Source organism: Malaclemys terrapin, chromosome 1, assembly GCF_027887155.1.
Source record: "Malaclemys terrapin pileata isolate rMalTer1 chromosome 1, rMalTer1.hap1, whole genome shotgun sequence".
Lineage (NCBI taxonomy): Eukaryota > Metazoa > Chordata > Testudines > Emydidae > Malaclemys > Malaclemys terrapin.
The window spans coordinates 102,161,824-102,410,438 of NC_071505.1; the positions used below are offsets into that span (position 1 = coordinate 102,161,824).

Here is a 248,615-nt window from a genome sequence, read left to right on the forward strand (position 1 = left end):
AGATTCAAGAATTAACAACCTGTATGAATGGTGCACTTGTGTTTGCACCATGACCATACAGATGAAGAGTGGAGGCTTTCAGTCATTAAATATAAAACTGATGGGAAAAATACATGGTTGAGGTCAATCTTGGTAAACTAGCTTGGCTCAGTAATGTAGAGGTGGCAGGAGGGAGGGATTCTCATAGCTCTTGGAGGATCTTGCCCCACCCAGAGTGAGAAGTCATATGCTACAAAGAATCCTGCATGGATGCCTGTAAGCATATATGGGCTAGAAGACCAAAACAGCATTCAAATGGCACACATGTGAAGTCAAATAATAGATATGTAGGCTATATGTAGGCTATGACAAACAGTTGTAACTAAAGGATTGTGCATATTGTGGCTGGACTGTCCCTTTAAAGCCCCGCCATGCACTGGGGAAGGGGTGCAGACACAGATGTACTGCAGCGGGAGTCAGCCAGGAATCCTCCTGGGGCATCAGGAAAGTGCATATTGGAGTGAAAGTTCCCCTACCCTTTCAAAAGGCAGCACATGTGCCAGGTTGGGACTGCTTCCCAACTTTATCTGGGGGGAAACTAGCACAGTGCTGCCATCACTCATGAGTTTTATGATATTTGCTGTTTTTCTGAAAGTCCCAGATCCTAGCATCATTTGACGCTGAGAGAAGCTGAGCTTTCATTTAAGAAAAATTAAGTTTCTAGCCCTCATGGCTTTGGAGAAAAGCTGGAAAACATGAACCTTAAAGGCTCAAAAGCCAGACGGTAAATAAAAAAGAGCCCACATTTATTATTTTTAAGCACTTCTCAACATTTTTTAATGTTTAATGTTTGGGATTGGAAATACTGCTGGCATCACCACAGTGCTAGCCTTGTGCATCGCCTGCACTCCAAAGCCACACTGGATATGTCTACACTGTAAGGTACACTGGGAGGTGTGATTCCCAGCACGGTAAACAGACTTGCGCTAGCTCAGCTTCATCTAGCATGCTAAAAATCGCAGGGTGGATGCTGCAGCATGGGTGAGGGCTAAGGCTAGCCATCCGAGTACAAGCCTGCCTGACATCCTGGGTCCAAGTTCGGGCAGTTAGCCTGAGACTGTGGCAAAACAGGAGCATAAAAGTGAGGAAATGCTCCCTCTGCCTTTTCTCCTCCCTCCACTTGTACCCATGCAGGGCCAACCACACTCTGGTCTTACAGATGCAGCACAAGAGACATTTATAGCTGCAATTATGGAGCAAGTGGATTTGGGTCATTACCACAATAATACAACAGAAAACCTATCTAAAATATATGCACTGCAGGCCTATGATGCTAAATTGGATTGCTTCAGTGTGCCTCCGGCTGCAGACAATAAAAACAGTTTGTATGGTGAAAGATGGCAGAAAAATAACTGGGAAAAGGGTTTCATGTTACAATAACAGCGTTTTCTCTGATGTGCAGACTTTAGATTATAATCTGAAAGTGAGGCAGCCCAGAGAATTAGGATGTAGGTAATGGGGATTCAATTTAACAATGTTTTGCATTAGTATAATTGCATAAAATTGGGCTATTAGTGTAATTTTTTCAAATTGTAACACCACAAAATGAAGTAAAATATTTCCAGTGAATAAAATACAATGAATGTATTTAAAAGGATGCAGAGTTGGTCTAAGTTTTGAGACCTCTAAACACTAGTTGCACGGAGAACATTTATTAAAAATATGGAACTGTGTCCATATACTATTTTGAGAAATTCTGAACTCATCAGTGACTCAAATGGAATTTAAAAGTGAAGCTTTTCCAGAAACAATAACCATGTAGAATTTAGTGCCTAAAATGTAGTTTTCACTGAGAGGGACATTCATTAACATATCCTTTACCTGACCTTAATTGTATGTTGTGTAAAATATCACTGAAAAGAATCAGAGGGGGGAAGCCTTTTTGTTCAGAGAATGCAGCTGCTCATTTCAGTAAACCTTCTAGCTGTGACTTTGAATGTCAGCAGAAGTTGCACCTGGTGCCTTCTTAACTATTCACATGGGACAGGCTTAGTCTCTTTTGTGACTCCCCCATGGCCCAGCTGAAAAATTTTAATAAGGGACTGTACCAGCCCCTCCCTTGCTACCTAGCAGTTGCAAATGTGGTTCAGCCAGACTACTCTAGGCAACTCAGAAACAGCAGTTGAAAATATAGATCCCTACTGGATGAGAATTTTAGAGCTGGCCTGTGTGCACACCATTCTAACTTTTAAAACAGATAAGTCTCAAGCTCTTAGATCCTCTTACATTCACTATTAACATGCTTAGGCCCTGATCCTGCAAATGCCTACTTGAGTTGTCCCAGACAAGCAGGACTGAGAATAGATGCACTTTGTCATGCTTCATCTTTATTTTAACATTTTGAATACAATCAAATGCTCAGAAGGATATGCCAGACAAATGCTTAGGAGAATATGTATGACAGTAGTGTCTCTGAAGGGTTAAATCAATTTTTGCTTTGCTTTTCTCTACTCTCCCATTTTAAGAAAGAAATTTATTTCCATTATTTCTGTTCCTTTCAGTTTATATACACACGAAGAGAATACTACAATACCTGAATACATATTTCATTTATCTGCAGTCAGTAGTTCCATTCATATACTAATATCCGTCAACATAAAATCTATAGGAGATTAATGACAAAACCAACTGTGTCGGTAGAATATTTTAAATGCATATACAGTTCACAATCCGGTTGTAGATAAGAGGTGATTTAATAACACTATAGGTTTTGGTTAATTTTTATAACTGAGTCATTCAAGTTAGAGAGGAAAACCATCTTTCAGGTCATCTAGCCTTGCTCCCTATAACACATTTTCTAGTGTTCTATCCAGTCTAGTATTAAATGTCCCAAGAGATGACGTTCCCATCACCTTCCTTGAGGAAGCTATTCCACTGCTGAATATATCTCACCGAGAGTCCCGATATTCAGACTGTATTTTCCATTTCATAGTTTCATTCCATTGTTACTTGTTATACCCCCACGTACTGCTCTAAATAACCCTTCTCCTTCTTCACAATTAAAATTTTTCAAATATTTTGTTTATACTGTTACCATGTCTGCTTGTAATGGTGTGTGTGCTGGTCCTTTAAAGATTACTTAGCTTGTAAATTCTTTGGGCTAGGGCTGTCTTTTTGGTCTGTGTTTGTACAGAACTTAGCACAATGGGGTTCTGCTCCATGACTGGGGCTCATAGGTGCTACCACAATACAAATAAACAAAAGAAAGAAAGAAAGAAACAAGGCTACAACACAAGGATAGCTCCAGTCCCAGGTTCAGCCCTGAACAAGGGTATTCTGGGGGATGTTGTTTGGAGGGACTAATGGGAAGGATAATGCAGGAACCATGTGACTGGGCTGGGAAAGACTAGGCAATATAATGCAAGTTTCTTGCTTAGTCTAGAGAGACTGGGGATAATGTAAGACCTGGAGTAGGGCTATCTATCAAGAATGCTGGGGAAACAACCCAGGGAGAACCTGTGAGGGAGAGCTTGTAAGGAGACCTAGAGATAAGCAGGATGGAAGGACTCTGGGGAGGGGGAAGTGAGTGACGATGGGCAATGGGAGCATAGGTGGTTTGGGATGGGAACTGAGTGCTAATATCCTGTTTTGGGGTGCATGGATGGAGCTTCATGAGTGCAAGGGAGGAAGTCCCTCTTCATCCCCCGCATCACCAGGGGAGACCAGGACAAACTCTGGACAAGGGTGAAAAAGGCTATTAAACTGTTTAGCTCAGAAAGGCCAAACTACTAGTAGTATCGCGCAACCCTGTGTCAACAGGGCTAAAGTACTAAAGGTGAAAATTATAGGCCAGATTTTCAAAAGTGCTCTGCTACCAGTGTCTCTTATTGAAAGTCTGGCCACAAATATAGTGATTAGATGTGGGCTTTTTTAATTCTTACTTTGAATGCTGGTAGGGAGAAGCCACTGATCCAAGGATCTCCCAGATCTATTGCTTTATCCAGTGAATTATGTGAATTAACATGGTGTTTGATTAATCTTTGATGTATGTTTTATTTAGGGGAAATCTTGTCTTTTTGTATGAAGTCAAAGTGGCTTCAGGAATGGAGGATGTGCATTGGATTCTGTCATTAAGATTGGAAACAGATGTGAGGAAGGATTCTGCAAAGTTTGGATATTTGCTGCCAATATTTATTGACTTCAAAAAGGCATATAATATAATGTGGTGGGAGGGTTTGTTTACTAAATGTTGTGGGAAGGAGATTAAAGGCAGCATGTATGAATGGCTACAGCACTTTCTCGGTGAGCAATCTATCTAGGTGAGGATTGAAGGAAAAATTTCATAGTAAATATGTACCTAAAGCTGATTCCTCTTAAGGGTCACATTCATTATAAACTAGGTCTGGCGGCTTTGCATAAGCTTCCATAGTGCAGGAATTGACTCTAATCCTTATTGAAATCAACTCTCTGGTAGTTTGATCGCTACTCTTTTCCATATAATAGTTGTGACTTCGCTAAATATGTATAGAATTATTTTCAGTTTCTCAGTATACATGGCTGATAGGGCAACTTGGTGTCCTGTAATAATGTATTGAATATTATATGTTCTTTCTGTCTACTTGACCGTTGTAAAGGATGTACTCTATGGATACAAGGCATTAATTCAAGCAAGGGTTGGTTGTATATTGGAAAAAGGACAGTAGCTTCAGATAGCCACCCATTTACCTACAGCTGAGGGATAATGCTAGCATTTATTTTGATGCCCTGCTTCTGACCCCCCCATTGAGCTCAATGGAGCAGTTTGTAAACAAAGAAGAACCAAAGAGCTGGAAACATAAGACAAAGGGCTGGGGGTTAGGGGGAGGGATAAAAGTGACATTCTTGAAGGAGAGGGATTGTGCGGAGTTGCTGGTGAGAAGCGGTTCTCACAGACACACCTCCCAGAGGTCTGGGGTCTGGAGTAATGAGGGACCTGCCTAGGGTCTCTGCCAAGAGATGGCATGGCAAGCCTATAGGTAAGATAGACATGCATACAGGCTTTTGGTGTTTTAAAATTCTCTCTCTTATGCTAAGCTTTGTTCCTAGTGCAGAAAAACATTATTTTATTTGGAGAAAGCTACCTGGGTCAGTGTACTTGCCATTGGTCGCAGCTCCTGAAGGGAAGATCCATTCAGATGAGCGCAAGGTACAGTAGCCCAGGACCTAGTCTAAGAGTAGAAACCTATGAACATTATTTATGACATCATAGAAGAGATTCAAACTCAAAGAGCATAGTTCTGATTTGATTTGTAGTAAACAAGCATAACATTCATTTCAGCACAGTTACTCCAGATTTACAATAACGTGAGATCAAAATTAGGACCACTAGGTTGAAAGCTTGAGAGTTTAGTAATAGAAGCTGAGGATGAGGGTGGCTTATTGGGAAACTAGTTTGGGGAATATATGAACTTATTTTGTAAAGAGGAAAGTTTTTTGGGGGGCTAATTCTGCTGGGTCACTTCTATAACATGTCTATTTTTGTCCCCAGTTTAGTAACTTGGAATGAAAATACTACTTAAGTGGCCTAGAAATGACACTTTCTAACCAACTTCGTTCCCCTTTGCCCAGAGAAAAGCTGAGTTGTTATATTAATCTGCTATTTTGAACAGTGTTTTTCTTTTGTAGCAACAGCAGCTGTTACCACAACATCTGACTTCCAGGTTGGAAGGAGCAGGAGAGGCAAGTAGCCTAGAACCCACCTAAGTGTTGCTTCTGGAGTTAGCAAACAAAGGTGCAGCAGAAACAAAAAGTAATTACTCAGTACTGGTTGATATAGGTCTTGATTTTGCATATACCTTTCAGCACACAACAAATTCTGTAATGAATAGCTTCATAGGGAGTATCTGGGAGCTTAGGGCTCATAAAAGGATGGTTTCCCCACATACACTTCCCCCTCCCACCAAAATAAATGTTAATGAGGGAACTGGATGGGTGAAAGGATGAAACCAATAAAACTAGATGAAAACTTTCCATCAAAATGTCTTTTCAACAGAAAATGGTTTTTCAACAAAATGGAAACTGTCAGGAAGAACTTTCAGTTTTCAGCCAAAAAAAAATCAGGTTTTCACTGAAAATGTCAAAAAATTAAATTCAATTTTTAATGAATTTTTTTTCACTGGGTGGAGGGAATTATCATTTCCCAAACAGCAAGTTGCCCATCTTGAGTCCCAGGCCAATGGTAATTGAATGTTGCTAGAATCAAACAGCAGCTTAAATTAATTTGGTGGTCACTCTGATGCACCCACATATCATCTCTGAACTGGATCCCTGACATGAAAGTTTGAGAAACAGAAAAGTTCTATATATTATTTATAATTACCTAATTATATTATATTAGGTACCATAAGCAAGACAATTAGAGGACCAAAATTCTTACTTTTTACTTTTCTAGCAGGATTTCCCTACCCCTTCCACCAAACCATGTTCAACTGTAATAATTGAGAGTATGGCAGGTTTCCTGGGGGCAATATTGTTTCTCTATCACTGAATTCTGAGCTTTTACCCAAAATTCTGAGCTTCCAGGCTTCAAGTGTCCTTGCGGCACTACCACTTGGGAAATTTCTACCCAAACAGTGTCAACTATTGGAAAATAACATTAGGAAATCCTCTGATATGTTGTTAACCTGTTTAATTGTGGCTGTGCAGCTGGAAACAAGGCCAGGCAGCTCAGTGTTCCAATGTGATCCCTTTCAGCCAGCTGCATTTGCTCCGTGACTATACTGAGATTATTGTTGGACTCCTCTTATCAGAAGCTGTGGTGAAATGGCCTTTTTAATTTTGTTAGTGAGGGTAAGGTACTGTGTTCTTTGGAGTTCCTCATGGTTTTCCTTACAAGGGCAGAGTTAAGGTTGTGTGGGTGTCCTGTCAGATAAATGTAACCTTAAAGATGCACAGTCAACCTGTGGAACTCCTTGCCAGAGGATGTTGTGAAGGCCAAGACTATAACAGGGTTAAAAAAAGAGCTAGATAAATTCATGGAGGATAGGTCCATCAATGGCTATTAGCCAGGATGGGCAGGGATGGTGTCCCTAGCCTCTGTTTGCCAGAAGCTGGGAATGAGCAACAGGAAATGGATCACTTGATGATAACCTGTTCTGTTCATTCCCTCTGGGGCACCTGGCATTGGCCACTTTCTGAAGACAGGATACTGGGCTAGATGGACTTTTGGTCTGACCCAGTTTGGCCATTCTTATGATGTTTTTTTCTCATGTTTGATGTTTATAATTTCAATTCTAAAACTCTGTACGGGATGTAGATGTACATGGCAATAGAGTGACTTTCACTCAACATTCCCTGCTTTTTGACATTTGGATTGAGGGATTTAAGCTCTCACTTTTGGGAAGAGTATGATGCCCACAAGGCATGGTTATGGGACTGCAACTACTAACTCCACCACCATAAAGTATTTTGTGTTTTCTGAATATGAATCCTTCTGGTGCTGTCAGTCATGATTTAAGGGATGAACAAGGCTTTGCCATCTCTGTCTATCCCACTGTTTATTGGAATGACTACGGCCACATCTACGCTACAGCCGCAACAGTGGCACAACTTTGGTGTTGCAGCTGTGTGCTGCTCTAGGGCAGATGCTTTCTACATAGACTCATAGACTTTAAGACCAGAAGGAACTACCATGATCACCTAATCTGCAGGCCCCAGAAACTCACCCACCCATGCCCTAACCTCTGGCTGAATTACTGAAATCCTCAAATCATGATTCAAAGACATCAATGGAAGGCACTCTTCCATCAAGGTAGCTGAACCACCTCTCTGACCTAGCCGTACCTATATCAGTGGTTTAGATCACCTAACCACCTGTGAGTAATACAGTAGCCAGAAGCAGTTGCATCTGAAGAAATGGGGTTTTTACCCACAAAAGCTTATGCCCAAATAAATCGGTTAGTCTTTGAGGTGCTACCGGACTCCTCGTTGTTTTTGTAGTAGCCAGAGCAACCTACGTTTCTGGCATAGACCAGCCCCTCCTTGTCATGTTTCTGGAAGTTAACTTTTTCCTACGAGGAGGACAGGTTGGCAACCCAACACCCCACCCCAGCCTGGCGGGCAGGACGGCTGCTTCTCACCTCCCACCCTTCGGAGCCTGGTGCGATCTCCACTGGGCACAGCCACGGGGCCACCAGCGTCCCCGCCCTGTGAAGGGGCAGCAGCGCTCACGCGCTCCCTGCGCAGCGCCCGAACAATTCCAAAGGCTGCAGCAGCAGCAGACGGAGCCTGGCGACGTCACCAGCTCCTCCCCTGCATCTCCCAGTGTGGGCCTTGCCCCGCCCCCTGCGCGCGCCAGGCTGCCCGGGCCGGTGGTGCGCGGCGTCCCCGGCTGCCTCTGTGCTGCGGCCGCGCGCGGGGAGCAGGGGCGCGAGCCGGGCCCGGTGCAGAAAGCGGGCACGCACGCGCGCGCTCCTCCTCCTGCCTTTCACACGCTCACGCAGGTGCCGGGCCGCCCCGCTCCGCGCCGCCGGGCCGGCCCCCGGCGGGATCTCAGCGCGTCTCCGGGAGGAGCTGGGGCCCGCCGCGGCGACGGGGATAGAGCAGCCGCAGCCGCGCCGAGCCACGTGAGGAGCCGAGACGGGCCATAAGCAGCAGAAGCCAGGAGCCGCCTGCAGCTGCTGACACCGGGAGCCACGGCCGGCAGGAGGCGCCCCTCTGCCCCCGGGGCTATTGCTGCGCCGCTGCTCCGAGCGCTCGCTGCCTGCGCCCGGGGCTGCCGTACTAACCTAACCCCCTTCTCCCTCCCCGTGTGAGACTCCCCCTCCCCCCCCCCCCGCCTGTGCCCCCCTCGCCCTACACCGGCCCTGCGGTGGGCAGCTGCCCTGGTTATCTTGGGGGGACAGGGGGCGCTGCAGCCCACGCACGTGAGCCCTGCGGGGTGGATGTGCCGAGGAGGAGGCGCCGAGCCAGCCCAGCCTTGGCTTTCGGGGGATGCCCAGCAGGGCAGCGATGACTTGAGGCTGCGCTTTGCCATGGATGGGATGACATGCTCCATGGTTGCTTTGGTGACGCTGGTGTTCTGGTGCCCGGGTCAGCCTGGGTGCATCGCCCGCCGCCCGGCCCTGCGAACGGGTCTCCCGGTGCTGCTGCCTCTGCTGCTGTCCGTGCCGGCCTTCCTGGGCTCCCCGATGGCAGGTAAGGAAACAAAAGGGAGCCGAGGCCCCATCCGTGGGCTCCTCTGCCTTGCACAGAGCAATTCTGTGCCAGGTTGCCTTGCCCATGGTTGCAGGTGTGGTCCCTATGGGGAGTGCTGTACTGAGGCTTCTTTGTACTGAGGACTCATGGCAAAATATGCCAGGGCTCTAATTTGTTCTGTGCCATGTACCAAAGGCCTCTGTGAGGTTGTGTTCTAGGCTATTTTGTGACTGATACTTTACTTTAAAAAAAATCTTAGAGCAATACTGCAAGCGCTTTTGGGATACAGGTTTGTCCCCCCCTCTCCCAGAGAGGACCGTGTTTATGTTAAAGGTGAAAGAGGGGAGAGAAACAGTATCTAACTACACTTGAATATGGTCATTCCTGTTCTACTGTGCCAAAACCCTCCTGCTTTGTGTACTGGGAAGACTGAAAGCAAGTCATTGTAACAAATCTCTGTACAGGGAATTAAAAAATATTTTTTGGAGATTAAAAAGAGAATGTGCTCCCCAAAAGGTTTTTTTGGAAAACATTTTTTTTTTTTTAATTTTAAGGCATAATTTCTTAAAATGAGCAGATAGCTACCTCGCTTTAAATAAGGCTGAGTGACTGCCTATTAGCATAGAATTAAGGATGTAATTCATATGGAGTGGTGTCGATTTCCCCCCATCCTTCTAAATCTGTCTGGTAATCGGGTGTTTCGGTCTTCTATGATGTCATCTGAAAGCTGATGTGCTCTTGGAGTCCATGAAGCGAATACATTTCCCACAACTTGCATGCTTCTGGAGGGATTGTTGGGCAGTCTGTGCATGCGTGGTGGTGTTGTTGTTTTTTTTTTTTTTAAATGTGCTTGGATATCCTGAATAGTATTGACATTTGGAAATGTCACAGCGTCAATCTGTAATAGCATTTTCAGGATTCCAGGTATATTGTTTTGTTTTCTGAGTGGAACCACAAAGTGCTGAAATTAGAAAACCTTGCCTAGTATGCAACTATTTTTAAAACAAACAAAAAATGTAAATATAGCAGTGAGACGACAACCGTCTGAAGCTGATTACTGTTAATGCTTTATATGGAAAGTTCATATTTTGTCAGTGCTTGAATTGCCAAGGACCTGGGTTTTTAATCCATTTTTGGCTCTAGCAGTTTAAATGAAACTGTAATGTAGTTGTTAAATTATATTACAAAGATGTGTCATACACACCATCTTCTTATTGTATCACTTATCAGTAGATACTTGTGCCTACTTGAATCAACAGATGACATTTCATAGAACAGACACCTTGTGTTGATGTATATTTTTGTTGAAATCCAAGTTAAGATTTTTATTTAAACACCTTCTTAGGTGATAATGATAACCTAATAAACAGTAAGACTTGCCTTAACCAACCGCCCAATGGACCAACCAAAGTTTGACATCTAGGAAAGGCTGATTTTCTTTTAATTAAGGGGTAGCAAAATTGAAGTGGCAATGACTGATGTATTTGTAAGTGTTGGATATATTTAAAAAAACCTTTTACAGATGGGAGGGTTACCCATTTTTGGTGATTCTCTGTGCATTTGTATATGTTCATTTATTGATACTTTATCTTCATCTTTGATATTAGTTCATATTGTGGTATTGCATGTTTAAGGTCTGATCCAACTCCTTTTGCAGCTGGGGGGGGATTTTCCACTTATTTTACACAGTTGGATTGGACTCCTATGAAGGTTGAAAACCTCCAGTAAATTTCAGAGATGCTATATGTAGAATAGAGTTTAGGTATGATGTCTTTAGGGAGGTGTCAAAGCGGTCTTTTTCTAGAGGATAGTAAAAATATTTTTAGCTCCTTATGACTTTAGACAGTAAGTGGAGTGTTACTTTTGTTTTAATTAGCAGCCTTTAATTGCAATGTCTTTGGGCCTCTGGACATAATATTTGTGGTGCTATTTTTATAATTAAACCAGTGTCTAGCCAGTGGAAGCTAATACTCAGAGCACATATGGCTCATTCACTGTGACGATTTTAATGTTAAAAGGTTTGGGGGTATTCAAAGAACACTGCAATAACAAAAATAAAGTTAGTCTGAAGTGCTTTATAAAAGATCAATACAGGAATCTGTCAACGACGTCTTATCCTTGTTCCCTATCCTAATCTTTGCTTTTGGTTTCACTAAAGAGTGTATGAAAACAAGAGGTGGTCATATGCCCCTATTAATATGCAGTAAACTTTGAGTATTCTCTTAGGATTGCCTGACAGGTAACACTGCTTCAGCATCTCTTCTTGGGTACAAATTCTTCTGATTGTCCGTGGCATTCATTCTTTAAATGTACCACATAAACTGTACAAGAAAATGAAATAACTGTTCTTTAGAGCAACTTGCTTACAATTGAAGTATCAGTAAAAGATTACTTTTTCTTAATTTACTTTCCGCAAAACTCTGACTTCTGAAAACCAGGAAATAGAGTGTTATGGTAAATGCCCACCCAACCTTAACTCTGCCCTCTTTGAGCAATACCCTATAACACACATACTCACTCTGCCTTTTCACTACAATATACAGATGCTATCTGCACCTGGCTTACACTCAAAGACTGAATCTATTTCCCCCTGACAGAATACCACACTTGTAAAATTTAACAGCCACTTCACACTCTTTTACAACCCCGTCACAACTGCACATAGGATACCACTTAAACCTATATCATTCTCTAGCTATCATTAAACCACAGACCGCTTTCCTATCCCACCTAACTAATGACAATATCCATGTCAAGAAGATCCGAGGGCCCTTCTGTTGACCCAAACTGCACAATTCTGTGTTGACATGATGCAGACTGGAACCTCAAAATACAGATGCACCTCTTTTCTTTGATTCCCACACATTGGGGTCCGCAGGCCCAGATCTCTTCATATCACAGTCTCAATTTGGCAATCCTCCTCAAATTAATCGCCAGATTTCCTCATATCACAAATGCACTTCCACCAACCTGCCCCAACTATTGCTTCGGCCATTCAGTTCAGCTTCATTTAACACCCTGAATGCAGCTGGAGTGCATGCAGATAATTCCCGGTGGCAATTGCCAGCTCCAGGGGGCAGAGTTAATGTGGTTATGTGTACCGTAACTCTGCGTTTTCAGAAGTTGGAGTTTTGCTGAACTCAATACTCTGGAAGGGCATGAGCTATCAGTAAGAACCCTTAATTCTGTGTTTAGTGAGGTTTTTTTTGGCCATTTAATTATTACAAAAGTTAGGGATTAACTTTCCTCCATGAAGTGGGGAGAAGTCCTAACGGATCCTGTGCATTCAGGTAGCAGATTGGGTCTAAGTTTGCTTCGTTGCTAAACTTTAGTCATTTGTATTTCAGACTTCCCTTTCTCTGGAGTTCTCCAGCTGGGGGTGCGGGCTCTGGGGTAGGGTGGATATGAGGGGATTGGGGGTATTGGGTGTAGGAGGGTGCTCCAGGCTGGAGCTGTGGGATTTCTCTGGAGGCTTCAGTATATTTGAGGTGCTAAACAGCAGAAATTGGGACAGTTGAGTGAAACATGTTTGAATGCTCACTTTAAAATAAGCGAGAAATGAGGGGTCAAGAGGGCCCAAGTTAAGTTTAAAGCTGTTTGGTGCCTATTTATGTACATCTGAAAATAATATAAACGTGCAGATCATCTCATAGAAGGGCATAATTTAGAAATAATGACACTTTCTATTGGTCTTGCTCAGTATGCTGCAATTTTCAAATGCTTCCAGCCTTTTTAGAAATCAGACTTTCATGGATGGTGCTCTTGATTGAGGACTACTTGCTTGCTAAATTAAAAAGGTAAGCTTGTGTGTGTGTGTGTGTGTGTGTGTGTGTGTGTGTGTGTGTCTTTTTTGTAGCAGAAAGAGGAATGGTCCCCCCCACAAAAAAGCCTGAAGATAGTTTTTGTATTTTGTAGAACAGCAGACTTAACTGACAGTATAGTAAGTTCTGATCTTACAATATAGCAAGATGACATTTTTGGTCTCTATTTACTGGGATATAAATGTTTCCAAGGAGAATGGGGTGGCCGAGTGGTTGAAACACTCTCCTTTTCTGTTTCTGACTATGTCTTAAACTTTGATTGTAAATGAAATGAGTGTTGTGTGTGCAGCTTCCCATGGGCAGCACTCTAAATCACATAACCATCGCACGTGGTTTGGCACAACTTGGCAGTGTCTGGAGACCAAAATCGAGCATTTATTGAGGAGGTCCCTGTAGGCTTGAGATAAGAACATTAGTGGGGCAAAAAGAGAAGCTTGCATGTCAGCTGCCCTTGCTTCCAGTTACTTAACTTTCCCAAGTGCACATACTCATTTTAAATCTGGAATTAATGTTGCATCAGGGAAGCTCGTGTGTTATAGCTGAGATAGAAGTCATGCGGCACAAGAAGACATAAAAATCCTGATCCATGTCAGAAGTCTGGTTTGAAGATGTTTTCAATTAAAAGCTGACAGTGACCTTATATCCTGTCCTTATGCTCAAAGATGAAACAGATTTGGGCTGCCAGCCATGGACTTCCAATTCTGCAAAGACGTAATATCTTCCATTCTTAAAGAACAAAAAAAAAGTTTCCTTTGTCTTTCCAGCATGCATGTGCTTTTTATAGTAACACAGTAAAAACTTATTTAAAGGCATATAAACTTAATTGCACTTCTATCAGAAAATGTTTTACCTAAAATTATTATAAATGAAAGAGGCTAGAGAATATTGTGTTTAAAGCTATCACTGGTCATAAAGAGGTAATATTCAGACCTGGGTCACGGGCAATGTGGCTTTTGGGGTGAGGGAGGTGGAGAGTGGAGAAACTCATATGGAGTGAAGAAAGAAGGAAAACATACCAGGATTTCTTTTAAAAATGGCAGTTGTTTGAAGTCTTCTGTGGGTTTGGACTAAATCCTGGTGAAACTGGATTAGTGGACAGAGGGCAGGTGAATGAAAATCAGAGGTGCCTGTTAAATACAGTTTATCACACACAGTCACCAACCACCACAAAAGTGATGTACATATATTTTAAAATGTTTTTAGCAACCCTATTCAGGTCTGTCACATCTTACATGAATTTAACATGCACGATTTCAGCTTTACACGGTCGGCAAAAACAAAAGAGAAAAATAACAATTTTAATACTGTACCTGTAGTGCGGGTGATTCCGCCCGCCATTACACTCAATGTAATTTTGACTATACGCGATTTTTCGCTTTACGGGCTGACTACAGAACATAACCCCAGCGTAAGATGCGACAGACCTGTAGTTATGAACTACTACATTTGTCTGATGGGAAGAAATAAAATTAAAGTAAGGAGCTTCACCTGCTAGCTTTCAAGAGATTATAAATGGCTTAAAAACCCAAGAGTTTTGAAGGAACTCAAATGTGAAATTGCTGAACTACTAACTGTGGTATGTAACCTATCTTTTAAATCAGCTACTGTACATGATGACTGGATGATACCTAATGTGACGACAATTTTAAAAAAAGGCTCCAGAGGTGATCCCGGTAACTACGGGCTGGTAAGCCTAACTTCAGTATAAGGTTGCCAAGTGTCCGGTTTTTGACTGGAATGCCCGGTCGAAAAGGGACCCTGGTGGCTCCGGTCAGCACTGGTGATCGGGCCGTTAAAAGTCTGGTTGGTGGCGCAGCGGGGCTAAGGCAGGCTCCTTGCCTGCCGTGGCTCCGCACGGCTCCCAGAAGCAGCGGCATGTTCCCCCTCTGGCTCCTAGGCATAGGAGCAGCCAGGGGGCTCCATGCCCTGCCCCAAACGTCAGCTCCGCTGCTCCCATTGGCTGGGAACCACAGCCAGTGGGAGCTGCAGGGGCGGCGCCTGCGGATGAGACAACACGCAGAGCTGCCTGGCTGTGCCTCCCTGTAGGAGCCAGAGGGGAGGCATACCTCAGGCAGCTCTCGGAAGCAGCGGCAAGTGCCACCCGGAGCCTGCACCCCTGATCCCCCTCCCACACTCCAACCCCCTTCCCCAACTCTGATCCCCCTCCCGCTCTCCGAATCCCACAACTCCAGCCCGGAGCACCCTCCTACACCCTATACTCCCAATCCCCTCATACCCACCCTACCCCAGAGCCCGCACCCCCAGCTGGAGAACTCACACACCCCCTGCGCCCAAACCCCCTGCCACAGCCCAGAGCCCCCTTCCACACTCCAAACCCCTCAGCCCCAGCCTGATGCCTCCGTCTGCACCCCAAATCCCTTATCCAGAGCCCTCACCTCCTCCAGTGCCCCAAACCCTGGCCCCAGCCCTGATCCCCCTTCTGCCCTCCTACACCACAAATCTCTCATTGCCAGCCCCACCCCAGAGCTTGCACCCCCAGACGGAGCCCTCCCACACACCAACCCCCTGCCTCAGCCCAGAGCCCCCTCCCATACTCTGAACCCCTTGGCTTCAGTCCCCAGCATGGAGCCCCTTCCTGCAGCCCAAATCCCTCATCCCTGGCCCCATCCCAGAGCTCGCAGCCCCAACCAGAGCCCCCACCACCTCCTGCACCCCAACCCCCTGAGCCAGCCTGGTGAAAATGAGTGAGTGAAAGTGGGGAGAGCGAGCGTCGGGGTGGGATGGAGTGAGAAGGGGCGGGGCCTCAGAGAAGGGGCGGGGTAGAGGGCAGAGCAAGGTTGTTTGGTTTTATGCGAGTAGAAAGTTGGCAACCCTACTTCAGTACCAGGGCAAATTGGTTGAAACTATAGTAAAGAACAGAATTATCAGACACGTAAATGATCATGAATTGTTGGGGAAGAGTCAACATGGTTTTTGTAAAGGGAAATCACGCCTCACAGTTCTACTAGAATTCTTTGAGGGGAGTCAACAAGCATGTGGACATATAGTGTACTTAGATTTTCAAAAAGCCTTTGACAGGGTCCCTCACCAAAGGCTCTTAAGCAAAATAAGCTGTCATGGGATAAGAGGGAAGGTCCTTTCTTGGATCGGTAATGTTAAAAGATAGGAAACAAAGGGTAGGAATTGGTCCTCTGCAAGGCCTAAAATTCTTGTGTGTGGTGCCTAGATCAGGATTTAGATCCTGCCCTCCCATATGGTGGTGTAATTCCAGGTTGCCTCAGGTGGAGGCCTTTCTTGGACTTTAAAGGAGCACAAAATGTTATGTGGTGAGGGAGAAGATGACGTACAGGGGAGATATGGGGATAGTGGATGGGATACTTCTGATAAGTTCTGCTATGTGGGGAGTGTGTTAAAGATATTCTTATGAGATTAGGAAGAGCAAACGCCACTTTTGGAAGGCTGAACAATATTTGGTCAAACAGGTCTCCACACCAAACAAAAGGTCAGGTTATTCCATGTGATTGTACTGAGCACGCTACTGTATGGAAAAGAGACCTGGCCGATGACAATGGCTAACAAAGAGGTTGGAGGCTTCCCATCACAGATGCCTGAGGATGACATCATACATTTCATGGAAAGACAAAATAGCAAATCGGAGAGTCAGGAACTGACAGAGTAGGACAGGTTAGAAAATATGATCCAAGTAAGAAGGCTCAGGTCACTGGGATGTGTACACCAAATGGAAGATGGGAGCCACGTTAAGCAAGCATTGTGGGAGGAAAGTGAAAATGAGACAGGCCAAGGTAGAACTTCCAGAAGACTGTGACAGATGATATTGAATGTGCTGCCATCAGCTGGGAAGAAGAACTACAACTAGTGAGCGACCATAATCAATGGATGAACTGGACTGATCAGTGCATCGGCGGCACAGGCAGAACTAAGGTCTAAGGTAAGGTGTGGGGTGGTAAACCTTCCAATCAGAGCCATGATTAAAGGAAGAGATCTTAATTATTCAGAAAAATGTAGGTATTACCTCAGATTTTTCAGTCCTAGTAAACATTAAGGTAGCTTTGGTGGAGCCTCTGTGACCTGGCATCGCCTACAACTGTAGGTTTGGCAACATCTGAATTGGCCCAGAAAACTTAAAAGAATAACCTGTTTTTAAAACTGTGTTTTTTAAAGCTGTAAGGGTGGAATCCTGGCCTTATTGAAGTCAATGGCAAAACCCTCATGACTTTGATGGGGCTATGCAAGAGAGTTTATAGTCAATGTTCACCATCCTCTATCTTCTACTGAAAACATTGGAAAGTTTATTAAAACTAGAATAGAAATATCAGTTCAGGTTTTAGCACTTATTGATGCTAGTTGTTTCTGGCAAAGGAATATCCAATACCAGTAAATCCAACCAGGCTGGGTGTGTCTCAGAGTAATAAGTTCATGTATTTTATTTTGTGTGCATTGTGTGATTCAGAGTTCCTGTTCACAAGTTTTATTTTGGGAAAGAAACATTTTTGTGATAAGCATGCAGGGATTTTTTAAGCATTATTTATGTGCAAGTAGGGCAAATGAAACAGTAGTTACCAGATTTTTCATAAAGTGTTTTCAGTAATTGTTTTAGGTTCAGTGGTAATTTTAGTTGGCCTAGCGTAACCCCCCTTGTAATGATGTAAGCTCAAATAGTGTTACTTGATAGAAAACAGACTATTCATATAACTTGCATCATTTTTTTTAAAATGAACTCTTCGCACAGTATTCCTTATTGATTTATATTCTGGATAACATATTTTAAGTAAAACTCAGGTCTCTGTATAATGGGCTCTTAAAAGCAAACCAGGTGGTTACTTCAAACCGGTAAATACTAGAGTTTTGTGTGTGTACATATTACAGAATGTATTGTTTTCTGACTTCAAAAATGCATGGTATTGAATTTAAAGTTGATATTTTAAGCTCAGTCTCCCTTCCTCAAATCAGTGGTTCACACTTTTATTTCTCTGGAGAGTATTTCTCTGGAATATTAAAAAATCTCTACATGTGCATATTCAAACATGGGGAAGATCTAACAAACAACCTCCACAAGCGTTTCTCAGCTGTCAGTCTGTGACCTAAAGTGTAGTAGTAAATTTCTGCTTTGTTTTTCTGCTCCATCTCTTTTCTTCCCTTCTGTCTTGTGGGATTTTTTTTTTAATGTTTTCATCTCTCCCCCTTCTTTTGTGTGTGTCCTCTGCTCCCCTTTCCTTTCCTATGTGCCATCCTCCCCTCTGTCATGCTTCAGCTGCTACACTGGAGTGAAACTGACAGGAGCCTGGTCAATTTCATGCTTCCTCTTCTTGGATCACAGAAATGCTATGTAAACAGGAGGATAGGATTCCAGTCTTGTCAGTTTTACACTATTCACAGCTTTTCCAGGCCCTACATAATAAGAATGAAACTGTCTAGGCTTGGGTCAGTTTCTTTGGGAATACTGTGGTCCCATGGGGGAATTTTTAGAAAGGAGAGGAAGAGCAAATGCAGGATATCTGCAGTCCCTTGCCAAACTTAAACTTTTCCCCTTCTCATCATTCACTGCAAGTCAGTTTGTTAAGGAAAACTACATATAAATTTGTCTAAATAACCTTTGCTATTGATAAATGTTATACAAGCAAAACTTATACTGACACTGTATGAAATGACAGTTCTGTGACATCTGATTAACTAAATTGGGTTGTAAAGTAGCCTATATCAGGTAGTATGAAATGATATTTTGAGTAGTTTTCTGTGACCTCTAAAAGATGATGCCATCCAAGCTAAGTTTTTTTGGCACTAAATGGAAATTGAAAGCACTCAGTACCATGTATGACCTACAATATATGACTGTTGAAAAAACCATCTGTCAGTACTGGGGAAGAAATTTTCTCTAGTGAGTAGAGCACCTAATCCATCAACTTCTGCAAAATGTAAGGTTTCATTTAAAAAGAACAACCACCACCAAACTTTTGGTAACCTTTTATGACACTGAAATAAACCTTAACGTGAAGTTGGTCTTTACAGCTTCTGGCACTTTTCCCATCAGCCAAAGAGTGAAACTGACAATGCTGTGGTCTGTTTTGTTGTTGTGATTCCAAACCCAGTGGGCAGCAGTGAAACTGACAAATTGGAAACAGCTGAGGTGAACTCACCTGTGATTAGGAAAGCTGAACTGAATTAGGCAAAGGGCTTACTCACCATGGAGAAAATGTAGGTTTTTCTCGGAGTTGCTTCTTGTCTGTACGGCTGCTTGCAGTAAAGAGTACTATTTTAAGTATGGGGGGGGGGGGGGGGAAGTGAACAGGTATGTCTCTGTACATAGAAGGCACAGATCTGTGAAATAAGCAAGTACTATTCTTATGTAGTAACTTCTCGGAGTAGAATGGCACTTACCTCACAGGCGTGCTGGGAATTAGGTAAATCTTCTTACCCCATTAATTTAGCTTTGGAAGAATCAGATAGGGAGAAGAAGTCCTCCCCCTCCCCCCCCCCCCGGGGTTAAAAAAAAAAAGAGAATGCAGAAAGCATGCCAGAAATCCTGAGCTGTGGTAGGTTATGCATTCTGCCTCTCAAGTTTGAGACACTGCACCGTGAACAGTTCCAATTATTATAAATTGATACTATACTAACATGCACAAATAATTCAACAGGTAAGACTTCCCATTTAGTTTGTTTACCCTAATATGACTCTAATTAGACCTCAAATTTGACAAGTAAAACCACCCACTCTGAGAAATAATTCAGTCTCTGGGCTCAGGCCATAATTTTCTTTTACGCAAAGATTGTCAAACAGTAATGAATTATGATATGAATATGATGTTGTGTTTATATCGGGCATTGTTCTACCAAAATCATACTACAGTTGAGTCTTGTTTAAAACTACATAGTAAACTGGGGGAAAATATTCCACTACAGTTCGTAGCATCTATCGAGGTGGAACAGTCTCCTTTGTGACTGCTCTAATTATGATTGGACTATCACATGAGTTTAAGACCTGCGCAAGTAACCTATACCAATTCTAAATCAACTCTGGGAGTCAGGACAAAAAAAGTGAAGACAATGTCAGTATTGCCAGATTGAGCAGTAGAATACTTACAAGGAAAGAAGGGACTTTGCCAAAATAGGCTTTCACTGAAATGCGTGGTCCTTCTGTCACGTTTCTTTACTCTGGTTTAAAAGACTCAGGCCACTGCTTTGTGTTTTGGATCATTAACTGATTACTGAGGATTTGTACTGTCATTAACAATATAAACAGGGAAAATCTCCAGCAAGTGTGCACTTCAGTGTATATAATCTTAGTCATATGTTCCATTCAGTTCTGGGTTTTTATCCACACTGATATGAGATGAATGAATATCTGTTCTATCTGATATTGAGTTGAAGGTTAATATTTGTTACTTTTCTCTCTAGGCTGCTGTTTAATCATGCAGAGGTGCTAACATAGTGGTCTCTGTGAGGTACTGTGATAAGTGATCATGCCAAGATCTTGCCTGACACTGACTTTAGCTCTAATTATGCATGGTTTATGTAAAGCACTTTTGGAGCTGACTGGTCAGGCTTTTAATGCTCTTGTTTCTGTCACTTTAAATGCAGAATCTTCTGTTCAAAAAAAGATTGGCTCAAGACTTTTATTAATACAGCACCATGTAAATCTAAACTTGCTGGTGTACAGAAAATCTGTAAGTATGGGAAAGCAGCAGTTTTTTTTTGATAGATTTTTATCATCTGTATATTTTGGTGATCTTATCAGTGTCACTACTGGCAATAATAAATTGGTCTCTGTGGTTCATATCTTACTATTTGGGTTTTCTCTGAAATCCCTTAAATTTCAAATAATTATCTAGACATATGTGATATGGTGAGTGTTACTTAATTTTTATCAGGTATGAATCATGTAAAGGGTTTGAAACCCAACTCCATTAGCCTGAAAATTATGGAAGTCAGCCATGGGTGGGGGGCAAATATATAGATCATGGTAGCAAGGTTCTTGTCTGAGAGGAAAGGGCATAATCAGCTGGCATGCTTGAGGTGGTTTTGATGAGTCGTTCCCCCCCCCCCCCCCCTCCGGGTGCAGCCTGGAACTGGGGTAACACTGAGCCCTCTGACTCACCAGCCTGGTTTGCCCCTCTCACTGTGCTGCTGTGACAAACTGCAGACCGCTCCTGGTCCTACACTTCCACCAGCATTCACACAGGCAGGGATACTCCAGCTGCAGTTACTGAATGAACCACCAGTAGAGAGGCTACAGCCAAAATACCCCCAGCTCCCCATCACAGGACCCCAGAGCTGTACCGCCCTACTCAGGTCAAAAACCCGACCAGTATGAATCATTACCCAGTTCGCCCCTCCCTTGATGTGGAGAGGAATATGCACAACAAACCTGTGTTAACCAAGCTGAGATTTTCCCAAACACGTCACTCAAAAACGCACTGGTTAAGATAAAACATAAAACAAGTTTATTAACTACAGTAAGATGGATTTTAAGTGATTATAAGTGATAGTAAACAGATCAAAGCAGATTACCTAGCAAATAAACAAAAACGTGAACTAAGCCTAATATACTGGATAGATAGGATCTGAATTAGCAATTTCTCACCCTGACTGATGATACAAGCAGGCTTACAGATTCTTGAGGTACAAGCTTCATTTGCTTCGCAGCCTGGGTCCACCTCCCCTGTTCCAAGTCCTTTGTTTTCCAGAGTTTTTTTCAGGTATTGAGTTGTGGGGGAATGAAGACAAAGCATGATGTCACTCCCCAGTTTATATAATTTCTCCATATGGCGGGAACCCTTTCTTCCAAGCTAAGTTCCCAGCCTAGTTTGTAGAAAAATACAGGTACCAAAGTGAAGTTCAGTGTCACGTGGTCTGGTCACATGCCTTTGCATGACTTGCTGAGTCATAGCAGCCATTATTCGTAGGCTGGCTGAAGCGTTCCCAGATGAGGACAAACCTATTCCATGGAGGTCCATTGTCTTTGCTGATGGGCCATTAGCACTGTCTAGCTCAGAGGTGGGCAAACTTTTTGACTTGAGGGCCGCATCGGGTTTCGGAAATTGTATGGAGGGCTGGTTAGGGGAGGGGGTCGTGGCCTGGCTCCCACCCCCTATCCACACCCCCCGCCCCGGGACCCCTGCCCCCTCCAACCACCCCTCCTCCCTGTCCCCTGACTGCCCCCACTGGCCCATCCAAACCCCTTCTCATTGCTGACTGCCCCCCTGGACTCCTGCCCCATTCACACCTCCACCCCCCCCCCAACTCCCCTGCCCCCTTACCGCGCTGCCTCGAGCACTGGTGGCTGGCGCGCTACAGACGCATCGCTCGGTTGGAGCCAGCCACGCCGTCGCCACTGCGCAGCACAGAGCACCGGGTCAGGCTGGGCTTTGCATCTGCGCTGCCCCAGAAGCTTGAAGCCCACCACCCAGAGCATTGGGCCGGCGGCGGGGCGAGCTGAGGCTGCGGGGGAGGGGCAACAGCAGGGGAGGGGCTGGGGCTAGCCTTCTGGGCCAGGAGCTCAGAGGCCGGGCAGGAGGGTCCTGTGGGCTGTAGTTTGCCCACCTCTGGTCTAGCTTCTTCATTATTGTACCTGAAAGGCTAGTTGTGGGTGTTTCCAACTTCAACATCTTTCAGTAACACATACATAGCAAAACTTCACATACAATTATAGCACCTACAATCCAATGAGCTATTAATGATTAGCAGATCAAGACTTTTAGAATGATACCTCACAAGGCATACTTTGTACAAAACATATAATTATATGACAGTGTTGAATATGGGGGTGCCAGGGTGTTGCTTTGCGGCACAGTGTGTCACAGTGGTAAAGGACTTTTCTTGCTACTGGTGCTTCCTGAGATGCAGGGAACAGGAATGAATTACAAACATCTGTTATGGCTGGTCTAGATATACTTGGTCCTGCCTCAGTGCAGGGGGCTAGATTAGATGATCTTTTGAGGTCCCTTGCAGCCCTACGCTTCTGTGAGTCTGTGAACCTGAAGTAGTACCAGACCAGGGGTTCTCAACCTTTTTCTCTCTGAGGCCTTCTTCAACAGGCTATAAAAACTCCAGGGGCCAGTGCTGGGGGTAGGGGCGGCTCCAGGCACAAGTGCAGCAAGCACGTGCCTGGGGAGGCAAGCCGCCGTGAGGGCAGCAGTCAGGTAGCCTTCAGCAACATGCCTGCGGGAGGTCCGCCAGTCCCACGGCTTCGGCAGCAATTCGGTGTCGGGTACGCCGAAGGCGCGGGACTGCCAGATCACCCACAGAAACGCCGCCGAATCCGCGTGACCAGCAGACTGCCCGCAGGCATGCCACTGAAGGCTGCCTGACTGCCGTGCTTGGGGCGGCAAAAAACATAGAGCCGCCCCTGCTATGGGGGGGCCCCTCAGGGCAGGGGCCTTGGGCATAGGCATAGTTTGACTTCTATTTGGTGGAGGGGGCAGGGGCCAGTGGGGCTCAAGGCACCTCTGCATTGCGGGGTCCAGGGAAGGAGTGCCACCTTCACCCCTTGACTCACCTCAGCAGGCCACCAAGCCTGTCTGGATTGGGGGCGGGGTGCAACCAAAAATTATAACTGAAACGTGGGGGGGCGTAGCTCAAAAAGTTTGAAAACAGCTTAGGGTGCAGGGAAGGGGGTAGCTAGGGTGTGTGTGTGGGCATGGGGGTAGCTCAGGGTATAGGGAGAGGGGTATTAGGGGCTGTGTGCTGGGAGGACTCCTCTGCGGTCCCTGTTCCCGGAGGGATCTGCCAGCCATGGAGCTGGGTCTCCCCACCCAGGTGGCTCTTACCGGCTGCCTCTGTGGGTAGGCTCACTGCTTAGTGAAGAGGGAGAAACAGTAACAGGAAACTTGGAAATGGCAGAGATGCTTAATGACTTCTTTGTTTCGGTCTTCACCGAGAAGTCTGAAGGAATGCCTAACATAGTGAATACTAATGGGAAGGGGGTAGGTTTAGCGGATAAAATAAAAAAAGAACAAGTTAAAAATCACTTAGAAAAGTTAGATGCCTGCAAGTCACCCGGGCCTGATGAAATGCATCCTAGAATACTCAAGGAGCTAATAGAGGAGGTATCTGAGCCTCTAGCTATTATCTTTGGAAAGTCATGGGAGACGGGAGAGATTCCAGAAGACTGGAAAAGGGCAAATATAGTGCCCATCTATAAAAAGGGAAATAAAAACAACCCAGGAAACTACAGACCAGTTAGTTTACCTTCTGTGCCAGGGAAGATAATGGAGCAAGTAATTAAGGAAATCATCTGCAAACACTTGGAAGGTGGTAAGGTGATAGGGAACAGCCAGCATGGATTTGTGAAGAACAAATCATGTCAAACCAATCTGATAGCTTTCTTTGATAGGATAACAAGCCTTGTGGATAAGGGTGAAGCGGTGGATATGGTATACCTAGACTTTAGTAAGGCATTTGATATGGTCTCGCATGATATTCTTATCGATAAACTAGGCAAATACAATTTAGATGGGGCTACTATAAGGTGGGTGCATAACTGGCTGGATAACCGTACTCAGAGAGTTGTTATTAATGGTTCCCAATCCTGCTGGAAAGGCGTAACGAGTGGGGTACCGCAGGGGTCTGTTTTGGGACTGGCTCTGTTCAATATCTTCATCAACGACTTAGATATTGGCATAGAAAGTACGCTTATTAAGTTTGCGGATGATACCAAACTGGGAGGGATTGCAACTACTTTGGAGGACAGGGTCATAATTCAAAATGATCTGGACAAATTGGAGAAATGGTCTGAGTTAAACAGGATGAAGTTTAACAAAGACAAATGCAAAGTGCTCCACTTAGGAAGGAAAAATCAATTTCACACATACAGAATGGGAAAAGACTGTCTAGGAAGGAGTACGGCAGAAAGGGATCTAGGGGTTATAGTGGACCACAAGCTAAATATGAGTCAACAGTGTGATGCTGTTGCAAAAAAAGCAAACATGATTCTGGAATGTATTAACAGGTGTGTTGTGAGCAAGACACGAGAAGTCATTCTTCCGCTCTACTCTGCTCTGGTTAGGCCTCAGCTGGAGTATTGTGTCCAGTTCTGGGCGCCACATTTTAAAAAAGATGTGGAGAAATTGGAAAGGGTCCAAAGAAGAGCAACAAGAATTATTAAAGGTCTTGAGAACATGACCTATGAAGGAAGGCTGAAAGAATTGGGTTTGTTTAGTTTGGAAAAGAGAAGACTGAGAGGGGACATGATAGCAGTTTTCAGGTATCTAAAAGGGTGTCATAAGGAGGAGGGAGGAGGGAGAGAACTTGTTCACCTTAGCCTCTAAGGATAGAACCAGAAACAATGGGTTTAAACTGCAGCAAGGGAGGTCTCGGTTGGACATTAGGAAAAAGTTCCTAACTGTCAGGGTGGTTAAACACTGGAACAAATTGCCTAGGGAGGTTGTGGAATCTCCGTCTCTGGAGATATTTAAGAGTAGGTTAGATAAATGTCTATCAGGGATGGTCTAGACAGTATTTGGTCCTGCCATGCGGGCAGGGGACTGGACTCGATGACCTCTCGAGGTCCCTTCCAGTCCTATAATCTATGAAAGGGGGCTGGGAGCTGAGGACCAGCTTCCACCTGGAGCACCAGCAGGAGAGGAAGGAATGCTGCCTGCTCCATAGCACCAGCCCTGCACTGCCCGGCTCCGGCTTTCTACCTCCGACCTGGTCAGGGGGTGGGGAGAAGAGATGGGGAGGGGACTGGGGGAGGTGTGGAGATGTCACCGGGACTGCCGTGATCTTGTGTTGCAGTTTGGGGGGGGGGGCAATGCCCTCCATGTCCCCAACTCTGGCCATGGGCTCAGGGCTTCTGCCCTACAGGGAGCATCAGGGCTCTGAGATTCAGCCCCACACCTCCAGGCTTCAGCCCCGTGGGGGGCGCTGAGGCTCGGGGTTTCAGTCCTGCGGCCCCCTTGAAAGGGCTTGCAGGCCCACAGGGGGCGGAGGACCCCTGATTGAGATGACAGCATTGTCTTGATAACTGGCAGGCAGATGCCCTTGATGAAGATTGGGGTTAGTGCTAGGGCTGGCTACTTGAAGTGTTTGCTTCTTCCTAATATCATCACTTCCCTCCTGAATTAAGCCTGAGCCATGTATGTTTTTTTTAATCTAGGTGCCGGTCATTCAGGTAGAGTGATATCTATGATTACTGCATTTGCTTATGACATTTAAGGCTAAATGTTGTCATATTGATGGGATTTGAACTTGAGGTATCTCATGACTGCTTGTAGAAGCTTAATGTACAAGGGATATGAATGATACCTGGTTAAATGCATGGATCTAATTCCTATTTAAAATAAATTTCAGTTCATTATATTAATACTCCAACAGAACAATGTACTACTTGGGTGTTTAAAATCATGCAGACTTGAATGTTTTGCTTTAGTGTGCCTTGCAAGGCATGCAAGAATTTTGTCATGTTCTCCCTAAGGTGTAAAGACAGAGTGAATTTAGAAAAAAATCTGTTGGTTGTTGGTGGTTTGTTTTACTGTTTTATATATCTATATCTTCTGTCATTTCTTAGAATTGCAAATGTAATTTGACTAATAAGGAACAAAACAAGAGATTTTTTTTTTATCAACTTGGATTAGAACTGGTTAAATCAGGAGGAAAAAACCGTCAGCCTTATTAACATACTAGACTGGTTTAACATACTAGAAAGTTAGTGGACCATGGTTTGAATCTTGGCATTGCAGCTGGATAAAGAATTGCAAGCATATTTAGTGGTGGATATTGAGATTTTAGGTCTATAATAGCTAGACAAAGGAATTGTTTTGTAAAAATGCTTCTTGTGGAAGGATAGAAACGGTGATTAAGTTACATGAGTTGATAGAGCAAAACTACTTAGATGATCAGCACTAAAAATCAGTAATGTTTGAGGCTTCAGTATTGGGGAATTTAAATATTAATCTGTTAGTAATTTTTGATAAAACCAAAATTTAAGCAAGTAAGCCATTAAATGATTTGCTTGATAAACTTTTTTCAAACACAATTTTTTGTTGAAAAATGATTTTTTTTTAAAATAGTTTTTCTTGACAAATTGTTAACATTACATTTATCACAATTGTTATAAAAGCTGTCAAGACCTTTTTTGTTTTCATTTACTGAAATCCAAGCTTTTGGTAGAGAAAAAGCTTGAATTTAAATAATAATAATAATAATAAAAAAAAAAAAGGGGGGGGGGGGGAACCAAACCATGGTTCTGCTTTGAACTCTTAAAAGTGCAAACAACTTCAAATTATTTAATAAAACTGTATTCTTGACCAGTTCTAGAAATCAGCTATTTAATACTTGATGTAAACTATTTTTAATCCTAAAATGATATTAATAGTAGCATTGAGATATGTAAATGTCCTAGAATGTTTTCTTTTGTAAATAAAAATCAGTGGAATGAAGCAAACTACCTTTTTTTGATAATTTAGCAATACTATATATGTTCTTGTACTAGTTTAGTGTTTCATAGGTATTTAGTATTTCATATTTTGCAACATACTCTCTGCAGCTGTTTGCCATGCTAGATGATGCAATAACTTTTTTGTCATAGAATATTTCAGATTATCACATAGTATATTGCAGGGTACAATTCAGGGAATTGAAGTGTGCTTCTGAAATTTAAGATGTACTAAATGTGTCACAGATGTTGTTTTGCCTGGCCTTGCAAGTGGGACTTGAATTGACTTTCTCAGCTGCAGGGACATCACTGGGAGTTGGTTACAGTGTGTTTTTATGGGAGCCAAGTCATTGGAAGAATACGCTAACAAGGCGCATGCTGTGATTAAGCATTCACTTTAGATTTAAAAAACAACAATTCCCAAACCCTAATTAGACTCAATTAAAAAATTGTATCTCAGTGTAGCCACTAGTACAGCATGCCTGCTCTTTATTTATTCACTAATATGCATAAACAAAGAAGCCAAACATCAGGTTACGTAACTTCTGGATGGTTATCAATAACAGTTGCTTGTTAGGAAGCACCAATTAAAAAAATCAATCATTTGATCCACAGTTGTATCTGAAGTTACCCAAACTGAAATACATGAACTGGGTAAGATACAGCTATCTCCCTGACTCTTACAGAAAAATCATTTAAAAAATGTTAATATATAGCAGCCTATCAAACTCCTGCTTGGAGGCTGTAGGAAAAATGATGACCCAGAATCTAATAATAATGCTCTTTTTGGAACAGCTGTTATGCTTCTCTTGAAATAAATGGCAAAACCTCCACTGACTCAAATGGAAGCAGGATTGAGCCCTCTGTCTCTCCTTTGGCTTGGGAGATTACATATAAATAAAGAGTTTTAGTGATGGAGAATGTTGGTCTGTGTGATAACTGGCTTGGAGATAACTTGTGAAAAAATAAATCAAGATAGTTGTTTCTCTGTCTCTGCAAAAACAAAAAACAAAACAAAAAAACACCATGTGGAGTATGACAACTGGAAGAGTAACATCCAGTCTAAGAAATCAAAAAGCTTTTGGTTGACATCTCACACTCTTGTAAGGTAGTTTTGGGACCTCTGACTGTGTAGGTTTCTGTGGGTGGGAGGGGAAGGCATTATCACTTGCATACAGGCAGCCTATCTGAAAAGGCAGCTAGGTGTAGGTTTAAACATGGATTTCTGCAGTGGTGAAAACTTTCTAATCAATTCATGTAGTCTGGTATGAATGTTAATATATTAGGATTAAATCTCTAACATGTTTCATAAATTTCCGTGCCATGTTTGCCATTTATGTTCTAAATCTGAGTTGAGCTGGGAGGGAACAAATCTCTCAGTAGTTCTGTTAACTCTATTCTGAAATATAATATTTTGGTTCTCTGTATTCTGTCAAGTGAAATGATGTTGGCACCATCACAAGAAGAGAATTATACTGACATTGTCCTTTCTGTGGTTATATCAACTAAACTACACCTCATTTTCTTCACTGCTGAAGAACAAAGCAAAACCAGTTTATGCCTCGGTTTTCTTTTTTTCATGTTTTATTTCAGTAGTGTCTAGAGTCCCTGCAAAGTGCCATATAAAGACATCGGAGAGAGTCCCCAGTCCAAAGAATTTACCACTTTATTTATTTGAGATTTTACACAACGATTATGACAAAAGCAGGGAATGAGGAAGGGAGGATGAGGTTAATGGAAATAAGATCAAGGATTTAAATAGATAGCTATTGAACAGCCACTACCAATATTTAATACCAAATTAAAAAATAGCTGTAGCTGACTTTTTTTTTTTTTTTAAGGCATCATTATTGAAGTGGGTTTTGAGGAGAGGGTAGTGAATTTATGGATTTATTCAAAGGGTGTCCTCTGCAGGATGGGCAGTTTGCCAGGAGGGGCAGGGATGATTGTGAAAGAACCTGATGAATAGGTAGAGAAGGCCAGCATTAATGGCAGAGCAAAGTGGATTGTGACATAAGAAGTGAGAGGTCACATAGCAATGGGAAGACGTGAGAAAGACTTGAAGGTGAAGACAAACTTGAATCTTAGCCCGTGGAACAATTCAAAGAGGGGAGGGATGGCCTATTTCTGGGGCCTTGAATGACCAAGGTTCCACCCCTGACACCAGGTGCAAGTTTTGTCCTGGCATCCTCATAAGTTGACAGTATCTCAGACAGTTTTACTCTCCATTTTCAATGCTCCAGCTGACAATTCAGCAAAGACAGATGGTAGGGAATACCTGTACAGGTGGTTAAATGTAGATGAGATCCTGAATGAAACTGACTGATTTACTGAAAGGTGCTCACAACATATAGGATGCCTTTATGGTTTAGTCATTTGAATCTTCCTCGCTGCTGACATATGACCAGCGAGCTGTATTGGTAACTTTGACTCTCATGGAAAGTGAGGATTTCTCACCAAACCTCATTTATAAAAATGATGGATTGGGCAAAATCCTAGGTTTTGGAAACCTAATCACGTAAAACCATAGTGAATTAGGAATGGAATCAAACATCTACAACAGCTTGAATGAAGGCAATGCTGTGTTCCGGTTAATGCTCTTGACTTGTCCAACTAAATTATGTTTTGAATAATTAAGTTTTTGACAATTACTTTTGGGCACAAATAAGTTTTGCTGGTACCCAGACAAAGATTTTTAGTACAGTGACCCAAGAGCCTATTTTTCTACCAACCTGGAAGCAGATGGGAAGCACTCATTTCTTCGTGATTCTATTCCTTAGATATGCAAGATAAGGAGATGGCTTACAGTGGGTGATATTGCTAAAGGCACCAGTCAATTTAAAAAGTATATCTTTAGTCGCCTATCTACTGATTTTACCTTGCTATAATAGTGAATGTTGTCACTTGGCTTGAAGTCTCTCAGGGAAAGCTTCTAAGTAAATAGCTACAAAAAGTACTGGGTTGTTTGTGCCAAAGTCTGCATGACTACCATGAAGAATGGTCATTTTTATTAACCGGCTGTAGTGTTCTTAAAGCAGTGCAGGATTTCAATCCTTCAGAGATTTGCTATCCTGGTGTTATAGGATCAGATCAGTTCAACATACTAGTCTTGGAGGAAAATATCTCTGTGAAAGCACAACTTTAATTCTATCTCGATGGAAATTAAAGAAATTGGCTTATGGGGACTGAATGAAAATAATAGTATCTAGTTTAGCTGAGATCTTCCAGATTTGGCAATTACTGTTTTTTGAGTGCCAGACCATAGTTCAAGTGCTAAACGATCTTTCACATGGTGCTGCACTGCTAAGTCGGAACCTGAGAGCGTACACCTGGAGATCTTGTATCTCAACTAACTACTGCAACTGAGAATTTGCTCAACTGAACACAATTTTTTGCACAGTAGAAATTTTATAACAAGTTATTTTATCAGTTATGTGCAAACTATCATTTGATTCATCGAGATTTTAAAGGTAAAGACAAATATTTACAAAGGGATTTTTAAAAAATGTTTGTTTTGTTTAGGTGTGTATTGAAAATGTATAACACTTTTTAAAAAACATCATTTGGGAGATCCTCTCCGTAGCTAGGTGGCAGGGTCCTTCTGCTAGCAGCTGTTGAAACACTTCATGAAGATGTAACAGTAATCAGTAAACAAGTGTAGATTACTAACTCCATTCTGGGCTTAAGGGACATGTGAGTAGCTTTTCGGGCAGAGGGAAATGTGTCTGGGACAGAAGCCTCTGCAGGGAAACCCTAGGATCAGGAGAGAGAGCTCAGGCTGAAGTTCACATTTTTGTTTTGAGTTATCAGTAAAGCCAACCCCCAGGAAGGGTGTATGTTTGCACTAAACCTAGTGCGTGCAGATGTTTATGAAGTGTTGCCCCATGAGATTTGCCATTTTGCTCCTAGGACTAGCAGCTTTGTACAGGATCCAAGTGTGGCTTGGTGGATTCTGAACAAGTTCATGGAACAAAGTGTTGGTTTTGTCAGCAATCTGGAATAAATTGCACCACTATATTATGTCTGGCTGAAAGGCATTGTTTTTATTCCCTGCACTACATGGAAAAAGTAAGGAAGCCATCACATTTAAGATTCTTGTTCCCAGTGGGGTGAACGGCATATTAAGGGATTTAGAAAGCAGCTGAAAACTTAAAAGAAAAAAATGAATTGAATCTTATTAAGGTAACGCTAAGGCCATGTCTACACTCCTGCCTATGTCAGCAAAATTTATGTTGCTCAGGGGTGTGAATATTCCACCCCCCTGAGTGACATAAGTTACACCAACATAAGAGCTAGTGTGCACAGTGCTATGTTGGTGGGAGAACTTCTCCCACCGACACCACTTATGCCGCTAGTGGAGATGGTTTTTTGTGGGCCAACGGGAGAAATATCTCCTGTTAGCATAGACCATCTTCACTACACACAGTGCAGTGGCAGAGCTGTAGCACTGTAAGTGTACACATGGCCTAATTTCAGATGCATTTTCTCTCCATTCCTGAATACAATATGTTCTTTAATTGTTTTTTGTGTTGCTCAATTTTAATATAAATATATGTATTACAAGATTTGTGAATTGCTTCTATTTATTTCTTTGCACAGTGCATTTTTCTCATACTGTTCTTAAGCTGAATCTCTCTTGGAAATCGTTGGTGTCCTAGTGTGTGACATTGAAGACATGGGGGAGGGTAAGGAATCCATCAATTAGAACCATGTTTTGAGATATGTGAATGCAAAATCCCACAGAATGAAAAGCTGTCTACTGAAAACTCCTTAATTTTAGACACATCCTGACTTCGCAGCTTTAAATGAAACTCATAGCATTATCTGCTTAATATTCCCCATCTCCCTGTGTGCCCTGCTAACCCAGTGCTGTTGATCACCTTTTTCTAAAATTGTTGGATATTGGACTGGGATAATTTCTCTGAAGATAATTTTTGAACATTTTCTGCAGTTGCCAAGTGGAAACCTGGATGTAGGAAAATGTTGTTTAACTATGGCATGTACAATGCATACATAACCTATAAAAACTCACCAAGTGAAGGTGTGGATGGACAGTTTAAACTTTTTTTTATGGAAAGTGTCTTGAAGGAGTTAAATCATGATTCTAGGCATATTACAGGATTTTGTTTAATTTTTGTAACAATATTGCAACATACTGTAGCATAAATTTTGTGCTATACAGGAATGTCTTATGACATTGCTGGCTTATTAATGCATAGGGTAAAGTAAGGTGTAGCAAAAGCTGTGAGGGGATGGAAGGACAGAGTATCAAAGATTAAATAATTTGTTTACCATTTTAAAAAGTGCTAATGTCATTTTATTTGCCTGAAATTGCTTAATTCTCTGAGGAAACCAGAAGGCCTGTTGATTAAGGGGTGAACAGACTTGTTGACTTTAACACGTTTCTTATTTAGTGGTCACTTTCATCTGTTCTTATTCACTAGCAGAAAGGCGGTAAGAGTAGTAGCAATCCCATCCCTTCTGCCTCCACCACCCTGTCCACATTACATGCTCCTTCTCTGGGGAATTTCCTTTTGAGACACACAAAACATCCCTACCAAAGTCACCAAGACTTACAGATAGCAGTCCAGCAGTAGGCTGATAAGCCATGCAGCTGGCTCACAGAAGGCTTGTATTTTAGTCAGAGCTATTAAATTATGTCTGACCACGTGGTTTGTGGGTTGATACTGCATAGTGAACTAAAAATGGGGATCTGTTGTCTTCTTTAGAGAGACTTTTCAAACTGGAAAGCTATCTCTTGCTGTGTTTAATTGACTGACTTCAGTGTTGTCAAACAGTGGTTCTCCCTAAATAGGCCATATTCCCTTCCTCTTGATTTCCTGAACTTCACTCATAGTGTTAAGATGTGACACTATTACCTGAGAGTTCAAGACAGTAATTGCCTGTCAGAGTCAAGGAGCAACTGTATCAAGATGAAAAGTTACTTTTGAAATAAATGTCTGAATAGCAAAGGGGACATGTATTTTTTGGAAGTATAGTAAATGTTTCACATTATTTTTCCTGCAACGTGCTAGTTTTCTAAACATCTGCCCTCTGAAAATCAGGCCCATTTAAGTTGTCCCAAGTTGTGATTTTGGGTGCCTTCGTCACTTTTGAAAAGTTCACGCCTTGGCCTTGTGTTGTGATAGAATTCACAAGAACTATCATTTTGGCTGCTGGTGTACAGACTTCTGAAAATTTTGGGCAACCTTCTTTTGTATCATTGCAATATTCATTCGAAGCATGTAACAAATGGAAAGTTTCTGCTTGAAATCAATGGCTCTTTTGAGTAAGGAACCCATTCATGGCCACAGCTGACTATGTGGGACATACAAATCATGAAATGAAGTATGCTGCACATAGAATCTTATGAGATTTGTAGAGAGCAGCACCAAATGGGAAATGTCCTTTTAAAAAACAAACAAACCATAGTATCTATCAAGGATTTAGGTAAGTCCTCCATTGAAATGTATTGTGCCTAAATTAAACTGTATATAAGAACTTATTGTCTCAGATGTATTCTAGTTTTGAAAGTGCACACAGACACGAACTGAAGCAATGACTCTCAGTATCTGTTACACTGTGCATATAGTGTATCCATAGAGTGAGGTTTCCTTGTTTAAGTGGGTAGAAGATTATTTACTCCTGGGGGAATTCTGTGCCACTGCACAGTGCAGAATTTGCGCAGAAATTAACGTTCTGCACAGGATTTCCTCTTTCTCCCACATATATGGGCTGCAGAGCTGCTGGCTGGCAGAGCCCAGCTTGCAAATAGAGGGGGAAGGGAGTTGGAGGTTTTCAGGCAGCAGCAGTTCTCAGCTCAACCCGCAGGAAACTCCATGCGTGCCGGAAACACCACGTAAGCTGTGGACCTACCATCAGGCTGTTTTTACCCTCTGGATCCCTGGGTTCTAGGGGGGGGAAGAGGTGCAGGTGTATAGGCTGGGGCCATCCCGTGGCTGGGCTCTGGAGGTGAGTAGCGGGGTGCGAGTTTCTGGGTTGATGGGGGGCCGCAGTTGGACTCTGGGTGGGTAGAAGGTGCAAGAGTCTGGGCTGGGGGGATGCCCCACAACCAGGGCTGGATTAACCTTTTGTGGGCCCCCATGTGGGCAATGGAGCATAGTGTGGGAAGGTCGGTATCCGGAATGAGGGGCCGGCCAGGGGCAATGGGGCTCCGCCCAGCCCAGTGCAGGGCACTTTCGTGAGATGCCTACCCAGCCCTGCACTACCAGCGTACCCCTTCCCTTCTGGGGTGGGCCCATGCCGTGCCACACAGCCCCTCTGCCCAACACCCCCTAACTCCCTATGCCCAGCCCCCTGGACTCGCTATGCCCAGTGCCCCCCCCACAAATGCACAGCACCCTGCACACCACCATCGCTGCCCAACACCCTCGCACCCACAGCCCCACCACAACTGCCCAGCACCTCACACAGACCCCCCTCCAGTGCCCCAACACACACAGATCTCCCCCTACCCTGCACTACCCAGTGCCCTTCCTCACAGCCCCACCACCACAACTACACCACTCCACAGTGACGACCCCCGCCACTGCCCAGCATCCTAACACACACAGGCCTTCCCTCATCACCCAGCACCCCTCAACAACCCCCTCCCCACTGCCTAGCACTCAAAAACACACACACTTCCCCCACTGCCCTGCCCCTGGCCATACTCACCAGCCCTTCTGAACCAGCGCAGAGGAGGAATTCCCCCCCCTTACCCCCACCCCCAGCACAGTGCTACAAGGCAGAATAGCTGAAGCTCGGGAGCACAGAGCGGCCCCTTCCCTCAGGATCCCATCCAGCCCTACGTACCTGGCACTGGTGCCCATAGTGGAAAGGAGGCATTTCCTTGCAGGGGTGGGGCAGCCCCACTGACTTACCCAGCCTGCCGCTTCTGTCTACCCTCAGCTGGCTGGCTGCTGGCCGACTGGGACAGAGAGGAGTGAGCAATGGGGGGGGGTGGGGGGGGTGGGGGGGGGTCCAGGGATGGGAAGGAGCCGCAGGCAGGCCTCAGGTGCGGAGGGAAGCCCTGGGCTGCCGGCCGGCAGAGAGGAGCAAGCGTAGGGAGGAGGGGCCAGGGGGTGGAGAGGGGCCAGCCGCTCTGGACACAGCGCAAGTGGAGTGAGCTGGGCTGGGCCCCCTTTTGAGCATGGGCATAGCACCACTGGTGCCATTGTAAACCCGGTACTGCCCATGGCTAGGCTCTGGGGGCAGAGGGTGTGGGTTTCTGGCCCTCTGGCTGGTGGGGGTGAGGGAGGGGAGGGGAGGAGCAGAGAAACAGGAACTGGATTGTCTGTAGGGCAGTGGTTTTCAAACCCTTTTTTCTGCCGACTCAGTTGAAGAAAATTGTTGATGCCCATGACCCAACGGAGCTGGGGATGAGGGGTGTGGGAGCGACTCAGGGTTGGGGGGCATGGGGGTAAGGGCTCTGGGATGGGGCCGGGGAGGAGGGGTTTGGGGTGCAGGAAGGGACTCTAGATTTGGGGGAGGGCTCAGGGCTGGGGCAGGGAATTGGGGTATGGGGTAGGGACGCGGGCTTACCTCGGGCAGCTCCCGGTCAGTGGTGCAGCGGGGGCCTAAAGCAGGCTTCCTGCCTGTCCTGGGACCGCGGACCGTGCTGCGCCCCAGAAGCAAGTCCGGCTTCTAGGCGGAAGCACGCAAGCGACTCCGTGTGGCGACTCTATGTGGCTCTTGCCCTCAGGCACCACCCCTCGCCAATGGGTGTGGGGAGCCGGTGCTCAGGGTGGGGGCAGCATGCAGAGACCTTTGGCCCCCCTGCGGTCTAGGAGCCAGACCTGCTGCCGGCCGCTTCCGGGGTGCAGCGCCGTGTCAGAACAGGTAGGGACTAGCCTGCCTTAGCCAGGCAGTACTGCCAATGGGACTTCTAATGGCCCGGTCGGTGGTGCTCACCAGAGCCGCCATGACCCAGTTCCTTACATTCCGCGACCCAGTACTGGGTTGCAACCCACAGTTTGAAAACCACTGTTGTAGGGGTTTCTTTAACTCTTTACTCCTGGGGGAATTTTTTTGTATCTGTATTATTACAAACGTACTTGCTGGCAGGTATTTTGAAATCAATTACCAAAATAATTGATACTGGTGTGGTTATATAGAGTTGTTTTGACAAAGTATGCAGAATTTTGCAGAATTTTTTAGTGTGTGTGCAAATTTTTTTATTTTTTGGCGCAGAATTCCCCTAGGAGTAATTATTGTATGTCATTTTGCATGCTTTTGTTCCTTTCATGACTTAAGGTATACACAGTTACCTAAAAGAACAGAAGTTATTCATTTGTGTTTGGGCAGTGGACCAGTCTGCAAAGTTCTGATTGATAATTGGGGTAGCCGGGTTGTGCGTGGTAAGAGGATAGTGTTCATATTCAAAATATTTCAACTGTTTTAGCTATGCATCTCTTGACTTCAGACTAACAGCTTTAGAAGCCCTAAGAAAGGGGTTCTTTTAATTAGAGTTGTTTTTAAAAAAACAACAAAAACCTCTCCCTTATCCCTCCTTCAGCAGAAAATCAAATTATGCAGGAAACATTTTAAAATTGCATATGAAATTTTCTGTTGGTCTTATAAAGAAGAATTTGTGAATTTCACATGATTTTTCCTATTTCTAAGCTTCCCTGAATAGATGATTGAAGAGGAGGTTGTGTCTAAAACTTCTGATTATTCACAAGATTGGCCTAGGAGAATTTTCACCATAGATCTCTCAAAGTATATTATATGTACCAAATATCCCTGATTCATACTGAATTGCCAACCTTTCAAAAAAATTAATTTGCATCTTGAATACTTTTTAAAACAAGCTCAATAGAAATTGGCCATATTTAAGGTACCCTGGCATTCATGTCTTTCAATTTTTAGGTGGCTGGCTAGTAAAACTCAGATCTTCGCTTCTGGCAACTCATCTCATGCACAGAGCAAGCTGAATGTTGCAGTCGAGGAGTCATCGAACTTTCAGAAGAATTCTGTTATTCTGTCTTCAAGACCTCATTAGTTCAGGAATGAATTGTGACAAAAAGAATTATACATCTAGCAGAGGAAAAATTAATTCAGCCATACAACCTGTCATCAGTTTTTTCATCTCCCACACAACAGTCAAATGTTACCTTCCACTTCTGGGAGGATTATTGGTGTGTGAAGACATAGTGCCTTGAGCTATTTTCCCATCTGTGATCTTACTGGCTTCCCGGAATTAAAGATATACATCAGAATATAGCACCTAGCCTAATCACTCCCTTTTATCTGTTTAGGTGGTGGGTGGAATCTGGGAGAGTGTTAATAGCTCCGCAAGCCATTCATGTCACAATGGATGCTGAAAGGATGGTATGCTCATCTGAAGGACTAATTCTGTTGCAGCCTGTGGAATAGCCAGGAAACACACAGGAATATAGAAGAACAGGAGTACTTGTGGCACCTTAGAGACTAACAAATTTATTAGAGCATAAGCTTTCGTGGACTACAGCCCACTTCTTCGGATGCATATAGAATGGAACATATAATGAGGAGATATATATACACACATACAGAGAGCATAAACAGGTGGGAGTTGTCTTACCAACTCTGAGAGGCCAATTAATTAAGAGAAAAAAAACTTTTGAAGTGATAATCAAGCTAGCCGAGTACAGACAGTGTGATAAGAAGTGTGAGAGTACTTACAAGGGGAGATAGAGTCAACGTTTGTAATGGCTCAGCCATTCCCAGTCCTTATTCAAACCGGAGTTGATTGTGTCTAGTTTGCATATCAATTCTAGCTCTGCAGTCTCTCTTGGGATCTTGGGAGACAGACCTGTCCTCGCTTACAGACAACCCCCCAACCTAAAGCAAATACTCACCAGCAACCACACATCACTGAACAAAACCACTAACCCAGGAACCTATCCTTGTAACAAACCCCGATGCCAACTCTGTCCACATATCTATTCAAGTGACATCATCATAGGACCTAATCACATCAGCCATACCATCAGGGGCTCGTTCACCTGCACATCTACCAATGTGATATATGCCATCATGTGCCAGCAATGCCCCTCTGCCATGTACATTGGCCAAACCGGACAGTCTCTACGCAAAAGAATTAATGGACACAAATCTGACATCAGGAATCAAAATACTCAAAAACCAGTGGGAGAACACTTTAACCTGTCTGGTCATTCAGTGACAGACCTGCGGGTGGCTATATTACAACAGAAAAACTTCAAAAACAGACTCCAAAGAGAGACTGCAGAGCTAGAATTGAAGGGACACCATCATAGGACCTAATCACATCAGCCACACCATCACTTGCACATCTACCAATGTGATATATGCCATCATGTGCCAGCAATGCCCCTCTTCCATGTACATTGGCCAAACCGGACAGTCTCTACACAAAAGAATAAATGGACACAAATCAGACGTCAAGAATTATAACATTAAAAAACCTGTCGGAGAACACTTCAGCCTCCCTGGTCACTCAATTACAGACCTAAATCACAATATTCCAACAAAAAAACCTTCAAAAACAAACTCCGATGAGAAACTGCTGAATTGGAATTAATTTGCAAACTGGACACCATTAAAGTAGGCTTGAATAAAGACTGGGAGTGGATGCGTCATTACACAAACTAAAACTATTTCCCCATGCTAATTTTCCCCCCTACTGTTACTCACACCTTCTTGTCAATGGTTGGAAATGGGCCATCCTGATTATCACTACAAAAGTTTTTTTTTTTTTTTCTCCTGCTGATAATAGCCCACCTTAATTGATTAGTCTCGTTATAGCTGGTATGGCAATACCCATTTTGTGTGTGTGTGTGTATATATATATATGTATATATGTATATATGTATATATATAATATGTATGTATATAATCTTCCTACTGTATTTTCTATAGCATGCATCTGATGAAATGGGTTTTAGCCCATGAAAGCTTATAAATTTGTTAGTCTCTAAGGTGCCACAAGTACTCCTTGTTCTTTTTGAAAATCTGTGTAACTGTTAACACTGTTCCCTTCAGTACTTCCGGAATATTTTTCCTTATTTTGGATTTATTTACACTAAAAGTGTGAAGACTGTTAGAGACACAAGGTGGGTGAGGTAATATCTTTTATTGGACCAGCTTCTGTTGGTGAGAGAGACAAGCTTTTGAGCTACATAGAGCTCTTCTTCAGGGCTGTGTAGCTCGAAAGTTTGTCTTTCACCAACAGAAGTTGGTCCAATAAAAGATATTACTTCTCCCACCTTATGTCTCTGGTATCCTGGGACAAACAGCTACAGCAAAGCTGAAGAAAGTTAGTCAGGATTTTGGATGACAAATGTTTTTGTTTTTAAATAAAAATTTCCTCTCCGTTCTCTTGTGTCCAAGATAGAAAAGAAATTTCCCCTTTGGATCGAGCCATATTAATTCTATTGGTATCATATGGACCTTACAGCTTCTCTTGGAGTAGGGACATTTCCATCAACCTACTTTGGAAACTTCTTATCAAAAGAAACAGTGAGCCAGGCCCCTATGCATCATCCTGACAAGAGCAGAGTTCACTTCACTGCATGCAAATTGAAATAACGAAAAGTGACCTACCCATGGATATTCATAAACTTTTGTTGATCTCATCTCTAGGTGAGTTCTCTAACTTTATATCCCTATGTTATCAGAGTTCTTATTGCTGACACTTTTTTCATCAGGCAACATTGGAATTTTAATTCATTTCTTAAAACAGTAGCCTTCAGTAGCTCTCCTTTTAAACCTTTGGCTGATATAGCCTTTGGCCTTGGCTACACTGGCAATTCACAGCGCTGCACTTGCTGCGCTCAGGGGTGTGAAAAAACACCCCCCTGAGCGCAGTGAGTACAGCGCTGTAAAGCGCCAGTGTAATCAGTGCCTGCAGCGCTGCACGCTCGCTCGCAGCACTGCAAGCTATTCCCCTCGGAGAGGTGGAGTACTTGCAGCGCTGCGAGAGAGCTCTCGCAGTGCTGGCGGCGCGACTACACTCGCGCTTCACAGCGCTGCTGTGGCAGTGCTGTGAATCCGCGAGTGTAGCCAAGGCCTTTGACTTTCTCTCAAAATGGCATTATCGCAGTGACATCAGGGAGAAGAATTAGCACTTCATGTAAAATAATATGTATGTATGTATTGACAATGTTTGTACTGTGGATAACAGAATTAGTTCCAAAAAAATCTATTTTGTTTCATTATCCATCTTTTGCTACAGACCGTGTCATCCGAGGGAAATGAAGCTTCGCTTCCTTAGTGTTACAACAGCAACTAAATATCTGAGCAGAGTCTCAGCACTTACACCGCAAATAGAGCTTTTTATGGCAAAATAAACAGGGACAACAATGTCTTTAAACAGGGCAAAATGCCAGTTGCATTAAAAAAGCAAGTAAAAAGTGAAGAAAAAAAAATTCCAAGATTGTGCCACAAGATCTGTATCTTTCTGGGTGGAGAGCATACCATGTCTTCCACAGTTCAAGAACCTTTTGTAAACAGCGCAGTTCTCTTTTGGAGAGGCTCCCATTGGTCTAAACTGCCAATGGGAGCACTGCATGAGTGAAGACTGCAGAATTAGGGATTTAAGTGAATATACATTCATGACAGAAATCTGTTTGACCATAGACTTTTAATTTGTTCATGTTAATCAAATCCCACCACCAGGCCCTCATTCACTTCAGGTCTTACTCTACTGCATTCTTGGGTATAAGACTCTGGACTGATGGCAAGTCCATGAGAGTGGCTATTTTCTCTTTTTATAGGGATTTCTCGTACCCCCATAGCCTCTACTGTTACACATTCATTTATAAATGATTCCTCCAACATGCATCTGTCCATCAGTTTGGTTGCACACCTTCTCCATGGAAATGGCAATTGCATGTATGTATTCAGTTTGTATGAATATTGTGATCTTCTACTTGGAGAAGACAAGTGGTTGGTGCTAGAGTGTGCTACTAGTCTTATCAGTCTGAGATACGTGCTGTTTTGTAGATGGAGGAAAATCCTCCATATTGATGAAAGTGGAAGGCATGAGTAAGCCAGTTGTGTAGGTAAGCATTAATATCAAAACCAGAACATCTAGAGTTACAATAGTAGATCCAAATCCCCAAAAGTCATGGAGGAGATGCAAGTCTTCATGGAATAAGACAAATTCTACCTAATAGAGGCTCAAACTTACCATGTGGGCCAGAACTGCCTGCTGCAGAGTTTCTTGCAGCTTCCTCCAAAGCTCTCAGCTGTCAGAGACAGGGCACCGGACTGGATGGATCATGAGTCTGTCTGAGCCAGGAAGACAATTTCTTTGTTCTAAAAAATTACTCACTTTTAAGTTCAGTCTTGAAAAATGAGAAAAAAGGGAGCTGGAAGATATTGTTTGCTCCCTTTATTTTGCTGAGTTTGCTTGCCTGCTTGTTGACAACACACTTGATCTTGCAGCATTAACGGGCTACAGTTTTGTGATGTACGTTTGATCTTTAGGCATTTATGTGTGTTCTGTTTAATGAGAACTTTGCCTTTTGGGAGCACCTTTGCTATAAAATTCTGAAATATTTCATGGTTCCTCTTCCTGATCTTTATATTTTAACAAAAGTAAGTTAGATGAACTTTGCACCTGTCTTTAGAGGTAATTTGAGTATTAGTTTTACACCTGGAGAACCTAGGACAGAAGGGAGTTGTGAACCAGGAATAGCACACTAGAATTCTTGCTTTCATTTCCCTGGCCTGGTAAAAGTACCACATCTCTTGCTCATGAAGAGAATCAGATTTTAATTCTGCTCTGCAGGTTTCCCTACTGAGGAGGAAGTGGACTGAAGATAAAAAATATATTGCACATAAACAAGCATGCATGTACGGGGAGAAACCTTTTCTTTGTTTTGTACTATTATAAAAAATAACTTCCTGGGGTCTTGGAGATACTTGATCAGTAAAATAAGTGGTTGCCTAGGGAAAGAGTAGGACTATGGCTACACTGACTAGAGCAGAAGTTCTCAAACTCTGGTCTGTGGACCACAAGTGGTCCGCGAGTTCCATTCAGGTGGTCCGTGGATATCATTCTCTCTAAGGTGTGCGCCTGGGCGGCTGCACACGAGAGAATGAAGGGCCACCCACCTAATTGGCTCCACTAATTAGGTGCCTGGACCCTGAAGAAGACATACATGTAAGGTGAGGTGGTGGATTTGAGGGAAATAGGGGGTAGGTGGGAGGGGGCAGTGGGGTGAGAAGAGGGGGTGGGGGTAATTTGGGATGTGTAGGGCTGCGGCGGTCAGAGAAAGAGGTGACTTGCCCCAGCTCCAGGGCTGTGGCTGCCGGGGAGAGACGGCCCTTTTTCCCAGCCTCAGCTCTGTGGCTGCTGTGGTGGTGGTGGAGCGAGAGGGGGAGACCCCACTCCTTGCCGGCCCCAGCTCGGGGACTGCTGCGGTGGGGGAGAGAGGGCACATCCATCGCATTAGAAAGGTAAGACTACTGATATTAAAATATGAGTTGTGTGCTTTTATTTATAGAACAAAAAATGTTTATTATTAAGGTGTTTTTCTATAGTGCTTTTATCCAAAACGCTTTACAATAGTTTGCTAATGGTACAAACAACATTTGGAAAGATCATTAAGTGGGCCGCCGAGACCCTCAGCAATTTTCAAGTGGTCTGCAAAAAAGAACCACTGGACTAGTGAGCTTATAGCAGTGCACTGCATTGGTGCACCTATGCTGCTGTAAGCTCTCTAATGTCAGCTTAGAGCAGCTACAGGAGAGAGCTCGCCTATTGGCTTAACTATTCCAGCCCCCGCGAGCAGCAGTAGCTATGTTGGTGGGAGAAGCTCTCACGCCGACATAGCGCTGTCCACACCAATGCTTATGTTGATGTAATTTATGTCGCTCAGGGGATTAGTTTATTCACACCCCTGAGCGACATAAATTATGCTGACATAAGCTGTAGTGTAGACATAGCCTAGGACTGTTGTAGAGGTTCTAAAGACTTCAGCACCTGCTCTCCAGCCAAGTTAAATCTGTAAAGAGTAATTTTGCATTGCAAAAATTCAACTTGGATTTGATACTATGTCATTTTAAATGAGTCATCTGCCTAAATCTAACTTGTTGTTTCTAGTCTGCAGAGTGTTGATACTGCAGGGGCTTTCATTTTAGCATTTCATGGAGTTTTTACAAAGGAGCAATTCAAAACTGAGTGCTGGCTGTCTGTGTTAATGGAATGCGTCAGTTAAGTCAATTTCCTGTTGCGTGGGGAGAAAACTGAAGCAGACTTACTGAATGAGACAGGAGAGGTACAAAAAAAAAAAGCAATTATTTGGTGGTTTGCAACAAGATAATTATGTTTCTTTGGAAGGTTTGACTGAACGACATGTTACATAACACGTAATTCTGTAAGGTATTAAATATGTCAGTTATAGACCAATTTTATACACAACAGTTCCAGTGGTTTAAAAATACAAGGTTTAACTGTTACACAAATCAGAGGCAATTCTGACACTTCATTTTCTTTGTTTCTTTCCCTTCACGCTCCTACTCCTAAAATAAAATTATTGTGGATATGGAGGAGCACAATAATGCTATGTGGAGACTAACACCTCTCTAAAGTAGCCAATGAAATCAGTTCTTCCCCTTTTTAGTACCTTGACTACAATAGTAATCTTCTTGTGAAAGGAGGTACTTGCCCATTGCAGTTTGATTGCCTACTGCTGCAAAGGTGCATTAACTCTTGAGGTTGCTTCTGAGTCTGGTTTTGCTTTTGAAAGTGATTTTCCCCCCCCTCCCCCCGTGAAGCCACCTTGAATATATGATGTTTTCTTTCTAGAATCAAAAGATATTGTATGGCATTATTAATTCTATCTCAAGGGATTGTAGGGATTAGTTTATGAAGAAACATGGAGATAAATATGCATAGCTCGTCTAAGCATCAGCTAAGGAAGGGATGTTAATTGTCTGTAAGAATTGGAAGGATTTAAACACCAAGGATGGTGAAAAATGCCTTAGCATATTACTGTGTGTGTGTGTAATTGTTTGAGACAAAGGGTTTGTCTACACTTGCAGCACTGCAGTAGCGCACTGGTAGAGTTGTGCTTCTGTAGCACTTAGTGAAGATGCTACCTATGCTGATAGGAGAGCTTCTCCCGTTGATGTGGGTATGCCACTTCCCCAAGAACTGGTACTTATGTTGATGGGAGAAGCCCTCCCGTTGATATAGTGCTGTCTAGGCTTGGCCTACACTACCAATTTATGTTGATATAACTACATTGCTCAAGGGTATGGAAAATCCACACCCTTGGGTGACCTAGTTATTCTGACCTAACCCCTGATGTAGACAGTGCTATGTTGTCAGGAAGGCTTCTCCCATTGACGTAGATACCTCCTCTCTGGAAGGTGGATTAACTACACTGATGGGAGAAGCTCTCCTGTTGGCACAGGCAGTGTTTTTACTAAGTGCAACCAGTGGTGCAGCTGCACCAGTGCAGCGCTGTAAGTGTAGATAAGCCCCTACAGCAGGGGTTAGTTTGGAATAATGACATCCCTCTGGGATGTGGATTTTACTCCTGGGGGAAATTCTGCTCCACTGCGCAATACAAAACTTTGCCAAAATTAATGTTGGGCATGCAAAATTTCTTTCCCCCCCCACAGAAATGGGCTGCAGAGATGTTGGGCACCACTAAAGGCCACTGGACCTGGCATAGCCCAGCTCACAAATAGAAAACACTGCCAGACGGAGGTGGAGGGAGCTGGAGGGTTCTCAGCAGCTGCAGTTCCCAGCACCCCCTGAAGGAAAGAGGCGGGTGGCGGGCAAGAAACTCCGTGCAAGCCTGGGACCCATTATCAGCCTGTTTCTCCCTCTGGATTCCTGGGCTCTAGGAGGGTCTGTGAGGGTCTGGGCCCGGGGGGCCTTGCAGCTGGACTCTGGGGGGGGGGTAGGGATATGGGGTGTGTCTGTCTGAGCTGGGGGGGGACACGGCTGGGCTCTAGCCGGGAGGGAGTGTGAGTGTCTGAGCTGGGGGGGCACAGCTGGGGAGGGGTGGAAGGAGTAGAGAAACAGGATCTGGGCTGTCGTACGGGTTTCTTTAACACTCTACTCTTGGGGGAATTTGTGTCTGTATTGTTACAGAAATACTTGCTGACAGATATTTTGAAATAAATTACCAAAATAATTGAAACTGGTATGATTTATATAGTGTTATTTTGACAAATAACATTTTCAGAATTTAACAGAATTTTAAAATATTGTACGCAGAATTTAATTTTTTGGTGCAGAATTCCCCTAGGAGTAGGATTTTCCACACCCCTGACTAAAATAATTACATCGACCTCAATTGGTTGTGTAGGCTGAGCCAAAGTGACGAGTGGAGGGGGCGGAACAACCTTGGATGAATAGCAGGAAATACATTCCAACAATGAGATGTATTAAGCTGTAGAGTAGCCTCCCAAGTGAATTAGTCTCAACGCCATTGTCTGACTTACTTTAAAATCAGAATGAACAAACAAATAGAAGACTTTCTATAGGGATCAGAGCAATACACTGACCCTGGAGTAGTGGAATAGATGTCACTACTGAAATACATTGGGCTTTAAGACCTCGTTTACAGCTTCATTTAATCAAAATCTTAGTGAAAGAAGGGAAAATTTTACTATGGTATAGATGGAAGTTCTTGAATGTGAGTGTCATTTTGAGGACAGATGAAATAACTTGATTTTTATGAAAGATTGTTAAATGGTGCTCTCTTTTTGTTCATTTAAAAAAAAAATAGACAGTATGACCTGAGGGGTAAACACAGTGCTATTTGTTATGTACATTTTTATAAAAGATCTACAGTAATGTGACAGCTCAGAGGTAACTTTCGGGGCATCCATTTTACATTAGTTCTGTCTGGGTGCTTCTGGCATAGTTTTGGTAGATCAGCTTTTAAAAAAAAATCTAATTCCTTGTATAACTTTAAACACTGCCATAATATTATAGCTAGGCATTTATAAGGTGCCAGTCATTATGGTACCTTGGTATTATGTAATTTAATACAGTTTCCTTCTTTTTTAAGGACACCCTGTATCTTGGCACTCTGTCAGCAAACATTATTTATTCTGCCTTCATAATTACTACTGTTTGTATATGTAGCATCCAGGAGCCCTAGTTATCATAGAATTGTAGGACTGGAAGGGACCTCAAGAGGTCATCTAGTCCAGTCCCTGTACTCATGGCAGGACTAAGTATTATCTAGACCAGTGGTTCTCAAACTAGGGCCGCTGTTTGTTCAGGGAAAGCCCCTGGCGGGCTGGGCCAGTTTGTTTACCTGCCGCGTCCGCAGGTTCGGCTGATCGTGGCTCCAGGCCAATGGGGGCTGCAGGAAGTGGCATGGGCCGAGGGACGTGCTGGCTGCCTGCCCACAGCCCCACCATAACTGTCCAGCACCCCGCACACAGAATCCCCCACTCCGTAGTGCCCCAACACACACATCTTCCACGCCCCTTCACAGCCCAGCACCCCCACCCCCTCGACTCCCCACAGACCTGCTCCCCCAAGCCCTTCTTCCCAGCCACACTCACTGGCCCTGCTGGGAGGTGACTGTGGCCTGGTCTACACTACGACTTTAATTCGGATTTATCAGCTTTAATTCGAATTAACCCTGTAACCGTCCACACAACGACGCCATTTAATTCGATGTAAAGGGCCCTTTAAATCGATTTCTGTACTCCACCCCAACGAGCGGAGTAGCGCCAAAATCGATTTTAGCAATTCGAATTAGGGTTAGTGTGGCCGCAATTCGATGGTATTGGCCTCCGGGAGCTATCCCACAGTGCATCATTGTGACCGCTCTGGACAGCAATCCGAACTCGGATGCACTGGCCAGGTAGACAGGAAAAGCCCCGCGAACATTTGAACTTCATTTCCTGTTTGCCCAGCGTGGAGAGCACAGGTGACCACAGATACCTCATCAGCACAGGTAACCATGCAGGCTGATAATCGAAAAAGAGCACCAGCATGGACCGTGAGGGAGGTACTGGATCTGATCGCTGTATGGGGAGAGGATTCAGTGCTTGCAGAACTTCGTTCTAAAAGACGAAATGCAAAAACTTTTGAAAAAATTTCCAAGGGCATGATGGAGAGAGGCCACAATAGGGACTCTGAGCAGTGCCGCGTGAAGGTCAAGGAGCTCAGACAAGCCTATCAAAAAACAAAGGAGGCAAACGGTCGCTCCGGGTCAGAGCCGCGGACATGCCGCTACTACGCCGAGCTGCATGCAATTCTAGGGGGGGCTGCCACCACTACCCCACCTTTGTTCGTGGATTCTGGGTCGGGGATAGTCTCGACGCCTGAGGATTCTGCCGATGGGGTAGAGGAGGAGGAGGATGAGCTTGCAGAGAGCACACAGCACTCCATTCTCCCCAACAGCCAGGATCTTTTTCTCACCCTGACTGAAGTACCCTCCCAAGCCTCCCAAGCCAGTACCCAAGACTCTGACCCCATGGAAGGGACCTCAGGTGAGTTTACCTTTTAAAATATAAAACTTGTTTTAAAAGCAAACGGTTTTTAATGATTACTTTGCCTGACTTTGCATTCGCGGTCAGTTCAGCTACTGGAAAAGTCTGTAGCTACTGGAAAAGTCTGTTAACGTGTCTGGGGATGGAGCGGAAATCCTCCAGGGACATCTCCATGAAGCTCTCCTGGAGGTACTCCGAAAGCCTTGCCAGAAGGTTTCTGGGCAGTGCATCCTTATTCCCTCCTCCATGGTAGGACACTTGACCACGCCATGCTTGCAGCAAGTAATCTGGTATCATTGCCTGACAAAGCCTAGCAGCGTATGGTCCCGGTGTTTGCTGGCATTCAAGCAACATCCGTTCTTTATCTTGTTGTGTAATCCTCAGGAGAGTGATATCACTCCTGGTAACCTGGTTGAAATACGGGAACTTAATTAAGGGGACAGAGGTGGCCGTTCCTACTGGGCTGTTTGCCTGTGGCGGAAAATAAATCCTTCCCTGCAGTTAGCCAAGCGCAGATGGGAAATTGGCCCTGAAGTTTTCCGCGTTTGGCTAGCAGGGTTCTTCCCTGTTACCAGCCACGCGGTGGGGGGAGGGTACCGTGATCATCCCAGAGAATTCATGGCGAGGGGGGGGGGGTCGGCGGCGGGGGGGGGGGGTAGTTTGGTGCCTGCAGGGATCTTCCCTGATACCAGCCATGCGGTGGGGGGAGGGGTACCGTGATCATCCCAGAGAATTCATGGCGGGGGGGGGGTTAGTTTGTTTTCTGGTGCTGCTGAATGTTAACAGAAAAACCGCAGCACTCTACTTGCCTGAAGGGGCCCAGACAAGCCCCCCCACACTGCCCCCCCCCCCCAACTGGCTGAGATTGGCCAGGCTTCTGCAGCACTCTACAGGCTATGCTTGGTATGTGGGAAAGGAGGGTGCAGAAGCTGTAAAACAATGGCTTACCATGGCCGCATGCAAGCCGAATTCTGTTGCCCAGACCTGTGATCTCTAGCAGCAAAGCCACAAGCACTCAGCATTAAGAGGCAAAATGCGACCTTGCACAGAAATCACATGTGCTATGTAATGTGAACAGTGTTGGTCACCGTGAAAGAGTATAAGCATTGTTCTGCAAAATGTAGCTTTTAAAACAATTCTCTCTTTTTTCCCCTCCCTACAGCAGCTGCAAATTCCTCAAGCCTCCCTCCTCCATCCCGAAGGTTATCACAGATAAGGCGTCGTAAGAAGAAGACGCGGGAGGACATGTTTTCTGAAATTATGCAATCCAGCAGGAGTGACAGAGCTCATCTGAATGAGTGGAAGGAAACAGTTTCAAAGTATAGGAAAGAAGTCAGTGAACGTGAGGAGAGGAGGGACCAACGTGAGGAGAGGAGGGACCAACGTGAGGAGAGGAGGGACCAACGTGAGGAGAGGAGGGACGATCGAGATGAGAGATGGCGGCAGGAAGACCAGAGGATGAAGGATGCAACGCTGGGGCTGCTCCGGCGTCTGGTGGAGGTTCAGGAACGGCTGCTGGAAAACAGACTGCCGCTTCAGCCCCTGTTCCACCCTCCCCCCTCCCCATGTTCCGTATCCTCCTCACCCAGACGTGTAAGAACGCGGGGGGGGAGGCTCCGTACACCTTCCCATTCCACCCCAGTAGACAGCCCAAGCAAAAGGCTGTCATTTTTTTAACCTTTTCTTTGTGGCTTTTTCCTTCCCAGCAATCCTCCTCCCAAATACCACCCGGGTTCCCTCCCTCTTTTTCTAATCTATTAATAAAGAATAAATGATTTTTAAATGATAGTGACTTTATTTGGTTTGAAAGAAAGCTGGGGGAAGGGGCAGGGTGGGTTCCTTACAGAAAATCAGTCAGTAAAGGGGGAGGGTTTTCATGAAGGAGAAACAAACAGATATTTCACACGGTAGCCTGGCCAGCCATGAAACTGGTTTTCAAAGCTTCTCTGATGCACAGCGCTTCATGGTGTGATCTTCTAATCGCCCTGGTGTCTGGCTGCGCGTAATCAGCAGCCAGGCGATTTGCCTCAGCCTCCCACCCCGCCATAAAGGTCTCCCCCTTACTTTCACAGAGATTGTGGAGCACACAGCAAGCAGAAATAACAATGGGGAGATTTCTTTGGCTGAGGTCAGAGCGAGTCAATAATGAACGCCAGCGACCTTTTAAACGGCCAAATGCACATTCTACCACCATTCTGCACTTGCTTAGCCTGTAGTTAAACAGCTCCTGACTCCTGTCCAGGCTGCCTGTGTATGGCTTCATAAGCCATGGCATTAAGGGGTAGGCTGGGTCCCCAAGAATAACTATGGGCATTTCAACATCCCCAACGGTTATTTTCTGGTCCGGAAAGTAAGTCCCTTGCTGCAGCCCTTTAAACAGAGTAGTGTTCCTGAAGACGCGAGCGTCATGAACCCTTCCCGCCCAGCCCGCGTTGATGTTGGTGAAACGTCCCTTGTGATCCACAAGTGCTTGCAGCACCATTGAAAAGTACCCCTTGCGGTTTATGTACTCGGTGGCTTGGTGCTCCGGTGCCAAGATAGGGATATGGGTTCCGTCTATTGCCCCACCACAGTTAGGGAATCCCATTGCAGCAAAACCATCCACTATAGCCTGCACATTTCCCAGAGTCACTAACTTTCGTAGCAGCACCTGAGTGATTGCTTTGGCTACTTGCATCACAGCAGCCCCCACCGTAGATTTGCCCACTCCAAATTGATTCCCGACTGACCGGTAGCTGTCTGGCGTTGCAAGCTTCCACAGGGCTATCGCCACGCGCTTCTCAACTGTGAGGGCTGCTCTCATCTTGGTATTCTGGCGTTTCAGGGCAGGAGACAGCAAGTCACAAAGTTCCATGAAAGTGCCCTTACGCATGCGAAAGTTCCGCAGCCACTGGGAATCGTCCCAGACCTGCAACACTATGCGGTCCCACCAGTCTGTGCTTGTTTCCCTTGCCCAGAATCGGCGTTCCATGGATAGAATCTGCCCCATTAACAACATGATCTCCAAAGCACCGGGGCCTGTGGTTTCACTGAATTCTGTGTCCGTGTCCGTGTCCATGTCCTCATCATGCTTGTCGCTGCGCTTCCGCCGCCGCTGCCTCCTCGCCTCGTTTTTCTGGTCCTGGCTGAGCATAAACTCCACAAGAACGCGCGAGGTGTTTGCAATATTCATGAGTGCTGTCTTGACCTCAGCGGGCTCCATGCTTGCCGTGGTATGGAGTCTGCAGTGTTCACCCACCCAGGAAAAAAGGCGCGAAAATGGTTGTCTGCCGTCCGTTGCTTTCATGCAGGGAGGGAGGGAGGGAGGGAGTGAGGCTGTACCCAGAACCACCTGCGACGATGTTTTTTGTCCCATCAGGCACTGGGATCTTAACCCACAATCCCAATGGGCGCAGGAGACTGCGGGAACTATGGGATAGCTATGGAATTGCTACCCACAGTGCAACGGTGCAGAAATCGACGCTAGCCCCGGTACTTGGACGCACACCACCGAATTACTGTGCTAGTGTGGCCGCACTCATTTCGACTTTATACAACCTGTTTCTCAAATCCGAATTATCTAAATTCGGATTAATCCCGTAGTGTAGACATACCCTGTGTCTGCTGGGCTGAGCCAGCAGCACAGCCAGGGCTGGTCTCAGGGCCGGAAATTGCTCCGGCCCCTCGGGAGTGGCATGATGAGCCAGGCCAGGACCTGCCCCGGCTGGAGTCCCTCAAGACGCACTTGCCTGGAGGGGCCCAGCCAAGCCCTCCACACTGTTCCCCCTTCCCCCCCCCACCCACACACCTGGCTGAGACTGGCAACTCTGGTCACCCAGCTCTGAAGGCAGCTCAGAAGTAAGGATGGCAATACCGCAACACCCCTAAAATAATCTTGTGACCCCTTTGCAACTCCCTTTTGGGTCAAGATCCCCAATTTGAGAAATGCTTGTCTCCCCTGTTAAATCTGTATAGTATAGGGTAAAACCCATACAAAAGACCAGATTTCACGGTATGAAACCAGATTTCACAGTCCGTGACGTGTTTTTCATGGCCATGAATTTGGTAGGGCCCTACTCATAGGTCATGTTTTCTAGAGCTTTAATCACTTTTATTGCTCTTCTCTAGACTTCCTCCAATTTGTCCACATCTTTCCTGAAATGTGGTGCCCAGAACTGGACACAATGCGCAAGTTGAGGCCTAATCAGCCTGGAGTAGATCAGAAGAATTACTTCTCATATCTTGCTTGAAACACTCTTGCTAATGCATCCCAGAATGATACGGTGTTTTTTTTTTTTTTTTTTTTCTTTGCAAAATCGTTACACTGTTCACTCATTTTTAGCTTGAGGTCCACAATGACCCCCAGATCCCTTTCTGCAATACTCCTTCTTAGGTAGTCATTTCCCATTTTGTATGTGTGCAACTGATTTTTCCTTCATGAGAGGAGTACTTTGCATTTGTCCTTGTTGAATTTTATCCTATTTACTTCAGACCATTTCTTCAGTTTGTCCACATCATTTTGAATTTTAATCCTGTCCTCCAAAGCACTTGCAACCCCTTCCAGCTTGGTATTGTCTGCAAACTTCATAAGTATCCTCTCTATGCCATTATCTAAACCATTGATGAAGATATTGAACAGACCCAGACCCAAAACTGATCCTTTTGGGACCCCACTCGATATGCCCTTCCAGCTTGACTGTAGAACACTGATAACTACTCTCTGGGATTGGTTTTCCAACCAGTTATGCACCCACCTTATAGTCGCTCCATGTAGGTTGTATTTCACTAGTTTGTTTTATGAGAGGGTCATATGAGACCATATCAAAAGCCTTACTAAAGTCAAAACTACCACATCTATCACTCCACGCCCTCCCCCCCCCCCCCAAAGGCTTGTTACCCTGTCAAAGAAAGCTACTAGGTTGGTTTAACAGGATTTGTTCTTGACAAATCCATGCTGACTGTTACTTATCACCTTATCTTCTAGGTGTTTCCAAATTGATTGCTTAATTATTTGTTCCATTATCTTTCTGGGTACTGAAGTTAAGCTGACTGGTCTGTAATTCCCCGGGTTGTCCTTATTTTCCTTTTTATAGATTGGCATTATATTTACCCTTTTCCAGTCCCCTGGAATCTCTCCTGTCTTCAATTTATTTTGAAGATAAATTGCCAATGGCTCAGATATCTCCTCAATCAGATCATTGAGTATTCTAGGATGTATTTCATCAGGCCCTGGTAACTTGAAGACATCTAACTTGTGTAAGTAATTTTTAATTTGTTCTTTCCCTATTTTAGCCTCTGATCTTACCTCAATTTTGCTGGCATCCACTATGTTAGATATCCAATTGCTTCTAACCTTTTTGGTGAAAACTGAAACAAAGAAGAGCCAGATTATGAGCTAGGACCCCATTGTGTTAGGTGCTGTGCAAATACAGCATTAAAATGGCCCCTTGTGCCAAAGAGCTTACACTATAAGTAATGGGTTTTTCACTCTTAAGCATAGATAGAACTGAGGTAGGAGCAGAGAGAAATGACTTGTGAGGTGAGTAATGCAGTCCCATTTGTTACAATAAACCAATTAGTGTAATGCAAACTTTGTGGAAAGTAAAAAGAACGAGGAGTACTTGTGGCACCTTAGAGACTAACATATTTATTTGGGCATAAGTTTTCGTGGGCTAAAACCCACTTCATCGGATGCATGCAGTGGAAAATACAGTAGGAAGATGTGTGTGTGTGTGTGTGTATGTATGTATATATATATATAATATACATACACACAGAGAACATGAAAAAATGGGTGTTACCATACCAACTCTAACGAGACTAATCAATTAAGGTGGTTAACTTGTTAAAGTTGGTATGGCAACACCCATTTTTTCTTGTTCTCTGTGTGTGTGTGTGTGTGTGTGTGTGTGTGTGTATCTATCTATCTTCCTACTGTATTTTTGTTAGTCTCTAAGGTGCCACAAGTACTCCTGTTCTTTTTGCTGATACAGACTAACACGGCTGCCAATCTGAAATTTGTGGGAAGTAGTATTGCCCTGAGCCAGGGAGAGCAGAGTGAACAGTCCTTTCCCCCTCAGCCTCATTCCCCTCTTACTTTAACCCCTGAAAGCTTTACAGGCACATGGTCAAACCTGGCCTATGCCAACATGAAATATGACCAAAGGGGGTCCCAAATGGTTTTGTTTTTAATGGTAGTTTTTCCTTCACGGTGTGACTTCACTATGGAGAAGTAGATCAGCCTGTGAAGTGAGGGCCACAACGGACTGAAAACTGAATTATTGAAGATAAGAACAAAATAAAACGAAGAGTCTAAACTTCGAACATATACAATGCACACTCTGTACCCTGTCAGTGGGAGAGGGTCTCGCGTACTGAGACTTTTGGGAGAGTGATTTTGTTTAGGTAATATTTTTTTCTAAAATTGTAAGATTTTTGCAACCCTTCTTTTTGTGACTATTGGCCTTTGTGAGGGACAGATTTAAAGGAAAGCTGTCCTTTCAGGTGCTAATGGATAAGGGATTATTACTGTTGGGGGCTGACAGCCCAGGGTCTCATTTGAACAGCCCTCTCTGGGAGCGGAATGGGAAAGTGAGTTTGTATTTCATTTGTTGCAGAGTTGTTGTAGATGTATTGGTCCCAGGATATATGAGAGACTAGATGGGTGAGGTAATACAGTTTATTGGACTGACTTCTGTTGGTGACAGAGACAAGCTTTTGAGCTACGCAAAGTACTACTACATCTTGTTTTCCCAGACCCAAAGAGGAGCTCTGTGTAGCTCAAAAGCTTGTCTCTTTCACCGACAGAAGTTAGTCCAATGAAAGGTATTACTTACTCACCATGTCTCTTTTTAATTTGTTGCTCAGTTTTGTGGTTCTTTGTGAGGAATAGAAAGACTTATTGTGTTAGTAACTTTGTCTTACCGCTTTACATAATATGAGGGCTAAAGGAAGAGAGACTTTCACAGATTGTGGGATGAATAAAGTAGGAGTGTACTTACAGAAAATTACTTTTCCATGGCAGTCTAGAACAATATCTTGATTTGTGGTGAGGGCTGATCCCTGTCTAGTGTTTGTGGTTTGAGTAAAGAAATACAAACTGTGTTGAGATTTAAAGGAGCCCAGTGAGCTGTACCACCAGGAGGTGATCTCAGGGTAACATCTGACAGGGTCATATCTCCTCTGTATGAGGCAATGGAGCTTGCATTTCCTCTGACAAACGTTAGACATTTTGACATAGTGATTCCCCCTTTAGGAGGGGACCTAGAGCTGTGTATAATTTGCCTGAAGACCAGTGATTCTCTCTCTTAGCAGTATGGGAAGGGCAGGGTACTTGTGACACTGTGACACCAGTTCAATACCTCTCTGGAGATCACAAATGCCCAGACTGAGAATCCCATGCTATAGACTGAAACAGATGTCCCTTAAAATGTACGGAAGAGTGTATGAAGCCTAGTAACCTGTAGCTATTCCAAGATTCACTCATGACCGTACTTTAGCGTTAACCCTGCTGTGTCTATCTGGTCTCTTAACCTGTGGGGAGAAGGGATGTAAATGATCTTGCTACTTCATGTGGAAGCCAAAAATTTAGACCTGTAATTCACTATGGTTCTGATACTGCTTGAAATACTTTATACCTAAACACAGGAATTTATTGGCCTCTCTGATGTCCAATTATAATTCTGTTACTTCATATTTTTGTGGCTATCCCAGTTTAAATTAAGATCAAACTTCATCTACACAGAACATGCAGTTTCTTTTCTTTATAAGTGTACATAATAGTAATGGTAACTCTGGTACAATAATTTTACCAGGTTGTTTTGAGACATGTGCCCTCTGGATTTGTTTTTTAATGGAATGATACAGTTTTTCCCTCTTTTCATAATAATTCCATTACATGGTCATAGTTTACAGCTAACTTAAATAGCAGGGAAGAAGAATGCTGTTGTTGAATGAGTAAGGCTTAGATGACGCATGTGTCCCAGCAGTTCATTTTGTAAACACTGAAGAGCATTGCAAAATATTTTTTTACGATGCTTGTAAAGTTGATTCACTGAAACCAATCTGCTCTGTATCTTTTTGAACGTTCAAAATAAAGGATTTGCCATTGTGAATTTATCAAAATAACTTACTAGTGTCAGTCTGCTTTTTGTGCAGGTGTAGATATTCTCGTTGCTTGTATTGCCTTGGTTATGTGACTCAGGTATCAAATATCTACATCATAGAGTCATTGCTGGCCCTTCCCACAATCCCCAGTCTGGGTTTAGAATTCTCCTGTGAATCATGGTGGTGCATAAAGATTTCAGAAATGCAGTCACCCCTACCTCTGAACTTTTACTCCTTTCAGCCCTGAATTCATGTTCTAGTGGTAGTGGTTCTTAAATTTCTTTTGTTCCCTTTTCTTTCTATTTCATTCATTTCTGTCTCATTCAGTATGCTGCTTTCTCATGATACATATTTCATATGTGATTTTGTTCTTGCAGATAACATGTTTTTTTTTTTTTTTTTTTTTTTAAGAATTCATTGGTGGATTCTTAGTTTGTAAGCTCCTTGAGTCAGGGATTATATTGCCTAGCACAGTGGAGCTCTGATTGTGATTGCATTTTAGTAGCATCCTGAAGCCTCTAATTAATAAAAATTCCATATCTTAATCATTGGTCTTAACTCTAGAGACTAAAGTCCGCTGTCCAAACAACAATTACGGCACAGTAGTGACAAAACACACTCCTCAGTGCACTGTTAACCTGGGTTTGACCTCCCCTGAAGGTGAGAGAGGTAAGGTCAAATGTACGCCCATGTTTTCTTCTGCTTTTCTGCTCAGGCTGCCAACTGAGTGTGCTAATTGGGGTGATGCAGCAAAAATATCTTGGCTTGTGGGCACCAGTTTGCTAGGAATTGGATTGAACCTCCCAAAGTATTCTGGATTGATAGCTACTTAGTGGCCTATCTAGTCACTACCATCTTGTTCATGAATCACAGCAGTGACCCAAATGGGTGAGGCTCCTAAGCCCATATAGCAGAATGCTACTGAGTAAGACTCCAGTTCGTATAGTATAGGAAGATGGAATGAACTAATAATGCATATGATATTGTACCACCACAAATACAGTCTTGGGTCTATTCCAAATTGCAGCAAGCTCTTAAAAATACTTTATTCTCAGCAGCTTCCATGCTTAAAATTGCTACATTATAAAATGGTGATTGAAATTAAGATGAAAATTTATAACAATCTCTTGTAAGCTCAGCCCACCAGGTAGCTCTTCTTAGATCCTGGGTCATTATTTTATGTTCGAGGTAGTGAGAGTCTGATCTATTTCAAGGTCAAGGTGCAGAAGTCAGAGCATTTCTGTTCAAAGATGAAAACATTTATTCCTTTATTCATTGCTGCATCAGAAATGTTCTCTAATGTTAAACAAAGTTCTTACATGCATGTAGAATTGCCTGGTGCCTGAAGTACCAACAATGCAACTCAGAAACAATCTATCATCAAAGTTAAAATGGAGGTAGGCTGAAGACATGCTTTACTTTTTCCCGTGTCCTTTTGAAAGGCGGCTTTGGCCTCTCAGAAGCACATCTACAGTGCTTTTAGGCATGTTGACCATCTGTTCTTGTAGCCTCTCTGCTTCTCTCAGAAGATTTTATTTTATTTTATTTGGGTTTTTTGTAGAGTGGGCTTTGGATGGCCTAGTTCTGCAAAACAGATCTAGTTTCCTGGCTCAGAGATTCATCAGATGGTTGCAAGCTCCCTGAGAGCTAGAATTCCTCTAGTAGAAGACAGAATTATAATTTAAGGGAAGAAGGATGGAAATTGGGGGTCGGCGAATCCCATTTGAGACTGTGCAAGACTATGCTCTTTCAGCCTGCAATGTGAGGACATCTTGGAGGATGGAAATGGGGTCAGATTGACTTGTTTGATTCTCTCAAGCCAGGCAGAGGCAATAAGACAATAGTCTCCAGATGTGAACTGATAATTCTGAGGAAGATCTGCTTTTCCTGAGTTGCCAGAAAACATATCTTCCTTACCCTCCTCTTCCTCCCTAATCAGTGAGTGTAAGGCACATGAAGTGATGTCCATTGTCCTGGCAGATGGTCTAAGTGAGAAAACATTGTCTGACCATCCTGTGGTTAGTTGATGGAAAATTTTCTGCTTCTGACAAGTGTTACAATCTCTATAACATCCCCAGAAATAGCCGCTGTCCTTGAAGGGCTTTTCCTAAAGTGGATTGTTAGATTGTGTCTTGATCTAGTAAAGGTAAAATCCCCTTTGGGAAGGCAACAGCTCTCTAGGAATGGACGCAACAAGCAGAATCTCTCAAACCATACTAAGAAGGAGGTGGAGCTAGTACTGCTAGAACTATTCTGCACAGTCCTGCTGACAAGTCCCAAAGAGTGGGTTTGTCATCACAAGATAGGCACCTAAACAAGGTGGTGCACCCAATCATGAATGGGGGTGGGGAAGGAACAGTGTGGTGAAACTGGACTACTGAATCAGTACTTCTCCAGGAAAGACAGGTCGCAGGGTGTCCACATCATAGCTCGTTGGTGAAGGGACATTGACGCATATAAAGTCGTCATGGGAATGACTCACAGTTGGCCTTCCCTGCCTTTCATATTAATCAAGAGGTTTCACTTCTGACCTTTGAGCCCATACTGAACAAAGATTTGGGCCTTCCTTGGCAGAACTCTAATATCGTATCCAACTAGGAAGATTGAATATTTTCAGAAAACAAGTAGGCTGAGTCTTAAGATCCTTAAGAAGGTTGCATAGTTCTTAAGGTACTTTAGCTGGATGTATGAGGCAGTGCATTATAGAAGCTTACGCACACTGTGTTTAGTGGGTCCAGTGCAGATTCTGAGCTAAAGGCAGCAACTTGGTCATCCCTTCATGAATATCCCAAACAGACTTGTTTATGCTCAGATTGTGCTTATAGATAGAAACGCTAGAGTAGTCCTCCATTAAGCTTCCAACCTTGTCCTTTCCTTTCTGTGGGAATAAGGGGATCCCAGGCATCTCAAACTAGTGTCCCTGGGGAGAGAAATAAGAACGTTTACCTATTAATTTCTTTCTAGCATTAGGGGACACCAATTTATGACTAGGGCTGGCTGGAGAACATGAAATTCCATTTCATATAAAATTTTAAGACTTTGAGATTTGTTTACTTTTACATTAGAAGGAAAACGAGACCTAGACAATAATCTGGCGGTTAGGGCACTGCCTTTTCTGCCTTCAGGGCTAGGACCTGATTCCGGGTCTTCCATATCCAAGGTGAGTGGCATAAGCACCTGACTATTGATTATTATGTGGTTGTGTTTCCCCCTCTCCCCCGGACCAAAAATTGCATCCTAGACGTTCCTGATGAGTGGTGGTGTTCCCTCAAAAGTTTCAGTTTTGACAAAATGGCATTTTCTGATGAACAAATGAAGGCCCCCCCCCCCATCTACTGGGGTTACTCAAAAAAACAATCAAAACTTTAAAAGCAAAATAGTCTTCATAGAGTCCTGAAAAGGAGGATTCTTATATCTAACTTTCTAACACTTGTTTCCCCTCCTTTGCTCCTTTAGCACTTTTAGATTTTGAGAGAACACTAATGAACAAGTTAAGAGGGGAGGAATTATGGACTGCTTCAGTAATCAGTCAGAAAACTGGAATTTTGGGAAAGCCTTAAAAAGCAACAAGGTGGGTGAGGTTTTATATATATATAATATTTTTTTTTAATTGAACCTACTTCTATTGAACTTTACAAGCCTTTGAACTGCACAGAGCTCTTCATCAGGTCTAGGAAAAGTCACAGCAAAATGCAAGATGGAACAGATGGTTTAGCATAAGTAGTTAGCACATAAATCTGCCTTAAAACCTCCTTCACCAAACAAGGACACTCCACCCGAGAAGTAGATCGCATCATGGAACGGGTCACTCAAATACCCAGAGAAAACCTGCTTCAATACAGAAATTAAAATCCCCTCTGACAGCACAGCCCTAGTTGTGACCTATTACCCCACCCTGGAACCCATATGGGGTGTCCTCAAAGAACTACAACCCATAGGCCATGGGGACCGCATCCTGAAAGAAATCTTTCCTGAACCCTCTCTTCTGGCCATCAAACTCTCCAAGCTCATCATCAGAAGCAAGCTCCCCACAGACCAGGACACACCAACTCAAGTTTGGCACCAGACCCTGCCAGAACAACAGATGCAAAACTGATAGACATTATCTCCACTGCTACATTGATCAACATTCCGCACAGCACACCTTTCAAGATCCATGGATCCTACACATGCCTCTCACAACATATGGTGTACCTCATCCAGTGCACTAAATGCCCCAATAAGAATTATGTGGTTGAAACTAATCACTCTACACTTGAATGAACTCGCATAGCAAAATGATAAAAGATAGAATGCTTTTATCACCTGTGAGTGAAAACTTTTCACAAGTGAACACTCTCCATTTGACCTCAGAGTCCTCATCCTCAAAAGAAATCTGTACAACACTTACAAAATACGAGCCTAAGAGCTTAAAGTCATAACTCTGCTATACACCAAAAACTATGGACTGAACAGAGACACTGGATTTACGGCTTATTAGAACAATCCATAACTCACTAACCTCTTCTTTGTCCTATAACTGCAGAATGAAGGATCCCTTAGAATATGCACTAACTACTTATGCTAAACAATTTGTTATGCTTTGCATTTTGCTGTGAAACTGGGAATTCCTTTCCCAGACCTGAAGACGAGCTCTGTGTGGCTCGAAAGTTTCTCTCTCTCACCAACAGAAGTTGGTCCAATAAAAGATATTACCACACCCACCTTCTGGGACTGTTAAGGTTACAACTACACTGCATATGACAATTAAGGAGCCCCAATTTTGAAATGGAATAGAAAAAAAAATAGGGGATAAAATTTTTATTTTTGCAAATAAAAAGCCTGTCACTTCATTGAATACTCAAGGTCGAAAAAAAAAAAATCCTTAAAACTATTGATAGGCAGCCCAAGTAAAGAAGACTGCTGCTTTCATTATGCTGCAGTAGTCTTGGGTTATATCTACACTACTGCGGTAGTGTACACTACGCAACTCCAGCTACATGAATAATGTAGCTGGAGTCGACGTACTTTAGGTCAAGTTACCGCGGGGACTACAGCACGGGGGGGTCGACGGGAGAAACTCTCCCATCGACTTACCTTACTCTATTTTTTGGGGGTAGAGTACGGGGGTTGACTGGAGAGTGATCTGCTGTCGATCTGGCAGGTCTTCACTAGACTTGCTAAATTGACCTCCGGTGGATCGATCTTAGAGCGTCGATCCCGGCTGTAGTGTAGATATAGCCTTGTTGACACAAAACACTCAATGATTTGAGTTCATTCATATGGAAGAGTAAATTAGGTGGTTGTATTGAAAGTTATTACTTGTATTCCACTAGCAATCTCATTCATTTCCTTGTTTTTGATTTATATAACTAGCATTCACCCTTTTAGGAAATGCTGATGCCCTGTTCCACGTCACCTGAGGATTTTTTCCATTCTCTTAAAGTCTCTCACTTTTTTTCAGCTGGCAGGACTGGAAACATTCACTTGGAGCGACAGCCTTTCAGAGCTGTTAAACATTTTAAACGGGTGAAGTTTTAACTAGGCTCAGCTTGGTCTGTGGCCAAGTCAACTATAATGCAAAGTAGTGATTTATATAGAAATGTTTACTGTACTATTATAATTATATTTATGGCTGTTTTTATGTAAAGTAGTCTTTGTGACACTTGAAATGCCCAACGAGCTTAGAACTTGAGCTTGTTTTCAATGTAGCAAGAATACAAACACTGCTGAATTTTTTTTTTTAAATATTTCTTCCTAGCAGAAAAAGAGGACACAGAAGAGAGGTTATGGAGAATTTAATTGTTAACAATGACACTGCCCCAATGCAGCTATAGAAAGAGAGTATATAAAAAAACTCAAACCCTTAGTTCTCAGTGAATGCATTCTGCTTTCCTACAGCTCTTAAACCATTTCAGCTGTCTAATGTACCAGCAGTGTTGACTTGTAGCTGGTGTGTGCTTATGGTGGAATGCCACCTAGTGTAATCCTGTAGCTACTGGAATAAGAAACTTTCTGGCTCTTATCCCTTCCAGAACCACTTATTTTTATTCCAGGGCTGGAGCACCCACGGAATAAAAATAAGTGGGTGTTTAGCCCTCACCAGCAGTCAATTCCGCCATCCTCCCCAGTGTCTCCTGCCCTCTGGCAGCCCCACTGATCAACTCCTCCCACTCCCTCCCAGCTGTTCTGTGGTGTGCAGGAGGCGCTGTGGGGGAGGGGAAGGAGTGGGAACAGGGCATGCTTGGAGGAGTGGGTGGGAAGGGGTGGGTGTGGGAAGAGGGTGTGGTCTTGGAGGAAGGGATTGAGTAGGGGCAGGGCTGGCGGTGGGGTGGGAAGGGGGGGGGGGCGACTACACCCTGGATAGAGAGGAAGTCGGCGCCATGTCCAGAACCACCTGCTGCTGCAAGGCAGGGGCAAGATCTCTGCTACTTTAACACATTGCTGTGTTCCTGGCTGCTGTGAGGATAGGGCGTTGAAGAGGTCTCCGCTATTCTACACTTCTCCTTACATGTGTTGTCTTATTCTCTTGTAAATAACTCTCTCATGTCTATTTTGGGCTACGGAGTATTTACACTCTGCCACTTGGGAAGCTGATACATTTCTTGTCCATTTCGCACTGTGGAAAGTCTTTGAATTGCATCCCAAAAATGGAGGCTCTTTTTAACTTCACTTTGGCTGCTGCTTTGCAAATACATAGGCATCAGCAAAGGCCCTGGAGCATCAGGCAGACTCAGGAAGATGTCACGTCACCAGCTTATATTGAGATAGTTATCTTTACAGCCATAAGGGATATAAAAACTGAAACTGATTTTTTTGAAAGGCTCTTAAATTCTCCAAAGCTTATGGCTTAGACCTGAATGCTCTTGAGGGAAATCTTTCCACTCATCACAAGTGAGTGAACAAGTAACTTCAGTCCTGGTGACTTAAAGCGATTTTTGAAATAATTTCGTTTGTGAGTAATGCAAGAATTTGAATGCAGATTTCTGGAGTCTGAAAATCAGAATGACTTTGTTACGTTTTCATTGTTTTTATTCATAAAAACTAAAAATTCACAGATGCCTAGTTAATCTGTCTTGTTTGTTCTGTGTTCTCTCAGTGGCAGACACACACAGCGGGAAGTGAATCAGGGCAACAATAGGTCAGCAGCATGTCCCAGATATTAATGAGAAATTAGCATGAGTAACACAAACTATTGCAAACAGATGTAGTCCATTGACTTAGTAGCTACAAAACCTCCTTCCATTAGAGACATTTACATTTGGAGGGGACCACCATAGTACAGTGGCAGTTCCTGTATAAAGATGATCCAAAGATTGACTTGGATATAGAAGAAAGCATTGTTCTTATAGTGTCAATGGTGACTTAATATGAATCTAGGGATCTAACACGGCTAGAAAAATTGGGGAGCGATGCAACTGTTTAAACAGTAGATTGTGCAGAACTTTGAAGGATTTGATCTCAGAAATCCTGATTTCTGTATTATTCTCTACTAAATGTCCTTGAGTAGAGATTATGGAAGTGTAACCTTTTCCTCCCTGTTGCTTCTGTTGCTTATTCTCCTCCTGATGTGGGATATCAGAATCTTTTCCAGCTGAAGCAGTTTTGGTGTTGAAAGTAGAGGGTTTTGATGGTGAAATTGTTTCTACTGCTTCTGACAGACTAATGGCCTCTTAAAATAGAAGTCCTCAATTTTCTGCAGTTGCCTTTGGGATTAAAGAAATACAGAAAATACTGACTAGAAGTTTTTTTTATGCTGAAGTGTGAAGTATGAATAGTTTAGTAAAAATAGTAGAAACTGGTTATTTAGGGTATGTCTACACTGCAATATAAGCCATGGGTTAGTGGGACTTGAGTCAGCTGACCCGTAGTAGGGAACCCTGGGCGTGACCATCTACATTTTATTTCAATCCCAGGTTAAAACTTCTCTAGCCTGTTCTCATACCTAGGACTTTCGTGTCCATGTTGCAGTACACAGACCTGAGTCAAAGTAAGCGTATCCCAGTGTCCCTAGCATGTGCACTCCCCTCCTCCGAAATAAGACTGCTTTAACCCGTGGTGCACTGTGGGAAAACTTTACTGCCTGCCCTGCACCCAGGAAGCAGCTTGCTTTGCAAAAGGCTTGATTGGTTTCCTCTCCATTGCAAACCCAGGAGGCTCTCTGATAGTGTTGCTTGCAGAACAGTGATGAGAAGAGAATGGGTTAACACTGACCTGAGTTGGTGCTGTTTACAAAGGGAGGATGGCTTCCATTTTCAATAGAGTGGATTGCAGATTGATAGGATAGAGAGGACTAAGGAAGTTCTCCCATGGAATTGTGGGATATTTCCAGTTTACTCCTGAGACCCAAGTCAAGCGGGGCTGTGTTTACGCTGCAAAGCAATAGGGCTCGGACCCTGGGTCCCAGCTTAATTCAAGCTCAGACCCTCCAGCCCTGCAGAGTCCTGGAACCCTGGGTCAGCACAATTGCAGTGTAAACACAAGTATGGGTTAGGCTTAACCCCAGTCTCAATTACAGACTTATACTGCAGTGCAGACATACCCTCTGACCACCTGTTTCTGTATGATGTGTTGTCTGAATCTTCAAGGAAAAAAATATAGGATCTTAGCTTTTTAAAATCCTTTGCAGTTCTACAGACTGCTTCTCTCTCCCCCACCCCCAAAAAGCTAAAGAGCTGCCTTGTGATCACTTATGAAATCAGTGTGGGATTTCCCCCTCTCTCTCTCACGTTTTAGTAATTTCGTATTTCAGCTAGGCAGCCCTAGTAAGTAACTGGGTGGTTTAAACCTCCAAGAAGGGACCTCAGGAGGTCATCTAGTCCAACCCCCTGCTCAAAGCAGGACCAATTCCCAACTAAATCATCCCAGCCAGGGCTTTGTCAAGTCTGACCTTAAAAACCTCTAAGGAAGGAGTCTGGTGGCACCTTAAAGACTAACAGATTTATTTGGGCATAAGCTTTCGTGGGTAAAAACCTCACTTCTTCAGCTGCATCTGAAGAAGTGAGGTTTTTACCCACGAAAGCTTATGCCCAAATAAATCTGTTAGTCTTTAAGGTGCCACCAGACTCCTTGTTGTTTTTGTAGATACAGACTAATACGGCTACCCCCTGATACTAAGGAAGGAGATTCCACCACCTTCCTAGGTAACCCATTCCAGTGCTTTACCACCCTCCTAGTGAAAAAGTTTTTCCTAATATCCAACCTAAGTCTCCCCCACTGCAACTTGAGACCATTACTCCTTGTTCTGTCATCTAGTACCACTGAACAATCTAGATCCATCCTCTTTGGAACCCTCTTTCAGGTAGTTGAAAGCAGCTATCAAATCCCCCCTCATTCTTCTCTTCTGCAGACTAAACAATCCCAGTTCCCTCAGCCTCTCCTCATAAATCATGTGCTTGAGCCCCCTAATCATTTTTGTTGCCCTCTGCTGGACTCTTTCCAATTTTTCCACATTCTTCTTGTAGTGTGGGGCCCAAAACTGGACACAGTACTCCAGATGAGGCCTCACCAATGTCAAATAGAGGGGAATGATCACGTCCCTCGATCTGCTGGCAATGCCCCTACTTATACAGCCCAAAATGCCGTTAGCCTTCTTGGCAACAAAGGCACACCGTTGACTCATATCCAGCTTCTTGTCCACTGTAACCCCAAGATCCTTTTCTGCAGAACTGCTGCCTAGCCATTCGGTCCCTAGTTTGAAACAGTGAATGGGATTCTTCTGTCCTAAGTGCAGGACTCTGCACTTGTCTTTGTTGAACCTCATTAGGTTTCTTTTGGCCCAATCCTCTAATTTGTCTAGGTCCCTCTGTATCCTATCCCTACCCTCCAGCCTATCTACCACTCCTTCCAGTTTAGTGTCATCTGCAAACTTGCTGAGAGTGCAGTCCACACCATCCTCCAGATCATTAATGAAGATACTGAATAAAACCGGCCCCAGGACCGACCCTTGGAGCACTCCGCTTGAAACTGGCTGCCAACTAGACCTGGAGCCATTGATCACTACCTGTTGAGCCCGACGATCTAGCCAGCTTTCTATCCACCTTATAGTCCATTCATCCAGCCCATACTTCTTTAACTTGCCGGCAAGAATACTGTGGGAGACCGTATCAAAAGCGTTGCTAAAGTCAAGGAATAACACATCCTTTGCTTTTCCCTCATCCACAGACTCCGTTATCTCTTCATAGAATGCAATTAGGTTAGTAAGGTATGACTTGCCCTTGATGAATCCATGCTGACTGTTCCTGATCACTTTCTTCTCCTCTCAGTGCTTCAGAATTGAATCCTTGAGGACCTGCTCCATGATTTTTCCAGGGACTGAGGTGAGGCTGACTGGCCTGTAGTTCCCCGGATCCTCCTCCTTCCCTTTTTTTTAAAGATGAGCACTACATTAGCCTTTTTCCAGTCATCTGGGACCTCCCCCGATCGCCATGAGTTTTCAAAGATAATGGCCAATGGCTTTGCAATCACATCTGCCAACTCCTTTAGCACCCTCTGATGCAGTGCATCCGGCCCCATGGACTTGTGCTTGTCCAGTTTTTCTGAATAGTCCCAAACCACTTCTTTCTCCACAGAGGGCTAGTCATCTCTTCCCCATACTGTACTGCCCAGTGCAGCAGTTTGCGAGCTGACCTTGTTTGTGAAGACAGAGGCAAAAAAAGCATTGAGTACATTAGCTTTTTTCACAGCCTCTTGTTACTCTTAACATCTCTTGCTAGCTGCAACTCCAAGTGTGATTTTGGCCTTCCTAATTTCACTCCTGCATGCCTGAGCAATATTTTTATACTCCTCCCTGGTCATATGTCCAATCGTCCATTTCTTGTAAGCTTCTTTTTTGCATTTAAGATCAGCAAGGATTTCACTGTTAAGCCAAGCTGGTCGCCTGCCATATTTAGTATTCTTTCTACACATCGGGATGGTTTGTTCCTGCAACCTCAATAAGGATTCTTTAAAATACAGCCAGCTCTTCTGGACTCCTTTCCCCCTCATGTTATTCTCCCAGGGGATCCTACCCATCCATTCCCTGAGGGAGTCAGTCTGCTTTTCTGAAGTCCAGGTCCGTATTCTGCTGTTCTCCTTTCTTCCTTGTATCAGGATCCTGAACTCGACCATCTCATGGTCACTGCCTCGCAGGTTCCCATCCACTTTTGCTTCCCCTACTAATTCTTCCCTGTTTGTGAGCAGCAGGTCAAGAAGAGCTCTGCCTCTAGTTGGTTCCTCCAGCACTTGCACCAGGAAATTGTCCTCTATACTTTCCAAAATCTTCCTGGATTGTCTGTGCGCTGCTGTATTTGCTCTCCCAGCAGATATCAGGGTGATTAAAGTCTCCCATGAGAATCAGGGTCTGTGATCTAGTAACTTCTGCTAGTTGCCGGAAGACAGCCTCGTCCACCTCATCCCCCTGGTCTGATGGTCTATAGCAGACTCCCACCACCACATCACCCTTGTTGCTCACACTTCTAAACTTAATCCAGAGACTCAGGTTTTTCTGCAGTTTCATACTGGAGCTCTGAGCAGTCATACTCCTCTTACATACAATGCAACTCCCCCACCTTTTCTGCTCTGCCTGTCCTTCCTGAACCGTTTATATCCATCCATGACCGTACTCCAGTCATTTTGAGTTATCCCACCAAGTCTCTTGCGTCTGAAGTGGGCATTCACCCACGAAAGCTTATGCTCCAATACTTCTGTTAGTCTTAAAGATGCCACAGGACCCTCTGTTGCTTTTTACAGATTCAGACTAACACGGCTACCCCTCTGATACTTGACACCAAGTCTCTGTTATTCCAATCACATCATAGTTCCTTGACTGTGCCAGGACTTCCAGTTCTCCCTGCTTGTTTCCCAGGCTTCTTGGATTTGTGTATAGGCACTTTAGATAACTCGCTGATTGTCCCACTTTCTCAGTCTGAGACAGGAGTCCTCCCCTCTTGCACTCTCCTGCTCGTGCTTCCTCCCGGTATCCCATTTCTCCACTTACCTCAGGTCTTTGGTCTCCTTCCCCCGGTGAACCTAGTTTAAAGCCCTCCTCACTAGGTTAGCCAGCCTGCTTGTGAAGATGCTTCCCTCTCTTCGTTAGGTGGAGCCTCCTCCTTGGAACACCATCCCATGGTTGAAGAATCCAAAGCCTTCTCTCCAACACCACCTGCGTAGCCCTTCATTGACTTCCACAATTCCACATCTAGTACTTGTATGTACATTGGTTTTTAAAATACTTTTTTTGAGTTTATTTTAAGGGAATGCTTAAAACATGCGTCTTTAAAGGTCTAGAATTCCAGTTAATATCAACAACAAAAAAGGGAGAACTTTTAAAAATCCTTCAGCTCTGGATGCTACTGGAAACTGATTTGAATTTGTGCAACAAATGATGTTTGCAGTCCATACATATTTGATTTGGTTTACCCTCCTCCTCACTCATATATTAGTGCTTTAAGAATGTGTCACTCCATGATAAGACGTCATAAATCATCAATTCTTTCACTAATGGATGTTGATGCAGATTTCTGTTGGAATGTTGATATGGGGTATATTTATACTGCAACTGGGAGCATGCCTCACAGCCCTGGTAGAAAGATATGTGCTAGATCTGTTTGAGTTAGTGTGCTAAAAATAGCAGAGAGGATGTTGTGGCACAGGCTAGCAGCCTGTGTGTGGACCCAGGGAGTGGGGTTGAGTGGGCTTATAGTCATGGGCACTAGTCTGTGTCACAGCATCTACACTGCTAGTTCTAGCATACTAACTCAAGCAGAACTAGCATGTGTCTGTTTACCCTGGCTGGGAATCACACCTCCCAAATGTAGACATATCCGTCAGATCTGAGAACCTGACATGTGGCACACTAGAGGGCTTCATTCTACTCTTTGGAAAGGAGGAGTATTGGTAAGCAAACACTCTTTAAAGTGAGCATATATTTGCTCCACATACAGCCAATGAAGTGATCTCATCCCGATCTCTAGGTAGCAGAGGTAAATCAAAAGAAGCACATTCTATGTCAAGACCCCCTGGTACTCCACAGCAAATCAGCCTTCAGTTCTGTGGTCAGACCTCTGAAGTGCTGCAGCACTCCAATACAGAGACTGGAAATCTTTTGGGCACCTCAAATAAATTTTAGCTTTCATGACATTAAATATGAAAATAAAAAAGAATTATTGTACTAATCTGTCTTTAATTTGATATATTCAATTGGTTATGCATTTTTAATTTTCAGAGTGCTGTAAATATGCTGTAAACGTTGTGAAGGTGGAATCTGCAGCCTGACAATTGGTTAGGCACCACTTGGATCTTTTGGCACTTGGCAGTGTGTGGGACGCAGTTAAAGGTTGTGGGGTTACGTTGTTAGCTGGTTGTTAGCCTAAGTGTTCAGCAGAGAAATAGTTGACTCTGAAACCTAATTCTGACCATTTTAAACGGCCATTGATATCAATGGGAGCAGTTCACATTGTTCTTGCAGCTATTTTAGGATGCTTGCAGATTCAGAAGACAGCAGTTCATTGGCTTACACTTGGTTTATGTTTGAATGTTCTCTTTTTCAACCAAACTGGCGACAAATCTTTTTTTTTTTTTTAAAGCCAGAAAGCTTAGATTTTTGGAACACAGTTATAGAGCATGGGGGGACTCTATAGCAAATCTTTGTGGCTGCAGAATTGTCTGATATCTTAAGAGAATATACCTAGCACTGTTTGTAACTTTTCCCCCTTAGGTTGACGGTATCCTTGGAATACTGCTTTGGGTACCTGTGGACTTATTTCATTTTTCTTGCCCACCTCATTGTAGACTATCACTAGTGGAGGAAGGCAAAAATGCAACTGTCAGTCATTATTACCAAGGAGTTTTTCACAAAACATAAGATGCTGGCTGCCTCTTGCTGTCCCAGAATACAGCAGCACACTGTTCTCCCACCCCCCAGTTTTAAATGTATATCTCAGAATTTTTATACCATTACATTGATATCAAAATGCACTGTTTATAAGCTGTATTTTATGTTTAGTAAATACAGTAGTAGGAAAATTCAGATGCAAACTTCCCAACAGTACACTTTTTCAATCAAAATGGGTTGGATCTCAGTCTAAACTGGCTGAGTTGCAGAGACTTGTCAATAAAACATTAATGACTTACAACCCAACCCCATCTTAATGAAATATTTAAATTAAACTTCTCTATGCTGCCGTTCATATAAATGTTGTAGAAACAAACCCCGGATGTTTTAAGTTGTTCTTAATTCAGATTGGCTAGGGTCTCATTAATCTTATTTTACAGCCTGGCTTTAAGAAGCTTTTTTTGTTCATGTAATTCTTTAATGATGTAAACTGATTTGACTGAAGAGAACAAAATGAAACCCCTTTAAGCACAAGAACTTCTTGTTTTCTTGTGAAAAGCCGCTTACCCACATTGAGAAAACCATGTGAAATAGCCTCAGTAAAAATCTGTTCAGTATCGTCTAGTGCAGACTTGAGTCGGGTTAAGTTAAGTTTTACTGAAATAAATAATTACATCAGATGTCCTAAGGAAAGACCTGTTGGTTTCAGCTAGTTCTTACTTAAGTTTAGAAGCTTTTTCTTTTGAGAAACCTTATGTACCGGATTTGGTGGGAAAATCATTTAACAAAGTAAATGTTCCCTTTTCATTTGTGGAGATAAGATGGAGGTGCAAGGACCGTCATTTTGTTCTGCGTTTGCACACAATGGAGTCCTGGTCCATGAGTAGTGATCTTAGGTGCTATAGTAATACAAATAATTGGTAACTGAATCTCAGGAGATGTGGTCTGATATGAATTTAGTTATTTTCTGTTAATGGGGGAGTGAATCTAGAAGGAAATGTCTTCTGTGAGTAAGGTCCACTGTTGGTATAAGTCAAATTACCAGTTTGTAGGCATAGTAAATCCAATAGCTGACTGGGTATCCTTGAGATAAGAGGTGGGCATATTTTGCTTTATCTTCCCATAGTAAAATAATCTGGTGACATATGAAAATATTTCCTTATTTAATATCTGCCATGGCTTTCCACAGGAGGCTTGATTTTATAGTGTTGCTCCTGATTTGGTAATACAGTTGCCTGTCATTTATTCCCTAAACAAGGGGGAAATGGTGTGGAAAAAGCAAACGCAGATGACATTCAATCCCCCCAAACGCCAAATGGGTAGAAGATACAAAGAAGCTTAGTATGATCTGGGATTAATTTCTTCAGTCTGTAAAATGTTGTTACAACCTAAGTTTTGAGGTTCATCATTTGATACCCCATTGATGTGAGTGAGAGAAGAGTGTATTTTGCATTTGGCTAAACTATTTGAATACCTGTCATTTCTCTAAATCAAAAGTGAGCAAACTGCAGGTCCTGGTGGGATAGAGATTAATGTTTGGATTCAGAGTAAGTTTGACGTGCCTCTTAATCAGGTTCATTTGAGAAAGATGTTAAGTGTATTATTGGCTGGAAATAATACACTGGAAAACTTCAATGGTATAAAGTTACTCCATTTCCAATTTGGTTTTCTTCCTGACCTTTGCTTAGGTCTCTGTAGTTATTGCTGCAAATCCACATGGAGCTGCTCTAAAGTGCAGTACATAAAAACATCTGGTTGCTTAAAATCCTGATGAAAAAGTGGAAAATAATGGAAGTAAACTTAGTGTAGTGCAAGACTTAAAAAAAAGCTTATGTCTGCAGTGTTTAAAAGTAGCATGAATTACTGCAATTTAATTTTTTTAACCATTTAAAAATTTATTTTCTCAAACATATATTCCACTAACAACTACTGTTTTCTTTGTGCGGGTCTTGAGTATTTTGCTCTTCAGAGAGAGAAAGGTTACTTGTAAAATGGTTCTCCCCTTGTGTTCCCCACACCTCCCGGCCCTTACCCCACAGCTTTGAAGTCTTCAGTTCTTCCTGTGCGTGCAGAAGCATGCAGTGTACACTGGGTTGGTGAGTATGTGAACATGCAATGGCAGAAACTATAAATTGAACCATCTGTGGAAGCAAAGCCCTTTAGATTATATTAATATCAAATTATTATTGTGGAACCATTAAACTGGTTGTGTGGGTGGAGAAAGGCAGAAAGTTTTCTCTTGGTTAACTCATCAGGAAATGAGATCATTCTCTGGACAGTAATTTGTACGTCTCCCAAGAGGCAAAGCCACAGTGGTACTTGCTCAGTCTCTGACCTATTAGTAACTGGATCCTGGTAACCAAAGCTTATCACAACTTTTTGAGTGTAGTAACAAGGCTTGATGTGTGTGTATGCACCTCTCTGAAGAAAAGACCATAGAAAAAAGTTTTATTCAAGATCATATTTGCATGACTACTCAACAATATCCAGTTAATAGCAGAAGTGTACAGGTTATGAAAATTGTACTAAATATTTTTTAGCTAAATATGACTAATGGTAATTCATTTAATTAACTGTGTTTCAGGAAATTATTAATGTACTTTACATGGAATATGCTAGAATCTTTTTGTTTGGATGGACTCTGTCAGTGAAAGGGAAGCATATTGTAATATCTTAAATGAAATAAACTGTAGCACAGAATTTCTGTGAATAGAAATTCCATGCTTGAATAATAAGAATATAGCAGTAGGAATAGATTGTCGACCAGCTGATGAGGATGGTGATTGTGAAATACACTGTTGGAAATGGGCCATCCTGATTATCACCACAAAAGTTTTTTTTCTCCTGCTGATAAATAGCCCACCTTAACTGATTACTCTCATTACAGTTAGTATGGCAACACCCATTTTTTCCATGTCCTCTGTGTAGATATATCTTCCTACTGTATTTTCCACTGCATGCATCCGACGAAGTGGGTTTTAGCCCATGAAAGCTTATGCTCAAATAAATTTGTTGGTCTCTAAGGTGCCACAGGTACTCCTTGTTCTTTTTGCCGATACAGACTAACACAACTACCACTCAAACCTGTCAGGGAATTTAGAGAGGCTACAAAAAAAAAAAAAAAAAAATCCAGTAATAATGGGGGATTTGAACTTTCCCTTGATTGATTGATTGATGTCACCCCCCATGACAGGATGCAGAGATAAAATTTCTCCACACCATTAATGACAGCTACTTGGAGCAGCTGGTCCTGGAACCCACAAAGGGAGAGGCGGTTCTTGATTTTAGTCCTAAGTGGTGCGCAGGATATCATCCAAGAGGTGAATATAGCTGAACAGCTGGTTAATGGTGACCATAATGGTAATTAAATTTTACATCTTTGGGGGGAGAGGGAAGGGAAATACCAAAGCATCCCACCACGGTAGCATTTAACTTTGGAAAAGAGGAACTACACAAAAATGAGGAAGCTAGTTACATGGAAATTAAAAGGACCAGTCACAAGAGTGAAATGCCTGCAAGCTGCATAGGAACTATTTAAAAACACTGTAACAGAGGATCTAACTAAATGTATGTTCCCAAATAAAAATAAAGGACAAAAAAATGAAGAGGCAAAAAAGCATTCTTTAAAAACTGAAAGTCAGATCCTACTGAGGAAAATAGAAAGGAGCATAAACTCTGGCAAGTTAAGTGTAAAAGTATAATTAGGCAGGCCAAGAAAGAATTTGAAGATCAACTAGCAAAAGACACACAAACAGCGATTTTTTTCCCCAAGTACATCAGAAGCAGGAAGCCTGCCAAACAATTAGTGGGGCCACTGAACGATCAACGTGCTAAAGGAGCACTCAAGGAAGAGAGGGCCATTGTGGAGAAGCTAAAGGAATTCTTTGCATTGGTTTTCGCTGCAGAGGATGAGGAAGATTCCCACATGAGCCACTTCTTAAGGTGTCAAATCTGAGCAACTGTCCCAGATTGAGGTGGTTTTGGAATAAAATGATAAATTAAACAATAAGAAGTCACCATGATCAAAGGGTATTTGCCCAAGAATTCTGAAGGAACTCAAATATGAAATTGCAGAACTACTAACTGTGGTATGTAACTTATTGCCTAAATCATTTTGTGTACCAGATGACTGGCGGATAGCTAAGGTAATTCTGATTTTTTTTTAATAAAAGGCTCGAGAGAGAATATTGGCAATTACAGGCAAGTAAGTCTAACTTCAGTATCAGGCAAATTGGCTGAAACTACAGCAAAGACGACAATTTATCAGACACGTAGATGAACACAATATGTTGGGGAAGAGTCAACACAGCTTTTGTAAAGAGAAATCATGCCTAACCAATCTATTAGAATTCTTGAGGATGTCAACAAGTATGTGGACAAGGGTGATCCAATTAATACAGTGTATGTGGACTTTCAGAAAGTCTTTGACAAGGTCCCACATGAAAGGCTCTTAAGCAAAGTAAGCCATCATGGGATAAGAGGGAAGATCCCCTCCTGGGTTGGCAACCTTTCAGAAGTGGTATGCCGAATCTTTCTTTATTCACTCTAATTTAAGGTTTCGCATGCCAGTAATACATTAACGTTTTTAGAAGGTCTCTTTCTATAAGTCTATAATATATAACTAAATTATTGTTGTATGTAAAGTAAATAAGGTTCTTAAAATGTTCAAGAAGCTTCATTAAAATTAAATTAAAATGCAGAGCGCCCTGCACCGGTGGCCAGGACCCGGGCAGTGTGAGTGTCACTGAAAATCAGCTCGCATGCCGCCTTTGGCATGCGTGCCATAAGTTGCCTACCCCTGTCCTAGAGCTTTGACTCTGCAGGGCTAACAGGAGTAAAATGTAGAAAAAGCTTATCATTCTTTGAAAAGTAATCAGCTGTGCTTCAGGTGAAGCATATCGGAGATAAAAGGTGCTTTTTTTAAATATAGTCACTCCTCTGAATGTAGCCACACTTGAAGAGTAAGCAAGAAGTAAACAACCCTCTGCTTTTTCCTACATATCCAAAAGGGTGGAGAGAAAAGAGGATCTAGAGTTTGAATGCTTCTCAAGGCGTTCTGTAAGGCCCTCCTCTTTTTTGAAAGTGCTGTCTCACCACAGCCGGGATGATATTTAAACACTTTTTAAATGTTTACATGCACATGTTACCTGACACAAAACTAGGACATAAATAATCCATGTAATAGTAAATACCCTCTACTCCTCCATCCTCTTAGGGCAATGGTCACCAACCTGTCGATTGTGATTGACTGGTTGATCCAGGAGCCTCTGCCAGTCGATCACGATCTCCAGGCCGCTAAAAGTCCGGCGGCGCATTGGCTGGGAGCTGCAGGGGCGGCGCTTGCGGGCGTGGGCAATGCACGGTGGCCCGCTCTCCCTCCCCCCCCACCCGCCGGGGCCGCAGAGACTTGCCAGCAGCCAGCTGCTTCCAGGAGTGGCGTGGGGCCATGGCAGGCAGGCAGCCTGCCTGAGCACCGCTGCGTCATGGACGGGGTGCTGCCTGTGTTAAGCACCTCCCGGCTGGAGCCTGGTACTTGCACCCCCTCTTACACCTTTGCCCCAGCCTAGAGCCCCCTCCTGCACCCAAACTCCTTCCCAGAGCCCACACCTCTCGTCCCCTCCTGCACCCCAATCCCCTGCCCCAGGCTCAGCCAATGCACACCCCACAGTTGAAAATGTTGCACTGATTTGGGGCAATCCCTGAAGGATTTTGGATCTATAAACCACAAATGACACCAATAAAAAGTAAAACTCATGAAATGTCCAGTGGATTCTATGAGATTAGGTGCAGTGTGACCACACGCCCCTGTGCCCAAACTCCCTCTAAGCTTGCACCTGTCACTCCTGCACCCCTGCCCCAGGCTCAGCCCGGAGTCCCTGCCCACACTCCGAACACCTTGGCGCCAGCCCAGGGAAAGTGAGTGAGAGTGGGGGAGAGCCAGCTACGGAGGGAGGGGGAATGGAGTGAGCAGGGCAGGGCCTTGGAAGGGGCAGGATAGCTCCTGGATTGATCTTAAATTCAAAAAGTGATCTTGGGCATAAGAAGATTGGAGACCACTGTCTTAAGGTATGTCTACACTTACAGCAATGTGTAGAGTACAGACACTGCACACCCAGCTAGCACAGGTATAAATAGTGTAGACCGTGAGGCATGGCTTAGGTGAGTTGAGCAGTGTGCCCTACACGCCTAAACCCCAAGGCATATATCCTACTTGACTTTCTATGTGCCCAAGTGGCGGCTCCTATGTCTACACTGCTGTTTTTTAGCAGTGTAGAGTCCTGCTGCTTCTTGTTGCTGGAGCCTTTCCCTGCCCCAATGAAAGGGTCTGCCACATCCCCTCTGCCTTTCCCTGCCATGTGTAGCTACACACAGCTGTGAGAAGTGTGGATGAGGCCTGCCTTTCATTGCAGCATGTAGCTAAATGAGTAGTGCCTGTACTCTACACATGCCTGTAAGCATAGCCATAACCTAACACACAACTTAACGCTACCAAAACTACTGTATAGCAGACCCCACATGATAACCTTAATTCTTCCTCCTATGAAGGCTAGCCTTTCATCAGCCTTCTACCAAGCCAAATACTAAGACAATACCCCCAATCTTCTCTTTTGTATCTAGTCATAGACTTTAAGGTCAGAAGGGATCATTATGATAGTCAGTCTATTCCAATCCAACATCTATGGGTCAGCTACATACGCCAATTCACCATCCCCACTCCTTATAATTAGTACTTTTGAGCCATATTCCACGATATGCCTCCATATTTCTTACATGCACCCGGTTTATGTATTTGCATTCATGATCAATTTTGTTTGAAAAAGTAGGTTGACTTTCTTCTTTTGACTTCCCAAAGTGTCAAACAAATGCAGTATCAAGATGTTCAGGTGGTAATAATGCATCTCTTACCATTTCTGACAGTCCCCTGATGAGTTAGTGAAGATAACATGTGGCAGCTCTTTGCAGATGTCCTGTGGTGTGCAAAATGATGTTCAGATGCCTCGCTGTATTGTTATAGTTCAGTGGCATTTCTTCCAAAGCTGCTTTTCAAGGCTGTGGAAAGTATTCTTCTAATATCTGGTCAAAGTGAATGTCAAATAGGCTAAATATGCCAACTTAGAAAGTAAAAACACACTAATTTGTAGCAGTTTTCAAATTCGTGTTAATACCTTTATACAGTGGTTCTTAACTTGGGGTGCATGATGCCCTTTCCGGGGGTGCAAGACATGCCAGATTTTTTTTTAGAAGGTAAATCATCGAAAACACAAATTAAGCACAGGCACATAAGTACAACTACTTTGTTTCATAAAACCTATGTATTTATTATTATAGTTTTTTTAACAATTACTGTAATATATATAAACAAAAATATATCTAGGTTTAAGGGGTGCAATAACATATTTTGATTTTTGATAAGGGGTGCGAGACTGTATTTTGAGAACCAAAGGGGTGCAGGCTGCAATAAAGATTAAGAACCATCTCAGTTAACCTCACCTTTAAGGTCTGAGTACAGACCACAGGGTACAATAAATATACACATGCTTCATTTTTTTTTTTCAGACCTTAATGTGTAACAAACCAGAGTGAGGCATAAAATGTCATTTACTAGATTTAAAGCCAATGAAATTTCTTCTTAAAATTGAAACTAATGCTGATGGCACCAAATGGCTCGGTTATTAGGCTCACCAAATCCCCATGTATGCAACAGGGCAACAGCAGTGGAGAATTCCTGTTCTCTAGTAGTAGAACTTACTTTTTTCTAATAAAGGTTTTGAAATTGCAGTGGACGTGAGACCGCTATAGATCTGTGTTAAAATGCAGTATGTAACTGGTCATGGCATAAGATCTTGTTTATGTTCAGGTGTTCGTTTAACTGTATGCTAAATACTGGAAAGAAAGAGGCACTTCAGTAGTTCCCATGAAGTGTAAATTCATAGATTTTTTTTTTTTTTTTTTTTTTGCCCAAGAACATAATATAACTCCTATGAAGTGTCTCATTGTTTACTTGATTAAATATGTTAGTAGCATAATTGCCAAGAATACTGTGTAATGTTTTTAATCATAGAAATACTATCAAAAAGATACCAAAAGAATGTACTTGTTAACTTGTAGGAAAATATTAAAAAAAAAAAAAAGAAAAAAAAAAAGAGGAAGGATGGTTCAGTGATTAGGGCACAAGCCTAAAACTTGGGAGACCATGTTTTGCCACATGTTTCCTGTGGGACCTTGGGCAAGTCATTTAGCCCCTGTGCCTCAATTCCCCATCTGTAAAATGGGGATAATATACTTCCATACCTCACAGGTGTGTTGTGAGGATAAATATATTGAAGACTTGTAAAGTACTTTGATCAATTGATGAAAAGTGCTGTAAGAGTTAGGTATTATTAATCTGGATGTTAAGAATAAAAGAGTCTTTCCATAGCACTTTTCCTCAAGAAACATTACTTCTAGTATACAATAGCTGTACCAAACGAATGCATGTCTGAAACCCCGAGATGTTCTCAATCCTTTATGGAGGCGAAGGGAGAGAAGAATGACATTTCTTGAAGGATACTATCATGGTGTTCCTAGTCTTTTAAAAACATACTTATCTCCTATTCTGTTGCTACCACATGGATATTTTAAAGCTGAAATCTGTTTCCTTAACTGTTCCTTTCTCTCTCTGATGTACAGACGCTGTTTTATTATCCATGGGGTGTTAATGAATGCTGAGCTGCTGTCATTGATTCTTTTTAAAACAAAACCTTTTTTTATTTAAAGGGGAAAAAACAGCACACCCACAAGCTCACAGGATGATTTTTATTTTGTAAACATAGGGGAGAAGAGAAAAACAGATCAGATTTAGGGACTAGTCTGTCTGGAAAGCATTCTTTCAGCATCATAAATTCAAAATGATATTGGCATTGGGATTATATATCTTACTTGACATCTCCCCGCAGGTTGAGCGTAAGCCAAATAGATTTTGATTAATTGCTTTATTAAAGGATACAGGCTTCAGTTTAACTGTTGTCGTCTTTTTCTGTTACAACTTTGCTTTTTTATCTGTCCTGCATTACTGGTTGCATCTTACTCAAACCAGTACCCAAAAGTTGGCCCTTAGGGCTTTTCTACATGAACATAGTCGGCAGTAGGCATGAGTGTGAATCTAGCCTGCCATGCAGTAACTCTCCCTGTGAACCCTGCTGCTGCACACTAACAGTTCTTTAGTGTCCTTTGATTTAGTTCAGTGGCTTACAAGCTCCTTTCATTTGCGAACCCGTAAAATTTTGTTTGAATGGAGGCACGGACTCCTTTGGAAATCTTAGATAGTCTGCGGACCACCAGGGGTCTGTGGATCCCAGTGATCTAGTCCTATTTTAAAGTGTGGTACTCTGAGTACTATGAACAAATTACAGAGATTCATGGAACTTAGTTTTTTGCAAGGTTTCACGATTTAAGGCTGATCTTATCCCGTGGATCGTTGATCACCTTCCAGATGAGAGAGATTTATGATTCCACTTTCTTGTATAGGTTGTAGAGTACAATACTCTGAAGTTGCAATATTCTTCATTTATTACACTCCCAACATTCCAGTTTCAGTATTTGACTTTGACACCCTGTGACAGGGTTGGGAGAAAACCCTGTCCAGTGCAGGGCGAGTGCGCCCTGTCACACCGAATCAATATACTCACCCTTTTTAGCAGGGTAATGAGGCCTAATGGCCCCTAATAGCTGGGCAGTGTGGCCCAATGGCCAAAGTCAATAGGTTTGCCCCTCTTAGCAGGGCATTAAGATCTAGTGGTCACAGTATAGTTTTGCCCTTCTTAGTGGGACAGTAAGGCCTAGCAGCTATAGTTAGTAAATCTGCCTCAGGGTGACAGGATAGTAAGGCCTAGCAGCCAGAGACCATAGATTCGCCCTTCTCGGCAGGGCAGTAAGGCCTAGCGGCCAAAGTCAGTAAATTCACCCCGGTTAACAAGGCAGCGTCACCTAATAGTCAGTGTCAATAGATTTTATTCCTAGGGGAATTCTGCGCCATTGCATGTGCGCAGAATTTGTCCCCCACAGATTTCTTTGCTTCCCTGCAGAAAAATGACTAACAGGGAAGCTGCAAAAGCAGTCACACACTACTTCCTAGCTGTGCAGGTACATTTTTTTCAGGCACCTGGAGCAGCAGGCAGAGAGGTAAATCACCGCAGGACAGGGGACACCCCAGCCATTAGCTCCTACCCTGCACCAGGATCAACCCGGCTGGGCTGGAGGCAGGAGAGAACGGGACTTCCTCTTCCCCTACAAGGAGTGGCTGAGGCTATGTCAGATCCACCCCCAGAAATCTCCCCCCAGCTGCAGGAAGCTCAACATCCTCCCTTGCTTCCTGTCCCCATTGCACCTCAGCTGCGGGGGGAGGTGTCGCTGTACAGGGAGCTGCTCCCCTATCCACCCAGTCCCTGTGCATCTGGACCTCCCGTACCTAAACACCCCTGCCAAGCCTTACCCTGTACACCCAGAACCTCCCTAGCCCTCCATACCTGAACCCCACCTCATCGAACCTCAACTCCTGCATCTGGAGCACCCTGGCCCCAGGTCTCCTGCCTTCAGACTCCCATCCCTATCCCAGATCACCCCCACTGAGCTCCCTGCTCTCAAACCCCCACCCTGACAAGACCCACCCTGAGCCCGACTGACCGGTAGCTGTCTGGTATTGCAAGCTTCCACAGGGCTATCGCCACTCACTTCTCAACTGTGAGGGCTGCTCTCATCCTGATATTCTGGCGCTTCAGGGCAGGGGAAAGCAAGTCACAAAGTTCCATGAAAGTGCCCTTACGCATGCAAAAGTTTTGCAGCCACTGGGAATTGTCCCACACCTGCAACACGATGCGGTCCCACCAGTCTGTGCTTGTTTCCCGTGCCCAGAATTGGCGTTCCACGGCATGAACCTGCCCCAGTAACACAATGATTTGCACATTGCTGGGGCCCGTACCTTGTGTGAGGGCTATGTCCATGTCAATTTCCTCATCACTCTCGTCGCCGCGCTGCAATCACCTCATCAGCTGGTCCTGGTTTTGCTTTGGCATGTCCTGGCTCTGCATATACTCCAGGACAATGCGCGTGGTGTTCATAGTGCTCATAATTGCCGCGGTGATCTGAGCGGGCTCCATGATCCCAGGGCTATGGCGTCTGGTCTGAAAAAAGGCGCGAAACTATTGTCTGATGGAGGAAGGGAGGGAGGGGCGAGTGACGACGTGGCGTACAGGTACTGGGAATTAAAATCAACAAAGGTGGCTGTGCATCAGGGAGAAACACAAACAACTGTCACACAGAATGGCCCCCCCAAAGACTGAACTCAAAACCCTGGGTTTAGCAGGCCGTTGATTTCACGGAGGGAGGGGGAAGCAAATGAATACCTCTATTTTTTACATCTTAAGCTGTCCGCAGACGGAGCAGCATGACTGATAGCCCTCGGCATCTTCTGGGTACTTGGCAGAAGATACTGTACTATGACTGCTAGCCATCATCGTCAAGATGGTTCAGTTGGACTGCCGGCAGGACTGAGTCTCCAGGAGACAAAGCATGTCTGCCCAGATGCCTCTGATTGAACTGGAATACGACGATGACGGATACCAGTGATACTGCACCATCTACTGCCAAAAGGCAATTAGCTGCTGCTGTGTAGCAATGCAGTACCACGTCTGCCGGCACCCAGATGACATGTGGTGACGGTGAGCTGAGCTGAGCGGGCTCCATGCTTGCCATGGTATGTCGTCTGCACAGGTAACCCAGGTAAAAAGGCGCGAATCGATTGTCTGCCGTTTCTCTGACGGAGGGGGAGGGGCCTCATGACATGTACCCAGAACCCCCAGCGACACTGTTTTGCATGATCAGGCATTGGGATCTCAACCTCGAATTCCAATGGGCGGCGGAGACTGCGGGAACTGTGGGATAGCTACCCACAGTGCAACGCTCTGGAAGTTGACGCTAGCCTCGGTACTGTGGACCCGGTCCGCCAACTTCATGCACTTAGAGCATTTTATGTGGGGACACACACAATCGACTGTATAAAACCAATATCTATAAAACTGGCTTCTATAAATTCAACCTAATTTCGTAGTGTAGACATACTCTTAGGCACTACCTTTGTAGCTTCAGGGCCAATTAGGTGGTCTGTGTGCTCTGGATACAGTCAACATGGCCCAGTCCTTATTGAGGTGGGCAGGCTTCAGCTTGAGGTCACTGTGGAGAGGCCTGGTCAGGAGGACGCTGTCTGGAAAGCTTTGCTGTTGCAACTGCATTCCATGTATTCTTTCAAAATACAAAAACAGGAATTGTATGGGCCCCACCCTAAGGAATCTCTTTCCAGCCTTCTAGTGAGGGATAATGGCTATGTGGCCTATTCTTGGCACCTCCATACGTTATAGGCCTAAGCTGTTTCTTAAAAATATCCATGTTCTCATACATTCTTTCATCAGACTGGAAATAAGTTTAACTAGTCCATGACCATTGCCACATCCTTGCATCAAGCAAGAAAATTAGGAAAGTATAATGGTAGGACTACAACTGGCTACAAATTTGATTTATACTCCGTAACTTTTGATCTAAAAACGAAAGAGCTGATTTTACATCTTAGTGATGTAAATTCTATTTTAGTATAAAACAACTGAAGCTTTTATGCCAACCCAAAATCTTCACTAGGACTCCTTTTTTCACATTTTCCATCCGTGTGTGTCTGTGTTTTTTTAATTTCACCCTAAAAACTGAATTTTAGAACTAAAACGTATTTGCCAGCCCAAAATTTTACTTGTGAAAATCTATTTTCTGATGTAGTAGAATTATAAATACTGTATTATCTTGCCCTGCTTTCCCCCTTTCCCCCCCAGATCTTCCTTTGTTCTGTGCTGGGTTTGATCCTTTTTTTATTTCTCTGATATGCAAAATATGATATAAACCCATCTTCATATAGTTCCACTAGTTTAAACTAAAACTAGAATATAACAAATAGAGCCATTGTGGCTTTCCACTTTTTTTCTTCCTCTTGCTCCACTAAAAAGTTCCTCACAAGAATAGAGAGAGAGAAAGATGCACACATTCAGGATCCAGAAATTAACTGTATCCAGCTGTTTTGTTACTCTCAGACTTCATAATCTGCTCTGGGAGTCGAAGCAGAACTGTAGGGCTGAAGGGTCACCACCCTGGCATCGTTGATGCAGTGCTAATAAAAAGCCACTTTCAGCTGGCATGAAATTGGTTATTACTGGATCGTGCATTGGGAGACAGAAAAATTCACTGTCCTGCTTAGTCTTGAAAGAATATGTATACAGAGTCCCAGCTTTGTGAGCAATTGGATATATTATCAATTATTAAAGCTATAGTATCACTTTTCCTGTTACGGGCCTTGTTGTGTATTAAATCATTTTTAGAACAGATGGCTAACAGAAGTTTAGTGTGTTGTTTTTTCTTTCTCCTTTGCCATAGCACATTCTCTGCAGGGATTAGTTTAATTTTGCTTCTGAAAGTGTTGAAAGCTCAGCCTCTGATATTACAAGGTTAAAATGAATGGCTCTTTTAAAAACGAAAACCAACTCTCTTCTAAATGCTTTGCACACTCTCAATGACTTTGACTAAGCTTACCATTTTAGACATATTCACCCAAATCTTTTGTCACAGGACCTCTGTCGGAGTCTGTGAGACCTGAATATGTGTAATTTGTAATTAGAGGAGCAAAACATATTATAGAGTGCCAAATATCCAGTTCTCAGGCCAACTCTGGCCTGCTTGGTGTGTTTATCTGGCTCCCATGACAGATTCAGATTCTGCAGAATTTAAAGTTTAGTCTCAAATGGGAATAAGTTTCTAGTCCTAGAGGCTACTAAGATAACTTTCCAAATGTAAATTAATACAGCACTGTCTTAGGCACCCTGAAAGGATAACTCTATCTGAATGAACTGTCCACAGTCACCTCAGTAAATTCTTGGCTATTAAGCCTAATGATGATACTGTATAGGCCACATTTTATCTTAAATGAACAATTTTGTGCCTAATTTATTTACACAATTATTGCAGTTGTGTACATAAATTGGGTAATTGGATAAACAAATAGACAACAGGCCGCAATAGTGGTGGTCTTAAAAGTGCCCTCCATCACTTTTCCACTGAGTGGTGCTGAATGCAGCAGTGAATGTTGCTAAAAGTTGAGTTATTTCACCAGGCCTGTGTTCTGTCCTCAGTCTTTGTGCAAACAATCCACTGTTGTCAGTGAGAGAGCTGCAGAGAATTGAGCTCTAGCTCAGTAACCCCAGTTAGCAGCCCATTATCAAAAATGTAATTCCGTCATTCCTATAGAATCCGTTTCATGCCCCTGTAAATGAACTCTGCACCCTTCCTAAAAACACGGACAGTGTAAACACTATTCTCTCCCCCCACCGCTAACTGCTTCACCTGTACACAGCATGACACATCTGCTGCTGCCGGATGTACCTGGATCAGGGGTGGGCAAACTTTTTGGCCTGAGGGCCACATCTTGGTATGCAAGTGTGGTGGGCCATAAATGCTCACAAAATTGGGGGTTGGGGTGCGGGAAGGGGTGAGGGCTCTGGCTGGGGGTGCGAGCTCTGGGGTAGGGATGGGGATGAGGGGTTTGGGGTGCAGGAGGTTGCTCTGGGCTGGGACGGAGGAGTTTGGAGGGTGGGAGGGGGATAAGGGCTGGGGCAGGGTGTTGGGTCGTGGTAGGGGGTCAGGGGTGCAGGCTCAGGCAGCGCTTATCTCAAGCAGCTACCAGAAGCTGCCCCTCCAGCTCCCGTTGACCGCGGCTCCTGGCCAATGGGAGCTGCGGAAGTAGCACTTGGGATGGGAGCAGTGTGTGGAGCCCCTTGGCTGCCCCTACATGTAGGAGCCCGAGGGGGGATATGCCACTGCTTTTGGTAGCTGCGCGAAGCGGGCAAGCCCCAGACCCCGCTCCCCGGCAGGAGCTTGAGGGCTGGATTAAAACATCTGGAGGGTCGGATGTAGCCCCCGGGCCGTAGTTTGCCCACCCCGACATAGGTAGTCACTGACAGTCTGTCATTTCAATGAAAAAGTGATTTGTGAAGCTCTCACAAGGGGCGGAAAGCAATCTGAAAGGATTTGAAGTGGCACACAGAAGTAACTTAAGCTATAGTTAACCATGCAGTGATAATACAAATAGTAAAAATATTGAAAGCAGGAAACTGTATTTGCTGGCTGGAAAGCTTGTTTAATGTTTCCAGCCAGGGAACAGAATTTAGAGCGGGGGAAATATCCATGGAGTCTACAAATGGATTCCTGCAAAGGGAATGAAGTCTATCAAAAGAACCTGAGCACAGATATGGGATTAGAGTCTTAGCACAGAGATGGGGTAATGTTTTGGTGCTGGCTGTAAAATTTCCTTACTGTTCCTACTGTTTTGTTGTTCCCAGCAGCACTGCCAGATTTGCATGTGTCCATTGTGGTCCGCAAGATGACTGCTATCATTACTGGGTGAGGTTCAGGAATGACCACTGTAATTAGAAACCTCCCTTTCAAATATTGCAGTTTACATATGTATGGTTAAGGAGGTTGCCATCTTTTTGGTAAAACTCCGTGTAGGACACATAGTTGAAGCAAAATTTAACAGGCTTGATAATCTTAGGGTATGCATACACTGCCGTCTGAGGTGTGATTATGGCTCAGATGGACGTAGCCACGCTAGCACAGCTAAAAATAGCACTGTAGCTGTCATAGCCTGGGCTTCAGCGCGGGCTGTACAAGCAAGTTAGGGACCCTGGATACATGCTCGTGTAGGTTTGGGGAGGGGCTCTGCTCCTGGCCCCCTTCTCAGGTCCTGGCTGCTGGCCCGCCAGCCGCTCTGCTCTTGGCCCGGTGCTGGGAGTCCCAGCTGCTGCCCGGCCCTGTGTGGTGGCGGGGTATGGGGGCAGATCCTGGCTGCTGCCTAGCCTCCGCACGGCGGGATTTGGGGTCCAGCTGCCCGTCCCACACCCAGGGCTCCACTCCTAGCCCCGCTCTGGGCGGGGGCGCTGGGCATAGGGGACTGTGGGTGGTTTTAGAGTGGTAGGTGCTGTGGCCCACAACGATAAACAGGTTGAGAACCACTGAGTTAGAGTAACAGCTCTACTTGCCTGATAAAGCAGTATTTTATTTGGGTAGCATTTTTACAAAATCTCAACCTGCTCCCCCAATTTTAGTCCATATTTACCATACTACTACTGAAAAATTGTCAAGCCTGTGCATGTGCTTGAACTATTATTATTTGGCTCACTGTAACAGCTTTGCACTTTCAAACTACTCAGGTGGGTGGGTGTCAAAAGTAGAGATCAGGATCTAAGACCACTGATGAAACTCATGTAGCTTTTGGAGCAGTTGGACATCTTCAGAGAACCGCTGCAGTCATCGGGTGAATTTCTGGATTGCAGCACAGAAAAAAATTGGGCAAGTGGAGGGGTTCATCTTTCTTTTAGGGTTTTAAGTTCCATGGTATGGGGAAAAACTCTGCATTGAGCTCTCCCTGGCCATTTACAGATGATTAATTGGCGGAAATGTAATGTAAAAGAGACTTGGGGTAATTTAGCTGCTAATAAAGGTGACTGTTTCCTGCTGTTATGAGAATACTTATGCTGTTATGTCTTTTTATTTCTAGAAGGCTGTGGTCTGCTTTTAATGCACACTAGAACTGAATATTTAAAATTTTAAATTTAAAAAAATATATATCTTGGATCGATACACTTACCCTCACATCCTCTGGACATACTCACTACTGAATAATGCATTGCAGCCTTTTTAAGTGCTTCATTTGAAAATGTAATAAGCAAATTTACTTTAGTGACATGCTAAATGATTGTGTGATTTGAGACTTCCTAATAGAGCAGAATGAAAAATATAGCTCAAAACAAATTAATACTCAATATTATTCACAGTGCTGCAAAAAGCTTACATGATAAGATGCTTAGGTTTTTGCAAATCCTAAGCGGTATGGTTATGTTTGTTTACTTTTTTTAAATGACTGTAACCTAGGATTGTATACCTGTTCTAAAGCAAACGAGAACTGCCTGGTGGTGGGGTTTTGGGGAGGGGAAAAGGAAGTGGTGATGGTGGTAGACATAAATTGTTGAAACCACAGATAGGTTTTTAAAAATGATAAATGCAAACCAGAATCTTTGACTTCCATAAAACTATATATACCCTCCCCTACTGTATTTTCTTATAGGCAGAGAGTTTCGGGGGAGGGACTGTCTCATTATTTTGTGTGTGCAGTGCCCAGCCCAGTGGTCCCTGATTGGGGCCTGTATACAAAGCAGTGATTAATAAAGCAATATTGAACTAAGGTGACTAGAAGCATCAGCTAGAGTCTCCACTTCTGGTATTCTCTCCACTGGCATCAGCATACAATACAAAAACAGCCAGCTCCTTTTTAATAACCCCGGCTGTATAGGGGGCAGACATTGGGTGGACAACAATTGTCATTCCTTCTAGTTTCTCTTTATTTGGCACACTAAAAGTAGAACTGGTAGGTGGTTTTGGTGCCAGGTACTCATTGGGCCCCATTCTCAACTGTCCCTGCATCTTGTGCAGTCATTTATGCCTGGGCAAGGGTGTACAATACTATCAAATCAGAATATTAGCATTTAGGACTCTCTTTGCACAGGTGTAAATAACTACACAAGGTTCAAAGCAGTGGAGGATCAGGTTCAATTGCCTTTGGGGGTAGCTGTGTCCTTCATATTCCTTTAAACTCTTTTTAAGCTGAAGGCAAATACTATAGCAATATGTGGATGCATAGGGGGACTCAGAAGTTCATTAACATCTCTTTCCTTGTGGTTCCTTCTACTTTTGCAACAGGCCAAAAAGGAGCTCTTTCCAAATTTCTCATGCCTCTCTCAACAAGATTGAAATCTTTTCATGAATGTTAAAAACCCAGGCTAAAAAACCTTAATCCAAACTGATTAAGAGAGAGGATTCCAAATGTAAGAGATTACTAAATGTAAGAGATCTCTAAAATGGGAGGTCTCTAAAATATTTTGTCATCTTTTTTCTGCTGCATTTGTATTATCACCAAAACAATACTGTAAAACTCTTTGGTGGAATAAATTAGTTCACGTTAAACAGAATCTGGAAACTTCCCTGTGCTTCCAAAATTGATCGTTACTGCCTTAGTGCTTAGTCAGGGACATCCCTCCCAATATGATTTTATTTCTGGCAACTACCTGAAAGGGGGTTCCAAAGAGGATGGATCTAGACTGTTCTCAGTGGTACCAGATGACAGAACAAGGAGTAATGATCTCAAGTTGCAGTGCGGGAGGTTTAGGTTGGATATTAGGAAAAACTTTTTCATTAGGAGGGTGGTGAAGCACTGGAATGGGTTACCTAGGAAGGTGGTGGAATCTCCTTCCTTAGAGGTTTTTAAGGTCAGGCTTGACAAAGCCCTGGCTGGGATGATTTAGTTGGGATTAGGTCCTGCTTTGAGCAGCGGGTTGGACTAGATGATCTCCTGAGGTCCCTTCCAACCCTGATATTCTATGAAATGGAGCAGGCGCTCTCAAGGTCACTAGCAGATACTTATTTGCTGATCTTACAGAATGCTGAGCTTTTCCTTTAAAATTATTAGAAGTTTTTAAATTTATTTTATAGTCAAATTGCCACTTGTAGCCAATGTCCTAGATACCCTCTTTCCCTTATTGTGGTCCAGTTCAGTTGCCCATCTTACAAATTGAAAGATTGAGGGCGAGTGGAAGGAGAAAGGACATCTGAGATGCATACACTGAGGCCCCAAAACTCAGAAGTGATGTTATTCAATGGAAATATGCTATTAGGAGATTTCCACAAGGAAAGCTGTCAAGGTTGCATCCAGATTTAACCTGGTTCCTCAGTTCAGCTCTTCCATCAAGGAGGGGGAAAATCCCAATATATAGGAACTAAGATGAGCTCCTAAAACGTGTCTGGCTAGACCTAACATGCAGGCCTCTGACCATATCTTCATTTGGAGCCGAGAATTAATTTTCCAACTTCACAGGATAGAATCAAACAACTTGTATAAAAGGTAATGTAAATCTGCCATCTCAAGAGTCCCTAAGCCTAATGGAGAAATTAAACATTTTTCTTTCTCTTTCCTTTGTACCAGTTCAACTTCAGATGGGTGGGTTCTAGGTAGAAATGTCATGAAAAAGGAAGTAATTTTGTGGAATTGTAATGTACTTTACTTATTTACATTCTATTATTTATACCAAGTGATACAGAATAAAATAAATATAATTTCTGAATAGAGAAATCATCATCCAGATACTGTCATTCCCTTTAAAAGGAGCATATTGGGGGCCTTTAAGATTTGTTTTGTAAACAATGAATTTCTAATCAATACATGGACAGTGCAGCCAAGAGTATCTGAGCACCATCATTGCCAGGAGGCGTTGGAGATTGATCAGTCTTGTGCTTCCATCACCGGAGTAGCAATAAGATGGACACCCGAAGGCAAGCAAAAATGAGGCTGCCCGAAAACAACATAGCGAAGAGCTGTGGAAGCTGAGCTGAAAAACCTGGGACACAGCTGGGGAACCATTGAAAGACTTGACAGAAACAGACAGGAGTGGAGGAGCTTTGTCACTGCCCTAAACGCCAGCGGCGTAATAGGAACATCATGATGATGATGACACGCAAAGTGGTTTTTATGTAATTTACTCTTTAGGAAGATCATCAGGAGAATCTAGCCTGGCATTGGATTACTTCAAGATTTAGATTTACTGAGCATAAGTGGTAGGTGGGTGGTGGGTTTTTGTTTTGTTTTGTTTTTTTTAAAGTTTCTTGGGTAGAAAGTGTTGTAAGACTAATCTGATCTTTATTTTAGAAAAAATTACCCATTTAGTTTATTTGGATTTATACAAACACACAAAAAGTGAGTACCCAAACACACAAATTAGAAGAATAAAACAGATAATTAGTAACTAATACCACAACACCCACTAAAATTCAACTTCCTACATCACACCCACAATTTCCCTCCCCACCCATCCCCATACAGATATAACCTCCATCAAACCATTCTCTCTGCTCAAGCAAATTGCACCTTGCATGGGGCATTGAAGGACAATGGGCTATTTCAGACAGGGTAGGGAGATGGGTCCAAATCTGAGGATCCCTCATGGAGAGCATTACTTCCAGCCCCCCTCCCCCTTTTAAACTGAGGAGGATCCAGCCCAAGGCCCTCTGCTGTTTGCAGTTGTGATAAGGCACAAAGTGAGAAGCTGTCTTTCATGTAGGAAGGTCTTAAGCCATTTATGGTTGTCCAGTATAGATCAAAACCAAACACTTTAAATTCATCCTGGAAAGGAATAGGCAGACAGTGCAAGTCACAGAACATAGCTATCACATGCTCTTGCTGAGAAATATCATTTAGCAGATGAATTAATGCATACTGCAAAAGGTTAAGTTTCTGGATTGATTTAAGGTGTAGTTGTGGCAGTGTGTATCCCAACGTTCACCCCTTTTACAGGATTATGATACATTTTGTACAAGTATCCCTTGTGAGGTATCATTTGGAAATCCATAATTCGCTGATAATTATTGTCTTGGTAAAATGTGTTCCAAATCTGGAAGCAGCCACAAACCAGTTCCCCTGAGACAAAAGGCTAGCTAATGCCTCAGCCAAGTGTCAGCAAAGTCAAATGGACTATCACCTGGTTAAGTGGCCATTCTTTATCAGGAAAGCGGAGAGGGGCAGAAATCTACACGAAGAACAAAAGAAACAGCTGGGGGTTCCCGTCAACACAAACTTTGTCTCCTGAGCCTCAGCTTTAGATGATTCTCAAAGAAGAGAAATGCTATAAGAAAGGAGAACAAATGCCCCAAGATTATCTCTCCCCTTCCTCTTTATCCATGGCATCAACAACACTTGAAGAGTAAAGGAAACAGCATTGGACTGGGAGAAAGATCCTGACCGAAAGAGTTCAGCCAGTAAGATTGCTAAGACGTGGTGAGAGAGACTTTTGTTTTGAATCTGCTTAGCTTGTTAAATTAGGAATTAGTTGCAATATACTTTTGTTTTCTTGTACCCAATTCTCACTTTTATGCTTCATTACTTGTAATCACTTAAAATCTGTCTTTCTGTAGTTAATACATTTGTTTTGGTGTTTTATCTAAACCAGTGTGTTTGTATAGAAGTGTTTGGGAAGCTCCCGTTGGGACAACAGGATTTGTGCATATAATTTTCGATTAATAAAATGACAGACTTTCTATGAGCTTGTATTGTCCAGGAGAGTGCTGGAAGTACAAGACACACATTTCTGGGGGAAAGTCTGGGACTAGAAATTTGCTGGTGTTGCTCTGCAGTGTAATTCAAGAGTGGCTGGCCATACCACTCATACAATAAAACTGGGAGTAATTTAAAGGCTGGAGGCTGTCTGGGAGCAGACCAACAGTGGTTGCTGTCACAGCTAAGCAGTGTAAAAGGCACCCCAGGTATGAGAACTGAGGGGACACAGCTGTTCATCAGTCCAGATTGTACCCTGGGTAATGTAATAGTAGTACTATACAAGGTTCATTGCCGTTCTCTAGCTTTGACATTACAGAGACCTAGATCATGGTAGCAAGGTCTGAATCCAAATGAAACGGTTGTATTTTCATAGCCAGAACCGTCCCTGACATTGCTAGTATTGTAATCACAAATGAAGAGTAAACACCTTTGATACATCCTAGCCATGTCTTTTGGTGGCTTTCCCCGGCCTACTGGCTTATCCAGACTGAGATGCAGCCAGCTAGTTTTTAGACATGCCCCAAGCTCACCAGACACTGGAGAAGGAGTTTAACAGCTCCAGCTGGGTGAGGTGTTGTCTGCACCCTGAACAGGTTGCAGCCTATACCCCCGTACCAGCATTTCAGCTCGCCCTATAGATCCATTGAATATTAAGAAAGACGATGTGGAACCCTGTGGAATGTCAAATGATAGCAGCCTTAGAGAAGAGGAACGGCACATCCTGAGAACATCAGCCCAGGAAAGAACAGAATCAGCCAGTAGCAGCAGTCCTCAGCAGAGTCAACAATACCTCATGGTCTATGGTTCTGAAGAACTACTGAAACATCTGTCGTCCGCATCCTTAACGTATCTTCATGGCCAGGAGGCTATTGTCTAGCAGCCTTACCAATGCAGTTTCTGTTCCATATCCAAGTTGGTACCCAGATGGACAAAGATCAAGAATATCTGAGGTGGTTAGTCACTCAATTGTCCTGACACAACCTTCTCTAAAATCTTTACCAGAAATGGAAGATGTGATGGTGGGGGATAGCCGGTTGTCAGCATCAAATATTGGTTTCTTGAGCAAAGTACCCACAGTAGCTTCTTTAAGAGAAGCCAGCACCCTGCCATCCTTAATGTAGGCGTTAACAGTTTCTTTCAGCAATAGATCCAATATTCCCTCACTAGTCTCCATCACCCAGAAGGGATGCAGATCCTAAGAATAGATTGTGGGATGGCGTGTGTCCAGTACCTCTAGCACATCAGTGAGCATTGCTCATCCAGAGGAGACCTAGCATTTTGTCCCTTCAGGATTCCTTTCTGTAAGGATAGAGGCAGACAGACTGTTGCTTCTTCAAGAATGGCCCCATGCCCTCAAATTGAAGTATACCTTGATAACATTTCTACATTTTCCAGACTGAGAGCTAAAGTTTAATCTGTTGGGAACAGAGAATAAAGAAATCCAGCCCCCTCCCTTCTTTTTCCTTCCGCTTAGACCAGTGCAGCCTGGCAAAGGGGCTAGTACTCTATGGGTTTGTAGAGAAAGGATAATTTCCAGTATCACTTAATTCTTCTACGCAGCAGATAAATAATTAAAATGCTGCTGCAGGAAACCCTAAACGCAAAGTCCCACAGGGCATGGCATATGCAGTGCAGTGTAAAGAATAGGCAGCAGCTAGATAAGAGTGTGAAAAGGATGATTCCCGAATTCTTCAGTGTGGTTGTTGTCAAAAGCATTTACCTTGCCCACCCTCTTTGCTCCTTATTGTCCTGAAGAAGAGGCCATTTTGTCTCACCCTTCTAATAACCATCTGTCACAACAGAACATCTTTCCCAAGGATAACAAGGCAAAAGTGAGGCACTTCAGTCTCTTTAATACTTACTGTCCTGACGCCTTTTTCAATGAAGCTACATTAGCATTCCTTTAGGAAATTTGTGTAGACTGATCCATTTCCCAACAGGCCTCTTCTCTTTCTCCTCATACATATTAACTTTTGGTGAGACTGAATGTTCTGCTCCTCTCCACTCTTATTTTTTAGCCTTGGAAGTATCTGTTGATATAATAAACTATTGGAAATTCCCTCTTTGTAATATTCGTAAAGCCCTACTCTTTTAAACTTGAGGCAGTCAAGAATTCTGCAGCCAGAATGTTCTGTAAAGAAGAACCATGCAATGCTTTCTAGTTCTACTTCCACATCCCCCACACAAATCCTTTGTTGGTTTCTTCTCAATCTCTGAATCAAGTTAAAAAACAGCCTTTCTGATTTTTCCCCAAGTATGGACTCATTCCGTACTCATTGAGTCCCAGTTTATTCACACCACTGATGTTGGCCTCTCCCTTTTATTTCCATCACTAGCAGACTGATTGCCTTTGCAAAGATACTGTGGACCATTCAGAGCTGTCACTCGGAATCTTGGGCTGAAGTCTTGTCCAGTCCTGTTCCCACCAAGCAAGATAATGAAGGCAGGAGTTGGGGATGCTCCTGCTTTTTAACTTACAATATATTGGTAAACTGTGAGAAGTGCATTCACTCTTAGCTATTAAAAAGACCAAGAGATGTATTAGGATGGATAACATGTTAGTACCTTGCATAGCAGTAGCTCTATGGAAGAAGGTGAACTTTTGGACTCGGAGGACCAGGTTCACCGCTGAAATAATTGGGTGCATCCTATTGAAGTCAACTGAATTGAACTTTCTTAGCCCAGCAATGGATTCTGCTCAGCTCAGACTCATCCAAAATAAGCTGTTTCTAGGAGAATACTCTGGCCTTGTTTTCACTACTGCGCTAAATCAATGCCACTGCCATGAATGGGAGAGCGTCTCCCATCGACATAGCGCAGTGTAGACACCGCTTTCAGTCTACTTAAGTTACGTAACTTACATAACTTAACTAGCGTAACTTAGGTTGATTTACAAGGTTAGTGGAGAAGGCCTCTGACAGAAGTGATCAAGCCTGTTGTAATGCATTAGGTATACAGGAGGAATAAGAAGAGAAGGCTTCAGGCAAATTTCTTTGCTCTGAGAGAACAAATATTCTTTTTATCTGTCACCTTTGAGGATGCAATCAAAGGAGAATGAGAATTCTGATAAAAAGACTAGAATTAATTGCTAAATGTTGTGACTCTTTGCTGCAATATTTGCACAGTTTGATTGTCCAATCCATCCTTAAAGTGAATGCACTTCTAGTGTCTCTAGCAAAGGTGATGGTTATGCCATCCTTTGGAACAAAACAATCATCCCATTGAAGAAACGTTAGGAAAACCTTTTGAAGCAGTATCTGTATCTCTGTCTTTTTGTTATATGTTTACTACAGAGGGATTCCATTGATGTAAAAAATATTTTGCTCTTTGGTATTAAGACTAGCTTTTTGAGTATCTACTGTAGTATTTTGAGGTATTTCTCTTTCCAGTTAAGGTCCACACCAGGCAAAAACAGATTTAAAAGGGGAAAAAAAATTAGCCAAACTTATTTGCTACTCAGATATTTGGGTTTCATTTCACTTTAGGGCTAAGTTTTGGGTGGACTGTATTTTGTCTGAACCAGTTTGCACAGTACTGTTGGCTAGAGGTGCTGCCAAGCAGCCTTCTTTCCTGTGGGAGGAACTCAGCTTTGTAGTGTTGTTGAAATCAGTTACAGTATATTTGTGAGTAAAGTTAAGCATTGTGACAGGTTCCTCTCCCGGGGTGCCACCTGCAACTGGGGTGCCACTGAGCCCCCCTGACCCACCAGCCTGGGCTCCCTCTCACATGGTGCTGCTGTGATAAGTTGCCAAGCTCTCCAAGCTTGCTCTTTCACCAGCGCACACACAGGTAGGGACACATCCAGATGCAGTACATACAGGTCGCTGTGATCAGCTCTGCCTGGGGAGCCTACAGCTAAGGAACTGCCCAGCTGCTCAAGAGAACACCCCTCTCTGGAGTGTAAACCCCAAATTATACCATTTTGCACTGCACAGAGATCTGTACAGCATAAGCTCATGAAATTCGCCCCCTCCCTCAATGTGGAGAGAGACTATACAACAGCTTTTTGCCCCAAGTTATAACTCCCACAAACTGGTTTGTGATAAAGCAAATATATTAACTACAAAAGATAGATTTTAAGTGATTATAAGGGCTGGCAAACAAATCAAAGCAGGTTACCTAGCAACTAAACAAAAATGCAATCTAAGCTTAATATACTAAAGAGATTGGATATAAATAGCAAATTCTCACCCTAAATGATGATTTAAGCTGACTGCAGAGATTCTTAAGAGGCCAGCTTGCAGCTTTAAAACCCCGGGTATTCCTTTCACAGGCTAGAAATTCCTCTAGCCTGGGTCCAGCACTTCCCTCCAGTTTAGTCCTTGTTCCTCAGCTGTTTCCAAGGTGTTCCCACAGTCCAGCTCAACACCTTCTGTCGCTAGGTGTTGTGGGAAGGCGGAGTGGATAGGGGCGCATCTTGGGACTGGGCTCAATGTCCCATGATGCATTGCTTTTTGTCCCAGCACTCCTTGAGCTTCCAGCTTCCTTTCACAGCATTTTTCAATGGGCCCTTCTTTGCTGTGCACCCCGGCATCTTTGTGAGAAGGGGTGGATCCCGCACTGCTCTCCTATGCTCCGTTAACTGTCATGAAGACATCATGGACAGCAGTGCAATGAATTTTGAAGTTCCCAACTGAAGATGACTCCCAGTTGCCTGACATGCTGAGTGATATGAATAGGAGCAACTTTAGATTGCTTTTGGCATTCACAGAACAGCTGTATAGGGTAGACCGTCACTTTTGGGCTCAGAAAACAAGCACTGAATGGTGGGATCGTATCCTCATGCAGGTGTGGGATGATGAGCAGTGGCTACAGAACTTTCAGATGTGGAAAGCCACCTTCCTGGAACTGTGTGCAGAGCTCGCCCCTGCTCTGCGGTGCAAGAGCACCAGAGTGAGAGCTGCCCTATCGGTAGAGAAGCATGTGGCAATCGCTGTGTGGAAGCAACTCCAGACTGCTACCGCGAATCAATTTGGAGTGGGAAAGTCAACCGTTGGGGGGCTGTTATTGCAAGTGTGCAGGGCAATAAATCACATCCTGCTACGAAGGACCGTGAGTCTGGGAAATGTGTGTGAAATAGTGAACAGGTTTGCAGAAATGGGTTTCCCTAACTGTGGAGGGGTTATAGATTCATAGATTATAGGACTGGAAGGGACCTCGAGAGGTCATCGAGTCCAGTCCCCTGCCCGCATGGCAGGACCAAATACTGTCTAGACCATCCCTGATAGACATTTATCTAACCTACTCTTAAATATCTCCAGAGATGGAGATTCCACAACCTCCCTAGGCAATTTATTCCAGTGTTTAACCACCCTGTCAGTTAGGAACTTTTTCCTAATATCCAACCTAGACCTCCCTTGCTGCAGTTTAAACCCATTGCTTCTTGTTCTATCCTTAGAGGCTAAGGTGAACAAGTTTTCTCCCTCCTCCTTATGACACCCTTTTAAATACCTGAAAACTGCTATCATGTCCCCTCTGTCTTCTCTTTTCCAAACTAAACAAACCCAATTCTTTCAGCCTTCCTTCATAGGTCATGTTCTCAAGACCTCTAATCATTCTTGTTGCTCTTCTCTGGACCCGCTCCAGTTTCTCCACATCTTTATTAAAATGCGGTGCCCAGAACTGGACACAATACTCCAGCTGAGGCCTAACCAGAGCAGAGTAGAGCGGAAGAATGACTTCTCATGTCTTGCTCACAACACACCTGTTAATACATCCCAGAATCATGTTTGCTTTTTTTGCAACAGCATCACACTGTTGACTCATATTTAGCTTGTGGTCCACTATAACCCCTAGATCCCTTTCTGCCGTACTCCTTCCTAGACAGTCTCTTCCCATTCTGTATGTGTGAAACTGATTTTTTCTTCCTAAGTGGAGCACTTTGCATTTGTCTTTGTTAAACTTCATCCTGTTTAACTCAGACCATTTCTCCAATTTGTCCAGATCATTTTGAATTATGACCCTGTCCGCTAAAGCAGTTGCAATCCTTCCCAGTTTGGTATCATCCGCAAACTTAATAAGTGTACTTTCTATGCCAATATCTAAGTCGTTGATGAAGATATTGAACAGAGTCAGTCCCAAAACAGACCCCTGCGGTACCCCACTCGTTATGCCTTTCCAGCAGGATTGGGAACCATTAATAACAACTCTCTGAGTACGGATGATAGATTGCATACATATTCCAATTTTGGCACCAGACTACCTTGCGACGGAGTATATCAATAGGAAGGGGCACTTCTCTGTGGTGTTGCAGACGCTTGTGGATCACCGTGGACATATCACTGACATCAACACGAAGTGGTCCAGGAAGGTGCATGACACATGCATCTTCAGGAACACTGGCCTGTACAGAAAGCTACAAGAAAATTACAATGGGGGATGTTGAAATGCCCATAGTGATCCTGGGAGACCCGGTGTATCCCTTACAGACGTGGCTAATGAAACCTTACACTGGACACCTGGACAGCAGTAAGGAGCAATTCAACAACAGGCTGAGTAGATGCTGGATGACAGTGGAATGTACCTTTGGCAGATTAAAGGTGTGCTGGCGATGCCTTTATGACAGGTTAGACCTCAATGAGGATAATATTCCTATGGTCATAGCTGCGTGCTGTACGTTGCATAATCTCTGTGAAACTAAGGGTGAAAGGTTTGCTCAGGGGTGGAGTGTTGAAGCAGACCGCTTGGCTGCTGATTTTGCGCAACCAGATATCAGGGCTATCAGAGGGGCCCAGAGGGAGGCAATGCGAATCAGGGAGGCTTTGAGGCAACACTTTGAAAATGAGAACCAGTAATGTATATCTCTGTGATTGGTTTTGCAATGTTACATTACATGTAGTTTTCCTAGGAAGCAATGGTGACATTTGGGGCCTTACATTCCAGTAAGCAAATGATTTAAAATGTAGTGCCTGCTATCTCCGTTTGTAGGAAACAAATAAATATGGGTTACCATTTAAAAACTTTGCTTTTATTGCACAAGAAACAGTACACACAAACAAACACACAAAGATGCTTGGTGGGAAAGGAGGTACCAGGGAAGGGCAGACTTTCACAGCTGTGTGTAGGTCCAGCTATCATTGTGAAAGTTGTCCGAGGGGGTGGAGTGAAGGAGAAACTGGGAAGTCCCGGAAAGGACTGTGTGGGTGGAGTTTTGTGGGGCACAGAAAAGATTTCTGAATGTGCTGCAGGGGTGAGCAAGCACGGATCTGCTCAGTCTTCAGCAGTACTAAGGACTGTAGCATCTGCGTTTGCCCCTCCATTATTTTAATCATCCACTCAGTTGCGTCCTTAAACTCTTGATTCTCTTTTCTGTCCTGCCGTTCAGCTTCCCAGCACTCCTTGTGTTCCCTTTTCTCTGCATTGGAGCAGTGCAGTACCTCCTGGAACATGTCTTCTTTGCTCCTTCTTGGGCGCTTTCTTATCTGGCGGAGATGCTCGGCTGGGGTGTGTGGGGTGTTCCTGAAGGCCACATCTGCCAAAGCACAAGGGACAATGCACAGAAGCAGGATTGTTAAATTCACACACAACATTGAAACATTTCAGTTAAATGCACCTTTGGCAACATAATAATCACTATCTCACTGACCCTTGGCAGGCACACATCTCTGCGAACACCCAAAGCATGGTGAGTATTGGCTGGCTCGGGGTGGGGAAGGGCAGGGGCAGGGAGACGCTCCACATGGAAAAAGACCACACACTCTGCAAGGGTCGTGGTGCAGCCGACTAGGAAAAAAATAAAAAGTTCTCTCCCACTTTTCCACAGGCGTGGGTCATTCTAGCAGACATCTCACTGCTAAGGGTAAGCAGGGAAACGAGGGTACATCTACTCCATGCTTGTGGCTTCCATCCTGCTCCCTGTGCTGCTCGCCTGTGTGCCACTTTGGTTATTGCATAAGTGATTGCCCAATGGCGCGGGGAAAGATTCCTACAATGGGGGAAGGAACAAAGCTGTTCTGCCACGGAACCTTTGGCAGAGGATTACCGAGTACCTCCAAGAAACTTTTCTGGAGATCTCTCTGAAGGATTCCCGTGAGAACTCTGTGTGCAGCAACATCCTGTTTCGCCGTAACAACTAGCTAGACAGGGAAACGTCCACCTCACAGAAACACAGCCAGCCTTCCACATTTCTATACCCTGAACCCACCTCCGCACTATACAAACCACAGCCACTTACCAGGAGTCTCCTTTCCTGCTTCTTGCTCACCGGAGAGCAACTGCTGAGACTGGCTAGACATCTCTGGAGTGGAGAACAGTTCCTGGCTGCCCTACCGGATGACCCTGCTGGGAGCTCCACATCATCGTCTAACTCCACCTCTGTCCTCTTTCCACTGTCTCCAGGCCCTCCGAAGTATCCATGGGGCTTTTGGCGATGGAGGTGAGGTCGCCACCAAGGATAGCATCCAGCTCTTTATAGAACCAGCAGGTCTTAGGTGTAGCATCGGAGTGACAGTTTGCCTCCTTCACCTTATGGTACACCTGCCTCAGCTCCTTTATCTTCGCTCTGCACTGTAGCATGTCCCAATCATAGTCCTTTTCGCGCAAACCTCGAGAAATGTGCCTATAGGTATCCCAATTCCTATGGCTCAAGCACGCAGTCTTCTCTTTCCATATACTGATCAGATCCAACAGCTCTTCAGTGGTCTAAGCGGGAGAGCGTTTGCTGAGATAACCCGCCTTGATCACCTGGGAAGATGTGATGAGACCTCTCCACGCTGAGCCAGCAGGAAATGGAATTTCAAAAATTCAAGGGGCTTCTAAGTGGTGGATGGTTGTTTATCTGGCTGCAGGGCAGTGGAGTTCAAAGTGCTGACTAGAGCGGTCAGGTTGAGCATTGTGGGACACCAATTAAAGCAATAAAATCAAGCCTGGTGTCTACGCTGACACTTTGTCGAGAAAAATTTAGAGGAAAAAGATGTATTTCTCTAGTCAGGGTGGTTGTATTTTGTTACCAAAACTGGGCATTTTTCCCAGTGACAAAAGTCACATCGCAGTGTGTACACATTCACTCTTTTGTCAACAAAACTTGGTAGTGTAGACAAGGCCTAATAGTACTTAGCAGAATCAAAAGATACTCCTTAAAGTTCTGTCTTCTAAAACTTTAATCATGCCTTGCCTAACAACTGTCTTTTAAATTGAGCTCACAAAGAGGATGATTGAGGCCCTGAATGTTTGGGTCACTTGTATAACTTGTATACTCTGAGTACTAAAATTAAATCCTAGATAGGATGCTGCTCAGAAGCAAAAAAAAAAAAAAAAAAAATGTTGGCCAAACAGTTTAAAGCTCAGTGAAGGTTATTTATTTTCTTCTTTGTCAGCATAGTGAAGGATCTATGTCAGTGAGAAGTGTCTCTATGGATAATGGGGTTACTGAGATATAGAATAAGCTTAATTTTAATTAGGCAGCTACGTTTGTTTTTTGGGCTGCATGTTACCTCACCACTAGAGTTTTTTTACAGCTGCAACACAGTTTTTACAAAGTGCATCTTTATTTTAAAAAAGGATGTGTTAAATCTGAACAAAGGGATTTAAAACACTTGTATCTGGTCTAGGTAATCTCTGTCAAAGAGGAGGTTAATATAAATTTAGTTGCTGTTTTCAGTGCTTCTAGTATCTGCATTTTAGAGGAGGCCAGAACCAGAAAGCGTGTCAGTTGTATTTTGGTTGGATATCAACTGACAGAAGGTCTTTAGAGACTAGAACTCAGATCACAATGCAGTCTGTCTTTAATTTGTTAAGAAAAAAAAGCATTTTATATTTTTCTTTAAAAGTGTGACCTAGTTATGACGATGAGCAAATGTAACTAGAGTTTTTCTTAGAATTAACTTTTGTAAGTCCAGTTCAAGTTGTGTGCACTTTTTCTCTCACATATATGGCTTCCCACACAATGATGTCATGTACAGGTAAATGCCAAAAAAGTGTGAGTGCTCCCAGCAAAAGCTAGACTTTGAACTGTGACTTGCAGTTCTATGTGTGTGCGTGTAAGCTGAAGCAGAGCTTTGGGCTTGTACAGTGTAACTGCCTTTATTTTTCTTAGCACTCTGGGTTTTCTTTTTATGTATCTGCAGTATTCTCAGGAGAATGTGATTAGTTCCTTAATTCAGTCTTCTCTCCTGACTTCTCCCGCAAATGCTCCACAATACCCTGGTTTTGAATAATCACTGTTATCTTGTTTTCACATCTGGATCATGGCAAGTTTGTTAGGAGGAGTTACAGAATGTGAATGCTCGGGGCGTCCATTGGTGTGAATGTTTTTTGGACTGCCTTAAAAGAGGATTTCTCTTATATTCAGATCCATGGGTGCTCTGTCTTCATGGTTCAAACCTCCCCACCCCCTTCCAAAAAAAAGAACAACCCTGTGTAATGTGCATCTATTTTGTTCACACAAGGCTTCTTAATATGCAAAATGTCCAAAGGCAATAATGTTGCACAGTACAGTTCTACATATGTTTACTGTTGATTTTTTAAATCCCTTCCCTGCCCTCTTTCCCTACTTCCTGACTCATAAGTTTGTCATTATTTTTGCTGTATTAAAAATTTAACTGAGATCACAAGTTTCTCAAAGCAAGGATTATTTTTGTTTTGTTTTTTGGGGCTTTTTAACTTGTTTATAAAGCAGCATGCACAGCAATGGTGCTAAATAAATAAAAGCTGCATTTTTCTTTATCTGCCTAGGACTCAGCAGAGGGTCTTAATTCCACTCCAGCAAAGGATGTCATTACAACAAATTCCTGAATCAGAGTAATGACTGCAGCTATTTCTATCAGCTACTGCAGAGGAAATACAGAATCCTGAACTAAGTCAAAAGCTTTTCTCCCTTAAAATGAGTGGGGCCCTTTTTGTCAGTCGCTATGGGAAACTATTTTCAAGCTGGAGGAGGAGAAAAATGGCGAATTTAATCATTTTGTAGTGATAAGTTGTAAAAGTAGAGCTTGTTATGGGCCTGATTGTGTCTTACAGGATTTTGGCCCATGTTGAGGGCAGTGTGCAGGTGCAGTACCCCCTAAGGATCACCATGAAACACGGGTGGCCAACCTGAGCCTGAGAAGGAGCCAGAATTTACCAATGAACATTGCCAAAGAGCCACAGTAATACGTCAAAAACAACGAGGCGTACTTATGGCACCTTATAGACTAACAGATTTATTTGTTAGTCTATAAGATGCCACAAGTACGCCTCGTTGTTTTTGCTGATACAGACTAACATGGTTACCACTGTGAAACCTGTCACCATGTAAGGCAACCCTCCATTAGCTCCCCCTCACTCCCAGCGCTTCTTGCTCATCAACAGGCCCGCCAATCAGCGCCTCCCCATTCCTCCCCTCACCACCCGATCAGCTGTTTCGTCGCGTCGCGTGCAGGAGGCTTGGAGGGGGAGGAGGAAGAGCGAGGGCACAGCAGGCTCAGGGGAGGGGGCGGGAAGGGTTGGAGTGGGGGCAGAGCCAGGGGTTGAGAAGTGAGCAGCCCCTGGCACATTGGAAAGTTGGCACCTGTAATTCCAGCCCCGGAGTCGGTGCCTATACAAGGAACCACATATTAACTTCTGAAGAGCTGCATGTGACTCCGGAGTCACAGGTCGGCCACCCTTGCATGAAAGATTGTGCTCAGAGAGGCAGGATTTCTGCCTAGGCTCTCCAGCATGCAGTGAGAATTCATCTGCTGCTACACCTCTCGTGTGAGCCTGGCCATCTCTGCTGGCAAACATGAAGAGAGAGCCTTGCCACCTCTGTCTCCTTTGTTGTAAAGAGCTTGCTCCCGGAAAGTCTTCAGTTGTGTCTAGCTGCTGCACAGGAGTGCAGACTACCAGATGGGTAGCTTCTTGTACTGTCTGCACCTGTGGAGCAGCTGGGCACACTCTGAGCCTACATGGATAAAGAGAGACTTCAGGATGTCCTCCTTTTGGAAATCTATAGAAACGTAAAAGGCACTGAAAGTGTGTGAATGTTATATACCTTCTCACGCACTTTATACTTGCACTAAAGTTTTGAAATATAACCATTTATACTTGGCCTGGTATTTTATTTCCTGTTTTGTATAATGCTGAAACTTAGCATAGGCTTCTGGACTTTTGCCTTATTGAAGGTGGACTAAGCAACTTAATTCATCGCAATTAAATTTCATAAGCACATATGTTAAATGATGTAGACATTTTGGATCTTTTAGAATAAAAAAAATTCTCAGAGAAATAACTATTGAGCATGGCCTGTGTGCTTTTCAAAAGTGTGCACTGGTGTCGTAAATATAGTAACCTGTTGTGATTGGAGTTCCCAGGGGGTCACTCTGAGATCGCTCAATTAGGGCAAACTGCAAAGAATGGGGCAGACAATTCCCAAAACTGGTGGTTATTCTAACACTTAGATTCTCCAAGCCAGCAACAAAAAGCTTCTACAATACCTTACTGGTTATCCAGAAGCCAGAAATACAGTTCCTTTAAAACAACCAAGCCTTGGGCTTCCACCCAGACAGCCAGGTCAAATATGATGAGGATTACTGAAAATCTTGTTCATCATATAAAAAGTTCTACCAATCTCAAAGAATCGGAGATTGGTACATTACCCTCCAGATTATAATATTTCAGATCTTACCCAAATACATGATTACAGCCAATTCTTATTAACTAAACTAAAATTTATTTAAAAAAAGAAGAGAGTGAGTATTGGTTAAAGGTAGGGTAGGACTAGAGTTCTTAAGTCAGTTTCATAGTAGAGATGGTGAGCCCTAGAGTTGCAAAGAGCCCTTTTCAGAATCAGTTCATCAGGTTATAGTCCAATGTCCAAATATTCAATATCAGGGCAGTCCAGATGGGACTGGAGACCTCAGTCTTGTGACTTAAACTTCCCTTGCATGAAGCTTAAGCAGGTCTGAGATGAAAAGGATCGGGGCATAAGATTTCTTTATATACATCACTGGCAGTTATAATAGCCTCTTGACTGTAGATATTCCTTTGGTGAAGAACAGCAGCTTTGAAGTAGAACTACCTGTTTCCTATGTACACACAAGTAACTAGTTGCATTCATCAGCATAAGGTAATTATCCATTAAGCAGTTCATAGACCATTTACTACAGACTTCAAAGAGAAATATAGACAATGACATTATTACACCCAAGTTTCATCTAAATGTTAATATTTCCTTTTGGTCTCTGAATCAATAGCTCTAATAATAGCCAGGAACCATTTGTTTACATGGTTAGCATCTAACAAGATATAAGTAACTCATACAATTAGTATTACCTCTAATTTTCTAAAAATACATTTCAAAGCTCTAGTCTATCTAACATGAAATGGCCCCAATTACCATTTACATACTTTTCTAACATGTCTCTAAAGGTTGAATCTGGTTCAGTTAGCCTGCTAGTTGTGTAACCCTTTCTGGCCCTTTACACCTGTGTATTATATTGGTCTAGTATGACTTTCTGTGACATTTTATAAAGATTTTGCCATACTTGTGGTTCAGTTATATATGTCCCCAAGCAAGGTAATAATATTCTATCAGTATGCATGCCACTATATAGAGATCAAAAACTTAAAAAGCCTCGATCCACTCTCCTGGTTAGTACATGTTCTCTAAATTAGTGGGTGCACTTAAAAAGTTGTTCCATATTCTGTCTTAATATAACTGCTGTAGTACTTTATGATTTATAAGAGAAAGAAGCAAAGCAAGCTCCCTTCTCAGTCATTCTTTTACTACTTTTGTATACCTCTCTACAAAAAAGTCCCAGGCATCCTGCTTTTCAAGTGCAAATGCTACTATAAATTGGTATTTTCTTGTGAGGCAGGCATCCAAGTAAATTTGCTCACAGACTTGATAGGAGAACTGTGTAAATGGTTTGTGAGGACACAGCATACAAAGACCTGCTTGACCACAGCTAATCCAGAAAGGACAATGTTAAATGATTAAACAGTCATAGAGTCTTTGAGTTTTTGACCCTTTGAGGAAGACTTCAAGATTCTTCAAATGCATTTGCCACTATCATTGTGGTGAGGATTTCTCTGCACCAGGCACACAGATGGTCCCCTCCTGAGCTGCATTCAGGCATTTCCATCTCCTTTTGCTCCCTGTGGCAAGTGGGGAAAATGTTGGCAAATGTCTTTTTGAAATGGAAGGCATGCTATCCCTCAAACATACCGACATTTAAGTAATTGTGTGACTTGTACATTGCATGCAGAGCGCTTTACCATGTCATAATTTAGGATCCATTGTTATATAATGCATGAATCATAATAATTTCCCGTATTGGTCTAAGTACTATCATGTGGTTGTCTCTGTTTAATGTTATTGAGCATGGTAACAGGAGGGACCTTTGTTCCTTATCTACAGAATAAGAGCATTAAAATAGGAATGTACTGTTACAAATAAACTTTTATTACGTGTAGGTCACTGTATCCATGCACATTCAAAAGATCATTCATGAAGTAACTTTTGTTTTGAGTAGTTTGCTGGTCCTGGTTGAGGCTTACAGACCTCTGCTTACCCACTTCCAAGTGTTGCTCTGGCTTCTCTAAGAGAGAGCATTTTTATTTCTACCCTCAAAACGTAGTTTTCAAAAAATGTATAGTCTCTTCTATTGCATTCATCACTGTAATGTCTGAGCACCTCACATCCATTAATGAATTCAGCTTTGCAACATTCCTCTAAGGCAGGAAATTAATAGCCCATATTATAGATGGAGAACTGAGAAACAGATGGGTGAAATGACTTTCCTAAGGTCACAGAGGATGTTTGTAGCAGAGCTGGGACTAGAAATTGGATCTCTGGACTGGGACGCCAGTGCTTTTTACTGCAAGATCATTCTTCCTTCCCTTGGAGGACAGTTTATAGATGACATTGGGTGTATGATGCGGGAGTGCCGCAAGATCATAAAAATATATGTCTCCTATGACTTCCATGAAAAGTTGGCTGTCCCGCTGCCTACTTATGACACACACTTGGCTGGATAGCATTGTGTAACTTGTTGCAGAAGGAGTCTATATACCTCTACCTCGATATAACGTGACCCAATATAACACAAATTTGGATATAACGCGGTAAAGCAGTGGTCCAGGGAGGCGGGGCTGCACACTCTGGTGGATCAAAGCAAGTTCAATGTAACACGGTTTCACCTATAACGCGGTAAGATTTTTTGTCTCCCTAGGACAGCGTTATAGCGAGGTAGAGGTGTATTATGGAACAAGACCTCTGATTTGGTTATAGGAAGGTACAGCCCTGTTGTTTCTTGTCTACCAGAGTTTGTGTTGGTGTATCCACAATGGTGTATGGCCATAATCCTATTTGTACTTGAAATCTCCAAAGGTAGATCGACCAGTTTGAATAAGCATCATGTTCTCATCCTCAGAAGTCCTCAATGACATACTTGAATTACTGGTGAATTATGTTCTAACTCCACTCATTACTTTGGGTAGTTTGGAAGTTAATGTTAAAGATAGTTTATCAGCATGGCGTCACTGGCAAACACTTATGTCTGCACCGACTAAAGAGTAGTCTGCAACCTAAGCCATTGCACTTGTGCCTCCGTTACTCATCTGCTCATAGCCACAAGTGTTCTCCTTTTACTTTTTCAAGCTGTAGCTCAGAATCATAATTCTGTTTCCTGAGCCATCTAATCTCTTTTTTTAATGTTATCAGCTTTGTGGATTTTGGCTTGTTGGATTGGTGCCCTGTCATCATTGCCTGGCTCAGTAACAGTATAGTTGTCCACAGATAACAGCCTTGCTGGCAGACAAGACAGTACTGATATTAGTCAATAACGTTGTGCAGTTCATAACATAAACATACAGACCACCTGTGCTCTGGTATATTTTATTGTCCCAGAGAATAGCTGGATTGGCTGCTTTGCAGTAATGAGGGGTTTGTCTGTCGTGCAGTATGCTTTATCTGAGGCTTGCCTTCTTCCATGAACGTCACTTTATTTTTATGCTTTCTCTTCTATCTGCTTTTTTGGAGCCCCTGCTACAAGTCCTATCTATTCTTGATGAGTTGCGCACACCGTTCTGATATGTAGCAGTCTAATAATGCAGTGTTGTCCTGGAGATGGCAGAAAACAATAATTTGTATTATTAATGACATGCCATTGATACTCCCTTGTTTCTTAAGAGCCCAGCAGTGTGTACAGTATGTAAAACTTTGGCTAGCAAACTTGCTATCCGATTGTTTCAAAATCAATAATGAACAAATAGTCATGGAGTTTAAGGCGAGAAGGGACTACCAGATTATCTGGTGTGACCTCCTGTACATCACAGGCCACCATCACTAGCTACTGCCTTTGTTCTGTTGAATTTCATCCCATTTCTCTTACTCCAGTCTCTGCAAGTTCACTTCCTATATAATAATCTGATCCTTTTCTGTATTGATGGTGCCTCCCAACTTTGTGTCATCAGCAGATTTCATTAACACACTCCTTTTTGTGCCAAGGTTGTTAAAATATTGATAAGATTGGTCCCAAGTCTGATCCTTGAGGAACTCCACCACTAATATCCTTTCAGTCCAATAACTCGTCTTTCAGCACCACCCATTGCCTTCTTCCCTTTGGCTGGTTTCTTACCCACCTTACAATTATTGAACTAATTCCCATATTTTCTAATTTAACTAACGATTTCCCATGTAGCACTGTGTCAAATGCTTTAGTGTAGTCCAAGTACATTAGATCTACTGAATTTCCCTTATTTAAAAAATCAGTTATCTTAGCAAAGAAGAAAATCAGGTTAGTCTGGCACAATCTACCTTTGGTAAACCCATGTTGCATTATATTCCCTTTTCTGTTTACCTCCATGAATGTAATTATTCTTTCCTGCAAGATTTGTTCTAAAGCTTTGCAAGCTATTGAAGTGAGACTATTAGATATTCCATTTGTCTAAGTGCCCAGCACTTTCATCCTTTCTCTGTTAGTAACTTCTCCAAGGCATTTATATCTCAGTAAAACTTCAGTATCCTTCACAGCATCTTACAGGAGCTTGCTCACTTTCATGACATCTGTCAGATGGCTCTCAAGGCCATTTAAAGGACACCAGAGCATGGCAAAGGTCTTGCTTGCTTTTACTGTATGTTAACCCTTTATGTGGTTTGAATAAGAACTAATGGAAATCTCCTCTCAAGAAATGCCTATTACAAAGTCACAGCCTGGATTCAGAGCAACATTCCTCACCTTCTTATATTTGTATATATAAGCTTATATTGCCAGCCTGCATGCTCATTAGATGTCTTGCAGTACTGCAACTGTTTTTACAACACAATATCATGCAACAACTCTCAATTGCTTCCAGCAGAATTTGCTTAGTATTCATTCTTCTATCACTATCATAATGCCAAAAATCCACAGAGTTCTCAGTATGAATCTCTGGATGATGCACAGAGGTAGTGCAGGCACCACTGAAAGTGATTCTAGTGTCCCTGGAACAGGCATAAATATCAGCAGATATAGATTTGGACCAGTGTTCCCAGGACATGTGAAGAGATCGGTTCATAATTGCACACAGTAAGCAGATTGTAGTAATACTTGCATTTCATAATAGAGATGCATAGTGTATACATTTTTATAGTTGGTGTGGTTGTTGGGGTAAAGAAGCCTAATACATCTGTCTTGCTGATGCAGATGAAAATATAAGTCACAAACAAAAAACAAAGAACTGCCTCCCCTAAAGTCTCTGGGTGTTCAAGATAAGTTTGGCATTGCCATAAGCAAGTGCACAGAGAACAAAGTATGAGAAAGAAGGACAGTATTATGGAAACACTAGGTAAATCTGTGTGTGTGTGTGTGTGTGTGTGTACTACATATAGAAGTTATATATGTTTACAATATGCATCCGAAGAAGTGGGCTGTAGTCCACGAAAGCTTATGCTCTAATAAATTTGTTAGTCTCTAAGGTGCCACAAGTACTCCTGTTCTTCTTTTTGCGGATACAGACTAACACGGCTGCTACTCTGAAACCAGTCAATAGTCTGTCACTTTATTCTTTAGTCATTTTCTGCACACTCAAGAGGTGATTAAGAAGAAGCACAAAAACCAGGTCAAAAGATGGATCCATGTCAGGGAGGCATCTTCTGATGGAGCGATGCACCCTGGAGTTTAACCTGAACTATATCCAAAGCACCTGCTGAAGTTTTGTGTCTGGGGAGCAATTAGCAGACAAGGTGTTGGCCTTCATATTGGAAGGCACTTTTTCACAATCATTCCAATTACTATGCAAGTGAATCAAAATCTTTTGTAAAATTCATAATGATATGGTACACTGCCCTATATACTGGGTTCACAGGGATAATGGAATGAAAACTATTTGAGCAGAAAATCATCAAGGATACAATTGTGATTACGTATGGGTATTAGTCTTGCACAGACTTTTTTTTGCCAAGGAAGGTACGATCAAAAGATTGTTTACTGTAATGCAGTGATTTTATACTGGTCCATGCTTTATGGTCACTCTGTTTTTTGTTCATATAGTGACCCAAGGCCACATAACTGCTTCTGCCTGTATTGAGGCGCAGGGGATAAACTCTGTTCAGATTTTACCTGAGTGAGTAGTGCATATGCTGCAAGATACTGTGCATGAGTTCCATAAAATAAAATTTTACCATAGCACACGTCCTTTATTGGTAGTGTCCTGCATACTAGTTCTAATCTGTTGGCATTTTTCAGATCACCAGATATGAAACTAATCACATTAATGTGTCAGCAGTTGAAAAATTATATTGGGGCATTTGCCAGACTGACCAAAAAGGAGCAGCTTGTCACAGCATCATTTTTGGGTGATGGTGGTGGTAGTCCGAAAGTGTAACAGACATATGAGCTACCTTTGCAAAGACTTGCCACAGGTTATTGAATGTAAGGGATGCTTTAGCAGGATGTAAACACAACTCCAGTTGGACAACTTACTGTACCTCTATAGAGCACTTTTTGTTTTATATCACCGCATTGTATATGATGATATGTAATTATATTTCTTAACTGTTTAGTTCCTTTTCTGTGACTAAACTGTCTTGTGTATATTTTCCCTTGTTACATGCACCATTGCAGTGGTGTTTCAGTAGCATCCCATGAACACTACCGTGACAGCAGTGGGGTTGGGTGGGATAGCAGGGTGATCAGATGGCATATTTTATATGTGAAGTGTCCTGAGGTAGCTCTCTTGCGTTTGGCTGCAGGGTCAGTACTTGGATACTGAAACTCACATGGAGTATTCAAGACACAATCTGCCTTCCTCATTCACACAAGCACACATGTTTCTGAAACAGCTGCCATATAGGTCTCCCATCACACCCCAAGAACACCACCATGAAAGGGGAAAGTGACATGCGAAGAGAAAGCAAGTAATGTTCAGATGAGGGTATATCCTGACAGTTGGTTTTCAGCTTTTCTCATAGATGCTCAAATCCAGTCATTTCCAGTTGGATCCTGGTAGATGGGAACAGTAAAATTGTATTCCCAATGAAGTAATAGAGTTATAATTACTCTACCAGTGGCTTGTGAGTGCAGTAATGATCAAATGAAATGGTCACAGTATACTGCTCAGAGACTAGGAGAGGACCACATGGCCACATTAACATAGGTTCATATCTTGTTAGAAGCAATTAATAAACTCTAGTGTAGCTTTGACACTGAGTGCAGACATACCCCTTGATCCATCATAATGAACAGGAATGTAAGTCTTTTAAAATATTTGTCAGGTATCAGTTGTTTAAATAGCAGAACAACACCCACATCAGCTTTACACATGACCTCATGAAACAGCTCTATTCCCAGAGAAAGGACTCACAGTTAGCATCATGCCAAGGAGCCAGGAGCAGGGCATCTCTTAGAGGTGCCCACTGTCCCATCGGCATTCACAGGAATGTTAACCTTGACAGGAACATTACCAAGTCTTTCCAGTTCTCTGTGCTTTGGGCAAGATCCCCAGCATCGTCCCTGGGTCCCTAAAATGAGGACAATGCGAAAGTACAGTAGGTTTTGTACAATAGTGCACCAAACAAGTTGGTGTGTTTGCTAGTGTGCTACACTGTAAAGGGAATTACTGGATTTTCTACTCGTGGGCTGTAATATCTGTGTCTGCGCTGACTGCTGACACCACTGCATCAAGTTCCTATAATGTAACAGGGAGACGAGACATGTACAATAATGAATAAAAGCAGTATTGGGCTATATATATCTCTCAACACTTACCGATATAGGAAATTGCCTCATCACATAAAGGTCTCATGGACTATTCATTGCTGTAGTCCAGGCTCCACATGCAGAAAAATGTTTTTAAAGAACCCGTGGCTAATTTAGGAATTCTGTACATTTTTTTTGTGAATAAAAGTAGATCCTTTTGAGAGATTCCATTTTACAAGATTGCTCCAGCAGCCTCAGTGTGAAGAGATGAGAAAACTTGGCTGCTCTCTGCCATACACAGTTGGCCTCAATGACCAAATTAAGTGCTCTGCATAGGACAGCTATAATAATTTTCTGTGGGTGGTGCCTGTAGCAGGCAGAGGGAGTGTGATTGCCACCTACTGTTCATGGGTGGATGGGTGGGGAGAGCTGACTGGAAAAAAAAAAAAAGTTATATCCGGGGAGTAGATGATCCTATGACCAAAGAACCCCATGTGAGTGAAAAGTGCAATTTTTGCATGTGTCAATTTGCTAGTCAACAAACATAACAACACACCCCTGTATTGGGCTGTTGAGCCTCATATTTCCATGCATAAACAGCAATGTGTTTACAAATTCAGTACTGTGCTTGGATGTCTACCCAAGTATACATGTCCGGATGGCAGTAGGCATAACTTTAGAGTCTGTTTTTGAAAACTTGGTGCATTATATCTTGATTGTTGTCATTCTCCTGCATGTACTACATAACTATTTCACTGTGCACTGTGTGTTCACTTTACTAGTGAGCATAATAAGAACTCAAGGAAATTCAGTAGTACTAATTTAAAAAAGCAAAACAAAATAAGTCCTCAAAGATGCTCAGAATTTTACTCTGTATTATGCCTTTTTACTCATTTTTATATACTTAGAATGTTAGCTGGTGCATATTATAGTATATGAAAGAGACTGTTGAAAACAAAGCTACTGCCTTTAAAGATCCTGTTTGCAGTGTTTTTGTAGCCCTGTTGGTCCCAGGATATTAGAGAGGCAAGGTGGGTGAAGTAATAACGTTTATTGAACCAACTTCTGTCAGTGAGAGAGACAAGCTTTTGAGCTACACAAACCTGAAGAAGAGCTAAGTGTTGCTCAAAAGCTTGTCTCTTTCACCGACAGAAGTTTGTCCAATAACAGATATCACCTCACCCACCCTGTCTCTTTAAAAATCCTATCAGTTTGGTGGGTTTAGTTAGACGAGGGATTGGCAACCTTTGGTATGCGGCTCGCCAGGGTAAGCACCCTGGTGGGCTGGGCTGGTTTGTTTACCGGCCGCTTCCGCAGGTTCAGCCGATTGCGGCTCCCACTGGCCACGGTTTGCCGCTCCAGGCCAATGGGGGCAGCGGCACGGGCCGAAGGATGTGCTGGCTGCGGCTTCCCACAGCCCCCATTGGCCTGGAGCGGCGAACCGCGGCCAGTGGGAGCTGCGATCGGCCGAACCTGCGGACGCGGCAGGTAAACAAACCGTCCTGGCCCACCAGGGTGCTTACCCTGGCGAGCCGCGTGCCAAAGGTTGCCGATCCCTGAGCTAGTCCATTGCTATGCTTGGTCAGGTGTGGATTGGGAAGAGCTTAACATTAAGCTACTCTGCCTCCATGGAATGTATTACTGTAATAAAACTTAACATTTGTGTTGACAGTCTATACTGTCATTCAGAAGTTTTGTCTCAGTCTTGGTTGTCACTTTACGATTATTATCTCAGAATTCTGAGTATGTTGCCTATTAACCACCATTTGTAGGGTTTCCTGAAACAGTCTTAGTTTGATTGTATTTGCTTACATTATAACTGATCAAATTTTGTCTTTTATTTTTCAGATGGTGTATCCTTGGAGAAGCAAAATCTTTCCTTACTCTCAGTGGGATCTAAACTACATCGAAGTACAGTGAGCAGCATAGCACACATGGCCTTAACACAAAGCACAGTACAACCCCAGGAAAAAGATTTTCTTCATGTGGTTTTATCATCACTTACCACTCCCTTTGATATGACTTTATTTGACCAAGAAAGAATGAGCAGAAGTTCAGAAGGAAGAACTATGCCTGTGGGAGATGTCACAGTAACTAGCAATGAAGCATTTTTAAGTGACGATGGATTGATTAGCTCCTTTCCGAATGAACAGTGGACTCCTTCACTAAAGTCTATTACAGTGGAGTATCATTCAGATAATTCAGTAGAGCCACCAAGAGAAACCTTAGAAACTGTGTTGCTAAAACCTTCATTATCTGTCCTTTTGTTGCCATATGACGAAATGAAAACAGCACAACAAATGACAACATCACGTGCTGCCTCTGGTCACAGTCGTGCTTTCACACAATTGAAGCCTTTTGCTCCAGATGGTATAATTCCGACTACAAGCAGAGACTTGCTATTGTACCCCACAAATACAGATATTTATTTAAGTTCCACTACATCAGAGGTGGTGGTTGGACTGGTGGGAAATGTAGATGGAAGCTATGCATCTAGTTCAGACTCCTCACTGTTTTTGCCTTTTGATACTACTTCAGAAGGGTCCTCTGTTCTTACAAGACAGCTGAATGAGGATAGCCAACTTAACCCAGATGCTTTGGCAAAAAGTACTGATCAATACACTGAAGCTTACCCTGATGTGAATAGGGATGCAACAGAAACTTTGGATCTAAGGGCCTATTCTGTTGCAAGCATTTCTAGGGCAGCACCTTTTTTGGTAACCAGCATGGAGCCTGCTTTGTTTTCAATTAGTCTTCCATATGTGTCTTTCCCAGTTCACTCAGCTGCTGGTTCCACTGACTCTGATACTTTTGTTACTGATGACTTGTTTACACATGTGTTTTCCCATAAATCCTCCAGTACAACACCAAATTTGCCTGGCAATTTAGAAATACCAAGTCAAGTTGAGCTCTTCAATGAGTTCATAAGCCCAGTGCCTTTCACTAGACCATATGCTTCATGTTCGTACTGTGACTTTGCCTCAGTTCCACCGGAACAAGTCTTTTCAGCAGGACTCACAGAACATGATGTTGGTTCAGGTGATTATATTGAAACATTGTCCTTCACAGCCTCTGAGGAAAAAGGCATTACACCACTTACAACTGTGGTTACTGACTTGTATGAGCTGGAGGAGTCAACTCCTGAAATCTTTGATACTACTTTTCCATCAAGACCCGTTGTTTCATTTTCTTCAAGACTTATAGAAGTCTCTGAGTCAAACTTGTTTTTTTCAAACAGTGTGGACGTTGGTCTTAACATAATGAGTACAACAATATTTCCTTCCTACAGACAGCCCTCTGAAGGAATATCATTGGATATCACTTCTGTTCAATTCCCCTTCCCTATTACTGAAACTGTTACTTTAACATCTGGTATTAGAGCAAAACCTTCTGATATCACCAGCGTTCTCCTTGAATCCGTGTTTACCACAAGTGAGAATATACCGTCAGTTACAATCAAACATACAGGCCTGCTGGAATCACCTGAATTTATGCCCTCAGAATCTGTACTTTGGCTTGACAAAACACCTGCAAGTGTTTCAATGGACAAATCATCTGTAAATATTTCAGATTTTTCATCCAACCTTTTATCAACACCGTTTCTCTCTGAACCTAGCAGCTGGTCATCTTTATCATCTGCTGTATCCACCTTTTATTCAAGAATGCCAAGTGATTTATCAACACTATTACCTCAGGTCTTCCCTACACTGCTGGGGACATCGGTAGTTTTTGATGATTCCTCTAGTTGGGAATCAACTGAGTTTCCTCCCATTGACAGCACAAGCATAGAGGTTTCTCATCTCTCTCCCTGGCAGACTTCATACCTTTATTCAAATACATTTTCTGTTCCAAACACACACAATCCTGAAGTAATATCATCAAGTTTTTACTCTTACTCTTCCATGTTACTAGAAGGAACATCAGTCTTGCTAATGGATTCTGAAGTTTCGTTTACCTCAATTTTCACAGAAGCTACCTCTCAGTTAGAGTCTTCACTCTTCTCCCTTGAATCAGCAGTTCCTACACTGGTGCTGTCCATTTCTGACTCAGAATCTTTTCTCACCAGCAATATCTTGGTTGATGAAACACACTTGACCTCATGGTTTACCATCTTTCAGACAATTCCTGTCTTAAGTGTATCTTCGTCCCTTCTCTCAACTGTTACAGCTTCAGATGAGGATACTGGTGCTACTGCTAACCACACATTGCTTTTAACATCTCTTTCCAAGGCAACTGCTAGTACAGCACATTTTACAACAAATCCATATACACCGTTGTTGCATACGGATGTGAACAGCATTACCGCTTCACCTACAGAGTCAATTTCTGTGGTTACATCATTTGTACCTACACAGCTGCCTCCATCCATAAATACTTCCACTGAATTTGTCACACAAACAAAAACTAGTGTAACTGAAGTTACCAATAGAACAAGTGCTACTACTGCCACTACTACCACCATTAGTAGCATAGTTGGCCATCATACAACTACTGAGAGCAACTCAAGGACTTCCTCATCCCCTTCTACTGCTGTAGTGACCACGACACCATCTGAAGCTATAATTATCACCTCTGCCATGACCACAACCCGACAACCATATGTTTGTGACATCACTGTTCCCGATACTTACTTAATCATGGCTGGTAAGATATTGCTAACTTTTTCAATTTTTTTCTTTAAAATTATTTCAAAACTATCCCCCATTCTCCCCCCCCCCCCCACACACACACAATTCACTAATGAACATCACCTTCTAATGCTAATCTTATCATTTAAATTACACATGTATGGGCGCTCAATGAACATTTGAAAGGAACACAGCATGGAATGTAGATTACTAAATGTAAACCTACTGTCTTGTTTACATGTACTTCTTATGAAGGGCCAGATTTTCAAAACTCAGCCTATATTTCCATGCATACAGCCTGGTTTGTATCCCTTGCTCATACAAATTATAAAATTTAGCTGCACAAAACCTGTCCCTTGTGCACAAGTGTAGTGCAAATGGTGCTTTAAAATTGATCATGCATACATGTAGGCTTAATTGCAGCTCCTTTATAATTTTGGTGTTAAATTTATAGTATTCTTACAGGACTCTTATACAGAATCTTTTAATAGCATGGTGGAATAAGTTTCCCTTTGAAGATATTGGGATTGTTTATAAATGCCATAATTTTAAAATAAACTTTAGAACATGTGAAACTAAAGTCAGTTTTTCTAAATATCTTTAACATTTTATTTTGTCATGTGAAAATGAGCTATGTACCTGTATTTGGATTATTTTAGTTGGACTTGGTGTGGTTATGATCAGAAAAGTGACTTTGTTTGCTTAAAAAGAAAGTTGCCTTGTTACTGCCAAGCTAACTACAGTTGTGAAGGAGCCATATTTGATGTCAACCAACAAAAAATTTCCATTTAAGTTTTATGGTCAGAATGTGTGCGTTTGATGTATAAAATAGAAAACAGAGTTTAATTTTTTCCAGATATGAGGGTGAGTTGGCTGTGCTAGTGGTAAGAAAGATCGTGTTTTTTTTTTTTTTTTTTTTGGGGGGGGGGGGACGACGGACTTGTAAACAGAGCAGTTTTACTATACAAATATTTGATGGAGAATAAATACAAAATACCAAGATGCCATTTTACAGTTGTTTTCAATAATCGCTGTCATAATTTAAAGTGTGGTTATGGTTAGCAAGGCACCTGTGAGTGTTTATAAAGTACCTTCTCATTCAACAGTCTGCCTCCATGTGTAATCAGTGCAGTGTTTGCTTGCTTTTTTTTTTTTTTTAAACAAAAATAACATTGGTGGTTTTTTTAAAAAGCCTATTAGTAGTGTATATCCAACACAGTTATTGGACAGCAATTTGCATTCTATTCTGGCTTATGCATCATCTACAGAATTGTTAACTGTATTACAACAGCAGAATCTTTATTACAAGTGCTCAAATAAAAAAGAACACAGTTTGACTTTCAGATCCAGTTTGAATTTCTAGTCCATCTGTTACAAAGGTAATTGTTTTTACTAGCAGATGAACAAATTTGATATGGAAAAAGTTGAGAGAAAATAACCACAGAATCCATGAAGCTATTTATAGAGTCACTTTTTCAGGGTATAATTGCACTTCTGTCTGCATCTTATCCCTATGTCTTACGCCTTCAACACACTTGACCTCATTACCTGCTTTGTCTTGCATCAAAAAACTGAAAATGCAACATTGAACCAAAGCACCATAGATGAAGCTAAAATGAACTTACTGACTCTCGTTAATTTCCAGTGCTGGCCCGCAAAGCTGTGCTAGAAAATGTCAGTGATTCCATCAAAGAAGTGCTGAGAGTTCAGTTCAGGCGATCAGTAGAACTGGAGGTAAGTGGTACCAAATGTGTATGTTCTTTGCTTAGTATAATACTATAGTGTGGTGTGGTTTTGTTTTTAATTTTCCTGTATAAAATTACGATTAAAAACACAAAACCCTGGTGATTCTAAAGCACAGAGGAATTTTGTTTGAGGTTAAACAGGAATACTGTATACATAAAACATCTTTTCTTGCATTTTTAGTGCAAGTGTAACATGAATTGTTACTTATATTTTTATAATGTGACCGATTTAGGGAAGTGCGCCTTTCTCTCTGGCTTGGATAAGCAGTGCTCCCCCTCAGCTCACGCTCTTTATTGGCTGCTGTGTTGAGCGCTGCCCCACCTGTTTCAATCCACTTTAACCCCTGCATAGATTAATATTGAAAGGTGAACTGAAAAGCTTATACCATCTGAAATATCAGTTCAGGGCCCTGTCTTTCTCCAGTGCCAGCTGATGACATCCCAAGCACTTAAAACAAGACAGGGAGCCTTCTCCATAGCTTGTGCGCGTTTATGTTTTAGTGATATCAGTGCTTGCAGGGGAAATGTGGAATCCTGAACTCAAGACTTGATAGGTCGAAGAACATAAGAAATAATTTTCAATTGTTAAATATCATTTTTAAGTCTACAGATAGGTAAGTCTGGGATATTCAGTAGTGTTTTTCCCTCTCTCCTCTATGATGATGAAGTTCGTGTTTTTGTTTGTTTTAAAGGCTTAGACCACCCTCCAAGTTGGGGCACAAATCAAGTTTGGGAATCATAGGACCTTGAGAGGTCATCTAGTTCAGTAGTCCCCTGCACCCATGGCAGGACTAAGTATTATTTAGACCAGTGGTTCCCAAACTTGTTCTGCCGCTTGTGCAGGGAAAGCCCCTGGTAGGTTCGGCCAGTCGTGGCTCCCACTGGCCGCGGTTCGCGGCTCCAGGCCAATGGGAGCTGCTGGAAGCGGCGGCCAGTACGTCCCTCGGCCCACACCGCTTCCAGCAGCTCCCATTGGCCTGGAGCGGCAAACCGCGGCCAGTGGGAGCCGCGATCAGCCAAACCTGCGGATGCGGCAGGTACACAAACTGGCCCGGCCTGCCAGGGGCTTTCCCTGCACAAGCAGCGGAACGAGTTTGGGAACCACTGATTTAGACAATCCCTGACAGGGGTTTGGAGATTTTTAAGAGCAGGTTAGACAATGATGGAGATTCCACAACCTCCCTTGGCAATTTATTTCAGTGCTTAACTACCTTCACAGTTAGGAAGTTTTTCCTAAAGTCCTTCTAAACCGCCCTTGCTGCAATTTAAGCCCATTGCTTCTTGTCCTATCCTCAAAGATTAAAAAAAACAATTCTTCTCCCTCCTCCTTGTAATAACCTTTTATGTACTTGAAAATTGTTATCGTGTCCCCTTCGGTCGTCTCTTCTCCAGGCTAAACAAACCCAGTTTTTTCAATCTTCCCTCATAGTTAATGTTTTCTAGACCTTTTAATCATTTTTGTTGCTCTTGTCTGGACTTTCTCCAATTTCCCACATTTTTCCTGAAATGTGGTGCCCAGAACTGGACACAATACTCCAGTTGAGGCCTAATCAGCGCGGAGTAGAGCAGAAGAATTACTTTTTGTCTTCTTTATATAACATTTCAACATAGTTCCCAAGGCTAAAAAAATCAGTGTAAATTGGGACTTATATTAAAGGCTGCATTCAGCAAAAAGTACCCCTTTTAAAAAAATTCTTTGACAGACCCTAGAAGTAGTTTTTTGGGTGGCAAACGCAATGCTGACTTTACTCTCTGCACAATCAGATACTCTAAAATTTGAAATAATTACCATTGTTATGTAATGGTGGAAGAATCTGGCCCCTGAAGCCTGAGCAAAGTTTAATTTACAATTTAATTGTTTACAAGGGTTTAATTGTATCTTTGTTGTGGGATGTTACATTTTGAGACTAACAGTAACTAACATAGTAATGCTAAGAGTAACTCTTTGGGGCCCGCTCAGTTTAGCATTTTGGGTGTATTTCTGTTTACCTTAAGAATTACTGGCTTAGCTTTTTTTCATTCTTAACTGTTATTGTTGACTCTACTGAATATTTTGAAGACTATTCAAAACATCTGCTGTTTATTCTCAGTGTTGTTCATTCAACAAACCAAGTTTTATAAACAAAGAGCTTTTCTCTAGCTTTCTGTTAATTTGACCATAATAGTTCAGCACAGATGCAACATCTCATTCTGTGCAAGATTTCTTTTTTAATTTTCCCAGCTTTCCTGGGTGGCTGAAGGCTTGTCTTAACTGCATAGTTATAAAATAAAATAAATTAATGGAGATATCCTATCTCCTAGAACTGGAAGGGACCTTGAAAGGTCATCGAGTCCAGCCTCCTGCCTTCGCTAGCAGGACCAAGTACTGATTTTGCCCCAGATCCCTAAGTGGCCTCCTTAAGGATTGAACTCACAAGCCTGGGTTTAGCAGGCTAATGCTCAAACCACTGAGCTATCCCTCCCCCTAGGTTAACTTGAGTTATAACTCTTATGTTGCCCCTAACTTGATTCCCGTCCACATACATAAACCCTTAACTTGAGCGTAGTAGTGCTTGTAACTTGAGGTGCCTGGCCTGTTGGGGAGGGGGTAAGCTAAAGCTCAAGTTAACCCAACTCTGTGTTAATCTGAGTGTAGATATCAGTTTAACTGCAATGAAGACGTAGCTTGAGGCACAAGAAGATCCAGCAGCTTGCCCCAAGGTCACAAAAGGAGTTAGTTACTCAGTTATGATTTGAATCTGGGATAATATTAACTCCCCAAGCCTTCATGCTTTCCTTATAAACATTGTTTAAAGAGAAACTGGCCCTACAACTGTACAGATTTATATAGTCTAGCAAAGCCTCCCTTGATTGGACAAATCTCAAATGTGTTGACTGTCAAGTTTGTTGCAAGTGCAACCCATATGAAAGGTTTGTCTTTGCTGCAAAGTTATCTTGAGTTATAACTTAAGTGTTCTGTCTACTCTCACAAATTTCTAGCTCGAGCACAATGATGTTTTAAACTCAAGCTAGCTGGCCTGTTGGGGTATTGGTTGAAGAATGAGTGCTGCTGATGCTCAAGCTACTGCATGCTGCCTGGATGCAGATAGAGTCTGCTTGAGTGCTGACATGTCTCTAATGCTGTCCCAGAATTCTCCTTGGGACCTTTGTTGTGTTTACCGTCCTGCTCCCTGGTTCAGGACTGAAAGTTACCTCCAGTCAGTATAAATAGCCTGCTTTGGTTTTCAGACAGTGCCTTAGCACGCAGCTTTCTGCACCTGTTGCACTTCTTCAGACCAGATGGCATCTGGTAGAGCATGCTAAGCATGCATCTAGCTGGCCTGAGTCTGACACCCATGTTCTTGTGGACCCTGTGGCGTGAGGCCAGTCAGAATGGCTTCAGGACCAAAAATCAAGAGTCTTATAATGCTACCTCCAGTAAGCTCATTGAGGATGGGCTTCACTGGACTAGAGAAGATAAAATCCATGAAGAACCTGTACTGCCAGGCAAAGAACCACAAGCCCTAGCCTGATGACTCCCCTAGAATGTCCCCATTCTCCGAGGAGCTGCACTGGGTGCTCAGCAGTGTCCCAACCATGGAGCCTGAGTACACCCCGGACACCTCAAGGGCCCCCTGGAATGTGCATGGACTCAGGGGAGGAACTGGAGCCAGGGTCAGCACCAGCCACAGCAATCTCAGCTGAGGCAGAGCAGATGTTTGCCACGTCCACACACAGCCAGTCTGACCTCGTTCAGTACTCCTAGGACCTGTTTGTGGAGGAGATGGAGAAACAGACTGGGGAGAATGCAGTGGAGGAATCAGTGTCACCTCAGTTGGGTAAGGGAGGGAATGATTTGCCCTTGTTATGGCTAGGGGGGATATGACAACATAAGGGGACTGTTGTTGCCTGTTTAGGACCAATCTCTATTACTGTAGAGGGGGCATTGAGTGCTGGAGGGCAGGCTTTTATATTATACTGGTTTTAGGTTCACTTGAGGGGAAAGGGGAGAAATATCATCCCATTGGGCATGTACAGTCCAAGATGAATTCTGCGTGGGGGAACAAAATTTTAAACATGCAAGCAGTGATTTTTTTTGTGGTGCACACCCCTGCAGATATGCAAAGCCGTGGCTATTAATACAAGCCGAGCAATGGTCGCAAACACAGCAATGGGGGTGAGACAAGTATGGCTACAGAATGTGTGTACAGCAATATGTTTTTTCTCACACTACCCTAGCATTATGTTTTTGGAGGCAGCCAAAGCTTTAAAAAAAACACAACACACTAGCCTAGGAAATAAGTCCATTGCATGGTCTTTGGCAGTATTAAATCCAGAGCACTTGCAAAGTCTCTTGGAAGTACAGGTCTGTGGTCTGGCTGCCAGAGTGGAAGGGGGTAGGTTGCAAAGGCACATCTGTGGTGGTTCTGTGTTACTGCCTCTAGTTTAGCATCCTGTTTATACTATCCCAGATTAGTTCACTAGTCCTCAGTCATCAGTCTGCCCATCACTCGCCAGATGATGAAACAGCTTCCTGGCATAGATGGGTGGTTATCTTCCAGAATCTTGGAACACCTGTTCAGTGATTTCAGGGAGGTCACCTCTTCCATTGCCTGCACAACTTGAAATAACAGTACTGTCATGGAGTTAATGTTCTGTCATCTCAGGCCTGTCCCTCGCACACTCAAGTCCCCAACCCCCCTTTTAAAAATGAAATAATAAAAAAAAAGTGTGTGACTGTTGTGACAAAGTTCCTCCTCTATCTTGGCGGGTCCTGTGCTTATTGGTGGATTTTCTTGCCGCAGAGATTCACCATGTGGGTTGGGGAACAGCCCAGAGACCTTCCCCTCTGAGAGAACCCACAGTACAGGTCAATTGTGAGGTTTGGGGGGAACCCGGGCCCGTCCTCTACTCCGGGTTCCAGCCCAGGGCCCTGTGGACTGCAGCTGTCTATAGTGCCTCCTGTAACAGCTGCATGACAGCTACAACTCCCTGGGCTACTTCCCCATGGCCTCCTCCAAGCACCTTCCTTATTCTCACCACAGGACCTTCCTCCTGGTGTCTGATAACGCTCGTGTTCCTCAGTCCTCCAGCAGCATACCCTCTCACTCTCTGCTCCTTGTGCCTCTTGCTCCCAGCTCCTCACACTCACACCACAAACTGAAGCGAGCTCCTTTTAAAACCCAGGTGCCCTGATTAGCCTGCCTTAATTGATTCTAGCAGCTGCTTCTTAATTGGCGCCAGGTGTCCTAATTAGCCTGCCTGCCTTAACTGATTCTAGCAGGTTCCTGATTACTCTAGTGCAACCCCCACTCTGGTCACTCAGGGAACAGAAAACTACTCATCCAGTGACCAGTATATTTGCCCTCTACCAGACTCCTGTACCCCACTGGTCTGGGTCTGTCACACTGTATAAAGCATTTGCCATTGTCGGGGGCAGGGGAGGGAAGGCTGGAACTGAGATGCTTCAGAGTAGAGAAATGCAAAGATGGAGGACAATGAATGCCAAGGAGGTATAAGTTGTGACTTTTCCCTTGCTGTGAAGTTAAAGGGGAGAAACTTTTCTTTTTTCCCCCTCTGGGCAGAAGAATAATGCATTGTTTTTCAGGACCATCTGCCCCAGTGCAGGTGAGACATCTACATAGGAGACCATTGACAGTGAACTCCAGGGTCCAGAACCTCTGAAGCAAAAGGAAAAGGATAAAGGACAACCTGCTGCACAGGGACTTTGTCCGTAGATGAGACTGCCTCTTTGAACTCCTAGGGAGATGATAGAACAGGACTGGCAGAACCAGGCTGCAGCTGAGGGGATGCTGGAGAGGAAGAAGATGGCTGCAAACAACATCACCCATGATTGTACCATGAGGGAGAAGGACCATGAGGAGTAGAGGGATCTGTCTGAGCACATGCTGGGACTGATGGCCAGCAGGTTCCAGTACAACTTGGGTCTGGACCCTGTCTAGGTCAGCCTCCTGCTGTTGCCTCCCCTCCACACTAACACATCCTGCAGCCAGTGACCTCTGCATAAGGGGTAACCCAGTCCATAGATGGGAGAGAGGGCACATGGTCAGCTGTACCCTGTGCACTCCACTTGGTGCAGGCACAGCAGAGTAACATCAAGTACTCTGACGATGTGCATTTTTGTTACACGGGATGTGGTATTGCACCCCCTGTGCACTTGACTGCCTTCTGACAGCTGCACTGGCAGTGTTACTCTTTCAATAAAATCTTTTGCTGTACAGTCCCTTGGTGTGTAAGTACTTTGAGAACATGACAGAGAGGAACTGTATTGAACTGCCTTGAGTGCAGGGGACTGGACAAACTGGCCTACTGAGGTCCCTTCCAGTCCTACACTTCTATGATTTTAATACTCTCACAGCTTGACAATACATATACAAGCACATGATTCTCATATAGGTGCAGTCCATTACAGTAAATGCTTACCTATCTTATTTTCACCTTCCAAACCAAGGAGTCTGTTACTTCCCTATCTCTTCCAGGACCAACCTTAACTGACGCACATTCTGGTTACCTGTATCAGACTTGTTAAGCAGCGCAATCATTGCCCCAGTCGTGCCCAAAGTATTCCCTCTTAACCTCACATATGTTGTACAGAACACAACGTACCCCAATGACATGAATGGCATTATAGAAGCTGCAGTCTAAATGGTTTTGTAGGCAACATTATCTGACCTTCAGTCAGCCAAATGTACCACCATCCTGCAGCTGCACATGGTATAATTGAACCTTCTGCCAGATGTCCTCACATTGGGGCAGGGCTTTATGAGCCAGGGCACTAGAGGATAAGCTGGTTTCCCAAAATAACAGAGGACACAGACATCATATTGATATCCCACTGGGTGGGAATAAAGTCCCCGCTTGTCAAATTTCAAAAAGGCAGAATCTCCGGAATGCACTGGCATCATGCTCCCTGGCCGTGCGTCCCATGAAGTTGCATGTGAACCTCCCTCTGCGGTCAGCCAAGGATGGCTGAACAATGGAATAGTATGCTTTCTGGTTTATGTAGTCATGCGGTCTTTGTGGAGCATGCAGATAATGGGCACATTTGTACCACCAATGATGCCAGCACAGTCCAGGTAGCCAATTTGTCTGAAGACAGCTATTATTTCATGAACATTTCCAGTCTTCACCAAACTATAATTCACTAAAGCTATAATTGCTTTGCAAACCTCCATCACCACAGCACTGATGGTTGACTTCCTGATGCCAAACTGATTAGCCACTGACCTGCATCAGTCTGGGGTCGCCAGCTTCCAGAGAGCAATAACAACACACTTCCATACTAGTATGGCCTGTCTCATCTGCTTATCTTGCCTTTAAAGTGCTGGGAAAAGCTCTTCACACAGCTCCAGGAAGGTGGTGAAAGTTCTGTGTCCGCTGCTGGTCATCCTAGGTCTGCATTACATTGCAGTCTCACCACTTGGTGCTTTGGAACAGCTGGTCAGCATAGAGAGAGTTCTCAGGTATGACAGTTGTGACATTGTGCAGTCTATATGGTTTTATAAAAATTTAATAATAAGTGAATATAATGTAACAGAAATATGCTTCATGCAAAAGGTCTCTTGTAAGGTATCATTACAAAGCTTATAATCTACTGAGTGTGATCATCCTATTTGTATAAATGTATCACTCTTGTACCTGAAACTAAAAATATAAAATATAACTCTGAGGGCCTATTGTAATTATGCGAAGTGTGGGCCATTAATGATGGTTTGGAATCTTGATGACTCCCATTAACTAGGACCCTTGTCTGCAAATGGCTGTGTTTTACCTGTAAGTCTTCCTGTATATGTGTGTGCTGGCAAGTGGGAAATGAAGTCTTGCAGTGACATGTGATCATGTCACCTGAACTGGAATCCATCTTTAACCTGGTGCTTTTCCAGTGAGGGGCAGTAGGAACCCAGAGGGACAAAGGGTTCCTGCCTTATGCAAAAGATATATAAAGGGGTGGAACAGAACAAGAGAGAGAGAGAAGAGCCATCATGAAGAATCTTAGCTACCACCTGAGCTAGAACAAGAGCTGTACCAGGGGAAAGAATTGTGCCCATGCCTGGAAGGTGTCCAGTCTGAGGAAAAAAACTTACTAAAACATCTCTGATGGTGAGATTATCTGTATTCAGTTTGATTAGACAGATTTGCGCATTTTATTTTTATTTTGCTTGGTGACTTACTTTGTTCTGTCTGTTACTACTTGGAACCACTTAAATCCTACTTTCTGTATTTAATAAAATCACTTTTTACTTATTAACTAACTCAGAGTATGTATTAATACCTGGGGGAACAAACAACTGTGCATATCTCTCTATCAGTGTTATAGAGGGCGAACAATTTATGAGTTTACCCTGCATAAGCTTTATACAGGGTAAAACGGATTTATTTGGGTTTAGACCTCATTGGCAGTTGGGCATCTGAGTGCTAAAGACAAGCACACTTCTGTGAGCTGCTTTCAGGTAGACCTGCAGCTTTGGGGCAAGTAATTCAGATTCTGGGTCTTTGTTGGAGCAGATGGAAGTGTCTGGCTCAGCAAGATGGTGCTGGAGTCCTGAGCTGGCAGGGAAAACAGGGATAGAAGTAGTCTTGGCACATCAGGTGGCAACTCCCAGGGGGTTTCTGTGATCCAACCCATCACAACAGTGTGCATGAGCTGCTCCCCAGAAGACCTAACACCTCACTTGGCTCATTACAGCACCTGCGTAGGGTGACCTGATGTCCCATTTTTAAAGGGAAAGTCCCATTTTTGGGGACTTATATAGGCTCCTATTAACCCCCACCCCCTATCCTGTTTTTTGCCACAGTTGCTATCTGGTAACCTTACACCTGCGTGCATGCAATAATTCTAGTATAGCTAGAGTTACCTTTGCAGTGTGGTTACTGTCCCCCAAGGTAGGCTAGCTCAAGTGGAGAAACTCAAATGTTGTAACTTGAGTTAACTCTGAAGTGAAGACCTATCTTAAGAATGTGGATCGTTGTTGCCATCTGGTAGCTGGTCCACATAAGAGGTTTATGAGTTTCTGCTACATTATTTAGTCCTATGGTTTAAATGGTAGAAGTTCATAATTTTAACTGTCAAGGTCCTGGATTCAAATCCCTCTGTTAGCCTAAGCAATTGGTTTTACAAGGCTCCTCTACCTTCCTGGGCTTTTTCAAGAAGGATAGTGATGTGGATTAAAGGGATATGGTATGGCTTGTTAAGGGTGGCTATCTAGGCTTCTGGTAAGCTCTTTAGTCGGATTATTTATTTTTGCTAATTGTGAATAGTTATGACTGGCAACTACTATTATTTGTTTATATACTTTCATTTTATGTATATTAATAATCTGTGTAGCTTAGGATCGGCGTTTCTGCAGTAGATCTGCAGAATAAACAATTTTGAAATGAAATGTCCTTTCTTTTCTCCATTTAGACGAATCCAGTGATTCCAAACTATGGGCCATATCCTTATCTGGTGTAAGTCTGTATGGCTGAATTGAAGTCAAAGGTTCACTTCAGTGGACGTACACTGATTTACACTAGCTGAGAACTGGTCCTGTATGTTTCGGTAATGTGAGAAACTTCTGCTGACATGGTGATGTCAACTGCAATAAAACCAAACATATTGCGAAATATTTGTAAGATGACCGGAGTAAACATTTGATATCCTGTCCCTTTATGATTTTTCTCTTTCAAATTCATTCCTTTCATGTCCACTATTGCCATGCAGAGCTCCTGATAGGATATATTGGCCCTAAGGCTGCTGGGAGTCAGCTCTTCTTATAAATAATGGAGCTAGTCTTCTGAGCCTTGGTTCATCATTTGCAAATTCTTTCTAGTCAAAGGCAGAGAACATCTCTGTAGAATAAGTCATGCTTATGTTGCACTAGAAGAGTACTATCATATGTGTTTTCTCTTAGCGACGCATTGGGGGTGGCTGTTTTTAACTGCATAAAGCTGAAGCATTCTTGCTTCCCTAGCCTACCAGAATAAAATTTCATGTCAGTAATGGAATAATGCCAAGGTTGTTAGGCTTTAAAATTAACAGCTGTCCAATATAGTAACATGTATTAATGACTGCAGTCATGCAGCTTTCTAAACAGATTCTTCCTTGGTGCTTAACTTAACCAAGCAAACAAATCTGACTTCTTTTTTTTGGCAACAGTATCATGAACTGGTTTATGTATAGTACAACTTGAGGTAAATGAGTGCATTTTGTTTTTAATATTTCTTTTTTTACATCTCCTATTATAGCTACAGGTGTTTCATTTTTACAGGGTGATGCACAGTAAAATAGGCGGCAGTTTTGTTAAATTTAGCATAGTAGTAAGGTATCCTTTACAAAAATAAAATGTTTGGCCGCAATTTGATGTAACAGCTGCTCAGCTGAAATATGAACAAATGTTAATCTTAAACAGGAATTGAAAATGCTTTCTTTCAACTTTTGCAATCTGAATTCAAGAGAATCTGTCAACTCTGTGCTGCATAGGGCTTATGAGACTAGTTGATCAGTTCTGATTCCATCCTATGGAAGGCGGTATACAAATACACATTAGTCAGGTCATTATAGTATTTATTTATGTTTTAAGACTTCTCCTTATCCTGTTAGTGATTTAGGCCAAAATTTTCAAACCTGGCTGTCTAAAGTTAGGCATCTAAATAAAAGTGGCCCTGTTTTTCGGAGGTGCTCTTGTTCCTCCCATTAATTTCAGTGAGATCTGTGCTTGTCATTTCTGAAATTTAGGCTGTTTTTGTTTAGGTGCCTAAATATGGTTTGAAAATGTCGCCTTTAGGACGTTAAGCTGTACAGCTTTGCATTTCACTTTTAACACCTACTGGCCTTAGTAAGAGACCTTTGGGAAATCAAATGCTTTCTAGGGATACTTTTTATTATCGGACACTTGGTACGATGGGTGGTGGTGGTGAAGCATACTACTTAGACTTTTGTCTTGGGCCTGTAATGGATCTCCTCTCACTACCTTCCTCCAACTCACACTTCTCAAAATCTTTCAAATTATTTTTCTTTTGGATTTATTTCCACCTCCTGCTATGATGAAGCACAAAAATGGACTCATTTGGTGTGTATTGACTGTTCAGACTAAATACTTTATGAAAAATTTGAGGGAGTTTAGAGGATAACAATTTTTTTCTTCTCTGACCATTGAAGTGTCAGACTAGAGTACATCAGTATCAGGGCGAGCTATGCTGGGCTGTTCTCCTTCTGCATGTTTTACTTTAGAAAATGCCAAATAATTGCAGTTGCAGGATTGAAAATTCTGTTTCCTCTTTTTTTCTTGCCTGCCTTCTTTTGTAGGTAATAGACAACATTTCTCTGGCATTCCTTCCCCATTTCACGAACTGAAGCTGCTGAAAACATTTCTTCTTGAGATAAAAGGGTAAACTTCAGGCAAAATGGGTTGAAGTATCTGTTTATATTGAACTAATTTGACTGCTACAGGTCTGGATCCATTTACAATAAAACCTGACGGCAGCACACTTTTGGCATCTAATTACAAGGAATATAGGGAGATCTGTATGTCTTGAGACCGTATTTTTTCCCTTGATACTTGAGGTGGTTTCTTGCTGGTTTTTTTTTTTTATCTTTTTTTAATACATCTTGCTCATTTTGTTTATCAAAAAGAAGAAAAAGCTGTCTATTGTGTCCTCTGAAAATTAATTTCTATTAATTTGTGCTTCCATAGAGATGTCAATAAGAGACGCATAGCGCTGTGTGCTCTTCCACAAAGTTAATCCTCAGCTTCAAATCCTTCAGGGTCTCTCCTCATTTGGGCAAGGTCTAGAGAGAGCCGGTGTCTCCCTCTGTAAAGATGTGGAAGTGTACCTGAAGTCTTAGGGCTCTGGTCTTGGCTTTTTGTGTAGAAAGTGTGTCACAATGTGATCATGTGTGGTAGATGGAGGGAACTAGGAGTGTGAAGAAGCAGCCGGGAAGTAGGTGGGTTGATTGGGTTAGGGGAGACTTCCTCTTGGAGAAAGAAACACTGTAAAATACTCAAATTAAATCCTTCACCTTGTTTTTGTTTTCGATAATGTTGTACGGATATACAAAAGTGCCTGCTTTGAAACCTTTGCTTGGTTTTATAGTAAATCCTCTATTTAGATGCTCATCTGTTATGTGATGGCTAGAGAGCTTCAGAATAGACGGTTTAATGCTAGAATTATCTTCTGAAAGGAATAGCAGGAGATATATGAATTGTGGGAAGCTCCTATTGGTGGTAGCTGTGCTGAAATAAGGGGGAGGAGTGTCTTCTGGGAAAAAAAAGTGTATGTATATGTACACACAAAATTGTATTATATTTATAAACTATATTGTGTGTATATTGCTTCCTGCATAACACACAAACACACAGAGTCAATGGGATGTATACACTATCATATGTGTGTCCAGTATACAAGAAGCCATGCTGGTGATCCAGTAAGTAGCCCGTTGTTGGTTTGGAATCTATAGTGTCCCCCAACATCGTGTAGAGGGCGAGATATTGTGCTGCCAGAGATGATACATAAAACTGAAGTCCTGACTACTTTGCGGCCATTTAAATTCCCATCATACTTTTTTGCAAAAGCAAAGATGAATGTACTGAACCAGTGGCTCTCAACCTTTCCAGATTACTGTATCCCTTTCACAAGTCTGATTTATCTTGCGTACCCCCAAGTTTCACCTCACTTAAAAACTAAACTTACTTACAAAATCAAACCTAAAAATACAAAAGTGTCACAGCACACTATTCATGACAGATTGCTTGCTTTCTCATTTTTACCATATAATTATAAAATAAATCGATTGGAATATAAATTTGTACTTACATTTCAATAGAGCAGTATGAACAAGTCATTGTCTGTATGAAATTTTAGTTTGTAATGACTTCATTAGTACGTAGCCTGTTGTAAAACTAGGCAAATATCTAGATGAGTTGATGTACTCCCTGGAAAATCTCTGCGTACCCCTAGGGGTACACATAACCCTGGTTGAGAACCATTGTACTGTACAACTTCTAATTGGGCCAGCTTAGCAAAGGGAAGATTCTCTTGTGATTACTCCACTGAAGTGGGAGTCTCCAGATAAAGGTTCTATTCCCAGCTCTCTGACTTCGTGTACTTCTCTTTCCTCAGCTGTAAAATTAAGATAATATTTTCCTACCTGTTAGGGATGTGTTACTTAATTTATCCATGTTGGTTAACTGCTTCTATTTCACAGTCCATCTAATGATCTTGAGGTGTGAAGTATTGTTGCCAATATTGATGCTGATCATTTTATTTAATTTCTTTTCCATAGGTTTATAAAATTTCCCCAAAATTCTCTTTCTTGGTGACATCAGGTCCTTTTGTTTACACGGCAATAGCTGTCATAAATGTGCTTATGAACAGCAGCCTTCTCCGTGGTCAGGCCCCTGTCATCCTGTCACTACAGCCTTCTTTCACCATGCCAGATTCCAGGTTCCAAGTTCACACAGGTGAGTTTTTGTTACTGTGCTTCACACTGTAGAGAGGGGGAGAAATAACTTAGTATTGAAACAGACTTTGATCTGGAAGAAGGATGGTCTTGTGATTAATATACAAGATGGGGAATCAAAAGATTTAGGCTTTACTCTTGTGAGGCTTAATTCATGCATATTAACAAAGTGCTTTGAGATCTTTGGATGGAAAATGCTATATACATTCAAAATATTGCTATGACTGTTGTTTATTTAATTAGTTGAAAAACTTTTACTTGGCAAGAGGTGAACACAATGTTCTGTTCTACTCCCTACTTTGTGTTATAGCTGATGATGTCTCTAACAAAGTCAGTGTAGGGAGTTTGCATTTTTTTTACTGTGCTTTAAGAGTTAACAGTTTTATCACGGTGCAAAACTCCAGATCTTTCTTCATCCTCACTGACCACTTACCATTTGCAAACCATTGCAGGGGAAATACAGAACCCTGAATAAGGGTCTTGGCAGGTACATAAAAGAGAAACGTCTTTTGTTCTCCAGTATTTTGCTTTTAATATTAAGGCATATTTAATTATTTATTCATATATGTCTGAAAATTATTTTTGAATTTAAAGTTTATTTTGTTTAGAATGTTTAATTATTTTGCTTATAATTTAATTTTAAAAACTCATTTTAAAAAGACCTTTTTATATTCACGTGGATTTACATTCATGATATGGGAGACTGGTACTGTCAATCTGACACCTTTCACTAGCATTGTGCATGCTAATTAAGCACTGGTGAAAGGTGCCAGAATGACAACACTAGAGAGTGAAGTTCTTATTATATATTTAAGCATTTCGCTTTCAAGTGCTGTTGCACCTTTCACCAGTGCTTAATTAGTGTGTGCATGTGTACACACATGCATGCACACATTATATATAATGTATGCATGCTTATTAAGTGCTGTTGAAAGGTGCCAGACTGGTATCAATGGATGCCTGGTAGACCAAAGTTGGAGTCTTTCAACCAAACTTATACTAGACTTCACCATCAGCCTACAAAGAAGATTGCTGCTGGTCTTCTTTTTAAAGATTTTTCATAAAAAAGTCTTGGATAATTCAGGGATTCCAGAGCTTTAGATGACTGACTCAGTATGAGAGACAGTTTGTGTACAGCTGGGGATCTTTCAGTAGCCTGTAATAGGAAGTGGATTGTTTTTTTTGGCTGCAGAATCTCTTGACAGAAAGTGAGCCTTATTGTCACATCAGATTTTATTGACAAGAAAACCTTCTACATCGATACAGAACGGTTTCTGCAGTAATTAATTTCTTGAGCTGCACTATTTGGACTTTCAGCTGCCATGAGTGCAGTTGGGATTTAATGGAAAACTGATTCATTTATGGAGGGGGAGGGTTCCCTGCTTCCCCACTTTCTCCCTTCAGTGCAAATACTGCACTCAGTAGGAATAACACATACCCTTTACCTCCAGTGCTTCAGTTTGTGCCTCGAAACGTTGATACTGGCTTCTGTAACTTCAGCCAGCGCATTGAAAAAGGGCTGACAATGGCATTCCTGGAGGTGAGAAAACATCACCAGGATATCTACAACTTCACAGTGCAGGTAAGAATCCTGTCAGCTAGCATGCTCTGAGAAAAAAGAAGTTCACTGTACTCTGCATCACACATTTTGAATGGGTAATCTAACGGTGGGTTTATATTGAGAATAACTAATAGATTTTAAGATTTTTGGGTTCCATGGTTCATCGGTGTTTACACCTGTGCCATGTGCTATTATCTGAACTTTAGATCTGGAAAGTGAGGAGTCTTTATTGGATATTGTACCTAATAAAGGGGCTTAAAACTCACTGGCTATAAACTCTAAATCTAATTAATAAGACATGCTGCCTTTTTTTCCTGAAAGTTTATGTATTCTAGCTTTGTTCTAAAACTAAAATCAATAAAAATTGTGCTGTATAAACTCATAAACAAAGTAAATAGTATCTAATCACCATAAAAATAAAATAACTTATTTGTGTTTAAGTACAATATGTCTTTAAAGTGAAGAATATATACAAAATATTATATAATATAGCTACTAGGTGAAGTTCCGGGGGAAAAGACCTATGGAAGCACATTTTGAGGTCTGATTGCACTTTGTTTCCACACGTCTTTGGCTCTGGTAGTGCAGGGCATAGTGGATTTTGACAGGACAGCTCTCTTTCCACAATGTTCATTTACCTTACATTGAGAGTCTCTTCTTATCTGTTCCACATAGGTAAGGTATCCACACAGGCTTTTTTTTGTGGAAAGCTTTTGTTTTGCTGTGTTTGACTTTATTCTGGGCATTTTCTTCAGTCGTTTTCTGGATGGCACCTTTCACATCAGCATGGATTGTAACACAATTTAAAGACCTTGGAAGGGAAATAGTGTAAGGTAACTCTATGTCCTTGTTGAGACAGTGTGGCTGAATCAGTCTGAAATGGATGTTATGCAACAATCCTGTAAAGCATCCCATTTTATATTATTATTTAAAAAAAAAAAAAAAAAAGGCAGGAGAGGGAGGGAACAGAAGTGCTGGTGTTTTTGCTGTTCCTGACCTGTTCTAGCTTTGTCTTTTCAGATACTGAATATAACTCTGAGCAAGCCTCGTGTGGCATTTCGGCAAGGGCCTGTGAACATTGTCTTTGCCATTCAGGATACATATGGATTCTTGAATGGATCTGAAATCAGTGAGCTGCTGAGGAACCTGTCTGTGGTGGAGTTCAGTTTCTACTTGGGCTTTCCTGTGCAGCAAATTGCCGAACGTGAGTACTTCATGTCACTAAGGCTGCAGAAGATTGGTTTTGTGTGGTGTTCTCTACAGTTTCATAGTAATGTTCCATATAAGTGTTAACATTAGTTAATTTCCTTAGCTTCTAATTTGGTCTTTCTATGCAAATCTGTACAACAGTGCCTTTGGTCACATAAACTGTCCCTGTGCAACAGTAGCTGAGCTTAATCACTAACTCTAGTATTGGTTCAATCTGTAATTTGCAAGGGGAGGAGGAGACAAAATCAGAACACTTGTCCACAGGCAGCTAAAACTTCTGTTTTGTTTGTGAGACAATACAATGAGATTCTCTCATATTCTGGGCTTGTGGTCTCAATCTCTCAAATAAATGAAAATGAATTATTGTTGCTACATTAATTGTCTGAAAGCATTTCTCTTCACTCATTTGCTTGGTTTTAGTATGTCTTACTCTCACTTAATCCTATAGTTCTTAGTTTTGTATGCCTTTTAACCCAAATTTTAAAATGCTAGTACCCCAACAAGTCTGTGATTGTCAAGAAGGTCAGAGAGTATGTCATAATTTATTTCAAATTGAGCTACATAATATGGACTATGTCTTTCTAGCTTGAAAACTGTATCTGATCACACAGAATAATCCTAGATTAGTTCTCTATCAGTCCAGTCTGCTGTTACATGCTCATTGTCACTGTGTCCATGTAGAGGAGCAGACTCACCCCTGCGGTGCCTCCTGCTGGTCTCTCAGGGAATTAGCTCGATTTCCAGCCTGGAGCACCCTCTACAGGCCAGTGATCCACCTTGTCACTGGTCCCGTGTCCCTCCCAGAACCCTGGTGCTCCTTGCTCTGGGTGCTGCTCCCTGGCAGTACCCACACGCTCTGGGTCTCCCCCACTAGGGGATCCCCTCACCCACTAACCCAACCTTGCCTCAGTGTAAGGCTACTGCCAGTCACCATCTAGCCCCACTCCCTGGGGCAGACTGCAGTACCAGCCACTCATCATAGGCAAGGTTGGGTTTGGATCTGCTGCCTTTGCCTACCTCTGGGCTGCCCTCTGCAACCCCCAGTACCTGTTGGCCCAATGCTAGGCCACAGCCTGGGGCTTTCCAGGCTGGAGCTCCTCTGCCTTTCCCCAGCCCTGCTCCACTCAAGTACCCTGTCTCAAGCTCCCTGCAGTCAGGCCCTTCTCTCTCTGAATGCAGAGAGTGAGTGTCTCCTTGCTCCTGGCTCAAGCCTTTAGAGGGCCAGCTGGGCTCTGATTGGGGCGTGGCCCCGCTGCAGCTGCTTCCCCCAATCAGCCCAGGTCTTTCCTTCCACAGCCCCAGCCCTCTGTAGGGCTGGCTTTAATCCTTCCCAGGCAGGAGCAGGTGACCACCCCGCTACAGTCCATGAATATGTTTTGTTTCTGGCCCTGCATCAAGCTTGTAGAGAATAGGGGCTGGTAAGCTTCTGTCCTTGGGCCGTTCATTTATATTTGCATCAAATCCTTTACAATATGTTAGTGGGCTGGTTTGTTTTGATTAATTTCGTCACTGGAAACCCATGTCCTGTTGCGTCAGTGCTACAAGACAATGAAATGAGAACAGAATTTCTACCTAGAGCAATACATCCTGAAAGGCATGGTGCCTGGTGGTTAAAAACCTTATAAAACATCCAATTGTGCTATCCTTTGTTTTGGATTGTATGGTATGTGCGTGTAATTTTAAAGACAGCCTTGTCAGCTCTGTGGGGCAGGGACTGTCTGATCGGGTACCTCTACCCAGGAAACATACCCGGCAACAGAGAGTTTCAGAACCCCAGTCAGTTGCCCTGGGCTCTGAGACTCTCTGCTGCGAGTCTTTTTTGCTGTATAGTTCATGTGTGTATGTACAATGCCTAGCACAATGAGACTGCTCCCTGATTGGGGCCGCTAGGTGCTACTGTAATTCAAATAAAAAATAATAATGCGGATGTGGCAAGGCAATGTTTCTTGACCTGGGGTTTGTGGGAGGATTTTAGGGTGGGTCTCAAGCAGGGCCAGTATTAGGGGGTAGGAAGCAGGGCAATTGCCTGGGGCCCCACAAAGCTAATTTACATGTTTCAGCCCCACATAGGATGAAGCCCCGAGCCCCAGGCAGGGCTGCTGAAGCTCTGAGCCCTGTGCTTAAGGTTGGGGGGAGGCACCATTTATTTATTTATTTATTTATTTTAAGTCCAAAGCAAAATGGTTGAGAAACACTGATATAGGGCATTCTCCATTTCCTCCTCACTGAGTACCTGTGGAAAGTGGTCCAGTAGATGGTTCTCTTTTTTTCACCAGGTCACTGTGTAGAGTCAGAACGACAAAACCATGTGCATGATCATTGCTTTAGCCTGTTGAATCTGGTATCCCTACATAGAATGGCAGATTCAAGCATACAGATCAGATTTTTCTGCAGCTTTGTCTCAGACACAGAAGAATTTACCCCTGCACATTTGCCATCCCTAAAGATTTGTGACCCAAGGGCCAAGATACCTTCCATTGCTGAGAATTCCAGCATTGGATTCTGTAGCCTGTGCAAAGGCTCAGACACCAAGAGATTTTTCCCCTCTTGCACAGGAAGAGAGACTTAGTCATGGTGTTAAGTAAATCATAAAATTCAATGTGATCACAAATTTGCCTGTCTTGAACTCTTTAAGAGTAGCTCTAACTTGAGCTGCATCAGCCCTTGACTCCATTTGTGGAGTGTGTTCCAAGTGGGGGACAGCCAATTGATAGGTCAGATCACTGAAGGCAGTGATATAAAAATAACTAGCAATTCACTGTATTTGATGTCTATTGCTAAATAGCACAACATTTGCCTCAAAGGCCTCAGTACGGGTTTGGATTTGCCAGTGTCTTTTGGGGACTGGAGTAGTCAAATTTGAAGATGTCTTTAAAAATAAATTCAGACTTTTTAAAATAGATATAATCAGCTTTGAGTCCAGAATATAACAGGATCAAGGATGCAGGTGATGCTGTGCACAACAACATGAGAAATATCTTGTCTAAACTTGGCCGGTTCAGGATTTGAACAGCTCATATTCACTGCAGTTCTGTCCAAACAGTTCTGTCCAAACAGCAACCAGTTTTGATTTGAACTTTTCAGCTTTGATCCCCATGGCTCCTAAAGTTGTTGTTATTCTTTGTGTGATATCGTTAACTGTCCCATGTTCCAAGTCTGCTGTGTCAGCAAAGAGACCGCAAAGCTTTTCACCCTGCACAAATCTGATGCCCTCTGATTCTTTCTCAGCTATGGGTCTGGCAGTGAATCCCTCAGCAAGCACAATAATAAACCTAGCTTGCATGCATTTCTGAGCAATCTCCCTCAGCGTATGTCTACACTGCAATTAAAAATCTGCTTGACTGGGCACATGTCACCTCAGGACAGGATGCAGAGATAAAGTTTCCTGACACCTTAAATGACTGCTTCTTGGAGCAGCTAGTCCTGGAACCCGCAAGAGAAGAGGCAATTCTAGATTTAGTCCCGAGTGGAGCACAGGATCTGATCCAAGAGGTGAATATAGCTGAACTGCTTGGTAATAGTGACCATAACACAATAAAATTTAACATCCCTGTCGGGAGGGGTAGACCAAAGCAGCCCACCACAGTAACATTTAATTTCAGAAAAGGAGACTACACTAAAATGAGGAAGTTAGTTAAACAGAAATTAAAAGTGAAATCCCTGCAAGCTGCATGGAAACTTTTTAATGACACCATAATAGAGGCTCAATTTAAATATATACCCCAAATTAAAAAACATAGTAAGAGGATCAAAAAAGTGCCAATGTGGCTAAACAACAAAGTAAAAGAAGCAGTTAAAAGGCATCCTTTAAAAAGTGGAAGTTAATTCCTAGCGAGGAAAATAGAAAGGAGTATAAACTCTAGCAAGTGAAGTGTAAAAATATAATTTGGAAGGCCAAAAAAGAAGTTAAAGAATAGCTAGCCAAAGGCTCAAAAAGTAACAGCAAAAATATGTTTAAGTACTTCAGAATCAGGAAGCCTGCTAAACAACCAGTGGGGCCACTAGATAATCGAGATGCTAAAGGAGCACTCAAGGACGATAAGGCCATTGCAGAGAAACTATGTTAATTCTTTGCATTGGTCTTCACGGCTGAGGATGTGAGGGAGCTTCCCAAGCCTGAGTTGTTCTTTTTAGGTGACAAATCTGAGGAATTGTCCCAGATTGCGGTGTCATTAGAGGAGGTTTTGAAACAAACTGATAGATTAAACAGTGGTAAGTCACCAGGACCAGATGGTATTCACCCAAGAGTTCTGAAGGAACTCAAATGTGAAACTACAGAATTGCTAACTGTGGTGTGTAATGTGTTACTTAAATTTGCCTCTGTATCAGATGACTGGTGGATAGCTAATCATAGAATATCAGGGTTGGAAGGGACCTCAGGAGGTCATCTAGTCCAACCCCCTGCTCAAAGCAGGACCAATCCCAAGACAGATTTTTGTCCCAAATCCCTAAGTGGCCCCCTCAAGGATTGAACTCACAACCCTGGGTTTAGCAGCCCAATGCTCAAACCACTGAACTATCTCTCCCCCCACCAATGTAACACCAATTTTTTAAAGTCTCTAGAGTCAATCCTGGGAATTTCAGGCCAGTAAGTCTAACTCCAATACCAGGCAAATTGGTTGAAACTATAGCAAAGAACAGAATTATCAGAGACATAGATAAACATGGTATATTGGGGAAGACTCAACATGGTTTTTGTAAAAGGAAATTGTGGCTCACCAATCTACTAGAATTCTTAGAGGGAGTCAACAAGCATGTGGACAAGGGGGATCCAGTGCATATAGTGTACTTCGACTTTCAGAAAGCCTTTGACAGGGTCCCTCACCACAGGCTCTTAAGCAACGTAAGCTGTCATGGGATAAGAGGGAAGGTCCTTTCATGGATCAGTTGCTGGTTGAAAGACAGTAAACAAAGGGTAGAAATCAACGGTCCATTTTCAGAATGGAGAGAGGTAAATAGTGATGTCCACCCAGGGTCTGTACTGGGCTCAGTATTGTTCAACATATTCATAAATGATTTGGAAAAATGGGAAATAACGAGGTGGCAAAATTTGCAGATGATACAAAACTATTCAAGATAGATAAGTCCAAAGCAGACTGCGAAGAGTTACAAAGGGATCTCACAAAACTGGGTAACTGGGCAACAAAATGGCAGATGAAATACAATGTTGATAAATGCAAAGTAATGCACATTGGAAAACATAATCCCTTCTATACTTATAAAATGATGGGGTCTAAATTAGCTGTTACCACTCAAGAAAGAGATCTTGGTGTCACTGGATAGTTCTCTGAAAACATCCAGTCAATATGCAGCGGCAGTCAAAAAAGCTAACAGAATGTTGGGAATAACTAAGAAACGGATAGATAACACTGGTCTACAATTTTTGAGAAGTCGTCTGCTTCAGAGGTAAAATGTGCTATTTATTATGTATTTTGATGTGCTGAATTCAAATATGACAATGAAAACAACTGATTGGCTACTGTTTCTAAGATATTTAAGTTTTTACATTTTATGTCTATGTATATTGTGTAGATAGTAGAGTTTTAATCATAAATTGTAAACCTAGGACTTTTCATGTGTTTATGGTTGCTTTACATGATAATATTTCACCTGTCCTGTTTATGTAACACTTTAAAAATCAGCAAAAGGGCTATATAAATAAAATTTATTATGAAACAAAAGGAAAAAACTATTATGTACATAGTTTAGTCCTATTCAGTGTCTACTCGGCGCTTCTTGGCTTGTCTCTTGTATTCATTAAATGGAGCATCTCTTGTCACTGTCCAGCAATAGTCTGCAAGCATTGATGGGCTCCATTTGCTCTGACAGCGTTTCTCCATTGTTGCAATGTCCTGGTGAAATCGCTCACTGTGCTCGTCGCTCACTGCTCCACAGTTCGGTGGAAAAAAATCTAGATGAGAGTGCAAAAAATGTATCTTTAGTGACATGTTGCAACCAAGGCTTTTGTATGCCTTGAGGAGGTTTCCCACCAACAACCTGTAGTTGTCTGCCTTGTTGTTTCCGAGAAAATTTATTGCCACTAACTGGAAGGCTTTCCATGCCGTCTTTTCCTTGCCACGCAGTGCATGGTCAAATGCATCATCTCGAAGAAGTTCCCGAATCTGAGGACCAACGAAGACACCTTCCTTTATCTTAGCTTCACTTAACCTTGGAAATTTTCCACGGAGGTACTTGAAAGCTGCTTGTGTTTTGTCAATGGCCTTGACAAAGTTCTTCATCAGACCCAGCTTGATGTGTAAGGGTGGTAACAAAATCTTCCTTGATTCAACAAGTGGTGGATGCTGAACACTTTTCCTCCCAGGCTCCAATGACTGTCGGAGTGGCCAATCTTTCTTGATGTAGTGGGAATCTCTTGCACGACTATCCCATTCTCAGAGAAAACAGCAGTACTTTGTGTATCCAGTCTGCAGACCAAGCAAGAGAGCAACAACCTTCAAATCACCACAAAACTGCCACTGATGTTGGTCATAGTTTATGCACCTCAAAAGTTGTTTCATGTTGTCATAGGTTTCCTTCATATGGACTGCATGACCAACTGGAATTGATGGCAAAACATTGCCATTATGCAGTAAAACAGCTTTAAGACTCGTCTTCGATGAATCAATGAACAGTCTCCACTCATCTGGATCGTGAACGATGTTGAGGGCTGTCATCACACCATGGATGTTGTTGCAGGCTACAAGATCACCTTCCATGAAGAAGAATGGGACAAGATCCTTTTTACGGTCACGAAACATGGAAACCCTAACATCACCTGATTCCACTGCTGTAGTCTGGAGCCCAACAGCTCTGCCTTACTCTTGGGTAGTTCCAAATCCTTGACAAGGTCATTCAGTTCACCTTGTGTTATGAGGTGTGGTTCAGAGGAGGAGGATGGGAGAAAATGTGGGTCCTGTGACATTGATGGTTCAGGACCAGAAGTTTCATGCTCTTCCTCTTCCTCGTCTGACTCAAGTGAGAATGATTCTGGTGCATCAAGAACCGGCGGTCCTTCTCCGTGGGGTGCTGGGCGTATAGCTGATGGAATGTTTGGATAATGCACAGTCCACTTTTTCTTCCTTGACACACCTTTCCCAACTGGAGGCACCATGCAGAAGTAACAATTGCTGGTATCATCTGTTGGCTCTCTCCAAATCATTGGTACTGCAAAAGGCATAGATTTCCTTTTCCTGTTCAACCACTGGCGAAGATTTGTTGCACAAGTGTTGCAGCATATGTGTGGGGCCCACCTCTTGTCCCGATCTCCAATTTTGCAGCCAAAATAAAGGTGATAGGCTTTCTTAACCATAGTGGTTATACTGCGCTTTTGTGATGCAAAAGTCATTTCACCACAAACATAGCAGAAGTTATCTGCACTGTTCACACAAGTACGAGGCATCTCTGCTCACTTTGGCTAAACAGAAATGTGTCCCTTTGCAAAATCAAACACTGACAAATAAGAGAGCACAACACTGTATGATTTCTAGAGCTGATCTAGGGCAATTTGTTCAGCAGAGTGATGTAAGCTTCGTTATGATTGCATCATCCATGACTTCTAGGAATAACATGATGCAATTCATATCATGTATGACGCAATACCAGCTTCAGATTGCATCATTCATTGTTTTGCCTAAAAAGCAAGTACTGTCCAAACCCAGTCATAGATTTATTCATAGATCCAGTCAAAGATGTATTTTAGTCATTTCTGGTTTAAATTGAGATCCCTTCCCTTTATAACTCACTTATCCTCCGCCATTCCCAAGTCATGGGTCGTATATACTGACCCAATAGCATATCTTGAAAACTAGAGCCAATCAACAATTTTAAGCATCATTTTCATTCTCAGTGACCCAGAATTAGTAAAGTTTGACTACATTTATTTCAGAAGCATTTTGGCTGTAGAGAATATCCTATTGCCTCTATATGAATCCCTGGTATGTCCACATCTTGAATACTACGTGCAGATGTGGTCACCCCATCTCAAAAAAAGATATATTGGAATTGGAAAAGGTACAGAAAAGGGCAACAAAAATGATTACGATATGGAGCAGCTTCTGTATGAGAAGAGATTAATAAGACTGGGACTTTTCAGCTTGAAAAAGAGAAGGCTAAGGGGGGGGGATATGATTGAGGTCTATAAAATCATAACTGATGTGGGGAAAGTAAATAAGGAAGTGTTATTTACTCCTTCTCATGGCACAAGAACTAGGGGTCACCAAATGAAATGAATAGGCAGCAGGTTGAAAAGAAACAAAAGAAAGTATTTCTTCACACTGGAACTCTTTGCCAGAGGATGTTGTGAAGGCCAAGACTGTAACAGGGTTAAAAAAAGAACTAGATAACTTCATGGAGGATACGTCCATCAATGGCTATTAACTAAGATGGGAAGGGAAGCAAAACCCTGCTTTAAAGTGTCCCTAGCCTGTGTTTGCCAGAAGATGTTGGAAATGGGCGACAGAGGATGGATCACTTGATGATTGCCTGTTCTGTTCATTTCCTCTGAAACACCTAGTAATGGCCACTGTCAGAAGACAGGATACTGGGCTGGATGGACTATTGGTCTGACCCAGGATAGCCCTTCTTATAAGAGGTCCACCCTTGTCAGAAATCTGCTTATGCATTCAGCAAATTATACGGAATCCTTCATCTTTGATGCAAAATCCATGGATATTTAGCTTTTCATTAATTCTGGAAAGTTCATTTACATCTCAATTTCTCATATTGCCTAGCATACTTTTCTGTGCCATTTGCTTCTTAGTTACTTGGCCCACCACTTTCAGTATTACATTATGAAGGGTTGTTTGATGCATTCCAAAGATTTTTCCTGGTGTTTTTTTTTTCCCCCAATCAGTCTTGTCTGTGTGTATATATATATATATATATATATTATATATATAAATGTGTTTAAAATAGCGTGCAAGTAAAGGATTGATTTGCAAATTCCAGGTGAGTTTAGTTGCAAGCAAGTTGACATTGATTCAAACTAAGGAAAATCTAATATTATATTATAACTCAAACTGTTGGGCATGATTAAATTAAACTTTTGACAGCCTAAATATGAATAACTGTGTCTGGAAAAAGAAATTTGTTATGCCCAGTCTTTGTCTATTTTAGATCATCTTCTATATAAAAACCTTTTACTGGAGACAGTTCATAAAGCTTAAACAGAATGCAAATGCTTGCGGGATAGTCCTAACGCAGTACATGGTTAGGTTATAAGGTACTTAGGGATGTTTTGCCAATCTTAACTTTCTTATTTTTAATAAAGGTTCTGTATGCACAATGGAGGGAGGGTTCTGTGCAAGAATAATGGCAGTGGGATTGGCTAAGGGTGGGAGATGCCAGCTTTTTTCTTTTTTTCTCTTTTTTTTCAAGGTACTAAAGAGTGCTAGGCAATTTTAACATCTTAGCTCTACTAAAGTATCGTGTCTGTTATTTCATTTTCCCTCCTTTCTGTCCATTTGTTTTTCTTCCCCATGTGTTTACATTTAATTTCTCATATTAGAAACTGATTCAGGCAGAGATTTTACTACACATTTGCACAGTACTTTGCACAAAGAGAGCCCAACTTAATCAAGGCTTCTAGGGTGCTACTGAAATACCAATAATTAATAAGAGAGTATGTTTTATAATCTGGATTGACAAGGATCTTGTGCATGGTGGACTGCTATGAAGACAATTATAGTGTTATCATTATCATAGTGTGCTGTTGCCAGTCCCAGGCATCCAAAAATCAGGAATCAAGCCCCCCCCAAAATCATGAGTTTCTTTTTAAAATAATAAACTCTGGGCTCTTTTTCTTTGCTCTTTGGCTTCTGAACCTTTAGGGATCACTCTCTTCAATTTTCAGGCTTTATTCTGCAGGAATATACTTCTTGTTTTGAATGCAAGCACTGAGATTCTCATGCATTCACATGATTCCAGCAGCTGGGACTCTGAACAACAAATATCATGAGACTTGCCATAAAATCTTGAAAGTGGGCAACACTGATAGTGCTGTATGTTCCATAAAAGGTACACTGTGTCAAATGAAAGGCTCCATGTTCCAAAGAGAGTGCAGTCTTAAAGGCACGAAAGGGTACAGGACAATATGATACAATACAGTACGAGATGAAACGACATGGCTAGTAGGTTTCAGCGAACAGGTTGGCTTTTGAATATAAGTGAGTCGATTATTCCAACCCCTCCTCCCCGGTACAAAAAAGTTCAAGAAAAGCCTGGTTTGATTAAAGAACTGTTTTTAATTTCCCCTTTCCAGTTCAGTTCTGGTTTGTAAACTTACTGGACTCCTGATAAATAGCCCAATGGTGCACTAATATGGATCAATGAGATGTATCAGGTCACTTCTTTGAATTCTCCACATTCTGTCCATTTTTTATTATTTAATCCTCCACATTTCTGCAGAACGGTGGACGTTTTAGTAAGACAATTGGTTTCTCTGCCTATTTTCGTAAAAAGCACAGCTGATAACTTCCAGAACCCCATATATTGGGCGATTTATTTTGTTTGGAGACAGATCACTCTACTGGATGGCTTAAGGGAGAGGTTAAAGAGTGAAGAATCGTTTTCGGAATAGTTTAAAAATGGTCTATATAACGTATGGTTTATGACTTCAGTTCTTTCTATGTAAATGTTCCCCAAATCGTGGTATCTAACCTGAGAAATGTCTTGCTCAGTAAGATGTTGCTAATCAATACAAAGTATCATTAAAAACTGAAGGAAAGTGAAAAGGCAATTGAGTAAAGTTTTTCTGGGGCTCTTTAACAAATCTCCCGTGGAAACTATTAAAATCACAATGATTATTGGATTCTAAAGGAAATACAATTTTTAATTAGAATAGTAGAATCCAGTGCTGACTAGAGAGGGGAAAGGGTGAATGGAGGTGCACCCAAAGCCCTGAGAGGGGGAGATTGGGAGATCGTAGTATGGAGGAAGGGTTGCACACAGAGCCCCTGGTATGAGGGAGGGGGCGTGTACAAAGAACAGAAATTACATTTGGCTTATTCAGTACTTCTTATGGGTGTCAGGTGCATTTAAATACCAGCCCATATTATATTGCACGTAGGTGTACTATGTTCTGTTTTTGCATTTTACAATTCATTACTTAGATCATGCCAAAAAAGCAAGCGGCCTCTACAAAGGCTGAGTAGCAATGGGAACATTGTCAATGTGAAACTCCTTCTGAGCGTGAAACGCAGTGGCAAGTTGGACAAAGCTCAGCTGTACTGGTGCAGTGTTTTAAGTGTAGACCTGCCCTACACGTTCCCGATCCTTTCATGCGCTCTTTGCCAAGCTTTCAGCCCAGGACTGCACGGCTGAAAGATTAGAGCACTTCTCCCGCTGTACCATCAAGAGCAGATGCTCAAGGATTTTTTTTTTTTTAAGTTTTTAGTTCAGTTAATTCTATATGAAATTTCTTAGGCATACAGGAATTTGCATACATTAAATCATTTTCAAGCACTAATTAGAAAAAAAGAGTATATCATATTGAGTGTCAAAGCACAACTGTTACCTTGTTTAAAAAAAAGGAAGTAATTAAACACTCTTAACAGTTCAAAATTTTATTGCCATTGGCAGATGGTTAATTATCTTGTGATCTTGCTTTTCCTGGGCTTTGGAAAACACCAGTGCAGCTGCAGTTTACACATTTTTTTGCAGGATGATATTTTTAGATTGAGGTAAATGAGTGCATTACCATAGTAAACCAATCTCCAACCTTCGAGCTATACTGAGCCACGTCCACTCATCCTTTGGTTTAGAAGGACCCTGCAGCAATATATATTTTTGTATAATATATAAATGTAAAACGTGTGGGGCGCTTCCTGTTTGTATATTGCAAGTGTAATTTTTAGAAATTTGTTATGTAATATCTCATTCAAATACATAAACGGCCATATTCTGATACCCTTACGCACATTGACCACTATTGTACTTCACAGTAGTGGCCCTATTGAAGTCTCAATAGCACGATTTGTGAAGCAAGATGCTACTAAACTGGAATAAGAGTATCAGAAAATGTTGAATTTGACGTCAGTTTTTGGGCATAGTGCCATTTAATTTAAACAAGAAGAGAATAAAGAATAAATTATTTCACTCTAGAGAATGAAAATGCAGTGTCAAAAACCAAGGTTTAAAAAAAAATGGTGCTATATATCTAGAGGCTCTTCTGCTTTTGTGTTAGGGGAGAAAAGAGTGATCAGGTTTTTAATAGTAAAAATCACCAGATTCTGGAAGGTAACATATTTATGGAAACAACCTTAGTACACCTAGAAAGAGGTCTTAGCTAGCTAGTCTGCAAATAAGACACACTAAATAAATTGGAAAGTTAATAATTTTTTTGTTTCTTTGCCTACAATAGCAGGAATTGAACAAATTATAGGGTAGTGGTTAAAACACAGAACTGGAAGTCAGGATATCTTGATTTTTGGTTTTGACTCACCTTGTGACCTTAGGCCAAATCTGTTTAATTTTGTGTGCCTCACTCTCCCCATCCTTAAAATGGGTTTTAAAAAAATGATCTTTGTTAAGCGCTTTAAGAACTTCAGATGATTCAGGGAAAACTTTGACAAAACTGCACCCCCCCTTTACTTTCATGAAGTTTCAATCTCTTTTCAGGAAAACTAGTCCCAGCCTCTGTCTTTATCTATTCACCAGTGTCTCTTTACTTTGCTCCAATGGGAATCTGGGCTGAAATCCTGGCCCCACTGACGTTGATGGGAGTTTTTTCATTAACTTCAATGAGGCCATTAGATTTCACTCCTGAATCTTAGCGTTTCCAGGAGGCTAGTCATTTTGACAAAACGTGGGCTATTGAACAAAATAAAACCAAAATGTCACGGGATTTTTCATGGAATTCATTTATGATTTTCATAAATCCGATTTGATCTTCACAATGTTTAATGTATATTTTATTTTATTATGGGTTGGAATACAAAATAGGTACATTCAGTTTTCTCCTTTATACTTAAGTCTTAACTTTTCTACTTGGTTGCAGTCACAAAGAAATAGATGCTTTCTTCCTCAAAAAGCCATGAATGACTCACCCAGAGCAGCGGTTCTCGAGCTGTGAGTCGGGACCCTTAAGCGGGTCTCACAACCCCATTTTAATGGGGTCGCCAGGGCTGGCGTTAGACTTGTTGGGGCCAGGGCTGAAGCCAAAGGCTGAGCCCCACCACCCAGGGCTGAAGCTGAAGCCCAAGGGCTTCATCCTTGGGTGGCAGGGGTCAGGCTTCGGCTTCAGCCCCAGGCGGCGGGGCTCAGGTTACAACTCCCTAGCCCAGGGCAAAGCCCTCAAGCTTTGGCTCCTCCCTTTGGCTTCAGCCCCAGGTGGCGGGGCTTGGGTTTTGACCCCATCGTACGGGCCGGTGGGGCTAAGGCTTTGGTCCCTCTTCCCAGGGTCATATAGTAGTTTTCGTTGTCAGAAGGGGGTCGCAGTGCAATGAAGTTTGAGAAACCATGAGTCATCCAGTGTACAGCCTGATCTTAGCATTCAAAAATCTCATCTTACATTAATGACAAATTATCCAAACGGGCTTTGCTTACTATTTCTAGAAGCAAAGCTGTCAGGGTGGTATGTTAAATATTTCAGGTAATTAATCTGACCACTTTAGTCAGCTGTTTTTCATTCAGACATATGAACCAGAAAATATGTATCAAGAGCAATGTCTTTCTGTCTCTTATGTATAACACTAAGAGTTATATCCGCAAATAAGATGTTCATTGACTTAATGTGAATTATGAAACAGCTTCTTTTCTTGTTTTTGTGCTATTGAGTATACAGTTCTTACAGATGTTCTTTCCCCTCATCCGATTTTTTTTCTCCCCCAGCCTTTCATTACCCTCAACTCAATGTGTCTCAATTGATGAAATCTTCCTGGGTGAGAACAGGTATGTAGACTATATAAGCATAGATAGCTGACACACCTTTCTTTTTTTAGCCGGGACCTAGATAACACATTAATACATTTTGAAATTGCTTACGGTTTGAGGTAATAACTATATCCAGATCTGAATAAACTCCAAAGCAAATGAATGAATAACCTGGAACTGCTGGGAAATGCACTTGTGTAGAATGAACTGCAATTCCTTGTTTATTGGCTCAAAAATGGTTTTATATTTAGAATGCAGTTTATGCAAAGTGCAGGAACACAGCTCTGGTATACAGAGGGTGCCGTATACACTAACTGCCTTTTAAGTTGGACATTACTTTTTTTTAAGATTTTTTTTTTTTAACTTTTAATACTTGATTTATTCATGGGACCTTACACCAAAGCACACACTATGCAACAGAATACAAGTAGATGCCAAACAATTTTAGGGACTGTAATGATGCAGCTCCATCCCATTTCATTTTTTTCCTCAATTAGTTTCCAGCAAATTGCTCTAGTCCAAGTCAGCTGATCTAATTTGCCCTGAATATAATCCTAAAACAGGGAGAGTTAGTGCTTTCTGTAACTATGCCCTTCTGGTGTGGAATACACTTCCTGCTATTATTTGTAATTTTCAATCTATTTGAATTTAAAAGAAGGTGAAAAAATTCTCTTGTCAAGTTTCCAGCATTTAATTGTTCTTGATCACTGATCGTTTATTTTGCTGTTGAATTCTGAGATACTCCATTTGTGACTAGAGCCAGTAGAAAGATACCACTTATTTTTTGTGGGAAATTTCTTTGTGGGAAGGGGGGAATCTAAAATTTCCTGTGAAATTTTTTTTGTTTGTTTTTCAATGGAAAAACTGAAACAAAAAGCTAAAAATATTTGACTATTTGAAAATCGTTTTGGCTTAAAAAGAATTCAAAACTGAAACACGAGCATTTGTAGTGAAAACCAAATGAAAAAAATAAAATTTTAGCCAAAAATATGAAATCTTCTGAAAACTGAATTTCTGAGCTTTTGATCTGTTTTTTTCAACCCAAAAAAAAAAAGAAAAGAATGAAAAATCGACCAAAATGAAAATTTTCTAAATTTTCATCAAAAAAATGTTTCAACCAACTCTGTTTGTGAGGGATATTTTTGATATATTAATTTCTGTTGCTGAGCGTGTCAGTCCAGCATCCTTCTTCACTAGAAATTTCAGAAGCAGGTAAATCCTTTTCCTTGCACCTGTGATTGAGAAGTACAGTAGGCTAGTGCTAGTCACAGAGTCAGCTGCTTTTCTGTACATTAATGGACCCCTAACTCATGTTAACCAGTTTCTGTGCACCACTGCTCTCATAGGCTTAGGCTCAGGGCTGTCTGAAACAGGTGACAATACACTTTTCTATTTTCTGTTTCCTACCTGTTCTGCTATTTCTGTCCTATTTTTATATCCCCTATCCATGCCTACCCCGACTCTGTGACTGGTGAACACAAAGTATGGTTAACATTGAAAGTAGGTAAATCGGAATTGGTTGTAACTTTGAATTCTTTACTCTCTGCTGCTTTTGTTTTAATATTTTCATATATTTAGCTTTTTTGGAGGCAGGGATGCCCCATGACTGCATTTGTTCTGGACCAGGCTACCCCTCATGAAGTTCCAGCAATCACCTCAGCGTTTTTTTCTTTTAATTCCACTTCTTCCAAAGTCTTACATTGCAACTTGCAATCTCCAGCTGAGCTGGGAGGGATTCCTGTGTGAATATTTCAATGCTATGCTTAAATAGTCCAGCAGAGGGCTTTAGAGAATGATTCAAGGCCTTCAATTGAAGTTGCATAAAAGACACTGAGAACTAATGCGTCTTACTAATTTGTTTGTTCTTGGGTTGCCCCTTTTTTTTTTTTTTTTTTTTTTATGTAGTTCTCTTGGGTGTTGTCAATCAGCGAATTCAGGAGGAAGTGTTTCAGGCTGGGATGGAGCGGAAACTGGCTCAGCTGTTAAATGAGGCTTTGACTGGAGGGCGAATATGGAAACGAGCCACGTTTGCAGGCAACAACATTGTGCAGGTACTAATAGATCAGAGGCTGGACGTGTGCTTGTGTGCACTCACGTGTGTGTGTAAAAGGGAATGAACTATTCAAACAGTAAATAATACCTACCACTTTAAGGAAGGAGAGATGAAATGAAAGCCTCTAGTCCAGCTGCTGTATGTGACTGATACATAAATCATGTTGTGCAACTAACATTCTTTTCGCTGCCCTGCTGCCTTTTGAACTAATGACTGTGATAACAGTGAAAACAACAGGAGTGTTAACTGCTTATAAAGTAAGTGTTGTGATTTTAAAAACAATCCTCAGAAACAGCTCTTAAAAGCAGCCTATTTTAAGAACTGACTGAGTCCTTGATTTAGTTGAGGTGTCTTGCAAAGAGGGACAGTGCTCTTATGGATCAAAGTCTGCCCCGCCCCCCCTTTTGTGGTGGCCACACAGCTCTTAAAACGCTTCTAGGTACTCTGTCGTGTTTTGTAACAGTATATAAATATGAAATAGGATAACGCGCCTGAGTGCTGGCTGGCACTTATGCTATGCAGCTAAGGGATCTTGTCAAACAGAATAACATAATACACTTTTTAACTGCCTGTTTGGTATGATATTCTCGGTCATTGAAGTTGCAGTGAAAGAAGAATTAACTGCACCAGCACCACATTTGGCATCCATGACAGCCCCTCCCATGCTATGATATCTGGGTGTTGATAGTTCTTAGTCTGTACCTTCATTGTGGCTGGTGGTGTTCACTTAGGCGAAAGCCACCTTCTGGCTGCAAAGATTTGAAAACTTAACCTTTTACTTAGATTTCTGGTTGTCACAGATGGTCCTTTATCAGCCAGATCAACAAACTGAAACCCAGTCTACCTTTTTAATGGGAAAGTTGTTTAAAAATAACTTTGCCAGCTAATCCATCAACAGTTGACCTCAGAGTTGCCATACAGGCAGTTCAGACCTATCATCTTCCTTTGGTATAACCCTGCAGTTTCCCCTCCTGTTTTAATTTCCAGATGTTTGAAGGTCTGGGGCTCAAAGAAGCATCTGTTCTAAGAGAAGTTTGTATTTTATTTCTTTTGCACTGCTGTGATTCACTGTGAATAAGGTGCCCTGTTTCAGATTTTTCATTCTCCCCATTGCACATGTTTATCCCTCTGCCTCTTGATCTAAAATAAACCTTATGTCTTACCCACAAAGAGGCGATCATATTGAAAATACATACAGCTAGGCTGCATGTAAAAAGTTACTCTTTTATCCTTTACTGTAATTAACAACCATGTTGTTTACATGCACAGGTTTTAAGAGAAATTTCTTTCTAGCTATAGCATTGTATTTCACTGGGAGAGAACACAGAGCTTTACTCCCAGAGGTGACTGTATTTCTGCTATATTCTATGTGCCAGGTCTTAGGCCTGGTCTACACTTAAAAATTAGATCAGCGTAGCTACCTTGCTTAGGGCCAGCGGCACTGGAATAATTTGTATAGTGGGGGTTGCTGAGAGCCGTTGAATCAAGCTGTAAACCCTGTATATAATGGAAACCACTTCAAGGCACGGGGTGCGGCAGCAGCACCCCTAGGTCCAGCACCTGTGTTTAGGGCTGTGAAAAATTTTGTTCCCTGAGCGTTGTAAGTTAGGTTGACCTAACCCTGGCGTAGATGTAGTTAGGACAATGGAAGAATTCTTGCATTGACCTAACTACCACCTCTTGGAGAGGTGGATTATCTACATTGATGGAAAAACCCCTCCACTGATGTAGGAAGCATCTGCACTAAGGCATTACAGCAGCACAGCTGCAGCAGCTGTATTGCAGATATGGCCCTAGTCACCAATAACTCTTCCTTTTTACTGCGTCATTGGTACAAAGTAGCTATCGAGCTTCCTTAACTGGGCAGCAGCTGAGGATTCCCCCAGTGGTGAGGGAGTACAACCTCCTACTGCATGCCACAACCTTTGCTTAGTTCCCTAAGGATACCAGCCTTTCATCACTCCTTTTTACCAAACTATACCATACCATCCCAACACTACACCAAACCACCATAGCTAATTGTGTTATGTGAGGGTAGTTTGGTGAATGGGTGTGTGGAGAAGAGAAAGTTGAAGGGGGAAGAGTTCAGGTTGTGGTATATGGTAATTGTGATAATGCTAAGACACATGCCTGTAGGTGAAGGAGGAGAGGGTATATATTGCCAAATGGCTTAACTTCTTATATCCTTGCTTTTGTGGGCTAGTGTCAGGTATGCAGTGTATGTAGCAACCCTGTCCTCTTCACAGTGAAGTTTTGTATACTTTATATATAATGCTTCCAACGGCCCTTTTGGTGCATAAGTGACACCTGTGCTCTGATACCTGTAGTCCCTTGTGTGTGTTGGCTGACAATTACCTATTTTATCTCCTGGATCAAGTTATTAACTATCAGAAAGTGACCACACTTTTGTAATTTTTCTTTTTTAATTTTTTCTGTTGTTTGCCAGTACCCATTTAGAAGACACACAGGGAAGAATCTTATGCCCCCACAAACACAACCGTTCATGTGTCTTCAACCAAATTTGGATTTACAGTCCTAGAGTGAGCATGGAGTTATATAGTCTCTGCGCTATTTGACTAAGAATTCTGGAGCACATACTTTTAGCCTGCATGTAACTGAGTGTAAACATGAACATAAACATTTCTCTCCCTATCTGCAATATTTTTTCTTCTATAGGCAAAAAAGTATCTAGTACAGTGCACTATTTAAATAATGCGACTTGTCATTTAAGCAGGACTTGTGTTCTTCCCTTCCCAGCCCTCAGAACCACATATTAGACTGTGAAACTTCGCAGTGTTCCCACCAAAAATGATGAAGTTCTTTTAAGTTAGGCTGCCCTTTGCAGATAGGTAATATAATAAATGGAGATACACCTATCTCATAGAGCTGGAAGGGACCCCGAAAGGTCATTGAGTCCAGCCCCCTGCCTTCACTAGCAGGACCGAGTACTGATTTTGCCCCAGATCCCTAAGTGACCCTCCTCAAGGATTGAACTCACAAGCCTGGGTTTAGCAGGCCAATGTTCAAACCATTGAGCTATCCCTACTAATGTGGTAATAGGGTAACCTTGACTTTTGGGGGATCAGCAGCTGTTTTATTAAGGGAGTGACCATCTTTTCATAAGAATTGTTATTCTCTCAGTGTTCGAAACATAGAACTACTGCACATGCTCCTTATCCTGCCTCTTGCAGCCACTCACTAACAGGATCTGCTAGAGCTGCAGAGTTTTAGTGCGTACAGTGGTGCTATAGGTTTGGCCTGTAATTATTGAAGGCGAGGTAGCAGAAATGTAGGTGTAAGCCCAGATTCCTGACCCCAATGAAGCTACTCTGCACCATTACTTGAGGATTTTTTTGGTGTAAGGGACTCCAGGTGGTGCAGAGCTGGTCTTGTGCCATCATGCCCAGCCCTGACATAGTGTGAGACATGTCTGAGACCGGGTGGGTGGCTGGAGTGTTGTGGCATTCCAGTGGTCCATTGGCTGCACAATGGCCCCTGGGGCCATTTTGTAATTGTTGTAACATAGAACATCAAATTGTTTTCAAATTGTTGTAACATAGAACATCACCTCTCCCACCTAAGCTGAGGATATGAGGCATAGCAATCAATTCTCAACCGCAATAAACCTTTTAATTTTGCTGCAGCAGGTTCTGCAGGTTTTCCTGGATGAGACTGTGAACTGGTTTGGAGAAGTGTGTGTGTGTGTGTGTGTGTGCATGTGTATATGTGCGTTCAGAGGACACCATGACACAAATAACAAAATTTCCAGTCTCTGCATGTTCTTTATTTTCAACCTTTCTCTTACACTGCAGGATAACAGCATGTGTTGCATAATGTCGTGTATTGTTCTGATAGCTCTTTTATAATACCAACCCACAATGGAGTGAAATAAGGGCACAGACTGCCAGTTGTACCAAATTGGGTGTTATTTTAGTCAGGAGGACATTTGTCCCCTGGAGACTAAACTGAGACCACCCATTCATTTCACTTGTGACAAGCCAGTTTAGAATTGAGGGTTCCTGAGGTGAAAGGCACTTTGTATTAAAACACAACACCACTGAGTGCTATGGAAATTGAAGAGCTTGCGCTGAAAATGAGGCAATTGTTGATAAATGCTATCACAATAATTGTTTTCCTTTCCTATGCTGTGAAAGTAGAACTGGCACCATTGGGGGGAGGGGAGGCACATTTTTTCTTATATATTTATTGGAAAACATAACTGGGTAAAATCACTTCTTTATATCTAAACACTTTTGAACCTTTCATAAAAATAAGAGGTTTGGACTGACAGTGCCCAAATTCTCATCTTTTCTTTTCCCTTTCTCTCATCTGCATTGCTCATATGGTGGCACTCTCTGTTAGATAGACACCTAAAGCCATAGCTACACACAGGGTTTACAGCCTTACAGCGGCTTATTATACACAACACAATCCCATCTATGTTTATATGCAAATATTCCACAGAGAATTTCACCTTTTATAGCTTCTTCTTGCAAATGCAAGGCATACTCTGTAGGTTATATTACATCATGCAGACTTAGAGACACTTGACATTTTTATGAGTAGTCTGTCTTGTCAGCTCTCATGCACTTTTATGAGGAATGAGGCTGTTAAGTACGGTTTTAAAAAACCCCACCAGAAGCTCATATTAAAATAATACTTAATTTACTTTAGATTGAAATTATCTCTGCTTCTTTTGAATGCTGTAGAGAACAAAAAGGTGAATCCTAGAAAAGAATGGCAATTAAGGCTGTGTCACAAAGTGACAAAAGCAGTGACGTTCTCAGTTAAAGGAAAACTACAGAAATTAAATAGCTCACATGGCTAATATTTAGTTATCTAAGAATCTGTATGAGAAAATAATTATTATATAGCAACCTTGATATCAAAGGTGGGTTCAGTTTTTCACTGAGAGCAGTGCCTTCTTTTGTATGATCAGTGTACCCTTCCCAAATTGACAGCACATAATCTGAGTGTAAAGATTGAGGTTACTTGGGATTTTTATGATTTTTAAATGGAAACTTTAAGAATTTCCACTGTCTGACCTTTTAGTTGGTCTAGTGAACACCCGCTAAATCGATCACCGATCGCTCTCCCGTCGACTCCAGTACTCCACCGGAACGAGAAGTGTAAGGTAAGTCGACCGGAGAGCATCTCCCTTCGACACAGCGCAGTGTAGACACCGCCGTAAGTCGACCTAAGCTACATCGACTCCAGCTACATTATTCACGTAGCTGGAATTGCATAATTTAGGTTGAATTACCCGTGCAGTATAGACAAGGCCTGGTTTGATGAACCAGAGGTAGTTCACCAGACCTGTACTGGCAGCAGAGAGCCTGAGGGACCCATCCAGCACATGTGGGTGTTCCTGGCAGTGGTGTTTGGAGTGGATTTCTGAAGGGAACTATAGTGTTTCCACGTACCTTAGGCTTCCAGTAATACCTCAGCTAGAGATTAAGTCCTCAGGCTCCCCTCTGCCTATGACTGTTGGACAAACCCGTTCTGTTGTGGCAAACCAGATTTCCAGCTGGCAAGATAGAGGTTGGTTTGCTGGCTGGGATAGCTGCTACAGGAACAGATTTGTAGCTGGCTCCTCATACAGATTTATTTACTAGTCCCTCCCAACATGACAATTGCAAAATCAGGGCCTAAATGCCAAATTGGATGAATACTTGATATTAGTCACAAATACTGCGACATGTAGACCCAGCAAGATTACTTAAGGACACAGCTGCCATCATTTAAGCAGCACCAGTGTATTTCCTGGCTTTGCAGGTTTATGCAACAACTTACTCAAACCTAAGGTAGACTTTGTGTGTGTGTGTGTGTGTGTTTTGCTCATTTAACGTATGGTTCACGCTGTAATGTCTGCTAAGTAATCCAGACCCTGGAACAGCTTGACTTAATTGCATTGATGTTTAAATCCTATTTTTGATAAAGCAGAATCTCTTTTTGTTCTTTTTTCCTGTGGGATGTACATATTTCAAAAAGAGAAGTAATCCTGATGTTTACTAACAAATTGGCAACTGATTATAGGATCTTTTGGCTTGCTGACATTTGGCAAATGCTTTCTGAGTTCCTCCACTACCTAGATTTTCCTACTGTAATTTATGTACTGGAATTGGTTACCAAGGCAACACTATTCACTGACCTATGGTACTCCTTTGGAAACATTTTTTTTAAATTAATTTTTACTGACACTGGAACACAGTTAAGCTTTTAGTCTGTAAAGGTTAAAGCACATGTCTAATATTAACCAAAAAGATGTGATTTATGCCAGCAGAAACAGAGTGAATTGCACTGATGAGGGTTTTTTTTTTTTTTTTAATGATTTAAATTCTTGCTTTTTTCATATGCTTCCTCTCCCTTCTCCTTCACCCTCAAAGCATAGATATAAAATGCTGGCTCTTGCTTCTTAACACGTGGAAGGCATCTTCATTTGTCTGGAAAACTGGATTTCTATGCATTTGGTGCTGTCTTTAGCACCTTAAAGGACAGACCTTTACAAATTATAAAACAAAAATAATTTGAAATTGTACAGAAGACCTCACTGGGAAAATAGTATGAGACCTACTACACATAAACTATATACATATATATACACTGTGGTCTATGCCTTGTACTATGAAATATATCTAAAATAATACTTTAGATGTAAACTGCTATGTAAGTGTAGAGAAATCCAGAGTTTTGCAGAAATGGGTATTAATTAATCCATTTTACAGATGTTGACTTGATAAAGTGTGCAGGTGACCCAAAAATTGGGGGCGTGGTATATAATGAAGAGGACGGGTCACTGATTCAGAGCAAATTAGATTGCTTGCTAAACTGGGCATAAGCAACCAATATGTGTTTATGCTAAATTTAAATGCATACATCTGGGAACAAAGAATGTAGACCATACTTCGGGATGGGCATCTCTATCCTGGGAAGATCTGGGGTCCTGGTGGATAATCTAGCTGAACATGAGCTCCTAGAGCAGTGGTTCTCAACCTATTTATCATTGTGGGCCACATATGCAGCCCACAAAGTGTTACCTGGGCCACAGGTTGAGAGCCACAGTGCCCCCCCCAAACCCCTATACCCGGTGCCCTCCACCCAGAGCCCTCTCCACAGAGTGGGGCCAGAAGCAGGGAGCTGGGCAGGGACCCAGACCCTGCCATGTGGGGTCAGGCAGTGGCCTGGACCCTGGTGGCAGCCTGCAGCCCGCCGGGCAGCCACCGGCAGCCCAGAGCCTGCCACGTGGCAGGGCAGCTTGGAGCCTGGAGCCCGCAGCCTTTAGCACACAGCTGAGCTGGGCCGCAACTGTGTGCTAAATGGGCTGCATGCGGGCTGTTGCTTGAGAACCGCTGTCCTAGTGTAATCTTGATTAGTAGAGTGGTTATTTTATCCTGTATTTGGCACTGGTGCGACTGTTGCTGGAATAGTGAGTCCAGTTCTGTTGCTCACAGTTCAAGAACAGTGTTGATAAATTGGAGAGGGTTCAAAGAAGAGCCATAAGAGGATGAGCATGTTCTCGGTTGCAGCACGCCCTGGGCTGCCTGCAGCAGACAACGCCTGCCTGCCCATCCCCTGCTGACCGTGTCCGGACCCGGAGCTCACAGCCAGAGCAGCAGGCTGCCTTGTAAATCATTATATTAAAATTTGTACCATTATTTGCAAGCAACAGCTGGTGCGGGGTGGAAATTTGTCCTGTGGGTGACTTCCCAGCTAAGGTGCCCCATGGCTCGGTGGGTGGGATCACCCCTGCCGCTGACTGTCTGGAAGCAGGCATGGAGAGACATGTTCCCGATTGGGCAGCCACAGCAGGCCAGGTGGGGAGGGCCCTCTCCCCCTCCTATGCAATCTCTGCTACAGGGGCTCTAGTGTGACCTTCTCTGGCCTGGACAGCATCCCAGTGTTGAGCCTCACATGGGGCTCCTGCTGCCTACTGCACGGAGCTGGACTTGGAGCAACCCCCTCTGTCCCAGCTGCACCGCCTCCAAAGTCACTGCAGCGCAGCGACCCGCAGGAGGATATAATGCTGACCCTGCAGCTGTTTCGTGGGCCCAGCTCAGGCAATGCTTAAAGTAGGCAGAGTCGCGAGCGGTCACAGTCCTGGCAAAAAAGAATTAAAAGTAGAGTTGGATCACAAAGGGGTGCACTTGAAGCGCTTCCCTACCAAGTGCATGAACATTTATTTCAGCTGGAATTATCGAAGAGCTCCCTCCCCCCATACATGCTTTTTCCAGGTTAATTCCCCCCCCCCCCAAGTATTATATATCATGGGCAATAGTATTGTATATTGTATGGATGCGGCCCACATAACACATAGAGAACTACATATGCGGCCCACAATGGTAAATAGGTTGAGAACCACTGAGTTATAGACTGCTCCTCAGCTGGCAGAAGAGTTGAGGGACAATGGGAGGGTATACTCTTTATGGGTTTCTTTTTTCAATCTTTTTACTGAAAAGAAATCTGTCTCGTTTGTGTGTTAGAGCGTGAAATCTAAAGCGTATATTCATGATATAATTGCATCAGAGCCCAGTACACTGTTACGATAAAGGACTGTCAGTGATTTCATCATAAACTTGATGTTCTGAGATGGAATGTTACAGCTGATACAACTTGTGTGAACTGGAATATTGCACTGCATTCCTTATAACAATTTGAGTGTTTGGAAACTGGGGAGAGGAGAGTAGTTGGCTTTGTTTTCATAAGCCCTGATCCTACAAACACCGATGCATGTGTTTAACTGTAAACATGTGCACAAATGGTTAAAAGAGAATTCTGTGAGAGAACAATACTATTGCCCTACTGTTATGATTCTTTCCATATCGCATAACTTTGGTTCAGTCTTCCATAGAATCATTCCCAGCATTTATTTCACCTACTTTTAAACTGAATGCACCATGTAAATGGTTAATCCAAAGGTGATTAAAATTTATTAGATTTAATTTTACAAGAACAGAGTATTGAAGTTCTCATCTACAATTTAAATGTTCATTGATTAGAAGGTATCTACAGGGCTGCTTCAGAGAACACATATTTTTGATTAATGGCATTAAAGCTGCACTGAAGGAATGGCTTCTTAATGTGTAAATTCTTGGCTTCCTGTAGGAAGGTTCGGTGCTCTAGATGTGCACAAGCAAAATGATTCATTTGAAGCAAATAAAAAGCCTGCCTATGCATATGGGTAACATCCACACAGTTGGGTCTAAATCAGGTAAATGAAGTCAAAAACAATAAAGTGAAGCCAAAATAGGTGCTTTGGGAAGGGCAAGTGAAATCAAACCATAAGTGAAATCAAACCCACGGATCCTTAGAGTATTACAAATTCCTGACATCACACTCCAACTGCATTGTAAAATTTAGCTGGGAATTAACTTTTTTATTTGGCACAAATCTGAATCACTAGAAGTCACTCCTACTCTCATTCCCACACCCAGAAATCTGTGCTATAGCGATACCAAAGTTGTTCAAGCCAAGAACTTCAGATCTGTGCTTGAACTGTTGTGTTGTGCAAAGGATTAGTTCATTGTAAATGATTGCCTCCTCAGTCACCAGGCAGTCATTTCTGTAGATTTATCCCTTTCCTGCAGCACTTGAATGTTGGCTTGTGTAATTAGGGCACTGATTTAACATTGCATTGATGTAATCATCCACTGGAATAGATGGAGTTTTCTCTTAATAATTAATTGTGATTATTAGTCCATTATTATTACTTATGAGGTGATGTCTTGAGTTTTACTTTGGGAGCAAATTATTATGGATTAATGATAAACACCTAGCAATCGGTTTATGATGTCCATGCTTGCTCAGTATTAACTAGAATGCTGCTAAAATCAGGGATATTTGCATGCTTAGAAATAGTGTAGAATTAGGTCTTATATTGTCTCTTTAGTACTTTCACAATCTTGGAGTTGTTTACACAACACATGTCTTTCTGCTGGGTGTCTCTGGCTACTGTCAATTTCCAGGTTTCGCAATGAGCGTTTAGTGGGGTACCATGTGTTCTGGTGTGCCTGGTCTGATGGATATTAAGATTTCACCTTAGTGGCAACATGTTTTCTCACCATGATCTAATTTGGGGCTTTTTGCTCTTCCGTCATCAGGGGTTAGTGACAGTGGCAATCCAAAGAGAAGCACTGATTCTCTCTAGGTAAAGCTGTTCTCATTGCCTTTCTTTTTGAGTGCAAACCCTTAAGCATAGTATTGTGCGAGGAAAGGGTTAAAAGATGAAATATGGGAGGGCCTTGGAGGAAAAAATATTTTTATTTGAAGTTTAAAACATTCCTGTATCTCTTCAGATTGTCAACATGTCACGGCTAGTGGGTGCTGATAACGCTGTAGAACTGATCTATTTTGTGGAGGATCAAACTGGAGAGAGGCTCAGCGCTGTAAAATCTTCAGATCTGATTAACAGAGTTGACATCCAGAGAGCCGCCATCATTCTTGGATACCGCATTCAAGGCGCAGTTGCACAACGTAAGTCCCACCAACTCTGCATCACTATACCCCTGAAGAGAAAGGGAAGACATGACCATAGTTATGGAAATTTGGGGACTTCTCCAAGCAAACTGTAATATGTATTATATCATCTCTGTAATGCATTAGAACTGTCTGTGTGGTGCCTGCTCTGAAAGAATCATCCACCAGTCAGAAATGGGACTTTAGAGGCCCTTTGTGCTGCTCCAGCCCCTTTGAGCACCATGAAGGAGCTGGAGCAGGGGTGAGGATCTCACCCGTGAATTTGCAAAGAAGTATACTTGTGGGATGGAATATTCCATCTGTGTGAAATATGCAATTTACACATTACTCTTTTTACAATCCCCGTCCCCCCCAAAAAAGCAACAACAAAAGAAGCCACTTCGTGTTTGTGAGTGAAAGATGCAGTTACTGTGGGAAAGGGTTGTTTGGATCATATCAGCTGGGAGGCATAACTTGTGGCTTCTTTTCCTTGATTGAATGTCATAGATCTCATTTTTATTTACTGATCTACTAGTGATATGTCTGTAGTTTGACCTTGTCATTACCCGTTAATAAGGTTTCATTAACTAGATGTGCATGAGCATTAGTGTAGGAGATCCCTAGTACAACAACTCAATGAGAGTTGTGAGATGGGGAAATGAAATGAAAATATTTACAGCCAAATGAAGCTAAGGTGCCATACATGAGAATTACTCTAAACTGTACACCCTGGGAAGGGGGAAAGGCTTAACATCTATAACATTTGTAATATAAACAATATAATATCTCTGACTAGATTTAAATCCATAATTTATTTATTTTCAGTGTAGGCAACACATAGAAACATAGGACACAGGACTGAAAGGGGTCTTGGATCATTCAGTCAGTCACCTCCTATCTCAGGCAATTACATCTCATAATCCAGTTCATAAATTTACCAAACTCCATTTAAAACTAGTTAGATTGTTTGCCCCCAGTACTCCTATTGGAACACAAGACTTTGCTGTATATAGATGAGAAGTGAGTGACACGATAGCACAAAGTCTTTTTGCTTTGGTAGCAATAGCTAGAATAGCCAGATATAATACAGCATGTGTCTGATCTACAAAGTCACTTGCAGAAAGATATTTATGAAAAAATATGTTTGCCCAGTGAGGTAGTCATTATGAAAATATTAATGATTCGATCAAGTATGATTTTAAAATATTATTTCCCCTCTAGTTTAGTAGTTTAGGGTAACTCAGTTACCTTTTAAGCTTATTATGTTCTAGATTTATTAATGTAGTGTAATATTTGTTTGGGAAATATTCACAAAGTTGCAAGGATAAACCAGTATTGGGATGTTATTTAAGAACATAAGAACGGCTATATGGGGTCAAACCAAAGTTCCATCTAGCCCCATATCCTGTCTTCTGAAAGTGGCCAATGCTAGGTGCCCCAGAGGGAATGAACAGAAAAGGTAATCATCAAGTGATCCATCCCCTATCGCCCATTCCCAGTTTCTGGTAAACAGAGGTTAGAGATACCAACCCTGCCCATCCTGGCTAATAGCCATTGATGGACCTATCCTCCATGAATTTATCTAGTTCTTTTTTTGAATCCTGTTATAGTCTTGGCCTTCACAACATCCTCTGGCAAGGACTTCTACAGATTGAATGTGCCTTGTGTGAAAAAATACTTCCTTTTGTTTCTTTTCAACCTGCTGCCTATTCATTTCATTTGGTGACCCCTAGTTCTTGTGTTATGAGAAGGAGTAAATGTCACTTCCTTATTTACTTTCTCCACATCAGACATGATTTTATAGACCTCTATCATATCCCCGCCTTAGTCGTCTCTTTTACAAGCTGAAAAGTCCCAGTTTTATTAATCTCTCCTCATATGGAAGCCATTCCATACCCCTAATCATTTTTGTTGCCCTTTTCTGAACATTTTCCAATTCCAATATATCTTTTTTGAGATGGGGCAACCACATCTGCGCGCAGTATTCAAGATGTGGGTGTACCATGGATTTATATAGAGGCAATATGATATTTTCTATCATATTATCTACCCCTTTCTTAATTATTCCCAACATTCTGTTTGCTTTTTTGACTCCCACTGTACATTGAATGGATGTTTTAAAAAACTATCCACAATGACTCCAAGATCTCTTTCTTGAGTGGTAAAAGCTAATTTAGACACCATGATTTTATATGTATAGTTGGGATTATGTTTTCCAATGTGCATTACTTTGCATTTATCAACATTGTATTTCATCTGCCATTTTCTTGCCCAGTCAGCCTGTTTTCTGAGATCCTTTTGTAGCTCTTCGCAGTCTGCTTGGGATTTAACTACCTTAAGTAGTTTTGTATCATCTGCAGATTTTGCCACCTCACTGTTTATCCCTTTTTCCAGATCATTTATGAATATGCTGAACAGGACTGGGCCCAGTACTGACCACTGGGGGACACAACTATTTACATCTCTCCATTCTGAAAACTGACCATTTATTCCTACCCTTTGTTTCCTATCTTTTAATCAGTTACCAATCCATGAGAAGATCTTTCCTCTTATCCCATGACAGCTTACTTTCCTTAAGAGCCTTTGGTGAGGGACCTTGTCAAAGGCATTCTGAAAATCTAAGTATACTGTATCCACTGGATTCCCCTTGTCCACATGCTTGTTGACCCCCTCGAAGAGTTCTAGTAGATTGGCGAGCCATGATTTCCCTTTACAAAAAAACATGTTGACTCTTCCCCAACAAATTTGTTCTTTACTGTAGTTTCAACCAGTTTGTCCTGTACTGAAGTCAGGTTTACCGGCCTGTAATTGCCGGGATCACTTCTGGAGCCCTTTTTAGAAATTAGGGTCACATTAGCTATCGTCCAGTCATTTGGTACAGAAGCTGATTTAAATGATAGGTTACAAACTACAGTTAGTAGTTCTGCAATTTCACATTTGAGTTCCTTCAGAACTCTTGGGTGAATACCATCTGGTCCTGGTGACTTATTACTTTTTAGTTTATCAGTTTGTTCCAAAACTTCCTCTAATGACACCTCAATCTGGGACAGTTCCTCAGATTTGTCACCTAAAAAGAATGGCTCAGGTTTGGGAATCTACCTCTCATCCTCAGCCTTGAAGACCGATGCAAAGAATTAATTTAGCTTCTCTGCAATGGCCTTATCATCCTCGAGTGCTCCTTTAGCATCTCAGACAACCACTGGCCCCACTGGTTGTTTAGCAGGCTTCCTGCTTCTGATGTACTTAAAAACAAATTTGCTATTACTTTTTGAATCTTTGGCTAGCTGTTCTTCAAATTCTTTTTTGGCCTTTTATGCTCCTTTCTATTTTCCTCACTAGCGTTTAAGTTCCACTTTTTAAAGGATGCCTTTTTGTCTCTCACTCCTTCTTTAACTTTGTTTTTTAGCCATGGGGGCATTTTTTTGATTCTCTTACTATGTTTTTTAATTTGGCATATACATTTAAATTGAGCCTCTATTATGATGTCTTTAAAAAGTTTCTATGCAGCTTGCAGGGATTTCACTTTTGACACTGTACCTTTTAATTTCTGTTTCACTAACTTCCTCATTTTTGTGTAGTCCCCCTTCCTGAAGTTAAATGCGACGGTATTGGGCTGCTGTGGTGTTTTCCCGCCACAGGGAAAATGCTAATGGGTGTACAAGCTCAACTGTGTTTTTAAGTTTGTTCTCGTTTATTTTATCATTTAAATTAAATTTCAGTTCCAAAGAATTAATTAAAAACAGTTTGAAGATCAAAAATCACAAATAAAAAGCATATATTTTATTTTTATGTGTTTGTCTCTCCTGTTGCTGTCAAAAGCCCACAGAAACCAAAGGAAAACTTAATATAGTGATAAAAATAGTGAAACTGACTATACTCCAAGTGGTATCAAATGTGCAAAGTAAACAAAAGGGGAAAATTGTGATAATTATTTTCCTCTAATCTCTTGCAGTTGTACCAACTGGAGTTGTTACTTGTAAGAATAATACACACAAATAAATTCACACGGAAATGTTTCAGAGTAGCAGCCGTGTTAGTCTGTATCCGCAAAAAGAACAGAAGTACTTGTGGCACCTTAGAGACTAACAGATTTATTAGAGCCTAAGCTTTCATGGGCTACAGCCCACTTCTTCGGATGCATATAGAGTGGAACATATATTGAGGAGATTTTATATAGACACATACAGAGAGCATGAACAGGTGGGAGTTGTCTTACCAACTCTGAGAGGCCAATTAAGTAAGAGAAAAAAACTTTTGAAGTGATAATCAAGATAGCCCAGTACAGACAGTTTGATAAGAAGTGTGAGAATAATTACAAGGGGAGATAGATTCAATGTTTGTAATGGCTCAGCCATTCCCAGTCCTTATTCAGTCCCGAGTTGATTGTATCTAGTTTGCATATCAATTCCAGCTCAGCGGTCTCTCGTTGGAGTCTGTTTTTGAAGTTTTTCTGTTGTAAGATAGTCACCCACAGGTCTGTCACTGAATGGCCAGACAGGTTAAAGTGTTCTCCCACTGGTTTTTGAGTATTATGATTCCTGATGTCAGATTTGTGTCCATTAATTCTTTTGCGTAAACTGTCTGGTTTGGCCAATGTACATGGCAGAGGGGCATTGCTGGCACATGATGTCATATATCACATTGGTAGATGTGCAGGTGAACGAGCCCCTGATGGTATGGCTGATGTGATTAGGTCCTATGATGATGTCACTTGAATAGATATGTGGACAGAGTTGGCATAGGGCTTTGTTACAAGGATAGGTTCCTGGGTCAGTGTTTTTGTTCAGTGATGTGTGGTTGCTGGTGAGTATTTGCTTTAGGTTGGGGGGGCTGTCTGTAAGCGAGGACAGGTCTGTCTCCCAAGATCTGTGAGAGTAAAGGATCATCTTTCAGGATAGGTTGTAGATCTCTGATGATGTGCTGGAGAGGTTTTAGTTGCGGGCTGAAGGTGACAGCTAGTGGTGTTCTGTTATTTTCTTTGTTGGGCCTGTCTTGTAGGAGGTGACTTCTGGGTACTCGTCTGGCTCTGTCAGTCTGTTTTTTCACTTCAGCAGGTGGGTATTGTAGTTTTAAGAATGCTTGATAGAGATCTTGTAGGTGCTTGTCTCTATCTGAGGGATTGGAGCAAATGCGGTTATATCTTAGAGCTTGGCTGTAGACAATGGAGCGTGTGGTGTGTCCTGGATGGAAGCTGGAGGCATGTAGGTAAGTGTAGCGGTCAGTAGGTTTCCTGTATAGGGTGGTATTTATGTGACCATCGCTTATTAGCACCGTAGTGTCCAGGAAATGGACCGTGTGTGGATTGATCTAAGCTTAGGTTGATGGTGGGATGGAAATTATTGAAATCATGGTGGAATTCCTCAAGGGCTTCTTTTCCATGGGTCCAGATGATGAAGATGTCATCAATGTAGCGCAAGTAGAGTAGGGACGTTAGGGGACGAGAGCTAAGGAAGCGTTGTTCTAAATCAGCCATAAAAATGTTGGCATACTGTTGGGCCATGCGGGTACCCATAGCAGTGCCGCTGACCTGAAGGTATATATTGTCCCCAAATGTGAAATAGTTGTGGGTGAGGACAAAGTCACAAAGTTCAGCCACCAGGTTAGCTGTGACATTATTGTCACAGGAACAGTATCCCCAAATTATCGGGGATACTGTTCCTGATAGCTTGTAGTCCATCTTTTTGTGGAATATTGGTGTAGAGGGCTTCTACGTCCATAGTGGCCAGGATGGTGTTTTCTGGAAGATCACTGATGGATTGTAGTTTCCTCAGGAAGTCAGTGGTGTCTCGAAGATAGCTGGGAGTGCTGGTAGCGTAGGGTCTGAGGATAGAGTCCACATAACCAGACAAGCCTGATGTTAGGGTGCCAATGGCTGAGATGATGGGGCGTCCAGGATTTCCAGGTTTATGGATCTTGGGTAGCAAATAGAAATACCCCTGGTATTTTAGTTTGAAGGGTCCCTTTAAAAATTACAATTCTGACTGAAAATGTTTTACCTGCTATTGTTTCAAGTAGCATCTACAATTACTGTAAATGAAATTGACTAGAATTATTTTTCTCTATTTCCAGTTTGTTTACTTTGTGTATAGTCAGTTTCCTTGTGTCCCCTTGTATAATTAGTTTCCTCTTTTGTTAGTACGGACTTGCACATAATGGGAAAGAAAAACATTTAGTAAATAAATTGGAAAAATGTGATTGCAGAACTCAGGGGTAGGTGTAATACTGCATGTGAAAATACTGTTTAGCCTGTTTTTTGTAGGTGACTGGATTTCAAATTTACTGTGTCCCTTTTACAAAGTCAGGGTACAGGCAAACCCACTTTCACTTGCAACTTAAGCACAGGTCTCCAGAATTGAAAGTGGGCTTTAAGACAATTGATCATTTGCTCCACACTCATGTTTCCTGGCCAAGATGTACATTAAGTAATACATTTATCACCTTGCCTATACTGCACAGTCAGTTTCCTATAAATGTAGTTCTTTACTAACAATTATGAGAGGGTAGAAATGAATATCCCCTGAAGTGTCAACAGATAAAAAAATATATAACTATATAAAATTCTTGTCTCCTCCTTACCCCCTTCTAACTCTGCAGCTGTGGATAAAGTGAAAGAGTCATCGTCTGAGTCTCAGAATAACAATCTGTGGATTATTGTTGGTGTGGCAGTCCCAGTGGCTGTGGTGCTGCTTATCATTATTATTTTATACTGGAAGCTCTGCCGAACAGACAAGTTGGAGTTTCAGCCAGACACCATGAGCAATATTCAGCAGCGACAGAAGGTAAAAGGGGATGGGAAGATGTGTTGGGAATAGTTAAGGTAACCTGAGCACTTGTGAATGCAACAGTATAGGAAATATATAGTATCGTTAGATGGGAAGGTGAGACGTACCAGGCCGAGGCTTCCTGCAATCTGGAAAAAAAGGTGAAATTGCTATGAATCACACAATAATATAAATCCAAAAAACTCAGTGGTTCCCATTGCTTTTCCTTTGCCTGTTGTATCATCTAATGCTGTGTCACACCCCTAGGGGAAACCTTTGGGGAAACCTAGGTGATAAGATTGAAAGAAACTTGCTTGCATCGTTTAATCCATCTTCTTATCTCTGTTCCATGTGAGAAAGATGCTGTATTATTCCTTCTAGATGCAAGAAATTCTCTAACTTTGTCTGGACCATCTCTGTGTCTTATGAATGCCTCATAAGCCAAACTGTTCCATTGCCCAATTGTCCCATTAATTCCTGGAAGTCCAGACTTATCTTAAGGCTCCTTCGACATAGGCTATTATAAAGTTATTAACTGTTTTGCAAGTATATTGCAAAAAGCAAGTATTTTGTCCTCTTAACTTTCTAACTTTACAAGTGATTTAGCTTCCCAAAATGGCAGCTAAAACCTCTTATTCCTCCCACCAATCATGTATAATTTGTCGTATCACAAATAACATAGTATATGCATATAATGAAATCTTATAACCTGGGCTGTGTAAAGGGTCTGTTTTCGTTGCTGTGCCGTTCTGTATGGCTTTGTGTGTGTATGTATACAGAGATATATGCGTGTGCCCTACTGAGTGGAATATATCAGACTTTGGTCATATCAGTTCTCTGTGCTGGCAGAGCTGTTGCTTTAACTTCCCAGATAGCTCCAAAAAAACAAAGATTCTCTGATATACTGAGCTCACTCAATATTGATGCAAGTATGCAGTTGGTTAACAACTTAAAGCTCTGTCTACATTGCAACCAGGGGTTTAATGTGTAGGTTTTGTAGATGTACCTGTACTATCTTTAATCTAGCTAGTTAACTAAAAATAACAGTGATGCCCTCGTGGCACAAGCTTTAGTGCAGGTTGTATAATCCCACCTCGTCCCCCTGGTAGATACATGCATTGGTAGGCATGATGAAGCCTTGGCAGCAGTCTCCTCATTGCTATTTTTAGTGAACTACCTAGATTAAAGATAACATGGGTGTGTCTACATGTGTTGAAGATTACACCCCTACTTGCAGTGTAGACGTAGCCTGAGTATTCAGCCATAAATTTTTATGTGGTATGTGCAACATTTCCCTCCACAAATTTATGTGGGGCAAGGCATTGTCTGGCCTTGCTGTGTTTCCCAAAAGTGGGGGAAGGTTTGGAAATGTAAAAAACCAAACAAACAAAAAAAAAAACCACCCAAAACAACCACTCTGCTTTGACTCAGTTCTGATTCACAGGGAAGCGTGCTGCCTGGTGAATCACAAACCTCGCTTTTTCCAGAAGCCCAAAGTGGTTTTTGGAGTTCTTCACCCAAGCATTAAGCAAAGCAAACCATATGTCTACCCCAGTCCTGCACTGGGATCTGCTAGAGCAAACCCTTGCTTCTATGTGCTGCCCCCTGCAAGTGAGCAGGTCTCAACATGGGCTCTGGGGTCCCTGCTTAGTAGGTCCTGATGCAGGCCTGGGGCTTTAGCTTGTGAGATTGAACAAGATCAGAGCTTCGGGTATTATAGCTAAAGTCATGGAGGGGCAGGCTATGGATGGTGAGGAATTTGGTAGTGTATTTTTATGCTAAACTGCCTAAAGCTGTATTGTCATAAAAGACGCATTAGTACAATGACAGAACTAGTACGGCATCCTCTTTTTTCTTTGTACTTACTGAACAAAACTGAGAAGGACAGGGCAGTGTGTCTGAAATACTTTTAGTGACTAGCCTCTTGCTTTCTCTTGCCATGGACATTAGTACAGTATTACTACAGTTATGTTCGGCGTACTGTCACCTCATGGTCAGTCAGTCAGTTTCCTCTGTAAAAGTCTTCTCTGAACACAGTTAATTAAAGAAGGGAAAGGTGAAAGTAGAAAGTGGCTGCACTTCTAAAGCAACAAGAACAAATCAATAGCAGCTCCCACTTATCTTGCCATTGTAGATTCAGTTGCAGAATCAAGGTCAACAAGAAGTGAAACCTTATGTGAACTTTCATTTTACCCTGGCTGTGGTAATATTTAATTCAGAGTTTGATTGGAAGAATACTTTATCCTGAATAGGAGTTGAAAATTAATTTGGGATTTGGCATGTAGTGAAGGATAATACTTTTGATAGAGTTTGGTTTGGTTTGGTTTTGTTTGGAGGAAGTGTTTAAAAATAAACTTAACAGTGATAAATGGTATTTGTTAAGCACTGGTAACGTGCAAAGGTCTGTGCTATATAATAACCAAAGGAAGACACAATTCCTTCCTCAGGAGGATTAAAATTGAAGTAGGTAGGCAATGATTAGCTATGAAGGCAGTTGAGAGACTTAAAGGATGGTTGCTAATTTAGGGTTAAATTAACCCCAATTTTGATGTCTTTGTGCAAGTCATCTCTGCAGTGAGGTGACTTTCACCACTAGCATATATGAAAAGTGCTTAACAGCTCATAATTTTCCCCAGAAATTTCAGAGTGAGATGGTGGCTGATTACATGAAATCTTGCAATACAACATATTACAATAGCTTCAACATTTGTTATTATTTTTTTATTAATTTGTAATGAAATGCAAACATTCATTTCCGTTTTATCAAAGTGTCTAATAAATCTGTGTCCCAACAGGGGAATCTGTAACCTCAGTGTACTCTTGTATCCTCCAAATCCTCAATTTTCTGTTGTCTCAAGCAGAGATAACAGAAGCAGTCTCTTTGTCTCACAGACCAGAAACAGCTTAAGTAGTATCTATTTTGTTTTGAAAATATCTGGACTCTATACTCAGTTTGTCCTTTCCTTTGCTGTTTCCATTGTACTTTCCATTTTAATCACTAGAGAGTCAAAAATCTTGATTTTTTTGTTCAAGTCTTGCTTCAGTTGTCCAGAGAGCCTGCAACATTATTTTTTTAGGGAAGTATCTGTAAGCACAACAGTATCATACAAACTGAAAAGGACCTGTAAGGTCATCTAGTCCAACCCTCAGGTGCCAGTGGAAGATTATCCCCTGTAATACATTTTCTAATGCTTTGCTGAGCCTATATTAAATGTTGCAAGTGATCGGTCTTTAACTACTTACAGAATGCATTCCCAGAAGAGCTTCCCAGTAGCATTTTGCTCCCTTTCCCCCAGTGCTGAGCCATGGACAAAGGAAATGATCCTACCCCTTTGCTGATAGTGAATCTTCTTTGGGTTTTTCTTGGTATCGTGTCACAAGATAGTTGTAGCAAGTTCGTATAGGGAATTCCCCAGTCTGTTGTTCAGCAAAAACACAGTGTTTATGAACACAAAATTGTGGAAAGTTTACTGAGCACTAAAGGGCGCTGAACAGCCAAATCAGCGCTCAAACAATGACACCACTTCGCTCGGGCCCTGCTCTTTAAATTTTATATATGTTTACAGTCAGTTTTATTGCATTAAATAAAAAGAAGAAATACAAATGGAGTGAAATAATGTAACAAAGGGCTTGGGTCTGAAAATCATCCAAACTTCATATAAAAATGTATTTTTTTCTCCTTCCTTTTCAGTGAGATTAAGACACTAGTACCAATGGAAAATGAGGTCCTCCATTTTATCTGTAAACTGAAAGGTATAAGTAGTGGTGGCCTGTTTTGTGAGACATGAAATGTGTCTATACAGAGTATTTCGTATCTGCAGGGAGCAAGATCCTTATCAAACCCTCATAGACCTAGTCTACACTTGAAAGTTGTATCTGTATAACTGTTTCAGTTAGAGGTGTGATTTTTGTTGTTGTTGATTAAAGCTGTGGTGTGGATGCACTTATAGTAGTGTAAAGGTGACTTATACTAGTATATGAAACAGACAAGATAGGTGAGGTAATATCTTTTATTGAACCAACTTCTGTTGGTGGAAGGGACAAGCTTTTGATCTTCAGAGTTCTTCAGGGGAAGGTAACCAGAGCATCTGAGTTAAATACAAGTTGGGAGAGATTGTTAGATGTAAAGGAGTCACACAAGCTGTAGACGACCATGTAAGATTAAGTGGGCAATGTAGAGTTAGATCAGGGGTCTCAAACTCAAATGACCACGAGGGCCACATGAGGACTAGTGCATTGAACCGAGGACCGCATCACTGACACCCCCACCCTTGCTGCCTCTGGCCCCGCCCCCACTCCACCCCTTCCATTAGGCCCTGCCCCTGCCCCACCTCTTCCCACGCCTTCCCTGCCCCATTCCAGCCCCTTCCCTGAAGTCCCCACCCCAACGCTGCCCCCAGGGGGTGCAGAAAGGGTTCAGGGTGCGGCGGGGACTCAGGGGAGGGAGTTGAGGTGCAGGAGGGGTGCGGGATGCGGCAGGGGGCTCAGGGCAGGGAGTGAAGGAGGGGTGTGGGATGTGGCGGGGGCTCAGGGCAGGGAGTTGGGGTGTGGGATGTGGCAGGGGGCTCAGGGCAGGGAGTTCGGGTGCAGAAGGGGTGTGGGATGTGGCAGGGGGTTCAGGGCAGGGAGTTGGGGGGCGGGGTGCAAGAGGGGTGCAGGGTGTGAGCTCCAGCCCAGCACCACTTACCTAGAGCGGCTCCGGGGTGGCAGCGGTGCGCACCGGGGCCAGGGCAGGCTCCCTGCCTGCCTACCCCGGCCCTGCACCGCTCCGTTCCAGGAAGCAGCTGGAACCGTGTCCCTGCAGCCCCTGGGGGAGGCAGGGTGGGCTCAGGGTTCCATGCGTGTGCTGCTCTTGCCGCTCCTCTAGGTACCTCCCACAAAGCTCCCATTGGCCGCGGTTCCCTGTTCCCGGCCAATGGGAGTTGCGGGGGGTGGTGCCTGGAAGGAGCCAATGCAGGAGCCCTCTGCCTCCTTTCCTCTCCTCCCCCCGGCCCAAAGGGGCGTGCTGCCAGCTGCGCGGGGCTCGCAACGCCACAGGGGGCAATCCCGCGGGTAAGCAGAGGGGCGGGGGGGAGGGGCGGCGTGGGAAGCTTGGTGGGCCACACGCAAGAGCCCCGTGGGCTGAGTGTTTGAGACCCCTTAGTTAGATTGTTAAGCATGAGGGCTTCAAACATGCTGTATCAGAGTACTTTAAATTAAGTGAGCAATTAAGGGTTAGCAAACCGTAGGGTGTGTTACAAATGGTTGTAATGAGCCATAAAACCAGTGTCTCTGTTTAGTCCGTGTTTTTTACTGTCTAGCAGAGTTGTAAATTTACGTTCCCAGGCTCATCTGTTGAAGTTTGTGTGCAGGTTTCCTTTGAAGATAAGGACTCTGAGGTCAAATATGGTTTGTGAAAAGTGTTCACCCAGAGATGATACAGTGTTTTTGTCCATTATCATTTTTCTGTGTGAGCTCATTTGAGAGCGTATCGATTGTCTGGTTTCACCCACATAGTTTTTGTTGTGGCATGTGATGCACTGGATGAGGTACACCATGTTGGGATAGGCATGTGTAAGACCCCATGAATCTTGAAAAGGGGGGAGGGGTGATTTGAGCATCATGCCCATGGAGATATGTCTGTAGGGTTTTTTCTGTTATTCTGGAAGGGTCTGGTGCCACTTTGAGTTGGTGTGTCCTCGTCTGTGAGGAGCTTGTTTCTGATGATCAACCCCTAATGCTTAACAATCTGTCCTAACTTGTATTTATCTCAGACACCCTGGATTACCTTACCCAGTCCTGAAGAAGAGCTCTGTGAAGCTTGAAAGCTTGTCCCTTTCACCAACAGAAATTGGTCCAATAAAAGATAGTACATCACCTACCTTATCTCTCTCATACACTGGGAGACCAGATGGCTACAACAAAACTGCAAACTTTACCAGTATAGTTATACTCCTTTTTACACATGAATAGCAATATTGCTATGAAGCATTCTTGTACCAGTATAACTGTGTCCACACTAGGAGGATTGTATCTCTTTATCTATGCTGGTATAGTTAAAAGTGATAGACATTTCTAATGTAGGCAAGATGATTCTCCTTCAGTAGTATTCAGAAGCACAGAAGGATTAGAATTTTTAATTATGGAAGTTATATTTTTCCAAATACTAGGAGACTCCATTAACAATGTTTGTGTTTCTAAAAATCTTTAAAAGAAAAAATGTAATGTGAAGAAATAAATGGTTTTAAATACCAAAGTATTCATTAAAACATCCAAGGCACCGTTCGCTGGAAGAAAGGATATAATGTTGAAGCACAAAGTATATTGTAGACTACCTATTGCATGGTTGAGAAGATGAATTGAGGGTTTTTTTTATAGCATGTGATATATGCAGGTGGCATGAAACCCAGTGCGCCTCTGCAATTTTATGAGTAAGGCTTATATTCTTGGGGATGTTTTTACCCCTAATTTGGAGCCTATTTTACATCCTTTTCACTGGATGCCATAAAGCGTGTCTGTGTTTTTTCCAACTCTTAAAGACACCATGAAGTCTGCAGGCTATCAGTATCAGTCCACAACCAGCCACTCTGTCTTCCTTCTACTTGTGTGAATTAATCAAGCATGTAACTGACAGCTGGAGCACACAGGCTGGAAGGATTTGCAGGGGAATACCTATCATGAGGAAGCATAGTCCAGTGGTTCGGGTGCTAGCCTGAGACTTGGGAGAGCTGGCTTCAGCTGCCTGCTCTGCCACACATTTCCTGTGTAACCTTGAGTAAGTCCTTTGGTCTCTCTGTGCCACAGTTCTCCATATTGCAAATGGGGATAATAGTAGTTCCCTACCTCACAAGGGTGTTGTCAGGATAAATACTTTGTGAGGTGCTCAGAGGCTACAGTGACGGGAGCCATATAAGTACTTTAGGGATCTAGAAGACAGAAAACAGAAACTTTGTTGAGAGTGGCCTTGAAAAAGAAAAAGCTTTGAACAACAAATCTGATTCATCCCAGCCCCATAGCATTAAAATTGGGCTTTACAAAGCTATATTACAGTAACTCCTCACTTAAAGTCGTCCCGGTTAACCTTGTTTCGTTGTTACGTTGCTGATCAATTAGGGAACATGCTCGTTTAAAGTTGTGCAATGCTCCCTTCTAACGTCGTTTCGCAGCCGCCTGCTTTGTCCACTTCTTGCAGGAAGAGCAGCCCGTTGGAGCTAGCTGGTGGGGGCTTGGAACCAGGGTGGACCGGCAGCCCCCCCATCAGCTCCCCGCTCCCCTAAGTTCCCTGTGCAGCAGCTACCCTGCAGGCTACCAATTGCTGGCAGTACAGCTGTCCCTCCCCCCACTGCCATGTGCTGTTCCTGCCCTCTGCCTTGGAGCTGCTCCCCGAGACTCCTGCTTGCTATGCAGGGGGGAAGGGAGGAGGACGGGGGCTGTCAGGGTGTCCCCCTCCCCCCTGCTCCTGCACCCCACTTACCCCATCTTCCATAGAGCGGGGGACACACACGACAGGGTTCAGGACGGAGGGAGCTTGCTGGCAGCAGCTGCGGTCTCGGCAAGCTGATCTAATTAACAAGGCGGTGTACTTAAAGGGGGAATGCGCATCTCTCTCTCACACACGGTGTGTCTCTCTGTCTCTGTCTGCCATGCTGTCTCCCCTCCCTCCATTCCTGCTGCCTTGTAGAGTGTGAGAGTTAATCCTTGAGGGCTCAGCCAATTGCTAGTTCATCATTTAGCAGTAAGGCAGTCCTTGGGAAATATCCCACCCTCTGGCTCCTCCACCTCAACCAAGTTTCACAATCATCATGACTGTGTACCCGTATTAAATTGTTTGTTTAAAACTTATACTATCTGTGTGTGTGTGTGTGTGTGTGTGTGTGTGTGTGTGTGTAGATAGATAGATAGATAGATACATAGATAGATAGATATAGCCTTTTGTCTGGTGAAAAAAATGTCCCTGGAACCTAACCCCCTCATTTACATTAATTCTTATGGGGAAATTAGATTTGCTTAACATCATTTTGCTTAAAGTCGCATTTTTCAGGAACATAACTACAATGTTAAGTGAGGAGTTACTGTACATTGCATTTGGTGCAAGGGTTTAGATGAGAAACCAGTATCTAAACCAGAATTGTTTGGACCCTCCTTAAATTGGTAGATTATGAATCAATCAGAGCAGTGAATTTCTGCAGCAGCTACTTTAAGTGGAACCATCTCAGATCTGTCTCTGAGAAGGAGCTGCTTTTTGAACACCAGAGTTACATAAAGGGCACATAAAACATTCATGACTGGCTCTGTAAGCCATTGCGTTATACAAGAAATTCACCTTGATGTGATCTGTGCTGTCACATTGGCTAAGGATTTCATTGCCTTTGGAAGTAGAGAGTGCAAAAGAGACACTTGTAAATGACAGGATTCCTTCTTGAGCCTACCTATATCCATCTTAATCTCATAACTTGATGAACTTTCTTCTCTGTAAGGGAACTGCACCTCTATGGAAAGTTGGGTTTTTGCCAAAGTCCAGTTTTCTTCTCTTTGAGAAAACGGACAAATGCTTTTCATGCCAGAACAGTCGTCCTGTTTTGTGCTGGAGAGCCTGCTAGTCCTGCAGAATGTTACCAAGCCCCGTCCTCCTTGGAGAGGTAAAGGTTGTGTTTATTACCTGTAAGGCGACTAGGTTAAGCAGCATTATTTCTCTCCTGCTGATCATCCAAAAATTGATTAATGAAACCTGATCTGTTCTGGATGTCCATTTTATTTTGGTTGTCAATTTGCCTAAGCTGTACAAGCTTCCAGCTGATAAAACCAAATTCTACTCTACGGTTCCGAAGGTGGTTTCAGCCGTTGTCAATTATTCAGGGGAAAGTTCTCCTCTGTACTGAAGGCGATCAATATCACCCGCAGAGGTGTCCTGGATAAGTATAGATTTATTTAAAAGATCTTGTAAGTTCTCTTACAACTATTTGGCACTTTGTATCCACTGGCTTTACAGCTATGCCTTTGACTGAATGGCATGTTCAATTCCTCTACTTTCACCAGAAGACCACATCTAAAAGTCCAGAGGTGACTTTCCACCTTTCAGGGCACCGGAACCAATTCTGTGCCTTGCTCTGCTCCATTTGTGCCACTCAGGTGCCTCAAAGGCATCAGAGAAGGGCTACATCTCCCTTGCTATGGATTCTGCCAGAGGACATAGAACATACAGAACCCTGCCTGCAGTTTCCGACATGGGATGTGTCAGGTTGGGGAAGGAGACATGGCCAGAGCACACTGTACTCCCGGTATTCCCAGCTAATGTGCAGTCCCTTGGGGGAACTGTTGCCAGCTGGCAGACGCGCTTCTTTAATGTGCATCAGGGCTGATAGCTGGGATCAGGGACGCTGGAACAACTTGTATAGTGGGGGTGCTGAGAGCCATTGAAGCAAACTGTATATGATGCAAATCACTTCAAGCCAAGGGGTGCGGCAGCACCCCGAGCACCCCTACTTCCAGCACCTATGGCTGGACGAGTATTCCTGATGCCCCCTGCTTTGCCAGAAACCTGTGTCTGTACGTATCTGCAAGTAGTACTTTTTCAAGAAGGGACACCTATTAAGTCAAAGTGCACTGGGAAGCTTTAGTGTGCAGTGGCAGGGTCCACATGGACATTTAGTGCCTGGCACACTGGAGCACTGTAGATTTACACCCCAGCTTGCCACACACTAATGGTTTGTCTGGACAGGCCCTGAAAAGGTGGCGGGTCAGATGATTGGTGGATGTATATATTTCATAGTTGTGGGCTGGTCCGGGTATGAGTTGTTCTGTTTTTGAATTGTTGTGTATTAAGTGCATAGACCTTTATCACAGGCAATTTTAGTATGTTTAAATGTAAGAGATAAACATTCTACTTATATGAACTCAGGGCTGCCTTTGTTTATTGTGCTCAATAAAACCTCAACAGCAAGACAAAAAAGCAAGAAAATAAATTTTTGTTTTGTGCAGTGTTGAAATGGCAATAAAAAGTGAAAAAAAAAATCTTTCTTAGTGAGTTTTGAAACTGCTGTGCTGCCTCTTTTACAGATTTTCAATTGGTGCCAGATTTGTTTGTGTGGCGTGGAGGACTAATTATTTGAAAGAACAAGTTGATCTCAGTAAACAGCTATTTAAGGGAGTAGCTTTTGTAGAAAATGTACTGGTGTGACTGGACTACTGTAAGGCACTGTTTATGCTAGAAGTACAGCTGTGCTTTTGTAACCCCTTCTTGACAATTTAATCTGACCTAGTTGTAAAAAACATGTTCAGAACTGTGTCCACCCTGCAGCATTTCTGCCTCACAACTGAGGCTGGGCCAGTATTTGTATGTCTGTACTCAACATGCTGTCTAACTTTTGTATCAGCCCATTCTGGAAAAATGAGAGCTGCTATCCCAGCAGCCTATGGGGCAATGCACACAAGGTCCAATTCAAAGCCCATTAACTTCATTTGATCATTGGGTCATGCCAGCCAAAGCAGTTCTGCAAGCACACTTACAGGGTCCTAGCTACACTGCCAAAAACATTAAAATAGTGTGCTGAAGGAATAACCAGATGACAGACATGTTGCCAGCCTAGGCCTGTGGCCCAGGGGAAAACACTCTTTTCTGCCACAGTTACTGACATAGTTTTAATGACATGATGTGTAGAGCCAGTCATGCCACTAACTGGTTAAAAGTTGTAACGTTGTCATGTGCTCAGTGTCTGTGTATCGGTGTTGCTAACCCCAAGTGTTAAAAAATCATGAATCAGCTCCCTCCCTCCCACATGAGATTGGCTTTCAAATCATGGGATTTTTTTTTATTTGAGTTATTTTCCTTTATTTTTTGTCTAGTGCTGGTTGAAACTCAAAATTTCCATACTGTGGGAAATTCCAGCATTTCAGAATTTCCTTTCATCCCTAATTGCAATGAAAAGTTGAGATTTTGAAATTTCCTGTGAAGTGAAAATTAAAAATAAAAATCATTTCAGAAATCTCGAAATGACGTTATCAAAATGTTTCAGTAAGATTGAAGTGTTTTGCCAGCCATATTGGAAAAAGTATTTCCATGTTTTTTTGTTGTAGATTTCAGTGAAAACTGTGAAGTGTTTAGATTTTGTCGACTCAGCATTTTCTGACAGAAAACTGTTCCATCTGAAAACTTCCAACCTGCTCTACTTGTGTCATCTGTGAGGGGGCAATATTCATGAGTGTTGCTGACTGATGGTTGCCTGTGAAATTGTTCTATAGCTTAGGCAATTGCTGCTGTTTTGTAGATGTCGTTGCAGCTGCTATGAGTTTTCCAAGTCTCTTTTTTTTCCACTTTGAGATATTGCAGGAGCTTGTCCATGCTCAGTATCAAGCCGCACTTGTAGTTAATGCCTTTAATGGAGGGAAAATACAGTTGTTCTTAGTTTTTGTGAAGTTTACTGAGGTTCATGTTAAAACTGGGGAGGAAGTACAGAAAGATTGGGGAGGGTGACATGAATCACTGAAAAGAAGCTTTCATAAAGAAGGTGCTTCGGAATGGATGTCTGAGAGTTTCGAGGTTAAAAAAATACCTTGAGGCAGAGCTCTGAAGTGGTCCTTTTTGAGAGATTCCTCCTTCAGTAAGTATTTGCGCAATATGGATTTAGGGTGGCCAGATGTCTCAATATCTGGGGCTTTGACTTTTATAGGTGCCTATCTGGTCACCTATGTGAATTATACATTCCAGGGTCAAATTTTTCAAATTACGTTCCTGCAGTAAATTACAGATGATACAATCTGTACTTTTAATTACCTGTTTTTTGGCACAACCAAGTTGTTAAACATTTAAGTTCTATTATTTGTGTTTGCAGTTGATTGTACCTGTCAGGACTTTTTGCTCCAAAACCATAAACCCCTCCTACTTGTGCTCAGGATGAATTGCTATTAACTGATGTGTTAGGGCTTGTATTCTCTGTAAACCAATCCCAGGAAGATGATGGCATTCTCACATACACAAAACTAGGTGGTTCTCTACCACCTAGTAGAGAACAATGTTGCATAGACGCACTGTGGTCGTTCATTACATTTGTATTACATTTAGCACTTTGCCACCCTAGGTACCATTCTTGTTTCAGATAAAATGTTTCCTGGTCCAGCAGCTGTGAGTGATTCCTATGCTATTCACAATGGTTAATCAAAATTAAAAAACAGTACAAACTGTTCTGTGGCCTGTTATGACAAGAATTGGTAGTATCATTCATGTTCCATTTCCTATGCTAGTCATGTCCACAGGTACAAGTGATTCCCTTTTTGGTAATTTCAGAGAGGCCATGAATTGACAAAGCCATGATTCTGGCTCTTGTCTTTTGAAGTGGTCCTTTTGATAAACAGAAGACTTCAGTTTCTTATACCTTCAGTATAGCACCTGTTATCATTATTGTTGTTGTTGAATTCAAATATTGTATGCATTTATTAGTTGTATATGCATTTTACAGGCAGGTAAGTGGAAAAGGACCCTGCTCCTGTCCCAAAGAGCTTTACAATCTAGATAAGCAATGTAAAAACAAACCTGGAGTAGGTGAGGGGGAGTGATAACCTACAAACACAGTGGGATTAAATGGTAAAATGTAGTATGTGTCTTGGTAGTTCCAAAACTTTAGTTAGTGGTAAATGTTTCCAAATGTCTCTCTTAATAATGTGCTGGGAGGAATTGGTTAATAGGTCACTTGGAAAAAATATAATTTTAAAAATAACTTGGAGAATTGGATAGAGAAGTGGTAAACCAAATAAAGTGCAATTAAATGTACACCTTTGTGTGCACGGCCATTGCTAGAAATAGTTTGCATTACTGGTGCATTCTGAGAGTAGTACAATGAATTCACACTTGACCATGCTGTGTTATCCTCGGAATACATACAAGAACTTAATGCTGTAATTCTGAAATTGTGGAAGTCTGTGACCATTGTATAACTTTTAGCTGTCAGACCACTGAAATAGATCTTCGGCGTCTGCTAGTGCTATGTTTATTGGCTTTATTCTCCTCCCCAGATTTAAATTAGTAGATATCAAAATATCTTTACTGGGAAGTTTTTTTAAAGTAGGTGTTCACTATTTTATCCTGTTGGTTTTCCAGAATTGTGTGCACTAGCATTTTAGCTATGTCATAATTCAGCAAGACATTTTTACAGGGTTTCCAGTGCTGTTCACAGATTAGCTGCCAGAGCTGAAATATTATTCTTGGGATCAAACTTAGTTCCTTTGTTTCATTAGCAATATATTTTGGCAACCTCTGTTCAGTGCATATGTCTCTTCAAAGAACAAGGCAATACTGTTCATATAAAAATAAATAGAAAAAACAATGTCTCAAATATAATATGTAGAATAGTATATCAATAGTAGCTGTAAGCGTAGGAGATGCGTGATGAATGCTTTACGAAATGAGTACGTTATTTTAAAAAAATCAATTTCCTCCATAGTGTTTTCCATTCTAACCGTTCACAGATGTGTGTCCAAACAGTATTATTGGAAAACAAATTGGTCTCATTCATGTTGTGCCTTTACCTAGGAAAACAGTATATTGGCAAACACATGGTTTATGTTAAAAGCATCAAATGATTTTCAGCCAGTCTCATCCCCCTTGATTGGATGAACATTACTGAATGTCTCGGCCAAGATTTTCAAAAATGGAATCCTCATGCTAGTCTCCTTAAATCCATATTTAGACACCTGAATAAATGGTCTGATTTTTCAAAAGTGTTGGTCACCCAAGAGCTCCCATTGAATTTGGTGTCTAAATATAGACTTCAGAGGCTAACCCGAGGCACCAGTTTTTAAAAAATCTTGACTCTCGATTTCAATAGATATTACCTTGTGTTGAACAACATCTGCCTTAACAATGGGTTAGCTCATTCTCTTTATTGAAGGTGTGACTGTACTTTTCACTAAATTTTGTAATTGCTTTTTGTTTTGCCATTTAGAAACTTAGTTTTAAAAATTGAGTTTTTTACAGCGTAAAATTAAACATCCCCCCAAGGTAACCTAACCTGAGATTTTCAAAGTACTGATTTTGTGCAGTCTTAGGCACAGGCTGAGAAGGCAATAAAATAAAGCTGAGAGGTTTTATTTCAGTGCCTGGACAGACAGATGTACCAGCACAAATGTGCTTTCTTCAAAAAGGTGTAATAGCTTGATCTCTTCCATTCCTACCCCCACAATTTCCCTCACTGGTGTATGAGGAATAAAATGACTGATCTACCCATGGGATTCTCGTTACCTCTATTCAGAGATGAACATAGATCTTATAATCAGGTCAGCCTGCTACAACTTATCTCTTTTTATTACAAAAAAAAGATGAAAGTCTGTGTAGCACATGAAAACAAATACAGGAATGCCTCAAAGCCTTTTCAGTCTTGAACTACACTGATGTTATTTATTCCACTGCATCTCAGTGTTATGACCATCTTGCTTTGCTGAATATGGACTTGTGTTGCAATGTCCTTTTGACACTTGTCACCAAGAATGTGATTTTGGCCAATATCATTTTTAATAAGAATCATGAGGTCAAAAGAATGAAGATCATAGAAATGTAGAGGGTTTTTTACAAAATCGGAGTCTATGGGCATTGTATCTGTATCCAAAAATATACTAATTTTTCTATTTTTAATAAAAATATTGAGCAGCGAGTATGTTTTGAGAACAGCTTAGGTCAAATGATAGGAGTTGCATGAAGAGCCACCTTTAGTAAACCCAAACTAACTTCAGATTTTATAGATAGATACAGATATATAGTAGGCGGAGCCGGTAGCTCCTGTCAAGCTGTAGTAAAGGTTGCCTGACATGTCCTGTTTTCAGTTGCTTATAACTTTGCTAAATTTTTGGCTGAAATTTCCCACGTTGGGTCTCTGTTTCAGGCTGAATCAGTTTGGGAAGCTTCAACAAAAAGGGTTCTGCTATTTTAAAAGAATGAGATTAAGGAAAAATACATTGTTTTGTACATATTACTAAAACAGTCTTAGAACTGTTTTGCTGAGGAGATCTAGAGCCTCTGTGCTTTGGAGCAAGGGCTCAAAATTTGGCAGGAGGATGGAATTTCTGCCAGGGATATGTCTTTGGTTGAAAAATGTAACCAAGTTTCAGAGTAGCAGCCGTGTTAATCTGTATCCGTAAAAAGAACAGGAGTACTTGTGGCACCTTAGAGACTAACAAATTTATTAGAGCATAAGCTTTCGTGGACTACAGCCCACTTCTTTGGTATGCATCCGAAGAAGTGGGCTGTAGTCCACGAAAGCTTATGCTCTAATAAATTTGTTAGTCTCTAAGGTGCCACAAGTACTCCTGTTTTTTTTAAATGTAACCAAGTTATAAACCTTAGAAAAATTGCAGTTTGCACATTAGGCTTCTTAGTAGAGTTTGGGTGCGAAATTTTCAGAAGTTTCCATCTGTACTGAACATGCTCTATCCCAGGGTTGCAGAGGCTGAGCCCACAGCCTTAGCCATTGCAGGGAGAGTTGTGGTCAGGCACCAGAAGTGAGATCAGGGATCCCATCTCTCCTGTGCTCTTAGTGCTCCCTCTGCTGGCACCAAGGCAGCATGGAAGAGAAACCTGCTGCCTGGGAATCCAGAAGGGATAAAAGATGGACCTGGGAGGACAGCAGAGGGAATACACTTGAACTGGGAACCCCAGGGAGGGAAGACAGGGAGTGACTGGGCAGGAAGATTGGGACTGAGAGCAGGGAGGAAGACTGAGGTCTGATGAGGAACCAGAGTGTTCAGGCATTGGGGAATCAGGGCAGAGTGGTGTGTGGCCAGTAGACGACATGCCCCTCCAAAACCTGGAGTGGTGACTTGAGTCACCATTCCTCTACTGTCAGCAAGTGAGTCTGAAACCACTGGCAAAGTGCATGTCTCATTCTCCTCTAGTGGCAGATCCACATGGAAGATAACAGCCTCCTTCTCTCTGCATTCCCCTAACTCATTCACTAGACACCTTCCATCTTCTGCAACAGTGGAGTCAGATAACAGCCTCTTGCACTACACAGTTCTGGTTCATCCTTGGAGAACAGTCCATCCTGTGTACTGAAGGAGGCAGGGGTCCTGGGGGAAAATAGTATGTGATCATATAATTAAAAATGTTATATGTACAAAGGGTCTGAATTAAATTTTCATGGACAACCTTAATTCTGACATTTCCTAATCATTGGTCATTTTTAAGTAATTGGCAATTGCTAGTTGAAGCCATGTGAGTGGATAAGATCATCCAGGGTATAAAGGGAAAAGATTCACTCTTCCTCCCCCTGCCCCCCCTCCCCCCCCAGACACCAAAAGAGACACACAGAATGATCAGAAAAGATTGAAGAGAACTAGAAAAGGACGGGGTTGTGAAAACCAGGGGAGGAGAAGAGTTTAAGAAGGATGGTGTGGTCTCTGCTGTTTTTGATACTATTGAAATCAAGGAGGATGGGGATGGAGTAGAAGATCTGAGATCTAGGAAGAGGCTGCAAGAGACCTCAGGTGAGAGGGTTTTTGGTGGAATGAAGGAGGCAGGATGGAGTTGGAGGGGAGAAACTTGAGATAGCAATTATAAATGTCACACTGAATAAATGTAAAGAAAAAGGGCAGAAGGAAGATGGAGCTGTAGTTATAGGGGCAGGGTGGGTGTTCTGCTCATGGGGGAGCAAACCAGAAGAAAGTGAGAGGTTGTGGAGGAGGGATAAGGAGTGGGTGAGAGTAGGGATTTGGGGGGGCGGATAGTTGCCAGGAGTAGATGGGGTCAAGTGAGCAAGTGAATGGGTTGGAGGAAAGGGTGTTGAAGAAGATGCGGGGGAGGGAAGTGGAAGAGAAAGGGAAAAGAGGAAGGTCTTCTTTATATTTATGTGTCAGACATTGGTCTTTTTCATATATTTTTTAAAGTCAATAAGATTGTGTGCAGAAGAGGGGGAATGTAGTGTGGAGGAGCTAAGTTTCAGGAGAGGTTCAGATAAATGGCTGGGATTGTGGGCGCGGAAGTCAATAAAGATGGAGAAACAATGCTAGATCCTCAGGTGGTATAACTCAACATAGCTCAGTTGAAGTCAATAGATCTATGATTTATTCATGTCAGGATCTGGCCCATAATGCTGAATGCTGCCCTCTTTCACCTTGCAAGGGAGAAGGGGGAGAGAAAAAGTTGAAATCCAAAATATCCAGTAAACTAACATGTTTGCTCCTCTTGTGCAAAATGTACCCAAAAAAAGACACCATTAGGCTTGAGTCAGATATACCCTTATCAAGGAATCTTTTCAACTGTAGGGCTTCTATCACCATCTGCTGGATCAAGGAGATAGTGCACACTTCTTTAACATGCTCTTCTAGAGCCTTTGGAAAATATTTTGACGATCTCAAAATGTTCCATAGGCAGACTTGTTTTGGCATTTTATCAGCCTGTTTGTAGTTGGAAACTGCATGCCAGGCTTAATAAAAGGGGGCTCGTTTAAACATTTAGAACTAGATGCACCCGTCAGCATACCCAGACACACCTTTCGGTTTGTGGGAAACCTATTTTGGGAACAACCAGAGTGGTGGCTGTGTTTGTTATGCAGCCATCATATGTGTGCGTTTGCTGTGCAAACCAGAATTGTCAAAGGTTTTTCCTACTTTCAGCTTCCAGACTTTTAATTAAATGTGACCTAAAGAAAAGCAATTTTTTAAAAAATATGTAAAAATTTAGAATGGCACAGTTTCTGATTATTTCAAGGTCTGGAAAATTAGCAGGTGAACTTCTCATTCTCATAATTTGATTAAGTTGAAAGAGCCAATAACAAATATTATTAAAATAAGAAGTTAGCTATTTTATAAATGTTGTTTAGACTATTAAGGCCCAATTTTGAACTCCTAACTCAGATAAAACTCCCATTAAATCCAGTAGGAGTGTTACCTAAATAATGATATGAGGGCCATAAATTCTTTACATTAGCGGAACTTGACAAACTATTTTCCCTGCATCCAAATTGAAGCCTAGTACAGGTAGTTAAACAGTTTTTAATCTTGTGGTTTCCTGAAGCCCTGTAACTCCTTTCCTGCTTTCCCACCGGGATTGCTGTTGCTTAAAGCACAGAACCATCCCATCAGTAACAGTGATCCGATTGCACCTGCACTTTGGCTTTGTGGTCCTGGTGAGGAGTGATCCTTCAGAGCACCGCTTCCCAGCCAAAACAGTCAGAGTCATCTATTGTAATTTAGCAATACCGTGCGGATGGGATAAGGAAGGATAGTCTTGGATCTGATCTGGTATGGCAGTTTCTACAGTCCTCTGTATCTCTATGCCTCAGTCTCATCTGTAAAATGGGAACAATAATCCTCCCATAGCTCGTCGGTACTGAGACACATTTGTAAAGTTTGTGCAGTGCTTTGAGATCCTCAGATGGAAACCCCAATGAAAACGACAGATATTATTGTAATTATTAAATCTAAGGAATTAGTTGTCTGTGTGGTAGCAACATAATGCCTTCTCTCCCCTGGAGCTGTGGCCTTTGTATCTTAAAATATATATAATCTGAAAATATGTTTGCAGAGATCGTTTTTCTTTTTCTTTTTACATTGCTTTCCCACTCACCCTTGGAACCTGTTATCTGGTCACCATCCTAAAAAGATCATTGGTTACAACTCTGAACAACAGCCTGACATTAAGCTTTTACACTTACTGTCTTTTAATGTTTTTTGTTTTGTCTTTATTCTTTCATAACAGCTACAAGCCCCCAGTGTGAAGGGGTTTGATTTTGCTAAGCAGCACCTGGGCCAGCACAACAAAGATGATATCCTGATCATTCATGAGCCAGCTCCTCTTCCAGGACCTATTAAGGACACTACCCCTTCTGAAAATGGAGATGTGCCAAGCCCCAAATCAAAGATCACTTCAAAGCCTTCAAAGAATGTTCGACACAGAGGGAGGTTAGTTCAGCTGAAGAGAAGTAGCATGGGATAGATTACGGTTAATTAAATGCGAAGTATTATTGTACATTGCAAAGCATTTTCAGTGAAGGATCCTCGACTTTGGAACTTGCTTTTTCTACTAATTCATCAAAGCTTATGTCTAGCTACCTTATAGGCGCCATTGCAAGACTACTTTTTTTTTTTTTTTTTTGGCTTTTAATTGCAGCATTTTCAGTTAAATGGGATATCTTGGGCAGGGTGTAGGTTGGGCAGAATCAGAGCATTACCTATTAAGGGGTAACATTAAGGCCTGGTCCCCACTAAGCCCCCACTTCGGACTAAGGTACGCAAATTCAGCTACGTTAATTACGTAGCTGAATTCGAAGTACCTTAGTCCGAACTTACCGCGGGTCCAGACGCGGCAGGGAGGCTCCCCCATCGATGCCGCGTACTCCTCTCGCCAAGCTGGAGTACCGGCGTCAACGGCGAGCACTTCCAGGATCGATCCGGGATCGATTTATCGCATCTTAACCAGACGCGATAAATCAATCCCAGAACATCGATTGCCTGCCGCCGGACCCTCCGGTAAGTGTAGACGTACCCTAAGTGTATGCTTTTAATGCATTGAATTTTGTAATTGCTTCTGGTTAGTAGGGGAATGGGTGATTAAGAAATCCTATTAGTGATATTAGTTGCAATTATTATACATAAGTCAGACTAATATTCCCACAAATCAACAAAAGCTGCAAAACTCAAAGATGATACTCTTTTCTGTGCCCATCACTGTGTTACCTATCTGCTAAATGTCCAACACTCTCCTCAAACTGATGTCAGGCAAAAAGGTCCACAGCTAAGCAAGTTGAGAACAACATATCACCCTTCACTTAGAATTTCCTGACCGTCAGCAAGGGCTGAATGACATCATCATTCATCTGCTCACTCACTGCACTGCCAGAGCCAGAGAGAATCAGGCCTGTGGGAAGAAAGGGTTTGTAGCTGAGACAGTGAGTTGGAGATGTTAGTGCTGTGGCATTTGTGATGACTGAAGCCATCCATCTTCCACTCTCATAGAGCTATTAATTATCTTGAGTATTGTGATGAGGAAGGTCTCCTACCAGCCCAGTTCTCTCTGTCTTGTGCAGCATACTGAGAAAGGAACGTGGTACTCTGATAGTCTCCTGAATATATGTGTGTCACATAACTAACTTCACTAGAGCTGCTGTCGGAATTGTTCTCACCAAAGCAGGACACTGAGATATGCTGCAACTTTGCAGAAGAGACTGGATATTGGTTTGTGGAAGACGGGTGACTTCCTCGCTCACAAATGTGCTGATTGAATGAAAGTCACTGGTGCTTTATGAAACCACCTATATCAAGTGTTTGCAATTTTGGCACCCATAACTTCTACAGCCTCACTCCTCATTGTGCTTCCACACCCAACTGCCTGGGTGGATGCTACCCTACTCCCTTACTACATTCAGAACTGAAATGCTGAGAAGAATCAGTGTTGATGCATATCAGTATTTAAAAGCTGAATGTGGTTGAGAATTAGCAGGGCGTGGGATGGATGAAGATGATGGGTAGGAGGTGCATATGGAGGAGCGGGGCTGTGTGAGGACGTGGGGCATAGGATGGTGTCAGAATGGGTTGGGTGGGGAGGGGCATTGGGGAAGTCTGTGAGGAAAAGGAGTGTGGTACTGCAGGGAGAGTACTGAGTGGTGTGCAGGGGTGTAGCTGGGCATGACAGTTGATTGGGCTGAGAGGGCATACAGAAATTTGGACTGTGAAAGGGGAATGTGGGACAAATGAGCAAGAGCTAAGTGGGGCCTGATGGGAAGAAATGAAGCAGAGAGGAGGAGCCATGGTATGATGAACCACAAGTGGTTCAGCAGAACAGAGTTCCTCTCTGCTGCACTTTCCTCCAGTTCTTCCTCCTCTCCCCTTCACATCTCTGCCCACTCCCACCCCTTCTTCACCATCCCTGTTTGCCACCCAGATGCCCCCCCCCCACACACACACAGCCATTTGTCCCTTGCTGTGTCCCCCAGCATGGTTATTCATTTCACCTTGGCTCCCCGCAGTGCTACTGCATTGTGATCATGGGAAACCAAGAGGGATGGTGGAGGAGGCTGGGAGAGGGAGTGAGGGGTGCGTGTGGAGAATGTTTTGGGTGGAGAGGCTTGCTGGGAAGAATGAGAGGCATACAGATGGTGCCTTGGGGGTCTAGGCAGAACACAGCCTCTGCACTGACTTGTCGGCACTTGAAGGGTTCTTCATCTGCTGCTGCCTTGACTCCTTAGTGCATTGCGCTGGCAGCACTGTGGGGGAACCCCTGGTAAATCATTGTCTCTGCACAGAAGAACTTGACTCCTCTGGCTCTGTGCAGTATGGTGTGCCAGAAAGCAGAGGATGGGCCTTCCCTTTTTCTTCCCACCTAAGTTTCCCTGCTCAGTGTCAGATCCCTGCACCCCAACTCACCCCTAAAAATCTCCACACCTCTCCACTCAACCCCTCATGCACCCCAAAGCTTCATTCACTTTCCTGCCACCTGACACCCTTGCTGCCACATATGGGCTTCTCCAGAGCCCATCCCCCATATTCTCTGCCTCCCCCTGGGCTTTGTAAGGAGTAGAGCTAGTGAGTCAGGGACCAAGGCTAGCAGCATCTCAGAAATCAGAAGCAGTTGAAGGAACTTGACACTTCTGTCAGCTAATCTTGGCTCAGATCAATTAGATTATTCTAAACAAGAGAGATGAGTTCCTGTGTTTCATTTTAAAATTTCAAAAGTGGTAAGTGTGTGAAAAAAGAGAGTGTAGCTTGGAGTTTCAGAGTTCTCTGGTGTCTGAGGGTTTTAGCAGAACTCAAAGGAAAAAAAAGGAAAACATGGTAAAATTTCAAAAAGAAGCTTTTTTAAATGTTTCCTCTGGAAAAGTTAGTAAATATTTTACTTAAAAAAATCATTATGCCACACTTGACATGTGGGTATTTCCGCCCCCTGCTTTAAGTGCAATCTCCATGTAGGCTTAACTGTGGAGTCGCTTCATAATATGTTGATGTGCAGCTGCCAATGAGACGTTTAAAACATTTTCTCCCCAAGGGAGGGAAAGACGGACACATTAAGGAATTATATTTTATGGATTATTCTTTCAGTTCTTTGGTTATGTAGGTATGTACAGAATAAAACAGAATCTGGTTCAGTATAATGCTGTACAAAACAGTATGGTGAATATTCATATTTGTTATTTGTATTACTGGAGCACTGAGTCATGAACTAGGATCCTATTGTACTAGGTACAGTACAGACACAATAAAAAGATGGTTTGGTCCCCGAAGAGTTTACAATTGATGCATAAAACAAGAGATAGTAAATGGATACAGACAGATGGGAAGGGTAGAAGAGAACAATAAAACAGTATTGGTCAACATGATAGACCCGTGGTCTCAGCACGCCAATAGCCTGACTGTTGTCAAGGGTTTTTTTGTAGACATCATGGCAGAAGAGGGTTTTGAAGGAGGATAATAAGGTAGTTTTGTTGATGTTTATGGGGAGCTCCTATAAGTGTTTGAGGCAACATGGGAGAAAGCACAAAGGTGCTTGTTTGAAAATTTAACTAGTCAGCAGAGGAGGTTGACATCATGGGCTGATCAGAGGTGAGAGTTAACACGATAGGTAGAGTTGGGATAGACTGTTATGGGTCAGTGATTGTCTTCGTACATACCTTACACCTAGAGATGGGTAGGAGATTAAACAAGTAGCAAATGGAAGAGACTTATGATATATAAACTATTGATTATAAAGATGATTATTTATGCAAGTAGCAGCGAGAGGCCCCAACTGAAATCGGGGTCCTTCTGTGCTATGCACGGTATAAATTCATAATAAGGGACAGTCCCTGCCCTGAATATCTTACAACAGCACCCAGCAAAATGGAGCCCCAATCCCTAATAAGACATTTGTATGCTACCATAAAATACATATTTACTAAAAATCTAAATAGAAAAGACGAAGGGTGGGAGGTAGAACAGAGGCACAGAGTGAGAAAAATGAGGAAATTAGTTAAACAGAAATTAAATGGCGCTGTCATAAGAGTGAAATGCCTGCAAGCTGCATGGAAACTTTTAAAACACACACCATAATAGAGACTCAAACTAAATGTACACCCCCAAATAAAAAATACCGCGAGAGGACCAAAAAAATACCCCTCTGGCTAAACAAGAGAGTAGAATAGGTGGTTAGAGACAAAAAGACATCGTTTAAAAATTGGAAATCAAATCCTACTGAGGAAAATAGTAAGGAGCATAAACTCTGGCAAGTCTAGTATAAAAGTATAAGTAGGCAAGCCAAGAAAGAATTTGAAGAGCAATAACAGAAGACATGGAAACTACCAGCAAAAAACATTTTTAAGTACATCAGAAGCAGGAAGCCTGCCAAAAAATCCAGTGGAGCTACTGGACCATCAAAGTGCTAACGGAGTACTCAAGGAAGACCAGGTCATTGTGGGAAAGCTAAATGAATTCTTTTCATCAGCCTTTGCTGCAGAGGATATGGGGAAGATTCCCACACCTGAGTCATTCTGTTTAGGTGTCAGATCTAAAGAACTGTCCCAGATTGAGGTGTCAGTAGAGGTGGTTTTGGAACGAATTGATAGATTAAATAGTAGTAAGTCACCTGTACCAGATGGTATTCACTCAAGAGTTCTGAAGGAACTCAAATATGAAATTGTAGAATTACTAACTGTGGTATGTAACTGATGGTTTGAATCAGCCTCTGTACCAGATATTTGGAGGATAGTTAATGTAATGCTGATTTTTTTAAAAGGCTCCAGAAGCAATTCTGGCAATTATAGGCCAGTAAACCTAATTTCAATATCAGACAAATTGGTTGAAATTATAGGAAAGAACAGAATCATTAGACATATAGATGAATACAGTATGTTAGGAAAGAGTCAACATAGCTTTTGCAAAGGGAAATCATGCCTCACCAATCTATTAGAATTATTTTAAAGTATCAATAAATGTGGACAAGGGTGATCCAGTGAATATGGTGTACATGGACATTCAGAATGTATTTAACAAAGTCCCTTATCAAAGGCTCTTAAGGAAACTAAGTAGCCATGAGATAAAAGGAAAGGTCCTCATGGATCAGTGACTAGTTAAAAGATGGGAAACAAAGGGTGGAATAAATAGTCCGTATTCATAGTGGAGAGCAGCAAATATCAGGGTCCCCCAAGGATCTGTACTGGGATGCTGTTTAACGTATACATAAAGGATCTTGGGAAAAAAAGGGGAAACAGTGAGGTTGCAAAGTTTGCATACAATATGAAATTACTCAAGATAGATAAGTCCAAAGCAGACTGCAAAGTGTTACAAAGGGATCTCACAAAACTGGGTGACTGGGCAACAAAATGGCTGATGAAATTCAGTGTTGATAAATGCAAAGTAATGCACATTGGAAAACATAATCCCACCTATACAGACAAAGTGATGGGGTCTAAATTAGCTGTTCCCACTCAGGAAAGAGATCTTGGAGTCACCAGCAATAGTTCTCTGGTGCAACGACAGTCAAAAAAGCTAACAGAATGTAAGGAACCATTAGGAAAAGGATAGATCAGGGATCAGCAATCTTTGGCACACAGCCCATCAGGGAAATCCGCTGGCGGGCCGGAACGGTTTGTTTACCTGCAGTGTCCGCAGCTCCCACTGGCCATGATTCGCCGTTCCAGGCCAATGGGGGCTGCGGGAAGCGGTGGCCAGCACATCCCTTGGCCCATGCCACTTCCCGCAGCCCCCATTGGCCTGGAACAGCAAACTGCAGCATGCCAAAGGTTGCCGATTCCTGGGATAGATAATAAGACAGAAAAAATCATAATGCCACCCTATAAATTCATCCTTGAATACTGCATGCAGTTCTAGTCGCCCCATCTCAAAAAAGATTTATTAGAATTGGAAAAAGTACAGAGAAGGGCAACAAAAATGATTAAGGGTATGGAACAGCTTCCATACGAGGAGAGATTAAAGAGTGAGACTGTTCATCTTAGAAAAGAGACAAGAGGGATATGATAGATGTCTATAAAATCATAAATGGTGTGTAGAAAGCAAATAAGGAAGTGTTATTTACCCTTTCACATAATACAAGAACCATGAGTCTCCCAATGAATTAATAGGCAGCAGATTTAAAACAAATATAAGGAAGTACTTCTTCACACAACACTTGGTTAACCTATGGAATTTGTTGCCACGGGGATGTGGTGAAGGCCAAAAGTATAACTGGGTTCAAAAAAGAATTAGATAAATTCTTAGCCAGGATGGTCAGGGATGCAACCCTATGCTCTGGGCATACCTAAACCTCTGCCTGCCCAAAGCTGGGATTGGACAACAGGGAATGGATCACTCGATAAATACCCTGTTGTGTTCATTCCCTCCCTAGCATCTGGCCCCAGCTACTGTCGGCAGACAGGATACTGGACTAGATGCACCATTGGTGTTGACTCAGCAAGGGCATTCTTATGTTCTGACAAAGAGGTGCTCAAACAGAGAGAGCTCAGCTCTCATTTTCCTGTTTGTGGGACTCTTCTGTCTATAAAAAAGATTATGTAGTGAGGAAGATTTGTACCTACTATAGTGATTCTCTTTTTTTCCAGGAGTATTTTGTATTGGGATTTGAATAACCAATATACTACTTTTGCAGGAAGAGAATTTGCATGGAATTCTGTAGATAGACTGGCAGTATGCATAGGGTGAGAGGGAAGTTGAGTTAGGAGCACTAACAAAGTGCACGTGGTGGGTTGAACTTTTGAGAAACTCACCTGCCTGAGCAGCACTTATTTTAGTGTGCACTCTCTAGGGAACGCTGACATTTAGTTGAAGGCTTTAGTAACTGGGTCAAATATCTGCTAGCAGTAACAAATCTGGCACTTAGCAAGGTTGGTGGACCAACTAGTCCACTTCATGAAACCATTGCATCAGTGCACAGACAGACTATGAATGTTTGCAAGATTATATGTCCAATATGCATACTATCGCATCAGCTAATCATCTGCTGAAGTACTGAGTTTAGAATCAGTTGCATGTAGTGTATTCTGTCCTGTTATTATTTTGTATTCTGTTTTTTGAATAGCTTTCAGCTGAAATATGCATGCAGTTCAGAGGCTGGTGGGGAAAAACACAAGATTGCCTTTAATTGTTCTGTATATACCTACAATGAGATAATTAAATTGAGTGATATAAGAAATTTATAGGTTATTAGTATTCCTGCAGCTCCTGAATACCCAAATAGATGGAGGCCCCATTGTACTACATGCTTAACAAACGTGTAGATGACACAATCCTTGCCCCAGTTAGTTTACAATCTAAATCTAAGACAGACAAGTAAACAGAGGTGCTGAGGAGGAAGGATGGGATAACAATAATGCTCATGTATTTTTGCATAGACAAGCTGTGTCCACAATTTATAGGAACCAAGGGATTATATCTTTCTTTCGTTTGGTACTGTACGGAGTAAATAAAATATTCATAGTCCTGGCTGACTGTAGGCTTAAATAGTCAGCAAAACTATCAGTGTGGACTTACTTTCAGGGTTACTTTAATAGCTGGACTTGGTAACTTCATACTCTGATACTAACTACACATTTAGTCATATTACTTTTGAAGGAACAGATGACTTTTCTGCCTGAAAAGTAATCCTGCTAGTTGCTAAGGTGAAGGGCTTTCTGTTACAATTAAGATGACCTTTTTAAAAGTAAAAACAGGTTACTTAACAATCCTGTCATGTGTATCAGTGAAGTCACAGGGCACAGCATTGCCACAGCCTAATTTTGCAATTCCCACACTCATGACAAAGGTAATCAGTTATTTATTATAAGTCAAAGTTCTTTCTCAAAAGACATATGTTCTTATGAGATCTCCCTGTATCTGCTGGCCACAGCCTTTTATAAACCTGTCTAACATTTCATTCATCTTTTTTTATGGCTGCAGAGTTTCCCCTTCAGATGCTGACTCCACAGCGAGTGAACAGTCCAGTGGGAGAGAGACAGGGGAAGAAACCGCAAGACCACCAACCTCTGCCAATGAGGGCAAACCACGCAGAGCTCCAAAGAGTGGTTTGTTACATTTTTTTTCTTCAGTATCTTGCTGCAGTGTTTTGGTAGGGCACACCTGAGATACATTTCAGTGCTGCTACTTTCTAAAAAGTAATTTTTGTCTATTGGATCTTCTTGTTTTGGTTCTCCGCTATTTTTTCCCTCTGTTTATTTTCTCTTTTCATATGTTGCAGTTGGAGATCTGCATGTTTCTTTCATTCAGGCATGCATCTGATCGAAGTGATATAACACCAATCACCCTCCCTTCTCTCTTCCAGCAAATATGTTTCTAATCATGTCATTATAACTCTATTGGTAGCAATCTTGCAGGAAATTAGAGGTGTAAGGAAATCACAACAGGACTTGACACCGTGGGGGCATATGTCTTTAACTGTGATTTTGAAAAACTGAGATTTAAAAATAGTTTGGAGAGCTAAGGGTTTAAAAATCAGTGTGGTGCTTGTGCATGGTATAATTTAGAAGCCAAGATGCCTTATTGTTAACACGAATTTTGGTAAAGACTTGTTGGCATCTCAAGGAAAATACTGCACGCTATTCAGCTCACCCCTGTCATGTTTTATTCCCTTTTACCCCATTTTAAAATATTTAAAATGTTTGCATGAAAACAGGATTTTAATTAAGAGCTCACGCTTCTATCCATCTTACTTATTTCTCACTGGAGATGTTAGGACCAGACCCTCAGCTCGTCAATCACAGTAGCTCCAGTGTAGGGGTCCAGATACATTACAATCCTGTTTTGTACAAATGTCCTTAGTAGTAGTAAAACGAGAGAGAAGGGAATACTGGAAATACCACAGGCAGATCCCTCTATAAAGTTGAAAGGTGTTCAAAGTTTTCCATGAGGTGGCTCCTGAGCAATGCAATGCCAGTATACTTGAGCTAATAACATACATTTCCCAGTTTACCATTGTGTCAGAGAAGAGATGATAAGGAGTAAGATGCAAGAGGTCTTTATTAGAATATCAATCACTAGTTCCCTTCCAAAGCACCTGTTTTTCCCTAGTGTATGCTTCTACTTATGCAATGCTCAGAACACCGAATGATCCTGAAAGGGCTGGTTTGGTGAGGCTAGTTTACCTCCTGGATGAACATTCGGTTGTAGCATGTAAGCAAACAAAGCACAAAGTAGGCAAACGCTGCCAGAAAATAAAAAAGTGTGCTTCCCAATAAACTAGTACGCAATACGGGCCCCTTGTGTATACCTTTCACAAGGTGACCTTTTTATTTTGTAAGATGTCATCCTAGTGGCCTAGGGTGTATGTTTTAATGTCTTATGTTTGCTATAAGGACCAGAATTAATGCCTGAATAAATTGATATAATATTAGTGTTTTATGAGGAGTTAATGTTATGAAAGACTGTTGGACTACTACTTGTTCCAGTCTATGTGAATCCAACCCTATTCAATACTATCCCATTGCCTCCTGCTGGGAAACTCCCTATTTGTCCCCTTGTTTCACATCTTCTTCAGAGTTTCCGTGTTAGGCTTTAGGGAGTGTTAGAAGTTGTTACATCGAGAGCTAAATGTAACTGTGTCTTAATTATATGGAAAGATTTGCTGGAGAGCTGTGCAAAATGTGTCCTCTTTTTCCCTTCTGCCATTCTGGGGATGAAGAAGCCGTTTCTCAATAATTGGTCCTCCTGATCAAGGGATAAAGGGGGCTATTTTTAATATTCAAGACCAGACCCCACTGTAATGGTGTATTTTACTGTTGCTAAACTCCAGTGTCAGCCTCCTTTTCCTGCAGCTAAGGCTTGGCAATCATGTATCACAGCACCAGAGCGCCCTTTTTATCATATGTTTTTCTAAATGCCATTTCTGCTGAATTATTCATAACTACGGTGTCATCTTTCTTTGCTTTCTCCTTTATGCTGTCAGGAGCAAACAGAGTGGGTAAGTATCCAGACTAGTGTTTGACAGCCTTTCTTTTATTGCCAGTTTTGTGGTACAAATGTGAATAAAGGTCTTGAGAAAGTTTAACTAATTGTATCTGAAGCTTGAGTCGATTTGTCCTCAGAGTCGAAAAACCAGATTGGTTTTGAGCAATTTACTCTCAGAAAGAATACTCAACAACACAAATTATATTAAAGGGTCATTTGTTTATCCAATAGCAAGTGCATTTTTTCTAATTGAGGCTGTTTTTTTAATGATGTGATTTGTGATGTTTTGGCTGAAGTATTGCATGCTAAAGTGATCTCTGTTATTCTTTGCCTCTTAGTTTCCTTCCTTGAACAGAATGTGAATAGTTAATAATATCTTTTAAATGGCCAGTATTTATGCTGCTGTGAACTCTGTCAGCTGTTTGGTTTAATGTAGTATATATTATTAGATAGCTCCTAGCCCTAAGTGGTATCATTCATAGAATATCAGGGTTGGAAGGGACCTCAGGAAGTCATCTAGTACAACCCCCTGCTCAAAGCAGGACCAATTCCCAACTAAATCATCCCAGCCAGGGCTTTGTCAAGACGGGCCTTAAAAACCTCCAAGGAAGGAGATTCCACCACCTCCCTAGGTAACGCATTCCAGTGCTTCACCACCCTGCTAGTGAAATAGTGTTTCCTAATATCCACCTCCCCCACTGCAACTTGAGACCATTGCTTCTTGTTCTGTCGTCTGCCACCACTGAGAACAGCTGAGCTCCATCCTCTTTGGAACCCCCCTTCAGGTAGTTGAAAGCAGCTATCAAATCCCTCCTCATTCTTCTCTTCTGGAGACTAAACAATCCCAGTTCCCTCAGCCTTTCCTAAGAAGTCATGTGCTCCAGACCCCTAATCATTTTTGTTGCCCTCCACTGGACTCTTTCCAATTTTTCCACATCCTTCTTGTAGTGTGGGGTCCAAAACTGGACACACTACTCCAGATGAGGCCTCACCAATGTCGAATAAAGGGGAACGATCACGTTCCTCGATCTACTGGCAATGCCCTTACTTATACAGTCCAAAATGCCGTTAGCCTTCTTGGCAACAAGAGCACACCGTTGACTCATATCCAGCTTCTCGTCCACTGTGACCCCTAGGTCCTTTTCTGCAGAACTGCTACCTAGCCATTCGGTCTCTAATCTGTAGCAGTGCATAGGATTCTTCTGTCCTAAGTGCAGGACTCTGCACTTGTCCTTGTTGAACCTCATCAGGTTTTTTTTTTTTTTTTTGGCCCAATCCTCTAATTTGTCTAGGTCCCTACCCTCCAGTGTATCTACCATGCCTCCCAGTTTAGTGTCATCTGCAAACTTGCTGAGAGTGCAGTCCACACCGTCCTCCAGATCATTAATAAAGATATTAAACAAAACCGGCCCCAGGACCGACCCTTGGGGCACTCCGCTTGAAACCGGCTGCCAACTAGACATGGAGCCATTGATCACTACTCGTTGAGCCCAACGATCTAGCCAGCTTTCTATCCACCTTACAGTCCATTCATCCAGCCCATACTTCTTTAACTTGGCGGCAAGAATACTGTGGGAGACCGTATCAAAAGCTTTGCTAAAGTCAAGGAATAACGTATCCACTGCTTTCCCCTCATCCACAGAGCCAGTTATCTCATCATAGAAGGCAATTAGGTTAGTCAGGCATGACTTCCCCTTGGTGAATCCATGCTGACTATTCCTGATCACTTTCCTCTCCTCTAAGTGTTTCATAATTGATTCCTTGAGGACCTGCTCCATGATTTTTCCAGGGACTGAGGTGAGGCTGACTGGCCTGTAGTTCCCCGGGTCCTCCTTCTTCCCTTTTTTAAAGATGGGCACTACATTAGCCTTTTTCCAGTCATCCGGGACCTTCCCCGATCGCCATGAGTTTTCAAAGATGATGGCCAATGGCTTCGCAATCACATCCGCCAACTACTTTAGCACCCTCGGATGCAGTGCATCCGGCCCCATGGATTTGTGCTCATCCAGTTTTTCTAAATAGTCCCGAACCACTTCTTTCTCCACGGAGGGCTGGTCACCTCCTCCCCATACTGTGCTACCCAGTCTGGGAGCTGACCTTGTTTGTGAAGACAGAGGCAAAAAAAGCATTGAGTACATTAGCTTTTTCCACATCCTCTGTCACTAGATTGCCTCCCTCATTCAGTAAGGGGCCCACACTTTCCTTGACTTTCTTCTTGTTGCTAACATACCTGAAGAAATCCTTCTTGTTACTCTTAACATCTCTTGCTAGCTGCAACTCCAAGTGCGATTTGGCCTTCCTGGTTTCACTCTTGCATGCCTAAGCGATATTTTTATACTCCTCCCTGGTCATTTGTCCAATCTTCCACTTCTTGTAAGCTTCTTTTTTGCGTTTAAGGTCAGCAAGGATTTCACTGTTAAGCCAAGCTGGTCGCCTGCCATATTTACTATTCTTTCTACACATCGGGATGGTTTGTTCCTGCAACCGTAATAAGGATTCTTTAAAATACAGCCAGCTCTCCTGGACCCCTTTGCCCTTCATGTTATTCTCCCAGGGGATCCTGCCCATCAGTTCCCTGAGGGAGTCAAAGTCTGCTTTTCTGAAGTCCAGGGTCCGTATTCTGCTGCTCTCCTTCCTTCCTTGTGTTGGGATCCTGAACTCGACCATCTCATGGTCACTGCCTCCCAGGTTCCCATCCACTTTTGCTTCCCCTACTAATTCTTCCCTATTTGTGAGCAGCAGGTCAAGAAAAGCTCTGCCCCTAGTTGGTTCCTCCAGCACTTGCACCAGGAAATTGTCCCCTACACTTTCCAAAAGTTTCCTGGATTGTCTGTGCACCGCTGTATTGCTCTCCCAGCAGATATCAGGGTGATTAAATTCTCCCATGAGAATCAGGGTCTGCGATCTAGCAACTTCTGTTAGTTGCCAGAAGAAAGCGTCGTCCACCTCATACCCCTGGTCTGGTGGTCTATAGCAGACTCTGACCACTACATCACCCTTGTTGCTCACACTTCTCAACTTTATCCAGAGACTCTCAGGTTTTTCTGCAGTTTCATACTGGAGCTCTGAGCAGTCATACTCCTCTCTTACATACAACGCAATTCCCCCACCTTTGCTGTCCTGCCTGCCCTTCCTGAACAGTTTATATCCATCCATGACAGTACTCCAGTCATGTGAGTTATCCCACCAAGTCTCTGTTATTCCAATCGCATCATAGTTCCCTGACTGTGCCAGGACTTCCAGTTCTCCCTGCTTGTTTCCCAGGCTTCTTGCATTTGTGTATAGGCACTTAAGATAACTCATCAATCGTCCCGCTTTCTCAGTATGAGACAGGAGTCCTCCCCTCTTGCACTCTCCTGCTCGTGCTTCCTCCCATGATCCCATTTTCCCACTTACCTCAGGGCTTTGGTCTCCTTCCCCCGGTGAACCTAGTTTAAAGCTCTCCTCACTAGGTTAGCCAGCCTGCTTGCGAAGATGCTCTTCCCTCTCTTCGTTAAGTGGAGCCTGTCTTTGCCTAGCACTCCTCCTTCTTGGAACACCATCCCATAGTCGAAGAATCCAAAGCCTTTTCTCCGACACCACTTGCGTAGCCATTCATTGACTTCCATGATTCGACGGTCTCTACCCCGGCCTTTTCCTTGCACAGGGAGGATGGACGAGAACACCACTTGCGCCTTAAACTCCTTTATTCTTCTTCCCAGAGCCACGTAGTCTGCAGTGATCCGCTCAAGGTCATTCTTGGCAATATCATTGGTTCCCACATGGAGAAGCAGGAAGGGGTAGCGATCCGAGGGCTTGATGAGTCTCGGCAGTCTCTCCGTCACATCGCGTATCCTAGCTCCTGGCAAGCAGCAGACCTCTCGGTTTTCCCAGTCGGGGCGGCAGATAGGTGACTCAGTCCCCCTGAGGAGGGAGTCCCCGACCACCACCACCCTCCTCCTCCTCTTGGGAGTGGTCGTTGTGGAACTCTCATCCCTAGGACAGTGCATCTTTTGTGACTCATAAACTTAAGTCTTTACTTCCGAGGGACTGGATGGCTCGAGGGGTTGATAATTGAATAATGAGCCTTCACTTGTTCACAGTTATTACTCTGTCCAGGGCTGTTGGGACTAAAAATTATCAGTTGGCTATTCAGTGTCATATGTGAAAATAGGTTGGTGGCTTCATTACTGTACCTACTACTGCCTATTGACTACAGTGGACTTTGGACGATGCCTATTGAAGGGAAATAGCTGCACTTGGACTTGCTTTGTGTTAAATTAGAGGGACAGAATTAGAGAGGTTAGATCACATTTGTACAAGAAACTTAGGTTTTGTAAAGACACGGTTTTGCAAAATTCTTAAAACCAATACAGATGTTCCATGTCTTTTGTTTAAGTTCTAGTGGAAATAACTGTTTTAACAAAGTAGCATTCCCCTTTGCACTTGGAACCCAAGCCACTGCATTGTGTTAATTACGTGAGAAGCTGAAAGTGGAAGTAACTAGAATTGACAGTGAACAAGAAAAACTGACTAGTGTGTTTAAACTGTTCAAGAGGAAAGGAAACTAATACCGTAGTAAAAAGTAAATTAGGTGATTAAAATTATTTATTTTTAATGATCTAAGTCAGTGGTTCCCAAACTTGTTTCGCCGCTTGTGCAGGGAAAACCCCTGGCAGTCCGGGCCGGTTTGTTTACCTGGGCAGGACGAGGGACATACTGGCCGCCGCTTCCAGCAGCTCCCATTGGCCTGGAGCAGTGAACCGCGGCCACTGGGAGCCGCGATCGGCCGAACCTGCGGACGTGGCAGGTAAACAAACCAGCCCCGCCTGCCAGGGGCTTTCCCTGCACAAGCAGCGGAACAAGTTTGGGAACCACTGATCTAAGTTGTTGTCAATAGCATAGATAAACTCAATGAGATATCCATAGGAGATTTGCTATCCATTTTAATATTTAATATTATTTAAATAAAATATTTAACTCTCTTAATTATAGGTTAGCAAATTACGGATGTGATTGATTAATTGAAATAATATTACAATCATTTCAGAGACTTTTTTCCCCTTTTAGTATTTACAGAAGGAATTAGTTTTTGTCTTTTATTTTTCTGTTTAAAAGGACACAATCGTCCTAAAATATGCTACTTTCTGCATTTGTATTAAAAATAATATTTATGATTATTGGTGCTGAAAAAAATTAGGCAAAATAAAATTCTCTTGTTTTTTCCATGTGTTCCTTTAATGCATTGACACCACTTTTTTGTATAGTCTGTTTCTCTAGTTCTTTTGTAGCATCAGTCATTTAGGCCTCAGTCCTGCAAATTGTTCCACATGGGCAGCCCCCAGAACCTATGCGGAGTTTTCCTGACTCACTTCTTAGGGCTTCCACAAGCATAGAAGTGCCTTCACATGAAGTTTGTTGTAGGAATAGTGAGTTTTAGTGAGTTTCTTCCTTTGTTTGTGAGTCTTTCATGCAGCAACAGTGGGGAGAGGAACATATCTTTTTCAAAAAGAAAAATGTTGTTATAGAACCACAAAAACTGGCAGAAAGACATATAGGGGCAGGTGTAGTACTTGAAACTACTTTTAATTAATTTTGTTAAATTGACCATATTTCAGATTGACATTGTCTCTGAAGCTTTCATTTATAGGATAGGCACTGTGAACAGAAAGTTATGGATAAGATTATAAAGGTTCTGACTAAGTAGTATAGTTGCGTATTTTGGAACTCATTAACCAACTAGTACAAAAATGTAATAAGATATTTGATGAGCTCATTATCAAGCAAATGTCCATTGGTTCCCTAGAATGACTCTCTTAGGTATATTTGGATTGTAGGTGTAGAAATTAATTTTCCCAACAAATCACAGCAAAGCACTGTTTGCACAGCTAAACACCTAATGCTAGACTGTTTACCATCTGTTGGCAAGAAAAAACAAACCATTAAAAAGCTTAAATTTGTAAAAATTAGCTGTAAAACTACATTTTGGACAGATTTTTAAATCTTTGTTTGGTTGAGAAATTGCCCTCGCTATCACTTATCTGTTAAAGTACGGCATTTTGCAGTTCGAAGTCTTTTATTGGTTTTTAAAAGTCCATTTGTGGAATCTGAGCCTTCTTAAGTAATGTTATCAATAGCAATTTGTAGTATGCACTAGAGCATTCTAAATAGCTTTTGATGGGATAAAACTGGTTTGAACTTTTTATCTTTGTAAAATATCAAATACTTGGTTTAAAAAAATAAAGAAGGATCATTCACCCTCAGGAAGAAAAATGAAAAAGTTTTGTAATCTGCAAACTACTGAGTAAACTGCCTGCAATAAATCTGCAGCGGATGGAAGACCTCCAGTGCAAATTAAGCGCAGCAGCAAAGATGGCATAATGTTGTAGTCCACCATTTCATGTTCTCTTGTATGGCCAGACATTTGACTGAGTTGATCCTAGCTATGACACTGTCTTTTATTTTATTTGTTCTGGTAATTCAGGACCTCCGCATCCCGGTAATGGAAACGAGCAGCACAACTCAGCCTCTATCTTTGAGCATGTGGACAGGATGTCTCGTTCCTCAGATGCAAGTCGACGGGTCCCCAGCAAGATCCAGTTGATTGCAATGCAGCCAATTGCAGCCCTTCCAGCTCAGAACCCAGCACTGTCTGACCGAGTAGCAGAGTCCAACAAAATTAACAAAGAGGTATTTTTCAGATAGTGTTTGTGTGCATGACTATAACAGGGTTCAAAAAAGAACTAGATATGTTCATGGAGGATAGGTCCATCAATAGCTATCATCCAGGATGGGCAGGGATGGTGTCCCTAGCCTCTGTTTGCCACAAGCTGGGAATGTGTGATGGAATGGATCACTTGATGGTTACCTGTTCCGTTCATTCCCTCTGGGGCACCTGGCATTGGCCATTGTCGGAAGACAGAATACTGGGCTAGATGGACCTTTGGTCTGACCCAGTACGGCCGTTCTTATGTTCATGCAATGGTGTATATACAGTGGAATACACTTTGCTAAGCGAGAAAGAGAGCAAAAAGGTTCGCATTTCCCATATATGTTGAGAGTCACCCTTCAGTTCCTGTGAATGGTTTTTTCTTTTATAAGTGTGTAATCTTGAGTTGCCTGTTGTTTTGGGTCGTAGAGAAAAGCCTGACCTTTTGTTTAAGCTCTGATTTAGGTGAGTCTTGCAACTAGAATGGTGACACACTGTTTACCATGCATCCTTGAGTTACTATGCAAGTACTAATAAACACTCTGTGGTGCGTGGTGGCTCTGTAAATTTGTGTGACACCTAAATGGTTGGGTTATTTGGGTCTTGTTCTGCATGCTTCTCCCAGCTGCTGCTCAGTAACTCATTTTGTACTTGATTGAAGATAGTCTCCTCCCCCTGCTTCTAGGTTAAAAGCTCAATTCATCCTTTGTGTTCAGTACCTTACATAATATGTTGAAAAGTAAATTAATACATCTAATACCTGTAGACAAGGAAGTCCATGAAATGTAAATTTAACTACTAGGAAAAATCCTGCTATGTACATTTGTCTAATGACCTTTTTATAGTTTTGTAAAAGATTATTGTGAGTTTTATTTTTCGTGCTTTTTGTGCATCTCAACACAGTTCCACAAACACAGACCACAAGCACAGTGGTCATTAAGGGCCTGATCCAATACCTACTGTAATCAATGGAAAGAGTCCCATTGACTTCAGTAGGTGTTGGACCAGCTCTAAAGGCACCGGTCGATGTTTAAACTGGTGACCTGAAGAACCTATTGCCATGCCCTAGACCATTCCACTCCTCCTTTCCTCTTCCAAATCCACTCCTCAATCAGCTCCTTAAGTTCTTGCCCCTTGTATTGAGGTGTTTTTTTTTAAGGGAATCAGAGACAGACTCTGGCTATAGTTATCAAATCTCTCTTATGATGGGCGCAGGCAGACATATGCCACATACACCCTTTGTTGCAATCTAATTTCAATGGAGCAACGTTCTCACAGCAACTGGCAGGACTTTTTGTTATTCATCATGCCTTTTATTAACACTCTGCCACTTCTCTCTAATTTCACTTGTTGTGTTAGTGATTATACCATGTCTGATAGCACATCTGTGTGGGGAGATTATCGGTCTATTACCTGCAAAAGGACGAGATAACTGAGGGAGGACATGTGTGCCAGTTTCAAATTGCTTACTTTAGCTCTGGCTATCCTTTTTATTGCACAGCAGTAATAGGCTCTATTTGCAAAAGTGTATCTCATGGTTTTCTCTTTTTCTTCCTTTAAGATACAAACAGCTTTGAGGCATAAGTCTGAGATTGAGCATCACCGCAATAAGATCCGTCTTCGAGCCAAGCGCAAAGGCCACTATGAATTTCCAGTTGTGGATGACGTGATTGTTGTTGATGCCAAAGAGCAGCATAGAATATACCGCAAAGCACAGATGCAGATTGACAAGATCTTGGACCCTGGGGGCAACGTGCCTACTGTTTTTATAGAACCCAGGAAGAGGTACAGACTGAGAGCCAGAGGAAGATTCATTCTCTTTTAGAATCAGTGTCCAGACTTGCAAACTACGTCAGGCCTGTATTTCTGCACTTGGAGAGCTTAGAATCATTTTGTTCCCAAAGGAATGTTTGGATTGGAGAGGTGAAAGGGTTGGGGTTATTTGGGGTGTTTTGGTCTAGTCAATACATGCCAGAGGTTTTTTGGGTGGTTGTTGGGTTTTTTTAACAGCGTTCAGAAGGCCATGCATTTGTTTTTGTTTTTTACAGTTTCTCATGGACAGTTTCTCAATAGCGGAACCAAACATACCAAAGCCATTTTAAAGGAGATGTTTATTGTTTGTGCTGCTACTTTTGCACACTCTTTCGTTTAGTAGCTGCATAGGATCACATGGAAACTGTCTAATTCCTCTAGTGTAATTGTTAAATGCAATGTAATTTTGGGAGCAGGCTGAAGCAGAACTACTTAATCACACACTAACCCCACACCACCACCACAATTTTTACTAAGTATTACAGGTAACAAACCCCGGGTTAAACAAAATTTGAATTTACGTAAGAGCACTAACAGAGACTAAGGAATAAGAAAAAAAAGTAAACGGCAAAGAATACTTCTTTCATATCAAAACAAAGAAAAACATGTAGTCAAGAGACCATGAAAACTAATTATAAAATATAGAAAAGTTCAAATTTATCTTTAAAACTCTGCAAATACCAGACAATAAAATCCCTTCTTCCATATTCCTTCATGGTAACCAGATGCACACAGCACTTACCCATCTCACAGACCTTCCCTCCTGGTCTTATATTTCAAGACAGTGTCTGCTCTGTGTCTTCTGTGGGGTATATGGACACAGAGGCTCTTTCTCTTGAGTTCCAGGTTCCCTAAAAACAGTCCTGCCTGGACCACTTTCACACTGAGAACAAACAAACCTTTTCCTCCACTGTGTCTTTCCTTCAACTGACCTACATACATCAGTTTAAAGCTCAGCGTAATCTCCAACCTGCAATCTGATGGTTATTTTGTCAGCTCCATGATGCCATCATTTAGAATGCTGCAGGTCTGGAATGAGGAATATCGGGGGTTAGGGAAAGTGAGCTGGGATGGGAGGAACTGGGACTGGCTTGGCAAGAAGAATGGGAATGGACTGGGTGAGACTGGGACAGGGCGACTGAGTATTTGTGAGGCAAGGAGACTGGGACTGGGATAAGAAGCCTGAGTGGAGCCTACCTGGAGCCTGCTAGTTGAAGAAAACAGGACAGGAACAAGGAGCCAGGGTGGGAAGATACAAGAGTGGGATGGTGACAGGACAAAAGATGTCAAGATTGGGAGGAAATGGCAGTCGAGTCTGTGTCCAATAGAGCACAGAGTTCCTATGTGATGATGGACGAGTCGGTTAAACCAAACTTTTCACGGGTGGTCGGTTCCTCATTTTCTGGGCAACCACCTTAAGACCCTGGGGTCTGATTTGCAGAATTGCAGAGCAATTGCAGCTTCAACTGAAGTCAATGGTGAGACTGCCCTGAACATACAGACTGCTATATAATGCTAGGAACTCTGAAAAATCAGATCCTCGGTGTCTCAAATTGGGCACCCAAAATTCCATTCCATCATACAGGCACTAATAGGATTGGCTGCTTATCAAATTCTGTCATTCAATTGCATTAGGGAGTATTGATTTACATTTTATGTAGTTTTATTTCTGAAACATCCTAAAAATATGAAATGTAAATCAATACTCTCTAATGTGATTGAAGGAGACTGGAAGAATATATGAACTAATTAAATATTCTAGGTGCCAGCCACAGTAGAAAAATTGTCTTCCAAAGCAAAATTGCACACTCTCATTCACTCATGCACAGTCTGTATGTAGTGATAGCATCCTCGTCACCAAGGTCATTCTCAGAAGTATGTTGATGCTTTGCCAAAGGATGACCAAATGAACATTTCTCTCTTTTTGTTTTAAATCCCTCCTTTATGACATAATTAAGTTTCTTTGTGACCATCTACCACATAAAGTGTCTGGCAGTTTTCATATGACTGAGATATTGCACTATACTTCACAGGAGATGACCCCTGCCTGAGGACTTACAGAAATGTTCATGGCAGCAGGGGGTCATACCTGAAAGGGTGCACAGAAGAACTGAGGACAATCCATAACCAGCTATAAAAACCATTTGTATTTCCATAGAGGCAAACTGCTTAGAACCTGTCTCTGATTCTAATGTACAAGTTAATCTTTGAATAATGGTTCTTTTTAAAATAATAATAAAGGTAGTTCTATAGCGCTGCCTCGAATAGAAAGTGAGGAGAGAAGTATTTTGAAGATTATAGAGAAGTGATGGCATAGCTGAGAATTTTGCTATTAAACTAGGCCATAGGTGAGATTGATGTTAGTGGTTTAAACTAGAATTTCTTTCACTTCATTAGCCTTTTGTCAAGAGTATCAGACCGTTTTGACTCAATTGGTTGCATACTTGCCTGTGGGTCAGAAAATTCTAGGTTGAAATCCTGCATCAGGACCCAATCCTGATACTGCAGCCCAGTATTAAGGGCCTGATCCTTCGCCCATTAAAATGATTGGCAAAATTCCCAATGACTTTATGAAAGCAGGATTGGGTCCTTGCATAGATGGGAACTATTGCGAAGCACATAACGGATGCTGGATTTGCTTGTACAATCACTGCATCTTACTCACTACTTTGTGAGGCACTTTGGGACTTGGTTTTGTATAGTATGGTATTTCTTGCTCAGTGTTTCCATTATGCTTTCCCATGAGCCATCAAAGTGTGGAATCAGGAAAACAGGACTTGTGGCTGGGAGAGAACTCTCACTTAGTGGGGTCCTGAAACACAACATATCAAAGCAGAACTATTTTAAGGAGTGTTGGAATACCTTCTAGCACATAGAGCTTGAGATAACAAACAGTAGAATCTCCAACTTTTTAAAAGTTCTAGTAAGACAAAAGTCGCTGAACTTTCTCTTGGTTTTTATTTCTCTTCTTCTTTTTTTTTTTTTTTTTTTTTTTTAGTTCACGTGCAAAACGTTCTCCCAAGCAGCGTCGGAGACATCAGATAAATGGCAGCCCCATTGATGCTGAGAAGGACAGGCTAATCACCACTGACAGTGATGGGACATACAAAAGACCACCAGGAGTCAATAATTCTGCATATATTGTATGTTTGGCTTTTAGATGACAGGAATACACTGATAGTTCTTACGATAACTGTGGCTTAGGTGAATCTCCTATTTTCCTGGTATGCTCTGAGTGGCTACTTTATATGCTAATTCCATTTGGATGAAACTGAGTGAGTCAAGAACCTCCTATGCAGAATGCTTGGGTAAAATAGTGAAAGCCTGTAATTTTCCACTCATGCTGGCGTTGCTTGGCCTTCAGAACAGAAGCACTGAAAAGCATTTTTATCAGTCCCAATAAACTATATAATGAGAATTGGAAATGGGGCCATTAGGGACAGTAATCATAGGAAATGCTATGAAATGGAAAAAGGATTCTCCAATGAGCAACTTTAGAAACAAAAATATAAATTCTGGAAAAGACCCATCACATAACAACGTGTGTATGCTACAGGATCCTTTGAGCATGGTCAGTTCAATACATTCTAGTCCACGTTGCCGGCGATTAAATAATCTCAAATGTTATAGGAAATTTTATGGTAGTTTGTCAGGTAGTGAAAAACTGAAGTCCCTCAAGTCCCTTTTCTTTAAACTTAGATATCAGTGCAGAAATAACTGAAATCATTCTCAGACAGTATCTAGCAAATTAGCTTCATTTCCATGTTAAAAATAGTAACTAAGAACTTTTAAGTTTAATAATATCATGTAATAAACTGCACTTACTGTGCTTCCTGGACCAGTGCACCCACACTCTGGCCACTAATCAGTCTTCACTCAGACTGCTGCTAACATTCAAAACCTCTGGACAGTTTCAAACAGTTTCCATTTTAAAAAATGTAGTGAAGGACCATAATGTTTCTTTCTGTGGTCTTCATCGGTGTTCAAAACATGCGCAATGATCATTTTAATGTCACCTGTATCGGAATGAATTCTAGTCCGCAGCTATTTAATTGAGACTTGTGGAGAGTTGGCCCTCAGCATTCTAAACTCCCAGGGAAGTAGAGGGGTGTGGCGTGATAGATGACACTGCAGCCGGCATGCAGTGGCAAGAAGGAGCTGGCACAATAAGTCTGCTACTGCAAAGCTGCGAAACTTCCTGTTACTGGGGAGCAATATGCTCCTGAGATAAGACCCTATGTAGTAATTGTGCTGGCTACATCAGGCTGCTGTTAGGTAATTGCTGCCCCCGGGCACTGTTGTGAATCCCTTTAAGACGCACTTCAGTTCAGCTTCCACACAGCTAACTGCTTAGCTGTTGAATAGCTCCTGTCCTGTGTTGCTCACGATAGCCGTAATTGTTTCATATGTCGACTAATGAGGTCAGTTGTTACACAAAGACTTAACTCACTCCGTAGAGCTGCAAAGATTCAGGAAGACTTCATTTAGAGCAGGGGTGGGCATACTACGGCCTGGGGGCCGCATTAATCCAGCCCTTCAGCTCCTGACTGGGCGCAGGGTCCGGGGCTTGCCCTTCTCCGCACACGCTGGGGCTCCTTGTGTCTCCCGGAAGCAGCAGCATGTCCCTCTCCGGCTCCTATGCGTGGGGCAGCCAGAGAGCTCCACACGCTGCCCCAACACAGCCCCTGCAGCTCCCATTGGCCAGGACCCATGAGCATTCATGGCCCGCCATACAAGTTCCATACCCAGATGTGGCCCTCGGGCCAAAAAGTTTGCCCACCCCTGCTTTAGAGAGAGAGAGAGAGAGAGAGCTCAGACTGTCATCGTCTAGCTAAGTTGGCATTCACTATGTGATTTCAGATGCACATATATTTACAAGCCACATCATTCTAGTACAGCTAGGTGTCTATCGGGTGGTACGTTGCTCCCCACCTAGTATCATAGTGAGGGAGCTTAAATTGGCTGAAACATTTGAACGAAAATGACTCTCTGGTAGAAGAATTGGGCAGGTTTTGTCTGGCACTCTCACAGATGCATTATATCTCAACTTGGTTTTGGTGGTCATAGGATTTAAGGCTAGAAGGCACCACCAGATCATCTAGTCTGACCTCCTGTATGTCACAGGCCACCAACATCACCCTGCACACTAAACCCAACAGCCGAATTGAGACCAAAGTGTTACAGCCCCCAGGAGATTAGATTGTTATGCTGCAAGGAGAGAATAGGAGAGACTGAGGTGCACCAGTGCCTGAGGCCCCCGCAATGGCAGGGAAATGATTAAGTGAGATGTACCCAGATAATCCTGGCAAGTGACCCACCCCTACATGCTGCAAAGGAAGGCAAAAAAAACCCAAGGCCACTGCCAATCTGACTTGGGGGAAAATTCCTTCCTGACCACATATATGGCGATCAGTTAGACCATAAACAGGTGAGCAAGAACTAGCCAGCAAGCGCCTGAGAGACAGAACGCTCGATGCCACCTCAGAGCACTGGCCCACGTCATCCAGGGTATCATTTACAGCTATGGCCACCCCTGATGATGCTTCAAAAGAAGGAGACCACCTCCCCCACCCCCCACCAAATTCTTGGAGGTGGAGGGAGGAAATCCCTTCCTGATTCCTGCAGGTGGCCGGCTGAAGCTCTGAAGCATGAGCTTTTAGGAACATAAGACATAAACCGGAAATGAGTCCTGCCGCTTACCATCACCAGCAACGCTATCATAGAGTCGCATCGATCAATTTGTGCTGCTCTCTCGTGGGGTTTGCCTGCACAACTCCTATTGGGAGACAGTTCTAGAACCTCTCTCCTCTGATGGTTAGAAGCTGCCTTCTGATTTCCAGCCTGAATTTGTTCGGAGTCAGTTCAACCCATTTGTTGTTCTGTCAACACTGTCCTGTAGCTTAAATAGCTCCTCACCCTCCCTGATATTTACCCCTCCCCCAGTGTATTTATAGAAAGCAATCATATCCCCTATCAGCCTTCTTTTTGCTAGGATAAACAAGCCAAGCTCTTCCGGTCTGCTTTCATAAGATAGGCTGTCCATTCTCTCATGATCATACTAGTAACCCTTTTCTGCATCTGCTCCAGTTTGAGTTCATCTTTCTTGAACCTGGGTGACCAAAATTGTACACAGTATTCCAGATGAGGTCTCACCAGTGCCTCGTACAGTGGCATTAATACTTCTCTATCTCTACTGGAAATGCCTCGCCTTTTTCACAGCTGCATCCCACTGGTGACTAATAGTCCTCCTGTGATCAATCCACACACCCAGGTCTCTCTCCTCTGTTGCTTCCAGCTTGTTCTAGTCCTTGTTCAGAAGTTAAATGTCACTGTGACTTGAAACTATGTATGTAAAAGTCTGTCTGACTCCTGCTTCCATTCTCTGTCTTCTCTGTAGTCCGATCCTGACCTGCCTGCAGAATCACAGACACCTTCTCTTGACCTCGGGAAGTACCCAGGCTTGCCTCCCCACCCAGCCTCTCAGTACATCCCTCCACAGCCATCCATTGAAGAGGCCCGGCAGACCATGCACTCTCTCTTGGATGATGCCTTTGCCCTGGTGGCTCCCAGTAGCCAAGCAGCCAGTTCCACTGCCATCACGTCACCTGGGGTCTCTGCGGGACAGCCGGTAAACAACACTCCTGCTCGAGCAGGGAGGGGAACCACATGCCCCCAGTGGGGATCACCATATGGTCCAGCCCAGGCAGTAAACAACCCATTTAGTGTGAGTGATACATCTTGAAAGGCTTTTCTGGGCAGGGTGTTAGGACCAGTTGAGCCGTGGTCACTATTGTTATACCTTTTAGAACAGGGTTCATCATGTATATTGAGCAATTACTGGAATCGGGTGTCCGTGATGTGAAGTTACAAAATAGGGAACTCACTATTTATACCACCCTGTGAACCTTTTTTTCTCCTTCGGAGGCAGATAGTTCTCTTTTAAGAGAATGCTTTCCTGGTCCACTCAGTTGTGATCTTTCACAGATCAGTCTTGGTATTTAAATTAATAATATTTCTTTTCTGAAGTCTGTTTTAGCTTAGCACCTATTTAGAGCCCATAAAGATACAGTTCTAAGTATTTAGCCAGAGTTTTCCACCAGGACATTTGAGACCAGGACATCCTGATTCAACCTCCCCTGCTCTAACCATTAGACTATGCTCCTGTATGAAATTGTAAATAGAGTTGGAAGTCTGTTGTACAAAATACATCATTTTAGGCAGGGATAAATTAAAATCTAGCACTACCTGTGTGCCATTGGCTCCCCCCACTCACACAAGGTAAAATAAAAGTGCAGTTTTTCATAAAATTTATATTAAATACACATTGAAGGGGGCCTTGAGCTGCAAGTCAGAGAACATATTTTCAAAAAGTGGGTAAGCCACATAAGGAGCTTGGGCAAACATAGAAGAGCTAGTTATCCTGTTGGAGCTGCACTTCCCAGGTCTTCTTGTACCACTTAACAAAAAATGTTTGTAAATCTTTGTCCGTAAACTTGCAGTCAGCTCACACATAGGCCTGGCAATTGGGTCTCATTCAAGCTGTAAAAGACTGGCTGAAATTTCCAGTTTATTGATTATATTTTTATTCATTTATTTCCAACAGAGATACGTGGAATTTGGAATGACTCCTCCAACAGCACCGGGTCTGCTGCAGAGGTACCTTTTTGTTCATGGAATTATAATTATTATTAATATTACATTAGCTCCAAGAGGCCCTACTGAGATTGAGACCTACTCTGTTAGGTACTGTGCAAACTCAGGGTGTCAAACAGATGGCCCACAGGCCAGATACAGTCTGTATAAAGTATTTATGTGGCGAACATGACATACTCAGATTATGTAGATTCCAAGCTTTAATTAAAAGACAATAAATTTCCAGCCTTCATGGCTGCAAAGATAACCTTCCAAATGTGAATGGAGCATACCATTGAGTGCCAGAGTCTGCAGAGAGCCTGAAACAATGATTCAAACATGCGTACCCTGTTAATCTCATTGGAGTAGCATTTCTAAAGCCCAGTGATGAAGAAATGTCATTGTCAACATTCACTGTTCCATTGCTGATCATTTTAATAGATGGAACAGGAAAGAGGATGGGAGGAGTTCCAGGGAGGGAAGTGCAGAGGGAAGAACGGAAGAGACTTAAAAGAAGAGGGAGGGAGGGGAAGAAAGAAAAACACAGGGCAGGAGTAGCATCGGCCCAAAGGGAAGCTGAGTATCTCAATGAACGATGCTGAATATGTTAAAAAGTTGCTGAGTAAATAACTAATAAATAAAAGTCTAGTTACTACATAAAGACTGTCTGTATCTTTCCCTTAATCTCTGTGCAAACCTCTCTCACTGATGTCAATGAGAGATGCACTGTGGATTGAGGAGAACATGAAGTCCTTAATATATAACCCTGCCATGGACCATAATTAAACATGTAATTAAACTCTCTCCTCTGATTTGTAGATTTGACACTTTTGGTATAAACATGTATTAAGAAACAGTCTCTGTCCCAATGAGCTTACATTCTAAACAGACCAGACAGACAAAAGATGTGAGGGTAAATGGAGCACAAAGAGGTGGAGCCCAGAATAGAGCTCAGGTGGCCTGCATACCAGTCCAGTGCACTCTCCTTTGCACCAAGTTGCTTCTCCTGTCTTCGTTTCAGACATATAAAATGTATACGCTGTATGCCAATGAGAGAACGCTTTCTTTGTTGGTGGGCAGCCACTTTTGCAATGGTTAAACATATGGAAACCCCAGGCTTGTTAACTCTTTATTTTATTGGGCAAATGGAGATATAAGCCCCAGTCCTTCGAGAACGCCATGGATATATCCCTGCAGTTCTCATGCCAGGGTTGGGAAGTTAGCTAAATTCTGAGGACACGTGGTTGAAGAGAAGTATGGAAGGAACTGTATGATCCCTTCCGTATCTCTCAGTGCTCCGCTCATGGTGCAACAGCGGGCTACAAGCAAGGCCGGCTCCAGGCACCAGCCCACCAAGCATGTGCTTGGGGCGGCACCTGGAGGGGGGCAGCGCGGCGATCCGGCCCGAGAGCGGGACCGCGACTGGGCTCGCCACCCTCCCCGCGGCGCTCCGGCCGGTCCGGGACAGCGGGGCCCCAGCCGGGCTCGCCGCCCTCCCCCCGGCGCTCTGGCCGCCGGGGAGAGCGGAGCCCCGGACGGGCTCAGCACTCTCCCCTGCCGCGCTCCCCGCCAGGGGTGGGTGGCAGCAGGAGGCTTTTTTGCCTGGGGCGGCAAAAAAGCCAGAGCCGGCCCTGGCTACAGGAAGCTCATACTTTGCAGTCTCTGCTAGATGGAAAAGCACTGTGGTAGTTAAGGGAGATTAAGGTTTGTGCCAGATGCTGAATGAATAGCGGAACACTGCCCATGCTCAAATGTCGGATGTTAATAATAAAAGAAATTAAATTAACCAGTAAATCAGAGCAACCAAATGTACGTCACTCCACCCAAAGGCTCCCTCTTTCCCATTCCCTCTGCCCTCTTGAAAAGCCCGGTAAATAAATGGTCTTCCCTTCATGCCCTATAGATTAAGAGATTCAATTTATTTTGGGACAAGTGGGAGTAAATTCCAGAGCAAATAGGGCCTCTCAGAGAAGGCCTGGTAGCAGGCCGACCTCTATAAAATCAGTGGGGATCTATCTCCGGAGGCTCTCCTGGCCCTGCTGTGGTAGTCTCATATGAAGAAGGAGGTAAGAACATCCCAATCTATGTAGATAAATAAGGGAAACATTATTCCTTGTAGTTTACAACTGATAAATGCCTCCCTTCCCTCCCAGCTCCAAATTTACTATTTGGCTTTCCCTTTAATTCCCATATAACCACAAATGTTCAATATACAATACCAAATGGGAGCAAGTTACAGTTCCAAAAGCTTACCCCAGTAAAGGGAAGATCACCTGCTAACCTAGGAGACAGACATGTCAGAGCACAAATTCTCGTCAGGACAAAGCTCCAAAAGAAAGTCGGGGTCTGATGTATACATAATGTGTTGCTTCATTATTTTATTTATTTTTAAATGAATGTAGTTCTTGGAGAAGGGCTGTGCTGACAGTCCTAGGCACTGAAGTCTGCTATCTGCAGAATGGGGATTGATGGTTTTTCCCTGCCCATGAGACTGAGACTGAAAGGATCACCTCAAGAAGAGGAGAGGGGAATTAAGACCCATGCACATTTGCTCTTTGAGGTCTTGGCTGATACTGCCAGTCATGACATGAGAAGATGATTTTGTAATTGGGACACTAGTATGTTAGAAACTGTACTGAGATCCCCAATTCACTGTATGTAGATCATCCCTAGGCATCAATTATTAACAATTTTCATTCACTCTCAACCTGTCTCAGATTTAGAGAGGCGGCCTAATAGTGGAAGGCTCTGTAGCTAGTTATCAAATCCTTGAACAAGGCAGTACCTTCACTGTGTATTACTTTTGCAAAAGGCTATGAGCCCCTTGACACAGGCAGTTTGAATTTCCTTAAGTTAAACATTAATACCACCGTTGTTGTTATTGGTGGAAACCCAGGACCTGCTAGTGCCAGAGGGTTAAAGTAACAACCTTCAAGTTCATTGACCTGCACAGGAAGGCTTTTTTGAAGACAGTATAAAATACCATGGCTGCTTCATTTTAGATTGTGTTGGAGCAGGGAAGAAATGTATTGTATTCACGTAAAGAAGGTTACACTCATTTCCTGAAGACAAAGATAATGAAATTGCTAGAAACAATGCAGAAAGCTATAGAAATAAGAAGGGGAGTGTTTTGAAGTCACTGCAGTAGGCAGACATTATTAACATCACAGTCCAGTGGCTTAAATAGCCAATGCATGGAACAGTGATTGGGAAACCAGATTGTTCCTTTTTCTCTATACTAATGCAATCAACGTATTTAATGGGCTGGAACCAACCTGGGCAGAAAGGCAAAACATATAAAGTTAGGTCACTTACCTGCTGTGCCGATACTGGGCTTAGCAGCCATTATCATGGTATGAATGTTGCATCGTGCAATAGGCATACACTGAGCTTGAGCATCCTGAGAATGTCTAACTCTAAAAATTGATTTGCAAAGGGATTTTTTTCCAATTAAATTTGCTAGAAGTGAAACCTGTCCATTGAAACTAGAGAGGCCAGGTGGAGGGCTGGTCTGGAAGATAGAAGCCAAGACTGGAAAGTTTGTCTGGTCCAAATTTGGACCAGCAATAGCTAGGTAATGACCCAGGTATCCATTTTGCATCATCTGTCATGGATCTCTGACTAGTGGTAAAGAGTAGCTAAAACCTTCATTTAGTATAATGAGAGGTTTGAGGAGAGCTGTTAACCATGAACTCCTTTCATCTACAGAAAGAGCAACAGTAATGGAAATACTTGTGCCCCCCACTCAAAAAATAATTTTGCACAAAAATAACACCCTCAGCCGTAATATTGGGAGGATATGTCCTTTGAAAAGAAACATCTAAAATGATTCTAACAGATTATTGATTATAAGGTTCCAATTTGGTGCTGCAGGCATGAAATACCGTATGAGTGCTTCTCTCACTATTGCAGTCTTACTGGTCCCCAGATAACAACCCCAAATAGACATCATTAAACCCCTTTCAGATATTCATTTTAACATCCCATGATGCTTGGAAAGCTGGTTCCAAATCACTTCTATGGAGCTGCTGAGGAGATAATTGGGAACAAGTTCATGGGAGATGGGGAGAGTGTGGCTGTTCCAAACTAAAAATGTTACTCTTGAACCCTTCCGAACTCTTTCCTTTAGGCTGTATCCTAAATGACTAATATATTGTATTTTAAATTACTAGTTTCTCTGTATTAGGTTCCACATCCCATTACCAACTTTCTGAGTCATGAAGTCCTCTGAGCCTTTCGTATGTAGGTCACTGGTATAAATGCCCCCCAGGTCAGCAGTGGCTTGAGTGAAATACAATCAGATGACTGTTTAGTGGTGCATGATAATGAGTGGAATAAAAACCTAGGGAGAGTAAATAGCCCAATTCCTAGGAAAAAGCTGCTCAGACACCAGGGTGATGAGCGTAGTATAGAAACTTGGGCCCCAGTCCTGTAAGATGCTCAATCTGGGCACTGTAGGCAAATGAGTTCCTGCAGAGTTCATTGCAGGATCGAGGGTATAGTTAAATGGGAGTCCATGTCACAGAGAGCACTCTTACAATGAGCACTGATTGGCACCATGTTGACACACTCAGCAGAGAAACTGAGAGTTTGACAGAGAGTGGAGATCAAGGTAATCCTTAAATGTGATCTCTCCAGCGCAGGGTGAGGCACATTGGTATAACAGTTCCGTGAATAGGCTTTCCTCTCCAGTGCTGTCAATCTGACACATTTTATTAATGCTAAGTCACCTTAGACTACCCTGGGTAAGCAAACAATCGTGGAATTATGATTATCACCATTGGTGAAGACTGCCTTTGAATAATTGCACTGCAGGAAATAGGGATGTCAACATACCTCCTCTTGGCCTGTGTCACGACACAACATGACATGGTGCGGTGTATCTCATATAATCACAGGAAGCTTGAAAATGTATAGAGCTCAACACAGCAAATATTCATGATGCTTAGGGAAGTACCATAAACCAAATGGTATCTTTGTTTGCCAAATACACGTTACATTTTGCTGTTGATTTAGATCTAAGTCCCTGACTCAGCAACATTTGTCAGTGCAGTTTTTGGGTCCCTAAATTAAGCAGGTGCATTTCTAGTGAAGTTAGATGAACCTGCTTACGTTAGTAGTGAATTTGACTATCTCCTGTTCCGTGGTCGCTTTGAGGTAGTAGCGATGATGGTTTTCCTCAGCGGAAAAGTAAATCTTCCTTTTTTTCAAACCCTTCTCAGTGCATTGAAACCACTCCAATCTATGAAAATACTTGGGTTTAAACTCCTGTGTTAGTCTTTGTACAAGCCTTTTCTTATGAAGTGCATGTTACGAAAGAGGATTGTGGTAATGAAGTTGAATTCTTTTTGTAGCAGCTATGGTAAAAATATGCATGAGAGATCATAATAGGGTTAAGTATAAGGGACAAGTGTAAATGTTTTCACAGTGGAAAGGTTAGTCAGTGTGATCTTATGTTGCTCTGCCAACAGGCAAAGTTTTGGCCCGGGTTTCCTTCAGCCTGCAGAGTTAATGCACCCAGACCAGCAACAATCCGATGTTCAGTATTCCTCCAGAGGGCTATACCCAGAAGAAATGCCATCGGTGGCACGGCCACGACCAGTTGGAAGCACTGCAGGTAATTTTGGTTTATAGTGAACATGCACTGGAATATTACATCTTTTTCAAATATGTTCCATATATAGTTGTCCCTGTTAAAAGCCATCATTTGCCATCAGGTGGTACTACGGTGACCAGATAGCAAGTGTGAAAAATTGGGAGGTGTGGGGGGGGAAGAGGTGTGATAGGGTCTGGTGTAAGAGAGAGCCTCTAATATTGGGACAGTCCTTATAAAATCAGAACAACATCTGGTCACCGTAGATGGTACACTCCAAACTTAGGCTTTGTTTTCACTGCCAACTAACTGTTGCTAGCTATCCCCGTATAAAATTCTAGTGGAGACAGGGCACTGAAGTTTTTACTGCTAGCTCGCAAGGCAAGGTCATCACTATACTCAGGCCTGAGTCTCGCTGCCTCGTGGTAAAAACTACAGTGCCACTAGGCTTTTTCAGTGGGATAGCTAATGTGTATTAGTTATCCTGTGGTTAAACCCCCCCTTTTTTTTGGTAGTGAAAAGATAGCCTTACCATAGGAAATAACTTCAGCATTTCAAAAAGAGTTCAGTGAATGTTGACATTTCACAGGTGACCACGTTTTTTCCTTTGTGGTAAATTAAACAGTAACTGATGCCTTCTGGAGAAAACATTCCATTCAGAAAAAATTTGCCTATTTACCCTGCATTTTTTTTCTTTTTTCTTACTAGGGACATTTGCATAAAAACAGTATCTGAAGAGTCTATCTATTTTCTGCTGTACTACATGAAATCACCTTCCCTGACTGTGAGACAATTTCCATAGCAAACAAGGTTCTAACTTCACATTGGGTTTAAGTGGCAGGAGCTGATGAACTCTTAAGAAACAAAGATTCTGTTCTCATGTAAATGTCTCTATTAACTTTCTTCCAAAAGAGAGGGAATTAAAATACTGAAAATATAGGTGTGCTCAAGAATTTCTAAATTAGACATGTCCATGTTGTAGTCCAGAGAATTAACTTTGACCTGCAGCTGTCCTCTCCCTATAATTGTGCAAAGTGACGGTGGTGAAGGGGTTCACTCTTTCATAGATGATTTAATATATTATGTATTCTGTTCCTTAAGTGTCTATGGTTGATCAGCTATGGGTTTTTTGTTTCTGGTGAACTCAAATAACCAGTTTTTATCCTTCAATTAAGGAAGATACAATAACAACTAAATATCAGTTTTATTAATTTTTTTTTAATTTATTTTAAGGAAAGAAGAGTAAAGTAAATATTACATGTAAGTTAGGCAACTTGTCTATGTGCCCACCCCTACCCCCCGCCCACAAAACACAGTCACTGAGTATCGACAACTCCTGTTTTTCAAAGTTTTCAATGAGGCATCTGCAGATCTTTAAAGTTATTTCGCTCCTACTGTATTTACAGAAAAATTTTCCCCAAATTTTCTCTTATGATGGGACAAAAGTAAAGTTGGTATGTTGCTAAATGTCTCTCTTGTAATTAATGTTAGTGGCTCTCCTGGCATTCAGTAGAAAGCAGTGGGAAAGGAGTGGATTTAGGTTACAGGCTGAGTTAATAAAGGAAGTAAGCTGTGTACTAGCTTCCCATTGGTTAATGTCAGTACTGTTTAATCTTTAAGCACAAAGAAAAGCAGGAAAAACCATATTCAGGGATAGCCATTCATGTTGTGGCTCTGAGGGATCTAACAGAGAACAGTGTGCAGACTTAGGGTCTTGCCGGTTTGTTGGTGCAATAGCAAATGTCTCCTCCTTGCTGCCAGATCACTAGCATTTAAAATTGTAAGGGCTTTCTATAGTCTTTGTTTTAATGACTGGCATACACCTGAGGTGTACATTCAGTGTCTGGTGTGCATGTACGTGCAATGTTTGTTATCAATGAAAGGTAATGAAAAATACTGAATTTCGAGTGAGCTGCACCAGAGTAAAATGGTTTTCCCTTTCTCCAGTCTGCATTGGTATTCTTCTCTCTGCTGATCCTGATTAGCGTGTTAAACAAAAACTAAGCTTTTTTCTTCCCGCCCCCCAACCCGCACCAAAAATGTATATGTTAGCTTTTTGTCATTTGTCTGCCCTGCAAGATTACTGTATATAAAGATGAAAAACCAATATTTGCTTTTAAGGTTCTCAGATACAGCACCTCACTCAGGTGGGAATTGCTAGCAGAACTGGAGCCCAACAAGTGGAGATTGCCTCAGTCAGAGCAGGGCATGGCCAGCCGGGGGGACCAGGGTGGCCCCAGTATCGTGGAGAGGATGAATATGCTAGGAGAGATGCAGTGAGTACTGTGTTTCACATTTAAATAGTTTCTGAAGCAGTGATATGTTCAGTTTTCCCTTCGTTGCTGTTTGGAATTTCTTCCGATGATTCTTTCACTTGCTTTTTCTGACTACCTCCACTTATTCTTCCAACTTTCACTAGCTCTTCTAACCTGTCTTGCTTGCTATTCTTTCACCTCCACTTCTCTAACCTCTTCCACCCATTCTTCCCTAACCGCTTCCTCACTCAAGGCCTTTAACCACTGTGTTCTGGTTATAGTTCACCACTTCTACCCCGGAGCTCCAGCAGAGGTCGAGTCCGCTTTCCATGCACTTCTTTAATTTGAGATAATTGCAGGTAGAAAGCACTGAAGTAAATGGCCCAGGTTCTCTGCTGGCATGCATTGGCACAACTCAGTTACTTCTATGGAGCTGCGCCAGTTCATATGGGCAGAGAATCTGGGTACTGAATGTAGCATTAGACATGTCGTGTACAGCAGTAGAGATATTTCTGGACAAGGTGTTTTCCTTTCACCTGTCAACAACATATCTGTTCGTTTACCTATACTACCGGACAGGCACCATGATTTGACAAAATACTGCTTCCAGAAGATGGAATTTACAATTAAACCGTAAGCATTGTGATGTTTCGGCTACTGTATTATCTTTCTCAGGAAAGATGTGGATACCTGTCACCAGTGTTTCATGCACTTGGTCTTTAAACCATTCCTTTACCCATACTGGCCTATGCCAGCTTCCTCGTAATACCCTTTTGGAGATAACCCCTTTATGCTCTGGCTTTCTGCCGCACGCTCAAATTGTCACGTCTGTTCAAATTCATCCCCTCCCTGAGGAAGAGAATTTCCTCCCTTTGTGTATTTCCAGCGGCATTTGTCCCCACTAGCAATCCCCACTATCCATGTTGTCTTAAAATAGGTATATTTAACAAAAATATTGAGAGGCTCAACAAAAACAACATTAAACAGGATTGGGGCCTGATTTCTCAGAGGTGCGGTGCACTTCCTATTAACTTCCGTTGGAATTGTGGGCACTCAGCATCTCTGAAAATCAGACAGGATGTAAATATGACTCTCCTCATACTATGCAAAACATAGCTACTGAGGCCAAAATGGTCTGTCTGCCTAATGTAGCTAGATATCTGTACCCCTGTTCCATGCTTAGGAATGTGGTGTCCAAGTAACTCATTCTATTCTGGTCAGGATAAGCATCCTAATGCTCATTTAGACCAGCTCTTAGTGGAGAGATCTTACAGGCTCTGTTGCGTGTCTCTTCGAGTGGCATCTCAGGGTCAGTGTTGGTTGTCAGCTCTCATAATTTGTCCTTCAGCTCTTTCCTCAGGCAGCTCAAGTGACTTTAGTTTTATGGTCTTGGGCTTTTTTCTCAAGTGCATATGGAATATTATATCATTATTATTATTTTATTACTTGTATTACAGTATTGCTCAGACTCCAGTCAGGATCAGAGCCCCATTTTGCAAGATGCTAAGTAAACAGTTGTTTTTTCAGACATCAATACCTATCGTATACACTCTTCCAGTGTTATCTCTGTATTGTCATACATTTCATTACATTATTTTTTCTTTGATAGACAGTCTCTTCATTTTCGCCCATCAGTTGTCTGGGTGGCTAGCGGTGGGTCAAGGCTTCTGGACCCATTTCAAAGGATTTTATTGCCCTTATTTTCAGTTACCAGCTCTTGTTGCCATTTCAAATAGGCACGCGTCGCTCTAATGTGGTTTCAGCAAACATCCTTTCCTTTAGTCAACTGTAGCAGCAATTTATTTATGTTCTCTGTTCTTTTTCCTTTCTGATTGCTACAGTTTGTATGCAGATGCTTATGAGTTTTTCTCCGTTTGCTAAAAAAAAAAAAAAAAAAAAAAAAAAATGTGCAGATTATAACATTGACTAAAACCCTACAGAACATAGGTTCTGTTGCTTGTCACAGAGCCCACCTGAATGCCTATTCTGCCTCTCTAGTGGGGCAGTCGTTCTTTCCCTCCTTCTTACAAAGGATAATTAAATGGAAAAAGAGAAAAAAATGCTAAATCCGTGCTCTAATCTGACCGTTCCCTGTAACAGAAAGGAAGTTTTTTCTATTGTATCTTCACAGACTGATGTCTTTCACTAATTCAGATCTTTGCAATTCTCCTCTTTGGAAAGATGACATCTGGACATCTTAAAAAGTTTTCTTTGTTACGATCACGTTCTTCAGGTGTCATGTTTCCTGGGTGCTTGGGACCCTTTTATCAACATTCTTCCGGCTCTCTCTCTCGCTCGCTCACTCTCTCTCATATGACCACACATTTCTGACATTATCCGCCACAGTTAGGAAGATTAAAACTAGAATATTTTCTTCCCTAGTTGACACAGGTGGGTTCTGATTTTTTCGTGTTCCTGTGATGGACTCTATTACCTTACAGGATTCTTACCTCTGCTTCCCACATTCTGCACTCTCAGATTTTCTCTGGAATATGCTAAGCTATGAGTCTTCAATCTTGCTTCCTGACCCAAAATCAACAAGCAGGTCACTACAGTTCACCCTACCCTTCCACTAAACTAATCCAAGAAGGCTTGATCCAGACTCCTTTGAAGTCAGTGGGAGGCTTTCCATTGACTTCAGAGGGATTTGGATAGCTAGAACAAGTTATAATATTTCTTTTAGGAAACAGTAAAATACTACACTCAAAAATACAGCCATCACTGTCACTCTTTCTGTGTCAAAATAGAGCTTATTATGAAGGAGGAAAGAATTCTCACTGAGAAAGCATCAGTGAAGTAGGGTAAACACTTAATAGCAGTACATGTTACTTTGAAACGTATCTGCAAGGTAGAAACATCTTTGTTTTGATAAGAAAAGGGAAAAATAATAGACTAAAACTACTTGCACAAATCCTTGTGCCTTTTTACTGGTAGACCATCTTCAACTGGTTGTCATAATCCATCTTATTGGTGGCGTTGTGAGCTAGTGTGTGTCAGTTTTTATAGCCTCAGATTTGTTTACCAATCTGATATCAGCTATGAGAGCCCAACAGTAGCCACTTATGTTTTTAATAAGATATTAAAAACCATCGAGGCAACTTTTAAACCAAAACAATCAACAACCACAGTCAGCAAACATTCTCTTTTACTTCCACCAAGAAACCATTCCTGTCGTATTGATTGTGTTTTACTAGATAAGAAGCTGAATCGTATAGTGACTTCTAATGTTAATGTACTCTGAAAATACCTTAATTTGCTAGTAAAACCTCAGTGTCAAATGGAGTTTGTTTGTTTTTTTCAATTGGGACCATAGAACCCTGTTCCTCTTCAATATAGAATTAGACTACCTGTCAGGTCTGCTAACCAAAGACTGCAGGTAAGAATTATTTGAGTGCATTTGGCCGGGATGCCTCTATTTTGAAAAATCAGAGCAGCAATTCATTTCTTTCCAATAACTGAAATTGTTTCTTTCTCACAAGCAAGATGGGATACCACTTATAACAAAACAAAACAAAAAAAGCTGTACATTATCCAGCATAAATCCTTTCATTTTCCATCAAAACTCCTTTTCCAAAAAAAACCAGCTGCACTGTACATGAGTTGTGCAAGATAGCATCCTACATATTATGGGGATGACTGTGATTTCAAGATTGTCATTTTAACAAAAATCCCAAGCCTATTCGTTAGTTGTCATCCATTACTAGTTTCAACTGCTTTGCCAGATTTCCCCATTCACAGTATGAGAATTAAAAGAGACTACAGAAAATTTGTTTTGCTTAATGAATGCAATTTTCTTCACTAGGGTCCCCTCTTTTCCTCCCCCACTTAAACTAAGACCCTCTTTTGCTTCTTAAGCAAATAGAACTAGGGAACAAAAACAGAGTGTATTCCTTGTTAATTTGGGACAATTGGGCCCTACACTAAGGCAATGTTTCTGTAACTGTGTAGCTCAAACAACTCTAGAGAGTGGGAAATTAAATTTTTCTTGCTGAGTCTTTCTTCTAGTTCTGCTTTTACTAATTTGGGACCCAATTGGTCTCAGCAGTGTCCAAACACATGGTAACACTTCCTGCCCTGGAGAGTGCACAATCTGAATAGATAAGACAGAAATGAGTGAGGAAAGGGAAGTAGAAGTATTCCCATTTTACAGATACTATGCGGAACTGAAGCGCAGAGAAATTAAGTTACTTGGCCAAGGGCCAACAGGAAGTTGATGGCAGAGTGAGAAATTAAACCAAGTCCAGTCCAGTGTCTTATCCATAAGACAGTCCTTCGTGACTTTCTCCCATCTTTCCTGTATTTAAACATCAGACATTAGAGAATGGCCAGATTTTTGTAAACCTTAGAAGAGAATAGGAGAATTCCTGAACTTGGGACAGGCCAGCAACTTATTTGTTTTGTGCCTCACAAGCACAATCACCCATTCACGCAATAGGGAACTAGCAGGGGTTAGACATGTCTCCATGCTGCTTTTTCACTCTTCTCTGCCTTTTGTCTTTCTCCTTTCTCAAGCTCATCTTATTTTGAATAGAAAGAACAATCACTTTTTTTATTTTTTGCATTTTGCAGACACATATGCATGGACATCAAGAATATTCCTCCTCACCAGTATTCCAGATGCAGAGGACTTCAGCCAGACAGCCCTCAGCACCACCTGCTCATCTTCCACACAGCAGCCTTCAGGGACAGGGGCTCTGCTACACCACCAGTTCCAATGAGGACCTCCAAACTGGTCATTCCTCGGCATCTCTCATAAAAGCAATTAGAGAGGAGCTTCTGCGACTCTCACAGAAACAGACAACAGTGCAGAACTTTCACAGCTGATTTGTCATGCTCTTGAAAATCTGCCGGGTATCTGCTTCCTATGGAAGCAAGAATCAAAGGAAATCAGCTACGTTTTTCTTCTGTCATCAGAGTGAACTTCCACAGCGCCAGAGATTACACATCAGAAAAGAGCAGCAACAAAAGGAGAGAGAGAGATTTGTGTGGAGGCAGGGACAGGGAGGCCAAAGTGGTAATGTCAGAGCTGGCTATTCGGCTTAATCTGTTAGCATTTACTGTGCCCCTCCTTGGTTTGATCTAATGAACAAAATAAAACTTTAGGTCAAAAGCTAACCCTAAAAAAGCACATACGCGCGCACACAAACCCCCCCACCAAGCATAGTAGACGGTGAGATGCCTGGCTTAAAGAAAAAGGCAAAGCTTTCCTGTTACCAGCAAGATGGACTGAATTAACATTTGATGAGAGATTACAAGAATTCTAACCTCTCCAGTCTTTTTAGTGAAGTGGCTCGTGTTACTGCTTTGCAGGATTACAAACGATACAAGATCGGAGACATTGAAGGTGTGATCCAGCATAGGAAATCACCTTAATGACAATAACAGTAAGACTGCGTAGAAAAAAAAAAAGGATTTCTGAGCTACTTGTCTCAAACCAGAACAATAATTGTTATAGCTCTGTGTTTTCAAATGGAGCTACTCTCTGCACTCCTCCCCGTTTTTCTTCTGGTGCTGAAGCTTCAAGTGTCCCTTCATCTTCATGTTTGCAAAGTAAAACCATGGCCTTTTTAAACCCAAGAATATATCCAGAAATTAATTCAGAGTGGGAAAGCAAAATGTCCAAAAAGAAAAGGCTGGATATTTATTTTGTTAAAAATACATTGAAATCTAGATGAGAATACTTAGTCATAGTTGAATTTTTGAGCATAAGTATGTATGTTTGTCTTCTAAACATAAATACTCTCATACTATATGCTTTCACAAGACCAGGGATAAAATTTACTAACCTGTAGTTTGTGGTGTGGCCAGAAAGCAAGCCAGCCTGGGTGATGCAGGATCACCAGCGCTAGTTATAAATTTACCATAAACCACAGTGTACTTTGGGATCTCAGTCATATATAGTGAAACTGAATCTTACAAAAGATAAAACTTGGGGCAAAGACATTTGGAATATTAACATAAGCTTAGATTTGTTGTTTGAGACAGTTATTTTATTTCTATCTGTTCCTACTGTCCCCATGGATGAAGGGGCACGGTAATGGTGGTACATGTCTTGGAGTATCTGTCATTATTTTTCCAGAGTTTAATTTACAATTAGCTATGAGTTTACTAATATTTGGCCATTGCACAATTGTAACCTGCATAATACACGTGAAAATTCTAACTGAGTTTTGGTCTGTTGGAGTATTTTTATTTTTAACTTACATCGAATTAAAACTACAATGGTGGCATAGAGAAAGTGTAAGTTAATATTGGTCAGGACGCTTAGGAATCTCACACTGAGACAGTGATGTTCTTGACTACTTGATACTAGGAGTTGGGATTTTCAAACACAGAACCCAAGGGTAGTAATGAATTGTCTGAACTATGGACCACGAAAGGGGTCATCAAGCAGGTGGCTTTGGGGTATGTCTGAGTCTGCCTCATATAGATACCTTACTTGGCTGATACTTGAATCAGCATTGGTATAGTATGCATAGGTAGCATTGTTATGGTAGGGTAACTATGAGGCTACACACTCGTATTACAAGACAGAGTTCAACTACTGTAGTGGGAATTGAGTCACAATATGGTGGAAGTGGAAGTGAAAGCAAAAGAAGAGAAACTCTGCACCTACTTCCTGACACATGTATGTTAATTTCGCTCATTGTCACAATCACCAAAATTTGGCAGCTGCGGACTGAGCAACTGGTTGCTCGTTAGCATTGAAAAAGAATTCATATCGCCCCAGATATCAGGAAGAAGGTTACACCTTTATTGACCCAAGTTCATCAATAGGGCATATGAGACGCAGTGAGACACTTAACATACCAGGGAAGTCTAAGTGAAATTCTGAGGTTTATAATCAATCCCCCAGCCAGTGCTCCAAGCCTTCATGAGCCCAAATTGAGATACTGAATTTAATCCTGATGCCTATATGGTCGTGACCAGCAGAGCCATCAGGTCACTGATTTTTTATATTTTTTTAAATATTTTAATATGACATTCTTCAAGTTTTACCTTTTGACGTAGCGTGTAACATGTCAGCCTTGGTACAAACATAATGGATAAAACATTGGTTTTATACAAAGGTTTGTAAAAGCAAACCCTGTGGATGCTTTAAAGAGAGACTTTCACACTGAAGCAAATTTGAAAAACAAGAGCATTAGCAAGGTGAGAAATGTAATTGGGTCAGTATTTGTATGTTTTGATATTACTGAAGATGGTTTATTGGGTGTTTCATTAAAAATTTCCTCCCTCACAGCCCAGATTCTCCTTCTAGAAATGAAGTGAAGTCTGATTACTGTGCTTCTGATATCACTCCGTTTATGGTATCATTAATACATTGTGCTATTAATACATTATCATTGATATATTGTGTGATCATGAATATAGTGTTATGAGTTCACTCCAGGAGAACATGGGCTGTTGAGTATAAAATCTTTATTAAATGCAAATACTGTAACCAGCAAACATAGGTAAGAATTATGGAAGAATAGCTCTGAAATGGATGGGAGGGTAGGTGATTTATGCCATACCCTCACTGCAGCATGTGGAGAGAACGTTGGAGTATATCATCACTTTTAGGGGTGGGGAGGCAAGCACTTTTTCTTCCCAGTTTAAACACTGTGAAAAACTTGAGAAAGGTGAAGGATTTAAGTTAGTCTGATAAGTTTTCTCTGGTATGAAAGTCCCTCTTTAAGACCTGAAGCATTCATAGAGAAGTACAATTGATGTGAACACATTTAACAGTTTTTTGCCCAAGTACCGCTCTCAGACCTGCTTGAGACCTTATTTGCTATTCACCATCTATATATGGTCCTCTGTCTCCCAATGCCATTGAAAACCCTCCATGTAAGATGCCCAATGCTTCACTCAAAAGAATGGCCGTAACACAAAAGGGTTGTGTGCAGACTTTCTGCAATTGCTGAATTGTTGAAGATTTAGGTGGTTCATGTGCTGCAAGAAAAGAGCACTGTCTGAAACATATGGGCCAAGATGTGTATTGCCTCTTTAGAATCCAGGCAAATGATCCAGTACTAATCACGTATATGTTTACCAGCCAATTTTAATGTTTTTAGTCACCTATAAAAAGGAAACCAGACCATGTTAATTTTTTTCTGAAAAGGAAAACAGAGTGAGTTTCAAGATGAGAGAGATTGGTTACCTAGGCCAGCTAGGTGTCTGGTTTGGTCAGTTGTCCTTTTTATTGTACTGTTGTGTTACAGCTTTGTGGAAGAACAAAGAGTTCATTATAAAGTATATGTTAATGAATCTCATCAATCCCATTGATCACTTAGCTAGTATGTACATGCACAAGAAGCAGTGTTGCCAATGCTTATATTTTAATTCTATGGTTATACCATTCCACTTTGTAGAAACCTGCAAGCTCTCATGACCCTTCACAATTTTCTTTGAATTATTATTTGTATAGTCAGTGGTCAATTTGGAATATACAGGTGAAAGAAAGAAGCTGGCAGAATGAAAGCTAGGTGTTTTTTATCATAGTCAAAGTGCTGACCTCTAGCCTATTTGATACTTAGTTGTTGGAACTAATCAAAATATTTTAGACCTACGCTTTATGTAATTAATCACATGGAGGATGTCATGTGATTCCCATGCTTCCCTATGATAAAACATAATTCACAAGGAGATTATACTAATAGTCCAGTGATAGTTCAAAGATAGTTTCGCTTAGGAAACACTGCATAGCTTCTGTGACCATGTGATTCAGAAAAGGGAACGTTGGTGGTCAGATAGGCTTAATAGCGGGAAGTGTTTAAAATCTGAACTTCAGGTGAAAGGAGATATTTTGAAGACCAATCCTATTGCTTCAGAGTCAGGGCAGTTCGCAGCAAGGCTTCATATCCAGCGTTTGGAGGGTGGCAGCTTCACCCAGGGTGCTCATTCTTTACTTCTACAGTCAGACTTTTGAAAATAAGCCCCAGAAGTTGTGCTCCTATGTCCACATTTATTTAGGTGTCTCAGCATGGACAGAGGAGCATAACTTTAGGCTCCCATTTTTGAAAGTCTTGTCATCCCTGTGTCTTGGGCATCGTTTGCCTATTTCTAGTACTTTTTATACTAAAAGTAAAGCGAAAAAGGAGATTCTGTACGTCACTATCACCAGCCTCTTGATATTCACATGTTCCAATGTGGCTAGAGATTAAAGCTTGAGGGAGGAAGGAGAAACCTAAATTAAAAAAGGAGAATTTTCAAAGCAGTTCTATGGTTCGGAAGCACGGAGAGGATTTGGCTGCTCGGTGCCTGGTCTCCCCTGTGCATGCAGAACGTTCTTTGAAGTGCAGTTTATGATAGAAAAATGACTAAAAATTCATGCTCAGCAAATCTGCTCCTCATGTACATTCAGTCAGATCTTGCTCCAGTGTCAGAAGAGTGTGTTTTATTTTTGAGTTACTTTTTTCTCCTTGTAACACTGTAGAACCAATACAGTTCTGGTAGAGTGAAGTGGATTCTGCTGCTACTCACATGTCAATAGAATAATTGAGTATAGCTATGCTACAAACAGAAAAGGTTTTTCAATCGATGTATTTAATCCGCTTCTCCGAGAGGCAGTATCTAGGTCAATGGAAGAACTCCATTTACACCGGGAGTTAGGGTGACCTAATTACATTGTATAGGGCACAAAATTTTCCACAGCCTGGAGTGACATAGCTAGGTTGATCTAATTTTTGAGTGTAGATCAGGCTTGAGTTCCAGTAGTAGATCCATTTTCTACCCCCCTTACACCGGTGCAACTCCTCTGAAAACCGTCGGGTTGCAGAGATGTGAATGAGGGTTGAATTTGGCCCACAGATCCTTTGTTGTTGCTGTTGATGATGCACTAGCCAGAGAACATCCAATCTGACTTTCAGATCCCAGGGTGAGTTTATAGGTATATGGAATTGACTGAGGAACAGAAAACAAGGAACCCGACAATGCTTCTTTAAAGCTTCACTCCCCAGAACAGAAGCTCAATTCAGAGTTCTGTTGAAGGCCAACGGACAGAAAAGTGACTTTAGGGCACTTACTCTAGAACAATATGCTAAAGGTCTCTGCCTATGTAGCGTGCAAGGCTGCAGTATTTAGTTTTGGTTTTGTGTGTTGGTTACTGATGCCTTATTTCACATTTAAAGCAAATATTTCTCTTGGAATGGCTAAGCCTATTTAGTTTTCAGTAGTTCTTGCTCCATAACTGGAGGTTAATGTTCAGACTACTCCGCCCTTTTGCCTTGATCATTATGTTTGAATGGATGAAGTGAAGGTTTTCTTCAGCTTATGTATGCTAAACCTCTATGAAAATTTAATGTGGGTTTTTTGGTTTCGTGTTATTTTAGTCTTGTGACAGCTGTTGGTAGTTACATAGCAAAGTTTAGTAAAATGAGAATCAAGAGAGGATGGAAAAGAGACTAAGGACTGAGAGTTGTCAGGTTTCCTGTGGAGCTATATTTGTGGCACTCCTGTGTCATGTTCCACTGGCCATTTCCTTAAGGTTTTTCTCTGTCAGGCTGTTTATTTTTGAGTGTCCTGTGATGTGTATAATTTGAGAGCAAAAGCTAGTTTTACCGTAGAATGCGACCTTGCTTTTCCTTCTACTGGAATACAAAACAAAGTATCATTATATACAGCAATACATTAACCTTGTTCTGGATTTAAAAGACAGACCTGGAAGAAGAGTGGTTCTGTAGTTAAAAGAAAACATTGAAATAGTAATAAAGCGGGAAATTATTGAGCATTGGAAACAGGAAAACAGCAGATGGAGTTGTGAATTAAGCCACCATCTGTGGCAGTTTAAAAGATGTAGCTTTGTTGTCAAACATTAAACCAATTAAAGGGTTATCAGCTGTGGATGATTCCGGCACTTACAATAGTTGAATAGCAAACAAACTTATGGATTGATTGGTACAGGAGGTATTAAACTGTGTGACCCTGATTAAAGTGATACCAGATAAGTTGGTAACGGATATTTATAGAGGCCATTTTATCAAAAGTTCCCAAAGTGTGTGATCTTCATAAAACCATTTACAAACAGGGATAAGTTCTGTACTCGTTGCAACGTTTCCACTTCTGCAGTCGAAGCAACACATTGCAACCATTCAGGATACAAAGTGAAAAATCCTCTATTCAGTGTAAACTACAGGGGAGTTTCACCTAATTTGAATTTAGCCAGGATGCTGATGCCAACCATCTTGCTCTGGTGAAAAGTGTAGTAGGATTTTTAGTGACCATAAATGTTGAAGGATATTTGTCCCTTCAGAAAGAGAGCATCTCCAGCAACACAGTGCCCACTAATGCTACTCAAAGGTGTTGGTTCAGAATAGATGGGGAGAGGAGAACATCACTTCCTGAAATCACCATTACCACTTCCTGCTGCATTCTGAGGTGGGATTTCAGAAGCATTCAGCACTGAAGCCAGTGAGAGTTTTAATATTGACTTCAATGGGAACAGAGTTTAGGCTAGTGTGCAGAGGACATTAGAAAATCCCACTTTTATTTGCCCATGAACATCTCTCATCCTTAGCATTGCCCAGGCTCAGGCCTGCTTAGCTTTTGAGATATGACAGAATGGCAGCCTGAGTGGTAAGGCTAATTTGAAATATTGCAGTTACTAGAGCATTGGAGAATCAACTGAATATTAAAACTTACCCTTAAGTCTTTATTCCTATACACTTAATATAATGGGTGTTTTAATTACGCTACCCTGTCGAAGATGAATCTCTGCTGATTGGCTCTGTTAGTTGATACCATATGCATGAACTTCGGTAAGGAGTTAAGTGAGAAATGGGGGAAAGTGAGGTGATACAGTGATGAATGTAGTAGGTGTATTAGGGCTGATGTGTAGTAACTGCCACTAATCAGCATGGGATTTGTAGTTTAACTCCTTTGGCTCAAACTGGGGGCCATCCCAGTGCTATAAGTACTCTTGTACCTTCGCTATGGCCCTCATCCAACAGAAGACTTCAGTGGGCTTTGGGTCAGGCCTTATGGGTGCCGAAGTTTCTCATAGCAGCAAATGAAAGTTATGTAGTGAACAGCATTTGAGTCTCTGCCATTGAGTTCTTGATTTTGAATTTGAGCCTTGGTAATGGTGGGAATAGGGCACCACTGCAGAACAATGAAACTGCAGCCCTCTGCAACAAAATTGTCAAATGCAAGTCTCTTCAGTCAGGCACCTAAATAAGTGGTCTGGTTTTCAGAGTTGAAGATCCCTGAAAAGTCACTTCTGTTTAGCTGTCTAAATGTGGATTTAGGTGTAAATTTTATAAACCGCTGTAGGAAAATTTTTCCCTATTGCTTAGAACGAAGGCATGGGAGTAGGAGGACCCTGTCTCTGCTGGTGATTCTTCACTACATGACCTAGTGATGCCTCAGTCAGCTTACTGTGAACACTGACTAATAACTAAGTGCCTGATTTGCCATTGCTCTGTGCCTTGTGTAGTCATTTGTACCAGTGCAAGTGGGTTTAAGATGCTACCAGATCAGAGTGGTTGAGTTTTACACCTGCTTTTCACTGGTGTAAATAACTACACAAGGCATAGAGCAATAGAGAATCAGGCCCTAAACTCTGAGTGATGGCTCACTTTTGCAGGGCAAATAAGTACATTATAATCCCTGATTATCAGGAAGATACTGGGGCAAAAATGTAGCAAGGTGCCTATTCTGTCAGTTCTAGAAAGGATTCAGAAGAGGGAGGGGCTACTGATGTGAGAGACACATACGTCTTATTTCATACTAAAAGCTTAGTTCTTACCATTCAATCTACTACGAATTCCCAGCTGTAGAGAAAAGCCCCGGAAGGCTCAAATGCCAGTGTTTTGTGTGTCTGCCAGCAATAAAATAACAACACTTAGAAATTATAAAGTGCTTTATATCTTCAGAGAGTTTACAAACATTAACAAAGGAAAATGAAATTTACTAGCTTTGGTATTGATTTGAGCTAAGGCACTCTGTGCATGCTCATGAAGAGAATATTTTCCTAACAGATCCTGGGAACTCTTAGGTACAATATATTACGTTAGTGACACCCCATGAGTCAGGGATCCTCAATCGATGTCTTTGTGTGGACAACAACTTGACAGAGAGAGTGTCTCATGCACACCTCCTTTCCCATTCACCGGCATGTGGACCCTTCCTCTTCCCATTCATAACTGCCTGACATCCCTGTGTAACGTGGAAGTGTAATATTAAGGAAGTATTTGGCTGAATGTTTAGCTGTTACTAATTTGATCTAATAGCTAGAGACTAGGAAAGGCCAGCACCATGTGACCAACCAACTCTCCATACAATACCAATGGTCCATGGACCAAAGGTTGAGAATCAAATAATGTGGTGTGCAACATGGTTTATTTTAGACAAGGACATTGGAAGTGCCGCTGACACAGAAGTATTTTATAGTAAAAAGCCAGTGGAGGAAAAGAACTGTCATGTAAAGTGCTCTCATCAGAGAAGAAAGATTAGTTTATGGCAAGATGAACTAGGGAGTCATTAAAATGGCATGTTTTCCTCTAGGAAGCCAGGAGGGGAGGTTCACAGGACTTTTGGATTGTCACAACACATACTGAATGCACCTATGGGGTGGAGAACTGGATAAAAGAGTATAGAGCCTTGAAGTTTCAAAAAAACACTACAGGGTGTGGAGACGACTAAAGGGTTTGGAGGGTGAGGTCATGGAGCATAGAAGCAGAAGGAAAGAGTTATGATGGGGACACAAGGCAGACGTTGAATTCTTTTTTTTTTCATACCAGCAACATTTTGCAGCCCCTGCCCCAATATTTGCCATTGTGTCCAACACAAATGAGTTAGCTGGATGTTTCTTTTTCAATGATCAGCAGTGAAATGCTGATACTTAATTGCGAAGAATTAAACCGACCTCCTTAGGGTTCAGAGTTGACATCCCACTTAGATGAAGGGGCAGTTCTACGGCTATTGTTTCAGGAAGACAGTACTGCATTGTTTACACTCAGTCACATTTGGAAGGTTATCGTCGTGACATAAGGGCTGGAAACTTATTCTTTGTAAAGTGAACATTTAGATACCAGTTCACATCTGCAGTAAGGGATGAATTCTATGGCAGGGGCTGAAACCTCTGAATCACGGAATACATGCGGTCTTGAGCATATAGTTCTGAGCATAATTGTTGTGGCTTCCCATGAATGCCTGTTACTGTCCTTGGTTATAATGGGAGTAATTAAGTATACTTCTTTAATTAAATCTATTAACTTCTATGGCTTAAAAAAGGCTCTTGAAGTCCCAGTAAAGACCATCTTTTCTTATGAAGTTAACCTCTGTCTTCACTCAACGTTAGGTGCATGTAAGAAGCTCTGGTGTTTTGCCAGCTTTCATCCCTCTGGTGATCTTGTAAAGTGCAATTGATTAATGTGTAGCCTATTCAGTAAAACCCCAAAAAACAGCCCCTTGATAGAAACAGTGAGTAGTGTGAGTAATTACCAGAACAGTGGTATCGAGAAAGATGAAGAGTCACGCATGAAATGCGAATCAGGTTAGCCTTGAGTTAAGGAATAAGGAAAAACCCTAGTCAGATATAATTGGATTTATTGTATTTCAGAGCAAGTTAATGTATTTACCCCAGAATCATGTGTTGCAACTAATGCTCATTTATTTCAATGGCACTTGTTGGTATTAGAAAAGCTGATCAGCTGCAAGCCTCCTGCTGCTCTATTCATCTTACTAGGCTGTATAGAACTTTTGTTCTGTTTAAGCTAATGGCAACTTTACTGGATATCCCCTGCTACATCTCATGCCTGGAATTGGGAATCTTTGTTACTCTCATCAAAAGCAAATACAAGTCTGATGCGTTGACCAACAACGATAAGATTCACACTGGGGTTATTCAATGATACTTATTTGTCTTACCATCCAAATTCAACCCTTTTTGCCTTTTCTCTGTTCTGATGGCCAGGACTGAATTACATGGGTTAGTCATCTTTCTCGATACCACTGTTCTGGTTAGTCCATCTTCCTGCCTGTGCAAGGTGGTTCTGTGCAGTGCACACTCCCGTGCTTTGACTAGTCAAGTTCTAAATGATTTGAGCATTGAGGCTTCCATCGGCACCTATGGGAGGTTATTTCACAGATTAATAGATCACATGGTCAGTCCATCTTCATTTCAGCATGCTTTGTCTTAGACGTGTGGGTACCTAAGACATCTTGAACAATCAGTATGTACTAGCTTAAGAGTTGTGAGGTTTAGCGCAGATGAAAATGAAGCTTGCACAAAAGTTAGTCGGGCTTGACGTGCTGGACTGTGAAAGACAGATTGGTTGGCTTTGCTAATTTGTAATGCCAAAACTAAAAGTTGGGACAAGTGGGGTATATTGGTATAGCTCCATTGAGGTCAATAAAACTATGCAGATTTACAACAGCTGAGGTTCTGGTCGGATGTATTTATTATTAGCAGTATGACTGTAGCAGACTAAATGCTTCATGGTTTTGCATAAAGAACACAGTTGTAAAAGGTGCTGCACTACTGAATCATCTTTGGCTTACAAATGAAAACCGGACATCTTATTTGTTGTGTATCTTCACATTGAAAAACCTTCTGTTGTGATTTCATCAGTCAGAAAGAAGCTATTTAGCAGCTCCACAACATAAATCCTACAGTGACGTGTTTTTCACCTCCCAAATACGCTAACAAATGTAGCTGCATATCACAAATAAACTTTTGGTTGTACTTGGGTACTGTGCACTGTTGTGCACCAGCTATGAGGTACCCTGCTGTGCATATGATAGCTCATTAGTTATTTTTCTATTTATCTTTATAAAGCCCATTTCCAGAGTCTTTTGGATACAATCTTAAATTTTGCACTTTCTGCCATTGCTGTCTGATTCTTGAAATCCTGTTACTGGAAGACCAGTTGGCTATTTTGCCGTGTGTGTGTGTGTGTAGATTTTACATTGTGCTTGTCTCTCACAACATGTGTCATCATTGCAAAAATATAATACATGCCTCGTTGACCGTCTTTGTTTTTAGAAGAGTTTTAATTACATCATAACTTACTGTGTACAAATGGGACTGTTAAATTGTTTGCACTGGTAGCCTGGGAGCTTTTTGGATACTGCCACTTCTTCTAAGGACTCCAGAGCATATTGATGATGGTAGTATTATACTCATGACATTCATAAACAGGACTACATTTTCCTTAAGGGCCTGATGCAAAGCCCCTGTAGTCAATGGAGTGATTCCAACTGAAAGGCTATGGATCCAGCCCCAAATAGGTATTTAAAATCATATGCTGTACTGTGTAGTTGTCTCTTGGTAATGTCAAATGCAAAGGGTTTATGCAGCTTGCAAACAAGACCCTTGTACTACATAAGAAATTTACACAGGAGTTGGGGATCTGGGATATATCCATTTTACAACAGAAATTCTAAATAATTAATTTGGTAAATTTAATTCAGACCGGCCTCTTGCTGAGAAGGGGAGGCTGTTGCCCCAAGACACTGGTGTATAAAGTATATTTTCTGGTGGAATTGCACCATATCAAGAGCCATGATTTTTTTCCAAACTTAGCCAAGGTAATGAAAAAACTATAGAAATCGTAGCTAATCCCACTTCCAGCAGCCACTGATCTATTTCTAATCTGGAGAACAATCTCCCTAAAACTGGCGAAGAATAGAAAGGGTTCTGCAGCAGGTGGACACTAGGCAATATGTGGTGTTTTTGACAACATACATCATGTTGCAGTCAGACCAATACACAACTTTCCACCATTAAAATAATAGATCAGGACAAAACCATTGTGTGTGTGTGTATATATAGCTATAAGATTTGTGATTCATCCATAATTTACGGTGTTTAACTGTCACTGTTCTTTCAATCAATGACAACAAAATACAAATCCTTTGTTTCTGTAAGTTTGTAAATATACAAGTTTATATATATTTTTTGTGAAAAGGAGTAGTTGGCGGGTCCAACACCAATATTTGTCAGGTGAATGTTGCTTTTGTTTCGTTTTTGCATGTTGAAATGGTGAGGTTTTCTTGATGAGCAATGTTTTGTGATTGTTTCCTACTGGTGTTTCTGCGCATGTTTAAAAAAAAATTCACAATAAAAAAGCCACAAAAGAATAAAGTCCTTCCTTTTTAATGCTTCATTTCCTGATCTTAATTTCAGCTCAGTGTTTCTCTCCACAGAGGAGTTCCCTTGTATTAAATGGTGTCTTGTTAGGGTATATACCCTACCCAGCTCTCTACACATCCGAGCAGTGCCTCACAGGTCCCACTGCCTCCCCACTTTTCACTGCGCTGTGGAGCTACATGTACCTACACGCCGCCACCACCACAGGTGTAGACAAGGGCTTAAAGGTGGGTTTTTTAATTGACTTGAGCCTTGTCTAGACAGGAAAGTTGCACAGTTGGAACCTAAAGTGTGAATTTAAGATAATTTAGTTCAAAGGGTGCAAACCCGTGTGTGGACATTCTTACTTTGGTTTAACGGTGGCTTTTTTGGGTTTAGTTTGTTGACCGTGAACAGGTTTATTAAAATAAAATGAGGCTCTCTTAAACCAAAGTGAGTCCAGGTGGGTTCACAGTCGTTTAAATATATAATTAAAAAACTGATTTAAATTAAACTGGTGCAATTTTGAACTGATTCAAGAAAATCCATACACAGAAGTTGCACTAGCTGAACTAAATCAGTTCTAAATTAAGCCAGCACAATTTTAGTGTGTAGACAAGCCTTGAGTGTCCACACAGAAGTCTGCACTCCTTTAAATAAATCAGTTTTAATGCACTTTTAGTTTAACCAGTGCAACTTTCGTGTGAAGAGAACTCCATAAAAGCAGTGGAGTTACATCAATTCATACCAGCTGAGGATTTGGTCCAGGTTACACACTCTTAACTATGGAGCTGCTAAAGGGGGCATCTTTTTATAAATAAAATTAGCTTCACTAACCTGTTGTCTGCTCAACAGTGAAAAGCTATGTACTGAACTGTCCTCTGTAAGCGTTATGTGGGCTAATGATAGGTGAATTGCAGGTGGCAAGCTCACAGCAGAGTACAGGTATCCAGGAAAGAGGGGGCATTCTGCATGATAGGGCTAATTGTAAATTACTACAAGGGACTGGAATCCACTCCAGGACTTGGCTGGCTCGAGCGGATCAGCTATAAAACCTCCTGGGGAAGGCACTGCCATGCCTCACTTGGATCTAGACCCGTTTTTAGTATAAGATGCCTGACTATCCTTTTCTTTCTTCAGCAAAGCAGTTACATTGCTTCTTAACCCATCTGCTCCTGCCTGAATGACCATGGTGGACGGTGGTGCTTGCTGGCTTGGCAACTCTCATGCTTGCAAATACTTGGGTTCGTCGGGACTGAGTTTCATGATCTTATCCACGCAGAGCAGGATAAGAGTCAGAAACCAGAGGCTCCAGCCAACAGCAGCTGCAATCCAGCCGTACTCGTCTACCCCAATCTGGCAGCAATTGGCGACATCCTGGCAGAATTGCACATCTGATGGCAGAGAAAGCAAAATAGCCATCCAGGTCATTTTACACATAACGGGCTTCTCTTTGCCAGAGGGAAGGTGGGGGAATGACTTTTGCATGTACCTGATCCTGGCCTCTACAGTCTGCTCTCTCTAACTCCTCATGCCCCAGTTTTACACACTCTGTCCAATTGCCTTCATTTAGCTGAATGCATAGAGTGGTGGGACACAGTATTAACTCTTCCATTCAAGAGCTGCTGTTCCCCCAAGGGGGCATCCTTTGAAAACACATAATTCAGCATCTGTCCACTGATTGATTCCAGGGATGGATTATGGTACAAGTAGCTGGTTCCAAGAAAAAAAGCAAGGGGGGAGGGAAGGCAAATTTCATTTAAATATGAGTGAGTTGGGGGGGGTGTCATTCTGAAGCAGGGAAAAGTCCGGTGGAGGTGCATGGCTCACAGGAATGTTTGGCACCTGGGAAAGAGGATGAGATTGGACGCACTGGAGCAGTTAGCAGCTGGAAGGAGGCTCTTGGACTAGTTAAACTCAGTGCATTAGGCAGTTTGGGGAAGGATTGGCAACTGGGGATTGGGGGGAGGGGACAATGGGCTCTTTAAGAAGGGGTTTAGCACCCTACAGATGTGGCTGGTCTGGCTGGGAGGGAAGGGGCTCAAAACACTGGTGCCTGAGAAAACGAAGGTCTGGTTTGTGTGGAAAGGGATGTGGAACCAAAGGCTGTGCAAACTGAGTTAGTCCAGGCCCGTGAAAGTTGTGAACCTGGGCTGAATGGTCCCAGGAAGCACTAGGCCTCAAAAGCCACCCATATCAGATGAATTTAGGATTCTAGTAAAATGTTTCACAGAACTTTACCATAACCTGAGCTTTGGGTTAAGTGCATCATAGCACATAAATCCTACCCCATGGCTGCCTTTCGATGCCTTTTTTGTGTAATCTCACCACTAGGCTTAGGAGCTGTAGTAATGAATCAAAGTCGTCTTACCAGGGCATGGCCATTGGCTCCCATTGTCCTCACGGTGTGTCAAGGAGACACTGGAGCTCATTTCGGCCTCTGGAAGGAAAAAGCACAGGAGAAAAGGTACCGTAGACAGGAAAAGCAAAGACAGGAAATGGAGAAATGTCTTGGCCCGTCTGGAATCTGCTGATGATCCTCTTCTGCGAGAAGAACTGGGGTAGAGAGATTTTTTCCTGTGGCACAGGTAAAATGTCAGAGCACGGCGTTTTCTGCCAGGGCAGGTGCTGTCTCTCACAGTGCACGTTGTTCAGCTGATCTACAGCTATCGCTAGTGCGGGAGGAGATTGCCCCTGGTCTGGCTGTTGTACGTTGCCAGTGCTGCAAGAGGCTTCTACTGTTAAAGCCCACAGTTCCCAGATGTGTGTTCTAGGATACTGCCTCCTCTGGGTTCCCTTCCCCTCAGACCACCATTGTCAGCACTAGCTTAGAAAGAAGTCTCTTGTAACGAAAGGCATAAAGAATGCTTAATTTTTTTTATCATGGCTCCGTTGTGCCTAGGCACTCTACAAACATAGGAATAGTCAGTCCTTGCTCCCAAAAGTTTACAGTCTAAATAGACAAGACAGCCAAATAGTGGGAGGGAAGGAGATACTATCTCGTTTGTACAACTGGGGGAACTGATGCACAAGGAGATTAAAGCTGGGATTTCTAAAGGGGCCTAGGAGTTGTCTTCCTTCCTTAGGCCCCTTTGAAAATCCCCACCTGAATGAATTGTCCAATGTCACACAGGAAGGCTGACAGAGCTAAGAATTGAACCAGGTCTCCGACGTCCCAGTCTAGTGTCTTAACTACAAGACCATCCTGCCTCGTTTGGTTTGGTTTTTCAGAAATTTTGTTCCTTGTTTTTAGAAATATCGAGCCACGAAATTTGAGGTTAAAGGAAATACTAAAGAAATCTTCCCATTCAGAATAACGTTCTTGTGTGCCACCTTTGACTTTAGGTCAGTTGGCCTCAGGGAGTTGCGAATCCTGTCCTTTCCCGCCGCACAGCTATATTGAGAGCAGCTTAGAAAAGGACAGGAGCAGTCCGGACTTCCAGTTCCTTTTCCCGCTTCTGCTACAACTTGCTGCCTGACCTTGGACAACTCACTTCATCAGTCTGTGTTTAGCTTTTCCATCCATAAAACAGGGTTAATAACTACCTCAGAGGAGTGTTGTGAAGCTTGTAAAATAATGTGCGATCTTTGGAAAAAGGCACCACAGAAGTACAAAGCAGCCTTGTGGTTATAATCTCTACTTGTACAGTCTAGCTGAAAAAGAGATACTGTGAAAGCAAACTCAGAGTACATCTACACTGCAATAAAAAGCCCACGGCACTGAGTCTCAGAGCCTGGGCCAGCTAACTTGGGCTCGTGAGGCTCGGGCTGCGGGGCTAAAAATAGCAGTCTGAATGTTCAAGCTCAGGCTGGGGTCCGGCCTCTGAGACCCTCCCTCCTCGTGGGCTCCAGCCCAAGCCTGAGTGTGTATCCTGCAGCCAGACTCAGCTGACCCAGGCCAACCGCAGCAGTGCTGTGGGGCTTTCAGGGCAGTGTAGACGTACCCTAAGTAGCCCATCTTTAAAAATCTGCTGAAAGAGTTACAGAAATTCTGATGCCTAAATGGACGCAATATCCTGAGAGGAAAATACCTGCCCTGTTTTAAGCAGCCACTCCTCTCAAGGGAGCAGCGAGAATTGGTTGTCTGGAATAATTAGCGGTTAAAGACTGAACCAAATTATACTGAAAAATGCTGGATACTTTAAAGTGGCCGTTCAACCCAGCAGTATGGAAGCCACATGTCTCTTCTGTAGCTGCCTCCAGTACTTAACATCCTACAGAACAAACTACAGCTGAATCAGCAGACTGTGGCATTGTTAAAGCAGGTACCTGGCAACATCAAATCTCTTCCAAAAGATACTGTGAGTGCTCCCCTCAAGTAATCCTTTTTCAGCAACTATCACTAATTTTAACCAGCACCAGTTCTTTACACTTCTTAGATAAGGGACAGAGGCTTGTTTCTTGCATAAATCAAGAACAAAATCTTTGTTTACTCCATTAATCATCTGCCTGCTGAGGTGCAAGGCACTTGAATACCTAGGTGACGGCTGCAGTATAAGAACCTAAATAGAACAGATTTCAGAGTAGCAGCCGTGTTAGTCTGTATCCGCAAAAAGAACAGGAGTACTTGTGGCACCTTAGAGACTAACAAATCTCTAAGGTGCCACAAGTACTCCTGTTAAATAGAACAGAATTACCTGCGAAGTAAGAACTCCGAAGAATGATGGAGAGGAAGACGAGGGTGATGGTAGTACAGGGCACGATGGTAAAGTGCTTCATGTTGGAACCCTGGCCGAGCAGCTGTGCTAATCGATATGCAGTCAATGGCAGTTTTGAAGGTGATTTTGCAGGTCCTCGATAAAATTCAAGCCTAATGTTCGTGGAAAGGGTGGAGCAAAGGAAATTCCTGTTGCCAGTACACCTTGAACTTTCCTGTACAGTGAAAGAGAAGGGCTTTAACCAAAACAAAAATCTGTGTGTTGGCAGCCTTCAGGGTAAGTTGATTACAAACAGCGCAGCTCGTAAAGGTTCCCTGAAGGTCAGGCCCCAGTTCCTTACAGGATCACTGTAGTATGAGATAGGAAAGACCTATTGGAGTCAATCCTTCTTGCAAAGGCCCCTGATCTGCTTATATATGTCTTTCGATATAAAAGTTGTATTAAAGCTAATGTTAAAACGATCTAATATACAAGTTAAGGAAAGAAAATACACATAGTATATAATCTGCAATATCCCAAATTAAGGTTAATAAATTTAACAATACAGTTAAAATATTAGCATCCAAATATTTGGGTACATCACTCATAAAAAGTTATATTAAGAGTAGCTTGTGGAAAGAAAATATAGCAATGAGTGTAGTGCTCCACGCACCAAGCTGTTCACTATTCTGGGGGAGTGTTTTCTCATGTCTTTTGTGAAAATTTTCACAAGACTTCAGTTTCATTCTGAGGCCAAACAAAAACAAATGTCAAACCCTGTCTTTTGTGAAATTGAATTGTTTTCCAATCAGGCCTAACTCTGACCTGGAGAGCTGAATGGGTCGTTCACTGTTCATACCGTAGTTCTTTGCCACTTAGCTGAGACTAACAACAAGACATCCAATTCACGCCAATTGTGATGCAGCCACCAGTTCACTAAGAATGGACTGAGAGCACTGCCACCAGTTCGATACTGACAGTGAAAAGTTCCGTATCGCTTTACTGATCCCCTTCAGAACACCCAGCCCTTGAAATAAAATATTTCCATGATGAAATATGACTTATCCCACTTGAGATTTCCCCTGAGAAAAGACTTGTCAAGCTGTAAATGAATAAAAAGCCAAGACAGCTGAAATGGGAAAATTGACAGTTAGCCACCAGGCCCTGCCATTCCAGATCTGCTTTGTTTTATGGTTTTTTTTTTTACTTGTCCACCACAGCAGATGAAGTTACAACTGCTTCTAGCCAGTCTGCAATGGCTGGTTCTTGTCAGAGCCTTCTGTACACACTGTAAATACCTTCTGTTGACAGTGGAGCAATTATGGGTGGAGTTTTTTGCTTGTGTGACAACAGAACTGCGTGTATGATCAAACCATCAGACAGTGATCCTGAAAGAAATAAGCCTTCCCATAACAGACAATGCTTTAAAAAGTATCTGAGTGCCCAGATACAGAATGCTTTTGGAACTCATTGTATAAGATCCTCTTAGCTTCTGGCTAATTACAGTGTCCAGAGCTTTCATTAATACATGTTTTTTATTTTCATTTTCACCTGAGAATGAGCTTACCTGAAAAACAGAAATCGTTTACTGGGAAGAAAGCCCAGTGCGCTCCCTTCCACTCCACCCTTCCCTCCTTGTATTTCTCATCTCTGGGTTTTGCTGGGAGTTGATACGGGAATTCATTTTACGGACATGATCACAATCAAAACCCACTTCGCACTACCAAATGTTTGAGAAAGAAAGAAACTTCGTTGTTTAGTGAATAATCTGTGATGAAGCATCTTTTCAATTGTAGCCATTATTCACACTGCCTTTGTCAGGTTGTATGTAAATACTTCCACCTCCAGGAGAGACTGATACTGCTTTCAGTGCATTTGCACAGCTCTAGAGCATTTTACATGCATGATGATCTGTTTCTTTACCTTTAAAAAAAAAAAACAACAACAACAACTGGTAGCTGGATACTTTGTGACGGGGCGGAGCCAAAATCCACTGAAGTGAATGGAAAGACTCCCATTGACGGCAATGGATTTTGGATTGGGCTTGAAATGAGGGGCTTATTGATGAGCTCAAGTAAACTCTGTTAAAGGTTCTCCATGCACAACTCTGGCTTTATTTCAGTTCTGATCTGTAACACTTTAATGTTTCAGTGCTGCACCTCCCTTCAGCAGAAGCTGCTAATCCTGCTAAATTGTCTGAGGAGACCCATCAAACCTTTTCTTAGCTGTTGCTCTATCGCAATATTTGAACTCCAGTCTCCAGAGGAGAAAGGGGAGTGCATGAATCACAGACATTAAAAATGGAAAAGATATAGGTCATTTTGGTCCTTCCTCTGCCAGGGATTGTTCTTTTATGGATTTTGCTGAATGCCTTGCCCAGTTAATTTTCAAATGACTCAAGTAAGGGGGCTTTCCCCACTCCCCCGGGAGGCTATTCCATAGTCTAATAGATCTGTTAGGCAGTTTTTCATAATAATCTCAAATGTGGGATTAGCTACCATTTGAGTGTATTTTTTGGTTTATAGTGACTGCTTCTAAGGTTTCTGTGCTTAACTAAATGTTCTTTGCGTGCTGCCTGCAACTGTGTGACCCTCAGATTACTTCCTATGATTACTGTTTGCATTCTAAACAAAAGCTGATCTTTGCATCAGTGCAACTGTGCTGAAGTACATCAGAGTAGCAAAGAGTACCATGTGTTGCATTCTAGAGCACAAAATACCTAAATCAATACAACACACACTGCACTAGAGCAAAGAAAATTAAGTACATGGCACACCACTGTCAAGTAAAAAGAGAGCAAATCTCCTTTTTCAAATGAAGCATTTTGTAGTCAGTTTCATCTTTGTTCCCTACTCTATCTTCAGCATACCTGCCTCCGGTTGTTTTCACTATTGCTGTGAAGGAGGGCAGCTTTGGTGTAAAGAAAAGGTACCTGTTCATATTTGATGTAGCCATTCAGAATATATTTGTATGATAAAGCTGTGTACAAATAGAATCAGATGCCCTGATCCTGCAAACTTGACTCAGGTCAGTGGGATGACTCACAAGAGTAGTAATATACACACGCTTGAGTGTTGATGTGATTGGGTCCGAGCTTAGTTTTGTTTATTGCGGTTCCCGGATTCTAACATTCAGAGTGTTATGTACAAAGATCCTGCTCATATGGCAAAAGAGGACTGCAAAGCTAATGCTCAATAAAATGTCTTAAAGTCCCTGATAGCCCTGATCTAGTCTTGATATCGATCATATAAGCCTTTATCTCTTTGCACCTTCCCTGTGAGTAACTAAACCTCCAGGTCCACGGTTAGAAAAGAGATTTGTTGGGGGCGGGGGAGGAGGGCGGAGGTATTCAGTGGCTCCAAACCCCCTTGGTCTCCCCTCCCCTTTAGTTTGTCATATTTACGTTTGGGGACTCGGTGCTTTCTGCGGTGGCCCCCTCACAGCTCCAACTCAAGACGGTGTTTACACATGTGCCTAACTTTCAGCATGTGAATAGCTGATTGTCTTTCATGGGTTTTTTGGATATTTTTGTTGTTGAAATTATAAAGCAAAAATGTTATCGATGTGGTTATCAAAATGAACATTGGCTAACTTTTCTCAATAACATTTTTGGTGCTGTGTTTGAGAACAAAAAAAATTGGGGGGAATTTGCAAAAGATATTGTGAGACTCTCTTAGCAAATGCAATGTCGTTCTGTGTTAAACGCTTCGGAACAAAATCAAGTTCGAGGTTTTGAAATGGTTTGCAAAACTTTTGGGTTTGCTACTTTGACTGGTCCACGATAGTGTGACCTTAATGTGCCTTCCTTTCCCTTCCCTTTGTCCCTCCAGCACCCTAGCAATTGCATAAATCATTGCTGCACAGTTCCTTCTGGCTGCGTTAGAAAGAGGCTCCCTTTAATTCCACTTGACACAGCTGCTGCATATAGACAATGGGGCTCCTGATTCGAGGCCCAGAAACAGTACTAATTAGAAAACACACACACACACCCACACCCACACACAGCTAACCTAGGCACCGCATATGGGGGAGGGACTCTTCTAAATAGAATTTGCTCTTGTGTCTGGTCGCCACCAGTGACAATCTGATCTTTAATAATATTATTTTTAATAATGTTCTGCGTTCAAAATGTCAAAGGAATGAACTGGATTATCCTTTCAGCTTCTATCATGAGTCTGTGAAGGTAATAAAAATGGAGATCCAGCTTTATTACTCGTCTCTATATTCACTCAGTGTCAACTAATTAGATTTAGTCTCCAAAGTAGGAGGGATCTTAGCAGTGCTCAGCTTGTGATGTTTGCATGTCTGGAAATACCAGGCCCCTCTCCCAGCTACCTTCTAGGACAGTATTTGAATGTAATTCTGGGCCTGCCACTGAAAGGTTGTGAATAAAAATGGGAAGAGTTTGATTGTTTGTACTAAATAGTTAGGAACAAAACTAGGTTAGTTGTTGGGAGGGAAGGTGAACTTATGGTTTAGATACTAGACTTAACACGGGAGATCCTGAGTAGCCAGTTTATTTTATTGGATCCGTACACCTCAGCCAATGAATGAATGATGATTTCTGTTCTCTTAGCATTATAACCAAGCTTAGCATCCCCTTTGTTTGGCAATGCTCACTCTGACCTGTGCCGGCTCCTTCACAGCACTATTTGGGTGGGGAAATGCAACTCTCCCTATCCGTGGCCCCACAAAGTCATGGGACCTCCTGGTCAACCTCCTCCTGGCCCTGGCTAAAATGGCCATCTATAAAACCAGGGAGAGGAGGTTGGCCGATGGGGTCTCCTGTGATTGTGGGGCCTATTTCCAATTCTCCGTCTGCTCACGCATCCGGGCAGAGTTCCTCTGGGCGGCGTCTGCTCTCTCCCTTGATGCCTTCAAGGACTAGTGGGCGCTGTCCAGGGTTCTCTGCTCGGTGTTCCCCTCTGGTTCCCTTCGTTTGGCCCTTTGACCTCACTCCTGTCCCTGTTATCTCATTAGTTGTCCCCTGGAATCACTTGGCTTCCAGGTCCTATGGATCCTCCCCTTAGGCTGGGGGAGGTCCTTTAGCAGGATCCCAATAGGACCCCTTCCTGGATCCCAATAGGACCAAGTACTGAAGCCAGTTATTTCACTCCTGCCTCCATCCCCTTGAAGATCAGAGATGAAGTTTCTTCTCCTGACAGTAAGTACCTCAGTTCAACAGCTGTCGCCTCCAGTTCTGGCTAGTTTAAATGAAAAGCAGAGTTCACTGACACAGGGTAGAACACGAGGAGCAAATCACAAGCAAAACAGGCACAAAGCAGGCTGGACCAAGCAGAGTTTCTAGGCTCTAAAGTCACTTGGAGGATGCCAGTTAAGCAAGATGAAAACCTTAGGCCTAAATTTCCAAGGTAACCCCTGGTTTTTAGATGCCTCAACTTTCTGGGTACCTCAATTGGAGAAGGGGGTGTTTCAGAAAGTGCAGAGCACCCTCCCTCTCAAGCTGAGCAACCAAAACCTGAGGCACCCAGAATCACTGGTTTGAAAATGTAGGCCTTACGTATTCGCAAGCTCTTTGTTTCTGCCAGTATGGCTGTCTACCCCACCTGATCAAACTGTAGCTTTCCGCATGTGAGCTCAGTATTGTGTGTCCAGGAAAGTCTGGGTCTCAGAAAGTGTGGTGTTGTCTCTTTAAATAGTCCAAAGCCTGCAGGTATTAGACAATACCCTATTTTACATAGTCACGTGCATTATCATTAGCCTTCATGATTTGCTTTGAGACAGGCCTTTGTCCCTCCAGTGGATCCCAGTCCCCAGCTGTAGACGGGTATATATCTGTAGCTAGGCCAACCTTGGGAACTGTTCGTCCAATCACACAAGTACAGTTTATTCATATAGTGCTCTATTGTGCCTTTGAGGGTATGTCTACATTACAGCTGGGAGTGTGCTTCCCAGCATGGGTAGACAGACACACTAATTCTGCTTGAGCTAACATGCTAAAAATAGCAGTGTCACCAGGAGTAGCACAGACTGCAGCTTGGGCTAACCGCCTGAGTACAAACACATCCGGACCCTGGGTGCATACCCTGTTTCCCCGAAAATAAGACATCCTCCGAAAATAAGGCCTACTTACAGTTTTGCCTCTCGTTGTAATATAAGGCATCCCCCCGATAATAAGACCTCCCCGATAATAAGGCATCCACCGATAATAAGGCATTTTTCATTTCTGAAAAATAAGACATCCCCTGAAAATAAGACCTAGCGCATCTTTGGGAGCAAAAATTAATATAAGACACTGTCTTATTTTCGGGGAAACAGGGTAGTTAGGTGGCTAGGGTGAGTTGATGCCCAGGCTACTCCCAGCTAGGGCTGTACCTAGGGAGATGTGGGGCCTGGGACATAGGTGCCGGGTTTCTAATCTGCCGGGGGATGATTACCCTTCCCCCCAGCTCAGCCCAGGCCCTGCCCCCACTCTACCCTGTCTCCCAAAGCCCCGCCCCACTTCTTCCCCACCCAGTTCCGCCCCTTCCCCCAAGCGTGCTGCGCCCTCGCTCCTCTCCCCTCCCCCCCAGTGCCTCCTGTCGCTGTGAAACATCTGATCTGCGGTGGGCGGTAGGCGCTGAGAGGGAGTGGGAGGTGCTGATTGGGGGTGGGCAGGAGGTGCTGGGTGGAGGGAGAAGTTCTCATAGGGTGGCTGCCAGTGGCCGCCGCTCACCTCCTCACCCCCACAGCCCGACCGACCACCGCTCTCCTCCTCTCTGCCGCCCGCCTGCCGCTTGCCTCCCTGTTTGCTTCCTCACCCCATTCGCCCACCTGCCTCACCTCCCCGCCCACCTCCTCACAAATTTTATCCAAGTGTGGGACGCCCCAAAGTGCGGCACCCAGGGCGGTCGCCCCAATTTGCCGTACCCAAGGGATGGCTCTGCCCCCAGCTAACTTGAGCAGAGCCAGCACATCTGTCTACCTGCACTGGGAAGGATTCTCCCAGCTGCAGTGTAGAAGTACCCTTAGTCCATAGCCCTGAGCAAGCGGTAATGCATAAGATTCCCCACCCCAGGAGAGACCCTAGAAGGGACTGTCCCTCTAAGACCCCATTCCCTCCCTGCTTCCCCTTTGCTCGGCATGTTGAGGAGTAAAGGACTTCAAGTCTCTGGGGCTCACAGTGTAGTAGTTTTCATGAGTACTAAAGTTCACTTTAATAGTACAGTTTTCAAAAGGAAAAAAATCATGTGGTTAAATCCTGATGCCCTTGAAATCAATGGGAGTTTTGCCATTGACTTCACTGGAGCCAGGATTTCACTGAGTCTTTTTTCTTTAGCATTTGAGGGGAAGGAATATAAAGCATCCATTTCCCATCACACAAACCAATAAAAATAAAGGTCCATGAAATCAGCATTCATGATCACTAACATAATACTCCTGATAGAACCTCTTTTTGGGGTGTGAACATTCCATATTAACCTCATACCAATGTTTGGCTGGAAGAAAGTCATAAAT

At 42.4% G+C, this 248,615-nt stretch overlaps 2 protein-coding genes across 3 annotated transcripts; one reads left to right on the top strand and one right to left on the bottom strand.

The window, feature by feature from the left end:
* The first annotated feature begins 8,775 nt into the window (after positions 1-8,775).
* On the top strand, positions 8,776-235,144 carry KIAA1549 (KIAA1549 ortholog). 2 transcript variants are annotated; one of them, XM_054033541.1, is made up of 20 exons: positions 8,776-9,153; positions 112,796-115,591; positions 117,221-117,309; positions 130,582-130,759; positions 132,210-132,340; positions 133,340-133,523; positions 147,356-147,415; positions 149,303-149,448; positions 159,743-159,920; positions 166,497-166,681; positions 185,322-185,524; positions 193,481-193,605; positions 201,948-202,153; positions 203,734-203,957; positions 206,983-207,127; positions 210,382-210,708; positions 211,588-211,640; positions 217,088-217,233; positions 219,331-219,485; positions 224,034-235,144. In XM_054033541.1, exons 1-20 carry the CDS (start codon positions 8,901-8,903, stop codon positions 224,286-224,288), a joined length of 6,039 nt encoding a protein of 2,012 aa, XP_053889516.1. In that variant the 5' UTR covers positions 8,776-8,900; the 3' UTR covers positions 224,289-235,144. The 2 variants fall into 2 exon arrangements, with proteins under 2 accessions (XP_053889516.1, XP_053889506.1); XM_054033531.1 differs by having other exon boundaries at positions 8,840-9,153; positions 210,382-210,612.
* A 1,387-nt stretch (positions 235,145-236,531) lies between these two features.
* On the bottom strand, positions 236,532-241,361 carry TMEM213 (transmembrane protein 213). Its single transcript, XM_054033572.1, has 3 exons — positions 241,158-241,361; positions 238,892-238,960; positions 236,532-237,914 (listed from the first exon to the last, which is right to left on the bottom strand). Exons 1-3 carry the CDS (start codon positions 241,237-241,239, stop codon positions 237,745-237,747), a joined length of 321 nt encoding a protein of 106 aa, XP_053889547.1. The 5' UTR covers positions 241,240-241,361; the 3' UTR covers positions 236,532-237,744.
* Positions 241,362-248,615: the final 7,254 nt, after the last annotated feature.

What these genes read in the sequence shown, in the direction of transcription:
- KIAA1549 (XM_054033541.1), top strand. Translation starts at nt 8,901, where the DNA reads ATGTGCCGAGGAGGAGGCGCCGAGCCAGCCCAGCCTTGGCTTTCGGGG. An exon ending in TACTTACTTAATCATGGCTG is followed by an intron (nt 115,592 to 117,220) that starts GTAAGATATTGC and finishes GTTAATTTCCAG; the next exon opens with TGCTGGCCCGCAAAGCTGTG. An exon ending in CAGGCAACAACATTGTGCAG is followed by an intron (nt 149,449 to 159,742) that starts GTACTAATAGAT and finishes GTATCTCTTCAG; the next exon opens with ATTGTCAACATGTCACGGCT.
- TMEM213 (XM_054033572.1), bottom strand. Translation starts at nt 241,239, where the DNA reads ATGAAGCACTTTACCATCGTGCCCTGTACTACCATCACCCTCGTCTTC. An exon ending in TCGGAGTTCTTACTTCGCAG is followed by an intron (nt 238,961 to 241,157) that starts GTAATTCTGTTC and finishes TTTTCCTTCCAG; the next exon opens with AGGCCGAAATGAGCTCCAGT. An exon ending in GAGCCAATGGCCATGCCCTG is followed by an intron (nt 237,915 to 238,891) that starts GTAAGACGACTT and finishes CTCTGCCATCAG; the next exon opens with ATGTGCAATTCTGCCAGGAT.